The 288,358-nt window shown below is 35.5% G+C and overlaps 1 protein-coding gene across 3 annotated transcripts; it reads left to right on the top strand.

Moving 5' to 3' along the window:
* The first annotated feature begins 138,584 nt into the window (after window positions 1-138,584).
* On the top strand, window positions 138,585-272,458 carry Samsn1 (SAM domain, SH3 domain and nuclear localization signals 1). 3 transcript variants are annotated; one of them, XM_070030490.1, is made up of 14 exons: window positions 138,585-138,694; window positions 145,503-145,631; window positions 162,487-162,527; window positions 163,879-163,916; window positions 172,677-172,756; window positions 184,995-185,121; window positions 186,642-186,991; window positions 241,587-241,658; window positions 245,769-245,918; window positions 250,158-250,287; window positions 252,865-253,016; window positions 256,903-257,109; window positions 259,404-259,554; window positions 271,386-272,458. In XM_070030490.1, the coding sequence occupies exons 1-14, from the start codon at window positions 138,671-138,673 to the stop codon at window positions 271,586-271,588; spliced, it is 1,854 nt and encodes a 617-aa protein (XP_069886591.1). In that variant the 5' UTR covers window positions 138,585-138,670; the 3' UTR covers window positions 271,589-272,458. The 3 variants fall into 3 exon arrangements, with proteins under 3 accessions (XP_069886591.1, XP_069886589.1, XP_069886590.1); XM_070030488.1 differs by lacking the exons at window positions 138,585-138,694; window positions 145,503-145,631; window positions 162,487-162,527; ... (2 more) ...; window positions 184,995-185,121; window positions 186,642-186,991 and adding an exon at window positions 222,682-222,792; XM_070030489.1 differs by lacking the exons at window positions 138,585-138,694; window positions 145,503-145,631; window positions 162,487-162,527; ... (3 more) ...; window positions 186,642-186,991; window positions 241,587-241,658 and adding an exon at window positions 222,682-222,792.
* The last annotated feature ends 15,900 nt before the right edge of the window (window positions 272,459-288,358 follow it).

Here is a 288,358-nt window from a genome sequence, read left to right as displayed (position 1 = left end):
TTATAGTAAATTGACTAAGAGTAAGTGCCAGAGGAGAGCTAGCTTCAACCAATGGTTTTACATTTATGATTGAATTGTGCATTTTATAGAACATGATTCTTGTCCAGTAGGACAAGAAAAATTATTCCAGAGAACAAGCATGAGTGGGATTTCAAGTATCAGGATAAATGACCTGAGAGAATGGTGACCTTCCTGGAAGGTGAGGAGTTGCATGCCAACAGTAACCTGTTTAACGTAACACAACACATACAAAGTATTAATGAGAAAGAAGACAACAGTGGGGCCATTTCATAGACAGGCTCACATCATAAATCCAGAGATTTGATTCTATTCTGAAGTTTATAGAGTTGCTGGATTAGTTCAAATTGGAGAATAACTTAGTCTTCAAGAGAACTATAGAAAATAAGATGTCTTTAAATTGACCATTCATTTGTTGATGCTAATGCCAATGGTAAAATTTAGCAGACAATCATTCCTAAATAACAACCTATGCACTAATTCTTATTCTCTAAGTCTCACCACCCAAGTATTATATGGGAGTATCCACAAACTGTAGTGAACCCATTCTATCCCCAGTGCAATTAACTCAAAATTTCTAGAGCTGAGATCTGAAAATTAAGGGTATTTAAGCAATTAGATTATACAAAGTATAATCAAAGTTGCAAACTGCTGTCATTGTGTGTTACCCTAGACCATTTGAGACCTCCCTGTTACACGCTGTTGAGTTTTGGTTTGCTTTTGCTATTTTTCAAAGTTCCACTGTCTCCCTTTCCTGTCTTTTTGTTTTGTATTCATAAAGAAGAACCTTCCATGGAATTCCATGGGCATTCTTGATACTTGATCATATTTTTTGTCCGAGGCAAAAACATTAAGTAAACATTACAAGATGGAGAGAATTACTCTGATGTTACTGCCTGCACAGTTGCTATAAGAGAGATTTACAGAAAGGAAGGGAAAGAGACAGGGAGACAGAGGTAGTGTGGAGGAAAGTATAGAGGCTGAGAATAAGGTTCCAAGGGTCAGGGATAAGAGGGTTGTTCAGAGGAGTGATCAGAATGCATAAGGCATGGAAGCATCAGAAAACATGGCAAGGACTCATTCGTGGCAAGACTTTATTCATGCCAGTGTGTCTTTAATTATGTACAGATCAAGGCCTGTTTCTCTTCTATGAGGACAACTTGGTCCTTGCCATACAGCCTTTAATTAACCAAAGCAGTTTGCAGGAGAGAAAAAGAATTATTCAATTGGAGAACAGTAGAAATATATGTAGTGACTTAAAAGTTAAAAAGAAATAACACAATATTCATTGGTAAACATTCAGAAGAAGATATGAAACCAGAAGCTACTCTTATGTAATCCCAGGCTAAGTAGCATCCAAATCTCTGTCATCAACTTTAATAACCAATTTTAGTCATAGTTTTCCCTGAACATCTTTCTAAATGCAATGATTTGACTTTAAGGCCAGCATCTTAATCAATAATATCCTATTTCACAAATTTTGTCCCATACTTGGATGTCATACTTTGACTCATAAAGAATTTCCATTCTTCCCTTCCCACAGCTGTTGAGAGGGAAGTTTTAACAAGAGGAAGTATACCCGTTCTCACCACACACTTCCTTCCTGGCTGTGTCATTCCTGGCTCTGGGTCATCCAGCTGCATCCAGAAGTCACACAGGATGTCAAGATTATTAGTGGAAATGCATCTAAGACACAATTTATTTGCAACTATGTGTTCTAGCTTTGATTTTTGCTAATATTAACCAGAAAATTATTTAAACACAGTGTTGAGACTGACATGAATGCACTTACCATCTATCTTCTTCTGTTGTCTATCTTTATTTCATAGCTATTATTTTAAATAAATAACTATATTTGCTAGTCTTTAAAATCCTTATTAAGTTAGGAAGCAAATGGTACAAGCTTCATTCAGATAGTAAGTGGGGACAAGAAAACTTTCTTAAAGGTTATTGAGCTAGTGTTATGGCATACACATCAGTTAGTAATCCTAGTACTTCAGAGGCTGAGGCAGGAACATTCCACATTACAGATCAACCTGAGTTACATAGCCAGACTCTGTTTCCCAAAAGGTATGAGTATGGGGGATAGGTTGATCATTATAGAAGATCTAGTTCACTTTTAAACAAATGAAAGAATTCCCAGCAAGCACATACATCTATATATATATATATATATATATATATATATATATATATATATATATATATATATATATCTAAAGGGTACCTATATTTACTAGAATATGACACTTAAGGGTTGCATAAAATGGTAGCTTCACAGAATGTTATCTTGGGAAGTTTTCCTTGGCAAGCTGACTGTACTGGGATAATAGTCTCTTCATGATTCTCTCATACATCTTAAGTTTTCCAGTCTCGTTCCAAGAAAGCAAGCCTTGCTTCTATTAAATAACTAGTTGTCGCTCTGTAATTGTCTCCTTGGCTATGTGTTTGAAGTGTACTATTTAGAAGATCTCAAATATGATCTAACTCCTATGAGACTCACTGGATTCATGCATCTATTTCTTTTCTCTATATTCACCACCATTTTCAACAAACATTCCTTAATTTCACCCTATTTTATATTTCTCTAACTTAAATCATGTTTTGTAGTTCTTGGACACCTATAAATAAATATCAATGGTCTAGAATTCATTGTTGAAATTGTCTTAAAAAGGTTTCAGGCTTATCTTTTCTAGATAGGCCAAACTCAGGGCCGAGAAGGTAAGGAATGAGTTTATGCGACTTCTCTTTCTCTGAGATTTTAAAATTTAGAAAATAAATTCTGATGTTCAATTCCAAGGAAGGTGATAAAGATCAAAGGCTCACATTTTATTGCAATATTTTCATTTTTATTGAATGGATTCACTTTGGACTTTGGCTTGCATTTGGAATGTTTACCTTTTAATAAGTGATCTGTTTAAATGTGGACCAGAGAACAAGGGTTTCTGTTTTACAGTTCAACTTTTGACCTTAAAGGATGAATGGGTGGAGGCTAAGAGGAAAAGTCCACTGTGTTTCTACTGAACTTTTTACCCTTAAAAAAAAAAAAGAGCAAGTTTAAAGTTCACACAGTGCACAAGAGGTCTCCACTGGGGATTTCTGGTATTATTAACTTCCTGACCTCAGATAATTAAAAAGGAAGAGCAGAGCCACCTCAGACTATGACTCAACTTTGAACTTTTAACCCCTCCAGTGAAGAATTTAAATTGTAAATGGAAGACCCTGGAAGCTTTCTTATTGCTATTAAATTCCTTCATCCCTGGTCACGAAGTTATAATCTAGGCAGAAAGCATAGCTTGATCTTTCCTTTTTATTTACTTAACCTCTTTTAGCAGAGAGGACTGAGAACACTATTTACCTGGAAATGACAGGTATTCTGATGAAAGAAGTTAAGCATCAAGGGTCATTGAATTTCAGAGCTGGGAGCCAGTTGTCCAGCCTCCTCAGTTGGAAAGAAAGTACAGAAAATCAGTAAGGTTGAATGAATCCCTTAAAGTCATATGACTAACTGAATAAAAGAGCACCTCTGATGGCTTGTATGTATTTATTTCGGTGTAGAGGGGTTCTACCAGAAGATCTATAGCTTCAATGATTTTTGTGAAAATCCTTAAAGGAAGTCAGGAGATCTGAGATCTATGTCAATACTCCACCCTTGTTGGTATTTTCCTTAGGAACTCATCTTCCCCAAGTTGTGATTTGCTTGAATGTGAGATCTAATGCAAAAATTGAGGGAATGTAAAAAGCATCTAATACTTCTTTTCTTAATATATTTTTGTCCATAGTACTTCTGCCTTTTGTTTTTTTTTCTTCTTTTAATGCTGGGAATTAAAAACTAAGGCTTCATACCACCAAGCTACATACCCAACCCTCCTTAAGAAGTCTTACTGCAATACTAAGTGATCATTGGGTTTTCTTAACATGGGAGAAAATGGTAGGGAGCTGTGAGTTTAGGAAATTGGTTACATCATGCTGGGCTTGATTGATGCTGAAGTTGTCCTTAATTTAAGAAGAGAAAACTCTTAAAGGAAAAAGAGGAATGTAATGTGAAGAGGCCTGAAGGACAGAGAAAGGAAGAAAGGAAGAAAGAAGGAAACAGGACAACAAAAGCAAGAATGACCAGAAGAAATAGCAAGAGGGTAACCAAGAGATGGTAGCCTTCTTAGTTGGATAGGGACCCAGTCAAAGCTTGTGAAACTACTGACAAAGCCAGCTTTCACATCTTGAATATGCCCCAGCCACATGCTGTTAATACCGAGGCTTAGGGAGGCAGCTCTTACTGGCATTTGTACAACATGCAGCACGTAGGACAGCCAGTATTCCATGAGGCCCACTCTTCTCTCTTGCTATTTGCTAACACCTTTATTGCCTCCAGTTAGTTACTCACACCACTTTCATTCCCATCTGTCAGGAGAGTTCCCTTCCAACAGTCTGTCCTCCTTTTCATATACAAAATAGACCCTCTCAGTGTGGCTGTAATGCTGGGAAAGATAATCAGCTCTGAAATAAGGCAAGTTTGGAGTTGGATTAGTTAAGATTTTCCCAAGTTTCTTGGTCCCAAAGAAAGACAAATGGGTGGGACTATAAGAAACTGCATGGAACACTGCTGCAGAGTCAGCAGTAACTGCCTGGCTGGAGGCCTGTTTGCATTGCCCTGGAAGCAGCCAATTACAGCCCTGACTCAGTATTCCAGTAGTCGGTGAAAGTGGCAAACAGCTGCCTTGGCATCTGTCACATTACAGATGTATACACACCTATTTCCACAGTCATTCTCATTTCTGCTCCTACAACCTCCTCTGACAGTTAGTTCATGGAAGGTGATTTCTATCTGAGCAAGGGACTGCACAAATCTAAGTTTGTCTGATCAGACCATCTAAGTTGCAGACCAGTGGGCTGTAAATAACTGTTAATTGGGGGTTTTGGTGAGCAAAATTACCCAGTTATTTTCTCTGACAGTAAGCTCTGTTCATTCACTAGATTCTTTCCATATTTTCTAATCTCAAATATATACCTTCTGGTGTAGATGGCTAAGGTGCAATCACATTAACTTGTTGATCATCTAAGGAGAGAGGCCAAAGATCACCAAGTAGTGCATGACTGTCCTTATGAAACATCATCTCAGGGTCCTGAGCTTCATCAAAATCTAGAAAGAAAACAGAGCAGAGATTTGTTTGCCAGCTATCCTTTCAATGGGAAACATGACAATGGAAATACATTGCGCTTGTGAAATAAGAAGAAAGGTAGTTTACATTACTGTTCTCAGAAACAGACTAAAACAAATGTCAAGTGGCTCAACGAGGTAATCATAATGGTTCAGTGGTTTATATTTACTTATTTACTTTTTTTAAAGAATTGGTGTCTTAAGGGAATGGAAGAACACTTAATCACAGTCTAGAGAGCAGTGCCAAATAATTCTATATATGAATATCTACATTGAATACTCTCCTAAAGCTAGATCAAATAATCCTAGCTAAAGGTGAGAGATTCTGAAGCCTGGGAGGGCAGCCCAATATTTTACCATATTTCTGAGCTTCTCTAGCCCCTTTAAAGCAGAAAAATAAAGTGCAATAAGTAGGCTTTGCTGACTCCAAGTGAATGTACCTCTCAGATTGGGATAGGACCACAACCCCAACTGAGCTTGTCCTTAGAAGTAGCCAAAGGCTGATAGATTCTCTGCAGTTACCTATTGTCCCTGGCAATATTACCTCTTTTGGCATGAATATCTGCACTGATAGTAAAACAGAATTTGTTGTTGCAAAACCACACCAACTAAAAGTCCCTATTCTCTGCTTCCTTCCTCCATACATTTGGATAAAAAAGATTCCTTTATACTGGGTTGATATAATTTCTTTGGTTTGATATACCCAGCTGGCAAGAAATAAGTCAACTTTGGGGATTAAATTTAGTAGAGTATCTACACGTGTGCCAGGAGCTCCAGAGCACTTAATGGAACTTTGGCAGGAAATACAGCAATAATTGTACAGCAGGTACAATGGGAGTGGGAGTCTGGTACCCTAAGGAGCTGTAATCTTCTCCCTTCTTTTTCCCAGCAGTTTTGGAAGTGAACTAGTATATAAATGAGGTGTTAGTTTAGATTACAACTTGTCACGCCAAATAGAAATGACACCATCAACCAAGCAAATACCAGCTGGAAATGTGTTGGTATCTAAGGATAGCATTTATTCAGTCAATAAAATAACATGTATCATACTCCCCCTACTCCACACACAAAATGTGTCAGTCTCTGTACACAGGAATCTTTTGTTGATGTGTGAGATATAAAGGAAGGCGTTAAGAATGATCATTGCTAAATGCCTGTTTATCCAGTCCTGCTAGACACAGGGCATGACCTAGAGCAGGTCTGACATTTTGTGGAATATTACTCTATAACCTAAAGCTTTCACTTAAAAGCCAGATTTGATTCTCTGTGAAACGCCAAAGGAATGGTTGCACTTTACTCCTAGAAGGGCAACTATAAGGTTTCCTACAAATTTCTGGTGACTGTATGAATGAGTTTTCTTTACTTCTCCTTAACTATGGCTATTTGAAAGAGGTACTGACTTATTTATTGAGTATCTGCCAAACATAAGGCATCATATGAAATGAAATGAAAGTAAATATGCCCTTCCTTGACTGAAAGAGAAAAAATAATTTTCAAATATATTTTCTGATAATTAGTGTAGCAGCAAACAGTTTAGGATAGGGTGCTTAAAAAGAATCTCAGAGATTCCGGGCGCCGGTGGCTCATACCTATAATCCTAGCTAACCAGGAGGTTGAGATCTGAGGATCTCTGTTCAATGCCAGCCCAGGCAGGAAAGTCAGTGAGACTCTTATCTCCAATAAACCACTAGAAAACCAAAAGTGGGGTACTGTGGCTCAAGTGGTAGAGCGCTCGCCTTGAGCTGAAGAGCTCAGGGACAGCGTCCAAGCCCAGAGTTCAAGCCCCACAAATGACCAAAAAACAACAAAAAAAAACAACAAAAAAAAAAACAATCCCAGAGAAAAAGGTTATTTCATGAGTATAAAAAGATAGGTATAAATCTATATTGAAAATCATAAAAATGTAGATTTAAAAACCACAAATATTGCTTTATAAACAGCATAGTTGAGATGGTAATATTAAAGTTGAGGAAGATGAATTAAGTAAAAATAGCAAATAATAATAATTACTTAGACTCTTGAAAAATGGTAACATTTGAAGTATTTTTCTATTATTATTTAACATTCCAGGAAGCCATAGACTTCTGGGTAATACTTAAATCATTGGGAATTGATCTGACATTTAATGGCAAATGTTGACTCTCTAATGCTGAAACAAGGTCAATGGGTCAGGAGACTTCCATTACCTAACTTAGCTGACCTCTTTACATGACATAGCAGAGTATTGATCAGAGTTGTTATGCAGGATTGCACAGGAAATTCTCTATCCCTATTTTAAGGTTCTTTGAAAATTGCATTTATAAAACTTATTAGATTTTGCTATGATCTGCATTTCTGTCTGATCTCAATGAAGGGAACTTATTCTGACTCTTATTCATTGTTTTGGTATTTGGCTCACTGCTCCTACACAAAACATTAAGTCTAACTCTTTGCATTCACTATCCAAGGTTCATTCACTGAGGATGGCTTCCCTACTGCATTTTACAGCCAAATTTCAATGGCCTTCAAACTTTATTGGTACCAGAATGGTGTTATTTGAGCTATGGCTCTGAATGATCAAAAGAAATTTGCTATCTGCTGACTGCTGTATATAGTCCTTTATCTGCCTCTGTTTTTGTGACTCATTATCAACAAAGGGCTACTAGCTTAAACATGGTATCCATTCTCTATTTCATCTATTGAAGGGTTGGTTTCTATCTCAGTTTACCTATTAATCATTATCTTTTATTTGAATATGGAAATGACAGACCTTTCTTCCTAGGTTTCTAATACTGTTAGAAATGTAATGTCTTTCACTACAAAAATATGATTATTTAGTTCTTCAAAATTGTCTTCATAGTCATTATCTCATTTTATTCTGATAATACCTCTGTGAATAGGCATATGGAATATTCATCAGGGATTTCTTATATTTCATCAAGTAAGTGAAATGTATCTCCACTGCAGATGACTCATGTAAACCCACAAGGATAGCTTGTTCTACAAGGAACCCAGGACAGATGATTCTTGAACCTAAATCTTATCCTTGTGTACTTAGGGTTTTATTGTTCAGATCATAAAAGGACTTAGAGGATGTGGTGGATATTGCAAGTTATCCATCAACATCTGTGTCCCTTCTACCAGAAGAGAGAATCATATTAGAGACAAAGCAATCCAGGAGATTATATTTCCTTGCATTCTACAGCTAGCTGTGATGATAAGACATCTTTTCTTTGTGAAGTATGAGCAAAAGTGAAAGATTTTCTCCAAGTCATGCCTGGAAAGCTTGAATATTCACGTCATCTCTCTGACTTCCCATGAACTAATTCATGGTGATAACAAGAGGATCTTTGATGTCCCTTGTTTTTAAAATTACCCTCATTCTGGGTTGGATTTCCCAAGTACTGAGAGAAATAGGAACACAGCTTCCTTTCAGCCCCTTCTTAATAAACACACACACACACACACACACAAACACACACACACATATCCTTGAACTTCCAACTTCTTTGATACTTAAGATAAATGTGGTACTATTTTATGTGAGCAGTTACATTTTGGAAAACTTTTCATTCAATAGTTTTGCTTTGCCTAATTAGTATGGATAACTATGTGACTTTAGTAGAATAAATATCAAGGATATTCATGCTGGAGATAGTGATGATTGAAGATTATTAAGTCCCATGCTACTCTTTCTCTCTGTCAGGTAATGGATAGTAGGAAGGTTAGGACAAGAAGAGGAAAAATAAAGGTAGGGCAGGTTGAGCGTACAGAAGGTTGTGTGGAGCTGTGGGATTTCCTAACAGAGATGTTCACACTTCTCCACAATGAAAAGTAATGAAATGTAATGAATTTTTTTGTTTTAACTTCTTTTAGAAGTCTTTATTGACTATTCTTGTATACTCATTCATCTTACCAAGTAATGGATTCTTACTTACTTTAATTCACTTCAATGCAAAGAACTCTTTATTGAAGTGAATGAAACATTAAAATTAACAAAGAGTTTAGGATAAAAACTGGATAGCAATCATACCATGCACACTGTACAGAATGTAACCTCCTCATTTTGTTCTTAAGACCTTTCCAATGACATTGTGTCTTTTATAGTTAGTACTTGTCACTTAGATCTTTATCATAGTAGGCCATCTTAAAAGTCTTGCATGCTAGAATCCAGAGAATTATAAAGATAAGCATCACCAAGTCTATTGATGAAAGAACTACTAAGTATCCTGTGAGGTGCTCACGCATGCATATTCACATAAAAACAGACCAGAGAAAAACTTTAAGATATCTCATAGGAGAAAAGGTGGGATAGTATGTATAGTAGCTCACAGTCATTCCTGCTCTAATAGTATCTGATTTTAACTTGGCAGAGCTTCAGAAAAACTTATGTATTCAGGCTAAATCAGGAATGAGAAAAAAAAGAACAACTTGCTTTCTTCTATCATAGTAAATAGGGCATGAAGGTTTTATAGCTTGCCAGTAGAACCAGTTGTGCCAGTTCTCTACTAACCCTTTGGGTTAGCCTTAGGGAGAAAAATGTATCTGAAATTCCCTATGGTAGAGTGTTAGACTTTGATGTGTTAAATAAAGAGCTGAGATTAGAGATTTATTAGGATCCATTTTGAAAGTGGAACTATTAAAGTTTGTATTTCTTTTATGAGTGCCTCAGTTTTCACTTCTGTTTCTGGCATGAGGAAGTGATAGAAGAAGCATCTACTTTTGTACTTTCTCTCTGCTCCCTTTTGGGAAGCCTTCTCATATCCATTTACTTCATTCTCCAAGATTATTTGCTTTTAGGATTAAGAAATGATCTTTTTTTTGGGAGGGGGATCCACTAGTGGGGCCTGAACTCTGGGCCTGAGCGCTGTCCCTCAGCTCTTCAGCTCAAGGCTAGAGCTCTACCACTTGAGCCACAGCACCACTTCTGACTTTTTTCTTTTTGCTTATGTGGTGCTGAGGAATAGAACCCAGGGCCTCATGCATGCAAGGCAAGCGCTGTACCACTGAGCCAACTTCCCAGCCCAAGAAATGATCTTTTTTCAGAAGATATCGGGTCCTTTCTCTCCTCACTTGGAGAGGAAATAGCTTTAAAATAAGAAATCTGCCTCAGTTATCAATATTCATACAGGAGAGAAAGGCCTACAGCTAAAAGTAGAAAATATGAACTGAAAAAAAGAAACAAACCCCCCCATGGACTCTTAAGCTACTAAAATGATCTGTAAAGTTATTGAACAATAGTAGGATATGTGCACATTTGAATTTTCCTTTCCTTTTAAGCTTCCCCATCTCTCAACAGAGTTCTGAGTACAACTATTTTTGCTGATACAGAGGAAAAGGATATATATATATATATATGTATATATTTATTTATATGCATTTGTACATTAAGCTATTGAGCTCCTCTGCTTTATTCCTCTCTCCTATTCAGCAGTGGGAATTATTCAGATACTGTTTTTTTCTTTTAGCAACTTGTCTGCTTTGACAAAGACAAATCAACTTCAACTGGTTTTGGGGGCCCTTAGGGAAATATTCTAGTGAGGCTGACATATTCTGGTGGTGAAGCTGATTGATTTTATTAGAGCCATTGTGCAATCTCTTGAAGGAAGAAAACTATTTTTGTTCATTGCAGGCTGAAATGGAAAAAAATAATCTGAATAAACATTGTATGTTATACTCAATTTAAAAGTTATATAAATGGAAAGGATTCAGTGATTGCCTTTAAATTTCAAGTATGGAAATTAATTTGTATATATATTATATGAAATATGTATATTACATATTTATGGGGAATTTAAATAAAGTTCTATAGACTTAATAATTAAGATTTGTATCTATTCACAGGTAAAATTTTCAACACACTCAAAATAACTCTGTAATCCAGGAGAAAATTCATTCCTTCCTTCCTTTTTCCTTTCTTCCTTCCTTTCCTTTCTCTTCTTCCTTTTTTTCTTCCTTTCTTCCCTTTGTCCTTCCCTTCTTCCTCTTCTTCTATTATTGGAGATACTAACATGAGTTTCCATTCCTTACAATTTTAAAAGTTTTGCTGCTTCGCTAACAGCTATCTTAAAATGATACTCTCACATACTCTAGCATCCTATTTCCCAAGAATGTCTCAGATTTAAGTCAATCCTGTGCAGAAGTTTTGAAGAAATCAGTTTTCTTGTCTGTAACGATTCTTCAGGCCTGCTAGAGCTTAGGAATGCTAGAGAGGCATTTGAAGGGACAAGAAGTACAAGTATGACCTTTGATCCATTCAAATTGGAGTAGCTGCTTATTCCACTCTATCAGAAAACTTGCTTTTCTAAATTTCCTTTATCCCCACATTCCACAATTATGGACTACAGTCCTTTCAGCATACAAACCATATATTTGTTAAACAAATGCAGGAATTTATTCTTATTCTTACTATTAGTATTATTATTACTGCAAAGAGGCTGTTGTCAAAATAAGAGATTCTGTGAGCAAGAAGGAGCAATTCAGCCTGAGGTTATAACACTGAAAGCAAAGCTGTACCAGCAAAACCTTAAGGGGAGATTAAAAGAGAATGAAGTCTAGCCACACACTCAGGTATTAAACTCTTCTTTGAACTTCTCCGAGGAAGGTGAGTGTGTCTCTCTTTACAACCAAGGGACAGCAGGGGTTATCTTTTCTTGGACAAACTAAAATCTGTCTCTTCTGACAAGGAGAAAGACCCGGTCAAAAGGGATAGCTTCTGACAAAGAGAGGGCAAGAAGCTAGGTTGTGGTTTCATGAAGAGAATGAAGCATTCTTGTGGAGAAATCAAGATGCCATCTACCTTGCTGCACTACAAATTGCTGCCCTGATTTAGAAGTTATACATATAACTTTTTTGAGCCATGTCAAAAACCTTTCCCTAGTTTAGTGTTAGTAGTAGTTATTTTGTTTCAATGACAAAGTGATATTTTATCTTTTCATAACAATCTATAAATTTAAAAAATAGAAAGAATAATATAATCCTTTGAATAATATATAATATTTTGCTTGAAAAGAAAAAAATATTTTTTACTTATGGCGTGTTATATGTGCTCAGTAGGGATTAAGAAGAGTCAAAAATGTGAAGCAGAATGAATGGGATTGGAAATACTTTGTATGTCTTTCCTTCCCAAGTGTTTACAAAACAGTAGATTTACAGACCTATAGAAAACTGTAAATATAGAACAATAAGGGTACTCTATATCCTTCATGTAGATTTGAGCTGACAGAGTAGCTACTAGCCACATGTATCTATAGGCCACTTGAAAAATAACTACTCCAAATTATGTGCTATGTGCTATGTTTTATGTGTCTTTCTTAAATAGAACCCATTCTTAAAAGTTCCTCAGGCATGTCAAGGCATAGATTCAAGCCTAGTGAGAAATTTATTTATTCTCAAAAGAAATAAATAGTAAATTAGAAATAATACTGTTTGTGAAATGATAATGTATTAGTTATAATATTGTTTTATTTTTTTGCAAAAAGTTAAAACTTAGTTAAAATGAAATCTTGACTGATACAATGATTCAAGCCTATAAACTTAGCTATTTGAAAGGCAAAGGTCAGAGGATTATGTTTCAAGGGCAAGTCAGTTTAAAAAAATGTTCAGAAGACTGCATCTTAACCAATGGCTGCATGTGGTATGGTGAAAAACATTTGTTATCCCAGCTATGGGGGAAGTATAAAGTATACAATGGCTGGACACAGTGGTACTTGCCTGTCATCCTAGTGGTGAAGACACATCTGAGGATCACAGTCCAAACTGGTCTGAGCATAGAGCAAGACTCTCTTTAAAATAAACAATGCGGCCGGAAGCCGGTGGCTCATGCCTGTAATCCTAGCTACTCAGAAGGCTGAGATCTGAGGGTTGCAGTTCAAAGCCAACCCAGGCAGAAAGGTCCAGAAGACTCTTAACCACCAGAAAACCAGAAGTGGCACTGTGGCTCACACAGTAGAGCCCACACCTTGAGCTGAAATGCTCAGGGACAGCATCCAGGCCCAGAGTTCAAGCCCCACCACCACCACAAAAAAAAAAAAATGCAAAAAGGGACTGGTAGTCTGGCTCAAGTAGTTGTGTACCTGTCTTGCAAATGTGAGGAATTAATCAAATATGTATCAAAAGTTTCCAAGGAAAAATAATTGTATCTTTATTAAGTATTCTGTCATTACTTCCTTTTTAAGTAACACAATATAACTATCTGCATAATATCTAAACTTTATCAGGTATTATGAATAACTTAGCGATGACAAAGTATATGAAAGGTTGAGCATAGGCTATATGTAAACACAGAAATATTTTATTTTAGGGACTTGATTATCCACAAATATTCATTCCTATGGGATCTTGTAACTAGTCCCTCATGAATTCTGAGGGTGACTGTTCTCTTTGTGATTTCTTACTTTGGATTAATACTTAGAGTTTCTCACAGTAGTATCACATAAATTGTTCACTATATTTTTTTCCACTTGCTCATTTTCATTGTCAATCATCTATTTGTTTATTTCAACTACAATTTATTTAACTGTCTATTTTACCCATAAATAAATCATTTTAGCTGAATTTACTCAATATCAACAAATCATTTTAATAATAATTTACATGTGCAACTTCGTCACTTTAAAAAATGAATCTATTTCCAAACTTGTTTTTCTTTCCCATTGACTTATCTTGCTATTCTAGTATAAGGTTTTCATTACTCTATTGTTTGATTATAGCCAAGACTATGAATCATAGTATCTCCCTATACTAAAAAATATTTTATCATTTCTCTCTATAATTTTTAAGAATCAGTTTGCTAAACTAAAATGATGCAATGGTTTTGTTTTCACTAGATTTAGTCTGTAAAATAATATTAGATGCTGCCTTATTTGTGTAATATTGTCATTTCCCATAACAAAACATCACACACATCTATTTATTTATAGGTTCTTCTGTAGTTCATAACAGTTTTGTATTTAGTTCCATTTAGATGTTACACATGTCATAAGTTTATTTTTGGCAGTACCTATTTTTCTTATAAATTATAAGTAAAGTATTTCCCCATATGGTTAAAAAGAATAATTTGTAGTGAATAGGAAAGCCATTTTTAATTTATTCATGTTCTAAGGCAACTATTAAACTCTCCTATTCTCTGCATTTCTAAATTGGATTCCTTAGGATTTTGCAAAACACTTGTTATTGTTCCTGTTCTTCCTCCTCCTCCTCCTCCTGCTCCTCCTCCTCTTTCTCTCTTTCTCTTCCTTCTCTTTCTCCTGCTCCTCCCCCCTTCCTCTTCCTCTGTCCTAAGCCAAAAGGGAGTCTCTCAACATGATAGGCTTGACTATCTCACTGGAACATCTTGAGGCTGTTAACAGAATCCGATCTTTTCATCCTGCCCCAAGCAAACATCCTGCAGCTGCTACGGCCAATGAAAAAGCTTCCTTAATGGCCAATGAAAAAGCTTTCTTATTCTAAGCATATAAATACCCCTGTGTGAAAAATAAAAATTTGCAGCTTGATCAGAATCCTTGTCTTGCTGTCCTTCTTCGTGTCTCTTGTCCCTTCATTCCTTCTCGCTTAGGTTCATTGCCCTCGTTGAAGTCCTGGGTGTCGGGACATTCCTCTTCCTTATTATTAGAATTTGTGGGTGCTTGCTAGTAGATGTTCTACTCATTAAGCGCTATCGCAGCCATTTTTTTTTTCAGTTGTATTTTGGATAGGTACTTGATTTTTGCCCAGGGCTAGTCTTGAGCCATGGTCCACCTAATCCTTGCCACCCAAGTAGATAGCTTAAAGATGTGTGCCACGGCTTCTGGCATATCTATTATTGCTTAAACTTATATTTTTAGTATCTTGCATGAGCTTCTATGGTATAAAAATAAATGATGTACACAAACTTATTTATTTTATTCAACTTTAACTTTATTCTCTTACATTTTAACAATAATTGCTAAATATCCTTCTATTTATGGATATGATCACATGTTTTCATTATGTTAAGAACTCCCACTTACTGTTTTTGTATAAATTTTATTAGCTAGAGATGTTGAACATTTTTTTAATATCAACCTTGTATGATTGCGATATTTGCCTTCAACATATTTATTCAGAATTTATCAAATGATCAATGAGGTTCTGTCATATCATTTGATGTTATTAAAATTTTATTATCAATATTATAATTGCTTTAAACATAAAAAGAAGTCCTATTATAATTTGTGAGTTATGAATATATCTTATACTTATGTGAACATAATATATCACAATCTACTATAAAACAAATAATTTTATTTATTTATTTATTTATCTATCTAGTTATTTATTTTTGTGCCTGCTCTGGCCTTGAAGTCAGGGCTTGGATGCTGTCCTGAGCATTTTTGCTCAAGGCTAGTACTCTACTACTTGAACCACAGTTCCACTTCCAGTTGTTTTTTTTTTTTGCCTTTGGTTTTGTGTTGGTTAATTGGAGATAAGAATCTTACAGACTTTGCTACCCTAGCTGGCTTCAAATCTTGGTCCTCAGATCTCACCCTCCTGAGTAGCTAAGATTATAGGCTTGAATCATTAGCATCAGGTTTAAATGTTATTCGAAGATGTAATTGGGCACTGGTGACTCATGCCTATAATCCTAAAGTATTTAGGAGGCTGAGATCTAAGAATGGAAATTCAAAGCCAGCTCGGGCAGGAAAGGCTGGAAAATTCTTATTTCCAATTAATGACCAGAAAATTGGAAGTAGAACTGTGGCTCAAAATAGTAGGGTTCTAGCTTTGAGCTCAAGAACAGAGCCCAGGCCTTGTGCTCAAGCCCTATGACCAGAAAAAAAAATTAACTTTCCTGATTTTTTACTAATTTAAGAAGCAGAACAGATTCAACATTTTGATCTTCAGAGAAACTTTTGATTAATCCTCAGTGACTCACATGAAGGTGCTAAATTATGTGTTTCTTGGTAGGAAAATACGTATTATTTAGTTTAAGGATTGTATCATTAGCAAAGTAAGAGTAGAGTTATAATCTGTGGACTTTCTGGGATTTTGTGTCATATTTATATAGCCACACAAAGTTCTGTAACTTGTACTAAATTATAATAGCATAATTATGCATATAATTTAGTTTAAGTGTGTGTGTGTGTTTGTGTGGTGCTTTTCACATATATAACATGGATATAGACTTGTCTTACTATTTTGAGGTGGCACTATTCTGGTTTTCTAACAGTAATGGCAAAAAGTAAGCTTTAATATTCTGCTCTTTTAGTTGAATTCCTATAGTGCCTTTAAGGTTTTTTAATCTATTATGTATTGTACTCATTACGTCTGCTACTTTTCATGGCTCAGATGAAACCTTTCTGTTTTTACATAAAGCACAATGTTTTTCTACCTACTAAAGTACAAGATTCAATTTTTTTCTTAAAAAAAATGTTAGCTTGCCAAGTGCCAGTAATTCTCCTGCTGAGATCTCAGATTGTGGTTCAAAGCCAGCTCAAGAAGGAAAGTTAGTGAGACTCTTATCCCTAATTACCACTAAAACATTAGAAGTGGAGCTGTGGAGTGTTAGACCACTAGTCTTGACCACCAAAGCTCAACAACAGTGCCCAGGGAAAGGTAGCACGAGGGGAGGGGAGGGAACAAATGCCAATTTAGTGAGTTTGCAAGGGTTTTTCAATTTATTTGTCTCATAGTGAGTCTCTTGTCTTCTTATTTGCAAGAATATTACAAAATGGAGGAAGAGACAAGTGTCTGCAGAACAAATAGGGACATGTTAAATTTAGGGATATGGAAAGAATGGTTATCAATGCTGAAAGAGTAGATACAGCTTCTGAATATGATTAAGTCCCACAGAGCTTTACAGTTTAAATTGTGGCTATGAACCTGAGAGGTCCTAGCATTTATGTGGCAATGAAGGATGCTCTGGAATGTTTCAAGGAGCTTCAGAACATGATGAAATAAAGAATCTCGTGAAGAGTGTAGCAAAATTTTTGTCAAACTACACTGTATTCAAGTCTGTGGACAAGCGCATTTTGAGAGGGTCTGGCAAACAAAGATTCTGTCAGTAATAAGTGCATTCGTTTGCTAGGGCTGCAAACTGCCATAACAAACTGCCATAAACTGGGTAGCTTAACATGACAGAAATTTATTGTCTCACAATTCTGGAGACAAGAAATCTGAAATGAAGGTGTTGGCAGGGACAGGCTCCTCCTGTTAAATCTGTAAGAGAATCTTTGCTTTCTTCTTCTTAGCCTCTGGTGGTTTGCCAGCAATCTTTAGCGTTCCTTGGTTTGTGGACGCATACGCCTAATTTGTGAATCCAGTGTCACATTGTGTTCTGTGTGTGTGTGTGTGTGTGTGGTCTTCAGATGGACATCTAGCAAGGACATCAGTAACATTGGGTTTGGGGCTGAATGCGGTATGACCTCATCTTGTTGCTAATTACATCTGCAATCATTCTTTCCAAATAAGGTTATATTCTGGGGCACTGATGGTTAGGAACTTAATAGAGTGTTTTTTGGGGAGGGCTACAATTCAACTTGTAACAATATCCCATATTACACAAAGTATGCTGAACACAGAGAATTCTTTATATTTGGCACTCAAGGCAGGATCAGTGGCTTTTTCAGAGATGAGATGGAGATTAAACCTATATTCATAGCCATGATTAGTATGGGGTTGGGGAATTGGAGGTTATCTCTGAAAGACAGAGGGAAATATCAAAGGAGGTCCCAAGAGGGAAAGCATTTCTGAGATGAATAGGTGGTCATCAGTACATAGGGGAAGGGTTTTGAGTCATCATGGATAACAATATATTAAAGTATCATCGACAAAATGCTCTGATTTGCATCAATTATATTTATGACTACTTGCCTTTCCCTGGCAAAAATTATATTTATGTAATTATTAATATTTCATTGTATCAGGATGCTTCTTATTAACATAAACTCCTGTTATCCCAGACTAATAAAACACTTATTCATATGTTTGTTAAAGTTTACATATAGGTGTTTTTTGTACATGAGCATATTCCTATACATATAGCCATATCCATATAAATATAGAAGAATTCCGATGCCTTGTACTGTTTCTCAAGTTTTCTAATATTAAATAATTACTAAAAGTAGTCCGTTTGTCATAGCCTTGAGGTCTGAAATGAGAAAGAAATTTACAGTGTATAATCTGAGAAATCTGTTTTCCCTTCAAAACCTTAAAAATTATTCTATTTTATTTATCTTTGATTAAGTAAAAAGCTGTTTAATTAAAATCGGGGGCTTACCTACTTATTGTATACAAGACTCTGGGTTTTTGAACCACACTGGAAAAACACAGTTAAATTCCCCACCTAAACTTGTTAAGACAAATGAAGACCATTGTAAAGTTTTAAGAATTTTATCTTCCAAACATACTTCCTCTATTTAAATGTTTATATATATGTGGTATATATTATATATATATATATATATATTCTAAAACAGAAATAGAATGTAGTTAATGGATATTAGTATTTTGATTAATTATAACATTAAATATTTGTTCTTTCAGGGTTTTTTGTTTGTTTAGAATAATACTTAATTTCTGTGACAACTGGAATGATGACAATACTTACAAATGTATCTTACTATCTTCCAAAAATTATCTTCTGAGAAATGATGTTTTTCTTGTTAAAAGTGTACCTAGAACTTTTCAGAGTTTGTTCGACTCTGTATGTGAGGTCACTTATTTTTCCATTTTTAGTCAGTGAAGTCCTGCCTGTGAAGGCCACAGTGTCTGTTCTTCACACATGGGGGAAGCCACAACAGCTTAGAAAGGGGAAAACAGTCTCTGACCAGGTTCAATGTTGCCCCCCTCTGGAACACCACTGCAATGCAAGGTTTCAATCACGGCCCTGCAGCTAAAAGGACAGGAATGTAGTAGTCAGGTCAGACAATGAATATCTAGTTAAAAACCCAATAAGCAAAAAGCATCCAGAAACTATCATACTCTATCTACATGAGAGGCCTAAACAAATCTTTTCTGATTTGACTTGCAGATGTTTCCTTGACTCAAACATAGGTATCCATATATTTGAAAGTACTTCTGAAACCATGTATATCATATATTGGGGATTTTTAAAATTTTCTGATTCTCAGGCAGCCCTGATTTTTTCAGTCACCTATTACCTGAGTTATCTACAGGGTAATTAGGCTGAAGATTTGAAAGCTGTTTCCAAATGAACTTTGGTTGACAAGCACTAGACGGACTTATAAAAAAAAGCTGTAGTAGACCTTGAGTGGACCTGGACTTTGGAACCTGTTAGATGTCAGTTACTTGCCCTCTTGTTATAAATCAGAAAACTTCATCAAATGACACATCTCTAATTCCCTGAATGTCTTGTAACCAACTAACTGGAAGGTATTAGGCAAAGGATTATCATGAACTTGTTGACTGGACTCTGAATTAGTGTGCCATGACAACTTTTATACTTACACTATATTATTATTATTATTATTATACATTATATTATTCTGAGAGGCTGAATTTGTTATTGTTGTTATTGACTTTCCCCCCTTTTTGTGATAGGGATTAAAAATAGACTCAGTCAGGTTTGGTGAGGGGGGTTCAAAATTATGTTGAATTAATTCATGGAAAGAGCTCTGTGTAGCAGACCCATCCCTGGTCTTACAGCAAGGATGTAAGGTGGTTAAAGCATTTGTTTTCTCCATCAATGATATGGGACCTGAAGAAGACACACACTGGCCATGCAGGGTAGAGCCAGCACAAAAGCTAAGTCAATCATAATAGCTGCTAGTCTCTCCTACCATTTTTCAGATATATACAGGAATGCCACGCAGCAGACACTGCAGTAAATTGAAGACAAGTATTATATATTGTTTGTTTTGATATAATGTCACTATTACAGGAAATAATCTCCCATGAGAACAGATCTGTTTCATTAATTGCACTTTGAAGATGTGACTGAATTTAAGTAATGTGTGTTTTTACTGCTGGTTTTGCTTTCCAAATAAGCTTGGATTATTAACTCATATTTGGTAGATGCTAAGATTTCTGTGTGGTTCATGAAAAAAAGATTATTATAATATATAATGTAGTAAAGAGAGAAAAATTCAACCGTCTTCTTTACATTCCCATACAGCTTGGGTCTGGCTGTCCAAAGAAGTTCTATTTCTAAACATTAAGTCTACAGAATGACTTCACCATAAATTCAAGTTACAATATGAAACAAATTTAGCCTCGGGATTTATAATAGACATGTATTGTTATTTTTCTAGAGTAAGACAAAAGACAACTATTACAAATAACTTGACAGATTTTATTTATTACTTAATTTTAGGATCTCTATCAGTTTGAGATAATCTAAACAAAGTGGGATACTTACTTGCTTAGATGAAGACAAAATAACAAAATATTCTATCTATTTATCTATCTATCTACCTACTTATCTAACTTTCTATTCATATTGGTGTTACTGGAGATTTGAATTCAGAGCCTTGTAGTTGCTAGACTGGTACAGTTCTGCTAAGACACAACTCTATAGCAAATGTACACTTCAAGGGACTGATTCTTTTCTTCTGATCAAAACCAGACAAATTACAGAATTGTATTTAGGAATTTATATTTGTTATACTGGTTTTAATACAAATAAGAGTGAATGCAAAGAAATTATAATCAATGGCAGAAAGATAAATTGTGCCTTAAATATAGATAAGGTGAAGGGATTTTATTTATTTATTTGTTGTTTTGTCAGCTGTAAGGCCTGAACTCAGAGCCTGGGCACTGTCCCTCAGCTCTTCAGCTCAAGGCTAGCGCTCTACCACTTGAGTCATAGCACCACTTCTGGCCTTTTCTGCTTATGTGGTGCTGAGGAATTGAACCCAGCGCCTCATGCATGCAAAGCAAGCACTCTACCACGGAGCCACCTTCCCAGCCCCAGTTATTTATTTTTAAGGAACATATTAGGCACAATGGAGTGGCCAGTAGGAGTGGGGTGGGGCTCCTTTTAGGCTTCTTCTTTTTCCCAGGAAAGTAAGGAAACTGAAAATATATTTTACTCTTTAATTTTATATAATGAGTGAAAAAAGGAAATCAAGGATGCTATGTTTACAGTACTTTTGTGAGTCTAAACAATGCTGCCTTCTCTTTAACTAATTCCTCTCTCCCAGTTTTTTCCCACCACTATTCTTTTTTCAAGATATATGAGGTGTGACTCTTGCTGTTCTGATCTGCAACTCTGCCTTCATCCCTATCCCCTTTCAAAATTCTACCTATGAAAATTTCCTAGAGAGGACTAAAGATAGGATCCCAACCAGGCATAAATCAAAATTTAATTAAGACCTAAAAAGCATATTTCAATTTAATGATTTTTAAATCATTGTTATAGAAATCTGATTTTATCCTGAACTTGAGTTTGAAATAAAGAGAGTGAGCAGTAGCATGAAATTCAGTGAATGTTCATGTAATATATTTTAAGAGTGCTGTACTTTCCCAGGAATTTGGGAGTATCTGAAATAATCAAAACAAGTTTTATAGTTTTTTTTGCTCAGATTAAGTATTTTTGTTGTTGCTTTGTTGTTATTTTGTTTGTTTGTTTTTTAGAACTGCTATTATAATTCTGATTTTGGAATATAGCTCCAAATTATCTTCTCATCCTTTCTTCTTCTTTTTGTTAACCTTCATTTCCAAGCTGTTTTATTTGCTGACTGCAGTCATAGAGACAGAATTAGTGATTCACACAGTGAACATGAAAAGTTGTTAATGGAAAAGAGCTACAGGATGCTCCCGAGTTCTGCTAACAAACAAGGGTAGAAAGAATAGGCTCAGAAATCAAAGAAACGCTCATTGAACTAATTCTTCTCATTCAGCGTCTCATCTCCTTTACTCTGTCTTTCTGCACCCAATTTATGTCTAGTCTCAATAATTGTAATAGGGCAGAACAACTCACCAGAGAGTGAATCAAAGGTGAATTGGTGGCATTTCCATGCAAAATATGATGAGAAATTGAATCTGACCTGTTTTAATTTTTTTTAAAGATTACATCCTTATAGAGAAAGCAACCAATGTTTTTTACAATAATTTTTGAAGATCCAAGCCATTCCAAAGTCAGGGTTTCCAAGTTCAACGTGCAAAACACAATATTGTTTTAGAATTTGGTTTAACTTAAAAAAATGAAACTTTGCTGAAGTAAGAAAGACAGTAGGGAATGTCTGGTGGAGGGTCACAGCAACAAACAGCTGGCCACAAGCTGGGATACATGGTATTGGTCATGGATTACTGAAATCACAGGATGAGCCCATGGCTTCTTTATATTGTGACACTTTAAATAAGGACTGAGAACAAAGAAAGATTAATGATTTCTCTGACAAATAATTGCATATTCACTTCAACAGGGCCATAAAGAAAAATAGAAAAAAAATCTTTTATGAAGAATATAAATTTCAGGTGATATGTGCTATGATCTGAATGTTTATGTTCTTGCCAAAATTAATGTGATATCCACATCTCAAAGGTGGTGATTTTAAAAAGTGAGGCCTTTGGGATATGAATTTAGAACTCATATAAGGTGAGTGCCCTTATATAAGAGGCCAGATTAATATCTCTCTGGTTTTATCCCATGTAAGGGAAAGATAACCAGGAACTAGAATGTAGGATCTCATCAGACAGCAAATTTACCAGTAACTTGATCTTGGACTTCTTAGTTTCCAAAACTGTGAGAAAGAAAATTTTCATAGTTTATCAGCTACTCCATGTGAGATATTTTGTTTTAGAAACCTAAAAGAATTTAAGATGAACTTTTAAGAAATTTCTAAATAGGCAGAGTCTCAGCTTGACTTCCATTGGTATATTAGTTAAATAAATGTTTTGGCTGACAACTCTCAGATTTTTTTTTAAGATCTTGGCAGCATGCTTGATGGGTGTGGCATTTGGCTGGTCAGTTAACATTTCATGCATTAGAAAAATTGGTCTCAGCTCTTAAACTATTTAAAAATTATTAGAAAATTGCCACAACAGAGTTAAATATTACATCCAATAAATTGAATAAGTAAGGGTATAAATATAGGAACATTATTTACTCAAATGCTTGGGACCTACTGAAAAAGAAAGAGAGAGAGAGAGATGGAGAGAGAGGCTGGAAGCAGAGATATTATGACTTACTGTAAAAACATAACTGTGATTTATATGTGCTTGCATAGTTTTGTCCTTTCCCATATCTTAGTTCTCAGGTTATCCTTCAAAATAGGGAATGAATGCATTTTTATTACTGGATGATTTAGCCAGCGGACAAGATTATGACTTATAACCTTGGATTTTAAGATTGTCTATGGGCATAATTTGAGGATGAAATTTAATAGATTCTCTTCTGGTCCTGAAAGAAGAGGTCAATAAGGAAGAAATCCTTTACCTTGCTCTGCTTTATAAGACAATTCCTGTGAATGACATTATAGTGTGCAACGTACTTGACCTAAATTATTGCTGTCTATCTCAAGGGGAAAAATGTGATGCACACACACACAGACACACAGACACAGACACAGACACACACACATATAGGTTCCTGTTAAGCATTAGTGAAAATGCACAAAAACAAGTCTATTAATAGTTTTTATTTTTTGAAAAATAATATACCATTTTACCTTTCCTTTCACTCCCTTTTCTTCTGTTCTTATTTGAATGGGAATGAGTGAAAGTTAATAGATTGCACAGTTATCCTTTGAATTCTCTTTGGCAAAATGAATGAAAGTTGGATCAATCAGTTGCATAACAACACCTTTCACTGAAATATGTCTAGTTATAGACTATTCATATCCAATTGCACAGCACATTAGTGTTGAGGAAGACATAGCTGATTTTCTTCCCTTATATTCTGTTGACCCTCAGTATATTACCAATATTTCAAACAGATAGACGTATAGATAGGGAGACAAAAACAAACCCTAACCTCAAACAATTATATTCTGAAAATTTGATAAGTGAATATAAACAAACACAAACCCTGCCCTCAATACATATTCAGAAAATATTGTGATAAAATGATTGTCTTAATTGCTCTTATTTCCCGTGATTCTCCATGGTCCTTTGGTAATGACTTTCCTTCTTAAAACTAACCTGCCTGTATGACTTGGTTCAAACAATGAGATTGTAGCAGATCTCATACAAGTAGAACTCTAAAATGTGTTTCTGATTCCTTTTGTAGGTGTATGTCACTATTATAATATTATTCCCTAGATAGCTTTCATGGGAAATGTAAGAGGTTCACAGTGTAGTGATTCTATTGTGCGCAGTTGCCCACAGCTAACAAGTCAGCTGGCATTAGGCATCCGTGACATCAGTTGACCTCATAGCTCAAAGCATCAAAACTGCTCAGCCAAGATATCAATGGAAAGAATATAATAAATGATTGTTGTTTTCAGCGTTAAGTTTGGGATAGTTTATTTGTACTATCTGATAAATACAGGTCATTTCCTCTAGATATTCCCATATTAAAAAATAAAAATGTGACTGGGGATTTAAATATTCTCCACATGTATAAAATTGCTCTCCTCTCTCATCAGATTTTTTTTGTTTTTTTTTGTTTTTTTATTTTTGTTTATTTTTTATTGTGAAAATACTGTACAGAGGGGTAACAATTACATGGGCAAGATAATGAGTACATTTCTTATCAAGCACTGTAACCTCCTCCTTTGTTTCCCCTTCCCATCCCTTCCCAGCCTCCCCTCCCCACCCAATCCTTCCCCCCCACACACACCAAAGTTGTAAAGTTCGTTTTCCACATGTCCTCTCATTGTTGCAACGGGTCCACCTGTATCCTTATTTAAACGACTTGTTTTTTCCCTTCCCCTCCACAAATTATACCGACATCAAATACAGTGAAAGCAGGGGTTATACTGTGGGGGAGGGACATACAAAGCAACAAAGAAATAATCTTATAAATGCATTAGAAACAAATGCACAAAAGAAAAAAAACATTTGAATACATATCTTAGGGTTCATTTTCCTAACATCACCTTATCTGTCCTTTTCTGCTTGACTCATACATATACTAGATATTGCAAATAAGGGAAACCATGGGACCTATGTTTCTTTGGGCTTGGCTTACTTCACTTAATTTTTGAATTGCAAACTTCTATTAAAAGCCGGAATTATTGACCAATTTCTCAATGACTACCAGCTAATCACATATTCTGATGAAATAAACAATATTTATTATTACCATTTATGTTACATTAAAAGCTAGATATTTTGTCTAAAGTTGTTACATTGCAGAAATTGTTACTCATAAGAAGTCACCTTCTCATGTAATGAACAAGTTTCATTGTGCACTATATTTGTAGTTGCTTTTGATATTTAAAGGAGTTAATCTATGAAACATTACAAGTGTCCTCTAGAGACTGGGCCAATTTCTTGTTGACTTCAGGGTGCAACACAAAGTGTTGTCTTTAAGATATAACTTCACCCTTGTGTCATCACATGACCTCTGAAAAACTATTGGAAATAAAACCCTAAATTCTGTAAGTAAAAGTCATTCTGGAATATATACAACTATTACATGGGATCCTTTCAATTAAAATTCAAATTCTTGGGTTTAAAATACAGAGCCTATTATTGTATTATTCTTTCTTGTGACATTGCTTTTGAATAGAGAATTGTATAGATTTAGAATGGAGTTTTCATTCAAAAATTTATTGTTTAGTGTAATTTATACTTTTTAAACAAAAATAACACCTTAAAATGCCTTATTAAATTCTTAACAATGTAAGATTTTAAGACTTTTTTGTATTACAGATAGGCAGTAATTAATCTTCTTTAAAGGTGTTTACTTTCTTCAGATATGGGCTTGTCTTTGAGGACTAAGTTTTCATGATATACAACATTGGAATTGATTAATGTCTACCTTTTATTTACTAATTGAATGTGTGCCTTTATACAGCATAGTGTTAACAATTGACTACAATAAATCTATATGTGTTTAGAAGAAATTTAGTTTTCTAGTCCTTCTCTACCAGCTTAGATCTTATCTTGTGTGGGTGACAAAGATGTAAAGGGATAAAGAGTAAAAAAATACTTTAAGCAGAAGAGATTTGCCTAAAACCTTGTTGCTGTCATAGTTAACAAGTACTATCAAGTAAAAGCAACATATCCTAGTAGTAAATCTCATAAAACCCTACAAGCTTTTATATTGTTTCTTTCTCATATTTCTTTGTCTTCAAAATTTGGTATTCACTAGGAGTCAGATAGCAAAGATACATAGCATTCTGTTGTTGTTTGGATGGTACTGGAGGTTAAATTCAGAACTTCTCTGTTGCTTGGTAAGAACTTGATTACCTGGATCATGCCACTAGATAATAAAGAAAAGCTTTGTGGTGGACAAGAAAGAAGAGCTTTTCTGTTTTCACTGTATTTGATGTTGGTATAATTTGGGGAGGGGAAGGGAAAAAACAAAATGTTTAAGTAGGGATACATGTTGACCCATTGCAACAGTATGCTGAAAACGAACTTTACAATTTAGGAAGGGGGAGGGGAGTGTAGTTGTGGAGGTGGGAGGGAAGGGATAGTAGGGGAAAAACAAAGGAGGAGGCAACAATGCTTGATAGGAAATGTATTCATTACCTTGCTCATGTAACTGTAACCCCTCTGTACAGTATTTTTACAATAAAAACTTACTAAGAAAAGAAAGAAGAACTTTAGTTATTTTCAGTTAAATTTCTAGTTTTTTGCAAAGATATTTGGTATTGATATTCAAGGCAAGGATTATTGATTTTAATAATTTTTTTCTCTTATTTTCTTGCATACCACAAAAGTCTCAATTGAACTGTCAAGTCTATCACATTAAAAAAAACTTATTTCCAAAGATTCCTATGTTATGGAACTTCAGGAATGAAAATTGGGTGTCTTTGGATTGTATGCACTAGTCCTTTGACACAGACTCAGATGTATTACATCCTCAAAAATATATAGTTCATGTTTGCCTAATTAAACTTCAGAAGAAAGGTGTCTAAAATTGCATCTATCAGGCTCTGAATATCAGCTTACAAATGGGCCAACTTCAGATTATTTACAGGATTGCTTAGAAGAAGATCTAGCTATTTGTTACCTTTAAGTGGATCCCCACCCCCTTAGCAGCCATCTGGTTTATCGCATGGCTACAGAATGACTGTGGGTGGGAGGGTTTATGTTGGAGAATTTGAATTAAAAAACTAAATTTGATGTCTACTAATTTGCTATCTTTTAGGCCTATCATATACTTTTTCTCTTCTTTCAATTTCTTTCTTATATAAGTACAGAAAGAAAATTGATTAGGGTTGTGCCTATCCAACAATTCTTTTAAATATCAGTTTTCCAAATCAAATGATCTGTCAATTGGCCATTGATGATTTAGAATCTCCAAAATTACATCTGTTCCAAAATGTAATCAAAACCAATAATTTGTTAAGTTAAAAAGGACAAAAGAGACATTTTCCAAAGGTGAGAGATATATAGCTTGCAACACCTTAACTTTCTCCTAAAATGCCTAAAGAAAATCTTAGATGAACCCCTCTTATAGCTGAGAATAGTTGGTAGGATTACAGATTAAAATGGGTGCTCAAGCTAACCAGATTTCTGTCCAGTTGATTACAAATTCTTGGAGCCAGAAACCTGATGGTTGGCTCTTTCTGAGTATAGACTACAAAATCTATACCACCTGGCAGGGTAGAAAAATTAAAACATTCTCACTAAATCCAAGCCAAGCTTTTAGAAGACATAAAAGACTGACAGGATTCTGTTTATCACTGGAAGAAAGAAGATCTCATGATTTGAGTACTCCAAACCAAGAGTGGACATTTCCAAAGATTCTGTTTCCCTTAATTGTTTTCTCCTGTTAATCTAAATCTTGGAAATAACAGACAAGGAGTATCTATTACTTCTTCTGCTCTACTGGACAGACAACAGAGATCTGGGAGTTTCATTGGCAAGAATGCTATTTTGGTCAGACACATTGGGATATCAACTTCAGCCTCCAGAAAGATGGGTAATGGGGGACAAATATATTCTATCTTTATTGTCAAATTGATAGAAAGGGAAAATGTTTTTTTCTCCCAATTATGTTCAAGCTGGGGGTCCAAAGATTAAACTGATAAAAGATTATCCATAAATAAAATAGAAAATAAAGTATTTATATTCCTAGGGAAACACATAAAGAAGCCGTTTACTAAGTGGCTACATTTGGGGGCTTGTATACTAATTTAAAATGGGCAAAGGACAAGGAAGCAGAAGCTTCTGTGAGAACACATGGGAGGGAAGTTTGTGATAATGTTTGTATATGTTGGTATTTGTGGACTTTTTCTATTTTCTTCATGGCCACACAACTCCTCCAGTGAGAAAATTTATCATGGCTCAATTATGTGGGATAGAATGAGGGAAAAGACTTCATGGTTCTGGAACATATCACACAACTCCATTAAGACGGCTATCTACCTTAACTTGTAAGTTAACCCTTCTTTGTAAGATGATACGTAAGTCCTTAAAGTGTCATAATTCAATGTAGTGATGCTTTGTATATTATTAAAATAGAACATTGCATGTTTTATCATCTATAGGGATGTTGAATTACTGAGGTTTTAAATGTCATGGTTTTCTTTTTGTTATTTTATTGTCAAGGTGATGTATATGCTGTAACAATTGCCTGAGAGAAATCAGAACCCGAGCTTACTTTACTACGTCTGTGATTTTTGAGTCTCTTCCATGGCAACTTGTTTTTTTTTTCCTTATGTAAAATTGAGAATACTAATAGACTTCTTATGAGATATTATGAGATAAGGAAAAGAAGATGAAACAGCTTGGAAGACTTCTTGGTGTACAGTAGGATTTTAGTAAATTTCAGTTAAAGCTCAATTTAGTTGAACTCAGAGTCTCCTGATGACAACAAAATATACCACATACTTTTCTCCTTGTTTCCATTTAATCCTTCTGTTACTTTCACATGGATTAATCATAGCAGTGATTACCTTATCTCATATATCTCATACTACATTAGCACTCTGTTATACGCTTAAGGTCACTATGCCATGTTGTCACTAAAAATCAGCCAAGTGTAAGGATAGCATCATTTGGAAGCATGAGGTATTTATTCGGCAAGGTGGAAGCTTATACTTTTAGATCATAAATTAATGGCTAAGTTAATCTTCCTTTTTTAATTAAGAAAAGTCAACCAAGCATAAATGTTGATTAAATAGGTGATGATATTGAAAGCAGCTTATAGATAATATATGTTACACAATTTCGAGGCCTGTATCTTTCCACAAAGAATAAAAAGGAATCAGAGTGATTATCTGAAATAGACAGGCGTAAAATTAAAAAAAATAATTTTAATGTAAAAAATCTATCGCTGTCCTTTTTTGACATAAATTGTCAATAGTCCTCTTAAATTTTGAAATTCTATCTGAATCCTCTTTGTTCCAACCATTAAAAGTAATTAATTATTTCCCCTTCCTTATTTTATACATGTAAAATAGCAAAAGGATGATATTCTGAGTACTCAGCTCAGTAGAAAAATTGCTGAGAATAAAGGCAAAATAGAAAAATAAATTTTCTGTTTACTACGCTTTAGGTGGGAATTTTCCTGTTACTCTGAGTTGTGATGTCTTCAATGTAAGAAAAACTTCAGAGAACCAGAGCCCTCACTGCTTTCTGTAGAGTAGAACTTCATCTGCTGTTCCCACCAATAACAATATTAGAGAGAGAAAAAACTCACTACTGGAGTTAGAACTTTCTCCGGTTTCATTATAGTTAAACTCTCACCATGAAAGTATGATTTCACATTGTACTCTCTCTATTTGAACTTGGGTATGTATGGACCTCTGGAATTGTTTGCTATTTATCTCTCTCACCTTCCTGCTAGTCTAGGGGTATAGTGTTCATTTTTGAAATGTCAAACACAAGTTAACTGATTTAATGAGTTCAGACGCGTTCAAACAGGAAACGGAGGCGTGTTGTTCCTTTCAAAGAACAAAATAGCTGGTATTCTGTTTGCTTGGTATTCCACTCCATTCGGTAAGTACTTTTCTCTTGCTTTCCCTGTTTATGTTCAAACATCTAAATGCATTTATCAGATTGCCTTTGGAGTCTGCCTGTGAGCATAGGGATTTGCATTCACTTTCAAAGATCACAGCATCTTGTTATAGAAAACATTCACACTGCTACTCAAAGCAGTAGTCTATACTAAAAACATGCAAGTGACACTTGAAATCTGTGCGATAAAGTAAGAAGGACATCTGTTCATGCTACTTGTATTCCCTCTTCTAAGCCCTTGCAGGAAATTTTCTGAGCAAAAAAACCCCCACACAACTTAAAATCTCACTCATTTACCCTCCATTCATTAAAAAATTACAAAATAACCTTAAAGTATTGAAGTGTAGTGTAGAGTTAGCAATCATGTAATACCAACTTGGAAGAATTTACAAAGTCGGAATAAAGATGAAGTGAACCAATATTTCCAAATGACTTTTGTAAAAGTTCTAAGGAAATGAAATGCTATATAACATTTTAATGAGTTTATAATTCTGACATATTTTGAGCTGAAATTAGAATGCTCCCTTCCCTGGGCAGTCTGGATTAATTTTATATTTCAATTTTCTGACAAAGTTGTTATCTTCCCCAATACTCATATGGCTTGTTTCATTATTTTCCTTTAAGCTTCTACTCAAGTATCGTCTAGATAGCATAGGATCCCTCCTGTCTCCAGAGCACAGTTTTACCTCTCTTATAGCTTTCATCTGCTTTTTTTCTTTCATTCTTGCCACCCATTTGATGTGCTATATGTTTATCTCTTCCACTAGAATATGGATATTATGAGACTAAGGAATTTGCTCGCTTTGCTCCTTCTTTTAGCCCAGTATCTCCAATAGCTCCTAGCATATAGAAAGCCCACAATAAATTTTGTGAAGTGGGGAAAGAAATGAAATTTGGTTTATTTTGATGCAAAGGAATTCTCTAGAGAAAAGAAATACATTGAAAAAGAGCTGGCTAATTGTGAATAGAATCAGGAAGAGGACCCATACTTTTCATTTGGATGTCTTAAATTTATGTGTTGTTTTGGGGGCTGCATTTGAAATGTAGGCATCCAGCCCAGAGGCTGAATGCTGACTAATGAGATAGAGATACAGATCTAGCACAGCAATATTCATACATTCTATGTGCATTCATTTTTCTCTGGTGACATTTTAATATATTTTGGTGAAGATATTCCCAAGATAATGAAGATATGTCGAGTGAGCATTAAAGTGATAAGTCTCTTTTTCCATTATCAAAGACAAATACAGGTGTGTAATATATGCAGAGCATTGAAAGCAGGAAAGAAAATGAGAAAATCCCAATGAAAAGAAATTAAAGCTCTCTAGTAATTGAAAGAAAGGCTAAACTGAAAACATAAATCTCTAGACTCAGAAAGGATTTATACTGATGTGGAATGAGTGGACCAACGGCTTTCATGATGTGATTCATTTTAAGAAAATCTCATTTTCATTGCCAAGTAGAGTTCATGGTTTAGTGAAAATTTCATCTTCAGTATAATCACTTGAGCCAAGTTCTTGCTCTCTATTCTGAAATGAAGAATGAAATATTCTTAGCTTATATTTGGTATGCTAAAAAATAATATCAAAGAAGAATAGTCACAACTAGTGTTAACACTTGATATATATATATATATATATATCCATATATCTATATCAAATATATATTTGCATTAGGCCTTATACTATAAACAAAAGTTTTCTTATAAAATCACACTGAATAACACGAGTACTATTTAATTCAAATTTGAGTTTAGTCTTGATGGTCAGGTAAAGGGCACGTGATGGTGAGTTATTTTCAACAGTCTCAAACAACAAGGCAGAAAAGAATTTAGATAGGCCACTTAGAAGCAGGATCAAATCTGAAACAATTCAGAGAAACATTAGCAGGGGGGTTATTCAGCTTTAAGGGAAACTTACACTAAAAATTTTAGTCTAGAGAGCTCAGTGCTACCTAGGATTTCAAGTATCTCCAGAAGGTCCTGCTATATGTCCCTCTCTGATAAGAGGGGCATGTTGTATTCATTCAAGGAGAAAAGGAAACATGGAAGCTTAGTAGCAGATATATTGCAATCAGGTGGGGCTTGTCTGAGAGTCATTGGCTCATCAAAATCATAACTGTCAGGATGCTAGCCCCTTGAGAAATCATATATATAAATATATCTCTATCTATCTATCTATCTATGCCTCCCTGCAAGTCTCTCAATTATGTTTGTAGATCAACTCAGACTGTTTGCTTGTAGAGAATGAGCCAGAGAGACTGACTAGAGGAAATGACACTTCTTCAAAGCTCTGGAATTTCCTCTATTCAAAATCCTCCCAAAATGTTCAAGTTTCAAAAACAAAAGTAAGGCAAATAATGATCTAAAATATTATGTAAATTTTATATTTGAAAAGATTACATATTTTTAATAAAGTAGTATAAGTTTTGAATACTGATAAAGTTTTTTTGATTCTCTACCACTCAAGACACAGCTCCATTCGGTTACAGTATTTAATGAAGGAATATCTGTTATCCAAATAAAATTAACTTAATTTTTACTGTTTATTGCATGAAATATACTGAGTACAGAAAAGAAGACACTATATAATTAGATCTCAGTGAACTTCTGACATAATTTTCTCTAACAGTAACATATGAAAGAAAAGAAACAAAGCAAGATAAAGATGTGTTTTTCTGAAGCACCATCTGTTATTTTTGTTTCAATTAAGCTTGGTGTTTTAAAGGTTATAGAGACAGTACAGTGCTTAACATTATTAAGAAAATATGTATCTTCTATGAATTGGACACTTCCAAATTTACAACTGTATTAGACTACGAAAGGAGGATACTCGTGGGAGGAACACAAAGGTACTATGCCTACATAGGTGCTTCTGATCATATAAAATATTTATTGGAATGAACTCCAGGAAATGGAAAAAAACAAGACCATTTTTATTATGATAATGAAGTGCCTGAGATAGGCTACTTTGTGCAGAACAGAGATCTATTTTGGCATGTGATTCTGAAGGCTCATGGTCTCTTTGTTGTCACAGTCCTGAGGCAGCCCAGAATATCAACATAGCAAAAGATAAGGAGTATATATGTGTTTGTGCAACTATATTTTCTATTTCTCTCATATAAACTATCAGGATTTAAGATAAAGTCTTCAAGGAAATGACTATCTAACCTGTGTACTTCCCACAAACCCCACTTCTAAGCAGCATACTTGTTTGAATCTATCCCTTTCTTAATACCTCACAACAAAGTCCAAAATCTCAACACAGGGTTCCTTGAAGGCCACTTAAATGACAGACAGGCCAAAACAATGATTGTTCGATTCCAAAGTAATCTCTTCAATCAAAGGTGTGACATAATGTCTTGCTTGCTCTATAATGTAGGTGATACACTGTTGCATTGGTAATTTGCTTGTTCTGAAATGAAACAAAATTAGAGCTCCTATTGCATATTTTCAGGTAATCATTGCTTTATTTATATCAAATATACAAAGACTTTAAAGAAAGTGACTATCAAATTGGAAAAATACATAAATTTGGTTAATTTCTCTCCCTCCATAATATTTTATTTATCAGAGAATTATATTTCTTTCTCTTAAGAGAGATTAACAAATGTCAAGTAATTTTATATACAATATAAATATCAAATACCTTTTCGATATTATACTTTTCTCTGAAAAATCAGAGAAAACACTCTTTTGAAATAGTCCAGTAATTGTTCATTGCATAGCATGTGGTTACAGATGTTTTATATGGAAACTATATTTTTTCACTTATAATTAAAATGACCAACTCAAGACTGTTTCTCAAGCATTGCTTCTAAAACAAACAAATGAATAAAGAGGAAAGAAAACAAGTGGCTTTTATATATAAAACAAAGTCACCTATATCCAAGTTTTTAGAAACTCACAGTACTGGATGGCACAGTGGTGGGCTAGCCATGAACTTCATCAGAGTGAGTGCTGTCACTGGCATGCTGGTCAATGTCAGAGATTGCCACCTGTTTAATTCATCTAATAGTAATGATTGCAGTAACATAGGTGTACACTCGGCATGTACTGAGTGCTTTATATAAATTAACTCATTTAATTATGCTAACAAACTCTTACAGTATGTGTCATTATTATCTCCACCTCACAGGTGAGGAAATTAAAGATGTGCAGGGGTCCTGGTAAATAAGTGGCAGATCTAAACTCAGGTATTTTGGCCTTAAGGTAAATCTGAACTCTTTTTACCCTATTCAGAGGGTATTTAGCAGCTGGAGTCTGCCCTATGATTATCTTAAAAGAGTGGCTTTCATTAAAAAAAAAACCCCAAAAGACAAAAAAACCTAATGCACACGTCTTGGCTCAGGTATAGATATATAATAACAAGCCCTGGTCTTTATCCTGTGCCTGCTACACACATTACATGTATACATTCACTTAACCTTCACAACATCCATCAGGAGTTACTCCTTTCATTTCAACTTCTAGTTGTGGTCATCTGGAGTTCCCCAAAGATTGTAGGCAAAATGTCCAGCCAGAGCTGTTCAAAGTCACTGTGACTGGGTCAGTTTCTTTGGCATCTGCAGTTGTGTTTTGGTAGCAATCAGCTGTGGTTGCCATGTAGCATCCTGAAGGTGTCCATGGATGGTTCAAAACACAGTGCTGGCATGAAGGAAGTCCAGCTAGATATTTGGCTCATGGTCTGTTTCACAAGGCTACCAGGACTTCTGGAAAGGATGTAACAGCTGTCAATTACAAAGTCACCTTTCTCTCCCTCCCAGTGTCTTAGTTTATTTAAAGGAAAACTAAACATAGAAAGGGATAATTCCAATAAAGGCTTATAGTTAATGTGAATAGTAATTCAGCAGCATTTACTTAATGCTTTTGCAATACTTAACTCCTTCCATGTTGCTCCAGGGATATATCTAAATCTATATCTATATCCATATATCTATATCTAAATATCCTTCTATGCTTCATCTTTAGGGAAAAATATCTGATTTATAAACTTATGGGGTACAAAAGCAGCAGAAATTCACAGGAAATTGCACTTGTTTTGAGGAATCCAACAAAGCTTAGGCTCTGCAGAATGCCACTGTAGTGATCACTGAAGTCTTTGCCTATGGCTGAAGTTAACACTCATGGATATCTCTTTACCATCACCCTGAGAACTGTCATCTTTGAGAACAAATGATCACCTTCTCCATCAGTGAAGTAAGTATGTAATGTTACAGCAGAATTAACACTGGTTCAGGGGCTCATTTAGTCTGGAAATAGGATGGGTGTTATGAGTAATTTTGTGGATCCATTTTGATCACATGGTATCTAGGTATTTGGTCAAGCATCATACTTAGTATATCTGTGAGCATGTATTTGGATGAGATGTTAACATTTCAGTTGGCTGACTGAGTAAAGCAAATTGACCTCTAATATGAACAAGACTGTATCCAATCAATTGAAAGCCTACAGAAAGCAGACCAGTAACTTGGCCTTCATGAGTAAAAAAACACTCTGTATGCTTCACTGCTTTGATCTGAGATTTTGGTCATTTTTGTCCTTTATGTTTGGAGTCTTTTGGCTTTTAGACTGAAATTACACATTGATTCTTCTGAATGTCCTGCTTTTTGACTGAAGACATTGGTACATAGTTTCCAAATCATCCATTCAATTCCCAGTGATAAATCTCTCACTGTGCATATTCATACTGTGTTGAGTCTGTTTCTCTCAAGAGACCACACACACACACACACACACACGCACACACACACACACGCACACACACACACACACCTGTCTTTCTCTGTATATGTCTATAAATAGATGCACATGCATAGACAAAGATAGATTAGATAGATAGATAGATAGATAGATAGATAGATAGATAGATAGATAGATAGATAGATATTCAGTACTCAGGAAAGTACAGTCTAAATCCCTACTTTGAACATATCAAATATTTATCCTTTATCACAGGCCAAATTGGAACTCGAATTTTGAAGGTTCTCAGAAGGACTCATTAGAAGGAAGAACTATGACATAATTAAGTTACATTTGTGACAACCAAGCACTATTTCATAGCAAAAGAGTTTGTGTTATTTTGACCATCCTGTTCTGAAACTGGACTAACTTAAACATTTTCAAGCTAATAAACAGTACCGCATTACTGCATGGTAAATGGAATATTAGGAAATGTGGATGCTAAATTACAGAGTAAGGAATCTGTAGGGAATGTGGGGTGGGTGAGGAGCACTGTACTGAAGGCCACCACCAGAAGCTAAGTCCCTCTGTGCTGTCCACAAGTGCACATGGGTCAGCCCTGAACACACTGTGTAATCATTCATCCCTCCAAATGAACCTACTGACTAACCAGAATTCAGCCAGTAAACTACATGGAAAGGAAACAGATATTATAGTAAGCCCAAAACACCCTGGGAATGTATGTACAAGACCATTCACTGATATTTTTGGGAGGGATTCCTTATGCATTAATCAAAAGCAAGATCCTTTGGATGTTTTCCAAAGACAGGGAGATTGTGAACATTAGTACTGTGCAGGACAGGAAGATAAGGAAGCCTAAGGAATTCTATTTTATATGAAGCCATGGAGACTAGAGGAGTATAATTTTGACTATTGACAGTTGGGCTGTTGATAATGAAAGAACGATCAAGTCAAACAGATGTAGCTACTGCTTGAGATGTCACCAGCGGAGTGCTCTAGGAGGAGGGCTCCTCTAGTTCAGCTGATGATGAAACACTATCATTATAGCAAACAGGAACATCGGGAAAATGTAAAATGAAAGAGAACACTGTTGCAAGAGTTAAAGAAAGACAAAGACAGAGCACCAATTGTCAGTGCTAGCCAGAGAAGAGCTTATGAAAGAGAAGGCTACTAGAGACTCTAATAAGCAATAAATACCACACTGAGGTGAAGTCCTAACCAAGCATCCCATTGTCAAGATAGTTGCTATAGGCAACAGATTTCTGCACAGCACAGATTGGTCCTGAGAGGGAGCTGGGGAAGAATCTAGGTCTTGAGCTCAGCCCTTTCACAGACACAGGAGGAAGAAAAAGGAAAACAATGTTAGGGACCAGAGTTTGAAGCTCAGAGGCATTTTTGCCAATTTGAGTTCATAGCCACACACATTTTCTAATACCAGTGACACAGATAAGATGAGGATGCTCCAGTACCCATTATGTGGAAGAAAATGTGTTGTTTAAATTGTTTTGGGATGAAACTTGTTATAAACTTTATGAATCGTATAAATAAAACATCTGTTTTTTTCTACTGCTCTTCACAATTTTAGCAAACTTGAAACTATGTTGCAGATTTCTACAGCTCCTTCTTGCAAACTCTTAACAATTTTGATGCCTAAGTTTTTAAGAGTGATTCACCATGTTGTTACTCCTTTCATATAGTATCCTACTTGAATATTTCCATTTTCTGCCTAACAAAAGGTACCAAAAAGTTAGAAGCACTGAGATACATGATCTTCAGAGTCTTTTCTATTCTATATTTCTTAGGTCACAATAGGAGAATGTCATTCACCATAAATTGGAACTTAGTACTATTCAGTCTATGTAAGCATTTATAGATTGGATCCTGTTTCTATGTTTCAATGATAGTGGAAATATTTTCTATTATAACTTTAGTTAATAATAAAGTGCAAAGCAGAAGATACCCTATAGATAGTAGTATCAGTGACATACATGATTAATCAGTGAATTAAAAAGAGAGTACTATAATAGCATATTTTTGCTATTCTTCTGTACTTTATACATACACACATATGCATATATATATATATATAATTTTCTTTAAGTGATTTTATTCTCTTACACAAGACATTTTATATGCTCTGGATCTTGGGATATGTAAAATGCTGTACCATAATTGGAATGCAAAGCATTTTGTAGATTCTGAAAGTATTTGATATTGCTTGATGAGCATTTGATTCCCATTTGTAATTTCAGATTCTGCATACAGACAAGCTGCACATATGAACTTATAAAGATTGCTACTCAGTATGAGAACCTTTAAGCTCACCTTTTGGAAATTGCCTGTCCATCTAAAATGAGAAAAAGGAAAAATCCTCAACAAAATTCTAATATCTTGAATGATTTTGCATAGCATAGCTTTGGGCCAATAATTCTTTAAACAGGAAATGTAGTTGGCTCAACATTTTCTAAATAAATTAAGAAACTAAAACCAAACCTCTGCTATTTTTTTGTAGATACTAAAATTACATGTGCAAAAAGCAAAGAGGATATCACTGAAGAACATATACTTCTCAATAGAAATTTCTATTGTATTTCCTATGGATCTTTTCTATTTTGATTTTTGTTTCTTGGAAATAAGGTTTCACTATGTAGTTTAGGCTGGCCTTGACTTTGTGATTTGTCCTTCTGAGCACTGAGTCAAATGAGATGAGAAAAAACACTACAGAGAAGGGTTCTTAGAGGAGCAAAATCTAGTAGTTTAGTGTAAGTGAGAGCACAGGGTATTACGCATAATAATGAGAAATGAGACTATTGAGAAAAGGAAGAGTGCAAGCAAGTTCTTGCAATCTGCATAAACTATCTGTATGATTCTCTTACTTTAAATAAGTCAAGGATTTTTAAAAGAAAATGACAGTCATATGCATTTTTGAAAGAGTATATGATGGGAAGGTGGAGGAACTGAAAGAAGAGAGATAATTGTACTAGTATAAGGGCTTGAAGTAATATAGTAGGAGTGCAGTAGCTTGAAAAAATGTGATATTAACAGACATTTCATTAAGAATTTTAGAGGGAAAGTGGATTCTCACATATCTAACCAGAAAATACAAAAAGATGACCAAAGTATGTATTATTTTAATTTCATTGTGGTTGTTGTTGGGGAAAAGAAGAGTTATAAGGAAAAAGAGGAGGATGAAGAGTGTGAGCAGAGAAGTTGCATTATTTTATTTTGCATTTTGTTGAAGTCAATCGAAATAACAAGTTGACAGTGGTACAGAACAGAAAAATTAGAAATTAATGAGCAGAGTGTGAGCAATTCACAAGAACATGAAAGAGAACAGTAGGTATCACTAGGAGGTGAGCAAATAGAAACAATGGATATTGTTTTTTTTTACTTATTTCATATAACAGCATACACCCTTCCATAGTTGTAATAGCTCTCTGTATGACATAGAGTCTGGCATTCCAATAGAATTTCACAACCATGCAGAGAACCAGAAGGGCATTTTATGTATGTGCATAAGCTTTTTATTGATGCTTTTGAATTTTATACTATCACTGCTGTAGAATGAATTCTTAGCAACTGGATCATTGAGTAGAAGAATGTATTTTTTGGTCATTGTTTCCTGTAAACCATTTTTCAGAATTTACAATATGATTTTAGGAAATGCATTTCATTAAAAATTTGCTGAGTGCAATGCAGTGACATAATTCTGAACTGAAATTTACAATATATGTAGCTATGACTTGGATATTCATTTAGCCCAAGACTGACCCTCTTTCATATCCAGTTAAGATTACTGGAAAACATCATTTCTTGGCCACACAATAATCTCTTTTGGGTGGTACAATGGTTGTTACTGCTATTTAGAAATTCTAATAGGGAGAAATTCTAAGTTTATCAAATTTTGAAAAATTTAAATTTATTGATAATTTTTTTATTGTGAACATACTGTACAGAGGGGTTACAATTACATGGATGTGACGGTGGGATGTCCTATTCTGATCTGGTCTATTTGGAGTTCTAAAAGCTTCTTGTATCTGAATAGGCCTATCTTTTTGCATGTTTGGGAAATTCTCTGCTAGGATCCTGTTAAACAAATTTCCTAGACCATTAACTTCTGTTTCTAGGTGCTCCTCTACACCCATTATCCTCAGATTAGGCATTCTGATGGTGTATTCCAAGTGTTGGATAGATCTATCATATTTCTTGGACTTGTCTTGGATGGTTGTATGTTCTTTCTCTATAATATCTAGGCTATCTTCAGTCCCCGAGATTCAATCTTCTGCATGGTCTAACCTGCTGTCAAGACTTTCTACTTTGTTTTTTATTTCTTTTCCTTCTAATTGGTCAGCTTTGATGGCTTCAAATTCTTTATTGAAGCTTTGTTTTAGATCTTGTATGAACTTCTTTACTTCCTTAATTTGGTGTTCAGTGTTTATTCTCAAATCACTTAGTTGATTGGTTACGGTTTCCTTGGACTCCCATTCCTTCTGTTGGGTTCCATTCAGCATTCCCTTTGTGATCTCCCTGACTTCCTTCAGCTCTTTGTTAATGGATCCCATGAATGCCTGTAGTGATCTTTGTGTATTCTCATCCTGCTCTCTCAATTCCTGTATTACTCTTTGCTTAGCTTACTCCCATTTATGCCATTCCTGTAGTTCTCTTTGAGTGTTCTCAGCCTGTTCACGCCATTCCTGCCTTTTTCTTTGAGTATTCTCAAGCTGTTCATGCAAATCCTGTATCAGTTTTTGAGTAGCTTCCTCACGCTCATGATATTCCTGTATAAACCTTTGGATTGCCTCCTCTCTCTCCCTATCATGCTCATACAGAGTCCTTTGTAAGTTTTCAATGTTTTCCTGCATTGACCTTTTGTTTGCCTCCTCTCTCTCCCTATCACGCTCAGAGTCCGTTGTATGTTTTCAATCTTTTCATTTATCATGTTTGCCAGCAGTGTTTGTAGAGCTATTTGGGAACTCTCCTCTGGATTATTCATTATCTGTTCTGTCCCCTGGTTATCATGAGTGTGAGTTGAGATACCCGGACTTGCCATTTTTCTTGTGTTTTTCCGGCTTACTCTGCCCATTTGGGATGAAAATAACACCAGTTTTGTGCAAGAACATTATCTTAAGGCAAGCATCAACCAAAGTCTGAATTTGCACAGTTAATAGTCTGCAGATACAATATAGTTCAACAGATACCTCTATTCAACATCAAACAACTATATATTAATGGGCTATGAACCTCAAAGAAGAATTTGGAAAACCAGAAATTATTAGGGTTAGGGAGAGATGTGGGTAAAAAATAGGAATAGAGTGATGTGGGAAGGCACAGGGAGAGTTAACTACGTCCTAATCTCAAAGCAGGAAATTGGTTGGATAGGATGAAAGTAGAGAGAGAGAAAAAAAGAAGAAAGAGAAAGGGAAGAAAAAAGAGACCAGAAAAAATAGAAAAGTAAAAATTAGAAATATTATACAGATTCGAAAGCAAACTATTCAGAGAAGAATGCGAATATAATGAAAGAAGGGGAGGGATATAAAGGAGATGTGAAAAACTTAAAAATAAAAATAAAAATACTTAAAATATTATCTAGGTATAAAGAAGTAGTATGCTATTAAGGAATTTAAGTCTCAGAGGTTTTGAATTGAGTAATAAATTTGTGGATTAAGTGTGTACACAATGGGGGATAGGGTCTAATAGTCAACTACTGGTTTATCTGAGGATGTTCAGAACAACAATTAAGTCACATAAAGAAGAACAAAAGAGAAGAAAAGGTGAAAAGGATAAGAAAGAAAGAAAAAAGATCAGAAGTTCAGTAGAGCTAAACAAAAAACAAAAAAAAATTTTTAAAAAAAGAAAGAAAAAAAAGAAAGAAAAATGCACACACACATGTATCCCTAAAATAAAAATTATAAGAGGAAAAAAAAGTTACTAGAAAACAATTTTTTTCACAAAAGGTAAAAATTAAAAATTAAAAAAAGTTTTAGAAAAGAAAAAAAAATTTATAAAAGGTACAAAAGAAGAAGAAGAAGAAGAAAAAAAAAAGTACTTTGATTTTTTTGGGAGGGTTGGGAAAAATCCTGTATCTCCCTTGTGTCCCTAACCAGCCTCTTGTTGGAGTCTCTAGTCTGCTTGTGGTCCTGTGGCTTGGTTGGTTTCTTAAGTCAGTTCATTTGAACAGGCAGAAAAATGCTCTGCTTTACCCAGGATTTTGAGATCCTCCTCCCAGGTTAGTTCAATGGGAGGGAGATCTGCTTTGAGTATCACAAAGAGGGAGATGGCTTTTTCCTCAAGTTTGGAGATGCTGTGATGAGGCTAGGTTCTGGGTAGAGTTGAGGCCTTTCAGCAAACAGTAGCTTTTCCCGGTGGCTGGTTTGTGAGAAACTCACAGAGTCCAGCCTTGAGCCACTCTCAGGGTTTATGTTTACTGAATTTCAATTGATTGTCAAGGCTGCTAAACGGAGGGGCAGCCTCTGGCTCTGATTACCCAGTGAAGAAAGCCACTCCCTGGGCTGGCGCCTGAGCTGGGTGACTTTTTCCTGGGTGGAGCTGAGTCTGGCAGGTCAGGTTAGGCTCTTGTGACCTGCTAAATGACTCTAGTTTTCTTCCAAGGCCTGAGTTGGAGCTAGCAGCTCCGCTGAGCTTTGTCAGTATCCAAGATGGAGATCTCCTGTGTGGGGGTAGGGGTAGCCTTCCCTCCTCTGCTCCCTGAGAAGGAGTGAGGACATCAGGCTTCTACTCACGCTTAGTCTCGGTTCCTGGGTCAGTTCTGGTCTGCGAACTGCGGGATGAAGATGTCCGCTCCTTGTAGGTTCTTGCGGGTGTTGAGTAGAATCCGCTCACCCGCTGTGTCTGGCTCCTTCGTCCCAGACTCTCTGTGATTCAGGTATGGCGGGTTCAGCTGCTGCTGGCAAGTGCTCAGATCTGTCTCCTTGCTTGGATTTTCCCTCTCTGGCCTAACTCTCTGTCCTGTGATGGCACACTTGGTGTGATTCTCTGGCTTAGGACTGTTCACTGGAACTCTAAAACTGCTTTCTATGCGAGAGCTTGTTTAGCCTCCAGCTTCTCCTCTGCCATCTTCCCAGAATTTCCCTGTTCCAATTTATTGATAATTTTGAAGGGGTGAGTTTATTGATTGTATCATCTGAAACTGTGAATTTCTAAGTGGCTTTTTAGCTGATTCAGTGGCTATACTGTCTCTAAGTTCACAAGAAGTGGGATTTAGATAGATAGTTTTGTCCTGGTCTTGGAGACTGAACTAAGGGTCTGGGCACTGTATCTGAGCTTTACTACTTGAGCATTACCACTTGAGCCACAGCTCTACTTCTGGCTTCTTTAGTAGTTAATTGTAGATAAGAGTCTCATGGGCTTTCTTGCCCAGGCTTACTTCAAACTGTGATCCTCAATTCTCAGCCTCCTAAGTAGCTAGGATTAAAAGGCATGAACTAATGGTACCTGGCAAGTGGGTTATATATTTGATACCTTGTATTGACATGGAGGGTTCCTCTTACTGTCTGTAAAGTATGTGACACTGAAGAACCACTGTTTGTTTGTTTATTGTACCTGTCCTGAGGCTTGAACTTAGGGCCTGGATGTTATCCCTCTGCTTTTTAACTTTTACCACTTGAGCCACAGCTCCACTTTTAGCTTTGTGGAGGTTAATTGGAGATAAGAATCTCATGGACTTTCCTTCTCAGGCTGCCTTCAGACCTTGATTGTTAGATCTCAGCCTCCTGAGTAGCTATAGCTAGTAGGCCTAAGCTACTGATGCCTGGCTTAAGATGCTGTTTCTATATTGCAGATAAACCATGAGTTGAATAACAATATTTATTATCCAAAAAGATCATTTTATAAGAATACATAATTTTGAGAGAGGTCATTACACAACATTTTACAATTTGTGCTAAAATAATTAAGCTGACTTAATAAGCTTAATATTGATATGCTATCTCTCTTACTTTCACTCCAGTGTTTTTGCTTTTCAGTTTGTACAAGAAGAAGAAGGTGTGTTATACATTTAGCTCATGTGTCTGAAAATATGGCTCCTCGGGAAAGACTTCATATGGCTGAAGCTATTGCTTTAGAGAGACCTTTTACTTTGATTAGCTGCCTTAATCTATCACTAGATATACCCCTGCAACAGGAAGAGAGAACACAGGACTGGCCAATAGTTTTTCATCTTAAAATTGTGGAGCCAAAACCAGATGGATTTTTCCCAATGTTATGTTTTGTAACACCTGACATTTTTCTTAATCTAATTTTAAAACATCTTTCAATCCCAATATTTTTGGTTTTGGAACAGTCACATAATTTCTTCCTTTGCCACAGACTAGCACATTATGGTTTAAAATTCTGATGGCAACTGGAAGGAACTATTTACAGAAATAGAATTCAGAGCCAAATATTCTGAGAAACAATTCAGTACTTTCTTGCCTCTTGTGTTGCTCCTAGACTCATTAGGTCTCAGTATAATACAATGAAAGGCATGCATTGTGTGTGTTGTCTTTTTAAAATCTAATTGTCTTAAGCAAAACTCTAGGATAGTGTTAAACTACAGCTTTATTTGTGAGATAAAGCAAGATGTGATTTTCTAAGCCTGTAATACCCAAGTCATCTGGGAACATAGGCTGTCAACACCTTTCAAACATTGTTTCCTAGTGCTTTTGCATTTAAAAAATCAGAGGTTCTTTAAAAGTAACAGCAGCATAGCTGAATTTGCACAATGTCAGCAGATATGATTAATATAAATTATATTAATTGCTTGTTTTACTGCTTATGATTGATTAGCTGAATTTACTAGTTGCTTTCACACATTCAAGAAATGATTCAAATTACCTTTTCATTTCAATTAGGAGTCTAGTCACTTTGATCTGTTGATAGGTAGAGGTTCTTTCATAAATGATAGTCTACTTGTCTTTCTAAGCTAAAATATGACTAGAATTGCAATATCAGTTTGAATGTTTTCCCCCATCTGATTCTTTTACTCTTCAACCAAAGGCTGGTATTTGGCTATAAGTACACCAAAGATAAAGGTATTTTGAGCTTAGGAATTTGGTCTGCTCCATGGATAAAGGCTTCTTATTTCTCTGTAGACATACATTTAAAAGAATAGCATGTAATAGACATCATTATGGAAAATAATATAGGAGAAATCTGAAGTGCAACTCTGCAAAGGTATTAAGACCTCCTAATTATCAAATGAAAGGTTAAGCAATATTCAAAGATTGTGGCCTTTCTTTTTATCATTTGGTTATCCCAGAGAGAGAGAAAAAGAGAGAGGGGAAAGAAAGGGGGAAAGGGAGAGAGAGAGAGACAGAGACAGAGAGAGAGACAGAGACAGAGAGACAGAGAGACAGAAAGACAGAGAGAGAATTCTCCTTGATAGAGCTTGCTTTTGGGGTTTACTTGAAGCTACTTTTGCTAAATAGAAAGCTCAGATGACTGGCTAGAGTCTACATGTCATCTTATACTTAAACTCTGAGAAACTTGATATGTCAAAATAAGCATGAACATAGACTGAATTTATAGAAGAAACTGATTGGAGGTACAAGGACTCAAAACAGAATTAGGTTTTAAGTAGTTATTTATCAGAAATGCCATTCTATTTGACTTTTGAAAGTAATAGGTAAAATTGAGATGAAAGTTTTATAATTTCAGACTTCTTCATAGAAATGAGCATGATTTTTGTACCCAGAAATTGTACTGAGTAATGATTAGCAGACCCTGGGATAATTGCTGAAATATTGTGTCACTAACAAAGCCTTCTGTAACAGATGCAAAAGAATTTGTTAGATAAAGATTTCATATTTTTATTTTTATTTATTTCATATTTTATTTTTATTTATTGTAGTTCTCCATCTACAATGGATTGGAAACATTTCTGACAGTTTTCCTCAGGTTACTGGCTGGAACTTTTTTTGTTGTTGTTTTTGTTTTGTTTTTTGGTTGGTGGTTTGGCTTGAACTTGACATCCTGGGTGCTGTCCCTCAGCTCTTTAGCTCCAAGCTAGTGCTCTACCACTTGAGCCACAGCACCACTTCTGGTTTTCTGAGTGGATTATTGGAGATAAGAGTTTCACAGACTTTTCTGCCTGGGCTGGCATTGAACCCGATTCTCAGATCTCAGGCTCCTGAGTAGCTGTGATTACAGGCATGAGCCACTGGTGCCCGGATTGGTTGGAACTTTTTAAACAAGATATTTCAATATTTGTGTTGCCACTGATATAAGAAATAAGTAATCACTGATAACAAGAAAATGTTATTGGCATTTCAAATGTGGAGAATATCGCTCTTTTCTATTTTCTTTGTGTTATAGTGCTTGTATTGCAATGTTCTGAAAATATGAATCACGCTTTTGGGGGATATAATTAATGAATAACTAAGTAATTTCTCACAAGAAATAGATAAAGATACAGCCATCTGGATTATGTTATTAAAAATGTCAGTATAGTTTTAACTGCCTATTAGATTGACTAACAAGAGCTTACCCATTTAATTCACACTGATCTAGTTGTACAACTTCAAGGTAAAGGTAAATTTTTCTTCTTCTTGCTTTTGGTTATGAATGGAAGTCATCAATTCTTTTCTGACTTTCATCTTAATGGTTAGAAATAAAGAGTCAGATGCAGGGCTTTTCAATTTCTTTTACTACTTCATTTTATTACTTGGTTATTTTAAGGTCAGAAGATTTCCATTTCCAAAATACATAATAGAAATAATATAGCAGTAAAATTTGGACTTAGATAATATGGACATTTTTTTAAACTGTCAACATGATTTATAAATTATTAAAAAGGTAGTAAAACTTGAACTTGTAGAGCATAATCTTTACCTTAAGCTGTCAGGCATATGATTTTACAGTTATTTTATTCATCTATCGCTGATAATTTTTTACCAACAAGAAACTAAAATAAAACCTAATTTCCAAAGAAATCCTTAGACACAGAAACACTAGATATCCACATCTTATAGTTGGTTTTCAGTTACCTTATGTCCATATTTCTTCTGTGCTTAGCTAAGGTTGTGTATCTAATTCAGTATGTGAAAAACAAAACAAAACAAACGAGTGCAAGTTTTCAGTTGAATCAGATGCCAATTATTATTTTCTGATATAATTTCTGGAGAACTTGGCATACTTGATTTTATTCAAAGAATGTTTGTAGCAGCCAATGTCATCAATTTTCCATTTGGCTAGAGTGATCCTGACCATAAGGCCTATTGTTGAATTCTTCTTCAAGGTAGGATTCCTGCATCCCTGCAGACTCTGAACCCATGTTCATATAAATAATTTATCATTTTCACAGTGATCATATCACGATTCATTTAGAAAATAACACTTTTTCATGTTTAAAATGAGAAGGCTGTTTCACAAGGAAAATTGATTGGCCTGTCCCTTGAAGAAAATTTGCTATGGCAAACAATGTGTTATGGAAACAGATTATATTTTCCTTATCGTAGTGGGGTTTTCTCAACATAAATTTTGGTCTGAGAAATCTTTCAACACAAATGGCATCAGCGATCATGAAGACACATACTTGAGTACAGTAGAGTGGGAAGGCACCAAAGAAAGTTCTCAGTTGTCATTGTAGGGCTACGTTCCTCCCACAGGTGTTTCTAGAAAGCTATGGAAGGAATGATGTTTCAGAAGAATGTGTGTGTGTGTGTGTGTGTGTGTGTGTGTGTGTGTGTGTGTGTGTGTGTGTGAGAGAGAGAGAGAGAGAGAGAGAGAGAGAGAGAGAGAGAGAGAGAGCAAGAGCTACCTAATGCCAACAGATCCCTCAGAAAAGAATTGAGAATTAATAATGGTGACAATATGTCCTCCATATATATACACATATAATATATAATATTACATATATATTATATAAACAGTAGCCAAAAGTTACCTTATTAACACCTATTGTCGTCCATCATCTTGGAGAGAAAATCGTCCCTAAGCTCTTTCTTTAGGGATCAATAGGGGGGGAAAAAATCCCTAAAACAACATTATTGTTCTCAAATACACTTGATCAGTTCATCCTCCTGGGGCTGTTTACATGGTAGGAAATATTGGGCTCGAAATATTAGGACACAGAATAAAATGATTTGAAACATCTTTTCCTCAAAATACTTTTCTTTCCAGGACATTTCTAGTTGGACATTTATGCCTCCACACTGGGAGGATTCAAAATACTGGGGTACAGGTTTTTGAGTACAAGTTGGATAGTTGTTCAAGTCCCTGTGTTAGTAGTAAATGGTCTGATTAGAAGCATGGATAACTTCTGAGAATATCTTTTTTTTTGCTCTCTAAAGCAAATTCCAGTCCTGCTGACTAGTAGTGAAGACTGATATACTCTTGTTCATTAGACAGGCAGCAGTAAAAGTGAAACATTATAAATATATTTGAAATATGTTTTATTTGTATGATCTTCATACAAATACTGTTATCCTTATTTACCCAAATTAATAAGATACAGTGGAGTAGTCCCAATCTTTTGTAGGATCCTGTGATCTCTACTTGACTCATTTCAGGCAACTCCTGTATTTATTGTCATACCCTATCTCTTACAACTCAGCTTCAAAATTATCACCATGGTACTTTCTAATGTTTTAAATGTCTTTTTGTAATTTTAACTAACAGTTGAAGGTAGTCATATTGGAGGACTTTTAATTGCTTCTCTAAAAACAATGCTTGGTTAAACTAGGTCTGTGGGATGCCAGGAAACAAATAACCACAAGCCCATCTGGTGATACTTTTAGAAAATGCACTGATGAAATAACAGCTTATCATAATAATAACAATAAACACATTATATTGAGCCCAGTGCTTCTGTATCACACACACACACACACACACACACACACACACACACACACATACATACACACAAACACAAATACACACAGAGTAGCTACCATTTTTATCCCTATTTGTCAGTTAAAAGACATAAAAAGAGAGTTAATAAACTTCCCCTAATAATCTAACCAGAAAACAATAGTGCTGGAATAAGTCTCTGGGCTGTCTAGCTTGAAAGTCAATCCTTAGTTTATTTTATCATTGATATCAATCATGTTTTATTACAGACTTCTAAATATGATGTCTTCTCTCCAGTTTTCTGTTTGTTTTGTCTGTTATTTTGAGGGATGGACATTCATGAGAGTTTTTCATATTTTTTATCTTTATTGGCACTTAAAAACATGTTTTAAAATAATTCAAAGTTGCACTTGCTACAAAGTTTCATTGGGCATCCAACTTTAGAGAAGGTTTCATTTGCTTCTGGCTTGACTTTGCCTGAATCATCAGTCACAAAATCTGAATACGGCTGATCTTATTGCCATTTTCAGGTCTTCAAAAATAGCCGTGGTAGGACATGACCTATCCTTCTCATGGATTTTTATTGAATTTAGATGAGCTCAGCTGCTTGTACAAATCATTGTATTTTCCTTCTCCTTCACTACTGTCTATTGCCAAATGAGGGGAGATTATTTTCTTCTCTGTCATTGCTCAAAATAAGAGAACTTTATACTTGCAAAATGGACTTTTGCAGCTTAGTCAGTTGTCTATTAAGAATAAAACCAATAAAAATTGCAAGGTTATCATATTTCCTAAGTTGAAATTATTTTCCAAATCAATATGTACTATGTTATCATTATTATAGCCTTAAAATATTCTTAAAGATTGAGTTAAGGGTTCTGACTGAATTTAGAATTTAGCAAATGGCAAAGAAAAAAAAATGACCTCTTGATTGTTAGATCAAATGCAATTGAGTTTTGACCTCCATGTGTTGGCCTTGTCCACACTCAATGACTAAATTGATCTATTTTTTTGTTGATTTGGGTTTTTCTTTGTCAGCCTCAGAGATCAAATTTTTGTCTTATTGCTCAGGTTGTCATGTAGTTTATCTGATTTTGTCACTTAAGGAAAAAAATTGCTCACTTATCAGTAAAGAAGTATCCCAAGTCAAGATAGAAAATAGGAGTGTTAGATAATACAGGTGAAAGAATCATTGATAGTAAGAATGTTAACTTTGGAATATTTCATTTTACTACATTGAGATATTTTCAAATGTTATAGATTTTGATTTACATGCTACTGATTAACTTTGTCAAGGCCTATGGTGATAGAGTCTAGGCCATGGAAGACTGAGAGTCGGACTTTTGGTTTATAACTTTGGGTTTATAATCTGGGAGAGAACACTAAGCCTAATTTTAAAATGCAAATTTAATGAATGTATTTGCAGGTGTAAAAGGACAGTGATAAATACATTTTGTAGAATAAACTATTGTTTGAAAGTATTTAAAATGGTGGTGAGGAGAAAATCAAGATCATCCTGCCTTCTATTTAGTCAGAAATTATTCATTGGTGGGGTACATTTTTTTTGTGGTTATGAGCTTAAACTGAAGGTCTAGCTGCTATTCCTGAGTTTTTTCCTCAAGCCTAGTGCTCTAGCACATTGAGCCACAGTGCCATTTCCAGTTTTTAGATGGGTAACTGGAGTCTCATGGACTTTCTTGCCGGGGTGCTCTTCAAGCCAAGACCCATAGATTTCAGCGTTCTGAGTAGCTAGGATTAGAGGTGTGAGCCAGCAGCACCTGGCTGAGGAGATATATTTTAGAGTAGTTAGGAAGAGAGGGGAATGCATATGAGTGACCTGTACTGGAGGTAAAACAGGTATGATATAACAGATTTAATGTGGCAAAATATAGATGTAGAATGCTAACACTGGAGCCCAAGTAAAGTGTACATCGAGGAGTAGAAAAGAAAGCCAAATATTAAAGATAAAATTTCAACTCTAGGAAATAAATTGGTCTCTGAGAAAAACCAGAATGTTGTGAAAATATTTTTTGCATCTCTTAAAAGTGCATTTAATAAATAAGATTTGGACTATCCTATTGTAAGTTACTAAGTACATTCTAGAGCACTTTACTTCTCTGTGTTTGAAGTACGTGGAAAACTGTCCTTGCAACTTCATTTATACTTGATGATAGGCAGATCATCCCCTAGAACATTGTTTAAATGCTGCTGAGAGATGTAATTTGACTAGTAAAATTAATGGCTTCTGGTGATCTTAATGTTAACATAACATTTGGAGGCATTGCTCATCAGGGGTTCAATATTGTGTTTCACAAGATGCATGAGACAAAGGCACTTAATGAGTTTTGGCTGTGTTGCACATATTGTGCACAATTCTGTTCAAACTGTTACAGGCTTCCTGCCAAGATATGTGGGAGAAATTGCTTAGAAGATTAGTAGAAGAAATGGTTCATCTCCTGCTGTGTACCCTTGCGATTGGTTTGTCAACAGTTGCAGAAAATTTTGGGTAAAGACGATAAACAGTTAGTGTCAGTGTGAAAGAAGGCTAGACCCTATTTATTTATTCAATAAATAAGATTAATGGGAAGAGGAATACAGTGGCTCCCTGACTTACTACATGGTTACATCCAGATAAACGTGGCATAAACTGAAAATAATGTAACTCAAAAAATGCATTCAAGCTAAATGTGGTGGTTCATACCTATAACCTCAGCTTCTTGGAAAAGAGAGATTGGGGAGAATAGTCCAAGGCCAGCTGTGGAAAAAGTGTCTGAGATCCTCTTCTCAGCAGAAAATGGTGGACGTAGGGGAGGGTTATTCCACCTCCTGTGGGAAGATTGCTGTTGAGACTGGCATAGGAAAAATGTGAGACCCTATCTCAAAAATAACCAAAGCTGAAGTTATGGGTCAGCTGTAGGACACTTGCGTAGGGAAGCCACGGGTCTCTGAGGTAATACTGCAGCACTACAAAAAAAGAAAGAGAGAAACCAAAGGAGGAAGGTAGGAAGGTAGGAAGGAAGGAAGGAAGGAAGGAAGGAAGGAAGGAAGGAAGGAAGGAAGGAAAAAGAAAGACCAAAAGGCAGAAAAAAGGAAGCAAATGAAGAGAAGAAAAAAAAGTATAGAAAATATAAATTCAATAAACTAACCTGCTGAATACCATAGCAAAGCCCAGCCCATCTTTCATGTGTGCAGTATACGTACATTATTCAACAACTGGGTAAAATCACCTAATGCAAAGCCTATTGTATAATATTGTGTTGAGCATCTAATAAAACATGTCAAATACTAGTATCTAGAAACATTGCAACCCAGTATAGTCTTCAGCAATTGGTTGGCTAATGGAAACTTTATCATGGGTGAGTACTATGCTTCTTGTTGCTAGGCTGGGTTGAAGCCATGGTTGAAAATTCAAAGCATGGTTTCTACTGAATGTTATTTCTTTCATACCATGGTGAAGTTGAACAATGTAACTTAAAGATCATTTGTAATGACTATGGTGCAGGATTCCCTTCTTTTTACTACATAGTAGATTTAAAGTTAATGTCTAATCCTCACGTTCATTTCCATTCACATTTACATAAACATTCCCTAGGACAATTTCTATTTGTTATTTACGTAAATATTCCCTTTGACAAATTCTGTTTGATATACTGCTGGAAAATGAGATAGGTAGATACATTTTCAGTTTAATATTCCATCTCTGTGCATATAGCAAAACCTTTAAATGATTCAGATCTTCATTAAATATTAAAAATAAATAAATAACCAGTGAATATCTTGCTTTTTAATCATCTGCAAAAGAAAAATAGTAAAAGCTATTTCCTACAGGTCCTTTTTACATGATACATACACAGTGTTGTCAATCCTATTTGGAAGTATGGCACAATAGAAAAATAAACCATCTCTAAACCTTCAGATATACTCAGCTGAAAGGCTTCTATTGATATTGTTTCTTAATGCTTTGACATATTTACTTACTGGCTATCGACAAATTTTCCTATGATATTTTAACTATTACCATTCCTACTTTATAATTGTTTAGATGTTTTATATACTAAGAAGCTTAGCTATTTTATACCACCACAAAGCACATTAGCTGACACTTATTACAGGTTTGTTACATGCCAACAATTATTCAAAATACCTTATGAACACCAATTCACTACTCACAATAGATCCTAAGTGGTAGCTAACATTATTATCATCATTTTGGAAAAAAGAGCTATTGAGAATTGAGATACTGAGAAGGTGGAAAACTTCCCAGACTTTTATAGTGTGGAACCTTGAAGTTAAGATTAAATCCTGACAGTCAGACTACTTGAACAAGTTTGTCCATCACCACAGATAGCATCTTTTACAATTCTTCCCAAATAAATGTTTGTGTAGTCCAAATGAATTGAGGAATGTTTCAGAATTTGAGAATATTCTTGAAATTTACCTATTTTCTACCTTGGAATACATTAATATATGAAAGAACTTTTTACATTTGGACCTTTTTTTTTGAACCCTTATAATCTTCTTTAAATAGTAACTTTAATTACATTCATCTTTGTGGTGCAAACATCCCAACTATCCACCTCTAGAATTTTTCTATCATCACCCAAAACTAAAGCTGAATGGTTGTGGAGCATGAAGCTCTTTCAAGCTACTATTCTATTTCCAACTTCTAGCCTAAAATTATCCTTCTCTTAAATCCTTATGAATTTGTCAGTACTACTATGAAGTGCTTCAGTTAAAACATTTAAATATATTTACATTGTCAAATATGCTTATATTCTCATATAGAGGACAGGGTTAAATTTCAGCTTAGTCTTTTTCCAGATGATCATAAATCTTACCAGTGTATTTAGACAAATGTCGCTTTACTCCAGATTTAAAACTTACCCTTTATCAATATTTCTGTTCAGAACTTGGATATTGATGATACCTTTCAAGTGTCTGAAAACAAGATGATCTCGTACTGATTGTCTTGACCTTCAGAAACGAACCAGCAAGTCTGGTGAATACTTGCAAACTATTCTGAGATTGTTTTCAATCCTCTTAACTTTTTAGATCGCTGGCAAGATTAAGGATTATCCAACAAGAGGCAGGCAGCAGATGTCAGGGAGTTTAGCTTGGTTTGATAGGGGGCTCTAAGCATCTCTTCATACATTATGGTGTTCAGGAATGATTCCTGCTGAGAGAAGGAGGAGAATGTTGATTTTGAGCCAAATAATGCAATGAGGGTAGAAGTGATTGTTTCAAAAACCTCAGAAGAATATTTTTATTCTTTTTATCGATATATTTAAAAAGCATGCTAAGCATCAGGTAAACTGATTTGTGAATGAGGGGAGCAGCTGATGTCCATTCAATTTTGTTAGCTCCTCTACACATTTACATGAGGTTGGAAAGGAAGCACTCTGACTAGCTCAGCTATTTATCTAATCATGACTGAGAAAATGAGAAAAATGAATGATGGGGGACCCACGGGTGTGAACAAGTGCACTAAGTATTTTCCAGAGACCATTTTCTGTGCTTTGGCTTTCCCAAGTTATTCATTTAGTGGTCCTGGAGAGCTTGCTACATCATACACAAAATCAGCATGCTACTTTGAGCCTACCACATTAGCTATGGTATGTAATCATAGTTATTTGCTGAGTAGGGAATTGTAACAGAACAACAACAACAACAACAGAAATCCTTTAGTGAAGCATAATACTACCATATCATAGGATACTTTGGTTATAAAGCCTCTTGGCTCCTAGAAAATACATGAATCAAAGTACAGACTTAACACAATCCTATTCCTTTTCAGAGCTTTGTTAGATGACACAAAGGGCATTTGAATGGTTGAGTTTTTCTGAAGTGAGCCAATTATCATCTGACTTATCTGTTATTTGACTTTTGCTTTCCTTCCTAAAGAGAAATGGCTTCTAATGTCTGTTCCTATGAGCACAATCATATGAGAGATAAAGGAATGGAATGGAAGGACAAGAAGGGAAAAGAGAGGGAGGAGGAGAGAGGAAGCTTGGAGAATTGGGATTATACTATTACCAGTCATCTATGAGATAATTTCAAACTACTCATTGAGACTTCCTGCCCCAGGTTTTCCAGGAGTAAAAGTAGAATCTTCAGGGAGTGGGATCCTATGTCATTTGAAAAAGTCCTTTTGTTGGTTATAACTCTTGTTTTCTTCCCTTGAAACTTCATTTGAAGTATAATTTACAAGTAACAAGCACACCCTTCTTAAGTGTATAATGTAATTAGTTTTTTTCCCCCAGGCCTGAGGACCAAACCCACCAGGTGGGCGCCCTTCCACTGGGCTAAACCCCCAGCCCCTGTAATTAGTTTTGACAAGTGAATAATCCATATCAAAACCAAGAATACTTTTATCACCTTTAAAACAGGGAGACTAATTCCTCCTATTCCTGGTATGGTGCAGTGAATTTTTTCATAATTCTATAGTTCTGACATTTCTACAACTTGGCTTAATGAAATCAAATTTTGTGCTATCTTTTGTGCTTTCATTTGTGCTCAATATAGTTAATATTTTTGAGATTTCATCTGTGTTGTAGCTATAGCCATAGTTTATTCCTAGAATCTGTTTGAAGATGGCAGATTCTTACTAAATTGGGAAAAGAATTCCCCAGCAGCTGAAGACCATTTTTTTTGCTATCCCTAGGACTGGTGGTCTGGGGTCCTACTTGTTAACTGTTGCTATAATCCAGCTCATCATCACAGTGGGAAAGAAGTTTGTCAAAGTGGTCATTGAGAAATGTATCAGATCCAGAATAGGTATGGTTAAAACCATGACAGAGGTTTAGGATGCCCTTTATGGGTGCTTTGATATCTGTTTTGCCATTTTATCGTGCCATTATACTCAGCATCTTTCTCTGCAAAGCAGGCTGCCACACCCATAGTCAACACAATGGTCATGAATATACAGGAAGTCATGTGAGAGAACTTCTTGTTCAATGCAGGAATAACCTTGTCCATAACCTTGACTGGTATAAAGGATGTAGTTATTTTATTTTGGGCATCTCATACAATCTATCATGCCAATTTCTGAGATGGGCTATTCCCAGTCATTTGAAGTCACTAATGATATGAAATGTCTTTTTTCTCTGTGATGTTAGAATTTCCTGGATGACCTTTGTCAGGAGAGGAAAGCAGATTTGATGCAGAAAGCATTGTTGACAACCTGGAGTTAAGATTCAGATAAGGCTTAGAACCAATGAACCATACAACTGACTTAGCATTTGTGTCATCCCAGGATTGAACGGAAAACAAAGACTATAGACTCATGGCTGTCCAGTTTGTTCTTCTTAGACTTTGCTATGTGAATGAACTATGTGTGAAATGATACTGAAACATGCAGACCACATTGGTTATGCGATGAAGTAGTTATTGATGGGAACCACAGCCACAACTTCTTGTTAGCTGGAGCTCAGTTTTGGTAGCTAGGTACCCAAATCTTCTTTACCTTTACCTTTACAGGATATGATAGGCACCACATAATTACAGGTGACTTTGGGATAGGAAGAAGCAGAGAACAAATTACCTCCTCAAAATTCTAAAACAAGGACAAGCTTTGTTTATGTTTACTTACTTAAATACTTGCTTTTATTTTTTATTCATTGATTTGCTTGCTTGGATTAGGTTTCCATCAAGTTTATTTTTCCTGTACCCCACAAAATTCTTTTAGTGTTTCTTCTAGCGCAGCGGGGCCTGTGAAATATTTTTGTAGCATATGTTTGCCTGACATTTTAAGATATTTCTATTATCTTTAAGTAGTTGTAGAAAGGAGTTGCTATTCAACAAAGCAGTTTATTTGTCAGGGCTTCTTGGACAGCGTCTCTTTTCAACGTTCTCACCACCCCTCCCAATCCACCCCTTCCCTCGCTTTTCTTCATTTTTAGCATATGTATTGAAATTTCCATTTCCCAAAGCAGTTTATGAACACTAATGCATTTTGATCTGTGTCATCCCTTCAACCTCTTCATCCCTCCCCTCGCATTTTTGACTCACCTCTTCCTTTATTTTCTCATTTCTGTGATATAGGCAATGTATTCTGGCCTGCTACCTCCCTCCTTCCTCACCTCACTCTGTAACTCCTCTGCCCAGCCCCCACTCCCTGCTGTTGCCTGTAAGGTCCGCTCCTGGATGGCGAGCAGACTCCACCCTCCTCGCAGCAGTCTCCACCCAGTACCTGCGTTACCTAGGCAACTGGGACACCTGGAAGAGGTCACATCTGAATTTGATGTGGCCACACCTTTCCCCACCCATACCCTACATAAGGGCTAGCCCAGGCCCAGACTCCCTCCCTTTTTTCTCTCTCTGTTCGTTTCTAGCTCTTGCTGCTCTTTTCTTGCTCTCTTGCTCTCTCTCTTTCCCAGCCACGTGGAGTGCCAACCTTGCCTGGTCCCAGCAGGTCTACCCCTTACCTGAATACCACGTGAGTGCTACTGTTCTTACCCCTCTCTCTGCTCTTTTCTCTCTCTTTCCTCTCTTCCCAGCTCTCTCTCATTCCCAGGCCTTTCCCAGCCACATGGAGTGCCACCCTTGCCTGGTCCAAGCAGGTCTACTGAATAAACCTACCCCTTATCTGAATACCACGTGCGTGCTGGTGCTGTTCTTACTCGGCTACCTTCTTTTTAAAAACCTAACATTGCCAAGTATTGATTTCCTGGTACTTTGTTGGGCATTTTTATTAAGTCTTTGAAGAGTGTGCTGTGGCCCCAGGGTTTGTACCAGCAGAGGGTGCTGTGTCCCTCTAGTTTAGAATGCGTTTGTGTGTGTGTGTGTGTGTGTGTGTGTGTGTGTGTGTGTGTATTGGTGGTGGTGTTTGTTGGTTGCTTTTATTATTTTTGGGGAGAGGCTTCCAGCATAAATCCCTGCTCTCTGTGATATCGGAGGCTTGACCTTGGTGTTGCTTTTGCATACAGTGCTGGTGTTTCAACCCAAGGCTTGAGAAGAGGCAAGAACATGTAGCTGCTTTCCAGAAACAGCTCTGATGAGAGAGAGAGAGAGACAGAGACAGAGAGAGACAGAGACAGAGACAGAGAGACAGAGAAAGACAGAGAGACAGAGACAGACAGAGAGACAAAGACAGAAAGAGAGAGGAGGAGGAGGGAGAGGAGAGAGAGGAAATAAAAAGTGGTAATAGTTTATATTAAATAGGTCAACAGGAATTTGTAGTGTTACTCAAATATTGATTATTTTAGCAAGAGGTTTGCTAGTGTATTATGGCTTAATTTCCATTGATGAGAAATAATTTTAGGATAAGAGACAGGTCAGTTTGTCCTCCAAGCCAGAGTTTGTTGCTATTTTTCTTTTGGAAATGCATTTCCCTTTACAATGTCGTCTCAGAAGTGGTCAGTGTCTCCTTGTAGGCATAGTGATTTGTATCTGAATTCCACAGTAGTTTGGTCATTTGCCTGAAGATTATAAGCTAGCATGAATTTCATTTTAATGTATAAATATGATTCCTTGTTTATAAAAGTGTCTATAGTTTTAGAAGAAATACAGGGTATTCCTACCTTTAAAAGCCCATTAAAAATTTCACACATAGAGGCACTCAAACTTTCTAATAATGTATTGATTGCTATCACTTCCATACAATACAAATATCACAGTGAATTATCTCTTGCTCGTGTGTTTTTCATGCATATGGAAAAGAATATACATACTTTGTTGTCATCTGAGATAGAAGTTATCCTAATACATTCTGAAAATATTTACTATTTAACAGGTAGTAGAGATTGACTCTGATAGATCTGGCCACAATATAAATGGGTCGTGTAGTTGGGGCAAGGTATCAAATTCCTATAAATCTTGGTTCTCTTTTCTAAAATATTCAGATAACGGTCATTTGTAGTCCATAGAGTTACCGTTTCTTCAGGTCAAATGTGTAAATTTCACAACATAGTTCCTGTCACATTTTTGGGGGGGAGGGTCAAGTATATTTTAATGAGCTTTTTTTTTTTTAGAAAAGAAATTCCTGAAATGAACATATTATCTCTGTTCTGTGCTTTCCTAATTTCATATAACATACTACTGAATCTGATATAAACAAAATGCGTGTGATTTCCTGTGACAGGCCTTATGGAAATCAGCACTAAATGCACATTGCAATAGAAGGGTTGTTGGGCTTAGAATCAAGAGCCTGCATTTCTGTGATTCTAACATTTTCTATCACTTAATTCCTGCAAACACATCTGCCATCCTTCCTGGATATTTGTGGGAGATAATCTCCCCTAGCAGCTTCTGAAAAGAGACAGAGAGTTTCTGATGTCCTACATTGGAGAACCTCTGGCAGGCATGGATATGTGAAGCTGTACTCCTAAAGGAACGGAACCCCATTTGTTGCTTGATGAATTGTGTGCTCCCATCAGGTTATATGCCATAATCTTAACCCCCAGAAATTCAGCATGTAATTCTATTTGCAGATAGGATTTTGAAGAGAAAATTAGAATTAAAGGAGGTTGTTAGTGCTTGGCCCTAGTTTGATATACCTGGTATCCTTACAAGAGATTAGAACACAGACATGCACCAAGGTAGATCATGTGAAGACACCAGAAGACAGCTATCTTCCTTTCAAGGATAGAAGGCTTGCAGCCCCTTTAATCTTTCTTTGACTTCCAGCCCTTTGGAACAAAATAAAATTTCATTGTTTAAACGCCCCATATTATGATTTTTTTCTACCAGCCCTACAAAACTAATACAGTCCCTGTCATTCTTATTCTAAATGTTCTTCTTAGTTTAACTTCTCCAAGGGATTGAGGATTCTATTATATGGAGAGTACGTATAAATATAAGAAGTTGCCGCTAGCACCCCTTAATATAAAAATATTAAATGTATCTCCTTTTATGCAAAGTGTAAAATTGCTAAACTGAACTCACACTTGAAAGACTCCATTTTTCTGTAAGTGCTGCGGTCTGACAATATGTCACATATTAAAAGTCTGCCAAGATATGGCAGTACAGCTATCTGTGGCTTTTGTCTGAACTGTGTGAACTTTTCCTTTTATACACACAGAAAAGATCCCTCTGAAGTAGGAGAACAAAGAAAACAGACAAGCATCCCTTTCTAGTTTCCAGAGATTGATATGTGAATATTAGATGCTGCTGTCTAACCTAGAAAGAAAAATGAGTGTGCCCTCAAGACAAATGTACTGAAGGAGAGCCAGCTATTAGAAAGCGGAGTAGAGAAGCCAGGCATTCTGAATGCTACAAAAGCTTAGTGGGGAAGACCTCATGTTCAGAATGTTAAACTGCCAATGAGTTCTTTTGCTGTCAAAAGCAGCCAGTTCATTTCCACGGGGTGATGACTGTAGCAACATTTGAAGTTTATACTCAGTATTTTGTTTGTTGTTGCTGCTGTAACAAATGACCCCAAATGTGGTAGCTTAAAGCAATACCCATCCGTAATCTTACTGTCTGTGAGCCAGAATCCAGCCTACAACATGGCTCAGCAAAGGCCTCTCAGCAGAGCACTTCACAAAGGCTGAAACAGCAATGAGTCGGCCAAAGTCAGCTCTTCTCTGCAGGCTCTGGAGAAGAGTCTGTTCCCCAGCTCCCCAGTTCAGTCAAAGGCTGAGGATTGACATTTCCAGCACGTGTGTTCCCTTAATATTGGAGCCAACATGAGAGTTCAAATTCTTGTGCCTTAAACCTCACACTTCCCTTTGTGCTACCAGCTAGATATGATCATTGATATTACACACTCGTTAGATTAGGTCCACCTCCTCATTTTGAAGTCAGTCATTAGTAACCTTAATTACATTTTCAAAGCAGCCATTTCCTGTAATCTAATGCAGTCCCAGAAGTGGGCAGGGATAATGATTTTAGGGGCCTGGATTTTGCCTATCACACACCTTACGTTGATACTTTCTTAGCTTATGTAAATGAATACTTATTTCAATTTAGAATAGTTACAAACATGTAGCATTACAATAATGATACACTGACTTCCATAGATGCACTTTTAAATTTAGAGTTTTCTAATGATAAAAGGTTTATTTTCCTCTTACTTGTAAACCCAGGCTCAATTTCCTATCCACTCCTCCCCATTCCTCCTCTCCCCCACCATCTCCTCCTGTCTCCTCCCTTCCCCTCTCCTCCTCTTTCCTCCCTTACCTTCCCTTTCCCTCCCCTCCCAACTCCTCTCCCCTCCTCCCCTGCCCTCTCCTCTCTTTTTCTTCTTCTTCTTCTCTTTTTTTTTTGTTGGCCTTTTTTTCTTCTTCTTCTCTTTTTTTTTTTGTTGGTCGTGGGGCTTGAACTCTGGGCCTGAGCACTGTCCCTCAGTTCTTCAGCTCAAGGTGAGCGCTCTACTGCGGCACCACTTCCATGCCCTCTCCTCTTCTCCTCACTCCTCCCCTCCCCCCTCTTCCTTTCTCCTTCCCTCCCATTCCCCCTCCTCCCCTTCCCCTCTCTGCCCTTCTCTCCTTTCCTTCTCTCCCTCCTCCTCCCCTTCCATCCCCTTTCCTCTATTCTCCCCTCCCCTCTCCTCTCCTCCCCTCTCTTCTCCTTCCTGCCCTCTCCTCCTCTACCCTCCCACCCCTCTCCTCTCCTCCAGTCTCCTCCCCTTTTCTCCCCTCCCCTCTCCTCTACTCCATTCACTTTCCCTTCCTTCCTCTCCCGTCTCTTCTCCTCTCCCCACCTCTCCCTCCTCCCCTCCTCTTCTCCCCTTTCTTCCCCTCCCCTCTCCTCCTTTCCCCTCTCCTCTCCTCTCCTCCTTTCCCTTCCCCTCCCATTCCCCCTCTTCCCCCTCCCCATCTCCTCCCTTCTTCTCTCCTTTCCTTCCTTCCTTCCTTCCTTCCCTCCTTCATTTCTTTCTTTCTTTCTTTCTTTCTTTCTTTCTTTCTTTCTTTCTTTCTTTCTTTCTTTCTTTCTTTCTTTCTTTCTTTCTTTTGTTCTTTTTGGACAACTCCTATGATTATGTCTGGGCTCCATTTGTAATAGGTCTATCACTTTGACATTTGTCATGAGTTAAATTTTATGATCAGTCATTTTATTAGAAATTACAATTAGAAATTATAATTAGAAAACATCCACTATGGGTGGTGATATGGTTCATTGGTTCTGTGCCTGTCTCACAAGGGTGAGGCCCTGGATTCTAACTCCAGTACTGCCCAAACAGAACAACCTCATTATGTCAATGGTTCTCATAGTTTACATGACTCAGAGAACTGTTTAAAGTTCTGCTTGCTAGGCTGCAGTCTTGAAGTTTAGATCCAATATCTCGGAGATGAACTCTCGATAATTTTCACTATCAATGAATTTTGATCGATGTTGTGACCTACTGAAATGTTACATTCCAGAAACCATCATTTTAAGTTGTTTTATTTCTCCATATTCTACTTAGAAAAAAGTACAAATTTACTGCTGCATGGTTTTAGGTATACCTGCCATATATATGTGTGTGTGTGTGTGTGTGTGTGTGTGTGTGTGTGTGTGTGTGTGTGTGTGTGTGTGTGTGTGTGTGTGTGTGTGTGTGTGTGTGTGTGTGTGTGTGTGTGTGTATGTGTGTGTATGTATGTGTATATATATATATATATATATATTGCTGTATTTTATATTTATGCCATGGAATGTATAGAGAATGGAGAACTGAGAAAAACCTGTTATATGGAAGGAAGAAAGCCGGATTGCTAATGATATATTTCCTTATGAGTTTGCTTTTATCACTTATTTATTTTCTTTTTTAAATCTAAATATAATCCTATCAAAATTTAAGCATAAGATTTTGACAGGAAGGGAAAGAAGGGAGTTTGAAACAAGAAAGGGAATTGTTAATATTAAAATGTTTCCACTGGAAGCAAAAACTCTAAGTCAGTTTTTCTTGAATGTGATTTAAATCTCATTTTTCATTTAATGAGCCAAATATATTAAGAAAATATTGGATACATTTTTCTTCTTCTTTTTTTTTTTTTTTGGTTGGTTGTGGGGCTTGACCCTTGGGTCTGGACACTGTCCCTCAGCTCTTCAGCTCAAGGCGAGTACTCTACCACTTGAGCCACAGCATCTGGTATTAGGGATGAGTCTCACTGTCTTTCTTGCCCTGTCTGGCTTTGAACAGAGATCCTCAGATCCCAGCCTCCTGAGTAGCTAGGATTACATGCATGAGCCACCTGCGCCCTGCTACGTTTTTCTTCTTAAGTAATTTTGCAGTGATGTAACTATCCATATTGGATAGGGCCATTTCCATTTCCAAATATTTGCTATATCTTTGCCAAAATAGAAGACAACAAAAAAATATTTCACAATGAAGCTGGGAAAATTGTTCTTAAAATTAAAATTTCATGAAGATTATGACCATTTCTTTCACAATATGATCTTATTAATGGCAAGGATGATTAATGCTAACACATATACCTTGTTAAAGTAGGTTCTATACTTTACAATTTTAAAGGTGAGAACTAACATCTGAATGGAGACATTAAAAAAATCATTTTGCCAAAATTTCTGGTGGTGAAAAATATGTCAAGAGTAGAAAGAAGAGGCAGTAGGCATGAGTTGGAGAGGATGCTGAACATCCAGACAAATGACAGTATCACAAACGAAGGGAAGAACTTTGATCACAGACAAAGGAAAAGTCTTATAACATCAGGGTGCCAATGACTTTATACTGGATATCAAATTCTCTGATTCTTAATATTGGTTCAACCAGGCTGCTGTTCTCTCAGAGCACAGTGGGGCAAAGCAGGAAAGCTCATGCCACAAAACCCTCAAGTTTCTATATGGACTCTTTATAAAAGGAAAATACCACTCTTCAATTAGCTTCCCCCAGCAGAGCTAGTCTGAAGAAAAATGGTGAGCAAGAGAAAATGATATTAGACACTGAGAATGAGGATTTCTATACATGAATGCTTTGTTAGTACTTACTTCATATCAATATGCGTTGAGATTTTTGATGACCTGAAAAAAAATCTAATATCAATTTGTGACAAGAATAGATTTAGAAATAAAGGGAAACGTCACTGGAGAATAATAAGACTGTATGTGTTTATTGTTTTCATATAGTGATGATAATAAATTAAAGGAGAGAAAACAAAATTTTCAGTTAGTAACCAATAAATTTGTTCTGGCCCTAATGTTTTGTGGATACTGACATAACAAACTACAAATTTACAAAATTTTCCTTAGATCAGTATGTGTGTGTGTGTGTGTGTGTGTGTGCACGCATTTAGTCAAGGGTATTTCTTTGGCATAAAAGTTAGAAACAATAGCAGATGTCAAATAGAGTACTGTTTCATAAAAATGAGAAGCAGGTTTGTGGTAGGAGTTATGATTTACTGCTGTGCATTCTTGAGCCAAACTGCACTCATATTCTGAGGTTCCGTGACTGACCTGCCATTGATAATGAATTTACATGTGTAGCAATGTCTTCCAATCAACAAAGAGCAACACATAGGTCTCTGAGATGAAAAAGAAAGGCCCTGAATAAGTGTGTAGAATCCTAACTCAGACATTTGGGATCCATGTGTTTGTTGGATATATGATGTAACAAATTTCTTTGGTATTCAGAGGACTGTCCTGTGTGAAGGTTGTTATTTGAGGAGAAGGCCAATCTCTTCTTACATTGAGTTGGCTTATCAGGGATATAACAAAGTAAATGGGGGAGAGAATATTAAAGACTTGAAGAATATCCTGCAAGTAAGAATACAGCAATGTTTCTTACCCACTAGCTACATGAAGTATAACAACCAATCCCAGATAAGCAGAAACACTAACTTATTTTTATTACACATTTTTATTGTTATTATAAAAGTGTTATACAAATGGGTTACAATTATGTAAGACAGATACTGAAACACTTACTTTAACTGCAGGTGATATGCTAGACATTAGTTCGGCATCAACATTTTGATTATAACATTAACCAGTTTTGAAAAAGGAGACTCAGAGTGATAAAACTTGGGTGAATGGATTGTTAAGTCTGGGTATATCTCACCCAAGCCAAAATTACCATCAGTGCCTCCAAATCTATCATGCCTAATTAACGTTGATTTTTCAGAAGTCACAGTGTTCTCATATACAAAAGAACAAACTGTCCCCAAGGTTCATTCGAGAAGCTCTGAAACCCTGACTGTCTTTCTAAGAAGTAAAAACAGTTTCCTAAGGGCCCATTGCTTCCGTGACATTCAGTCTAAGAAATAATTTCTCCCAACTTTGGAAAAGCCATCATACCCACTGAACTTCAGTTTGTGCATAATCCATTGGATGGAAATAAATGGGATATTTTAGTTTGGTAACTCCTTTTAGAAAATAGCATGACAATTAATGAAACACTTGGCAACAGGAATAACTAGCTTGGGTTTAGTTATTCTAAACAAGTTACATTCTTTAAGAGGAGAACAGCAGTAAGAAGCATTGAGTATAACTGTAATTAAAGACTTGCCACAAGTGTCATAGTCGTTCAGACCTGCTTGGAAAGCTCACTGCTTGTTGCATAGTTATCAGAGCTCTAGTCCATCTCTGTGTTTAGGAAAGTCCAGTCTTTACTGGCTGGCCCAGGCCTTTCTGTTTTGTTGTCTGGAATGCTTTTGCATAGCCATTTTTATGACTCATTCCCTCACTTTCTCAGATCTACACATGTCACATTACTGTGCAGTTGGATGACTATACTGTGTTCCATCAGCCTTTTTATCCTCCTGTTCTTTCATTCTGTGCCTTCCTTCATGTCACTTCTAGCTTCCCCTGTAGCACACCTTTGTTTATTTTTATATCTTTATTGTAAAGGTGATGAACAGGGGTTACAGTTACATAAGTAAGGTAATGCATTAAATTTTTTTTTATTGGAAAGTTACTGTACAGAATCCAAGCTCTGGTGGCTCACACCTGTAATCCTAGCTACTCAGGAGGCTGAGATCTGAGGATCGCAGTTCAAAGCCAGGCCAGGCAGAAAAGTCTGTGAGACTTTTATCTCCAATTAACCACCAGAAAACAGGAAGTGGTGCGTGGCTCAAGTGGTAGAGTGCTAACCTTGAGCTGAAGAAGAAAAAAGATACTGTTCAGAGGGGTTACGGTTACATGAGTAAGGTAATGAGTACATTTCCTATCAAACACTGTTATCACCATGCAGTGTTTTTAACACTGTCACCTCCTCCTTCATTTTCTTCTGCTTACCCCTTGTTATTCCATTCCCCCGCCAAGTTGTAGAGTTCATTTCCAGCATAATGTCTAGTGAGTATCATTATGTTGGTTCATCCTTTGTCCTGCTGTTTCTGTGATTCCCTTTTTCCTTCCACAGATGGGATAAACTTATATACAAGACAAAGGGTACAGAAAACAGAAGAGGACAGAAAAAATAGAAATAACTGTATACAGGATATAATAAAAGCCTCTTATCTTGGAGTTCATGTTGATATGCTTCATTATATATGGTCTTATGCACTTAGAGATTGGGCTATTGTGATCCCCTGCTAAGAATATCATTAACATATTCTAGTGTTACAAAGGAAGGAAACCATATAGCACATATTTGTTTGTATTTATTTTTTTCTTCCATTGTCCAGACTATAAGCTCCCAGAGGTCAAGAAATATGCATTTTATGTTTTATTTGTCTATTCCAACTGTCAGGTTAACCCTGCCATATATCACTGAGCAGTATTTGCCAAAGGACACAACTGAATGCTTGATTTTAAGTGACTTTCACTTAATAGTATTTGATCTGACTGTACCCTGCCATAGAAATTTATACTCAAGCCACAGGGCTAATCAAAATATTATTATTATTATTATTATTATTATTATTATTATTATTATTATTATTATTATTTTCCTCCTGCATCTTTGCCTTAAGTAATGGACTGAAAATTCCTGGGATAGAAGGAAACACAGAAGCTGGCATCAATTTAATTAAAGAGGAGCCATTTTAAATAACAGAGTCATTCTGACCCAGTGCTAATGAGAGAAAACTGACATCACAGCTGGACTTCTTTCCTGGCTGTGTGCAGCTGCCTATCAAATGTGGGTTAGAGCATGTTCCACTGCACCCGGGGGTGGGGGGGACTGCTGTGACGGCAGGCAGTGCCATTTGTCTGGGCCACTGGGGCCTCTTCTGAGGAGAGGTCAGTCACATAGTACTGTGACAACATGGAGGAGTCCTTACTTCTCCAAGTCTGAAGAGGGGAAACTACGTGGGGACATCGCATTCTAAGGTTCAGATAACACTGCCCCATGGAATCCAGAATGTTAAGTAACTGAATTCACAAATGATCAAGAGACTGAGAGGAGAGAAGCAGGCAGGGAGGTAGGGAGGCATGTGTCTTCCTGTGGCTCTTTCATTTGTCCCTGCAGAATCACTTCCTCCCTGCAAGAATGGTTCAGGGATACTGCAGTGAGCCTTGAATACACTCGCAACACACAGGTTCACCGTTCCCAGGATCAGAGGATGCTGCAAAGAAATACTCCTTCTCATTGGCATTTTGTTTCAAAATAGGCCATTTGTTGCACTCAAGTTATTGAATACCTGTTGTATAAGAGTGTTAGCAATAAGAAGCCAGGTCAGAGTATCATGTAACATGACTCCATTCTGCCAGGGGAAGGCATATAAATGATATTATAAATACCATGTGAAGATGTAAACAAGATTTAACGGGTTCTCCAAGGAATGTATGTCAATAATTGGTATGGGGGGGGGTGTTAGGGAATATTTGAGTTTGAAAAATGAACAGATATATTATTTTCTCAGACACAAATATCAGGGAAAGGGCACACATTATAAGGGGGAGCATGTATCAAAGCAATGACTGGAATTCAGTAAAGGCAAGATTTTGGTTTGTGAGTGTTGATATCTGCACCTGTAAACATGTGTGGTGTGTGTGTGTGTTTGTGTGTGTGTGTGTGTGTGTGTGTGTGTGTGTGTGTGTGTGTGTGTGTGTGTGTGTGTGTGTATACCTACTTGAGAAGCAGTATAGTATACTCACCATTTTATTGCTTAGGAAAAATCTCAGCTGCTCTTTCTCTATGTCAAATGTGCTGTGTATAATGAAGGGAGTTAGAAGCTCAGCCTTCTTGCAGGGCTTTGGAGAGATCTACACTATGTCACTGAGGTTATTCCCAGAATGTGTCCACTTAAAATGTACTTTTGCTTTAAAATCTCATGATTACTCTCTAGCACTTGGCTGCAAAATGTAGGTACATGTTTTGATTTATCTTGGGATCTGTTTTGATTTATTTTTAATTTTCTGTTGAGAATCTTCTGTAAGTATTTCCTTCTGGTTACTATGAGACAGGCACAAAATCTTATAAATATAATCAACTTTTGCTCATGGGTAACTTGAATTGTATGAAAAAAACCTAAAACCTTTACTTTTTTCCTCACTGTAAGTTATTGATGTTCAAGTGATATATTCTTACATCGTGTATCTTTTAACATGTGTATAGTTAGTATTTGTACATTGTTTTTCTTATAACGTCTGTATATGAAGTAAAAATGATTTATGTACTGTTATTACAGTATTAGAGAATTTTCCAATCTGCTTACTTAGGCAGCTTATAAAAATATGTAAAATGAGGGGCTGGGAAGGTGGCTCAGTGGTGGAGTGCTTGCCTTGCATGCATGAGGCCCTGGGTTCGATTCCTCAGCAACACAAAAGCAAAAGGAGAAAAGCCGGAAGTGGTGCTGTGGCTCAAGTGGTAGAGTGCTAGCCTTGAGCTGAAGAGCTGAGGGACAGCGCCCAGGCCCAGAGTTCAGGCCCCACAACCGGACCCAAAAAAAAAAAAAAACAAATGTAAAATGAGTGGCTTCTTGAAGTAAACATTTACTTCTCATGATTCTAGAGAGTGGATAATCCACAATCAAGAACCTAGACAATGTAATATCCAATGAAGATTCATTTTCATGTTTATAGATAGCATTTTCCAGTCATGTTTTCATAGGGTAGAAGAGAAAAGTGAACCTTATTGAGTCTCTTGCTTATTTAAACAGCATTTTACTAATTGAGCCACACCTTCAGGGGTTTTTTTGTTTGCTTTTGCTTAATTATTTCTCAGATAGAGTCCCTTTGCTGGTCTCAGACAGCAAATTTATTGTTTATAATCCCACATAACTGAATGTATACTATTGCTGTCTGGCTAGTTTGTTGAGATGAGGTCCTGTTAAGATTTTTCTTATACTGGTTTGTGATCTTACTGATACTCACTTTATGAGTAGCTGGGATTTTTAGGCATGAATTTCCATGCCAGGCCCAAATTATTTAAGTAACTAATATATTTTCATGTTTGTAGGTTAATTTCTTTTGTTACTTTATTTAGCCATGGTTTTCCCTTCCCTCCCCTTCCTTTTTTATTTTGTTTTGAGTTTGTGTGCCTCAGAAGGAATCTAGTACCTTTCTCATCTTTATGAAAGGCTTTTTACAAGGGAAGAAAGAGTCTCACTAGTCATCCTGGATAGAAATTGTGAGGGTCTCTGAAAACTCTTGGGGACATATAATTTTTCTGGGATAAGTGTTTGATTTCTCAGTTGGAGAAGCTTACTGATTTCTGACTCAAGACACATAATCAATCATTCCCTTTGGTGTCTGCCACTCCAGGTGCCAACTCTGAGGCTCTGCACGCTGCTAGCTTCCACCTTGCTCTTATATTCAGTGGCTGCCAGGCACCTAAGGAATGTCCACTCTGCACTAGCTCTGAGTCACCAAGACACTCGCCCTTCAGAAAAGCTCAGTTAAAAAACAACTGGGATTCCCGATTTATGCTTGATTCCTCTCCTCTTTTGAGGGTGAGGCCTCTAGCTGTGTACTTCCCTCCTTCCTGGTTGCCCTGAGTTAGTCAGGCTCCAGTAAACTTTTGTTTACTTTTATTTCTCATGGCAAAAAAACATGCAAATTACACTACATTCCTCAGTGGTGCAAGGGAAGCAAGCAAGGGAAAGTCCTTGTTTGAACAGCCCTTTGAAGAGACGAATTCCGAGCACATATTCCTGTCCTCTCTCACTGCCAAGTAACAACATTGAAGTCGTGCAAATTCTCTGATTCCTTCACAGGCCACTGCAAACTTCCTAGCTCTTCCTTTGTTTTCAGTGACCCCCACCACCACCACATTATCCGAATTATGCAGCTCTGTTAATGCTCCAATTGAAGCAGGCAAAAAACTATGTCCTTGGGTAATCCTCCAAAATGCTGTAATGTTGGATGTATGTTGAACTTTTTCATTTTCTCCCATAAGGAGAAGACATGGACTAAATAAGGCATTCTCTCCCAGTGCCGAATAATACCACTTAAGGGAGAAGCTTTCACAAATAAAGTGAAACTATTCTTGTTGTTTTAATGTGATGATTCCTGGCTTTGTGTTCTGGGAGGCACTCATAGATCTTAAGTGGAATTTGGAATTCTCCTAAGGATGTTCAGTTTATGTCACTGTTAATGTGAGTTGGTGTTTATAGGGCAGTGATGGCTGGCTCTTACTATTCAGCCATCTTGCTGATGTTGCACTTAGTATAAATTATTTTGAAATGCTTTCAAACGTGAATAATTAACTTCATTCAGAACACTCCCATCACGAAGACACTATCAAAACTGTCACTTAAATACCTGTGGGTAGCAACTGACATTGAACAACCAAGAACCTATTCCTTTCAGGGAAAAAAATCATCCCTATGATTATTAATGAAATAAGTGTATAATCCTAATTGATATATGGAACAAGTCTTGAATAAATTAAAATACGTGGTAGAAATAGGATGTTAAGAGGTAAATGAAAACAAGCCTTACACTAGATCCTCTACTTGAAAACTTGAATTCCACCAAATTAAAGTGCCAATTCGTTTTCCTGAAGTATCTCTCACCTAAAAAGATAAGTAGAGATTAGGGTTATAGTAGAGATATGTTTTGGAAAACAAATTCCTAATTAGGATGGAAGAGGTGAGAACTTCTGCAATATGTGCCCAAACTTTTGGAAAAGATGGGTCATGGGCTTGTGCCTCTCATTGGTGCTAGTCAGGTCTATATCACAGTAACAAACACTGGAGACAACTTATGATAAGTACACAAGTTCTGTTTGGCTCATGGTTTTCTACTTCAGTCTGTGGCTGTCTGGCTTGGTCACTTTGGCCTATAACAAAGCATTGCGTAAGAGCATCAGCACCTGGGGATCTCAGTGACTCTCTCCATGCACAGCAATAGAAAGAGCAAGGAAATGGTGATGGCCACACCATCCACCTCTTTCAAGGGCCAGTCTCCATTTTCCTAGGGGCCTCCTACAGTGCCAGACTTCTCAAGGTTCCATTACCTGCTATTCACATCACTCTCTAGAGACCAAGTCTTTAACATATGGACTTTAGAAACAAATATCTAAACCATAGCATCAGTGCAATGGAAAAAATTATTTCATATCCAGATAATTATGGGAGGGTTTTATTTAAATTCCTTCACTCGTTTTTATTTCCCTTTATCCATCCTTTTCTCTTCTTCTGGGTATTATCTGCATCTCTTTTACTCATACCAATCAGCTTGTTACTATCTCTCCATGTAGATGCCTTAATCCATTTTATATTGCCCTTTGTAGATTCTCACGTATGTACTTCTTGTTAATTAATTTATCTTTCTTTTCTAAGGAATAGAGTGTTTTCTTTTGTTGATTATCTGAAGGTCTCTTATTTGGAATAAGTACTTAGTGTTTACAAAGAGTGCCTTGTTTGTTAATACTGTAATCCAAGAACTGATTTTTAAACAGAATCTAAAGGTTGCATTTGAGGCCAACCTGACTGTGTATCTACCATATGCCACTAGAATAATGTATTGTTTATCACTGCTTTATTGTGTTCTTAAACAGCTTTATTCTTGATTTGGGTGTGATCTGGCATTGTTAGCTCCATCCATTACAAAATTAACCAAGCCAGCTGGAAAAGTGTAATTTAGAAGGGTAGCACATGGGTTTGTGAATGTTGACATCTTGATTTTATTCTGAGGGTGTTGCAGTTTCTTCATATTCTAGTTCTACTCAAAGCATAAAAATTAAAACACTTGAACTCTCTCATATATGCACAAAAAATCTTTGCATTGTTCATATTTCTTTGAAATAGCAAGAAAAGAAGAATGATAACCTACTGAGTTGTTTTAAAATAGCAAGACGTATGTGATATTTAAATATATCAAAAAGTAGTAATTAAAAGAATGCTTTGGATTTTTTCAATATGTGTTCTCATATATTTTTCATATTTTTAAAATATACTTTCCTTGTTTCTTTTATTCTTCTTTGCTTTCTCTTTTCATTTCTTTTTTTCCTACCCAAATACTGAATGCAATTCAGAGTCTGAGATTTCAGTGATGAATAAGATAGGTAAAATGTTTTATAGAAAGAACATCAACATATACACACATGCATAATGAAGAAGGTATGATGTTCTATTCTAGCAGATTTTATAAAGTAAGTCAGTTACACAATAAAGATTGATGAACAAGTAGCTATTTTTCAATACAAAGTCAAGAGAGGAGATGATACTCAAGCTGATTCCTAAATAACAAGGAATAGTCAACTGTAAGATCTGTAGTACAAAATTCCAGGCAAACAAATAAGAATGAGCATCACATGATTTAAGTAAAATAACACAATCCAGCATCAGTAAATGAGAGCAAAAGGAACAGGACATAGTTCAGAGAAGTGGGTGGAAGTTTGGGCATGTGGGATGCTGTAAACATGGAGACAGGCTTGATTTTATTCCGAGTGTGACAGAGGTTTAAGCATGGATGTGAAAAATTTTGTTTATATCTTTACAAAGATTGCAATAGCTGCTGCCTACTGAGTAAGGACGACAAAGCCAGAGCTGAGAAACTCAATCACAGATAAATTGTTTTGTCCTATACTACAAAGTAAGTCACAGAACAAGTCTCTTGACTCCCTGTTCAATTCTCTTTATCATTTTACCTTATGACCTCATCATTTTCTATTTATTTTTCCATCATTTTGTCCTCCAGACATGATCTTTCTTCGTATCTTTTCAGATGATTCTATCAGTTACTCAATTATCTTTTTATTTATTCTTCTCATAGATTGACCTTGGTGGGTGATAGAAGCATGCGGTATTGTCTTTATTAAAGGAATGCCCTCTATGAGTGCATTCTGAGTACATGTGTTGTATGTGTAATTAAATGTAAAAATATAGTTCTGGGAGGAAAATCAAACAGATGAATGACTTTTCGTACTGAAAGAAATTGAGGGAAAATGGCAATAGAGGAGAAAAATGAATTCTCAGTGCTTGCAAGTATTTTCCATGGATAGTTTCTGACAATTCTATTTAATTTTCTGGGAAAAAAATTACTTTTGTAAAATTAATTATTGTCTTGAGAAATTTGGTGTGGGAGGGGTATGAATCACATATAGTTTGAAAAGTGGGAATTTCAGCTGAAAAATGAACAATACATTGGCATCTTAATTTGGATAAAAGTAGAACAGAATGTGACTGTTATGAATCTTCTCGTTTAAAATTTCTTCATTTATTCTATAATTCCACTCATCTTTCCAGCTAAACTTCAAGAAACCAAGTATTATCTTATTGTCTTTTCATATTGCACAATTTCCTTTGCAAAACAATATTAATACAACTTAATACATATATGAGTGTGTTTGATATTCAAGTAGTTTTTAAATAAGAAAGTTAAGATGATGCTCTTATATTCTTGGTATTTTTCTCTATTCTCAGATATTTTTATAAATACTGTGGACATAGTTGTTTTGGGAAGTTTTATATGAAGATGATCATTAAAAATGACCATAAAAAAGTGTGACACAAAGGCAATAAACACATGAAGAAATGTTCAACATTGCTGACCATAAAAGAAATGCAAATCAAAACAACATTGAGATTCCACTTCACCCTAGTTAGAATGACCATTATCAAGAAAACAAATAAAGGTATAACAGATGGCGGCCTAGATGTGGCCAAAAGGGAGCGATACTTGTTCAACCACTCTGGAAAGCAGTTTGGAGGTTCCTCAAAAGACTAAACATAGAGCAGCCCTATGATCCAGTAATCCCACTCCTGTGCATTTATCCAAATGACCACAAGCAAGGTCACACTAAAGCTACCAGCACAACTATATTTATTGCAGTATTATTCACTAAGATATGGAACCAACCCAGATGCCCCTCAGTGGATGAATGGATCAAGAAAATGTGTGTATATATACACACACATATACATATATTTGTGTACACACACACACACACACACACACACACACACACACACACACACACACACACAATGGAATTCTATGCTTCTATCAGAAGAAATTACCTTGCCCCTTTCGTAAAGAAATGGAAAGACTTACAAAAAACAATCATATTAAGTGGAGTAAGCCAGACCAAGAGAAACACAGGCTCCATAGCTTTCCTCATTTGTAATAATTAGTTGATGTCTAGGATAGTCCTAGAAGAGGATCACAATAGCTCAATAGCTATATACATGTGATCATATAAAATGATGCTAATTTAAATGAACCCCAAGACATGGAAACAACAAGTCTTTTTTTGGTTGTTGACATTGTTGTCATTAATGTACTGTATCTAGTCCTTTTATTTATTTTATTTCATTTTGCTTTTTCTATTGGCTTATCCCTGGCAATCACTGTCTTTGCTTCAGATACCCTACATTTGTATATACATTTATCTGATGTGGGGAAGGGAGGGGAAATAACAAAATGCTGAACCCAGGACAAAGGATGAACCAATGCAACAATGATACTCACATGACACTGTGTTGGAAATGAACTTTACAACTTCAGGGTGAAAAACAAAGGAGTGGGTAACGATGTTTGACAAGAAATGTACTCTGCGTTGCTCATGTAACTGTGACCCTCTGTACAGCATCTTTACAATAAAATAAAAGTTAAAAAAATGTCCCACAAGCAGCTCTACCTGAGGTTGTATACGCCTGTGAAGTTTTGTTTTGAAAGATGAGAAGGAACAAATAAGAAAGTCCACAAACTAAAGCTTCTCCCCCCAATATATCCTAATGATAACTTTTTAAATTAAGTGTGGGGGGGAAGACAAAGGCATGAAAAAGAAATCATATAACCATTCAGCCATTTCACATCTTAGTTATATAACTAAAGTTTCTTTGAAAATTAATTGCCTAGGGAAAAGCACAATGAGTCAAATCTGTGCACAGATTTACTGCAGAGTTTCAAAATCTTTGGAAAATTGTCAAAGTAAGTGCATTGCTACATATAACTTTATCATTTCAAAAAGTGTCGCATTAAGAAGTATGTTCATGACAGGCACAGGCGACTCACATCTATATTCCTAGCTATTCAGAAGGCTGAGATATGCGGATTGAAGTTCAATGACAGTCTTGGAAGACAAATCTGAAGGACTCACATCCAATTAACCAGCAAATTCCAAACCTGGATGTATAGCTTGAGTTCCAGCTATGAGGCAAAAAACAAAATGAAAGTACAAGACCCTGAGTACCAGTGAAAAAAATGTAGATGCTTTCCTTTACCTGAAACTATTCAGCTGAATAACCATTAACTAAGCAGAGAGAAAGACAGAGAGAGAGACAGAGACAGAGACAGAGAGACAGCGAGAGAGAGACAGACACAAACACAGACAGACAGATTGATTTGTTAATTGGTTCATTCATAAACAAATATGCCTACTATGTGCAAACATTGAGATATGATCAGAGAAACTTCAGCCCATTTCCTTAGGAACTTAGAGTTCAGCTTATCAAGGGCTTTAGAGGGTTAATATTCTTTTACCTAATAATTCTTCTCCTGAGAAAATAGTGTAAGACAATAATGCCAGGTTTGAAAGGAAAAAATAATTTAAAAAGTTTACATACTAAAAATATAATATCTGTGAAGTAAATTTCAAAATACAACAAATGTAAAGTCCAATAAAAGATATATGTTGAACCTACTTGACATTTTTTCCTTTAAATGTTTTTATTCATCCATCTAATATGTTTGAAGGTTTTTAAAAATTTACCATTCACCTATTCTGTACTTTATTTAGTTATGTTAATTGTTTTAAGTGTATATGAGCTTAACTTGAGGTAGGATAAACTAAATGAAAAATAGATTTAAGTATTATTACTCAAAGCATTTATGTCACCAAATGCAGCTCTCCTGTACATAGGGAAAATATAACACAATGAAAACAAAACTTCCAATCACTCAATATATAACCTAAAAATTAAGGAAAGTGATCACAGTTCTGGGCTGAGAGGGGTGGGTGAAAATGTTAACAGGGATGGCATTGATCAAGAGTACTGTAGACATAAACTGCTCTGTTAAATGGCAACTCCTTTGTACCACTACTTAAAGATAATATAAATAAACATTTTAAAAAACAATTCAAACACCGAAAATGACTTGGATAAGCAAAGCAGAGATCAAATAAAAAGCTCAAATAGTTTTTTTTGGCAGTATAGAAATTCAGAAATCAAATCAAACAAGCATTTATTTTTCCCTATGGAGTTATCTCATAAGATATGAGATGACTTTATCATAGAGACTTTTGATAGTTACCTTAAGTTTTTCTTTTTTCTCTAATAGAAGAAAAAAAAGTAGGAGAAACTTTCCAGGAACTGGGATGCAGTAAGATATCTTTGGTTTATAACATGTGTACTTTACCAAATGGATTGGCATGCGTGGACACAATAACACTGTGAGGTAGGTGTTGAGAAAACTAAGCCAGAGATTTTAATTAGGGAAAGCAGCAGGGGGTAATTTGGTGGTTTTAAAATCATATTTGAGATCAGTGCTTCTCAGGTTTGGTGAATGCCCACCCATTAAGCAGCTTGTCACATGGTAGGCTCTGAGTCAGCAGGCTTGGGATGGGGCTGAGAGTCAGCATTGCTACCAGGCTCTCAGTGCTGCATGTGGCCTCTGTGACAAAGGATTTTGGAAAAGTCCTAGGACTCAGAATTAAACTTCCTCCAGGGATCTTGAAAAGAAGATGGGAGAGGTCCCCAGGAAGGCCTTGGAAGTTTCTCTTACCCACTCAACCACAGTAATGCCATCTTGATTTGTTTATATATTAAGTTTTACCTGAAGGATGTTTTGATTATTCATAGTTTCTCTTTATTGGTTTCTAAGTATTGAGAATATAATTTTGTTGTGTTCTCAATATGTCTCTATCCTTAATCTCACTTGGGAGTACTTGGGAGTGAAATACATGACAAAATCTCAAAGGTGATTGCCAGTAGTACACTTCTGTATCATCTCTAAAGTAAAAATGCTACTAAGTGGGAGTAGAGGTTGGACCCAGATCTCTCAGCTGAGTGTTTGTGTCACTATATTATACACATATTCAAATGAACTCTGTTCAGGAAACAAATACAACATTTGGTTCAAAACGAGTAATGGGCGAATCATTGACAAGGCAAGTGGATTTCATATTTTAAATTATACAGTAAGAGTACTTATAGGAAAAGACACTTTGATAAAGGAGGGGAAGATAACTACCTTTCCTGACAATTGCTTCTTGGGTATCATGGGAGTGCATTGTTGTGGCCACAATAGTTAAATAACTAGTTCAAATTCAATAAGTTAACAGCCAAGTTTGGATATGATCTTGAATACACTGATTCTTATATTAATACTTCTGCATCTGTTTTAGCCCTATCACAAAACCGGTCATTTGAGTGGGTAATTTGAAGCCATTATGGTGAGCTGGAGATTTCAGGCATTTTATGTTTTTCCTTCATCCCCTGACTTCAACTCTCCCAACACCTTATCAATGAATCAAGTTGATTTAAACATAAGAAGAACAGTAGGTGATGGGTACACACTGAGCCTAAAGACTTTACTTTAGGAACTAAATGGCATTCAAATTGCACAAACCTTCCTTCAATGTTCATTGTAGGAACTAGCATCATCATGCATTCTTTGGACTTCTGGTATATTTAGTGCATGCTGATACAAGAACCTTGCACTGAGATAGTGGGTAAAAGGGAAGAATTTCATGATTTGATCTCCTAGAGATATGGTAAAAGAGGAGGTATGTATTAAAAAGTTATGAAATTCAACAACAAATTTTTTGCTATTATTACATTTATTATTAGCAGAAATCAGTGTTTGTTAAGACTTTAGTTCGTAGTCAAGATGATTCTAGATGCTTTGCACAGTGAATATCTCTAGTTCTCAAATACAGCTAACAGATATATTTGTCAGTAATCATGTGGAAAGATGGAAAAGGCTATTAACAACAGCCAGTAAGAGTAGGTTTTCAGGGAACCTACAGTTGTTTAACTAAATACACCAAACCATGTGGCTTCATGTCTTCCTGTGGACTTGCATCTGGGCTATTCTCCATTTATCTAGTTTTGGATAGATAGCCTGAAAATGTCTCTGAGAGCTCTTTTCTCTCCCAAGACATTTAGAATTTTTTTTAAACATTCGTTAAAACATATCAAAGTTTCATGTTTGTGCATTGTTTTCCCATGTAATTTGGAAACAACAAACACACCAAAAAAAAAAAACCACAAAAAAAACCAAAGTAAATCTTACTTTTAAACTTAGTACTGCATGATTCAGTAGTTTTGCCTCTGAGTTGTTGTAGATTTTGATGCTGAAGTTGAAGACTACAGTATATTTTTGTTATTAACCTGTGAGAATATCTATGTGTTCTCCCTGTGTAGAGAATGCCTGTACTATCTCATGAGAGTCATTCTACAGAGACAATGCCTTTCATCTGCCAGGGACTGGGATTCAACACCAAAATGACAGATTGTCTGAACGCAGCAGATCATCCCACTTTCCTGCAGATTAATGCTTTAATGGCAAAGGAATATGTTATGATTTTATGATTTTTATATTTTTCTGAGTCTTCTCCCTACCTCCATCTGCCTCTTTGATAACAAGTTGTTGTGTCTGCTCCAAGAAAAATTTCCCTGAAGTTTCCTGAAATGTTACCATCAAGATCCATATTTGTAACTTTGTATTGCCATCACCTTTTTAATTTTTTTATTTATTTTTAATTTTTATGTATTTATTTATTTTTGTCGGTTGTGGGGCTTGAACTCTGGGCTTGGGTGCTGTCCCTGTGCTCTTCAGCTAAAGGCAACTGCTCTACCTTTTGAACCACAGTGCCACTTCGGGTTTTCTAGTGGTTTATTGGAGATAAGAGTCTCACGGTCTTTCCTGCCCGGGCTGGCTTTGAACAGCGATCTTCAGATCTCAGCCTTCTGAGTAGCTAGGATTACAGGCGTGAGCCACCGGTGCTTGGCTCATCTACCTTTTTATATATGTATTTTCTCTATAGATTTAAAAGATTAGTCATACTAAGGTTTTAAAATATTTATACACAAAGGAAAAGTAAGAAGGCAGTTGCTATGAAGAGCACCAACTTAACAATGAGGACATTCCCTGTGTATTTGACATGCTTTATGTAGCACTCATTTCTGATATCCCACCATTTCATTGCCTGTCGAGTGAGCCACAGGTATGTATCCAATATATTTCCAGTACAGTAACTACATATATACCTGTATGCAGCATATAATATTCTTTAGTTTGTTCTGAAAGTGTATGTGAATAATCTCCTAATGTCCTTGTTCACTTTTTTCTTTCATCATTTATGTTCATGAGATTTCTGAATTCATAAGGGTACATGTACTTTGTTCATTCTCTCTGCTCTTGTTGTTTGAAGGTAGGATATTTAATTTTTCTTTCTCCTGTTTGTGGAGATTTAGGGATTTTTTTCCCCTATGTAGTGTTCTGCCCTTCTCTTTTTTATATTCATAACATCTTACGGGTAAAAGTTGTAAATCCTGAAATGTCAGGATTTGTAATCCAAAGGCATCAGCCTATTGTCTTCTTTAAAAGGGGCCAGATCATCTCATTCGGTTGGCTGTGAGTTTCTCAGGGTCACTATGTGTTCCTAGTGAGATGATGGGATGTCAGATTGAGCTCCTTTCTGTACAGTTCCCAACTCTCAGATTTCAAGCTGAGAATATGAAAAGGAAGGATGAAGACTGACGCAGAGATCAGATTTTCATGGACACGACAGGAACTTAGAGAGCCAGACAATTTGATTAAGAAATTAAAGGTGGCTCAAAGTGTCTAGTAGAATAGAGTTGCTAAAGGCCCTTTGTAAGCAAATAAGCACTGTTATTGTACAGTGCTTCAGATCACCTTCTGGATAGGCATTGACTCCTAGGTTATTTATACACAAATCATAACTTGCATTCCTTTTCTGCCAGGAAACCCTGCAGCATTGTTTTAAACACAACCATCGACTCATAGCTAATATTACTCAGTGCTCTAGAAGACAGGCTCCCTGTGGATACCAAAGGGCACAGGAGGCCTGTGGCTGCTCCCTTGTGGGTAGATGTTTGGCTTTGCTCTCCCAGCTGGATTGAACCTAGTGAGAAAGCCGCTTAATTGGCTTAGCTTGTTAGATTTCTCAATACTGAGTAGAAGTCCTGTAGAAAGTAGAGTACCAAGGAAGGAAAATAAGTTTTGGTAATAGCAAATGTTCCCCTTCTTTATGCTCAAGCTGTGTTGCAAATAAAATAGACAAATACAGAAACTGAGATGTCCATGTGGTCTTTTTCAGTGGTCGGTATTTATCTCAGTAAATGAGGTCATGATAATCGTTTCACAAGCAAGGTGTGGTGCAAAGTGTGAGGATGATCATCCCTTAATGAAGAAGATTAATTTGCCCTTCTAAAATGCAACCATTGTCTGCTGTTTACTCAAAGAACATATAAAAAGTGAACAAATGAAGCTGTCAGGCAAAATGCTGATGACATACAAAATATTGAAATAAATAGCTGATGATGCATAAAGCATTGGAAGATGTGTCAATATCCTTGTGGGCTCCACAATGTCAATGTCCCCCTCTGAATGTGATACTGCTTCTTGCTCTGCTAAGAACTTTCAGGATTCAGTCTTAAAAATGATCAAGGCCATTTCCCATTGACCATAAAGCTATAGAGATATAAATTAAAAAGAAATTGAGAAATATAAGTAAAGTTAATTGTTATGATTTGGAAAGAGTCATTCTTAACTAGAAATTAATTTTATCAACCAGAAACCTGGTGCCTTTATCTGTACACACGGTATGAACATATTTCGGAGTTCTTTGTTGTTTAAGTTAGGGCCAAGTGCCTAGTTCAGACAAAGGCAAGGGCAAATAATAGTGTTGAAAGTCTACTTCAGACTTACTGTCTGAAATCTCTCACTTGCTTGTTCTGTGTGTATGCAAGAAAAGCCTTTAAGATGGAAGAACACTTAGCTGGGTGCTGGTGACTCACGCCTGTAATCCTAGCTATTCAGGAGGCTGAAACCTGAGGATCGTGGTTCAAAGACAGATGGGGGCAGGAAAGTCTGTGAGTCTCTTATCTCCAATAAACCACTCAGAAAATAGGAAGTGGCGCTGTGGCTCAAGTGGTAGAGCACTAGCCTTGAGCTGAAGAACTTAGAGACAGCACTCAGGTCTAGAATTCAAGCCCCACGACTGACACACACACACACACCACACACACACACACACACACACACACTCACACACACACTCAAAATGGCAGAACATCATAATGTGCAAATTCATGGCCCTGAGCCTTATTTGAAGGATAGACATCTAAGAAAGCAACAATAGTAACTGTAGCAAGAAAAAAAAAAAACTGTTTTAACTGATGGGATGAGATGTAGCTCAGTGACAAAGCACTTGCCTAGCAAGTGCATCATTCTTGGTTGGATCCCTAGTACCAAAAGAATAAAAATAAACAAATTAAAAACAAAAAATGCAGTTAAGGTGATGCATAGGTGTTAGAGAAGGTTTAATGTCTACCTTAATATAGTAATTAATAAAATACAAATTAATTCTTATATCTTAGGCTATTTGATCTTCCAGATATTAGATTCCTTTTGTAATATAACTATTTGTTATATTTGTTTTTGTTTCTGTTTATACTGTTAGTAGGGATTGAACGTGGGCTTGCATTTGCTCAGCAGGTACTTTGCCACTTGAGCTCTACCTGCATTGTTGACATAATTTTCACTGAGTGTTCCAACAAATGGGTTATTTTGGCTTTCTGGCACCCATCTTCAATGTAAGGATTGTTCTGATTATGCTGATAATTCAGAATAATGTCCTAATATCAAATTCATCACCAGGGCATTTTAAAATTAGCATATTTTCAGGCCTTCAGCATTATCACATGGACATTTTGGGAATCATTCTTCTGTCTTGAACATGTAGTATGTAGGCAAAGCTAGAGAGACTTTGAAATGTGTTAAAAGTCTGCTGAATATCTTCAGTGGAAATTAATACTGCAGGAACATTGCTTCAGGTCTGATTCATTCTATGATGTTTTTGCAGCTTCCATTGCCTTTACTTACAAGCTATAATTCTGCAAAAAACTGACACTAACCAGAAGCTTCTTGACTAGAGCTATATAAATTAAATTTTCCTGTGGAAATATAACTGCTTTCCTGCAACCACGCCACAGCTACTCTCTAAAGAATAGTTACTCTTATAAATTCATTGCAGCACGACTTACTGCTTATAAAGGGTTAGTTCTTTGAAATCTCCTTTGGATTAGCACATTTTATTGACTTCCTCACTAATGAAAAATAAAAAAATCTTTGATTCATGTATATATAGTAATCCTACAAAAGTCATGGTAGGCCTTCTCTTAAAATATGCCCTGTAACACGGAGATTTTCAATCCTATTTCAAAGTGGATGGCATAAATATGATCAATTTGTATAATTCAATTAGTTCCTCTGTGAAGGCCACCCATGCCTCTTTCTTGCTTCCTTCCTTTCTCTTCTATCTATCACCCTGAAGCAAATACCAAAGTACGTAGCAATTCATCATAGATATTTATTACAGCTCTTCAATGATAAGTACTCATTTTATATTGCTATAAAGTATGCATCACATTTACAGTTAATATTTCTGTAAAATAAATATCCAACATTCCAATTTCCAAAACAGAGTTTCATAGCAAAGTCATAAATGCATTACTTTTTTGTGATATTAAAAATCAATCAAGGAAGTGGCTCTGTAGCTCAAGTGGTAGAGCGCTCGCCTTGAGCTGAAGAGCTGAGGGACAGCGCCCAGGCCCAGAGTTCAAGCCCCATGACCGACAAAAAAAAAAAAAAAAGAAACAAAAATCAATCAAAACACAAGTGCATTTACCTGTTAAAGTACTTGGATACATATTTTACATCTCTTTTAAACAACCTTATTGTGCAAATATATGATTTACTGCACATTCTACGTGTACAACATCACCCATATGACCTCTTTCTATATATTTGTTTTTACCTGCAATTTATTTGTTTAGAATATTCAAGCTGTTTGTCTATTGGTTTTCCCAGATTGTGAGTTTGGCTGACTGCTGAAAGTGAGTTTTTAAATTCCAGGCCCAAACTCCAGGAGAACAATATGTCAAGAACAGCCAGTCAAACCTACATGAAACATGATGAAGGACAGAGCGAGGAGATCTATTACATGGCAGCCATCAGAAGATGGCACTTCAATCCATCTTTAGCCATTTTCAGAAGTACAGACAATGGTCTCATGTTCAACGGGGAGAACTGGCGTTGGGGGCACCATGCAAAGGGTGCATAATGATGAAATATTTCCAGTCACAGGTGTGGCCTGGTTGACTATTATCTCCATCTCTGTCTTTGAAGGAGTTCAGGAGAAATAGTCATCATTTCATCACTTTGAGGGGAATGAAGTCAATCACTGTTGCCTGGAATGTGTTCTGTAATTTCTGGCTGCTCTCCTCTTTCTGAGAGTTTCATCTTTGCCATAGAAAGACATTGCTCATCTGTGAGGCAGTTTGCCCATTATCGCAAGATGTGTACAGGTAAATCCTGTCCTTTGTCGAGGAGATTGCAAGGTGACTGCAGGAGCATACTGCTCAGATCAAAGGGCACAGATTCAAAGTGGGGAAATGGATGCTAAACTTCTATCCTGCTTTTAGATTATTCATGCATCTAGCAAACCAGTTCTTCAGTTGCCCATCACATTACTACTGTGGTGTCATATAACAAGCTTCTTGGTTTTGATCCAGCCTATAAATGGTATTTGGTGGCCAATACCTAGTTTTAGTCACTCATTACAGCCTACAAAATTGTGAACTTATAGGTTTGTTTTTTTTTCTGATCCTGGAAGTTGAACTCAGATTCTGATGCTGTCTTTGAACTTCTTTTGTTCAAAACTAGCTCCCTACCACTTGAGCCACAGCTCCACTTATGGATTTTTCTGTGAGTAATTGGAGGTAAAAGTCTCATGGACTTGTCTGCCTGGGCTGGCTTTGAACTATGATCCTAAGATCTCAGCCTCCTGAGTAACTAGGATTACAGGTGTGAGCCACTAGAGCCCTGCCTTATTTTCTTCTTATGAAATAGATAGAATATACTTATAATGAAGAAATGTAAGGGAACCCAAAAATACTATCCTAATGGAAACTTACATTAAATCTGTAACTTTTAATTTCAGCTATAGAAAAATTGATTTTAACTCTTCTAGTTTAATTTGTAAAATATTTGTGGCTGGGAGCCTGTACCTTAGGCCTGTAATCCTAGCTACTCAAGAGGCTGAGATCTGATGATCGTGGTTCGAAGCTAGTCAGGACAGGAAAGGCCCCATGAGACTTTTGTCTCCAATTAAATACTCAAAAACCAGAGGTGGTACCATGGCTCAAGTGGTAGAATGCTAACCTTGAGCATGGAGAAGCTCAGGGACAGCACCGAGGCCCTGAGTTCAGGGGTTGGAATTGGCAATAAAATAAAATAAAATAAAAATATTTGTGAATGCTATTTCCTTCAAATTGCAAAGATAACTGACTCAGCTTTAGCTCTTGAGGTATTTAGGCACTCTTGTGGCAATTCCTGAAGATGACAAGTCACAAGTGTTTCCACTAATGCCTGAACTTTGAAAGCAAACTGATTTAAGGAGTGTTGTAGTACCCAAGACAGGTTATGTCCATGGTTGTTACAGACCACACTGGGTCATTTTCAACCATGCCTTGGGATTCTTTCCTCTTTAAAAATTCCATTGTTCCTTGGGATTATTCCCACTCATGCCTATGTAGGATTGCTGGACCACAGCAATTTCTTTTTTTTTTAATTTAATTTTTTTTAATTGTGAAAATACTGTACAGAGGGGTTACAATTACATGGGCAAGATAATGAGTACATTTCTTATCAAGCATTGTAGCCTCCTCCTTTTTTTCCCCTTCACATCCCTTCCCATCCTCCCCCCACCCCCCCAATCCTCCCCGCCCCCTCCCAAAGTAGTAAAGTTCGTTTTCGACATAAGGACTTGTACATCTCATTGTTGCAATGGGTCCATCTGTATCCCTATTTAAACGACTTGTTTTTCCCCTTCCCCTCCACAAATTATACCAACATCAAATACAATGAAAGCAGGGGTTATACTGTGGGGGAGGGACATACAAAGCAACAAAGAAATTATAATGTGTTAGAAACAATCGCATGAAAGAAAAAAAATTAAATACATATCTTAGGGTTCATTTTCCTAACATCACCTTATCTGACCTTTTCTGCTTGACTCAGACATATACTAGATACAGCAAATTCAGCTTTCTTCCTAGAAACAGATTTAGTAGTAGCAAGCTCTGAGTAGCAAAGGGATGTCTCTTCTCTTTGTCCTTTAAGATGAGCTTTGTGTTGTTTGATAGTCAGCAGAACCAGTGAATATATTGACTAGGCACACACACATAGCCATATGCGCAGAAATTTGGAAACTATCAGAGATACTTAGGTGGATAACAACCTCTTCTTGGTCATGGCTTCCATGATCTTTGCCTTGCAAAGATCAAAGATATCCAGCTCTACCTGATAAAAGAATATTGCTGGGCACCTCGTGGTTCACATCTGTAATTTGAGCTACATAGGAGGCTGAGATCTGAGGATCACCGGATCAGACAGGGAAATCTGTGAGACTCTAATCTCCAATTAACTACCAGAAACCAGAAGTAGAGCTATGGTGGTAGAGTGCTAGCCTTGAGTGAAAAAGCTCAGGTACAGCACCCATGCCTTACGTTCAAGCCCCATCATCACCACCACTACAACCAACAATAACAACATTAGAAGAATACTATTTTTAAGGGGCTGAGATACAAGTTTATGACTGAGAAAATACATATCATCTGTGCCATAAACAGACTTGCAACTGTAATTTTCATGGACAAGAAACTAGTTTGGAAAGTTACTTTAGCAGAGGTTTTACAATGTAGTTTTATTTTTAATGTAAAATTAAGAATTAGAGTAGCAATTCTTAATAGGAGTTGCTTGGCTGACTCCCAGATATCACTGAAAATTTATAACATAATATGAGCTCTTACAGATTCTGTAAGCTCAGTTTCAGTAAGGCTGCTTGATGAAGGGTAGAAATTGCTATGAGATGATCTCAATTTTTATCCACCCACTTTTGCTGTCTGTAAACACAAATATAACCCAGAGACATCAAGAGAAAAAGGACTAGGAAAGGGAAAGATTAATGCATGGTATTAACTTCAGTGAGAAAGAATATTTTGCTTTTCATTATGCAAACAACCAGCATACATGTTCTTAAGTAATGGCTGGTTCTAGAAAGAATATGTTTCTTTCAGACCAAGAACCATATTTTTCTGTCATGCTGGCTCACCACACATTTAAAATTGACATACATTGGAGTATTTCAAATTTATATCTTCATTTAGGCTATTCATTTTAGTTGGTAAAAAATCATCATTATATTTCATTGGTATGGTAGATTTTAATTCATTTAACATTTTAATCTTTCATCAGTTTTTCATTTCAGGGGATTTCACAGCATATACAGGATTTGTATAAATTTGTGTGCAGTAAATTTATTCTTTTAACAGTTTTATTCTTTCATCAGAAATTCATTTAAATGGGTTCCACTATATATCATTTCCATTTCCCGTGCAGCTTTAGGTCAGTCTGTAATTGATGCAAAAGCAATGAAGTATTAAAAGAGATAAGAAATATCTAAAATTGGAAAGGATTCAAAAAGTGGGCCATTGTAAGGGCATTATACTCCTCAGATAAGGTGAGGAGGAAAGGATAATATAGTATTTTGATCTGAAGTTTTGTATGCTTTCTAATTTCAGTTCTCAACAAAGTACAGAAATAAAGATCTATTTCATCTAGGCTTGTGTCTTTAAAAGAAAATTAACTGCTTTAGTGCCCTAAAACAGCCCCCATATGGCCATATGAATGTACAGGCTTGTCTTCCCCATCCATTTGAATTAATGGCACAGCTTCCTTTGAGTGAACATTCTATCTCCTCCCTCCCGCCGACATTCATTAAATGACATCCAAGTGATAAACATTAATGTAATAAATATAGCAGCTATGGAAATAACCTGGGGAAGAGGCACATTCTATCATGTTTTCATATAGAAGTAGATGAAAATCACCAGTAGCGCATTAGAGTTGGCGACAGAAAACTGCAGTCGGAGGGATGCCTCTTCTGCAGAGCAGAGGGGCTGCGATCCCTTTGTGTGCTTTACAAAAGTGAAAGGTGCCCTTGAGAAAGTCCTCTTTGCTCTCCAGAGCTCTGCAAATGAAGTGGCTGCTGCTTATGATAAATACTGTATCTGGACATTGATGTGTTAGATTACTGAGTGAAAACTATGAGAGAAATGACAGGTGGAAATCAAACGTTGACCTTGTTAATGTTTCTCTGACGAAGAAAATGCCTCAAAACTGAAAGAGAAGAGGGGGAATGAAAAAGAAAAGGCAGGGAAAAGGAAAAATAACAATGAAAGAGAAAGGGATATACCGGTGATACTACCGTTGTTGCATGATTATACTGCTTTATGTGCTAGTTGGCTGCTTACAGTCTTCTCTGGCTTTTGGCAGGGCTGAACAGGACAATGTCTAATAAATTCTTGTTAAATTAAGTTTTACTAAATTGAAAGAAGAAATAATGAATATATGTTCACCTTCCCTCAAATTCTCCTAGTCCACAATAGTATAATCTGATGTTAGAAATATGAAATCAAGTTACTATTCCCTCTCTCCAATGTAGCTGGCTAGGGCATGTGGGGAGAATGTGAATCGGAGGGAAAAGGTATTCAAAATAAAAACCCAATTAATATTTAGAATAAGATTGACAATGGGTGGGGGAAGATTATGAATAGGGTTTTACAAAATTGATATTATGGTGAGCTCTGTAAGGCTATGGCTATTTAAGCATGGGAAGTCTAGTGCTGGTGCCATCTATAGGTCCAGACATACAGTCGTTTTTAATATAAGGACTTGAAAGTTAGGTGGGAACAATCATTGAGTTTCACTATATTCTGAGTATCTAACTTTGGCTCTAGAACTCAGTAGAACATCCTGAAATGGATGGAAATGTACGGAGTCTAGTGGAATCCTTCTACAGTATAAACTCTTCTACAGTGGAAGAAAGTGAAAAGTCAAGAGATAAGAATGCCATTCACTTTTTAACTCCTTAGGGATTAGGTAATACATCTGTGGATTGTGTGCTGTGAACCCTAGCTTTTCAAGTCCATTTGTGTAAACTCCCTGGACTTCCAAAGTGTCCTGTGTGTCCTAGGATTTTTTTTTTTACAGTTATGTGAGAATGTTTTACTTAAGGATAAATTTATTTGGATAAAAATGTGTCAACCTGTCAAACTACAATAAGGAAGGCGAATTTCACTGTGTGTGGGAGGGGCAATTTTATAATGTTTCAATTGATCCTGAATTTTCACATAGACCTTTATAACGGTGGAAGTTGACAACTGTTGAAAAGAGCAGAACCACAAGCCACATCATGGAATTGAGGGAGAAAATCATTATAAGTTGTCTTTCTGCTTCTCCCTCTCTTTTGCTATTTTTGTAATACATGAAAATTTTCTTTCCAATGCAAAAATTGTAGAGCAGACCCTTACTTATTCATTTGATCTCTTCTATCTGCATGCTTATGTAGGGTCTGGCTGCTCTTCAACCAGCAATTTCTCCCTAAAATTTCTAGTTTGTGCATGTGGGAGGTTTTCTAGTTAAAATTCACAGCAGAAAGATCTTCACTTAAGTAATCTGGATTGTAATAAGAAAAGTCTTCAAAACTGCTCTAGCATGTACATCACAAGTCGAAGATGCTTGCCCACCCATGTGCTGCACTATTCACAATAGCCACGTTATGGAGACAGCCCAGAGGCTCTATACTAGATGAGTGAATCAAAAAAATGTGGTATCTCTACTCATCGGAATTTTACCCAGCCATTAGGAAGATAATATATAATTTGCCGGGAAATGGATGGATCTAGAACAAATCTGTTAAGTGAGGTAAGCCAAGCTCAGAAAGTAATGGAACATGTTTTCTCTCATATGTGGAAACTAGATCTAAAGTATACCAGGACATGATACATAATACATGACTCTAGGCATTCACACACAATGAGACCAAAGGAATAGACTTTTAGGGAGAAACACAAAGATGCAATCTGTATGTGTGTCTGATCGTATATCAATATTAGTTAGTGACATGAACTCCAGGAAATAGAAACAAAAGGCCTTTTCCTTTATTGTTATTTCTGTTTTCTTTTGTCTTGTTTGTTCATTAATATGTCATCGGGGGCTAAGAGAGGGACAGGTGAACAAATGCAGCAGTGATACTCAGTAAACACTCTATTGAAAATAAACTTGTGGCTGGAGACTGGAGAAAAACCTGGAGACAGCAAGAAAGTTGGTGGGGAAAGGGAGCATTGTTCAAAAAGAAATGCATTCATTGCTCACTTATGTTACTGTAACTCCTCTCAGTACATTTCAAAATTAAAACCCAAACAAACAAAAGCCCTGTCCCATCAATTTTATGAAGACCGAGAACTCATCACGAATTAAGACCACTTCCACAACCATCTTCATTGCTGCCATTCTTCACCATGGTTAAGGTGAACAACCCAGGTGCCTCTCAATGGATTAATAAACCAAGAAAATGTGATATATATAAACAATAGAATTTTACTCATCCATTAAGAAGACTGATATCATTTGCAAAGAAAAAGACAGACCTGGGAAAAAATTATGTTAAGTGAAGTAAGTCAGTCTCAAAAAGAAAAAGGTTGCATGTTTTTTCTGATACATTGAAGCTAGGTCTAACTTATAAGTACACACATAATTTACAAGCAAACACATACACGGCTGTATGCAAGTGTACACAAACATGTTAACTGAAGTATGGTATTTCTAGTAGAGAATTTCAATGATATAATTTCTTATAAAAATTGACCGTCCAACAAAATGGTTGCCAGGAAAACAGCACTTGAAATGCATGGGAAGGAGGTATGGGACATAGAATAGATGAATGAAGACAGGAAGTAGGGGAGAATGCCATCATAATATTTAATATATAGCCAACAAAACTGTGAAAATTAAGGGGAGTGGATGTACTGTCTGAAATGTGGGAGAAAGAACAAAGGGGTGGTATTGATCAAGGAGCACTGTACTTATAAAATGATTTGTTGAATGCTGACCCCTTTGTACAACTATTAGTGATAATAAAATTATAATTTAATAAAGAGTATTTGACCATCATAGGTATGCTGGTAAATGTGTAAATAGATTTCTCTGCACTGTTAAAAAATCATGTTTGTATAATGCATAGCCATCATTCAACTTTTAGTCTGTGTATGCTGTTTTGAATTAAATTTCTTGTAGTTAGTATATATTTAGGCAATATTTTTTTCACTTAGTCTACTGAGCTTTGTTCCATTTAGTGAATGTGATATATCTAGATCATTTACATTGAAAGTAGCATAGGGCTCACACCTATCATAGTCTTCATTTTTTTATTCTATCTGTTTAAACATCTCTCCTTCTTGCCTTTCTATGAGTAACTGCTCTGTTTCTAGTGATTCCATTCTGATGTATTTATGCTATAGACTATATTTGCTATGGATTGACTTGTATTCCCTTTAATTCACATACAGAGCTTATCTCTAAAAATTTTGTATTTGGTGACAAGGTTTTGGGAGATAGTGGGATTTACAGAAGGACAGGAGGGTGACTTCTCATGATGGAATTAGTGTACTTGTAAGGAGGGACAGAGAAAGAACTCTTTCTCTCTCTACTCTGTTACAAAGAGGAGGACATACAAGAGAAGAAGCCTTAGGTTGAAATTCCCTAGCTATTCCCTTGACTTTGCAAGTCCCATCTTTCAGAATTTCAAGAAGTAAATTCATATTGCTTAAGCCATCTAGTCAATTCTTTTTTTTTTTTTGTCGGTCCCTGTGGGGCTTGAACTCTGGGATTGGGCGCTGTCCCTGCGCTCTTCAGTTCAAGGCTAGTGCTCTACCACTTGAGCCACAGTGCCACTTTCGGTTTTCTAGTGGGTTATTGGAGATAAGAATCTCACGGACTTTCCTGCCTGGCCTGGCTTTGAACCTTGATCCTCAGATCTCAGCCTCCTGATTAGCTAGGATTACAGGCGTGAGCCACCGGTGCCCTACTTCTTTTTTCTTATTATAGTTCTAGATGAGTAATAATTGTATCGTTTTCTTCATCATTGCTCCAGGAAAGTATAATATCTATGTAATTCTTACCACAGTGTTCTGTCAATTTTTAATAAAATGGGGACACCTTACTACTACTTCTGGTTGCTTATTCTCCCAATCTGAAAATAAAACTAAATCAATTATTATTTGCACATTTTTTTTATTGTGAGGATACCGTACAGGGGAGTTACAATTATATGGGCAAGATAACGAGTACATTTCTTATCAAGCATTGTTGCCTCCTCTTTGTTTCCCCTTCACATCCCTTCCCATCCCCCCCCCACCAAAGTTGTAAAGTTCGTTTTTCAACATAACAGCTTGTACATCTCATTGTTGCAATGGGTCCACCTGTATCTAGTTAAATGATTTGTTTTTTCCCTTCCCCTCCACAAATTATACCAACATCAAATACAGTGAAAGCAGGGGTTATACTGTGGGGGAGGGACATACAAAGCAACATAGAAATCATCTTATAAATATCTTAGAAACAATTGCATGAAAGAAAAAAACATTTGAATACTTATCTTGATCTTTGCACATTTTTTTAAATAACATACTTAATACTTGAAATATGATTTCAAAATTTCATATGAAAATAATCTTTTTTATTTTTCCCATTTCAGTTTTCACTATTCCTTTTTGGAGTTTCAAATGTGATTTTCCTATTTCTTTGCTGCTTTAAGAACTTTATTTAAATATCATTAAAAGCTAAGTCTGCTGATAAGATTACCAATGGAGCAGTTCCTTCTAGTCTTCATGGTTTCAGATAAAATTTGTCTTTGTAATTACTGTTTGCCAAAAGGTAATGCATTGTTTATCTCTAGTATCTATCAAGACATTTACTTCGTGTATTTCAGGATTTCAATTTAAATGTATTTTTTCATATAATGCATGAACTTCAAGGGTACTCAAAATTGCTTAATAAAGAATTTTTGTAATGTATTTTTTTTAGATGATGGAATACCTATTTATGTTAGCCTTGGCATGTGTTTTCTCTTCTTATTGAAAGTAGGCAGGTCATGCCCTTTTTATTTAGCAGTTTGTTTATTCTGGTTGACAATCTGTATGTATTTGTTTTGGACAACATGATGTCATTTTGAAATGCTCGCATATTGTAAAATACACTGAGCTAAGTGACATGCGTGCCTACTTTGCATACTTAGTTTTGTACAACTTGAAATCTATTCTTTTAGCAAATTGTAAAAATCCAATGCATGATTATTAATAGTCACAAGTTATGCAATTGATCTCTAGTTATTATTCCTATTTAACTGAAAATTGGTCTCATTTACTCAATGTCTTCTATATCCCTAGCTTCTGACGACCAAATATTTGATTCTCTATTTCTGTGAGTCACTTTATTTTATAACCGATTTTGACTAGATTTTGTAGTCTCTTTGCTTTGGTTTACTTGGTGGGGCTATATTTTTCTTGGGGATGTTGAATTTTCTGATATATATATATATATATATATATATATATATATATATATATATATATATATATATATATTGTGTGTGTGTGTGTGATGTGTTTATTTGTGGTAGGAATCATTTATTCATAGAGTGAAGACATTTGTAATGACAAGACTTTTATTTCTCAATAATGCCTTGACAAGGTGTCAGGATAGGTCTGGAGAAGGGAGGAAGGGAGGAGGGAAAGATTGCTGATTGTTAGCTAGCAAGACAAGTTGTAAAAGAAATCCACTTAACCATTTCATATTGTACCACTGGGCTAGGAGGTGGTAATCAGAAGATACTGGACTTGGTTATCCTTGAATTGATAGACTAGGGGAGTGGGAAGCCAGAGAATAACATGACTGCTGTATTGTCCCTACATTCCTAGGCTCTCTAGCCAATGCATCTTCTTTTCTTACCTTTTTATCATCTCTAATTATCCTTTTTTTATTTCTAGCACATAAAGTCATATTTTATTGAGGAAGAACAAAGACTGATAGACTTGTATTTTATTCATATAGCTGTTTTCCTTCTTCATTTTAAAGTGCTGTTGAATATATGTTTTGAATATATGTTCTGTTTTATTATAAATTCCTGTGCTTTAATATACTATTATGTTGAGTTAAATATTATCAATATATTTGTCAGAAAAGAGTTAAAGATATCATCAAAAATGTGTAATATTTGACACTCATTTTTTGCTTTATTTTACATGCTTCATTCCTTTACAAAAATCAATGAATAATCTTCATTTCCTATTGTTGAAAATGTGATATAGCAAAAGAAAAACAAGCATAAAGAGCATATTTTGAGCATTCATGAACTGTGAAACATTAAGACATAGTAGAAATAGAAAGACCATTTTTTTCCCATGCACTGCACTTTTGGCTTTGTGTGAATCCATGATTACATGATAAATGTCTTTGAACTTCAGTTAGCCAGCTGAAAGTAAAAAAGAAGTAATAACTTCAGGAAACAACAATGGTGGCACTATAGGGCAAGGAGAATAAAATGATCACTTTATAAATGATGCTGTTTCACTTGGATATCCAAAAAGCAAAATATATATATCTCAACTAATATTTCTCAATACATAAAACATTTTGTTATAGATGAAACACAAATTGCATATTGAAAGGTAGGACAACAAGTGTTTTAGAAACAGCATAGAAATATATCCTCAAATCTTAGATTAGGAGATGTTTTATAAAGAAGGCCTTAAATCAATAACTCTAAAAGAAAAAAGATAAATTTTACTGCATTCAGAGTATATGTTCATCAAAGGCACAATTTAATGAGTTAAAATCTCATGAATTGGGAAATATGCTTGAAAAGCAATACTTACAGATTGAAAATTACAAAGACATCAGATGAACAAATGAGGAGCACTCAGGAAAGAGGATGTCAAAATGACCTAAAAAATGAGTCATTAGTGAAATGCAAATTAGATCACAATTTGATACTACTAAATGCCCATCAGAAAGCTTAAATTAAAAGTAGATAACACCATTATCAGTAAGGAAATAGATCAACTAAAGCAGCATAAATAACTTCAAGGAGTGTGTACCAATGAACTACTTTGGAAAATATTTGACAGTATTAACTTCAGCTGATTATTTGTATACCCTATTATCAAAGAGTTGTGATCCTAGTGTTTATTCAATAGGAATATATATATATATATATATATATATATATATAAAATCTCTCTCTATATATATATATATCTATCTATCATCTCTATCTTTTTGTATGTATATAGAATCATTACTCATGATAACTCCAACCTGGAAACTATCCAAATATCTGGACCCATTGCAGCAATGAGATGTACAAGTCATTATGTAGAAAACGAACTTTACAACTTTGGTGGGGGGGGAGGAGGATTGTGGGGGGGGAGGGGGAGGATAGGAAAGGATGGGAAGGGAAAACAAAGGAGTAGGCTACAATGTTTGATAAGAAATGTACTCATTATCTTGCCCATGTAATTGTAACCCCTGTGTACAGTGTTTTCACAATAAAAAAAAACCAAAATAAAATAAAAATCAACATTATTTTAGATGGGATGAATAATCAATTTTAGTTGTTTATGAAAATTGTGTTTTCCTCTACATTTCTTTTACTCTATTTTTAATCCTTTCTTAGTGGTTGCCTTGAACAGTAAAAAAACATTCTGTCTGCTTCATTCTGATGTCATATTAAATTCCAATCATATTTAAAAGCCTTTCCCTTTGTGTAGCTATATATTTGTGGTATTATTGTTAAACAAATTGCATCTCATTATATTTATAGTTCTATTGTCATGCAAATGTATCTTATATACATTAGAAACACATTAGTAAAATTCTATTACTGCTTTTTGCCATTTTCTTTGAAATAAAATAGAAAAAATGTAAAAGAAAGTCTATATTGTCTTTTATATCTATCTACATATTTACCCTAATCAATGCTTTTTGTTTCTTCATGTATATTCAAGTAATTGTTACTTTATATCAACTCAAAGAACTTTGTTAGTTACCTTTTTGGCACTAGATGGATTTAAGTTTTTGTCTAGAAATGCCTTAATTTCTTACATACATTTGATTGATTGCTTTGTTGGATGTAGAATGATTACTTGACATTCTTTTCTCTCATTGAATATGCCCTCTCACTATCACCTGTCTTCCAGGGTTTCCGATAAAGAATTCAACTGTTAATTCTAATATAAAACTCTTGTACATGATGAGACATTTCTGTCTTCTGTCTTTCAACAATCTCTGTTTTCAACCAGTTCATTTTGACATCTTATATTGTCAATCATACTCATGTACACTTAACTGATTCTATTTTGGAACTGAAGTTTGTCACCAACTGAGTTTAGAGCCAACAATATTTTCATTACGGTGTTTTTCATTAAAGTCTCTTGAGTAGCAGTGTACACATATATCTAATATCTGTGCCTTCTCTCAGTGACATCTAAGTAGTACCTTGCCATCTGGCCACATCTGTTGCCTCAGAATGGAGGCCAATCTCTGATTTTCATCTGTGATCTGAGCTGTTTTCTTATGGGATTAGTGCAGCCTTTATCTGTATTCTTGTTTGAGTTTCAATTAGTGGTCCTCCAAAATATTCCCTGGCATTCTTGTAAAAGAATCAATTATTCTCATGGAAATAAATCTAATGATGTCTTACTTAGCTTTTTTGAAGATTGATGACTTGATTTTCTTCCAGTTCTTCCTTACATGGATGAAGACTAAATCAAGAGCTATGGGGACCACTGAAATCATTGAGATAACCATGCCAGTATAGAATCTAATTCACATGCTAAAAAGAATAGAATGTATCACAGGAAGAAGGAATCATGAAGAGAGGAGGGCAAGAATGGGGGTATTTAATAGTGGTCTTCATTGACTGGATTCTTTTCTTGTTATTTTACTGTGAAGTTCAATGTGGTCCTGTTCTGGCAAGCTGCTTTTGAAAATAACTATGATAAGTGACACACCCAAGTTTAAAATTAACCCTAGCATTTATACACAGAGTGATGGAATATGATAGTCACATGGGAGTGTGAGTATAACTGATTCACACAAATGGTAAAAAACAAGCAGGTTTTGATAAAGTTATTGCTATGCTTTGGTCCTAGACATTGACTTATAGAGCAAACAATTCTATGATTGTGTTTTCTTTAAATCACTTTTGTTAGTGAAATGATCTGAATGGCCAACCTTTTCCTTTCTTTCACAAAATTTCTACAACAAAACAAGACAAAACAAAACAAATAACCAGGCAACTGACTGAAAAAGAATGTATGAGAATCTCTCATCGATTTGACTCTTTTCAAGTTTTTTTTTGTATCATTTTAACTATTTGGTGGCTGTTTCTAGTCACCTGATAGGTCACATTTTCAACAATGTTAACAACTAAGCTAAAAAATTACTTAAAAATATGACAATAAGAGAACCAATACTAATACAGAGGAATAAACTGCAGTTATATTGTGCTATTTTAATAAATCCAGGATTGTCCCAGAAATAGATCCACTTGCTAATTATTGAGCATAATTATTGACTTGTTCTGTGAACTAGAATTGTTGTATGAAGGTTTAATAGATTTATGTCCTGGAAAATCATCTACTACTGCTACTTGAGTCTTCCCAACTTCCTGTGGTCAGTAAAATGTTGTTATTCAAACTATGAATATTAAGTAGATTGTGGTTGGTAATCTATATTATAAGATGATTAGAATGATTGCCTGTGACTGATTGCAATCAGTCATTACAAAAACTCCATCTTTACCATTTATCAAGTTGATGTCAGTCTTTTTATGAGATTAATGTTATATTTAAAAACACATCTTGGACCCATTGCAACAATGAGATGTACAAGTCATTATGTTGAAAAATGAACTTTACAACTTTGGGGGGGGATTGGGTGAGGGGATGTGGGGTGGGTGTCTGGAAAGGGATGGGAAGGGGAAACAAAGAGGAGGCAACAATGCTTGATAAGAAATGTACTCGTTATCTTGCCCATGTAATTGTAACTTCTCTGTATGGTATTCTCACAATAAAAAAAGACATAAAAACACATCTATTAAGGAACCCTTATTAATATATATTCCAGTCTTTCATCAGATTAATATTGATCACTGCATTAGTAAAGATGTGGATAAACTGAAGAGGAATTTAAAGAGAGCAATAATAATGATGAACGGGATGAAAACCGATCTTACATGTAAACACTAAAGATATGAGGTTCATTTAGTTTAGAGATGAGAAACCCTGGAGATGTCTTGATCACTACTTTAAAATTTTATGAAGGAATTTTAAGAATAGTACACCTGTTGCTGTTGTTTAGCTCTGTGCAGAACAAGATGAAGAAACAAATTTAACTCTTTATAATAATCTTTTACTTGCAGATGAAATGCTTAGCTATATATTAATGGAATCTATTTCTCATTATCTAAGTCACTCCCTGGCAATATTTGTACCCTTTGGGTTCTACATTAATTTTTTCAGGTCCCACTGGCACCGTTTTGTAACTGAGCAATAATACTATGTGCTAAAGAATATAGGGAAAGCTGATACTGGCTCACTGATCATTCTGATAGATCAAAATATTGTCTTCAGGATATCACTGGACATAGACTCTTGAAATGAATAAATAATAACATCATAGAAAGCATATTTTGTTTACTTTTTCAAACTTTACAGCATTGGACACATTTTTAGCTTTGTGATTAAATTTATTTATTCATTTTTAATTTTATTTTATCGTCAAGGTGATGTACAAAGCAGTTACAGTTACATATGTAAGGTAATGTGTACATTTTTTGTCAAACATTGTTACCTCCCTCATTTTTCTCCTGCTTTCCCTCCTCCCTAATTCTGCCTCCCCAATTTGTAAAGTTCATTTCCACCATAGTATCTACTGGTATCACTGTTGCATTGGTTTACCCATTTTCCTCTGTCTCACCATTTGTTTTTCCCCTTCCATTTCCTAATTCCTAATACCAAAGTCAAATATAGTGACAACAAAGGATAAACCATAGGGAAAAAAGAGAAAAAAACACAAGAAAAAGAAATTATTTTACATAGCACATTAAAAACAACAACAAAGAAAAACTTGTTTCCATATATTGGAGTTCATTTAGTTTAGCATCATCTTATATGGTCATATGTACATCACTATTGAGCTATTGTGATCCTCTTCTAGAACTATCCTAGACATCAACTAATTATTACAAAGGAGGAAAACTATAGCGCTGTGTTTCTTTGGGTCTGGCATTCTTCACTTAATATGATTTTTTCCCAAGTCTTTTCATTTCCTTATGAAGGGGCAATGTCATTCCTTCTGATGGAAGCATAGAATTATGTTGTGTATATACACCATTTATCTACTGAGGGGCATCTGGGTTGGTTCCATATCTTGGCTGTGGTAAATAATGCTGCAATGAACATGGTTGTGTTGGCAGCTTTAGTATGGCCTTTTTTGTGGTCAGTTGATAAATTTCCAGAAGTGGGATTGCTGGATCATAGGGGTTCTCTATGTTTAGTCTCTTGAGCAACCTCCATACTGCTTTCCAGGGTGGTTGAACAAGTTTACATTCCCACCAATAGTGTAGTAGTGTTCCCATTTGGCCACAACCCCTCCAGCATCTGTAGTTATTAGATAATGGCCATTCTAACTGGGGTGAGGTAGAATCTTAATGTAGTTTTTATTTGCATTTCTTTTAGGCTAGAGATGTTAAGCATTTCTTCATATTGGACAACTTCTTATCAATGAGAAAATAACATGGATTAAATCATCACATGTATTTCCTGAACACATGAGAAGCAGTATATTGGATATTATAGTTGATGGTGAGTGGATAGGAAGGAGAGGGAATTGATGAGCAAAAAGAATCCATTTATTCTTTTTTTAAATTGGCACATTAATAAATAAAAGCATGCAAGGGAAATTATTTATGTTGATAAGTCTAGGTTTTAGTCATTTTCAACATGAAATAAATTTGTGTAAATAAATTAAAGAACATTAATTCATAATTAGTTTAAAAGAAAACCAGTGTTTTATACACCATGCCTTCAAGTCTTTTCTAACAAACCCTAGGAACAGATTATAGTTGAACTAGCACAAAAATCAAATGCTATTGTGATTAAGATTATTATGGTTAACAGTAAATCCTCCTTGTGAATAGAGATAACACTACAATATTTAATATTATAAATCAACAATATATTTTCTCAGATAAAATAAATGTGACAGCCACTCACCATGCAAGAGGAAAATAGTCCTGTTGAATTATTTTTATATTTTCAATATAACTCAGTTTTTAAAGTTTTATTAATAAGTTTTTTATTGTGAAAATACCTTACAGAGGGGTTACAATTACATGAGCAAGGTAATGAGTACATTTCTTATCAAGCATTGTTGCCTCCTCCTTTGTTTTTCCCTTACCATCCCTGCCCTCCCATCTCCCTGACTACACTGCACTCCCCAAAGTTGTAAAGTTCGTTTTTTGACATAGCATCTTGTACATTTCATTAAAATATTGTTTAGAATCTTTTGCATTATGTCTTACACATCACTACTCTGGATGATCATTGTTTCCTCCTACATATGAATGAATGTAGGTGGTATTTGTAATTCCAGTGCTCTGCTTTGGGAGTTATACTTCAGGGCTGATATGCCATTTCAGTATGTCAGAGAAGTAGATCTCAGTTTGCTGCACTCAATTTCTTTCTGACAGAACAGAAATTTGATTTTTTATAATGAAGTGTAAATCACAGAGAATGATTGTCTATAAAAAGACTTTGGGAGAGAGTAGGTGTGTAAGTGTTTATATCAGTGGAACTGTAAGTTAAATCAGAACATCAGAATTAAGGACATCTTCTGAGGACTTCAGCCGACCTGTACATTCTCTCACTGTATTAAATATTCAGAGCATGCAAAATTAGCAGTCGTGTATGTCACAGTTGGATCAATTTTCTTATGATGGTAGTCAAGTGGGCGGTCTACCTGACAGAGGCATGGCATATTAAATGTAATAAAATGTACCATCCCTCTGTGACTTTCCACAAGAGACTAGGATGGGAGAATATTTTCACTTCCTACAACACTTGAACTTACTGACAGGGAGACATCATGGTGAGAACTCTGGGTGGGCAACCTGAAAAGGAGAGGATTATATAACAAAGCAGTCTTGTCTATTGAGGTGGAAAAGTCGCTCGTGCCTTAACTGATGAAAAAAATATTTGGTTCTCAGGACCTAGAATTGGTGCTTTGGGGTTCTTATGAACTTTCTATATAAATCTTCATATCTATTGATTTTTATTTAATATCTGAGAGGGTAACTAGACATAAAACGATTAAATGGGATGTATACCTACTTGCTGTTCTCATCCTACATCTTCCCTCAATTCCAGAGTCTCCCCCATTCCAAATATATGTTACCAGATAATCATTGTTCAGCATCTGCATGAGATCAGCACACATCTAACTATTCTTATCTTTGATCTACTACTGATTCAAACCAAAGCATTTATTCATAAAAATAAATGTGATATAATCATAGGTAGATGACAGCTATATAATTGTAAGAAGCCAGGTAAAATAGTATTCAAAGAATATAGTCTAGTATTCTGTACAAAGTCTGATCCACCCACATGAGAATGACGAATGGTAATACATATTTAGAAAGTTTTACTTACATAAAATGAAACATTCAAATATTTCAGAACTAGCCAGGTAACTGGATTCTATACCGAATGAAGGCATTTAGCAATATCCATTTGATGCATTTGGTATGCAACAATTATAAGGTGATATTCAATTCCTAATAAGTTGAACAATGTTTTCTTGCAAGGCAGGTATAGGTAGTAGAAAATCATATGCATTTTTCTCTTGTCATTTCATGTCTCACATTTGCAAATTATTTGTTCACAATTGTTAAGTTGTAAGAGTGCTAGTCTATCAGTAAAGATAGGCTAGGTGCGGTAGGTAATAATGAATCATGAAAATAAAAGAATCTTGTATCATATATTGGGCTTATATTACTACTTGGATGAATTTCAAGTCAATTGGCTTGGATGCTCTAGCTGCAGATTTATTTGACTCTTAAATAACAATTTGAGAAACTCTAATGTTGCTGACGAGGCTCCTAATGGTGATCTATAGGAAAAACCTATTTGTTTCTTTGTATTTGCTTGTTTGCACATCATTCTTTCTGGAAGATTAGTGCAGACGGAATTGTAAACCCACAGGGGAATGGTTTAAATACGATAATGCAGACATTAGAGAAAGATTAACAGTAATTTCACAAAGGTGGAAGGTAAGCTGCTCATTTTTATGAAATGGGACAAATGTGTTTGGAATGATTAACAAAATACAGTGTGAAAAACCTAGGAAAATATGGACACACAGTTCTGTTCAGCCAACAAGCCATAGGAGATATAAATGCAAATTCTCCCCAAATTCAAATACTTAACATTATTTAAATTTTGGCTGGCTTGAAGCCCACAACCAGCACAAGACATAAAAATTACAGTGCTTAAATGTTAGCCCTTCCACTCAGTTAAAAGCTGTTTATTGAGGCTTTTTAGAAAACACTGTACAAACCAGTAAAACACAAATATTTAACAATAGTTTTTCAAGAAAGCATAAACTTTCTTGTATAACTAGGAAGGCAGACAAATTTAAGTCCTAAAAGGTTCCATGAAAGACCATTTATTCAGTCATTTATTCATTCCAGACATATTTAACCTTTACTCCATTTGCAGTAGATATTGTCAGAAATAGGAAGGACTCTAGAATAAAATGTCCCACAGACATTAGAAAAGGATATATTTATTCAATATATTTATTACTTTCCAGAGAACCTTGTTTCTCCATCATTTAGGCCAAGTTGGTACCAGCCTTAATTTCAGTACAGCTGCTACTACAACTTTCTGAAATAACTTCTAGTACCAGCCAACCTGCTGTTACTCTTTGTTTCCTCAACCTATCATAGGTAGATGATCACTAAGTACTTCCTTGAAAGTATTGCTTTCGGAGTCCTTTCACTTAGCAGCCAACATGCTTAACCTTGCTTTATTGTGACCTCTTCTTGACCCCATAAATCAGAAGAACTCAGTGAGAGTACATTGGATCATTGGTAACATGAAGGATACAAGCTCTTGGGTTAGGATTGTTTTGGAACCTTAAATCCTTGCTAGTAAGAACTTCTGAAAAAAAGCAGTAGCTCAATTCTCACATCAGACTTAACCAATCAGATTCTGCATTCAAGAACCCATAGAGTCCAGGAAGCACTATTTTAAGCTATCTAAAGATAAATATAATACCAAAAAGCTGGTACTTGAAAGAGGTGGGGTAGGATTAAGGGGAAAAGGTAGAGAAATAGAGAAGAGGGGCACAATTCAGTCAAGAATCCAATGTATTTCCTACAAAATTAAAAAAGAGTGAAAGAAGGTGTAGGTAGGGGAGAAAGGGGTGAGAACGTTGAAAAGAGTGAGCAATTTCTATCCCTAAAGTTCAGTCTACAAGGTTGAGGTCACAGGTGAATTCAGGAATCTAAGTTATAATATTTTCTCTTAGATACCTTGGGACCTCATCGCCATTTTGGATTCTCTTTGCATTTCTCCCTAACTCATGGCTAGCTGCCACCTCTCAGTAAGCACAGGTAGACATATGAATTAAAAAACTATTGTAATACTACTGTATTTTAAAATGATTGGAACTATATGCCAGAGAATGGAATGGAGGGGAAAACAAAGATTCTGTCTTGACTAAATGCTACTCGGGCTTTCCTGATCTCTTTTTTAAAAGGCCTACGTTTCATATTTCCATCTTTGTCTCTGTATTACTTAATCTAAGCAAAAATTTTTCCATTCTGACCATCTGATCACTTTAATATTGGGCTCCTCATAATCTACCATCCCTCAGGTGATACCTGATGATCCGGTCTGCCTTCACAAGAATCTTGTTAGGTTAGCCAGAATCCTTGCTTGATGTTCTCTCCTAGCATTTTTCATTCATTGACCTCCTTCCAATTCTTTTGCTATACAATGCTACTTATGCTTGTATTTAGAATTAAGCCTGTCTCTCCCATTGCAAAACCTCACTGCAGGAGTTTCCTCCCATGCCATTTCTAGACAAATGTCATGTCATTGAATAATTTTTAAGTTGTTGTTGTAAAGATGATGATGTACAGAGGGGTTACAGTTACACGAGTCAGATAAAGAGTACCTTTCTTTTTGAACAATGTCACCCCTTCTCTTGCTCTCTCCTGATTTTTTCTAATATTTTTTAACAGTAGAAAAAATGTTTTCAAGTAGTGTTCAGATATCATCTTAATGATGAGGAAGACTGCAGAGTTCCCTGTATTCATTCAGTTTGGATAAAAATTAGCTGCATTTGGTAGAAATCCTTTTCTCTGTTCTAATGAGAAAGTAATTTTTATGGTCATAATATAAAAGGATCCAGTTGATTTCTTAGTATTATTTATAGCTGGTCTAAGAATCTATACTCTATGATAAATTTCAGAATCAATGCAACAGAGAAACCCAGAGTACTGAATATGAGTTGCTAAGCAGAGAAGTTAGACTGTAAGGCACTTTTAAGACTGGCCTATCACATAAGAGAATTATGTTCTAATTAATTTGTTATAATTAATTTGTTACTAATTTGTATACAGGGCCATTTATTTCCTGTATAGTATGATTTAAGGAACAGTTAGAAAGTGTCCCCCCCATCTCTCCTTCCCACCACTAGCTGCCATCATTAATGGTGTCCAAGATTCTTATCTTTTGAGGTGAGAAGTTTACTTTGTCAGGGAAATCACTGAAGAGGTTGAGATTTGCTTTCATCTAAAATTAAGAAATGTGAGAGTATAAGGAGCATGTTTCCTAGAACATGCTAATATGAGAACATCTAGTATGACTGTAGCTTAATGAAGGCTAATTCAGAGCTGTTGGAGTTTTAACATCCTCACAAAAATCAGAAGATTTTAAGCTACAGTTGTGATTCAGTAGGTTTGCATTGCAACCAAAAGCTCTGAATTTCTAGCTAGTCCTACCTGATAAAATATTGCAAATACTGCTTTTAAACAAAACGCCAAGACAGGAACAGTAAAACAAGCAGAAACAGTTATACAACACCCACACGCGGATGGGCTGAGATACAGGCTGGCTAATTTGGTGTGGAAGAGTGGAGAATTTTGACTTTATATCTTCATAACATAAGGGCACCCTCAACCCCATTCCTCTATATGGCAAAGAAAAACTAGTCCCTTGCAGAAGTGTTTTATTTCTGTGAGCATTTCTAACAAGTTATGTAAGGTGTACTTGGAATGCAAGTGTAGCAAATCTTTACTTCTTAGAGCATAAGAATCACCTTGTTGTGTTTGTAAATAAAATTGACTGGTATTGGTGGCTCAGGCCTGTAATCCTTACTACTCTGAAGGCTAAGATCTGAGAATATCAATTTGAAATCAGCCCAGGGAAACAAGTCTCTGAGACTTTTATCTCCAATTAACCACCAAAAACTTGGAAATGGAAATGTGGCTCAAGTGGTAGAGCACTAGCCTTTAGCACTAGCTCAGGGACAATTCCCAGGCCCTGAGTATAAGCCCCAAGACCCATATTAAAAAAAAGTGCACTAAAAATGTGCACTTATAATTTTTTAAGATATCTACATCCAACTGAATTTACTTTTTGTGAATAATCTGAATAATTGTTCACACTTTTAATTTTATATAGATATATCTTGATGGTGATTAGAAGAAAAAACCTTGCACATGACTGGATGTAATCCAAAGCATAAAGCTGCAGTGAATAAGGACATTAGACATGGGAGACAGAATACTTCAGGTACAATTATAAGATTGATTCTTGCAATATTTATCACTGTTCCTTCTTGCATAAAAATGGTGGTTTATTTTTAATGAAAGATTAAAATTTTACTAAACATTGGCATTTGCAGCAACAACAAGGAAAAGAAATGGAAATTTCATCCAGCCCTAGTCCAGGATTTTAAAAAAATCTCTTCTATTGCTTAAGTACAATTACTTTACCTGGGTCAGTTTATTTAGCTATTTAATGTTTTAAATAGATTAAAAATATGTGACTCTATACTATTACCTAGCTTTGAAATTAAAGCTAGGCTTCTGTTCCTACCATATAACAAGTTGCTGAACTTCTTTGATGGATACAATATGAAAAGAGGATTAAAACTACTTTTCCTACCCTGAACTTTGTTGGGGATAACAAAAATCTCCGTCTTTCAAGTAGCCTAGAGAGTTCTAAAGCATTAACAATTTATGCAACTTACATTTTATAAAAGCTAGGAAGTATATATATTTAATACTAATCACCAAATCCAACCATACTGCAAAAACTCTATTGCAAGTCTGATTGTCCTGCAAAATGAAAGAAATAGGGCATGCTCCTGGAAAAGCTGGTGTCTAAGAAAATTGACAATAAAAATCTCATCCAAAGGGGTTATAGTAGGTGTTTTGGGGGAAACACTATTTGACAAGAAAGGTACTATCTTTGATGTGTAAATACTTTCTAGTTTTTGAATTTGTCAGGACATAAGGCATTGGCTTTTGCAGTGAAAAAAAAAGTAGTTTAACAGCTGTTTCAGATGTTGATTGCAACGTTCCAGGAATTACTTCATAATTCCTTATCATTTGTCCAGAAGAACTGCTTTTAAGAGATGAGTTCAAACAAGACTCACAGTGCTGGCCTGAGGCGAAGTATCAAGAAGAAGACTTTGTTTTTATGTAACCTGCAATACCTTCCCACCATCTCTCAGTTCTCTGCTCTTTATCTAGTCCACTGTGTATGCCTTGGCAGGGTTTGGGGAGAGGGGAAGGAAAGGGAAATCTATTTATGTTCCTTTCTTGCAAAAATCTAAAAGGGTAGGAAAAGCTATTTTTGAATACATCCATACAGAATATATAACAGAAAAAAGTAACATTAAGCAAGCTGAATCTCTATCTTTCCTCTATGCCTACATTTTTTTGAAATCTTTAAAATATCAAAAGGTATTTAAAAAGCAAAGAACAGCCATGTAAATAATAAAACAGTCCAGAGTAAGCTGACAGTCAGATGAAATAGCCATTTCACTCTCTTCTTTTAGTTGTTTTTGAAAAACAAAGAAAGAATTGACGTTGGAATTCCATATGCATGAGAAGAAATAAATTTGATCGTTTGTAATGGTTATCTCTGGCCTCATTTTCCTTTCTTTGGGAAATTATTTTTCCTTCCTCCATCTGACTTTTGTGGAATATATAACCTGAGACCCAGTTCTTTCTGACCACAGGGCTGCCATATATCCTACATTAGACCAGTACTGGAACCCTAATGAGAAATTGATTTTTAGGTTTTGCTAGATAGGGATGAGAAGTGGTAGGAATTGAGTCCTCAGATGTCAAAGTACTGAAGACACTTATGTGGGATAATACTATTGAATTTTTAAAGATAGTCTGCTTCTTATACTTCTGGAACTGTAATGGTTCCTTTCTGTTTTTGACACTACAAGCTATTCAAGAACAGCTGAAGCCAACATGATTCCTTTGCACTAGACAGTTCTGAAATCCAGTAAATCTAACTTAGCAAATATTGATTATTTGTGATTTTAGAAAATAAAATTGTTGATTAATTGCTTATCTGAGCTCATTTAAAAGTCCTAGGCTTGCTATGATCATTAGTCTAAAACAATTATAATAAAATAATATAAATTACCATAAGTTATACAAAAATTTTGCTCAAATACTTTCCTGTTTTGAGGGCTTATTTTAAAATCACTTTAGCCATGCCACAAAACCTTATATTCATCCACTTTTGAGACTGACACTTGAGTCTTCAGATATCCTACTAACATGCTTTCAAGTTGTTGAGTTCATTTAGGGCAGTAGATCTTAGCAACAGAGATTTGCTTAATCAACAGCTATTTTTTTTCCTAAATTGTATTTCAAAAAGCCAAAACTGAACAGCCAAGAGATTCTTTATTGTGGTTTTTTGTGTGTGTGTGAATCAGGCAAAATTAAAATCTGCTGCTGGCAAGTAAAAATTGTTAATTGTATCACAACTTATCATACATGCTTCAAGCAATGTCAGAAATTAGACCATAAATTTTTGGAAGGCAGAAAATTTGTCACATTGGGAACTAATTTTAAAAAAAACAGAGCATAAAGAAACTAACATACTTAGTATTTTGTGTTATCCCTTCATTTTGTTGTTCACATATTGTGTTAACATATCTCAAGTATGCATGCCAATCACCATGTAATATGTAATTAGATTTTAACATAGTAATTTTGAGAAAATGCATACATTCGGTCTGTCTATAACACCAGTTGATCAAGTATCCCTAAGATCATATACCTCAAGTTTTGCTTTAAGGATAGATCCCACTACAAGATAGACTTTTTAATCATTCAGTGTGTTTACTTATAGATTTATAGGCACATTCTAACTACCACAAATGAGGGAAATCATGCAACTTATGTTTCTTTGGAACTGGCTTACTTCCATTAATATATTTTTTCCAAGTCTTTCCTTTTCCTTATAAGTGGTACAATATCATTCATTCTGATGGATGAGTAGACTTCCATTGTGTATTTATACTACATTTTCTTGATCCATTCATCCAATGAGGGGTATTTGGGTAGATTACATATCTTGGCTATGGTAAACAATGCTGCAATAAACATGGGTGTGTTGATCACTTAAATGGGGAGCTGTTTGTGTTCTGTTGGGTAAATGCCAAGGAATGGCATTTATGGGTCATAGGGAAGCTCTATGTTCAGTCTTTTGGGGAACCTCCACATTGCTTTTCAGAGTGGCTGAACAAGTTTACATTTCCAACAAGAGTGTAATAGTGTTCTGTTTTGACCACATCCTCGCTAGCATCTGTCATTGTGAGCTTGTTTTCTTTCTTTTTCTCTTTTTCTTTCTTTTTTCTTTTCTCTCTTTCTCTCCTCTCTCTTTCTCTCCTTTCTTTCTTTCTTTCTTTCTTTCTTTCTTTCTTTCTTTCTTTCTTTCTTTCTTTCTTTCTTCCTTCTCTCTCTCTCTCTCTCTCTCTCTCTCTCTCTCTCTCTCTCTCTCTCTCTCTCTCTCTCTCTCTCTCCTTTCTTTCTTTCTTGTCAGTTGTGATGCTTGAACGCTGGGCCTGGGCACTGTCCCTCAGCTCTTCAGGTCAAGGTGAGCTCTCTACCACTTGAGCCACAGTGCCACTTCTGGTTTTCTGGTGATTAATTGGAGATACGAATCTCACAGACTTTCCTGCCTGAGCTGGCTTTGAACTGGGATCCTCAGATCTCAGCCTTCTGAGTAGGTAGGATTATAGGCTTGAGTCACCAGTACCCAGTGATTAGTTTTCTTAATAATGTCCATTTTAAATGGGGGAGGTGGAATCGCAATGTTATTATGATTTGCATTTCTTTTATGGTCAGAGTTGCTGAACATTTCTTCATGTATCATTGGTCATTCTTACTTCTTCCTCTGAGAAGTCAAATTATTATAGTTCTCTAGACATTCATACATTGAGACCAAAGGAGGATATGCCTAGGAGCAGATCACAAAGTCTAAATTCTATCTGCACATGATCATATAAAATCATATTGTCTGAAACGAACTGCAATAAAAGGAAACAAGAGACTTTTTTAAAGTTGCTGCTGTTGCTGTTCTTGTTTTCCTTTTATCTTGTTCATTCTTTGAGATGGTAAAAGGAGCACAGAAAAGGTGGAAGAAAAGTTGAACAAATACAACAGTAGTAGTCACGGAATACCGTACGGAAAATGAACTGTGCAACTTGTGTGTAGAAACGGGAAGGAAAAGCTTGGAGAGACTGAGTGAAGGGGGAGTCATGGTTCAAAAAGAATTGTACTCATTACCTGACTCATGTAACATGAACACCTCTGCAATAATGTTAAAATTTTAAGAAAAGATACCCTTCTAAGGAAACTATGTTGTCTTTATTGTGTCATGAAAAAAAGCAGTTCCTAGAATTGTGTGAAATATAACTTTTGGTGAAGGGGCAGTGGATTAAGCACAACTAGCAAAATTAAGCATTTGTTTTTGCTTATCAAGTTGCTAAGGCAGTGCGCATCATATTGTAATCAAATACCTCTACTGAAGGAATCATGGCGGTCTCAATAGTGTGGCTGTATACTTTGATAAATCCAGGGATATGGCAATCACAGGAAATCACAGTTAGCTCATGTTGAGGAATTTACTCACTACATGTCCAGCCAACATGTACATAGACAGTATGTATTGAGATAGCTGGACCACTTATTCATGGCTGCTGTCTCTTCTGATGAGTTGTTATGTCTGTTTTGATTGGTACATATACATATTCTTCATGTAGCTACATATTTGCATTATTGTTCGTACTCATATCCAGAGATGTCAACTACTTTTTTGAGATGTGCTTGAAGCTTGGCTTTGAAATCTGTAATGAATTCTAATATATTCTTCCATGGTTAACATGGTTAATCTCCTCACCAATTCCTTAACATCTCAAAGACAGACTGTTTGGGCCAAAATTATTGCTTATTCTAAAGCACATAAACCTGATCAGTCATCCATAAGGGCATTTGTATTTCTTCTTGGGAATTGTATTTCTTATCATCATTGATTACATTGGCCTAGGGCCAATCTACTCTGTGCCATTAGACAGAATTAAATATTAGTTTTGGTTGAAACCTTGGCACATAACTTATGATATCCTGGACAGTTTTAATTCAGTACTTAAAGCTAATCAATTGGAAAACACTGCTTCAGTATCTAATATATGTAAAGTGCCATATAAAATGGCCAAAGGGAGATACAAGAATTTCAATAATTATCTCTTCCTTCTAAATATATGTAATCTCAGCTCAGGGCTGGTAGACATTATTTATATAGTTCTAGAGAAGTACCTTAACCTACTTTCCACATTTACTTTCTTTAGACTGCCTTCATATAAGATTTTTTAAATACTCCTTCATATGATATACTCAAAAATTTATCTGTAGTGATTATCAGTAGTATTGCGAAGGGAAGATGCTAAAGTACAGCACATATAGTAAATAATACCACCCAATATATATGAAAAAGCATTGTACAATTTTTACATGCCCAGAATATAGTACTAAGAGATCTGGGGAGTTAGCCATTCTGGGATGGATAAATAAAGAGAAGAATTCAGGAACAAGTATAATTAGAATTGGATACTCCATTAGGGTTAAAAGTGAGTAGCATGTTCAATGCCAAAGGCTGAGACTATGGAAGTTAAGCTGGAATACCTAGGGCAGGTGTTGCATGGGGTTAAGATTGGGGATTCAGAAATTTTGGTCAAATCCAGAAAGAGCTTACAACTCCTGCCCTGCCCATGAAAGAAGATAGTAGTGATAAAATCTTGCTTATAACAATAATGTAATGAAAACACAACATATTTTTATGAGCTAAATTGTGAAAGGAGACATGGAGGGAAAAGGCGGAGAATGAAAATTGTGCTGACCAAAGCCAGGGTTTATTCATGATATGACTGTGGTTAGTATCTATTTGTTGAACATCAATATTTTTCTCCTTCCAGTCATTTCTCTTGGGATGAATATATATGACACAGTCAAAATAAGTATTCAAAATAACTTGCCCTTTCAATTGAAAAAGAAATCTTTTTTTTTCTTTTGGGGTTGGATCTCAGTATAATAGGTCTAACTGAACTCATAATCCTCTTACCTCAATCTCCAAAGAACTGGGATTAAAGGCATGCATCACTACTCCTTGCTTAATTTTTTAAAAACAAGGTTAATAAAATATTACACATGTGAAGAATCATTTTTGATCTCTGCTTTCAATTTAATGCTTGATTTTCATTTATTTGTGACTAAACTCTATTTATTAGCAAGAATACGATTCTAAGTAACTCCTTAAAATTTACCATAGTTTAAAGAAAATCATTTACTGAGTCCACTAATTAAAAGAAAAATGTGACAACAATGACAGTAATGTAAAAATAAAACAATGTACTTTGGTTATACTTAAAATGATTATAAGCTATGTAGAAATGAAGGTGTTAAGTTCTGTCTTCAGATCTATTTTTATGTTACTATACACAAAGTAATGCCACCACTGAATTATAGGTGTGAGAGCCATTATCTCCCAGGAACACCTTGAGCAAGAGATATCTAATCTCAATAATGTGACTTCCTGTGTTGAATAAATTCCCCATGTTCAGTACTTATTCTTTTCTTAGTAGAAAATGTCTTATCCTTCCTCTCATTCACCTCTTCTAATCTGAAAAAGAAAAGAATCTCAAAGAAATTTGCATTTTTACTAAGCAGAATTGATTTTGTTTCTTTCTACTTAGTATTCTTCATCAGATTGCTTTTGTGAATATGTTATGTAATGGATGAATACACTCAAAGATTCACTTTAATCTATAAATTATTTTTATTTATTTTGATTTCACTCTCCTTTATTATACTGAGTATATGCTTATTACAAAAGCAATTAGCCTAATAAACCTAGTTTGATCAACACACTTCTGAAACAGTATGTGGAAAATGCCTAAGTAAACAGTTAAGGAGGATTTTGAAGAGCTAAGGAGTTTTGTACTCTTTCTTGCAGAGGACTTACAGTAAAGCAAGAAGCAACTTCCAAAAGCTTTACTTTTCTTTAAAGAAAAGTAAAAAAAGTTCTACATAGTTTCAGCTAGTCCTATTCTAACAATTCTGTTTAGCTTGGCCTTTGCAGGAAGGTTTCTGAATATATGTGCTTATTTTACCATTAGTTATGCATGTTCTTCCTTATAATCACATTAGATATGGTTAATGTATTATATAAAATGATGTTTGAGCAACCAAGAACAAATAGAGAATAATTGTTTTTCTGTAAATTTGATTTAGTATGGCCTTTTATGGTTTCATTCAAGCTCCTGCCCAACAAAACATCTTCAATGGCACAGAAATAAATTTTGATTAAAGAAAGAAGAAAAATAAAATTGTAATTCAGATTGGTGATCCCAATCAGTCAATATTTGGCTTGCTGAGTGATTATAAAGTTTGATTTCTATTTTAAATGTTTATATACTGTTATGGAAATCATCACACGAAGTAGTAATAATGTAAGAAGATAAATGAGCTCCCCTATGACCCAGCAATCCCACTTTTGGGCATTTACCCAAATGATCACAAACAAGACCACACTAAAGCTACCAGCACACCTATATTTATTGCAGCATTATTTACCATAGCTAAGATATGGAACCAACCTAGATGCCCCTCAGTAGATGAATGGATCAAGAAAATGTGGTATATATACACAATGGAATTCTATGCTTCCATCAGAAAGAATGACATTGCCCCATTTGTTAGGAAATGGAAAGACTTGGAAAAAATTATATTGAATGAAGTAAGCCAGGCCCAAAGAAACATAGGTCCCATGGTTTCCCTTATTTGCAATAACTAGTATATGTCTGAGTCAAGCAGAAAAGATCAGATAAGTTGATGTTAGGGAAATGAACCCCAAGATAAGTATTCAAATGTTTTTTTCTCTCATGTGATTGTTTCTAACATATTTATAGGATGATTTCTTTATTGCTTTGTCTGTCCCTCCCCCATGGTATAACCCCTGCTTTCACTGTATTTGATGTTGGTATAATTTTTGGAGGGAAAGGGAGAAAACAAATCATTTAAATAGGGATACAGGTGGACCCATTGCAACAATGAGATGTACAAGTCATTATGTCGAAAAACGAACTTTACAACTTTGGGGGGGGACCAAATGGAGGGGTGGGGAGGGGAAATGGGAAGGAATAGGAAAGGGAAACAAAGGAGGAGGCAGCAATGCTTGATAAGAAATGTACTCATTATCTTGCCCATGTAATTATAACCCCTCTGTACGGTATTTTCACAATAAAAAAAGAAGATAGATATTACTAAGATTTATGATTGTTTTAGGTATAAGTTTTCCCCCTATGAAGCATTTTGTTTTGGTCGGTGGTGGGGCTTGAACTCTGGGCTTGGATGCTGTCCCTGCACTCTTCAGCCCAAAGCGAGCGATCTACCACTTGAGCTACAGCACCACTTCCTAGGTATAAGTTTTATAAGGTTTATATATCCAATAGACTAGATATAAAATTAACCCATTTGAAAAAAATCTATCTTCAAATATCCATAAAGTCATAATTTGGGAGCTAGAAGTGATATCAATATTATTTATTCTAACTCTGTATTGCAAAAAAAAGAACTACAGAAATAATTAGCACTGAACTAGCATTAAAGGCAAGGCTAGACTCACATTGCCAATAAAGTGTATAGTGAATATTATTTCCATGTAATTAGTATCAAAATATTATCCTCCTATGACACAAATTTTCTTAACAAACCCAACATTACAAAATGTTAAACCTGTAATATGGATGAGCACTGACTGACCAGAAAGAACTATTGCTTAGATTCCCTGCTGCTCAATATGGAAATGTCAACATTGCTTGGTTCCTGATATGGTGTTCTTCGATTAATAATATACCTGAGAACTATGCTTCTCTTATTTACAGTGCCATGCTAATATGGCAAGTTTGAAGTGGGTCAGATCTGACCTCAGATGTTTGTCTCCCATAGAAGAGTCAGCCTGTTTCTAGGTATTTTATTTTTTTCCTACCTAATTGATGTGCGCTGCACCTGGCACTATATTATTACTTCATGCAATTTGGACCCACAGGCTATTTCAGCTTATAAAGGTCATGTTTTATTTTAGCTGGTTTCAGCTAATTCACTGTCATCAGAAAATTAATTAGAGAGCAGATTCACCTAAGAGTCTGTCAACACCATGACCAACCTTCCAGTTGATAAATATAAACTAGTGAAAATTGGTTCTGTCGGTTGTTTGTTGTTGTTTTGTTGTTTTTGAACAATTCACTCATTTATCAAATCACCTTTCAATAATTCATTAATTGAGTTGTTAATGAGAAAAAAGATATAATATAAAGGACTAGCATGTAGAATTCCATCAGCATTTGGATTCTTGGATCAGAAATATTCATTAGATAAACACCTTCTTGTGAATGACCCCTAGAAATTTCTATAGTCGCCTGCTGATAATTTGATTTAAATCACGTTTCTTCAATCTGTTGGTGAGTACCATATGCCACTTAGAATAGAATGAAGAAATATATTTTGATGAGACATTATATGTATTTCTTCCAGCCTGCCATACATATTTGAACTTGTTGTGTCAAAGCCTTTCTTACTCGGCCCCTATACTTTTTAATTGAAGCCACATAATTGATATAAAATTGTAAAGACAAACTTGAATCTGATTTTTTAAAATAGAAAACAGCTTAAAAAGCGATAGCTGTTAAAATGTCCCATGTAATATGAAGGGGCATGAGGGGAAGAAAGCCAGATTTAATTGGAGAATTCAGGAAGAAACATTGCTGAGAGAGATTAATCAAATGAGAGTTGTCAGAGAAGTCACAGAATTGGATGATTCACTCGTTGAAATGAATAAAAGCAAGCAAGCAAGGAGGGTGGAGTGTGATGCCGTAGAAGGAAGCACATATGTGGTGCTTGTCAAATGTCAAACCTAATTAGAGAAGTTGTCCAAAACATCGCTAATGAGCTGGAAACAATGTGCAACTCACCTGCTTTGAGGCTTTTCTGCACAAATTCAAACTCAGGCCAGGTTGCTCAATGGGTCTTCTGAGAAATTACAAATACTGGAGTGAATCTTAGCCAAGGGGAGCTGTGTTAACTGACTTTTTCCTGATTGCATCATAATGTTATCCTGAATTGGGTTCATTTATAAGTCACCACAAATAATTTTTACCGAAGACATTAGGATTAGGAAAAAACAAAACAATAAAAACAACAACAATAACAACAACAAACAACCCAATGTTCGTTTTAGAGTCCTCAGTATCAAACAAGGCTGGGGGCCAGACAGCAAAGAGCAGGGAAGGATGTGATGGAAATCTATGTTCCTCTGCCAAAGGAGCTAACTACACCAAGCAACCTAAGCCATCTGTATATGCAGAATGACCTTGGCAGAAGTGGAACACACTATTTGTTTCTATGGAAGAAGAGTATTTATTTTTAAAGTCAGGTGACATAGTCTACTTCAGGGAGGTTGTTACTTCTGCCAAGACCTCCCAGGCATTGATGAACTGCTATAAACTTCACGTTTTTGATCTAAGTTTGTCCTCCATGAATGCTTTAAAATTAGTTGACTAAAGTTAGCAGACATCAACGCCCCCTCCCTTCTTTTTTCCTTTTCTTCGGCCAATTACAAAGCACAAGGAATAATGTTTTACAATCATTCTTTTGATTATGTCACTGTCTTTAAATGACTTTTGAATCCACATCAAAGCACGGTGTTCCCTCTCCCTTTGTCCAGCTTGTTCCTTGCTGTTCTTAGCTTGTGTTGCACACTGCCCTCTCTTACATCTGCAGTGGGGATACATAAACTATTTGTCATCTTGCTCTACTTACTATTTTCCTCCTTTAAAATTTGATACCTTCCTTACTTAAAAAACAAAATCTCCTATACCTTTTTCCATTAAACAGGGTCATTTACTTTATTCAATCTCTGTTTACGTTTTAGAGCTTTCCTATAACTGTGAATACCTATTTCCGATTCATTTGTTAATCCATATGCATTTATAGTGTTCTTTTTTACCCATCAATAGTTTGTAAGTTTCTTAAGAACTTCTCTGTTCTCTGTCTTTGTCTGTGGTTATGATAATATTAAGCTTATCATTGTCAGTTGATTATGGTTCTTTTTACAGAGCAGTGAATATCACGCTTCTTTGATCTTCTTCACTCAAGATGGGGCAGATTGCATATTGCTTTGTTCAAAGATTAATCATTTCCATTTTCTTATTTCTTGAGGTTTCTAGCTCAAGTCTTAACATATTTTCTTTGAAATAGCAGTAGCATATTACAATGAATGGCTTCAAGCAGGCCAGAGTCCACTTTGGAAAACAGAGAGAGTATAAAGAAAATAGTAAATCCTCAGTTCCTTTGATTTCCACATACTCAAGAGTTACATGACTGTAGTTAGGCACAGAATGTTAGATCATTACATACAGTCAGTGGCTGGTATGCCTGTTGTTTTTTTCTGTTTATACTTTAAGTCCTAGAAATACCATTTTCCTGATGATTAGATTATACGGTCCAATACTAAGTGTGATGGCATGAATGCAGTATCTCTTAATGACTTGATAATAATTAAACCTCTAAGTTTATTTTCTTTAATAAATGTTTCTGAAGGGCAAAAATTGTACATGATGCCATTTTCCACGTAGGCCTCAGATTTGAGTTTGAGCCATGTCCTTGTCTCTGTAAGAGCCAATACACTGGCAAAAATGCTCTGCAAGCAGAGCCTTGTAAACCTTGAAGCCACTGAAGGTGAGTAGACTTGAAAAGGTGCTGTGGACATGTTCAATGTCACTTCTTTTTAGAATGCCTCACATTGACCCCAAACAACCTTTCCATGGACGCCTGTTCTCCAAGACTAAGATTACTCACATAATTGCTCTGCAATCACCCTGTCTCCCATGATGTGAGATCATTGTACCAATTCAAAACACTTGGGAACCAACAACAACAAAAAATAGACGAGGATACATTGACTAAGCCTCTAGTCCAAGAGGCCAAAAATCTTCCATTGTGCTGAAAATACTACTTCGTACTCTTCAATATTTCTCTCTACAACTTCCTCCAATCAATTCTCAGTTACAAAAATAACCAATAATTGAGAAGGAAATAGGCTGTTGTTTCGCTTGGTGAGAATACTGCTCATTTTCTTTCATTCTTTGAACCAAAACCAAAACCCCCAAACAAAACAGGGCTTAATGAGGCCACGTAGGTGGGAGAAAGTTTAGGTAAGATAAAAGAAAAAAGAGAGATGACAAATTAATATGAGTTTATTGTTTATTTTTCTAATTTGAACATTATGTAATACAACCTTGCCCAGAATCAGGAAGATCTTGTTAAAAATACCTCATAGGACTGCAGGGTCAGCTAACTCTCATGATTGTAAAAGCTCTCTCCCAAGGGATTCTCATGTTCAGTAGAATTTAAGGGCCACTGACAAATAGTAAATCAAAAACATTCACTAGCTCCAGGTGCTGTTGGTTCATACCTCTAATCCTAGCTACTCAGGTGGCTGAGATCTGATGATCACAGTTCCAAGCCAGTGGTGAAGGGGAGGTGGGAGGGTCCCTGTGAGACTCTTACCTCCAATTAACCACTCAAAAACTAGAAGTGGATCTGTGGCTCAAAGGGACAGAGCGTTAACCTTGAGGAAAAGAACTCAAGGACAGTTTCCAGACTCTGAGTTTAAGTCCCACAACTGCCCCAAACAAACAAACCAAAAACCCAACCAACCAAACCAAAAATAAATTCAGTAAATGCTATATACTGTGCTAGATGCTAAAATACTAGAGCAAGTAAAACAGACCCATTTCAGAATCCCCAGTGGCAAAATTATAACAATACAGTAAATGAACGCAGTTATGTACTATTAAAGATGTTACACAAGTTCTAAAATCTAGTACTCAGCTCTCAAGTAGGTTACTGTTATCTTCTTTACATGGAAATGCAATTTTCTGACCAATTAAATGAAGGTAAATAATTTAACTCAGTCACAATGTTCTTAATTCAATCTCTTTGTTGTTGTAGTTAGAGCTTTAAGAAATTACTTGCATAAGCCAACCTGAGGTATTTTAGCAGAAAAGATAGACAAAGTTTCGTCTTTTAGTCTCACTTCTCTGTTTTTTCTTCCTCAGCTCCTCCGTAGTATTTCTTCAGAGGACTTCTGACCTCACAGAACCCCTCCTAAATTCCTGTCAAAACTCCCTTAGTGATATGGATAAAATGTTAAATAGTCAAACGAATAGAGCCTGAACAAGGACTCATACTGCATTAGTTATTTGGTTTTGAGCAAATGCCTTGAGCTTTCAGTTTCCTTATTTGTAAAAGTAAAGGGTAACATTATAATAGCTCTGCTGTTGTTCTGGGATTCATTGGGTTCTCTGTGCATTGGCTTTTAGACCCCATGAATAGAAGTCTTAGATAAGTTGTTCCTGATTATTTGAGCAGAGGTCTGAGTAGCACGTCATAGATAATTAGGAGTTCAAGTACAGGAGTTGAATCCATCCAGACTTAGTTCTTTTTCCTTATTTTTGAAATATAGATAGTAAAGATAATTGTAATTTTCTCAAAGTGTATTATTGGCATTTCCAAGTGAGTTGGACAGATGTGTGGAAGTCACATGAAATTGCATAAGTGTTCTTTTATTCACTACAAAACGAATATTATATTCAATGCGCCACTTTGCTAACCAAAGTTGGATTTAAAATCTGTGTAGTAGCCCCTTATAGAAAAACAAAAGGATGAGACATCAGCATCTCAAAACAGGAGATGCTGTCATTCCACATCCTCTTTCTTACATGTTCTTATCATACTTCATGGAGAAATTATAAGTCATTTTTTTTTCTGTAGTTTACCTGACTTGGGTTTCTGTTGAGCTGGAGAAAAAAATTCATTGAAATTCATGCCAGGATGCTATTCCTTACTCCCTCACTCTCTTTATTATTTACGTCATCACATATTTATCTTTATTATTTCTTAAAATCCCCTTCCCAGGTCTTAGAGAGTACACAAATAATTTGTGGCAGGGATAACTTTGTCACATAATAATCTCAAAGGTTTGATATTTATCTGGTTATTCTTATCTGCTTATCTGTGGCCTAGAATTCCATCAAGGTTTTTTTTTTTAAACTGGAGATGTTTACAGAATGACTAAATCATGAAAGAGTCACTCTGGATTGGAAACTCTTGTAGTTTCCAATACATTCAATACAATTATTTGCTATAAATTTATTTCTATTAATATTAGGATAATATTAATACTTATTAATTCTATATTATTGTATTAGCGATGTTCTTACATTAGCTTTAATTGGTTAACTATTGTTATTAGTAATTGGTTAGATTTAGCCAGTTAGAACTAAAAAATGTTCTGTGCTGGGTTGGTTTCAATTGTTAAAGCTTTCTACTGCTCAAATTCTGCTGAACTTCCTAGGTAATACAATTCCTTTCTAGGATGTCGCTTTCTCATTTCAAGTTGCTTTTGCTATGGTCAGACAATTCTTCACCTCTGCCCATAGAATTGCTCACAGCATACTTTATACATTGTCCCTGTTTCTATCATCCCTATTTCTAAAAGTGTCCAGTGTCAGAAATATGATCTGCCAAATGTCTGCTATTAATCAATTATTGCCCTGAAGGTGGTTTCTGTTGATTGAAACATGAGTTTGAACCTTCCTGTCTTCACCTGTCTTCTTGCTCAGTTGATTTTACTCATTAAGCATTGGCTGAGCATCTACTAGATATTGCAGGGCTCTGAAGTTACCAACACAAATGAAATACACCCTTTGTGTTTTGGAAGCTTACTTTTTAGAGTTGGACAACTGTATACCCACCTATCAAATTATTTGACAAGGCCACAAAAGAGATACAACCAGGGAGGATAACAGTCTAAAAGAACCTTGTCAACATCATGCTAGTATAGTGATAGCAGAGAAGACTGCACAAACAAAATGAATTTTATATTGGGTTTTGAAAGAGGAGCGGGGTTGGATGATATACAATGGTAGAAAACCACAATACTTTGAAAGGAGAAATCACGTGCATAAAAACCAGAGCAGTTCAAGAATTGTCATATTCAGAAAACCAAAGGGAATTCGTTGCTCTGGGAAGGTTCTGATACTAAGATGCCCGAAGGCTTCTGGGGTCATCATAAGGGTTGTGGACTCCAAGCTAAAATATTTGTCTTTGTCCTGAACATATTCTCTTTAAAAGGATTCCAGGTCTATTTCCTACTCCAAATACATATTTATGCATAAATACCCAAATTCACTTAGATTTAAAAAGCACTTAAGTTCCAAACCAAAGATTAGATTAAAAAAAAGTTAACTGAGATGAGGAGAGACATATCTACACCTGTTAGCAAGGGAAGAAGTTTGGTGGTGCTAAAGTCAATAGGAAGGGGAACAACAAAAAGGTGAGACAAAGGACAGAGGGGAAAATGCAACAAGACAATATGTTGGAAATGAACTTTACAGCTTGGAGAGGGGCACTGGGTGGGGGGAAGGAAAGTGAGAGAAAAACAAGTGAGTGGGTAACAATGTTTGACAAGAAAGGTACTCACTGTAACTCAATGTAACTGTAACCCCTCTCTACATCATCTTGAAGATACAATGAAATTAAAAGAAAACAATTACAGTGAGCAATTGCAGAAGTGAGCACTAAGCTATTAGGGCAATGAAGTTGGAAGCAATGATGGCTTCATGTGTGAATCCGGTTACAGAGCTAAGTAGAAGTGTGAATTAATGGCTGTGGTGCAAAGATGGAATATTCAGAAGTAGATATGTGAAGCTGATTTCAACACTCTATAAAAGGTGAACTCAATTTGCCTATGCTGAAGCTTCAGCCTGGATCAGAAGTCCAGTGTACCATTTGTCAGTATTTTGCCCTTCTGTTTTTCATTTAGATTCCTAAATGTCCTGTGCATTAATTAACTACTTTCTCTTCCTCCTTTCTTCCCTTCCTCCTCTGTTGCCTTCTTTCCTTTTTTCCTTCCCTTAATTGAAAGTGTTACCTGCAAATTGATTAGGCTAGAAACTTTTCATTGTGTAAAATTTGATACAAAAACCTCTAACTGGCTGAGGAAGTTTTAAATATTTACCTAATCAAATTGATGAATTCTAAGCAATTCTAAACATTCACAGACAAATATTTTTTTATTTTTAAAATATGCTATTACTATTATTGTAGCTATTATGCTATTATTGTTATCTATTCTCCTTCCATTTGATTCACATTTTTGGATGACTACCTTCAAGGGAAATTCAGTATGTTTTCAAGGATCTTTGTCAGTTTCTACCAATAATTTCTGTAGAAAGTTCTGATGTAGAATTTCATTCTTAATTTTACAGTCATATCTTAGAGTTTGAGGTTAAGATCTAGTTTGATCATTAGCTTAATATAACTACCCATATTGTTACTTGTAAATTTAGATATATTGAGTATGCTAAGTGAATAAGAATGTAAAAGAGAAGACTTTCTTCAGATTTTAATTTACAATTAAAATCTTTTACAAAATAATAGATACTTGGCCTAACTTTAAAGGCTTGGTAGAAAACAGACATCAAAATTCATGACCCGCCTTTTTATCTAGTAATCTGTCATTTCCTGTGTCACAGCATTCTGGCTCAGGGCTAGCACAGTAATGACAAAGACAATATTAAATACATAAAACTCACTTGTATATTTGACAAAATAATGTTTATTGAAAGGCCTGAGAGTTCATAATATTAGCTCAAAATATGTCATCAAATGTGAAAATGAAGTAATTCAAGAAACAAAATTGTTTATCTATCTATTGTCCAGATTTTCTTGAGTCGATGATTTAATTTTGGGTTTAAGAGGTCACATTGATCTGTTATTTTGATAGTAATAACTTGACATGCTCATTACCTCCAGAGATCTTCTTTAAATGATCTAAGTATCCTTTGCCTTGGTAACACTCAACTTTCACAAACCTGCATTTGCATGTATTTTAAAACGACACCATCTCCCACTTTCCCTCCCCAGGGATGTCCCTCCCTGCCAAGTTGTAAAGTTCATTTTCAACATTGGGTCTTGTGAGTATTGCGGTTGCATTGGTTCACCCTTTGTCCTTTGTCTTGCCAGGATAACAATGACAAGAATCATTTCCTTACTTATGTAACCATAATCCTTCTGTACATAACCTTTACAATAAAAAAATAAAGAAAATACAGACTCTAAACATTGAAAAGAAATAAAAAGACCTCATCAATTAATTTAACATTTGACAAGCACAGATTGCTGCGATCCTACACAGAGTACTGCCTGCCTTCTTAGGTGGGGTTGTCCCAGACCATGAGCTCCTTTTAGGCTTTTCTACCATTTGTGTCCTCATCATGTGTGTAGGGTAGAGATACGTCAGTATTTTTTTATTATTGCATTTTTGTTAGTGCTTCCCAAAGGAAAAATACTTATTTCAATATCTACAATGGACTTTTACTCTTCTTACAATGTTGAAACCTATCATGTGACTTCTATAGCTTAGAATTTTACCCATAAACTTTTGTCCCACAAAATAAATAAGTATAATAGGCAACTGCATTACAAATAACTGAGAACGTAATTACCTAAAATAGAAGGTCTTATTTTTATGTTTGAAATTCATGCCACCTAAATTCACTGCTCTGGCACAAATTGCTGATTTAGTAGCAGAGATAAACATAACTTGCAGAGATGTAATTGAGGCTGTAGGTGGGAGGACTAATATGTATAGAGTTTTCAGCACGGAATTGAGGGATGCAATGGTTGATATCTACGGCAGTGTCAGGACAGGCTCCTTGCTAGAGGTAACCATATGATGGTTATTAAAATATCAGGTGTTGATCAGTAAGCCAGGAGAGAAAAACATTCTAGAGATGCATAGATCAGAATGGGGCAACATAAGATCAGATTTTCTCTATAGTATGAATTGTATTATAAGCAAGAAGATGAGGCAGGTGGCCATAGGAGATAAGAAGATGTGATATGCATAAACTAAAAGAGCATTTGTTTGCTGTGAAAACCTCAACAAATTCACTAGGCTCTAGTGCCCACTTCAAGCTGTGTCTTAAGAATGTAGGATTGCCAACATGTCATTCTGGCCATTCGTGGTACAATAGAAATGACCAGGAGCAAGAACTTTTCCCAGGAAGCAGGATGGCAGGAGTTGATGTTGAATAGACCACCATCAATGTCCTCCTCTCCAGTAGGACAACTCAGAATCATAGTTTTCATGGCATTTCTCCAGAGTATTCCAGTGAGACTAAGCTATCACCTCCTCACCGTTTTTGTCTATATCAGTACTCAAAACTTTTGTAGTGTTCCTGGAACTTAGAGTCTGTTGTAAGAGGATTCGAACCAAGGCAAGATGACAGGAAGTGCTAAGATGGGCTTCAAAGGTTTCAAATGAAAATGAATTTTTGTATTTTTCAAAATTATTTTTAAGCAGTTGTAGAAAGCAGTTGCCATTTAACAAAACAATTTATGAAACCAATGTATCTTGATCTATGTCACTCTCACTCCTTTCAACATTCTCACCCATCCCTCCCACTGCACACCTTCCTTAACTTTTCTTATATTGTAGGCTATACACTGAATTCTTGACTACATTCTCCCCGCTACTCTACCTCTCTCTCCTTGACCCCACCCCACTGGGTTCAGGTATCCATTCCCTGGTGCTTATTTCATTGAACTTTGCCTTTGCCTTTCTAAGGAATCTGAGTTTTTCTTTGAATCCATTATATCATAGTTTATACATTTGTATACATTAGCATATGACCCAACATTTACTTATAAGTTTATAAGTTAATTCTAGCTTCCACATATGAGAGAAAACATGCATCATTTAAAATAAATTTTCCAGGTCTTTGCATTTATTGGCAAATGGTATGATATTGTTCTATGAGTAAAATATCCATTGTGTGAATATACATTTTCTTGATCCATTCATCTATTGAGGAGCATCTGGGCTGATTCTATACCTTGGCTATGGTGAATAGTGCTGCAGTGAACATGGTTGTGCTGGTGGCTTTACTTCAGGTTTGTGTGTGTTCTATTGGATAGATGCCCATGAGTAGAATTGCTGGGTCATAGGGTATTTCTATGTTTACTAACTTGATAACCTCTATAATGCTTTACAGAATGTTTGAACAAGTTTACTTTCTCACCTACAGTGTATTAGAGTTCCCTTTAGGCTGAATCCTTGTCAACATGTTAATGTTTGCCTCTTTTACAATGGCATTTAACTGGGCGAGATGGAATCTCAGTGTTGTTTTGCATTTTCTTTATGGACAGGGATGTTGAACATTTCTTCAGTTGTCTATTGACCGATTTTCACTTCTTCTTAGAAGACTCTTTTTAGCTCATTAGCCCATTTATTAATTGGGTCCTTGGTTCATTGAGAGAAAGGACTTTTTAAAGTTGTCTGTATATTCTGAACATTAGGCCATTGTCTGATGTGTAGTTAGAAAAAGAAATCTCACATTATATAGACTGTTTTATAGCTTATTAGCCATGTCCTTTACCAGACAGAAACTTTTTAGTTTCATGCAATCCAATTTATGAAATCTTTCTTTGATTTGCTGTTTCCAGATCTTAACTCAGAAAGTTCCTACCAGTGCTAAGGATTCCTAAAGTCTCCTACTCCTTCCTGTAATAGTTTCATGGCTTCAGGTCTTATATTCAGGTCTTTGGTCCATTTTCAATGGATGCTGATGGAAGGTGATATATAAGTTTCAGTTTCAGTTTTCTGCATATAGAAATGCAGTTTTCCCAACACCATTTGTTTAAAAGGCTGTCTTTCTTCCAGACTATGTTTTTGGCTCCCTTATCAAATATTAAATGGCTATAGGTCTATGTATTTATTTCTGGTTCTTCTGTTCCATTGATCTTCAGGCCTGCTTTTGTGCCAGTACCAAACCATTTTCATTACTGTAACTCTGCAGTAGAGTTTGAGGTTTGTATTATTATACTTCCAGCACTGCTTTTCCCCCTAAGGATTGCTTTTGCAGTTTGGGGCCTTTTGTGGTTACATATGAATTTTTGTATGGTTCTCTCTATCTCATTGAAGAATGGCATTGTGATTTTGAGGGGTCCGGTCGTGGGGCCTGAACTCTGGGCCTGGGTGCTGTCCCTCAGCTCTTCAGCTCAAGGCCAACGCTCTACCACTTGAGCCACAGTGCTACTTCCGGCTTTTTTCTTTATGTGGTGCTGAGGAATCGAACCCAGGGCCTCAGGCATGCAAGGCAAGCACTCTACCACTGAGCCACCTTCCCAGCCCCGGCATTGTGATTTTGATGGCTAGTATATTGAACTTCTGGATTGCTTTGGGGAACATTGTCATTTTCACAATATTTATTATGCTCATCCAGGAGAATGGAAGTTTTCTATTTCCTTATGTCTTGAATTTTTCCATTCAAATTTTATAGATTTCACTGTAGTGGTCATTCCCATCCTTGGTTAATTCCTAGGTATTTTATTCTGCATTTTTGACATTAGAACAGATCTGAAGTTGAAAAAGAAAAGAGGCAAAAGATAATGGATAAGAGAATTCCTGGGATTTAAGGAAAGATTGCAAATACTGAACTAGGATTCTGGAGACTGGGGAGGAAAGCAAAATTTGGAGGCCCTGGGGAAAATACTAAGGCAGTAGAAAGGAAAAAGTATCATGAAAATTAGGCCTTAGGAAAGACTAAAGAAATAATCAAAGAGACCAGGAGAAGGGTTTACCTGTCCAAGGGAAGACACATGCTGTTATGCCAAGGACTACAGAGAGGTGACATTTACAGTGAGTCTATTGGACCAAGAAACTGAATTGTCAATATCCTTCCACAAATCATTTTAACTAGAATGATATAAACAGAATTCTGATTGTAGCAGATTGAAGAATAAATGTAGCTACCGAGTGAATATAAACCAGTCTTTGGAAGCACTTCTCTGTCATGGGAAGGAAAAAGAGACCGATGGTTAAAGGAGAGATACTTGAGGTCAGAGGCATGCTTTTTCAAGGGGGTGATGGAATGAGTAGATGTGTAGACTTCAACGACAGAACAAGTACAGATAAAGAGGTTGCAAACACATCAGGTAGAGGTATAAGACCTTAGTTCTGGAAGAGAAGGGAAGTAGGGGCTGAAGCCTGGACCACTGCAGTGAGTTTTCTTTACATTGTCAAGGTAAAAGAGATGCATTACAGGATAGGCCTATGAAGGGAGAAAGGATGTTAGGAAGCTTACTTAAAAGGAACATCATATTCATTATTTCTTGATTGTTTCTATAGGCATTCCTGAAAACATATTTGTGAAGAATGTCAGCACTTTTTGCAAATTCAATCCTGAGTCTTCCAAAGGTAATAAATACAACTATGGATTGGAAATTTTTTAAAAAAGGAATGAAGCCAATTTGGAAAATATGACTGTAATTTTCGTAACACTAAGAACTCTCAAATGAAAGAAGAATGCAAAAAAGGATGGATACTTTCAAAAACACACTTTTAACATTTAGTTTGCAATTACTCTTTTTTAATGTTGTATAAATTTCTCAGCATTCCATTTTGAAAATATGACTGCATCATGTGTGTGGATTGCTAATTACTCTAGTATTTAATAATATAGGTTAGTACTGTTTTATATGTACTTACTAATTTGTCTCAATTCTACCCTCTGTGTCTATGTTGAGAATTCTAACATCCTTCCTTTTTCAAAATAATCCTCTGAATTCTCAATATTAATTCTTAGTGTAGCTCTCCCTGCCTGGGTCTGAAATGCTCAGACCTAGCAGATGGCAGTTTTTCAGATCTTAATTTTAGTGTCTAATTTCTTGAAGTCTAAGAGACAGCTGTCTGGTTGCCTGATATCTAATATGATAAACATGCAGATGTCAAGGAAATGGTTTGCTTACAATCACAGCTCCATTTAGACCTGAGCATTTTCCCATTCTTTCTTGACTTCAAAGCATCTTAAGTTTCAATTTATGCTAAATTTGGACATTTGATGGGGCAGTTATGGTTTATACTTCTTATATAGGGAAAGATATAATTTACTAATTTTCAGATTCTATTATTTCATCATTTTGACTGTGTATTCTATAGAAAAACAATGAATACAGATGTTTCAAATGAAAGCAGTGGAAAATACTAGATTTTTATTATTCAAAGTTTTTGTATGGGGAGCACTGTCCCTCAGCTCTTCAGCTCAAGGTTAGCACTCTACCACTTGAGCTACAATGCCACTTCCAGTTTTCTGGTGGTTTTATTGGAAATAAGATTCTCATGGGCTTTCTTGCCTGGACTGGCTTTGAACTGTGATCCTCAGATCTCAGCCTCCTGAATAGCTAGGATTACAGGCGTGAGCCACCAGCACCTAGCTAGAAGATTGATTTTTATTTCTAGATAATGGTACTTTCTGATTTAATGGTTTTCCCATATCAGTGTGAGAAAAAGCATTTATTCAGCTCTTATAGTTGGGGTTTCTAATAAGAATATTGTCATTTTCTGCATATTAAAACAGGAAATATTATTGCCTGGTTCACTGATTTAATTCACTTACTCTCTGCTTAAAGTTTAGGGTTCACAAAATTGGTTGAATCTTTATGGCCAATTGAAAAGGGAGATGAGTCAATTAACCACTTAATTTAAACTATGTTAACTAACATTGGCAACTTTAATACTTTGAATTATTGATGAAGACAAATCTATAAAGTAGTGTATTGGTCAAAATCCAGGGCCAAAATCAGGTCATTTTGGACATGAAGTGGACAGTTCCCTTTTGAGTAAAGTGTTTGTATATGTCTACTTGCCTAGATTAGTTCTGTCAAATGGCTAAACTAGCAATTTTAAGTCATTTTCAATGTTCAATATACTGTTGTTTGATTTTATGTATTTTCTCTCCCTTCCTTCCTTCCTTCCCTCCCTCCTTCCTTCATTCTTTCCTCCCTCCTTCTCTCCCTCCCTCCCTGTATTCCTCTCTCTCCCTTCCTTCCTTCCTTCCCTTCCCTTCCTCCTTCCTTTCTTCCCTCCCTCCTTCTTTTCTTCCTTCTTTCCTCCATCATTCTCTCCCTCCCTTCCTGTATTCCTCTCTCTTCCTTCCTACCTTTCTTCCTTCCTTCCTTCCTTCCTTCCTTCCTTCCTTCCTTCCTTCCTTCCTTCCTTCTTTCCTTCCTTCCTTTCTCTTCTTTGTTCTCTCTCTCTTTTTCTTCTTTTGTGGTATTGGGCTTGAACTCAAAGTTTCTCACTCTCTAAGCAAATGCCTATTTTAGGATTCCAGTCACAGGTAGAATAACAGGCATGCATCAGTATACCCAGTTGTGGCTTGAGATGTTTTCCCACAAAATTTTCTGCCCAAAGAGTTAGATTTATTTTGGGTGTGAATTACTGATGACCATGATCTTTCTATATTAAAGAATATGTTGGCATACATTTGTCACACAAGGGAGTTTCCTTCTAACATTTCTGTAGTTTTCACACATGCATGCAGTGAGCCAACTCCCTGTCCATCACTCCCCTCATCCACATTCCTTCTTCTTAAAACAACCCAATAATTTCATGGTTCTATGTTTATACATGCATATCAATTAGTTTACCATACTCCCCCTCAGTTTGCCCTCTTCCCTCTTGCTGGGAAGAAACCATGTTACTTTCATGTCATTTTTTTTCTTTCCTATTTTAGTGTATCTCGATTCTATGAGGGATCTCACTGTGCTATGTCACATGTTCATACATTAAAATTCAATTGTATTTAATCTCTTCTATTGTTCTTTGCTTTTGTTTTTGAAGAAGCTCCATGATTTATTTAGAGGCTGATGTTAATTTAACCCTTTTGGCAAGAATACTTGGAAATGAATGAAGGGATAACATTTATGTTCACCTTTGTGTGCTTAGCAACAATGAAATATTTCTTTCTAGAAGAGGTGTCTAATTTGCCTTAAAAAACAGTTTGGAGAAGGATTACCTTTTTGTCCTAACTTATTTTAGCAGACAAGAAAATGGAGGCCGAGGGAGGTAACAGCATTCTAAAATCAGACAGCAATTACAAAATGCGCGCAATGGTTTTGGCACACCTGTGTCTACATGATGGTAATATGAATTTGTAGTTTCTTCCACTCAAAGCTGGCACTGACTTCCCAATTCCCTGAAGTGAATTTTGGACTACAATTTCCTTTGGCTGGTAGAATTAGGAAGAATTAAGGTGCCAGTTCAGCAGTGATAAATAACTAATGCATAATTTATTTTGTTTTTTCCTTTTAACTCCCAGAGTGGTCTAGAAAGTCAGCAATATTCATAAGGATGTACTTTTTTCTGAATTTCTGCTTCCAGCTATTTGGCAATTTTTCAAATATTTGCATGCTCCACTTTTACATTGAACACTTCATTCCCTTTACATACTCTATCACGTAAAGATTTGTAAGTGTATTGCTTTTTTCTATTGTTGATTTTAAGGAACATCTTTGGCTGAGATATGACTTTTTTTTTGCCAGTCCTGGGGCTTGAACTCAGGGCCTGGGCACTGTCTCTTAGCTTCTTTTGCTCAAGGCTAGCACTCTACAACTTGGGCCACAGAGCCACTACCAGCTTTATTCTGTATTTGTGGTAATGAGGAATCAAACCCAGGGCTTTATGCATGCTAGGCAAGCACTCTACCACTAAGCCACATTCCCAGCCCTGGGTATGACTTTTGTTATGCCATTGGGCTTTAACTTGTGGCCCAAGATTTGAATCCACTTAACAACATCTAGCACACTTTTTTTTTTGGCAGGCAGTTCAGTCTCACAGTTATATTATGCCATCAAGAAATAGACAGTAGGGCTGGGAAGGTGGCTTAGTGGTAGAGCACTTGCCTTGCATGCATGAGGCCCTGGGTTCGATTCCTCAGCACCACGTAAGCAAAAAGGAAAAAAGCCGGAAGTGGTGCTGTGGCTCAAGTGGTAGAGCACTAGCCTTGAGCTGAAGAGCTGAGGGACAGCGCCCAGGCCCAGAGTTCAGTCCCACGACAGGACCCCCCCCCTCAAAAAAAGAAATAGTAAAAAAATAAAAAAGAAATAGACAGCAACAACTGGAATGAATCAACTAATATCTTTGACCAAGGGGTAGGTCAAATTAGATTTGATAAACGTTAGATCTTTGTCACACACAGCTATGCATATTAATACAAAAATTAACATACTGATGGCTTAAATAGGATCATATTATCCATCATCCTTATTTTGTTTTAGATAATTTCATACAAGAAGCAGTATAATGCCTTAACATCATCACTGAACTTCATGATAGGTACCTTCAATTCAAGTTTTAAGCATCTATCAAGTAGAACATTTTGGGCAAGCCATTTAATTTCTCTGAAACCTGGTTTCTTTATTATTAGACAAGGATAAAAGCCAAGAATTAGATAAGGATAAAACTGTTCTTAAGTTAAAAACTTCAATATTTTGCTCTCTCGAGTGCCATATATTTGCAATTATCTGTTGAATATCCTCTAATTGGAGTCTTTTGGCCTAATTCCTCTCACAATGTACTTCATTTTTTTTCCTAAAATAACTCTTTAAAATGACATCTTTTTGCCAGTTACTCATGTTTCAAATCTCCAAATAAGAATTCAAAACTTTCCCCCCATTTATCTGTTATCAGGCATCCTTTTATTAATTTATTCCTTAAGCAAATGTTTATTTTCAGTTATTGCATATCCCCCTTCTTCCAGTCACATTTTATTATTCTGTATTAAATGATCATTTGAGTCATTATATGCCCTATTTCTTATTTTGCTCTTTGAGAACTCGCATCCACTTTGGATCTTCAGCCTTGGTTCTGGTACTCTTTGTTATCTTCTGAAAGAAGGAATCGTGCAGTAACACATATTAACTGGTGGACAGGAGGTATTTGCAGCCCAAGAAGGGTAAGAAGGTATGATATTAATCTCAACTCTTCAGCAGTCAACTCAATATAGAAGCTTTGAATTACATGATGGCTATGAGAATGAAATGTTTAACAATTTAAAAGTAGTAATAGACTATGAAATGCAACACAGGTGGAACGCACAGTGGAATGAGAAGTATGAAATAGACCTTCTCAAGGAAGACAGGCATATTGTAATTTAGAAAGAAACTATCAGATATGAAATAATGAAAAGAGTATTTTAGGTGAGTAGAATTTCACACATAAATGTTTGAGAACAAAGTGGGATATTGTGATATTAGACTGGTAAAAGAGAAGATGGGTTTTAGGTTAAAGATGATGTATAGAAGGTAATAATTGCAAACCTAAATTCCCATATTAATGACAGAAAAATATATGTGAGATGATGTTTCCAATTTCTTAAAATTTTACTTCTAATTAGTGGTGTTTTTATCATTTTTATGTTTTTTATTATAAAAATGCTGTACAGAGCGATTACAGTTACATGAGCAAGGTGAGTACATTTCCTATTGAGCATTGTTCCCTCCCCCTTTGTTTTCCCAAAGAGGCAATTTAGGAACTTCACAAATTTGTAAATTCTTTCATATTATAAAACAAGCAGCCTAAGCTGATTTCAAAGTGCATTATTTTAAATGTGAAATAATATTTGTATTGACCAGTGTGCTTAGACCATCACCTTTCCAAGAGAACTTCCTGGGCTTTATCCATGAACACTGGTTACCTTTACTGTCAGTATAAGTTGGGCCAGAAAATCATAAATGCAAAAAATTTTCTAATTCAAGTTTGCACATGTTGCAAATGAATAAGAGGGTAAATATCTTTCACAGGATCATGGCTAGTCAGTGACCAAATGAAACTTTCACTTTAGTCTTCATTTGAAATCTAATACTTAAATATATTCAACTATATATATTTAACTATAAATATGTTGATATATATATTTTTTTCTTTCTTGCTATTGTTTCTAACATATTTATAAGCTATTTCTTTGTTGCTTTGTATGTCCCTCCCCCATAGTATAACCCTTGTTTTCACTGTATTTGATATTGGTATAATTTGCAGTGGGGAAGGGAAAAACCAAATTGCATAAATAGGGATACAGGTGGACCCAATGTAACAATGAGATGTACAAGACATTATGTCAAAAAAGTAACTTTACTACTTTGGCACGGTGGCGGGGGGATGGGAAGGGATGGGAAGGGGAAACAAAGAAGGAGGCAACAATGCTTGATAAGAAATGTACTCATTATCTTGCCCATGTAATTGTAACCCCTCTGTATGGTATTTTCACAATTAAAAAAATTGACTATAAAATAAAAAATAACAGCCACAGAATTTAAGAAAAATTGTGGGATTTTGATGCATTTTATACCTTACTTGCTATTACAGAAGGATGTTGTTAATGACTATATTTCTTTTTTGTATATAAGAACATGAAACTGAGTTTGTTATGGAGATTATTAGAGATAGCACTAGCTACAGAATATAGACTTTTGTGGGTTTTGTATTAATTAACTTTGACATGACACTTCCCTTCCTTTGAGTTTTGAGTGAGACAGAATTTAATGGCTGCTCTCTGTATATACACTTTAATGGGATGAGGTGAGCAAACTAATTTATAATAATGGTTTGCTGAATTATTTCTGGGAACTTATTTTAAAAACACTAATAATTCATTAAAAAGAGGCTTAAAGGTAGATTCTATCTTTTTATAGAAGTAAAAGTTAAATTCAGGAAATTAAGTGACTTGCAAAATAATTCACAGTAAATTCTACATACCATTCTGCCTGGATACAAAGCTTGCATTCTTCATACACTATCATGAAATATGTTTGTTCAAATGCTCAGTAATTATGTTACAAGTTATAAGAATTCCACCTATAAATGAAAGACATAGTTAATTTTCAGAGGATGAGAAGATTTCTAGTGGAAATAATAAGGTTTATTGTTTGCCAGGACTTGGTTTCTTCAAATTAACAATGACTTTTGAGAAATGGGTATTCTGGTCATTTATAACAAGTTATTGATGGTTTGCAAAAAAGTGTCTTAGGGTATGTTGCTATTTTTATTGCTGCTATCAGATGCAAGTGCAAGGAAAATTTCAAGATGGTGATTAATGATGAGAATAATCTTTTGCAAATGTTTCAAAAGTTAGACACTTCAGACTTCTATTTTTCTCATGGACCTTGTTTCTAGTGAAAAACTATGCATAAAGAATTACAAAGAGAAATTTCTTATCTTAAATTGAATCAAGATTGTTTTGTTCCTATATTAACTAACAATCATATTTGGTGTGTGAACATACATGGGACTGGAGCTGAGAGAGAGTGAGAAAGAGAGGAAAAGAGAGAAAGAGAGAGAGAGAATGAAAGAGAGAGAGAGAGCCAATAGGCCTAAAACAAGGAAATGAGTATCAGATAGAAAACAGAAGTACAGAAAGATATTGCAGTGCATACATAAAATAAGCCTGGGACATTTTGTTGTGCTAGAACTCAAGAAACAAAGAACAATAAATGGGTTCAAATGAACAGGAATGCACTCATGCAAGGAAATCTCAATCCAAAGAAGGAAAAAAAATGAGCATCAAAAACACTGCTTACATAAAAGCCATTAAACTAATAACAGAAAGAAAATGTGAGAAAGAGAGGAGAAACGGCAAGAGAAGGAGAAGGAGGAGAAAAATATATTTTACTGGATATCATTGAATAATAACTTGGAGTACCAATTCCTTGCTCTAGATACTGTCATTTTTCATTCCCTTATGAACTGTATGTTAGGTTAACAATAGCAGTAGCTGTTGAGAGAACATTCTACTTTACAAAATTTAGTGAGCTAAAACATCAATGATTTACTTTCTTACATTGCAAGATTTAGTCATGCATGGCAGGGAACAGCTCTCTGTTCCATCTGGATTTAGCTAGGGTGGCTCATCTGGGATTCCAGCATGGCTTCCAAGATGGTATCACTTACAAGGCTCGCAATGGTGCTCATTGTCATCTTGGAGACAGCTGGGGCTGTCAGTGGAGCCCTTATTTTTCCTATACTTGGTTGTCTCCATGTACTGCTTGGGTTTCCTCACAATTGGACAGCTGGCTTCCAAGGAGGAAACAGAAGCTGGCAATGTTCTTAAAAGCTGAGTTTCTTGATACTTTGTTGCAAGTTCTAGAGATCTATTGTACATCATAAAGACTACAGGGACTAATAACTATATTGCCTATTTTAAAATCACTACAAAATTAGATCTTAAGTGCTCTCCCACAGGAAAAGAAGATAAGTATGTGAGGTGATGGATATGTTAATTAGCTTGATTTATTCAGGTCACAGAGTATACATATATCAGAACATCATGTTCTATACCATAAATGCATGCAACTTAATTTGCATAACTAAGATATGATTTTTCTAGTATATCTTAATGAAATAGGGAAACAACAAAAGAAATGTGTGGGAGAAAGGCTCAGAATTAATGCAATATTTTTGCCATACTTGCCTTAGCTTTTTTCACAGTCTCAACCCACATGCAATATACTGAAGACGTCAACTACATGGTTCTCTGAGTGGAATGACAAAAGGTATTTGAAGTTATCAGGGATAATTTCTAGGCATAGCAAAAGATCTACGGGTATCTAAGAAAATGTCAAAATTTTTTGACATCCAAATGAAGGATGTAGGAGTAAGAGAACAAATCTGAGGTTTGCATTAAAATACCTTTGTAAGAAAGAAAATCATTAGGTTAGAAAGACAGATAAAGGAAACTGCTGCACCATCTGCTAATTGTTAAATATATTTGATGAAAATATGGAGGGATTTCTACTGTACTTTGAGTATGTGTGAAAATTCTTAGAAAAATTCATTCTTTAAATAGCAGGAATTGAAATAATATATAACTTCTAAATGAAAAGGATTATAGAGAAGATACTCAAAGGTCTAGCTTCATCTGTTTTTGACTTTTAATAAATGTTACTACTCCATCTTAAGTATTACTCAAATGATTTTCATAAAACTTAACAACCTTAGAAAGAAGTAACTAGGATTACAGGAGTGAGCCACTGGTGCCTGGTGAAAAATAGAAACTTTTTATAGGGTTGCTAAGGCTACTGAGAGGCTTAATAGAAAAATAACTGTACATGAGCTCTAGATGCATTTGAGATTTGAGAGCACTCTTTCAGTCGTGGGGCTTGAACTCTGGAATGGGAGCTGTCCCTGCTCTTTTCTGGTCAAGGCAAACACTCTACCGCTTGAGCCTCAGCACCACTTCCAGTTTTCTAGTGGTTTATTGGAGATAAGAATCTCACAGAGTTTCTTCCCCGGGCTGGCTTTGAACAGTGATCCTCAGATCTCAGCCTCCTGAGTAGCTAGGATCACAGGCGTCAGCCACCAGCGCCCAGCTTTGGCAACACTCTTTACACCGCAAAATGATGATAAAATAATTGAGCATGGTGATCATGATTGATTTCACTGACCCTCTACGCTGATGTCAACAGTTGTTCATCTATAAACTTAATCTTATTTAAGAATAATTTCTTTTAAGAGTAAATACTCAAAGTCATGTAGCCTGTTTCTGACCATACAAACCATTCTTATCTGATAATAGCTAAAACAGTATGTACCATTGTAAGTTTCTAGATACTCCCAATGAAAGAAAAATGGGCCAGGCACCAGTGACTCAAATGTATAATTCTTGGGAGGCTAAAATTTGAGGATTGTGGTTCAAAGCTATCCCAGGCAGGAAAATCTGTGAAACTCTTATCTCTAATTAATCACCTGAAAACTGAAGGTGGTGCTATAGTTCAGAGTGCTAGTAGTAGAGTGCTAGCCTTGAGCAAAAAAGCTCAGAGATAGTGACCAGGCCCTGAGTTCATGAGCCATCATGGACAAAAAAGGAAAAAAAAAAAAAAAAAAAAGGAAAGAAGAATGGTTATTGTAGAAGTCCTTTTAAAAGGCATTAGAATTAGAACAAATGTTATTTAGAGGAAGTAAGTTCAGGACTGTCAAAAGAAGAAACTCACTAATAAGGTATAAATTTAATGTTTAATATTCACCTATTTATTCATCTGTTATTTTTGTCTGAGCTAGAGAAGTGAACTCAGTACCTGATGCTTTTGCTTATTGGCTGACACTCTTCCAATTGATCCATGCCCCAACCCCTTCATTCATTTTTTTTTAATGGCCACTTAAGTTGATTCTATATTGTGCTTATTTTGATTACTGCTACAATGAACATGGAAGTTCAGGTTTCTCTCAATATACTAATTTCAGCATATAAGTATATAGATATATAGATATTCCTGATAGTGGCACTTTTGGAAAATATGGAATATATTCTTGACTAAATACTACAGTCTTTCAAAGAAGGAAATCCTGGAACATGCAACAACATAGAGAGAGCATTATGCTAAATAAAATAAACCAGTTACACAGAAACAAGTAGCACATGATCTGTGGAACACAGTAAGTTACATTCATAGAAGCAAGAGTAGAGTGATGTGAGGGTAAGAGGAAGTTGGCGGCTAAAGAGCTGGAGAGAGAGAAGTTGCTGATTGAAGAGATGCTGGCTAGAGAATACAAGATTTCAGTTAGCAGGAAGAATTTCAGAAGATCTGTTTTGCATTAAGGTGAATACAGTTAACTGTTTTGTATGATTGCACATTATTTAAAATTACTTTAGAAAATCCAGAAGTACGAATCAAAACTGTAAGATAGTGTTTCATCCACATTGGGGTGACTATTACTTTAAAAGGTCAGAGAATAGCAAGTGTTGATTAGGATATAGAAAAATCGGAATCCATATGCACAGTTGGTGGAAATGGACTTTTAGTCACTGTGAAAAATACTATGGTGGTTCTGATTAATAGAGAATTACTATATGATCCAATAATTCTACTTCTGGAGATATACCTTAAAAAGCTGAAAGGAGAAACTTTTGAAAAGATATTTTCAAGCTGGTATTTGGGTAGAAATTTTCCTTTTGTTTGTTTGTTTGCTTGCTTGTTTTGTTTTTGTTGGTTATGGGGCTTGAACACTGGGCCTGTGGTCTGTCCCTGAGCTTTTTACCTCAAGGCAAGTCCTCTACCACTTGAGCATTTCAGATTTTCTCATAGTTAACTGGAGATAAGAGTCTCACCGACTTTCCTGCCCTGACTGGCTTTTAACTGTGATCCTCAGATTTCAGCCTCCTGAGTAGCTAGCATTACAGGTGTAAAGCACCAGCACCCGGCTTGGGTATAATTTTTAATTTAATTTTATTGTAAAGATGCTGCACAGAGGGGCTATAGTTACATGAGTAAGGTAATGAGTACACTTCTTGTGGAACATTGTTACCCACTCTTTTTTTTCCTACTATCCCTTCCCTCCCCCAGTCTCCTCCCCGACCAAAGTTGTAAAGTTCATTTCTGACATAGTGTCTTGTGAGTGTCATTGTTGCAATGGGTCATCCTTTGTCCTTGTTTCAGCATTTTGTTACTCCCCTTCCCTTCCCTAGAGCAGATTAATTCATTTTTCTTTTTCCAATAGTTTATCCCTGGCAATCACCATCTTTGATTCTAGAATTATCTTTAATAGTCAAAGGTAGAATCAAATCTGATGTCCATCAGCAGGTGAAAAAAGAAGCAAAATGTGTTATAAAAATATTTTTAGGTGGCTCATTGGTAGAGTGCTTGCCTTGCATGCATGAAGCCCTGGGTTCGATTCCTCAGCACCACAAAAGAAAAAAGAAAAAAGCCAGAAGTGGCGCTGTGGCTCAAGTGGTAGAGCGCTAGCCTTGAGCTGAAGAACTGAGGGACAGCACCTAGGCCCAGAGTTCAGGCCCCACGACCAGACCCCCCAAAAAAAATATATATTCGCACCTGTGGCTAATAACTACAATCCTAGCTACTGAGGATCAGGCTGTCTGAAGATCATGGCTAAAAGCCAGACTGAGAAGGAAATTCTCCAATGAACTACCAAAAAACCAGAAGTAGAGCTATGGTTCAAGTGGTGGAGCACTAGCCTTAAGGAAAAACAAGCTTAGTGCAAGTGCCAGGATCCTGAATTCAAGCCCTTGAACTAGCATGAAAAAATTTTTTTTATATAAACTGGAATGTTAATTATCTTTAAAAATGGAAAAATAAAAAGGCTGACCCATACTTCAATACAGATGCCCTTGAAAACATGCCAAATAAAACAAGCTAGTCGCAAAATGGTGTTGTATAATTTTATTTGTATTTATGTACCTAAAATAATAAAATTTGTAAAGACAGAAACTCGCATGATGGTTACCTAGAGGTGGAGGAGGGTTTAGTGGGCAGAGTTTCCAGAGTAGACAAGCATGGCAAGGGTGGCACAATGGGATGCAGCACTGTACAGTTAACAAATGGGAACTTTGGTGTTGGTTAATTTGCCACCATAAAACTGTACCTATAAAACGGTGAGCTGATGGCTCCCGCCTGTAATCCTAGCTACTCAGGAGGAGGCTGAGATCTGAGGATTGCAGTTCAAAGCCAGCCCAGTCTCCAAGTAACCACCAAAAAACCAGAAGTGGTGCTGTGGCTCAAGTGGTAGAACTGTAACCTGGAGCTGAAGAGCTGAGGGACAGCGCCCAATCCCACAGTTCAAGCCTCATGACCGACCAAAAAAAAAAAAAAAAAAGCATACTTAACCCTGCATAAAACTTACTGTTTTCAGAGTGAAGAGGAATGGGAGATGGAGAAGTATTTGGGAGCCGGCCTTGACTCCCCATCTTCAAGGTAAGATCTTATTCTAACTTGAAGAATGATCATTTCTTCAGAGTCTGTTGCCATTTTTCAATACAGGTAGGCACATAGCTGTTGTGTACTCTATCTTCTTCCAGATTTTAGGAATATCCTTGCCAACTTTAAAGTATGTTTACATTGATCATGAGAGCGCTCATTTTCTATCATTTTATCAGTTGGGGTTCTTCATTAATTTAGGAAATTGTTTGTTCAATAAAGACCGCTCTCATTTGATAATGGTCTCTGAATCCCCTGGATTATGGCAGGGATTTGATTTTGTAATAATCTCCCACGAGAACTGTCTAAACAGCTGCGAAGTAAGACACAGCCGGAAGAGGCGAACTCGTCCTTTAAACCCCGGCCGCAAGGGACTGACGCTACCAACATGAATCTTTTCTGCTTCTCCTTGGTAAGTTCTTTTCTGGGCACCATTTATGTCTTTATTTTTTATGCTATTTTTTTTTCTTGCCAAATAAATTTAGTGTATATCCTAAACTTCCTATGCAACAACAAAATTCGATTTAGTGTTTTGTAAGAGAATACACAAACGTTTAAGTCAATTCTGTACACAGGCAAGCAACTTAAAAAATACATATGCACAAAAATTGCTTAACATTTGATAATGACTTTGGGGTAATACTTTGAAGATTAATTTTGATGAACTATATTATTTCCTGTTTGTTGCAAGTAGGAGAGACATGCTTGCAAATTATGCTGCAGTCGGGTTACTTGCTTTTGCTTTGAAATACCCTGGGAGTCAATTTTTTTCTTATTGTTTGAATAATGAATTCTATTCAATGTTGTCTTGGTTAAACTTCTATAGAGTCAGTTTTCTGAGTTACACTGCATTGTAAATGCAAGTTACAATAGATTCAGCCAGTCCTGGAGATGTGCTCACTCAACGGTATAAGCACCTCTCAAACTCTATTTTACATTATTACTTTTTTTCTTTAGTCTGAAGTGGATCCGTGAAAGTTCTCAGAGAGTCATAGATCTGGAAATACTTTATAATTCTAACCTGCTCCTGTGACCATCTGCTGATGCTTAAAAATGGATTTCAAAAATAATTTTATTCATTTCTATCTGTGTTTACAGAAGGGCATTATGTCTCTTTGTTGATATTTCAAGATGTCAAAGGGAGATTTTTTTTCTCATTTGGGAAAATAAAATGTTCTACTTTTGATGTTTGTTTTCCTTCCAAATTGCAAAGAACATTAACATAAGTGCTAGAGATGGTGCTGACATAGTTGCCATACCTAAATGGGAGGCATTTTAAACCAAGATAAGGAATTTAATCTAAGAGCATCTTGAAAAATAAAATGCAATTGTGAATTGTGGGAGACTGAATCATCGAGTTTGAGTTGCCTATATAGTCCAATTTACAAAATAACTGCCAGCTCTCCACTTTGCTTTGTGCCATACAAATCTGACTGGAGAAATCCCATTTTAGGTGATTTAAGTTGGTATTGTGTATTCTTTTCTAGTTAATCTAAAAGAGCTGTATAAGCTTTATATGCATATACTTCCTGGAAATAGGCAGGGTAGCTCTGAGGATGATTGCTTTGTGAAATCATTTTCAATGGTAATATAATCAGTATGCTAATGTTTTGAGATTATAGCATGCCTCAGCCTGGTGTGGCATACGTTTGAAATGTTAGTGATAAAGACAAATAAACATATAATGAACACAATTATCTCTCTGCAATAAGGAGAAGGAACACATACTCCAAAAGGATTTCTTCAAAGTTCTGTCTCATGGATTCAATGTAACTATCACTCTTTTTCTTTCCTAAGAAGTTACTTTCCTGGAAACATTTTATTAGGATAAGCTATCATGAGGACTAGATTAGTTGGCCCAATTGACCCAGGGGTTGTGTGTTTTGAAATTGTCTGAATAAGATATATGTACAGATATTTGGGGAAAAATCAAAACTATTTTAAAGTGTATTTCATTTTTTCTCATGGTATAAATAAGAAAAAGTTCTTTACTTAATAGATGTGTGCCCAGAGTTTTATGACAGTCTACGAAGTTGCCATGAGAAGCGAATTGGCTGGATTATGGATTATAGTAAGGAATTTATACATAATCCAAACATATTTTATTTTGGCTAAAGGCCAAATGTGAACATATGGGACATTTCATTAATGAGAAGCACTGATTCAGTAAACAGAAATGCACAGGATTAAAAATGGCGATATATATGAATATATGTATATATGTGAATATATGTTTAAATTTAAATCTCTAGGAAGTAAATGATTTGATTTTTCATATTTTATGGTTATTATAGAGGTGATATACAGAGGGGTTACAGTTACATGTATCTTTTTTTTTTTTTTTTTTTTTTTTGTCGGTCGTGGGGCTTGAACTCTGGGCCTGGGCACTGTCCCTCAGCTCTTCAGCTCAAGGCGAGCGCTCTACCACTTGAGCTACAGCGCCACTTCCGGTTTTCTGGTGGTTTATTGGAGATAGGAGTCTCACGGTCTCTCCTGCCTGGGCTGGCTTTGAACCGCGATCCTCAGATCTCAGCCTCCTGAGTAGCTAGTATTACAGGCGTGAGCCACCAGCGCCCGGCTACATGTATCTTTTTGAACCATGTCTCTTCCTTCATTGCTCTCTCCCACTTTTTGCTTCCTGACCCCATCCACAAGATGTAGAGTTCATTTTCTACATAATGTCTAGGGAGTACCATTGTATTTGTTCACTCTTTTTCCTATCCTTACCCTCCCAAAGACAAACAAACTAACAATACAAAAGGAAAACAAAAATAACAACAACAAAAATCTGTCTCCTTTTCTTGGAGTTCATTTCTTAAAATATTATTTTATATGATCATATGCACATAGCTATTGAGCCTTTGTGATCCCCTCCTATGAAGATCCTCCTTTGGGCTCACCATTTGAATGTCAAGAGACCTATATAATTTATCACATCCCAGTGTTTTTTTTTTCCCTCAAACAATTCAGTGTGTTTACTTGTAGATGTATAGACACATTCTAATTACCACAAATAAGGGAAACCATACAACCTATTAGTAGATGACTTTAAATACCACATAAGGATTACTATGAGAAAAAAAGTGAGTTAAATATTCTTTTATTTAAGTGCAGGAGGAAACTGTAAATCTCTTAGTAAATGGGTTTTTTAAGAGAAATATAAAGTCAGTAGCTTAATGAATTACCCATAGGAACCATGAATACCATAAATAATCCATTAAAGATGATTGCTATTATTTTGGATCTATAAACTTGAAATGAGGTCTAGCTTTCAAAAAGGAGGCAATAATACTCACTTACATGTACACTCTGACTCCACAATTTTTCTGAAGAGTTTTGTGTTATGGTGAGGTTTTTAAAAAAATTGCTCATTTTAAGCAAGGTTGATTTTCTTGTTGGGCTCATCATATAGCTACTGAGTTTAGCTTGACTTCATAGCCCCTGATTATATATTCTTTATCCCTGAGCTCTTTCTCAGTGATTTGAAGGGGTGCTTCTGTCTTACTTGGGTTCTCTGGTCTACTCCATTGGCTCAGCTCTTATACCTCTTAATGTAATTCTAATGTCAGATAGCTATCTAACTCAGAATACACCTTATTTGTCCTCTTTCCAAATGTTGACTTATCAACTTAGAATCACCTTGTCAAATACTATGAAAATGTTTGAAAAGACCCTGGTTAAAATAGATTGAAGTTTTATATCATTTTTAAAGGGAAATTGATTTCATGAAGGTATTGTGTCATTTTATCCATAAAATTATATAGCCTTCATTTATTCATTCATTTAATTTTTCATGGCCTCTAATGGTGTTTTAGAATTTCCTCTATAACAATTAGTGCAAAATTCTTCTGTTAATTCTTTTTCTTTTCACTTTTGCTCAGGATCTAAGAATGCTTCTGCTGCCATTATGCTTATTTGTTTTTTGCTTTATATTGAGTAATAGATATACCATTGTTTCTTAAAGAGTGATAATGCAAATAATTTTATTTTTTCTAGAAGTCTATAGTTTGCTCATACTTCCTTGTAAAAATAATCTATTAATTTTTCCCTGTAGCAAAGACATCATTCATTTTCATCATTCAATTTCTTTTTTATGACACTGATATGTATTAATTCTATGATGCAGGATTTACATTTTTACTTTTCACACTCGTTCAATTACTTACAATTCACTTTTTGAAAAGATTTTGATAAATAATCCCTATCAGTTTAAAAAAGTCTAGTCTTATCAATTCATAGATAGATACTAAATGTTCTAATTTCCTTAAAAATGTATCCTATAATTTGAAAACAATTTTAATGTCTTATTATTCCATTTTATACCTGCATATTATTTTCATTATATTCACCCTATCATCCTCCACTTTTGCCTTTACCTTTTTTGCTAAATGCTTTAGAAAAAGTGCTGAGATAAAGTTTCTTTTTGTAGTTGCACAAAAGAATTGCAATATAGCAAAGCAATTTATGAATACAGTGCATCTTTTGTGTGTGTGTGTGTGTGTGAACGCTTCAGTTCAAGGCTAACACACTACCACTTGAGCCACAGCACCACTTCCGGCTTTTTCTGCTTATGTGGTACTGAGGAATTGAACCCAGGGTCTCATATATGCAAGGCAAGCACTCTACCACTGAGCCACATTCCCAGCCCCAATACAGTGCATCTTGATAAATGTCATCACCTTCAACATTTTCACCTACTGGCCTCTACTAATCCCCGCCCTCATTCTTCTAATTTTGCAAGATATACATTGAATTCTTGACTTCATTTTCTCCTCTTCCTTTGTCTAGCATTTTCCCTACACCCCATCCTTCCCCTTTCAAGTACTAGCTTCTTTTTGTTGAACTTCCTTTGATGATGTATTAATAGTTAGTGAATATATAAATGTTGAAATATCCTTACACTCCTATATTTATCCTTACACTCCTATATTAGAGACTGAGCAGAATGTTTTTATATATACCCTTTGTTGACATTTTATTATAAACTTAAAAAACTTTTTAAAGTAAAATTGATGTGCCCTCTTTGCTTTGACCTACAACTTCATTTTCATTTCTTTTTTTAAAAGGTTTGCTACTTACTTAAATTTATTTTATTTTATGTATTATTTATTTATTTTTGTTGGTTGTAGGGCTTGAGCTCTGGGCTTGGGCACTGTCCTTCAGCTATTCAGCTCAAGGCTAGCACTCTACTGCTTGAGCCTCAACGCCACTTCCAGTTTTCTAGTGGTTTATTGGAGATAAGAGTCTCATGGACTTTCCTGCCCTGGCTGGCTTTGAACTGGGATCCTCAGATCTCAGCTTCCTGAGTAGCTCGGATTACAGGTATGAGCCACTGGTTCCTGGCATATTTTTTACTTTTAACGGTTGTAAGGCTTGAACTTTGGGCCTGGGTGCTGTCCCTGGGCTCTTCAGCTCAAGGTGAGCACTCTACCACTTGAGCCATAGCACCAGTTTTCTGGTGTATTTGAAGATAAGAAGCCCGGACTGGCTTTGAACCGAGATCCTCAGATCTCAGCCTCTTGAGTAGTTAAGATTAGAGTTGTGAGGCACTAGTGCCTGGCTATTTCAGTTGTTAATAGGATCCATAGTTGGACTAGGGAGATTGTACTGTGACATTTCCATACATGTATATGTATAGGTGTCAACCTGCTCCCTTTCTTAGTCACTCTCTCCCCATTCTCCTCACCCTTATTAAAACAACTTCAATAGCTTTCATTGTTCTACTTTCACACATGCAAAGACATTCTATCAGCCATACACATCCTCATTCATTCTCTTCTATATTCATCCTCATCTACTTCTCTCTTGCCCCCTCCCCCAAAGCAGGTACCCTCACATCCAAGCTCTGTAGACTTTATTGCCATTCATCCTTTTTTTTATTTTCAGTATGTACTAATCACACCATGATGTTTCTCTGTGCTGTGGTGAGCATGCATGTATAGTGTTTGCTTCAGAATAACTCTATTGATTTAATCTTTCTCTATCACCTTAGTTAATGCTAATCAATAGCTTTCAATTCAATTTTAATGCCATATTCATACATAGATTTATGGTATTTTGGAATTACTTACCCTCCAGTGTACTTTTTCACTTTCCTTTTATCCTTCTACATAGTGCCATATTTAGAATCTGATCAGTCTGTCTTCCACATATAAGTGCAGATTTAAAAGATATTTTGTATTCATGGATATGTACAGATGTATATGTAACTATATACCGAAATATACATATATATATATACATACATGTATGTACAAAAATGACAACAAATGATGATGATGACTCAGGGGAGAAAGGAACCCTTAAATGTCAACTAGTACATCCATTATGGAAATCAATATGAAGGTTCCCCCCAATGAAAAATAGATCTACATTATGACCCTGACTTACCACTTGAAGGAGTGTAAAACAGTGTACAGAAAAAGATACTTGTATATCTCTATGCTTATTGCAGTACTGCTCAATGAAATCAACCAGTGTGGCCAAAAACAAATGAATAGATGTGATATATACGTATATATGTGTGTATATATGTATATATGGTGAATATATATATATATATGTATATATATATATATATATGAATATAATGCAGCCATAAGGGAAAATGTCATTTACAGGAGAATTGATAGAACTGAAAAACATATTGGATGAAGTAAGTAAAGTTCAAAATGCCAGGTCCTATAATAAACACATCATTATCTGCACCATGAAGTAATATATTTAGATTCAAAAGTCTATCACTGTCCTCTAAGACTGATTGTTGATACTAGAGCCAAACTAATTGTGTCTGAAAAGGGGAGGAAAACCCAGACAACTTGGATTTTCTTCTCATGTAAAATGGTTTCAAATCATATCTATCTGTCCTTATTATTCTATAAGGTAAATGAAACTTCTGCTTTATAATTGAGAAAAATGAAGTATAGCAGATGTTGTTTCATGTATAACGAAGAGTACTTATTAAAAATGTATACTTGGTTAAAACCAACAGAAGTCAACCACTGTGGCAAAGAGGCATTGATGTTGTCTTCATGGTTCTTGAAGATTTGTTTCAATTTATGCATGTTTCTCAATACTTAGAAGCTTTGAATATTGGCTCTATAATATTTGAATATTGGCTCTATAATCAAAATAAAGGTAGGTAGATGCATTAGGTGCTTTTTTAAGGAAAATTTCTATTAACTCAATTTCTACTTAACTCAAAAATCTCTGGATTTCAGGAGGGGTCTATGGATAGCTTATATGAGCCAGTGCCAGAGCAACAGGCTCATCAGGAAAGCAAGTGTGGCCAAATTCGTTCTCCTGTGTCACCTGATGGGAGGGAACAAACACACCAAAATCTCTTTATGGTAAGTGGACCTCTGAGCTGAGTAAATATCTTCTGTCTTACATATTTAGATTTGTTTTTCATTTCCTTTTTTTTTTTTTTCAGTCCTGGGGCTTGAATTCTGGGCCTGTGCTCTGCCCCTGAGCTTCTTTGCATTCAAGGTTAGCAACCACTATTTGAGCCACAGTATCACTTCTGGCTTTTTTTTGAGTAGTTTGTTGGAGAGTAGTTTATTTGAGTAGTTTATTGGACTTTACTGCCCAGGCTGGCTTGGAACTGCTATCCTCAGATCTGAGCCTCCTGAGTAGCCTCCTGAGTTTTCCAGTTCTATCAATTCTCTGGTGTGAGCCACAGGTGCCTGGCTTCATTTACTTTGTTTCCTGGTTTTCTCTTTGCTATCATGATTGTAACTTAGTATGAACCTTTCCTTTCTTGAGTATGCATTAGGTGCAGGCTTAATCAGGTGATTCTATAAGCTAACTCACTTACACCAACACACACACACACACACACACACACACACACACACACACACACACACACACACACACATTTTCCAAATGCAGAAATTTCAGGACAAGAAGGAAAGATCATTTACAAAAACCGTCGAGGCTGTCATTTATGCTGTCTTGTATCTGTTGGAACACTGCCTAGTAAACTAGGTCTGAGTGTGTCAAACGAGACCTGGATCTGTAGTTTGTCAATTGTCAATTTCCATGGTATAAGTGCTCTCACTTGGCTGATGACCAGTTATGGAAAGTTAATCACATATTTGCAATATCTAATATGTAATGATGACCTCAAGCATTACCACCAGCATACCACGGACTGTTTTCCAATCCTGTAACCTATCCCCTTATAATAAACTATTTCTAGAATTTATGGATATCCATCATCAGCTTATGAAACATATTACTTTAGAGATGGAAATAATTTTATAAACCACCTTTATGAACAATAGAGATGAAGAGTTCTCTGAAGTTTGTAAAACCAAAGTCTGTAAAACTAAAGTCTGAGTAACCACAGAATAATACTGGATATTCTTTCCTTCAGTTTTGATGTCTTTTAAACCATTTCATGCTATTAAATTATTTGGCTTCTTCTGTGACTTAGGACAATAAAAACTGCTCTTACAGTCACATTGTCTCCCAAATAAAAGCACTAGGTGACATGTATATGTGAAATTATTTACAAGAGAAGTTCAAGTGTTGAGTAAGATTACATAATTGCCAAACCCAGATTGTTTTCACTCTAAAGAAAGGGTTATAAGCCCTAAGATATGTATTCAAATGTTTTTTCCTTTCATGAGATTGTTTTTTAACACATTTATAAGATTATTTCTTTGTTGTTTTGTATGTCCCTCCCCCATGGTATAACCCCTGCTTTCACTGTATTTGATGTTGTTATAATTTGTGGAGGGGAAGGGAAAAAACAAATCATTTAAATAGGGATACAGGTGGACCCATTGCAACAATGAGATGTACAAGTCGTTATCTCGAAAACGAACTTTACAACTTTGGTGGGGGGGGGAGGAAGGTTGGGTGGGGGGAGTAGGGGCGGATGGGATGGGAAGGGGAAACAAAGGAGGAGGCTACAATGCTTGATAAGAAATGTACTCATTATCTTGCCCATGCAATTGTAACCCCTCTGTACAGTATTTTCTCAATAAAAAAAAGAAAGGGTTATAAGGAAGCATTTTAGAGTTTTACATCTACATTCTCATGTACAAAATTGTTCCTTAGTCCCATCAAACCTGGTAATTTTCATAACTTACCTTAAGATTCCATTTCCCAGAAGCTTAGGTTGTAGAAAGCAAAGTTAGTTAATAAGTTGAGTAATTAGTTTCATTGTGGTAGAAATATTTTCAACACAGTGAAAATTCTGCCCTTATTTCTATGCTAGTTTCAATATCCAGAAATGTTGGTGTCGACATATAAGAACAAGAATAGATAATAATATACTTTATATTAATGTGCAAGAGTCATGGAGACCACAAGTGGACTGTTCAAAATATTTGTAAGCATTTTTACTGTATAATTAAAAATAAAAATTGGAGGAGAGCCAAAGATGTTTTCCTAAGTGTGTGAATTTAAATATAGATAGATAGATAGATAGATAGATAGATAGATAGATAGATATGATATTTGTGAATATATAAATGTAAAAAATAAGTTCATGGTCACTTAACTAGAACTTTTCAAAACAACTTATTTTGCAAAAGCAGATAATAATAAAAATAAGATAAAACTTGGATTTAAGTTGCTATAGCTGTCTCATGCTTTCTGTGCATATCTCAATGTTTAACACAGGTATGTAACAAATCTAGAAAAGTAAAATAATCTTAATTTAAAAATTAAAATATTTTAATTGAAAAGATCTTGTCACTTAACCTCTGAAGAATAAGTTATTTTACTTAGTATTCTACTTCCATTTCTTCAGAACTCAAGGAAAACCATTGCAGGAATTTTGACCTTTATCAGAATAAAATTAATCCCTTTGACCTGGGTTTCCAAAAATGCTATGAGAGGCTCTCTTATATGAATTGAGTTACACCTGAAGCACCCAGTCCTCAACCCAAATAAATGTATCTACAAGCTTTGCAGGAGCTCTCAGACTTTAGAACCATCATGACAGCACTATTTATTACTGAGGAAAGTATCGTTCATATTAAAGTATTATCCTTTTGTCTCATGAATTAATAAGAAAAATTAAAGCGAGAGACTAATCCTCATTTTTATTTTTTCTTTAAAAGCTATGTGATTATAAATAATATTAAGTATTTTCCTGTTTGCAAAACCTTTTTAAATATGGCAAAAAGTTCCCTAGATTCACAGGAGATTGTCTTTCTAGAGTATCAAAAGAGGTCACCTCATATAAAACCAATGCATAATGAAGAAAATAGGATGTGTTCTGCAAGGCAGAAGTTGAAGGGGTTTAAATGAGGTCTCTCATGTGGATCTGTTTTGCAGAAATGGGTTGTAATGGAAAATTAGTTGAAATACAATTCAATTTAAATAATCAAAATTAGATTAATTAAAATTTTATAGAAATTGGAAAAATAGAAAGTGCTATACTTGTCATATATTAGCAAATTCATAAACTATTGGATAAATGTTGCTAGAAACAGAGGATTAAGTTTTATATAGTGCACATTCATGAACTTAAATCAACATACTGTAAGAAAATATACTAACATAGTCACCTTAAGAACTGGCTTCCTTTCTATGCTATTATTTTTAAATGTAGACATTAAATGATTAATCCTGTACCTATTTGAGTACCTCCTTATTATGTCTGAAGATAATAAAGATCTTGAATTAGAAAAAAATGAGAATATAAAATATTTGTACCTCTGCCAAGGTGGGGTTACCTGGATCAAACCTGAATTATCTAGTATGCCATCTGTGTTGAGTAAAAGGCAAAATAATTGTCATTTTTATACTTCATTTTGTATATCATAAAATTAAAGGGATAAGAAATTTGATCCTTTTCAAAAATGTAGAGCAAGAGCAATGTCATTATTTATGTGTCATACATATTGATAGTTCAATAAATATTTGTAAGCTAGATGAATAGATTAATGAAGGACTCATTACTCAAACTAAAGAAATTATTAATGGTAATGGAGAGATACCGATAGTGTCTAAAAGTCTGAGCTTTGGTGTGTGGCTGTCCCTAGCTCTTCAGCTCAAGGGGAGTCCTCTACTTCTTGAACCACAGCACCACTTTCGGTTTTCTAGTGGTTTATTGGAGGTAAATGTCTTATGGACTTTTCTGCCCAAGCTGGCTTTCAACTGTGATCCTCAGATCTCAGCCTCCTGAGTAGCTAGGACTACAGGCTTGAGCTACGGGCGCCCGGCTAGCTCTGCTTATTCTAAGTGATTAAGACCTTGGAATGTTACTTGAATTCTCTTAGCCTCAGTCTCCATCTGCAGTGGAATGAAGGGAATATCTTTTGTTTAAATATGACCGATTTTGAATCTTCTTGTTCTCCTGTAAACAGGAAGAACTTAGCATATATCAGAGAATCATCAGAACTGTTGCTCTTTCAACACTTCTATTGCTCTAGTAAGGGACTACACATTATAACCTGAGCAACATGTATTTTGTCTTGCCCATGAATTTAGAATTTTTTTCCTTATAACATTTTATTTAAAAACAAAAGGATGAAAACAGAAGATCCAATAGGATGCGAGAGAATGCATCTGTAATCCTCCACCCCCAAATGTGTGAACTATTTTCATCTGGCTTTTCGCTTGTTGTCTCTCTTGTGGTAAAGTTACACCACACAGACACAGAGGGCAATTGAGTTAGAGGAAAAATGACTATTCTAAATGCAGATTGCCAATAAGAGAACTTGAGTTGTAGGATAGAGGTCCAACTCTACAATTCTATATCAGCTCTGGCAACTCAGCTGTACCCTCATGTACAGACATGAGTTTTAGGTATAAATTGAGGAAGACTGAGTCAAACAGTGAGCAGTGTTCAAAATTATTAAACAGTTCAGGTGTTTACTATGGTTCAGTGCTCAGGGCTGTAGTCTGCCTGATCAATACTCAGGATGTTCAGGTGCCTCACTGTCAAAGAAAAATAAGAAAAACATTGTAGAGGGGTATGTTTTTCCTCTTGTTCTTCCTGACCTCCAAGGTGGGCCATGGCGAGAATGGATGAGAGCAAAGGCACAAAATGGATGCAGAGCCCAGGCCCTAAGTTCAAGCCCCATAGCTGGAAAAATAAAATCTTCTATTGTAGCACTATATGTTAAAAATATAATTCAGCCCATACATTCAGGTATTAATATCATAGTCATTAGAATACAAATTAAAGGAATGAGGTGAGATCGATTTTATAATAATATATGATAATAATTTATACATAGTAATCATGTTAACATATATTAAGATAATTTGTTCCAAACATCATTTCAACAGGCAATTAATTGTATTTTATATATATTATATTAATTATATTGGTATATGATACATATTTTATACTGAAGAACACATCTAATTCATATTCTAAACTAGTTAAAAGTGAGCTCAAGGTTGGGAAGGTGGCTCAGTGGTAGAGCGCTTGCCTTGTATACATGAGGCCCTGGGTTCGATTCCTCAGCACCACAGAAGGAGAAAAAGCCAGAAGTGGTGCTGTGGCTCAAGTGGTAGAGTGCGAGACTTGAACTGAAGAGCTGAGGGAAAGCGCCCAGGATCAGAGTTCAGGCTCCACGACCAACCTCAAAAAAAAAAAAAAGTGAACTCAGGTCATTGTTACTATTTTTAGTAAAAATAGTATATTTTGACAGACACCTTTGGTCTTGAAATCAAAATTAAACTGAACTTTAGCTTCTAAGCTGATTAGCCACATACATAATTTTCAATAGCCACATGAGCACTTGAAGATGCTGGCAAATTTGAGACCTGAGCATTTTAAGAGGGTATCAAGTCTCCAACTCTTTCAAGGTAACATAGAGATTAAAGTGTGAAATTCCCTGACACTGAGCATTTAGCAGTATACTTTTAGAACAAGCTAGATATTAAAACAGATATTTGGTAGTAAGTATTCACATACTTATAGAAAGAAATGAGAGTCTTAGGAACTTGTGCATGTATCAAGTTGGAAGCTGATCTTAGGGAGTTGGGTAAAATGACAAGAGGAGTTAAATCTGGAGTTCGGGCCCCAAATTTTACCCTCTATCACTAGCATGTTTGTGTTTAGTATGAGCACCCACAAGTGGGAGAAATAAGAAGAGGAATTGAAGAGAAGAGTGCGGCTGGGAGACGTGAAAAGTGAAGAGGAGGAGAGAAAGGTAGCAAGAGAAAAAAAATCAACAATATAATATATATGCTAAATATAATCTGCTACCTAGAGGACATAGCAGAAAGAAAGTTAAGATGGGTGAGGATGTTAATAGACTTGAATTTTGTTCATGCTCCCAAGCTGGGAACCATGTCCTTCAGAATGTGATTGAACTACTCTGACCCTAAATTTTCTGAGCAATAGAATATAGCTACAAATATCTATCTCTTGGTTTGTAGCGAAGATCCAGTGTTACGGCACACGTTAAGCACCTGGCAGAGTGCATGCTAATGATCATTACTATTCCTTCAGTAAGCCATCACATTAGGGCAGAGTGATCTTTTAATTTAATATCCTTGATTAAATGATGTTAAGTCAAACTCTCAATTGAGATTGGATGCTGTTTAAAAATAACTGCTCAAAATAATTTGTAATCAGCACTCCTCACCTAAAAGCATTGATTTTTTTTCCCTCTAGGCTGGACAAGAAGAAGCAACAGGATTTATTGTTGATGTGCATTAGAAAACCTGTGATTTTAATCTTCACAAATTGCCTCAAACACCCAGGTGTAGAGCAAGGCTTGTCAATTCAGCCTTAGACTTGCTATCCCATGTAGATAGCTGTAAACAAGAGAATCTATCAAAGAGACATTTGTTCACCTTCTGATCCATAATTCAGGGTTTTCTGTTCTTTTGTAACTTAAATATATTTTAGATGCAAGTTTTTTGTATATACTCACTCATCATTTATATACTTGGCATTCATTAAAAATACCAGAGAAATCAATTAAATGTTTCTGAGCTACCAGATGTTAGAACGCAGTAGAGAAAAGAGAAAAATTAAGCATAGTTTTAAAGACAACACAGTAAGTGTCAAACAGCTGCTCAAAGCTCAGTACTAATGAAGGAAGGTTAAGGGTTTAATCTTATGGCCAGTAAGTTTTGTTCTTTTACATGACTAATAGTTATTCCAGCCAGCATTCTTGGATAGGAACTGCACCAATCATTAAAATGTGTTTTTAGTAGCTACCAGCACAAAAACATTATCGATTCCAGGAAATAAACTTAAGGAAGATCTTCCCAAGTTCTTTTGCTTGGAAGCTGCTGCTCACAATTCAAACAGGACGTGGCTAAATTAAGATGCCACCACTATATTGGCAGGCCCCAGAACCATACTCTAGAAACCCTCTAGGTATTTTGACATTCAAAGTAAGTCATCAGGACTTGCCTTTTTCTCTCTGTCAGTCAGTATCAGGTCAGTATTTTAACTTGGGGCTGGTGATAGATGGAATCTAACTGAAACATCTTATTCCAGTGGATAGAGAATTTAAAGATATTACCTTGCTTCCTTCTTAGTTTTCATCCCTTTACTTCTTCCTTCTTATTTTATACATTGTTCAAGGGTCAATAAATAACAAAAGTCCATTTTAGCAAAAACTATGTACAGAAGACAAGGATCCAGATGGCAACCAAAGAAATTATAAAGTAAAATTTTATATTACAAATAACTAGCTTAATACTTGCAAAAGGTCTCAGAAAGAACCAAAGCCATAAAATAATGTAAGCTAGAGTTGTGGCTTGAGTGGTAGAATTTATTTTACCTGATTAATGCTGTTTATTACAGCACTATTCACAAGAAACACATGATGCAATTAGTCAATACATTAGTATTGTCTAGAAATGGAAAGACCCTGAGTGAAAACCTAATTCTCATCAGTATGCTCATCATCAAATAGAGTATTTGTGGATCTAACAAATACACAATTCTCATTTTTGAAATATATCAGTTATAAACTTGCATACGTTTCTTAAATCTTTAAACCCTTGGTCCTTCTCTTGCAAAATAAAAATGAAAACATTTGCTTGCTCTCAGTTGTATTACGTATATAAAACATAACAACAAAGTGTGCCATTTGGTATTATTTGTATGGTGGCTGACACAAACATAGATGATTGATAAGTGTTCACTCTAAGCACAGCACTGTGGTTTGGGGCTTTATAGCACAAGTTCCATGAAAAATGTGAGATATAAGATGGTTTAAAGAGGAAAAATAGTTAAGACCTTGTTATCTTGCACAGTGGCCTTCCTAGGGTCTTCAAAATCATTGAGAGCCTAATGTCTTATAAATGGATAAATTGACACATTGAAATGTGACATGTCATCTTTGAATAGATGAATAATGGAGAAGTCAGTGTAGGTGACTCCTAGAGTGGTATTCTAACCACTTAACTACATTTCTTACTTGTCTCCAAACTATTAAAATTTGGGAGTTCTTTTCTTCTCTCTCTAAATTAACATCAGCATTGACATAGCTATTAATAACATAGACACTAAAGGAAGAAAATGAGATTAACAATTGTACCCCTCAGCTCAGTCTTCATCAAAGTGTGAACAAGAGAAGTCAGTGTCACAACAGTGCATGTAATCCTTCTTTTGATTTCTAGATTGTATAATGACTTATAACAAGCCAACATACAAAACAGACAACATCCATTGTAAAGACCTTACTTTTATTTCATGTTTAATTTTTTAATGTGATCTATAGTAACATACTTCTATTCTTCTACTGCCAGTTCATATGTGAACACATTTATTTTGGTGGATGTAATTGGTTTCCTCCCATAGATAGAGATTTACATTAAAGTAAAATGAAATCAATAGATTAAGGTTAATTATGCCCTAGTCTCTTCTTTATTTCCTAGGCTTATGTATGATACAATTGCTAATTGAATCTAATGAAAGCCGTAGTTATCTCTTTAATCATGTTGTAAAGAAAAAGCTTTGGAAAAAAAAAGCTATTCCCACCTTGTCACTCTGAAGCTTTTTTCATTCCTTACTATCTTGGAGTTGATCAGGAATGTTGTGGTTTATTGCTGTGATAAGGGATTCTAATATTCCTACTTATCACCCTTCATTCCATCACCCTTCATCCTATAGATTTCATGACTGGTCCAGGCTCTGAGAGGGTGTTTGGCTCTTGTCCACTTTAGTGTCAGACTTGGAGGAGCAAGCCAGATTTTGGAATGATGATCTGATGCTTCTCTATTGTTAGGGATGGAATTTGACATTACTTCTAATAACACTTCTTGTGAGTTTGGTTTACTCTCGTTCCATTTGTTTCTATGAGGATTAAATAAATTTGGCAAAGAATGAAATTAACATTTGTTGTTTTTCCCTTCTGATACATGGTGTAAATATAATTTAACAAACTGCAGCACATTTACAGTTATTTAAGATAGCTCTGTGTTTCCAGAAATCTGAATGGAAATATTTTTGAAAGAGAAGAATCTTTTATAATGCAAGTAATCATCCCCTTAGGTAACCTGTTTTGCCTTTCTGGATATTTATACTGTTATGAGAAGAGTTTGTTACTTCAGGATTGATAGACAGCTCACTTAGCACAGAGGCAGACAAATGGCAAAGATCACAGGCAATTTACAAGCTCTGTCCCTGATGGATTAGATATGGCCCCTGTACATTCTCCAGGCACTACTAGCTAGATGATCTGTGCTGAGATGAGAGGCTGAGTATGGATGCTGTATCTTAGACTCTCAGAGAGATCAGAATTCATTTGCTCTATAGGGTTGAGACCTCAAAACAGAAACTTCACTGGCTGGCAAGAAAGTCTACTTTTCCTCTCAGGATGAGCTATTACTTTTTTATATGCAATTTATTCTTATGGGAGTATGAAATATGTTTTTCCTGAGAATCATATCAATATTTCAGTAATATACAGAGGGTCTTCCAAAGTGCAGACTGTACTTCACATCTACTTTATTGTTTCCTCAAGTCCTCATTTTTAACTAAATATATTGTCATAATTTGCTGGACGTGCTTTGATGATGATGGTGCCATTAACAGAATGATTAGCGTATTTAAGGCACTTCAATATATGTTCTTTACACTTGTCTACACATAGTAATTAGTCATTAGTATTAGTGCTTCAAGAAGGGTGTGCTGAGTTGTTCTGCAGTGACGTGTACTCTGTGCTTTTGCTGATGATACCCTTTCTTGCCACTAGTGTTTATTGTAAAATCTTGGATTTACTAAATAAATAAATACCATGTCTGCAGTCAAACTTAGAAGTAGTATTTTGTTGAAGTGAAGACACTAGACGTAAAAATCTCTAGTTTACTACTTCATAGGCAAGAGTCTTCATGTTATTTAGTCTTGATATTAAATAGTCTTGATATTATTTGTAGTAGTTTCAAACTTAGTGTTTTTGTGAAGATTAAACAAGCTACTATACACAGAGGACTTATAGCTGTGCTCTGTGCCACCATTATTATTGTAGAAATGTGTAAAGCCAGACAATTAAATATAAAAGGATATACAGTGTTTCCTAATTTGTAGAAACTGCTTTAACAGATTTGGTTCAGGATAGACACACCTATCAATCTTTTCCTTTGCCCTGTTACTTATTACATTATTTGGGAGACTTCACTGCATTTTCTCTGCTCATTTATAGTTAGGTGTAGAGGCAAGGTAGGGAAGTTCATAAATCTTTACATCTGTATCTTTATTATAGCTGAATCTTTATATCATGAATCTTTGTATGTGCATTAATTGATTAGTCAATTACATACAATTCCCCCTTACTTTCAGAATGTACGTGATAGCTAGAGATATACCTATACATTATGTACAAATATATATGCATGTATATATGTATATATGTAGCTCTCTGGTGGAATTAGGTATACTACAAAATTAGCATACTTTATTGTTACATATTTTTATATTTTATATTATATATACTTTATATTTTATTTTAGCAATTATCTGCTTTGCTAGATGTGTATTTGGATTTTAAAAAGAGGGCTGAAGGTATAGCTCAGTGGTAGAGCTCTTTCTCAGCAAGCACAAGGCCGTGGATGTGGTCCTCAACAGTACAAAACAAAACAAAATGAAATGAAACAAAAGAGCAATGTCTGTTAACTGTCATGCCATGTCTTTTTTGAACATCAGAAGAAAATTTGTTTAAACAATAAAAATAAAAAATCCAGAAATACACTCACCTCATTTAGATGTAGCATTCTTATTTTTGTTTGTTTTTTTTTTTTTAACTGTATTTTTTTTTTTTTGTCTTTTCTTTTTTGGTACTGGGGATCGAACCCAGGACGTTGCACTTGCTAGGCAAGCGCTTTGCCACTGAGCTACATCCCAGCCCTAGATGTAGCATTCTTAAAGTTAGTGTATTTTAATATTAAGTAAACCATTTAGTTGTGCAAGAAAATCTTAATTCTTGCAAAAGAATGAATTAAGCAAAATAGAAATCTAGTTACTTAATGAGAAGTTCCAAGTACATATCCATATGTTTGTGCTTATATTTATCTTAAACTTTCATGTAATATCAGAGTTCTATGTAACTACTAACAAAATATAGATGGGTTCATCTAATGAGTTATGACTACCTTCAATGTGTCAGTGATCATGATAGTAAAGGTTTTGTACAGGTTAGCTCATTTCATCCTCAAATTTAAGAAAGTGGGAGCTGATTGAGAGGATTCTGAGATCAATAGTAATTGGTGGGTAATGGAAGAAAGACCACTTAAAATTGTTCTTTATGTATAAAGTAGTGGTAAGCACAAGAAACATTATCACAAAATATGGTGTGATGACATACTAAGCATTTCTTGCTGAAGATAACTAAAGAAAATTGCAGATGCAGTAAGGTCTATCTGGACTTCTTCCCTTGAAGTAGGCTATACTAACTGGAATTTTTCCATTTTCCTTCCTAAAGCAGGCCACAGAAATTAAAATTTCCCTTGCCCCTTTTCCCTGGCATAGGCCATCAAACCTGAGAAGGTCAGTCACTCTCTGACCTTCTCTGAAGATTCTCAGGTGACAAGTATCCTGCCTTATACCTGGAGTGAATAAACATCACACAGGAGGCAATTTTTTTAAGTGACTTAAGTCCCTCCAAGTTATTACCATGTAAGCCTGCTTTGTCCTCCAGTAATAGTTTTGCATGGCTGTCTCGTATGTATACAGATTTCCCTGGGTCTTTGGGTCTTTATTTAGAAGGCTCTCATGCCACATATAGTTTTTGCTAATTAAGTATATATGGTTTTCACTTCCTGATGTGTCTTTTGTTATAGGAGTGACAGTTACACACTTCTCAGGGTGTGAGAGAAGAAATATATATTTTTTCCTTAAAACACTACCTGGCACATAGCAGTTATTCAATATGAACTGCCAATATAGCAATGAATGAACTGAATATTTTCAAGAATATATTAGAATTAAATAAGACTAGCATTTAATCAAATAAAATCCCTACTCACATGACCCTAGGCAAGTCAATTTACCAGTTTGAACCTCAGTTCATTCATTTATAAATCAAAGGTCAGATCATATCAACTTTCTAAGGTTTTAAAAATTAGTTATGGGATTTACTAACAAATTGCATTAATTACTGTCAATCATTTTCATCTAGGGAAAAAATACTTTTCATGGTTCCATTAGCTAGGCATCGTCAATTCCCAAATTCACTTCAGTTTTTCTTTAGACTTTGTAATTAGACTCAGCTCCAAACTACAGTCATTTGTAATCACTGCATGAAAATAAATATGGTTTTGATATCTATATCTTATCACTTAAGTGACACTTCCTCATATATATATGTATATATATATACACATATATACATATATACATGTTACATATATATATATATATATATATATATATATATATATATATATATATATGCCTCAGTGTCATAGTTGTGTGAAACGTTGTATTGTTGGAGCTTACTGGCAATCACCTTTGGTTCAATGTACTCCTTAATTTTGAATGACTCATTTATAACAATCTGCCTACACTGCATTTTGTATTTTCCTAGGACCCTCCGGAAGAAAAAAATAGACTAATTTCTCTAATAAACAAAAGGCAAAGCCAATGATTAATGCTTGATTTAGGAGATAAAGAGTAAATTTTAACTGGTATTTACAATAAACATTAGATTAACAGACTAGGCAGAATTATTTCATGAATTTTACTGAAACCTTATCTTCCCTTTGGAGTTGAGTGTTACATGTATTTATTTACACAGAGAGACAGGCAGACAGACAGACAGACAGACACACACACACACACACACACACACACACACACACACAACACACACACACACAGCTCTAAAAATGGAACTGTCTGCACACTCGCTTGCTCCTGTAGGAATAAAGTACCCAGGGTCTGAACTCAAAGTACATGAAAGTCTGCTTATGTTAGCAGAAGTCAGAAGGAAAAGCAGTTTATGTTCTGCACAGCTGCTTTGATTCTGGCACAAGTAGTACTAAATAATTGCATCACCAGTTCTGTAGTAATCTAAAACTAGGCAATACCCAGGGAACAGACCTATTAGTCTAACCAAGTAGATATTGCCCTTTTAAAATAATTTATTTTCCTCTTATAATCACATTTTAGACCCGCAGTTAATGTGTTGGACTCTCTATTCTTGTTGGAAGTAGGTTTCCTAAGGAGAACTGCATTAACTCATTCATCTTAGTAGGGATTGAATGAAGTTTTCATTTTAGTAGGGATTAAATAAAGTTTTCCCAAAATCTCAACCATAAGAGAAGTTTTTAGTTATAAATACCCAAATCTAAGCTGATTTATTTTAAAAGTTTAGATAATTACAAACAACCACTTAAAAAGATAAAATGGGTACACCCTTGTAGTTGTGACAATCAGGTCTTGAAAATCTCTTTTATAGCCGGGTGTTGGTGGCCTACACCTGTAATCCTAGTCACTCAGGAGGCTGAGATCTGAGGATCACAGTTCAAAGCCAGCCAGGGCAGGAAAGTCCATAAGACTCTTATCTCCAATAAACCACCAGAAAACCAGAAGTGGCTCTGTGCCTCAAGTGGTAGAGAGCTCACCTTGAGCAGAAGAGCTCAGGCACAGAGCCCAGGCCCACAGTTCAAGCCCCATGACTGACAAAAAAAAAAAAAATCTTTTATGGTCCTTTGAAATTAGTCTTGTTCTAGATGTCCACAAACATCAAGGCAGATGATTGTACTTCTTTCAGCACAATCAGTAGTCACTAGCACCTGACAAGCTTTTTGTACAAGTAGAACCTGTTTGTATTAATTCAACAAAGGGTTTATCCAAGTGAAGTAAGGATCTATGTTTGAACTGCTTGCCCTCTCCAATTCAAGTGCTCTAGGCCCAGTTACATATAAGCATTTTGAGCTACCTGAATTAATCTGTTGATAGCAAAGGTTATAGAATACTTTGATTCATGAGTGCTGTGATCCATAGACTTAAAAAACACAAAAAGTATATATTGTTTCCTCTTTTCTTCTTGCTAATCCACATTTTTCATTGTTGTTTTTCCTGGCTATCTCTAAAAATCTTTATCTCTTCTCACAAAATGTAGAATTTGACAAGTGCAAGATTTATAATCTCAGAGGTCTACTTAAACGTGGTTGTACAACAAATTAATAAGAGTCAGGGTAATGAATTCTGATTGCTTAGACGTATTTGGCCCACACTATAGACAATGTGAACATGGAATTGGCTACTTCCTGGTAAGTCTTAAATATATGTGGCAGGAGAACATGGTTAAGAAGATAGATGACCATGTTCTCTTTTGACAACCATTACATTACACAGATGACTAAAATTTGTATGATTATGTTTTTTATTTGTCAGTCATGGGGCTTGAACTCTGGGCCCGGGTGCTTTCCCTGTGCTCTTCAGCTCAAGGGGATCACTCTACAGCTTGAACCACAGCACTTCCGGTTTTCTAGTGGTTTATTGGAGATAAGATTCTCATGGAGTCTCCTGCCTGGGCTGGTTTTGAACCATGATCCACAGATCTCAGCCTCCTGAGTAGCTAAGTTTAAAGGCCTGAGCCACAGGTGCCCGGCTTGTAATGATTTTTTGATTGAGACAAAAGACACACAATTGGTTCCTGCAATAAGATTTGGAGACATCTGGGCCATGACCTCAAACAGGATATAAAATACTTGGGATAGAGATTGGTGATTTTTAGAATATATGATGATCAAGTCTGGGGAATTCAGGAGTGAACCAGACAGCATGTTTCAGGCCTGCAGACCTCTACTCAGGAGCCTGAGAACTAAGGGTCATGGTTTGAAGCTAGCCTTCCAATTAATCACCAGAAATCTGGAAATAGAGCTATCGCTTAAGTGATAGAATGCTAGGTTTGAGCACAATATCTCAGAGTGAGCACCCAGGCCCTGATTTCAAGCTGTAAGATCAGCTCAAAAAAACAAAACAACAACAACAAAAAACAACACAAATTAGAAAGAAAAGAAAATTGAAGAGTGGTCAGTGTTTCTAATAACTCCTGAAAGGCCTATTGATATATTATGAGATTATCAACTCTCTTCACTCCCTCACAGCTTTACCTACACTCCACTTGATCTCTTCTTGGGGTTGATCTACAGGCACTTCAGAGTGACCAAAACTTGTTTTTCATAGTGGAGGACTGATACTTTTAGTATACATGCTTTCAATAAAGCTCTCCTCAATTTACAAGGGAAATGGCAAATTCAGGTTGCCCTCTGAAAGCTAAATCTGGATAAAAATACAATAAAGGTTGGAGAAATAACCTTGTAATCACCATTCAGGGGAAGCTTGCCTGATATCTGATTGTTCACAGATTGATACTATCAATCACTTATTAATGGAACCAATATTCCTTCCTCTGAATTTTAGACAAAATTCCTCCTAGGTCTTGCTTTTGTGTTGATCCCTGCATGGAAAATGCTCCTGATTTTTTAAAATACATTTTTAGTGTAAAAATACTGTACAGAGGGTTTACAGTTACATGAGCAAGGTAATGAGTACATTTCCTGTCCAGCATTCCTACCTCCTCATTTGTTTTTCCCTACCCTTCCTTCCCTCCCACCTCCACAACCACTACCCCCCATCAAATTGTAAAGTTTGTTTTTCAACATAGTGTCTTGTACATCTCATTGTTAGAATGGGTCAACCTGTATCCTTATTTAAGCATTTTGTTTTTTCTCTTCCTCTCCTCAAGCTAGAGAAGTGTGCATACAAGATGCAGGGCACCAACATCAAATACAGTGAAAACAGGGATTATACCATGGGGGAGGAACATACAAAGCAACAAAAAGATCCATGGTACATTATAAATATCTTAGGAACAATAGCAAGCAAGAAAAGTCCACTTGTGTCCCTATCTTGGGGTTGATTTCGCTTAACATCATCTTATCTGGTTATATGTAGATAGCTTTTGACCTTTTCTACTTGTCCCAGACATATACTATTTATTGCAAATAAGGGAACCCATGGGACCTATGTGTCTTTGGGCCTGGCTTACTTCACTCTTCACTTAATATAATTTTTTCCGATATTTTTAATGATGTAAATTCATACTCCCATCATTAACCAGTCTTTCCAGAATACATTTTTTGCCTTTCACACAGGTATTTGATATATACATTTTGAATGAAAGAGTGGATGAATGAGAGAGAGAGAGAGGAGAGAGAGAGAGAGAGAGAGAGAGAGAGAGAGAGAGAGAGAGAGAGAGAGAGAGAGAGAGAGAGAGAGAGAGAGAGAGAGAGAGAGAGAGAGAAACTAAAGGTTTCTTAAAGGTGCCTGAAGAAAGATTAAACTCTTTGAAGGAAAAACAAAAACAAAAGCAAACAAAAGAATCTAGTGACATATTCTTCCCTCCAAAGTATAAGAGGTTTTATATACCATTGAGCTGTTTTAAAATAAAAAGTTCAGATGAATCACTGATATATTTCAATACCCTTAAGGCATTATAAAAGGCTACTTTTCTGCTGCCTCAAAAGAAGTAATATGTAATTAATATACTCTGTTATGCCACTCTGTCCTTGTTTTTAAGGGGTTGAAGTTTTGAGGATTTAATTTGATATTTGTTTTGAATTTAATAGAGCTACTTTTGAATTGTTAAGAGCTTAGAATAAGGTAAAATCCTAGTATTCTGTTATTTTCAAAAGGGACAGACTATTATTTTCAAAGTGGACAGACAAAATGAACCACGTTTGTGATAAACCCAGACTATCTTAGAATTTTGTTGGAGTGGTTTTATTTTAGTTTATCATTTTGCTTTATAGGAAGCTTCAAATTTGGAGAATGAAAAGTCAAAAGAGAGAAAGTAAGTCAAATTTACTTTATGGATAATGTTGAATGTGGATGCTAATGTACAAACTTAGCTGTTTATTATTCTACTGCCATTTCTCAGTTTATACTGGTACTGTGGGAATAGGTGTTACAGCAATTCTTTAAGCAGGGATATGAAAATTAAATTTTAGCAAGAAATGTTTAAACTAGGTTCAGGTTAAAGCAGGCATCTGCTTGAAAACTTATTTCTATCTATGACCTAAAGAACTCTTAGTCAAAAGACCTCTCTAATCCAAATTTAAATGCTTGTGGAAAGATGTTTTGGTTATTTAGGTCAAGTCTGACTTTACAACCAGCATCTGGAGTTGGCAATGGATGTGACATATACATGTTATGTAAGGGAATAAGATTTTCACTACTAAGCAAGGAATAAGTGGGCAGGAAGCTCACTTACGGAGAAACTTCCAGACTGGCTGATGGTGATACAGAAGAATGATTTTTTTTGTTTTGTTTTTTCTTTTTCTTTTTGTTCCCTGGATTGGCCAAAGACCAAGTTCATTATTGGGAATTATGCCAAGTTCTATCTGGATGTCTTCTTTCTCCAGAATCAAGCCCTAGGCTGATCCACAGCCTCAGTGCTTACATCGTTCCTGCTCAGAGTGTTCTCCAGTTAAGGATATAAAACAAATCCATAGTAAGTAGGTAATCTGGTGATTGGTGGCTTAGGTTGTCTACTATGCAGCAGTACTTGAACAGTATCCCACTTAAATATGTAAGGACAATACTTGTATTTAAGTATAAATAGGAAATAAGAATGAGCTTTTGCAGGGCCCTGGTTAGTGGTAAAGCTGCCCCTGTGTAGTTGTTGATTCTATCCTTAGAGAAGGAACTCACTAATTCCAGGTCAATACTTAAATGAAATTGCAGATGTTGGCTTATGATTGGTCCTACGGACTAGAGGGCACCAACGTATTGATGGACTGATGAGAGAGTGTGAGTGTGCTATATGCAAATATTCTACCATTTTTCTATAAGGGAATGAATAGATTTTGGTGCTTGTGAGAGTAAGATAGGGTGAAAATAATCTTCTTCAAAGGAGGACTATATTTGGAAAAAATACTCCCACTTCAGTAAATACTTAGTTCATGCAAAATTGGCTCACTCTTTTTTTCAGGTTTTATGAATATTATACTATATATTGCGTGTAAATTTCCAAGTCATGGTGATACTTGTGTTAACTACAAGGTAAGGTTAAAACCCTAGATAGACCTGAAAGTTAGAACATATTTCTGCTCTCATAGCACTGAACACATTCTAGTTTCTGTTTGATTAAAATTCCATTTATTGAATGTAAGGTTAAGTATCTGTTTCTTTTATTTTTCTAGGTCATTCTGGAGATTTCCATTGGATAGTAAAATCTTTGGTTAGTAATTCATAAAATGCTTGTATACATGATATATTCTGTTTCCTTAAGTGTTTTATTCTTTTGTTGCTATAAAGCAACACATGATTGATGAAACTAACATTGAATTGTCTTTTAAATATATAGTAATTTTTAAAAAACAGAAGATATGGTTCCATTCTAAGTTAAAACAATTAAGATAAACAATCATTGATTTATTGGAGAGAATATCCTTTTAGGTTTAAAAAAATAATTTTTGGTGGTTTAGTTTGGCAGGTTCATGGTCAAGGTGAACAGTTAGAAATCTTTTTAGATCTGCATATCAAGGAACAGAAGTAATTTTATTAGAAATAACTTTTTTGCTTACTTTCACATACCAGATCAGTTTTTGTTTGTACCTAAAATTATAAATTTGTAGTAATAAAAAGGGGATTTTTATTGTGATTTTATTCTAAAGCAACAAAATTTAATGCTCTTCCCAGCTTTTATTAAATTAATGAAACATCTCTTTCACAAAAATTATGGAGTAGTAATTATAAAATATTCAAAACATGCAAAAATATTCAAATATGCAAATATTTGAATTATCAAGATAAACATTCTCGTGTGTGTGTGTGTGTGTGTGTGTCTGTGTCTGTGTGTGTCTGTATCTGTGTCTGTGTGTGTGTCTGTGTCTGTGTGTGTTGGTGTGTGTGCAGATGTGTAGAGGTTTAAACTTGTAGGTACATTATCCTTTCCTTCTCCCTAGGAATTTTCCAATCTGGCATTTATTCTATTCACCCTCTCTTTTCAAAACCACTCTCTTTTAGTATTGGAAAGCTAGATCTGATAAAGGGTGCAGAGGCTATAAATGCTTAATGGGTGCATTGTCCTAGGACATCTGAATTTTAATTAGGTTGATGTTCTTACAGACATGGGATTTATAGGGACTATGTCTGGTCTCATTCATCAGCTTCTTATGGACTCTGCATATTTTAAATATTTGGAATATTAGTCTTGATTTTAGTAATGCATAATACTAAATAGAAGCAAGTAAAACAACATTTTATAGTCTGTGTATTCTCAGACTATTGTATAAACATAAATCTTGATGATCTATTGACTTTGCTACCATTTAAATGTGAAAGCAGATGATGCCTTTATAGACAACAGAGCATGCCAATTTGTCTCCATGTCATAACATGTCCTATGTATGGTACAACATGTAGAATGGTTACTTTGGCATATTGATTAGAAAGGCTCCAATTCTTCATTTGGTACAGCTCATTTACTAACCTCCAGGCCTTTCTTAAATACAGGGAAGAAAAGGCTGATCAAATTATATTCAATCCACTGAGGAATTTTAGTTTTGTGAAATTATCATAGGTCAATATTCTTGTATACGCAATAATTTTGTTGAAAATGATGAGGAAAGAGGGTACTATAACATGCACATAAAAAGTTATGAATTCAGGATCTTCTCAAAAGAAAACTGTGATCATAAGTGATCAAGAATCATTTGAATAGTACATTCTGCAATATATGTGTGAGTACTTCTATAATTGGTGCAAATAAATGAGCAGTCCATAAGTCATCTTTGGTTGTCTGTCATAAACTACAACTCCTCAAAATGAGCCACACAGCTCTCTTAACACATTCTTTATCAAGTTATAGCCATGTTTATCAAACCAAACATGGCTTGATTTCAAATTTCTTACACTTAGTAGGCTGATGTTGATGTCATTTCTGCTAACTGCTCCTTCAATTTAACTTTGAAGGAAATACTGTGAATGACACAATCTGGCAGGAACCCAGAAATCCTGAGAGTGATTCCCAAATCAGAATGTCCTGTCGACCAAAAGGTAATGGCTATATTTTAGTTCAGCTGACTTTGCATCTTCCCAAAGTAGTTTAAAGGGCAGGTAAGAAAAATTTACATATTTTGACATTGGAAAAAGCCAGACATTGTAGTCTAATTAAAAAGGAAAATACTAAGTGCCCTTTGAAATACTTCATTTTTTCAACATCAGGCAAAATTTATTGTGAGTAATTCCAATTGGGATTTTAAATATTTATAATTCCCTCTCTAGTAAATACAAAACTGAAGTAAATCAGGTTATTTGAAATATTTTCTTTTAATTATAACTAAAGTACTGTGAATGGTCTAATACTATCATTTCTGTTTGGACCCTGTTTTTATCACAAAGCTCTCTTCAGACACGTCCTGCATTAATCATCTATTCATTTGCTAGTTAAATTTGCTTGTTCATTAACCTATCCATTCATCAGTTCCTCTAATAACAGCACATTATGTTTTAGCTTATCGTATGTTGCTTTATAGCTAAGAAGTCATAGAATCTGCATTATAGATTTCTCTTAAAATTTTTTTTACCACACATCTTGTCAAGTTTTCTACTTTCTAAAACCTTCCTTGTGTTGAAATGTGTTTTTTTACTTTTGCTTTTGAAAGCAAGTAGTAAAAGGCAGGTGATTCTATGATACCTATGTTGGAAAGGCAGCCAAGAATCTTGGCTTGAAGTGAATTGCTTCTTTACCTGTGTCAAAGAAACAACAGATTGGTTTTGCAGAATACTTCCCAGTATTGATATTTTGAGATTACTGAAAACAAATCCAGAGTCACCATATGTTTAGGGAGAGGTGTGTATGTGTGAGGGGTGGATGTATATCTTAGATGTTCGGATGACATTTAAGACAGGCACAGCTGAGTCACAGGACATTACCTAGGGATTAATGCTGTGCTAGGAAGAGTTGATGGCTTGAGACCAAGGCTGTCGATGCTATTATAAATTGAAGGGGGAATTCAGTGGGAGAAGGAGAGTCACAAGTTCTGAGCTTGAATTTCATTTGTGGAGTAACTTCATTTGGAAGGCTCAGAGTATTTCTAAGCAATTAGTGCCCTACATATCAACCCATAATATTTCTTTCACATTTTAAACACTACTTTTTAGCTGTTAATTGCCTAATTACTTTATAGTGCCTTGATATGCCTGAGGATAGGCAGTATGTGTAGTAGTTCAGTGAGATGAAGATGGGAATGTGCACCATTGATATCATTACCCTGTTTTATTGGATACTAAAGATGAAATTTGTAAAGATGAACAAAATGAACACGAAAAATGTGGAAAAACAGAAGGAAAAAACCTGCAAACAGTACAATTTAAGAAAACTCTCATTTCCATTTCTTGGAGTTCATTTTGATAAGTATCATTTATATGATAATGTGCACATAACTGTTGAGCCCTTGTGATCCTCTCCTAAGAATATCCTCCTTTGTTCCCACTATATGAATGCTTAGACTGCTGTTTAATTAATTAAGTCCAGGTATAATTATTTATCTTTTACTATCTATTGGATTTACTTCTAGAATTATAAGAAAATTCTAATTATTACAAAGGATGGAAACCACGTAGTCTATGTGTTATTGGGTCTGGCTTACCTTGCTTAGTATAATTTTTTCTAGGTCTTCTTTTCCTTATGGTTGGGGCATTGCTATTCTTTCTGATGAAAACATAGAATTTTATTGTGTATATATACTACATTTTCTTGATCTATTTGTTCACTGAGGGCCACGTGTATTGATTCCATATCTTGTCTATGGTCAACAATGCTGCAACAAACATAGTTGTGGACCATAATAAGTAATGAGTAGAAATGCCAATAAAAGACCATCCATCCAAGTAAGGCCCTGGATCAGATGGATTCACAACCAAATCCTATAAGGCCTTCATAGGAAAACTTACTCCAATACCCTGTAAACTCTTCAATGAAATTGAAAGGGAAAGATCAGTACCAAACTCAATCTGTTAAGCCAGTATAACCCTCATCCCAAATACAGACAGGGTCTCATCAAGCAAAAATATTTCTAGACACATCTCTTTGATGAATATCGATGCAAAACTTCTCAATAAAATTCTGGCCAACTGAATTCAACAACTAGCCCAAAAAAAGCCATACAAGATGATCAAACAGGATGCATTCCAGGGTTGCAAAGCTGGGTGAGTATATACAAGATAATTAATGTAATTCAACACATCAAAAGGAGCAAGGACAAGAACCACATGATCATCTCAATGGACACAGAAAAAGCATTTGACCATATCTAACAGCCTTTTATGATACAAGATCTCAAGAAGGTAGGAATCCATAGAACATTTCACAATATAACAAAGGCTGTATATGACAAACCTACAGCCACCATTATACTTAATCATGAAAAGTTAGAACCGAGCCAGGTGCTGGTGCTTCATGCCTGTAATCCCAGCTTCTCAGGCTGAGATCTGAGGATCATGATTCAAAGCCAGCCTGGGCAAGAAAGTACATGCCACTCTTATCTCCAATTAACAATGAGAGAACTGGAAGTGGTACTGTGGTTCAAATGGTAGAGCACTAGAGCCTTGAGTTGAAGAGCTCAGGGACAGCATCCAGGCCCAAAGTTCAAGACTATTGATCGACAAAAAACAAAAAAGTTAGAATCATTTCCTCTAATATCATGACCAAGACAAGGATGTTTGCTTTCTCCACTCCTCTTCAATATGGGTACTGGAATTCCTAGCTAGAGCAATAAGGCAAGAGACAAACATCAAGCGGATCCAAATAGGAAAAGATGAAGTAAAATTCTTCCTCTTTGCAGATAACATGATCCCCCATAGATTCCTCTCCCAAGTTACTTGAGCTGTTCTAAAACTTTAGCAACATAGCAGCATATAAAATTAACCCACAAAAATCAGTAGCATTTCTGTATGCCAACAATGACAAGAGCAAGACTGAAATCAAGAAAGCAAATCCTTTTGTAATAACCTCAAAAAATACCTTGGAATTAACTTAACCAAAGATGTAAAGAACTTCTGTGATATAAACTTTTAAAACCTAGAAAAGGAAATTAAAGCAGATTTAAGGAAGTAGGAAAACCTCTCATGCTCCTGTATTGGAAGGATTAAGGTCATGAAAATGACAATACTGCCCAAAGCTATCTACAAATTCAATGCAATACTCCTCAAAATCCCAACAATGTTCTTCAATGATATAGAAGAAACAATCCAATTTTTTTAATTTAGCTTTTTGGGGGCATCGCTGAAGCTTAAACCGAGGTTCTCATGCGTGCTAGGCAAGTGAGTATTATCCCTGAGCTATACTCCTAGCCCATCACATTTCATTAAAAATGAGTTTCCCAAGAGCGGGCAGTTTGACTTAGGCTACACTGGACTGTGTGAGGAATGTCAGACAGGAGTCTTTTTTCACATCATAGTTGCTTTCATGATGTGGGAATAAACTCCTGGGGCAAAGGTCACCTGTTACAGCATTGCCTCTTCACCTTCCAAGGAAGCATTCTGTTCTGAATGACAACTTTCAGAGTTCCTGTATTTTATCCAAATGGATCTTAACAACCTTCAAATTGTTAAGGGAGTTCTTACTAATACTACAGTCACCTGTGTGAATATTAATACGGTCAAATATCATTATTCATACCACCCCATTATTATGTATGTGCATTTGACTGTTCATTTGAATCTCAGATTTTATGCTGAATGGTACAGTCTTAAACATACAGATATTTGTGACCCATTATGTAGTTTATGCCTGTCATGATAATCTACCTCTGTGAGCAAACCACCCTGATTCTTATTACTATAAAACAATGTTTTGGGTTTTTTTTTTCTTTTTAGGTTCATGAAAGTCAGTTAGATGACAGTAATTTAGTCACAGCCAAACTTCGTGATGTGATATCTGAGTTTCACTTAGGAAGATTAGAAGATTGGGGAGGGCGTGAGGGCTGGAATCTGTACAGATTTCCTCACTTATATGTTAAGATACGATCTTGGATAGACTGGGCTCAGCTTGGGTTCTCATACATGCGCCTCTCCCTGTAACTCAGTTTTCCCATCATTAAGAGTTGGGTTTTGGGAAAGAGGAACACACAAAAAACTTCACACATCAAACAAGGAAGTGTCTAGAAATGAGTATCCAAAGATATCAATGCAGAAGCTGTAGCGCATCATATCCACTACAATTTCTTGAGATACACAAGTTTAGCCGAGTCAATGTAAGAAACATTAGACTCCATTTCTTGAAAGAATGTTCAGGTCACACTGAAGAAGCCCATGCGGCATTGGAGATAATGGTTGTGGCCATCTTTAAGAAATACAACCTGAATATTTCCACTTGTTGACTTAAAATGAAATTACTTATGTTCTCTTTGTAGAGGAATATTTGAGAGATCACAGATAAATAAAAGTGTATGAGACACACATAGAATGGTTAATATTCATAAAAGGAGATCATCGAAGGGTAAACAAAGGAGGAGGCTGCAATGCTTGATAAGAAATGTACTCATTATCTTGCCCATGTAATTGTAACCCCTCTGTACAGTATGTTCACGAAAAAGAAAAAGAAAAAAAGAAAAAAAAGAAAAAAGCCGGAAGTGGCACTGTGGCTCAAGTGGTAGAGCGCTATCCTTGAGCTGAAGAGCTGAAGGACAGCATGCAGGCCCAGAGTTTAGGCCCCATGACCGGACCCAAAGAAGTAAAAAGTAAAATTATAAATGAGAAAAAAAAAAGGAGATCATCATTTTATTTCATCATTAATCCAACATTCTTGTATTTTTCCCATTTAACACAGCATAGACTATACCTGGCACTTTTTTTTTTTTTTTGTCTGTGTGGGTCTTAAACTCTGGGCCTACGCACTGTTTCTGAGCACTTCAGCTCCAGGCTACCGCAAACCACTTGAACTATAGTGCCACTTCTGTTTTTTTGGTGGTTTTTTGGAGATAAGAGTCTTACAGATTTTTCTGCCTGAGCTGGCTTTGAACTGTGATCCTCAGATCTCAGCCTCCTCTTAGTGCTCGGCAAAGTACCTGGTTTTAACTGAATATGTTCTCAAAAAAAGATTTTCTGGAGGCCATATGGTATTTTAAAACTAAGAAAAAATTTATAATAAAACCCATATGTTGATATTTTCTTGAAACACATAATCCTGGACTGAGTGCCTCAGGAGGCTTTAGTTTGAGAGTAATGAGAATTATGATTACCCTTTGGCTGACGCCCTGGCCTTCTGGCTCACTTCAGAAATCCCACTGACTCCTTGACTAAATTGACTTCATTTATTAAAATTAGTTGTTGACTCCTGTGGATATTTATACATATAAAATTGAGCTAATTGGTCATGTCCAAATTGTTCTAGCTGGTAATCAAAGTTCATTAAAAATTGGCCACACTTACCTAATCCAGCCCTGTTTTCCTGGACTATACCCAGAATGGCCCTGTGGGATAGGGTCAGAGTTCAACCTGTTCTACTCAATCTGCTCTATCAGCCAATGTTCATAGCATTTTTGCTGTATCTATGCTTTTTGTTTGGTACCTTTTCATTTCCGTGTTCATTCTTGAAGCTTCCCTAACAACCCTGCCTTTTCCTCAGTTGTCTGACCTAGAACGGTCTTTTCCCATAACACTTTGTCTGAATCACTCATTTTACTACCTTGCATCATTACACAAGTGCATTGCACATCCTCGCTTCGTATTTCCTCACCTAGTTCCCAGATTCTAGTGTAGAAGGGGATGCTGTACACTTTCCCACACCTAGAGGAATGTCTCTAAGAGGAGTGCTTCAAAGATCACTGAGATCAAAGAAAGATGAAGAGAAATGAAAGGAGGGAGAAATTGTTTTCTAAGTTCAGAGGCTTAGAAAGAGAACAAATTATTTAAACAACTTCTAATGTCTTGATCCTGGAATTGAACACCCTCTTTCAAAGAACCAGATTGCTAAAAATCAGTTCATTTTGAGACTTAGCTATTTGTCAGAATCTTACAGTAAGGTTATTATTGCTTAAATATTAAGTTATTGTTACAAATTGTCTTGATATTGAGTCATGCATATTTTTGATGATTGCTATGAAGAAGAATTGAAGGAATTTCTGCATGTTTATGCAACTGTAAGATTTAATAGTCTTTGCTTGTCCCTCCTGTCATAAGCTATGAGAAGAACAATTAAAAACTGAAGCTCTGAAAACAAGCAAAAAGAAGTGAAGGCAAAGGAGAAGCCACTAGCTTGATGGTCAGTGATTTCTAGGGGTGTTGCATCCTCATTTATAAAACAAAAGACTTATATTGGGTGACCCAAGAAGTCTTTTCCTCTTTTAACACACTGTGAACTTCAGAATTAAGTAAATGAAGTCCTTTTCTCAAGGGCTGAGAGGGAATTGCTGTTACTTTTGAAAAGGTTCCATGTAGCTGCAAGCAAATGGATACCAAATTCCAAAGCTTTCACTAAACCATGCCTAGAACAGTTTCGGCTTAAATAATTCATGTTGAGAGGATCAAAACTAATGAAACTCAAAATGCCAGGAGTGTAAAGCTTAGTTTAACAGAAATAGGGAAGGTGGGTAACTGTAGCTTTTGTTGATGGTATCACTTCCTTTTATTATCAAGAGAGAAACTGAGTCCCAGTAAATTACCATGGCTTGCTTAAGAACACACATAGTGCTTGACATTTTTGTTTTTGGTGTTATGTTGCTATCTTTTATGTGTTTCATTTAAAAAGAATATATCTTAGAGAAAGGGATATTCAATGTAATGCTTTAAAGGACAAAATGGAAATATAAAACCTATTATATCGCATCTGATCTTCCAAAATCCTATAATTATTTTGTTTCTGTCCTAGGATGCTGTGAATTATGTCTAGGACTGTACTCATTATAGGCAGATAACTCTAAAAATGAATTATACTCATAGTCCCAAATCTTATAATTTCTGATAATCCGTATTTAACTTTTATCTCTTTTTATAGATCCAGATGAAGATGATTTCAGTTTGACTAATAATATACATAGTTTCCATGAAAAAAATTTACAAGGAACTTCCTATCAGGTGAGTAATGTAAATAGTCAAAGCTTATATGGTGTTTTATGAAAATCATCCTGTTATTGAACTTTATAATATGCTAGCTATAGTGTACAATATTTAGACCGCCTTGTAGATGTTTTAAATTTAGTTAGAGTTGGTTGTTTTGTAGTTGCCATGCTTGTATTCCTGTGAATTGGATCATAAATTTTAAAAAAATATACTGATGACGAGATAATAAACCACTTTGAGATAATAAACCATATATGTAAATCATCGTGCTCTAGAGCATTTTGGTAAATAATCATGGGCCTGTTAAATTAGTACAGTGGAAAGTTCTCTGAGGAGAACCCATGCTAAGTGCTTCCAAATGTTGGGCAACCTTGAGTGTAGAGCTTGCACCTTGAGACTTCACATTGATATAAAACCCATATTGTGATTCCTGACATATTCCTTTGATGTTGCTTTAATTAACATTTCCAGCAATTAAGTTAGCCTAAACGTTGGATCTCCCTAATAATAATATTAATGAATAAATAGTTTCTATCCATCTGGAAGTGAGGAAGATTATACAGGTCAATAGAGCTATTAGAGTGACTTTTGTTATTCTTCTCACAGTTATAGGGTCCTCTTGAATCACATGTTAGTTTTATTAAAGTAGTTGGAACTGACCATCCAAATTTAGAGTTGACCTTCCATAGTGCAGGAGACTGGTCAATAGGCAGAAGATATAATATGTGAATTCTGTATTGTAGGTAGATTTCTTGAAGAGAAACAGCTCCCATGCCTAAATCCAGGCTAATTTCCAAGGTTTGGGGGGCACTCTAATGAATTAGGCAGTGAAGCTTAACGTTGATCAACTACAGTTTCTGCAGGTTGTTCTGATACTGATGGAATTATACATTTATTCTTTTGAGTCCTGCTAACACGTTGCCTGAGCATACAAAATTCAATCAGTTCACCCAAAAGTACTTGCATCAGAGCTCTGAATTCAGACAGTATGCTTGCTTTGTATCTTGGCTTAGCTTTTTGTGACTTTTGGTAAAGCACTGGTCCTTTATGCTTCCATTTGCATATCTCTGTCAAACATGTCTATAAAAGATCATGTATCTCAGGACTGTCAGAAAGGTGGAGTAAGATATTTCTCTAAAGTACTTAGGTTTGTGGTTGGCATTTAGTTAATATTTAAAAAATATAGTTATTGTTGCTCCTCTTATTTTCTCCTGTGTACCTCCTCCTCCTTCTCTTCTTTTTCCTCTTTGCGAAGACTCCATGATACTTTCATGCATGCGCCTGGTAGATTATTGCTGAAATATACAGGCAAAATTTCCTAAATTCAGATGAGGTCTCAGATAAATATCTAAGTGAAACATAATTTGATAGCCAGGAAAAATAATGGCTGGTTTACAGGAAGAGCTCTCCAGACATGCCGTGTGCCAAGAGAATTTTTTTCTTTAGGTTCTCAGCAGAAAAAAAAAATAGAATTACCTGTTTTAAAAAAAAAAGAAAATAATGTAGAAAGTTCTTCAAAAGAAAATGATGAGCGATAATTTTTCACCCTAATGCCAATGTTTTTGGAGGTTTTAGTGGGATAGGGAGTGTTGATTCTTGAGTACTAACTATCCAGTGGTAATATGTAATTTAGTATTAAATAATATTCAAAAGGAATTCATACTGAATGGCACACATTTAGAAACCAACTCATCCTGAAGTCCTCACTTGAGAGTAAGAACTGATCTTATCTATCTTCACTTGCTCTTCTTATTCTTAACAGATATTCATTTGAACTTTACCAAGAAATGTTTATCTGTAAGACTAAACATTTTGGCTTACCATAAAGTGTCTTGTAAAGATGGCATTCATTTCTTGTGGTGGAGGAAAAGTGGGTGCAGTGTGCCTTTTGAAAGATGAGGAAGGAAGCAAATGATTCTCTGATGGAGAAGAACATGTGCTATGAAGGGAGAGACTACCCTCTGCCATGGGCAGAATATATATTGTGAGCAGAGTGTAGATCATGGGCAGAAGGTAGAATGTAGCAGTTTTCTGCTGTCTCGTTAGAAAGAAAAGGAGCATTGCAGTAGTGTTTCTGCAAGAAGCCTGAGCACTGTGTGTTTCAGACTCATTTGAAAATGCAGATTTCTGAGCTACACTCCTATCCAACTGCATTGTTGTTATGAAGGCCTAAAATCAAGTACCTGAATTAGAAAATTGCCTGGGACTGGGACAATCTATGGACATCATCCAGAGATAGGATGCCCCATGCATTTTTCACTCAGTGAAGCTAAACTTGGCTTGGGTATGGTCTTGGCAATCAAAAGACTCCTAGAGAAAGTGAAGTTGCTTTTTGCTTCTTATTATTGCAATTCTATGTATTCATTATACAATTCAAATACTTAACCTAGGAAAGATTAAAATAATATATACTTATTTTATTTTACAGTGCTAGAACACTAAACATTTTCATATGGCCATTTCACTATGTTACAAACTGAATGTGAAATAAGGAAGGCATAAAGCTCTCAAAACATGAATTGAAACATAAAGTTACAATTGTGATGTGATCATATCTACCACATACATTTTGGATACTGGGAAGTTCAGAGTAAAATTCAAACCTATAGTAAATTCTCAAACAGAAGTATTCAGGAAGATGCAGCCTTCATGTTTCCCAAAGGAAAGGAAAGCTCTCCAGCCTGGAAGAAGGTAGAAGGAACCAAGGGACAGATGAAGATAATCCTGGAAGGCTTTCTTCAGCATGGACTGCTTTCATGAATTTTTCTTTGTTCTTGGCCTGGGGTAAACTTGCTAGACAACTAGGCTAGTAGGAGCAATGCTGTTGGATAGAATTTGAAAAAAACCATCTGCTTAGGATTGTGATCATCACACTGATCATAAAGAACATCTTGGATTCCCCAGTATTTGCTTTTGTATCCTTGTTCTTGTTTGTTCTTCTCTGGCAACATTCTGTGGATGGCTCAAATCTTGTGGAGCATATTGAAAAGGGTATAAAATATGCAGTAATGCAGACTTTGGGCTAATATATTTTCAAAAATGTTGCATGCCTCATTTCTCACGTAAATTTTTAGGTTGCATTCAGCCTTCGGAGCGCCATTCATATTCATGATCAAAAAGCAGGCTAACATTTATTACCTTCACTGCTGGAGATATTAAGCACTGTCAGGCAGCCCTGCTCAAGATTAAACCAAAACATTTACCACGGCTTCTCCCCATACCCTCCCCAAGCTCCTTCTAGAGTGAAAGATAGTTTTGAGCAAATTAATTAAAATACATATGTGGATCTGTAGAGTGATACATTCCTCCTTATATGGTAGTGATGAAAGTATTAAGGGTTACTTAAATATGTATTTTAATGTTTTCGTTTCTTTCATGCATGTGTTTCTAACGCATTTATAAGATTATTTCTTTGTTGCTTTGTATGTCCCTCCCCCACAGTGTAACCCCCGCTTTCACTATATTTGATGTCAGTATAACATGTGGAGGAGATGGGGACAAACAAGTCGTTTAAGGATTCAGGTGGACCTGTTGCAACAATGAGAAGTACAAAATGTCATGTCAAAACCAACTTTACAATGTCGGTGTGGGGGGGGGGAGGGGGGTATAATTGGTTGGGGGGAGGGGGGAGGCTGGGAAGGGAGGTGAAGGGTAAACAAAGGAGGAGGCTGCAATGCTTGGTAAGAAATGTATGCATTATCCTGCCCATGTAATTGTAGCCCCTCTGTACAGTATGTTTTCAAATAAATAAAATTAAATTAATTTAAAAAAAAAGAAAGTATTAAGGGTTAGAGCACTCTACACCCATTTCAACTATTGTTTACTTAATTCTTTTAAGGCTTTGAATTCCCAAAGTGCTATGGGAACCAGTTCTGACAATGAGAATGCTCACAGAAATGAACCAATTGCACATTCTTGTAACTTAGCCCGCCCCAAGTTCCAGATAATAGTTGGCAGCCTGACAATGTAGCCCAAACCTAAACATGTGACAAACCAAAGGTGCAAAGAATAGCAAAATAAAATTCAGTTACTTCAGACAGACTGTCACTTTTCTGCTTCTGGCCTCTTAATCCTTGGTTATAACTTGTCTACATAAGCCAAATGTCTGCCTAGAGTTAAATGTTACTGTACCCCAGTTTGCCTTATCTTTATATGAGCCAGAAAAGTTGACTTTATATTTTTATTTAAACTTTGAGCTTCAGTTTCCTTACTAGTAAATTGGTATTCTATTATTTTTTATAAGTACACAAGTTAAAAAAGCATATGAATACTGTTTCCTGAAGTGATCCCATCAACATTGACAGACTCCTTTTGTTAAATATCTTTTTGTTCCATTGAAGGACTTCATCTCATAGTAAAACATTAAAATTCATATGCTGTAGTCATTTAAGATGCTACAAAAATTACCTCAAACTATATAATTTTTTAAGAACAGAAATTTATCCGTCACAGTGGTTGAAACTCCAATCCAAGGTTTCAGTGTCTCTTCTTCAAAGATGATCGCTTCTTCCTGCATCTTCATATCATGGAAAGGAAAATCAACTTCAACTTTCCTGGCTCCTTTCAATAGCCCTCATGACTTGGTCATTTTCCTCCAAGTTCTAGTGGTATTACCTTGTGTACTAGTTTCTAACATATGAATATTTTGTGGGAAATGGCAACTTTGAGACAAGAAAACTCTGTGTCTTATAACCACAATCAATGTCCATTGCTTAAATCTTGAAGTGCCCTGGGTAGAAACTGTGCATCATACCAGGTTCATGGAATTTTCAAAAGAAGTAGAAAATGATGGTAGGAAACTTAAACTGATAAGCCCTATATGTAAGATACATATATATTCATATATATATATATATATATATATATATATATATATATGCACACACATGCCATGTTATGACCTGAGATGTTTTCCAATTCCAAAAATACATTTGGTTTGGGATTAAATGGTACCAGAGATCCAAAGATAGCTATTGATTATGTGCCAGCTAGAATAGGGCACTAAGAGATTACAGAAAACCCTGCTTCATAATCATGCCTTTGATCAATCCTTCTCTCTTCCTATCAGTCTTTCATAATTTTTTAAATCATGGCTTGGGAATGCAGTAAATGAGATGACAGGAGCACATCTAACATATACATAAAATATATCACATTCAGTACACATGTATTCCAGAAAATGTACATATAGTCCATATTCACATACACATATTCCTATATTCATTTTTTGTGTATATGCATGTAATCAAAGTCATTCACAAAGTCATGACACATCAATCAGCATATTTGATAACAAGACAATAATTGTAATTGAGACAATGGATCCTTTTCCAATTATTTTGATAGCTGTGTAACTTTTTTTTTTTCAATTTCACTTTTTTTTTTTTAGATTGCTGTCTCCTTTTCCTTTTCTAAGTGTGATTTCTGAACTTTGGTATCTGTCTCTTTCTCAAAACACCTGTTGCTCATGAAATGATGAGGACTTTCTCCCAAGATCCTTCTACTTAGTGAGGATTGCATCTCTCTCTTCATTTTAATTAACACAGCTTCCTGTTTACAGCTACCACTTAGAAAGCCTAAAACACATCCTTCAAAGAAGGATGCTACTTGAAAATTTCCCTCTAAAATTTAGTAATTTTTCAGAGTTAGGGAAATTTTAATAATGTTGGAAAGAATTTGTTGTAAGACAGTTATCTCTTACAATATTAAAATCCTCAGATAGCATCGAACTATCTTTCTTTCTCTGTAGAGCCATTGCTAGACAGAGGTTCATGGAAAGGACATGTTTTGAATGCCTGGCAAATTTCCTGAGCGATCATTCACATTGGCAAGAACCAGAAATGATGGACTTGAATAAACTGTACATTCTATTTATAGTACTTGTCCCAGACAGCTTTACAAGAACACTGCAGACTAAATTATATAATGTATTTGATTATTGTTTCCCAAAATGACAATGTAATACAGACTTGCAGATTTTGTGCCAATAAATACCCTGAACAATCATGTTTCTTTATGTAGGGATGAATATGATAAAAGTATCTTTATTCATACTCTTCTTATCAAAGATAACCGATATATTATTAACCTCTGAATTTGGTAACAATTTTCTTCTTGATGATTACTTTTTTGTCCAAGGGCTGATAGCTGTACTAGATAGGGAGAGGTGATGAAAAGGTACTATGTAAATGTTACTCATGCTCTGTGAAAAGTAATTGAATTCTGCCCTTGCTATTTCCCATGCCTCTTGAGTTTTTAATAGCTAGTTAAGTATCAAAAACTGTGAAAAAATAGATGAATCTCAATGAGTATCAAAAGGACTTCCAAATTAATCTAAAGGTATGCACTTGGGAAGACTAGGAAATATATTAATAATAAATAGACACAAGAAAAGTGAATTAATGGACCATACCACTGGTTGTATTCTTTAACCACTAAATTCACATTTCTGTGTCTCAGTTTCCTCATTTTAAGTAACATGCTGCACTAGTAAAAATATCTTCAAACTGTAATAATCTGTGATGGCTCATAGTTCATTCCCACATTTCCCCTGTGACTTTTCTAAGGTCCAAGAATTTGTAGTAACACGAAATATTTCTTTAGTCTTACACTCACCTTCATTGAAGAACAATGGATTTTTCTGATTGATCTTCTTACTTTTCAGCTGAGGGAGCTGAAGTCTGGAGGAAGTATATGGCTTGCTAAAGTTCACACAGCTAGCCACAAGACAGAGCATGAACACAGAATGGCCAGATATTTAGAGCAGGCTGATTATTACAGGGGGTGTTTTTCTCATATGTGTCTCATGCTTATTTCCTGTGTATGTCTCTTTCTGCCTGTTAGAAATCCCATAGGTGATAACAATTATTTCACTTATGAACTAGCTCTTAAATTTTCTACTATCTGACTTTTTTTCACATATAGGGAGTGTACTTACAAAGAGAAATGCTCTTATGAAGAGTTCTAAAAAGTTGTTCAAAATTTCAGAACAGGGGATAATACACAAGAAGGAAGAAGGTACTTCTTTGGCTTTTTACCTTAAACTAGCATGACTCTCATTTGCATCTCTAACTTGGTTAATCCCAGAAGCTTTCATTTGGCTTGACCTGGCTATCATTTTAAAAGACTGACCCCTTATCAGCCAATGAGCAAAGAACAGCATTGGCACTGTGCATACAATGTTCATATAGAAGTATATGAAGGTATATTCAGGAAGTTGCGAATTTATTATGCCATAGAAGATAAGACCTGTGGGGCTTCGAAAAATCCACTTTCTTATTGCATTCTCAGAAAGGTCCTTATTATAAGAACAAGATTATGCTTTAAAAATCTCTTCAGAGGAAAGAGAAGGACTAAAAACCTGAATTAGGACTTGAGTGTGTGATCTGTGTTTGCACACTGGGTTTACAGATGCTAGAGATGGCAAATTATACTATTTACTGTTCAGATGCCTGATAATCCTCTAGCCAAACACATTGCTCCCTCCTCCATGTAATAGTCTTTCCTATTCTTTCCATTAATATTTGTACATCTGTCACACACATCATCTTTCTTCATGTGCAGTTTTGCCCCGTTTTTCAGCTTAAATATCTATACTGAAGTGGAGTTGTAGTGTAGAGTTGTACTGCAACTCCAAGCTCATCTTCCAATGGAAGGATTGGCTCAGTAACGATGACTATTTCTTCTAGCATTGGTACTGAGCAATGAGCATCACATGTTGGTAAAATGTCCCCTTGTTTTTTTCATCTTCCACAGATATAGTGCTCAGTAAGTAAATGTGTGTTGAATGCATTAAAAATAGCCTCTATGTCTTATTGGAAAACAGTCTTTTATTTCATTATTTGTTTTATTCAATTACTTTATATCTTTAATTGTTTTATTGTACCTAGCCCTATTTTAACCACTGATTCAGTTTTATTTTAATTTGTTTCTGTCACCTATATATATATATATATATATATATGAAATATATATAAGCAAAGACACTAGACGATATCAACAGCTGTGTCATACCAAGTATAATTATTTCTTCCATCAATATTTTATTTTCCCAAATAAATTACTTTGCAGCTGCGATTTAGGTGAGATGTAGTTTCAAGGAAGCAGTAGAATGTGAAATGCGCTTGCTTATTTTCATTTGTTTGCTTTGATTGTTCCTAGGTTTTAATCCTCTCCATTTCGTTACTGTCCATTGAGCTACTAAATGTTCATTGATCATTCTGAAGAAACAAATTATCTTTTTTAGGGTATGTTTTTGGTTATGAAAGAACCTAGCCACCTTGTATGGAAATGAGTGAGGATAACAATTTTGGGGTTAATAATATGCAATTTAAAGCTTCATTTTTATTTCATGAAAATAACTTTCTCTTTGTATCCAGTCTTTAGGAATCATTTTTCAACCATGAATAATTCATGCTCAAAATCTGCATTCTTCCTTTCCTGGTAGGCAGAGACAGATTTGAGTATTGAAAAACCTACAGTAGAATTATAAAATTATAAAATGTCTCCCAATTTTAAAAGTAATATATCTTAGTGCTAGAAAAGAATCTACAAACTAGGAAAAGCCATTTATTTCACTTATTATTATTATTATCATCATCATCATCATCATCATCATCATTATCATCATTATTGCTGTTGTTATTATTATTATTTGGTCAACTGTGAGGCTTGAATTCAGGGCCTGGGCTCTGTCCCTGAGCTCTTTTACTCAAGGCCTAGACTCTAACACTTTGAGCCATAGTGCCACTTTTGGTGGCATTTCAGGATTTTAATTATAGCTTTCTTCAAAAGTAAGCTAAAATATGAATTTTTAAAACCCACTCTTCACCTTGTTGAAGAAATTATGTAAAATAGATATGAGTTGAATAGGATTCTTTAATACTTGTTAAAGATGGCATTAAAAAGGATTTTTTTCTAAATCAGATATTAAGAACAAAGGGATTTTTTAACCTCAAACTCTCATATTGCTTTCTAGCTTCATTTTCATTATAAGTAAAAAATAAAAAGCTTGCATCAAACAGGTGACTAGGTCTAGTTTCCACAAGTGTAAGTTGCTAGAATATAATGGAAGGGATAAAATTAAAAGATAAATGTTCTGCCAACACACATACACATATATATATGTGTGTATGAATATATACACACATGTATATGTATGCATAAATGTAGAACCACAATAATGTAGTTGTATGTTATATACATGTAACTGTATGTATAGTTTTACACATGTGCATAAGTTGATAGAAAAATTTAAACACATATATTCCATATATATTCCATATGTATTTTACACCTTGATCATCTGTTGAATCCAAGGCCATCTTCAAATCTTCATATCAATTTCTTTATTATGCAATTCTCAGATTTAGTATTTTTCAGTAAGTCTTACCTAAGCATCCAGTCTAAATTAATGAGCACCCCTTCCCTGTCTTTGTCCAATCATCCTTGTAATTTTCAGTATGACATTTCTATCTCAAACTTTCTTAGTTCTGTCTTGTTTATAGCTTTACCATGCATCAACTTCTTTGAGAATATGGATTCCCTGAAAGCAGTGAATTCATCCACTTGTTTGACAGAATGTTGGGCTAATGCTTAATTTATAGTAGGTTCTCAATAAAAGTTTATTTGGATACTCAGTTTAGTTGAGGAGAAATTTGTTAGAAAGTATCTAGAAATAAAAGGCACATTGTCATAAATTTTAATCACGCTCAGTACAAATATAAAGGCAATAGATTAGTAGACTGAGTTTAAACAGTAGTTTGAAAGTATTCTAGAGGAGTGGTCATGATTTTATATCTCTTATAATATGAACTTAATTATAACTATCAACATTGTTAAAACACTAATAATATATACTATATGAAATATTGTCATAACGTTGTTATGGAATATGGATTCAGGAAGGTGCTACTTGGTAGCAAGAGAAGGTGGTTATACTGAAAGTTGCCAGTCTAAAATGAAAATTGTACTTATGGGTTCCATTTGTAGATAAGAATCCTAGGGGGCTGGGAAGGTGGCTCAGTGGTAGAATGCTTGCCTCACATGCACGAGGCCCTGGGTTTGATTCCTCAGCACCACATAAGCAGAAAAAAGCCAGAACTGGCACTGTGGCTTAAGGGCACTAGCCTTGAGCTGAAGAGCTACAGAACAGCGCCCAGGCCCAGAGTTCAGTCCCCGGGGACAGACACCCCCCCCCCAGTAAAAAGAATCTTATGTATAAAATCAAGATTTCATTTCCATTCAAAAAAACATTCATTAAGCCATGCACTAGACTAAGCATAGGAAATTAATTCTTAATTAAATTCAGAAGACGTGTCAAAAATCCCCAAGATGAATTAGTGAATAAAGATACAAAAATTAACCATAAAAGAGCCTTTAAAAGGGTATCATAGTATATGAAGGAATTAACAAGAGACTATTTTTATTCAAACTTCTGTACCATGAGACCCCACACATCTAAATGTAGAAACCTTCCAGTATGAAAGAAAATAACACAAAAAATAGTCAACAATAGAAATTGTTTTAAACTAAAGGGAAAAAGATACAGGATATTTTTGCATACCTTGGCATTTGTGACATCACAGTCACAACCTTGGTTTGAAAGATTAATGTTAGTAAAACATTTTTCCATTTATGTATAGCTTGTTCTGATAAAATGTTAGTTACATTTCTTACTGAGAGCTATTATGCAGAACCTGAATACCAACTTTATATTGACTATTCATTCTTAAAGCCCCCAAATAAAAATCTCATTCTAAAGATTACAAATATTTGGACTGGGGAGGTGGCTCAGTGGTAGAATGCTTGCCTTGCATGCATGAGGTCCTTGGTTCTGTTTCTTAGCACCATATAAGCAGAAAAAGAGATGGGGCTCAAAGTGGTAGAGTGCTAACCATGAGCTGAAGAGCTGAGGGACAGCACCCAGGCCCAGAGTTCAGGCCCCATGACTAACCAAAAGTAAAGAATACAAATGTTTGCCTGTCAGACTGCCTCTACCTCCAAATATTTCCTTGGGTTCACAGTTGCTCTCATTATAAGTATGTCTCATTCAAATATTAATTGAATTAATTGAGGAGTTGAGGAATTGAATCATTCACTTGTATATATACTGATACAGATATATGTACATACATATCCCCCACACATACATGTGTATATGTTTGTATATGTAATATTTAGATTTAGAATATTTTCAATATAATACTTTATATGATAAATTTAATACTTTCTGGGAAGACAATGTAAATGTAACTATATATAAGGTTATATATGTCAATATATTATATTCATATTCATTTAGTCATATATATGAACAAAATGATAAAAAGTAGTAAAATACAAATTCGTCAACATTCAAATAGTGGGAAATATTTTCTACCCTTTTCAAATAAGTCATAAATGTCATTAATCAGTTTTGTGTTGTTTTTTTTTGTTGGTCGTGGGTCTTGAGTTCTGGGCCTGGACACTGTCTCGGAGCTCTTCAGCTCAAGGCAAGTGCTCTACCCTTGAGCCACAGTGCCAATTCCGGTTTTCTGGTGGTTAATTGGAGTCTCATGGACATTCCTTCCCAGGCTGGCTTTGAACTTCAATCCTCACATCTCAGTCTCCTGAAGATGTGAACCACCAGCACCCAGCTTCAATTTTTTAATTCAGTTTTCACAGAAAACAAATAAGGCTGCTAGAGTAAAGACTAGTGTGTTGTGCTGTGGCTATATTTTGTTTCACTCTGTATATCTTTGCAAAATGAAAATTCTATTACTTGAATATAGGTGATACCTGAAACCACAGATTTCTAAAAGAAAAACGGAGAGAAATCAAATTCTATGTTTTCTGATACCTGCAGGTGGATGTGTTCTTTGCATCCTGTCAGTTTTGTTCCAACACTTGTAAATAGCAACTTTTCTCCTGGCCGTCCATCTGTGTTATACTGCAGACTTGTTCCTTTGACATATGGCAGGAGCCAGTGTATTAGACGGCTCTGATCGCTCCCTTTGGCTGCATTTTGAAGTTTAAAACAAGTGGAAAAATCTACACCGATTTAGCATGATTAACTAGTTATAACCTATTTTATGATTCTGAATACCTCACATGTAATGTGCTTTCAAGTGATTCCTTAAAGTTATTGCTTAAACAGAGTTTCAGATTTTAAGTTTCCCTTATTTTTATCCTTATATTTACAATTTCAACATATTTAATTTTTAATCTCTTATGGAGAATAATCTATCTTGATCTTGATTGGTGTTTGTGCTAGACTGTAAGATCAGACAGTGACCCAGAAGGATCAACGGGGACCTTAAAGCGACTACAGAAACTGATGTGGACCAAGAAGGCTAGAATGCAGAGTCTGGAGGAGACCAAACCAACTTTAATAAATCACAGTGAGTAAGAGATCTGTAAACGACTAAAGCTATGTAAGGGAGAACTGGTAAAATCTGTGTTAATGAAGACCATCCTGATAAGGACTTAAAGGAATTATTCAACCTTAAGCATTGCTGATTACTGTTATTTGAAAACACATCCCCCATCCCTATTAAGGAGGGAACCCTACATCTGTCTTCCATCTTATTTCTTCTTCTCTTTAGGACCAGTTTCCCAGACAGAGTAAGAGAACTGTTAGTGAGGTTCAGAGAGAAAATGTACACTGTCTTCTAAAGCATGAGTACTATGGCCATAAAAACAGTATTTTTTAAAAATTCTATGTCAATGTAGAAAATTGGCATGGCAACTTTTATTTGAATTTACTTATTTACAAAGAAAGGCTTGTAAACTATAGTCTTTTTGCATCAGTTAAATATTTGAAACAAAAGAGATTCATGTACATGATTGACTTACTTTAGGTGGATTATATATATTTTGTGGGGGGGGGGGTCCGGTATACTGTTGAAATCTGATATCATCTTGCTTTTTCTAGCTAGGAACATAATCAACCATATCAATCAATCATATTGATCTATGAGGAGAGAGAGAATGAGAGGGAAGAAAGAAGGAGAAAAAGAGAAGAGAGAAAGAGAACAGCACAAGAAGAGCACAGTCATAACATTTACAATAAAATTATTAGAATTGCTCTATTTTATTATTGTTAATAGCTTCTTAATTTATTATTCAATTTCATTTTAGATACATTTTCATAGGAAAAAACAATATATATAATTTTGGTATGATCAATAGTTTTAGACACCTATGATGGTCTTGGCTTGATTTAATGGATAAGAGAAGACCATTGTACTAGGAATTTCATCAGGTCCATAGCCACATTGTATAAACAAAGCACTGACTTTATAATATACTCTTTTAGTTTCTAAGTCTCTTTCTAGATTTTTCAAAATATTTCACCATAAAATACACTGCATGTGCAAATGTATTTGCAAATTGATATTAAATAGCTATTTCTGAATGTCAGTAGGATTTCATCCCCTATCCACTGAGATTTCACTCCTTAAAGTTCCTTTAAATAAAGCAAAGAACAGGATTTGCTTCTTATGATGTTCTCTTTTACATATGGCCTTGGAATTTAAGAAAAAATTTTGAAATAGAAGCGTATCATGGTATGCATGTAAATTGTGGGGAATTTAAAATATATGTGTTTTTAATTAATGTCTTGAGTATGGTGTCTGCATAGAGCTGTTATTCATTCTAGTTCAGTTGATGTTATTCAAATATAATGTTTCAAAAATTCATGTAAATCTTACTTTCCTAAAAACATTTCATGTAACAAATGAATTTACTTTAAATATATATTTTAAATGATTTAGTGAAATTGAAAGACTGCCAGGTTTACCTTGTGGTATTCATTTGTAGTGTACAATTGGAATTTAATTAATGTCTCCATATGCAGAATTATACAGGTTTAATTTTTAAAGTCTTAAAGTTTAACTTATGCTTCTTTCTAATTCCAAAGGTGACAATGACACATCAATTCCCTGTATGAAATTTACCAAATTCCAAGAAAGGAAAGCTAATCATGTGAGCACTAGGAAGAAGGAAGAAATGGATATTAGATTAGAATTACCTTCCATGTCCTTGCGAAGATCCAGAACTTTGAGTGAATGCCACTTGGAAGATGGAGTACCTCCTTATGAAGGTGAAGGTCTGCTGTGGAACAGCTGGAAGCCTTGTCCAGAAAACCTACCCTGGACATTTGTTGATTTCCAAATCAGCAGAGTTGGACCCTGGGATGAGTGCTTCTCTTGTATCCACCACCCCCATCTCAAGTCTTCTCATACAGATATGGATCTCTTACATTCATGGGTAAGTTTTTAAACTACATAATGCATTATCTTAGCTTGTGTGGTTATACCAGCAGGAAAAGAAGCAGATAACCAATGTGCTAATCACTCACATTTATCAGATTCAGGAAAATTACTAGGGCTAGATTTGTGCTTCCAAAACTCAGGATAGCTTTTATGGATTTTGTCCATGTTAATATTACATTTGTTCCTTCATATACAGATAGACTACAGAACAATATTTTCCCCTAGAGATTTCTATTGAGTCAATTGAAGAAAAATGTTGGACATTGTTTCAGGTCAAGAAAATGTGTACTGGAGAGTGTGAATGTTGCTAACATGAAAATGAAAATACATGAACAAATATTAGCTAACTTAGTAAGTACTTTTATTCTGGGTATGCCATTCTCTGAAGCACTTTACACTCATCACTCAACTAAATCTCACAAAAACCTATAAGTTAAAGATTTTACTTACCTCTCTGTTTCACAATTAGGAAAGCCACAAATATATTAATAAACAGTTGCAATGTCAGATAAAGAGAGGTGGAGCCAAATTCTGGAACTCGCATGGTCTTAGGTTATCGATCGAGCTTTTAGCTAATGTATTAGAGTGTTTTTTCACCTGCTTAAACTATCATAATGGGAAAGAGTATAGACTCTGAAGCTAGACAAATTAGGTTTGTATTCTGTCTTTGGTACTTATTTTAGATTAGGAAAAGTAGTCAAACAACTTAATCTTAATTTTCATTTTTCCCATTTTAATGTTATTATCTTTAAGTAGTTGTGGAAAGGAGTTTCCATTTAACAAAGAAGTTTATGATTGCAATATATCTCGAGCAATGTCAGCCTGTTCTTGATTTTGTTAAATGTAAAATAAAAGTAATAATATTAAACTCATGAGGTGTCTGAGAAGACAAAATTGAATACCATTAAATCCTCTGGGTCTTAAGAGTGCTGAAGTCTTTCCAATTTGATTCTAAGTTCCTTAGGGCATGTGTTGTACCCAATTTCCTCAAGATAATGTCTGTTCCTATTTGTGGTAAATGGAAGGAACAATTTTGTGTATCCAGGACATCTACTCAGTGCCATTTTCCTCTAAGGACCAGTCACTTCTTAGATAGAGGCTAGATTTGTGGTAAGAAGAAAATCCTCTCATAGAGCTTACAAAGAGAATTTGCATTAAGGCATTGAAGATGACAGTAAAGTCATCTATGATTACAATATGTTAAATATTACAGCTGTGTAGTAACAGCTGTGGTAACTAGTGATATTGCTCAACTTAATGATACTGGCCTGTACAAATCATGTGTGTGATTCTCTATTCCTCTTCCTTAGTTCTCTTCAAGGCAGGTGAAATAGTGGGATTCAGTGGCTTCTTAAGGGTATCTGCTTATTTCTCAGGATGGTGGCTGGTCCAGAATGTTGAAGTTTTGGCAAAAGGAATGAAAACTTAAATAGAAATATTCAGAGAATCCTTCCAGAATAAAATCTGGACGTTTTACCACGACATTACTAGATTTCTGTAGTCTGAATTCAATGTGAGTTTTCAGCATTATTGACTTGTTACTCATCCCCTACCGTTCTCATGCGGGACTACCAAATAGAACGTTTTGATATTCCTAAAGCTGAACCTTTTCACCTCTGTATCTCTGTGTTTGTGCAACACTTCTTCCTGCCATGGTATTCTCTTCTTTGTTGCAAGCCATTCCTTCATTTCTGAGGTTCAGATCTAACGTTGTGTTCTCTAGCCTTCCTGAACTATGGCCTGAAAATTTCTAGATTGTTTTTTTGCATCATTCTTTCATTATGTTTCTCACATTGTGGCATTTATTGTGTGTCCAGTCAGGATATTAAGTATTGGGGATAGAAAGCTTAAAATATATATAGATATTGCCACTGTCTTCATGGAACTTAACATACTTTGGTATACTGGAGTTAGGCATTTATTCACTTCATTAAAGTCATTTTTGTTTGCAACTTCCATAGTTACTACGTTGTAAGGTAATAAACATTTGAGTAGCATGCCTAAGTGAGTGGAAATTTAGGCAAGTTAATGGTGGAACATATGTGGGATCTCAGCTATGCAGGAAGCATTGTGTGAAGATTATGGTCTCAAGCCAACATGGAGAAAAGTGAGACTGTAAATGGAAAATAAACTAAAGCAAAATGAGCTGGAGGAATGGCTCAAGTGAGAGATCACCTGCCTAGTAAGGAAAGAGTCCTGAGTTCAAACCCAAGTATTGCCAAAATACATCATTAATATAATTAAGTAAAGGTGCGTTTTAAGAAGCAATGACCTTTGTCTCCATAGAACTTGATATGGCATTTCTTATCATTGCCTACCCTTATATCCAAAGCCTTAATCATGCCAATTAATCTAGCTTCATGTATAATCTTTTAACAGGTGTAAACATACTTGTGAATCTGTTCATATAGATTTATGCAATAGAGTATAAAATACCATTGTCTTTTGTATTGAGGTAGTCTTGCCTATTTTAGTACATTACTAAATGATTAAGCGAGTTTTATCTGAAAGAAGGTCAAACACATCTGCAGAATGCTCAGAATTTCAAATGGTTATGTTCAGCATTTGTGACAGAAAGGCCTCAATGGATTTGGAGAGAGAGTTCAAGAGCATGTTAGACTTAAATTGGTTTGGTAAACTTAATGAGACCACCTGCACCCGGGGATTTGAGACATTGAAGTGAAAGAAGTTAGATGACTGCAAATTATTATTTTTATATTCTACACCTCTATTCTATAATAATAACACATGAAAACTATCCAGTTCCATTTGAGCATAGCTGGTATTTTTTTCTGTCATAATTGCAGGGTTATTATTTGGCTTATTTAACTTTCATTGTATTGAAAGTACAGAAGGCAGATATCACGGAGGGAAAAGATGTGCTTCTGAAATGAATACTACTATTAATGACAGATAGAGGTGACATTTGAGTAATTTTAAAGTGTAAAAGTATGACTATTTTTTAGAAGAGTGTTTTATCATACTTAGAGCTGGGCCTTAGCCCCATACATTATGGAGAAAGAATCTACTCTGCAAAGACAAAGGACATTTCTGGATACTTAAAAGTTTAGGAAGAGTAGTTTTCAGTGATTCCACCACCAAAGAGTTTAGAGATTGCCTGAAACTTGTCTTGCACTTGTAGAAAGTCTGACTCTACCAAGCCACCAGCAGGCTTGTACTCTGTAGTTTAGAGAAATAAATCTGGTCTGAAATGGCCTGCACAATGCACCTAAGTGAACTAGTACTTACCTTCCTTACTAGACTAGCTCCATTTATGTAGAATAGTTCAGGCCTTATGCACTCCTTTTTCTCGGAGTGACTGCAAACCTTTGGCAAAACACTATGTGAAAGGCAAGATTCTCAATATTTATTAGGGCAATTAAGAAGATTAAAATATTTAAGATTAGTCAATAGTAGATAGCGTTAATGAGCAAAATAAAGAATCCAGAATCAAGTGGATTGGAAAGAAAATATCCTTTTTCTCAGTTGAGATAAAAGCTGTACAGACAGAAAAAAAAAACATATTGTTTGTGAAGTGCTCTTCATAAAAGTCAACAGGAGAAGAGAAACACACAGAAGTATTTGTAAGATCTTTCAGATCAGAGGAATAGTGATAAATGTGATTATGGATATCATGTAAAAACATGTGACTCAGTATATACTTAGAGAGGTACATGATCTGACTTTTGAAAGTGTGTACTAAATAAGAGAAAACTAGGGACACAGCTGTCATCCAATATCTGAGATGAGTGGTTCGAGAGGGGTTTCAGATGCATCTTAAAACAGTTAACAGTGGAGTAATCCAAAATAATACTTGAAGCTATGTATTTAGAATGGTTTACCGGAAGAGTGAAGGATACTTATATAGCTCTTCATGGTAAGAGTTTGAAATGGCTTAACAAAAGGAGGAAAGTGAGCTAAAGTTAGGAAATAATAAGAAAAGTCTATTTTGCAAAGTAAACAAGATCTTCCTTTAATAGTCTGCAAGCATGGTTTTGAAAATCTGAAAGTTTTTACATTCATAGGAGTTGTAGAGAAATTATTTTTCTATTATTAAGAAGTGGAATTGATCTAGATGTGAAAAGAGAGAGCATATATCCAGTACTCCCCTTAAATGTCTAAAATATTTTAGAATCAGTTCTATTATACTACTGTGATGTGTTTAAAAGCTGATGATCACAAAAGCTTTCCTCTTTCAAGAAGAAGAAAAGTCAAATTCCTGATATTAAAAAATAGAGAAAACTCAAATAGGGCACAGGTAAAATATTACATAACAGAAATTAAAAGAAAATTAGCAAAGTTTAAATACTTCATTGCAAGGTGGGACAGTAAACAAGATTGTTCCTTAGGATATCTAAGACTAGGAAGAATCTTGTAGGAATAGTGCCAAAAGAGAAAGTGAGGATAATGGAAAAATTGTGCGACTATTTCAATGGGAGAAGCAGAATAAGTGCTAATGCAGCCAAGAAATGAAGGAGCAAAAGATTTTACAATTAATCTTTTAATACAAAGTGGGAACAGTAGGTGCTAATTATTAATGTATGTATTATAATTATATATATACATGGTCTCTTTAATAAGTGGTATAAAAGTTTAAATACTGCCCAATCAGTGCTCTGTGAAAAAGAGGTGATAAGTCTTTCCATTCTTTCCTTTTGGGCAGCTTCTACTGGTATCAATGATCCTTATCTGACCCTTTAATCAACATGACCTGTTATTTCTGATGGATTTACCTGACTTAGGGGGATGCTTAATCTTGAATGCAAACTTGATTGGATTGAGAAAAACCTAGAAGATTATTAAAACATACCTCTTGGGCACTTGTGAAGGATTATGATGGCTCTGAACTAGTCATGGTTTAATCTACTGATGAGTTTAAAATAAATGAACAGACTGAGACTTGGAAGAACTGTGAAAAATGAATCCTACAAATCCTACTTGGAGGAAGTAGCTCACTGCAGGCCAGGCCTTGAGGACTACATCCTGTTCTAGTCGTTTCTCCTACATATCCTGAAACCATGAACAAATGAATCCTTTCTCTTCTAATTTGTTTCTGTCAGGAATTTTGTCACAGCAATGAGAAAGATAAATAACAACCAATTGAAATGAATACTGTTGTCTGACTACTGTTCCCAGAGTTCATATCTAGTAATAATATGATTGTTTTTCTTAACCTTTGTCTCCCCAACAGCTATAGTTGCTGTAAGTACAAATATAAAGGAACATACTTGTTCCCCTGAACTGTCTTCTAATAGGTCTCCAAATCTCTTTCATACAGTCTTGGTGTAGCAAAGAGAGTATATGCTTTCATAAAACACAATGATTTTTCCCATCTTGGAACCTTTTTGCTATTTCCTCACTTTAGCCTTTTGTTTCTATTATTTGGCAAATGCTACCAAAGTTTAGAAGACATAACCTATATCCATTCATTGCGCATCTTGGATAATTCCACAGCTTGACTATAGAAAACAGTTCTGAAATAAACATGTAAGTACAGGTATCTTTCTTGTGTACTTATTTACAGTCCATCAGATATATACTACATAGTGATCTGGCAAGGCTTACGTTTTAGTTTTCATTTTAGATTCTAGTTCTAGAATCACTGAATTCCGCAGTGGTTTCCAGAAATCAGATTGCCACCAGCAGTTTGTAAGCATCTTTTCATTTTCTACAAAATTTGCTGTTGTTTATTATTATTAATTTTGGTAGTAGTTATTCTAATTGGGGTGAGATGGCGTCTAGTAGCTTCCTTTATGGTTAAGGGTATTGGATCCTCATATATTTGGTAGCTTATTTGTCCTTCTTAGACCTTTGTGTAATTCACTTACCCATCTATTAACCAGATTATCTAACCTTTCACTATTTACATTTTTTCATGTTTAAATATGATTAAAAATTAGATCAATAGGATTAATAAGATCAATAGGATAGGAAAAAAATCCTTTTGAATATTATGGGTATTAATGATATTAATCCTTCATCCATTAAATAGCTGACAAATTTTTCTTCCATTTTGTGGGTTGTCTAATTTAGTAATTCTTTCCTTTGATGTGCAGATATTTTGATTATAGTAAATGTGATGTGGGTTACAGTTAAATAAGTCAGGAAAAGAATACATTTATTTTTGAACACTGTCACCCCTCCCTTGCTCTTTTCCAGTTTTTTTCCATCCTTTCCCCATCCACCAGTTGTATAGTACATTTTTAGCAGTGTCTAATGAGTATCATGGCTGCAGAAACTTTTTAACTTGAAACAGTCCCATTTGTCAATTTTTAATCTCCTGAGTAATTACAATAATATTTAGAAAATAATTATCTATAACTACATCTTCCAGTGTTTTCCTTACATTTTACCATAATTGTTTTAGAGCTTCTATCTTACATTAAGATCTGTTAACCATTTAGACTTGATTTTTGTTCAAGCTTCAAAACAGTGGTTCAGTTTCAGTCTCCTGCATGTAAGTAACCATTTTTCTAAGCACTATTATAGGTTGGTATATCATAGAATATTATTCAGTCATAAAGAAAAATAAAATTATGTTGTTTTCAGGAAAACGTGTAGAAGTAGAGATCATGTGGATGAAGATAAGCCAAGCTCAAAAATCACAACATCATATATTTTTACTCATTGTGGAATCTAGACTAAAATAGTGATGATAAGAATGGGATATAAACATAAGAGGGAGACTATTGGGGTAAAAACAGAGCAAGATGCTAGGTAAAAGAAAGGATGCTAGAGGCTGGGAAGGGATAGGAAGGGGAAACAAAGGAGGAGGCTACAATGCGTGATAAGAAATGTACTCATTATCTTGCCCATCTAATTGTAACCCCTCTGTACAGTATTTTCACAATAAAAAATAAATAAAAATTTAAAAAAACAAAAAAAGAAAGGATGCTGGCAGAGAAGAGGGACTGAGAATGTTTTACACACACACACACAAACACACACACACACACACACACACACACACACACGTAAGGAATTAAATAAGCCAAACACTGTTTGAAAAAAGAGATGGGGGTTGGAATATGAGAACAGAATAGAGGGAAAGAATTCATGCAAAATATACTATTCACATATATAGAATTATCACCATGCAACCCCTTATAATATTAATGTGTATTAAATTAAAATAAAAGATTAGATGGATAGATAAGAATCTATGGTGCACACTTTGAATAAAAAAGCAACCTGAAAACCAATCAGGATAAAAGAAAGTAAACAGATACAGAATAAAGGGGGGGCAAATCCAATGTCACAGATTAAGTTGCATGTTTTTGAAATTTAGTGATGCTAGGCTCCCCAGATGTTTATACATCTACCCTGAAGAAAGTAAACTAGAAATGCATAATTCTTCCTACTTCAACACCCAGTATTCAATGATAAGACATTTGTTTGAAGAACTCTAAAAGTTTCCTTGATAACATAGGAATTATGGAAGGATAAAAAGGAAAGATCTGAAAGACATTTGAAAAGGGATGTACAGTAAATGGTAATATAGACTGAGTAAATGGTACTCTAGACTATGAATGTTGAAAGAACAAAAATAAAGCAACACAGAAGCTGGACACCAGTGACTCATACCTGTGACTCATACCTGTAATCCTAGCTATTCAGGAGGCTGAGATCTGAGGGTTGTGGCTTGAAGCCAGCCAGGGCAGGAATGTCTGTGAGACTTAATTAAAGACCAGAAAACTGGGGTAATAATACTCGACAAGAAATGTACTCATTGCCTTCTTTATGTAACTATAGCACTCTGTACAATATCTTTACAATAAAATACAATTTGAAAAATGTTAAAAAGAAAAAAAAAAAGAAAAAACCAGAAGTGGTGCTATGGCTTAAAGTGGTAGAGTGGTAGCCTTGAGCAAAAGAGCTCAGGGCCAGTGCCTAGGCCGTGAGTTCAAGCCCCACAACCAAAAAACAAAAAACAAAACAAAAACAAACAAAAAACACAAATATATGATATAGAACTCCCTATTTGTTAGGAATGAAAAGACTTGGAAAAAATTAAGTGAAGTAAGCCAGGCCCAAAGAAACATAGGTCCTATGGTTTCCATTATTTGCAATAACTAGTCTATGTCTGGTACAAGCAGAAAAAGTCAAAAGTTATGTACATATGACCAGGTAAGATGATGTTAAGCAAAATTAACCCCAAGATAGGGACACAAGTGGTTTTTTTCTTGCTTGCTATTGTTCCTAACATATTTATAATGCACCATGTGATTTTTTTGTTGCTTTGTATGTTCCTCCCCCACAATATAACCCCTGTTTTCACTGTATTTGACGTCGGTGCCCTGCATCTTGTATATATACTTCTCTAACTTGGGGAGGGGAAGGGAAAAAAACAAAATGCTTAAATAGGGATATAGGTTGACCCATTGTAACAATGAGATGTACAAGACACTATGTTGAAAAACAAACTTTACAATTTAGTTGGGGGTGATGGTAGGGAAAAAACAAAGGAGGAGGTAACAATGCTTGATAAGAAATGTACTCATTACCTTGCTCATGTAACTGTAACCTTCTGTGCAGTATTTTTACAATAAAATAAAGTATTAAAAAAAAAAACTACTCAAGGGGCTGGGAAGGTGGCTCAGTGGTAAAGCGCTTGCTTTGCACGCATGAGGCCCTGGGTTCGATTCCTCAGCACCACATAAGCAAAAAGAAAAAAGCCGGAAGTGGCGCTGTGGCTCGAGTGTTAGAGCGCTAGCCTTGAGCTGAAGAGCTGAGGGAGAGCGCTCAGGCCCAGAGTTCATGCCCCAAGACCGGACCCACAAAAAAACAAAAAACAAAAACAAAAACAAGCTACTAAAAAATAGTTATACTAACGCTAAGACTGAAATTAATGAACTTCAGAACCAAGATTCTAAAAATAAAGTTATGATCTTTAAATGAATAAGAACAAATAATTATGAATAATACTCATGACAAATCTTTATTATAGTTACATAATATATGATGGAAGATGAATCAACATTTACCCAACAGAAAAATTTGAATAATAAGAGATGCGATATAGCTTATTAATTAATATCAGAAAATCCATATCAAGTATATCCTGGGCCACTCTGTCTATGACGATTGGAGCTAATGTGTGTGTGTGTGTGTGTGTGTGTGTGTGTGTGTGTGTGTGTGTATTTATACCATAGCCGGTAAAGGTAGGTAATTGATTTCCCATTTGTAGTGACACTTGATGGGTTCTTAGAAAAAGAAAATGGTGAACTGGGTACTGGTGGCTCATGCCTGTCATCCTAGTTACTCAGGAAGCTGAAATCTGAGGATCATGGATAAAAGCCAGCCTGGGCAGGAAAGTCTGTGAAACTCTTATCTCCAATAAACACCAGAAAACCGGAAGTGGTGCTGTGGGTCAAGTGGTAGAGTGCTAGCGCCCAGGCCCAGAGTTCAAGCCCCACGACTGACCAAAAAAAAAAGGTAAAAAGAACATCAAATCATGCATTATTTGATATAAAAATTCACTGGGCTCACAAGCACAGGGTGGAAAAGAAGCCTGGAAAAGAGCTGCAAACACATTTCACATTTATAAAGGAGCTTAGAAGACACACTTAAAATATGGGCTATTGTATTAATATAAATTATCAGCCTGATGGAAATTCTTCAGGTTGAGTTTGAGAAGAGTAATCTGTAAATGTGCATGAAATATTTAAGTGTCTTTGCTAATAAAATATTTTACAATGAAAGTACATGAGAAATTATGAGTGCCCTGTATGTGGGGAGTATTACTTTCATAGTCCAGGATAAATAGAAATTGTATTTAATTACATTTTTGAGCTACAGCAATGTAGCACCCAAACCTATTTTGGTTGATGTTTGGCACTTCCTGACTATGTAAAGTTTGTGTATGTTAGTGAAATTAAGAGACCTGAGATAAAGGTCTCAAACCTTATAGTAACCAAAAAGTTCTGTTAGGTTTTTGCCAGTTCACCCCCTCTCTCTTTCTCTCTCTCTCTCTTTTTCTGTCTGTCTCTCTGTCTGTCTGTCGGTCTGTCTGTCTCTCTCTCTCTGTATGTGTCTGTCTGTCTGTCTGTCTGTGTCCTTCTCTGATGTTTGTGTACGCTCAGCATCAAATTAAAGAAAAAGTTGAATTGGAACTCATTACAAATCTTTCTTAAGTCATCAAAAATGCTCATCATTTAGAATACTTCTCATGAAAATTTATTAATGATAATTAGACTTCCTTCTAACTTCTCTAAGAAAGGTGAAATTTGCTTCATTGTTTCCACAAAACAAAGAAGACAGTGTGAGTCAGCCGAAAGAAGGATGAAGCCTGTTCACTGGCTCTGGATATAAGACTATTCTTCTTTAGGGATGAACATTCTTGCATGGTTCAATAGAATAAAGAAAATCACCAAAGCTGGACCATCACCCCTCAGGCAGAGAAAAGGCCGAATGGTTGAACATTTGGTAACATGAATCTTAGTGAACAAGAATTGTCAAAAATTTAAAGCAAAAAATTTTCATTAATCAAATGTTTCTAATCAAGATAAAGACCAAGATATCTTTTGCATGTAGCATGATAGCATAGTGTGTTGGGCATTGTTATAACTCAAGGAAACAGTAGTCAGAGTCAAACATTTCAGTGGTGACTTCAACTTTGTTACCTATTAGGGTCTCGTTGAGTCTACTTACTTAATGTCCACAGACTTCTGTCTCATCTTCAGAATGGGAAAGAGCTATCAATGTTTGTAAGGTATTTGGGGATCAAGGGCTAGGGACAGGCAATTCCACATCTGAAAAGATTTAGTATAAACAGATATATCTCTGCTTTTCCAAAGCAGTTATGTTCTCATTCTTCAGCTAATCTTTTCTTGACCTCATTTTTACCATTTTGTCTTCATTTTTTCATGAGATATTTTAGGTATAGATGTAGACCTCTTTTTGTTTCCTTGAATGACTTCTTCTATCTTGGCTGCTTCATCTTCCCCTGTTCTCAAGATGGACCATCAGTAATAATTCAAGCAAGGGATGGCAGAATTAGCACTTCTCAATACAATACCAGCCAAGACCTCTTGGCCATGAAAACTTCTTCATGAACCAAAATATGCATGTTTTTATTCTTAGTAGCTAAGGAGACCACTGACACTGAAAAAAGAATTACTTTTAAAAATCTTTAAAAGTGACATTTCAGAGGATAAAATTTTGGTTTTAAAATAAATGGGTTAAGTTTAAGGAAGATTGTAAAATAAAAAAGACGTGAAGAGGCTTTGCAGTGTAAAGGATGCACCATCATTTCTTTCTCTCTGTTTCTCTCTCTCTCTCTCTCTCTCTCTCTCTCTCTCTCTCTCTCTCTCTCTCTCTCTCTCTCTCTCTCTCTCTCTCTGTTACATACACACATAGACACACACACAGACACACACACACAGACACACACACACACACACACAGCATTATCTGAGATTTGGTTCTTGTCATGTGACACTTCGACAATGATAATCACGGCCTCCATTACCTTAGCATTTGACTATGTTCTAGTAGCTTTTATATATGCAATCCTTAATTATGTTCTGATGTAGTTAGGCAGTATCATCCTCCTTTCACTGATATATCATAGAAACTCCAGGAAGTTCAGAAATGTATACAATATAATACTTGGTGGTGGAGGTGGAATTTAAACCAAACTCCACGTTCAAAAGATTTCTATAAAGACTGTGGCAGTGTAAGTTACTTTTAGGCTCTGTAAAACTAGAGATAATGGTTCCTAATTTGCATACTAAAATGAAATGATACATGTGAAAGTACAGACTTGAGGGAGGAATTTATTATCTTACTAAAAAGAGCCCCTGCCTTCAAGGTAGAATATAACTTTGTGAGGTTGCTAGGATGACTAAGATATGTATGTGCCATGAGGGTATCCCCATGAACAATTCTGAGCTAATCCGTGTCACATGGGATTATGTATGGAATGTATATTACTGGTTTCCATGAGTCTTTTAAAACTATTTCGTGTAGCCTGTCCAATTTTCTCCCTGAAATAAGAAAGCCAGAAATACCCAATTCAAATGTATCGCGTGAACTCAGGTAAGACTGTGTTTGCCTATCCAGGGATTCTCACAGCACTCTGTGCCTGAAAGTCTCTGGAGCATATAGACAAAAAAACAGGGATGGGGTGTGCACACTGGCTTCTCTACTGTGCTTTTCTGAATCCTCACTGTATTAACAAACAATGTCATTCATAACACAAAACGACGTCAGCTTTTACCACTCCTCTCATATATTTTTATCAGAACCACAGAATTTCATACACATTTCATGATATTTTATTTCACAGTCAGAATATAACTGTCAGGCCTGGCAACCTTTTTTTTCCAGAGGAAAAATGAAAAATGAATAGAAGAAAAAATCATGTCCCTTCTTCTTCCTTGGTAGTTGTAAAGCAAGTCATTGGAGTTGCTCTAAAATCCCTTATGAATATGCAGTGTACAATCTTTATGCATTTCATGGCTCCCAGCTATTAAATACATCCCTGCTGAGGAATTATTAAGTTAGAAATATGTCCTTGTTTTAGTTTACCTGAAGCCCAACCCAAACTGAAGCCTAGATGTCACCCATAGAAAGAAGCCATAAAATGGAAAACTTATTTACTGATTCAGTGTTAGGGTACTTAATATTTGCCACACAAAAATAAAATTTGGGGTAGAAATATACATGATGACCTCATAACTCAATGTAAACAACAGAAATACCCATATTAAAAAACTTAAAATTCCATGAAAAATTATATGTGATCATAGCTGTGAGTGCTACACAGTTCTTTGAAGGTCTATAATGGATGGATATAACCTAGTCATAGAGTCTAGAAACATTTAGATGGGCACCAATGGCAGTTTGAATCTAATAAAAGAGTCAAATTGAACTGGACCAAGATAGAAAGAATGAGAGAACACAGTCAAAATGGCTGGAAAAGAAAGTAACGAGTCAGACTGCACAGGAACTTGCAGGTTTTGCTAAGTTTCCTTATCTATCCAGTGAAAGCAATGGGGAATTATGTAAAAGCATTTCCAGTTTATGACTATTTTTATTTATTTCTTATTTGTTTGTTGAGAACGTACTAAGAAAGGTCATTCTTTGTGTACTGAAATGATCTCTGCATACAGTGGAAAGAATAGTTTGCTGGAGAAAAGAAATGGAAGGTGCTGGTGAGTTGAACTTTAGTGATGGCAGAGATTAATGAAAATTCTCATTCTCATAGATTATGGCTCCAACAAATGTATTTCTCCAAATGAAAGAACTGTCAGTTTTTAAAGTCCTCCATGATGCATACAAAAAAAGTCCCATTCTCTTTAGAAGACCTGGTTATGGGTGACAGCAGAGAACTAACACAGTGACACACACATTTCAAATCTGTCCTTTGATTTATAAAACTCAGATGCTCGTAGCCACCACAATGGCTTAATGGAACCATTCCCAATGGATAAAGAAATGTCATCCATTTGCCTTCCCTGATTCTACTTGGACTTCGGCCATTGTTTCTACAAAAAGTGGCTGGGAGCCATGCAAGGTTTCAAGGGAAATTGGCCTTTCAGAGGGGCATATGAATAGATAATGCATATTGCCACCGTAAAAAATCTCTAATGAATATTAAGGGTGGCTTTCATTTGTGGTGATTGAAATGAACTCATAAATTCTCTCTCTAGGATGCGGGAATTTTTCTCTCCCCGTGGAGAGATTTAATGGATTTGCGGCATTCTGAATGATTTGGCAAGAAATCAGAGGTACCTGCGCAGTCACCCACAAAGGGCACTTAGTTTCTTGCATGAGATAGTCAACCACCACAAAATATTTTCTGTAAGAACCTGGAATGATTGATGCAACCCACCATACATCATGACAAAATGTCAACTGAAAAACTAGAAAAAAGAAGTGGGTAAAGATGCTGCAATTCTAAAACAAATTTGGCTTTTAGAGAAGGGTTACTTCCTTTTAGAAAAACAAAATAAGAGAGACCTGCCACCTGCAACAATTGTGATCCGACACTGAGAGTTCCTACTGCTCTCTATGTGCAGTAGATTAAACTCTTCTCACACAGTGATAAATATATCACAAAAAGCTGTAACAGGAATACAATAGAATAGCAGTTAATGGCACAACTTCCAGTTAAAACAATATCTTTGGTTTCTTTGGCCAGTTCCTATTTTATGTGTGCTATGTGTTGATAAGTTCATTTTTTACATTTGCAAAATCAATAACTCTCAAAGCTCCATGTGACTAAAAAGAAAAACTGAAGGCAAGAATTCTAGGGAGTTTTCCAGTCTTTGTGGGATTTCGTTAACAAGACAACTTTTCAAAAATGCAAGAATTATCTAGGTAAACAGCAGTTAAGGATTGACTAAAACTTTGTCTCTTCTTCTTTTTTTTTTTTTTGTTCATGTGGAAGGAAAATAAGGGAATATTCCAAAGCAGAAATAACCTCAAATTCATCCATGAAACAATTACCCAAATGTCCTCATTTTAATATGGAATAAGTGACAGGCTCTTTTCAAAGAATGTGTGTGTGTGTGTGTGTGTGTGTGTGTGTGTGTGTGTGTGTGTGTGTGTGTGTGTGTTTGTTCAATAGTGTCAGACATTCAGAATTGAAAGAAGAATCTGGGTAAGTATATTTTTTCATGTGAAATCAGTCTGTGATTCTGCTTTTTTATAGCATGAGTAAGATCCTCTGACGGATGTTAAGTATTGAGCATTTATTTATATGAATGAATTACTACTGTGACACCAGATTAATTTCCTTCTTTATTTTGTTTTTCTGTTCTGCCCATTTATTACTATTTTACATTTTTATTAGTGCATATTAATTTTATAAAGTAGAAGATTAAAGCTTGGTTCTGTGGGAAAATCAGAATCTCTGAGCATAGACTCAGCTTTCAGGTTTTTTTCCCTTATGTTGGAGATTTCATTTGTAAAGATTCTGAGTGGGAGGAAGAGCCACATGATAATTAGCAATGGTTTCTTTAGTTGTAAAATAAATAGATAGTATTGGACTATCACCAAGGCCTCTTCCATAGAGAAATACTCATGACTAGGGATTGTGAAAGATGAAGAGTTGTGCATTACATTAAGCCATTCTTGGGAGAAAGGATATTTTTCCCACAGAAAAACAATCCCAAACTCAGCCCATCATATGGCAAAATGATGCACACTTTTCAGTACTCAAAACAGGCAAAGAGAAATGTGGTGGATACTTTCATTAGCCAATGAATGATTATTAAAACTCAATGCTGCTCAGATATAAAAAGGCTGATATAGTTTTTTTTGGGGGGGGGGGTTGTTTTTTTGTTTTTGTTTTTGTTTTGGATCTGGTCATGGGGCCTGAACTCTGGGCCTAGGCGCTGTCCCTCAGCTATTCAGTTCAAAGCTAGCGCTCTACCACTTGAGCCACAGCACCACTTCTGGCTTTTTTCTTTTTGCTTATATGGTGCTGCGGAATCGAACCCAGGGCCTCATGCATGCAAGGCAAGTGCTCTACCACTGAGCCACCTTCCCAGCCCTAGTTTTATTTTTAGAGTGGGAATAGCTGAGACTTCGTGGCTTTTGTGAAGGTTTGAGGAAGAAAAAAGCACTGAGAGAAATGATCACTGCACAGATCTTGATTCCAAATCAAACACTGTTTAACAATTTTGCTAAGTTATGTTCCTCAAAGTGTGGTTCCATGAATCATTTTCATTAGAAACACCTAAAGCATTAATGCTTACCTGCATAACCAGAATTTCTAGAATAGATATTATCTCACAAGCCCTTCACTAATCTGTTGATGTTCATCAAGTTTGAAAATAATTTCTCAATAGAGGAAAAGAACCCATTATTATCTAACTATTCAGTTTCATCTTTACTTATATAAGATATCTTTGTTCAGAATATATTGTTTTCCTAAGTTATTAAATCTAAAAGACAATTGAAAAGTAAGTTATTAAACTGCTCAAAGGAGGTAATAGCATTCTGAGGATTAAGGAAGTTGGCTAAGGTCAATTCAGTTTCAAAACCGGGCTTTCAGTCAGTGGCCTCTGAATCCTATTCTTGTTAGACAAAGCACCTTAGGGACTGACACAGACCACAGAAAAGGGATACTAGAAATGTAATGGTAATTCTCAGTAATCAAGGGCCTTATGATCAGCTGAGAGTGAATACAGAGTTTCTAATGGATGCCACTGATATTTCCCCAGAATTAAAGTTGTGTTTTCCCACTGACTTGGCTAAAAATCCCATGAGCGTATTTGGGATTTTTTTAAAAAATATGTCATGAAATAGAAAAACCACCAAATGGTATTAAGTAGGCCACTGTTTGCTTTTTCTTTAAGTTCACCATCTATACTGACTAAAAATCATGCACCTATCTCCTTGGTACATCTCCTTCCAGGTTAGGAAGGGTCCTTTTATTTTCTCTGCTTCCATTTTAAATCTCACTTCTGATAACTTCCCCTGGTATTGATTTTTCTAGTGAATTTTCTTCTGCGGTTGTAGGAGCCATGAAACCCTTTGTCACCACTTCCTACTCAACCACTGAGAGCACACACGAACATCTAGGTCACAGACAATTGGTTAAAGAAAATAACAAGTTTGCTAACTACAAAGTCCATTGAATATAATAAGAATGTCCAATATCATGATATCCAAATCTAAAATGTTTGAACCATTAGGTCGGAAAGGGATCTTGTGGTGTCTGTGCATGTGTGTGCAAGTGATTCTTTGCACAAGAAAAACACTAACATAAAGAAATGTGCAATGAGTTTGATTTTATTAAGCAAAGTCAGCCCTTTGCTGTGTATATATATTAAATATAATATATATTATGTAACAAAAATGCATATATTGTATATAATGTATATATACATATGTTTTATAGAATATATACATATCTATTATGTTACATATTATATATACATATATATTTTTTAAAACCCAGTCATTTCTAAGTGGTAGGCATAGGTGATGGAATATTTTAAAACATGTTCCTTTAAATGTCAAAATATATTGTTGGAAATGAAAATCACTGAGATTAAATGGGTATAAAATGAATGATTCTGAAATATTTATGTTTTTTAATTATTTAGCTATGTGCTTTTTGTGACAATCTTGCAACTCTTGAATATCCTTATTCAACACAATTAGTAAATTTAATGGATTTATTCATGGTGCATTAATTCAATTCAGATAAAAGTGGAGAGGAGGTTACCTTCATTAAAACACAACTGTATTGAAATGAAAAAGAACTATAGTGGCTCTTCTGGGGTAACTATCTTTGAAATTCTAACCAAAGCAGCAGCTCTGTTTGTGGGGCTTATTTTTAGAAGGGTAGGATTATGTCTTTACAAATAACCAAAATAGAATTCATTAGACTGTCACAAGTAAATATAATGAGATGAGGAAACTATGACATTACCCTGTCATGTCCATTGTGACAGGAATTACCCCCACGCCCATCTTATTGGTAGAGAGACAATTCATTGGTTGCCTCTGGAAATTAAACATAGTAAGCAACCATGAAATATGAATTAACCTGTGAGTTTCTGCGCATGGATTTTTTCACTCTTGCTGTGTCTAGTGCTATATTTACCAAAATATTTAGAAGTTTATACAGTGAAGTGTAAAGACCATGTGTCTTTAAAAGCATGATTACAGAGTTTAAATTAAGAACCCATGTTGTACATCGTCTTGTAAATCTTTGCTCTCCAGTCACTTGTGTGTAATAGGAAAAATGCAGCATTTGTCCAAGACTTTCTAGTAGGATGTTATGATGTCTCATCTTCAGTTCATTTTGTTCTGCTATAACAAAATACCTGAAATTGGGTAATTCTCATCCCCATCTTCCAAAAAGAACCTTATTTTGGACCATGGATTAGGAGACTAGAAAATCCAAGAGCAAGGCTCTAATATTCTCTTAGCTACTTAGCTTCCAGTAAGGGCTGCATGTAACTTCACTAAATGGCAGAAACAGGGGACAGAGACAGACAGAAGAAGATGCAAAAAGTTGCCGCATAACAACTGACTCTTGTGGTAATTGGTCCAGTTTTGTGAGACTGAGAATTCCCTCATAAAACAGAGAGCACTGAGCTCTAATCTCTGACCTAAATATCTCTGATTGCCCTAATCTCCCAACACTGACTGGCTGAGGAATGAAGCCTCAGTATAAATTTTGGTGGGACTAGAACACATTTAACCATAGCATAAAAGGTATTTTATACAGTGTCCTTTACCTTTATATTTTGTGTAGCTGGTGGATGTATTGGTCAGGGTTCTCTTGAGAAATAAAGGGGATTTATTACATTGCACTCCATAATCAGAAGTGCATAATCACATAATCACTGCAGGCTGGGGAGTAAGGAAACGAATGGTTGTTCTATCCATGGGCTGAAAGCTTCATAACAAGTGGAACCAAAGATGGAGTCCTGGACTGAGACTTAAAGTCTAGAAGTTCCCTGGGAGTCTTTGAGTATGAGTCCCAATTCAAAGGACGAAGAATTGGGAGTTGGATGTTCATGAATGATGGCAGCACAAAGCTCATCGACACATGAATTGAGCAGTGTGTCCCTACTGGCTTCTTCCTACTGACTTTTGTTGCATGTAGGCCTCCAGTCCATTAGACTGTGCCACACACATTCAACGGGAGGTCTCAACCTCAATTTCCTGACTCACAAGTTAGTCTCATTGGAACAACCAGTAATGTGCTTTGCCAATTTCAAGGCACTTCTAAGCCTAGTTATGTTATGTCTGAAATTAACCACATTTGCTGAGAAGCATCACTGTCATGAAACAGATACATATTTTAGAAAACCACATCTCAAACCAGGAAGGTGATTGTAGATTCATGCGTAAAGGAAGTTTTTGGTTAGTTCACTGACTTTCTTTGGAACTTTAATGATGTTCCTCACTACACAGTATGGCTCTAGTATAAATGCTAACTTTATCCTTCGAGGTCGGACAGGTGAAGTTATTTTTCATGCATTTCCAAGAACTTCCCTATGATATATATATATATATATATATATATATATATATATATATATATATGTGTGTGTGTGTGTGTGTGTGTGTGTGTGTGTGTGTGTATATATATATATGTATATATATATATATATAAATAAACCAAAGTAGTTTCTTTTCCTCTTTGTTTTACATGTTCCCATTTTTTCCCTTCACCTCTGTTGAGTTGCCATTATTTCTCCAGTGTTTTCCCCATCCATTCCAAACTTGCACTCTCTCTCATAAGCTTGGTGGGTTTTGAATGATCCTCTTCAGCCTTCACTTCCTTCTCTTTCTACACCTGAAAAATACTTCCTGGGTCTTGGGAGGAATTAACACTATATTGAGCCCTGAGGAAGGAATTATAAATGACTGTGGAAAAGAGGGTGGGACTGAAGATTAGGGGGGTTGAAAGCTGAAGTAGGAAAAAATGTTGTATTATTTTTTTCCATAACATAATTGAGTTCTGTATTGTTTAGCCAACTACTTATGAAGAAGTATGGCTGATTTAGGCTTATTATTTCCTTTAATTTGATTGTAATTTTTTTTCTTTGGCTGAGGGCATGGAGGAGTCAGATTCTTTATCATGCATTATTTTATTATCCTTAGGTGATTTCACTGCTTTTTTACCTAAGACTCCTCTTTGCAAGATGTAACGCTGATATAGTTTAAGAGGATTCAGTGATATGTAGTAATATTTGTGGTTATTGCCATCTCCAAAGAAATCTCCAGCAATAATGAAGTAAACTGAGTGGATAAGTATAGAGAATGGTGGGGTTTAATTTATCCATGATAGTCTCAATCTGTGAAGCTCTTCAAGTCAATCAGCAGGCATTTAAACTCTGATCAGATCACTTTATTTGAAATAAACTGAATAGACTCAGAACCCATATTACTTTTTCAAATATAGGTAGTGTACTTCAATCAGACTTTGAGAAAATGCAGGTATTTCCCAAGATTAACAAACTCAAAGATAGAATTGGAAGAATAAAAAAAAAGTGGATAAATGCCAATAAATAAATATAACCAACTCAGCCAGCTTCTATAGGATATTTAGAATTAACTTCTGGTGCTCTTTTTCTGGTTCAGCCTTTTACTATGTAGGTATTTTTGTCATCAGTGATACTGACACAATGTCAAGTATAAAGAGAGTGTCAGTACCATGTCTAAAATTCCTCTCAAATGCTTTATAGCTCTTCTTTCCTTGGGAAAAAATGTGATTTGTTAGGGAAAGAAATTATCAAATAACACTGACTAGAGCCATTGACCTCTTTAAAATGTCATTTTGCAGATAATTTGCACAGAAACCCTTGTTTTTCTACATAAGGTTTAATCTAATCATTGAAGAGGAAACATCTGTGATAATAACAATACAAATGAAGACACTCGGGCTCCAGAACCATTGCTGTCTCCCTTCTACCATCTTTCCTATTTCAAGCTTCTTTGCCTCCTCTCTGAGCCCTCATTCTTCCAAAGGAATTTTACGATTTTCTGTATCAGTATAAAAATAGATCTGAGGACTAAATTGTGTTCACAACTCTTTTTTATGCTTAGAAAGAATCTGAATTGAATAATTGCAGTGATTTTTAAATTTATTTTACTGTACATTTTGGGTTTAGAACAAATGCATTTTAACAAAATTCAATAGTTTATAAGGTAGATTATGTAATCTAATTAATATTTTTGTAAAATTGTCAGCTATGACATTCTTGTAAATGAAAGACACCTTGAAAGCATGTCTTACATTGATTCAATTATTTGCCCAGATGTGAAAGTACAGCTTGCTGTTTCTCAGGCAGGGGTTATGAAGAAACTGTACCACGTGAATCAGAATTCTGTGGCAGTGTCTCCTTGCTCTTTAGTGAATTCTGTCAGTTTAGTCCAGTTACAACCTTGTAAAGTTTGTGTGTATATATATTTTTTCACATTGCTTGAAATACTGAGAATATATTCTTCTGTATTTACAATAGAATGTATTTGATCTATTCAAGATTAGAAACCATTAATGAATATATAGCCTTGGAAGTGTCATAGGTTTCAATGCTGCCAACACAAATTTGAAAGAAATCATTAGCTTGCAATGAAGTTATCCATTATCATTACAATTTATGACATTTGGAAGAAATAAGCCTAACTGAAATAACATCTCTGCTTTCTGATTCTTAGTATTGATCTCAGTTGTAGCATGTTTATTTAGTTTTTTGCTTGCATAGGAATAGACAGTTCATGCTATGGACATAAATCAGTTTCTCCAATTAGAATAAAGATCAAAGAAAACAATTCTGGGAATTCAAATGGCTTCCTACTGGAAAATTAATTTCATTTATTTCATGGTTATGAGATCTCAACTGAATTATTTTTATCAACATCAAACTAATTCAAATATCTATAGTACAGTACTAGTACTATCATTTTTCATTGTGACATTCCCATCACTAAATAGGATGATCTGGCAGGACTTAACTTCAAAGCATCCCTCTTTCTTTGTCCAGGTACTATGCAAACTTGAGACCTCTAATAAAACATTTTTTTAAACTAAATTGAGTAGGAGAATGCTGTCTTCTTCATCTTTTATGGTTGTTAAAAAGACAAAGAGACATTGAGGAAATAATGACTAATAGGCTTTGAAAACTTTGAAAAACACCTGTGCTCTCCACTTTTCATGTCCACTTTATGCACCAAATTTATCCAGTGTTCTTAATCTCACACACAAGTCTGGTTGTGTCTCTTTTTTGCTTTGGTAACAGTGTTTTAGTAGCTCCTCATCCTCTATGAATAGGATGTATACTCTCATTACATTCAAATTCATTCTTCATAGCCCAATGTATTAATTAGTGTTCCAGGGCTGCATAAGTAAGTGGTATCTATTGATTATAAGTCATACTATTTCAAAGTTCTGGAGTCTAGAAGTCCAAACATGAGGTGTGATATGACTAGGCCCTCTTTCATGCTTTCAGGAAGATTATGTCCTTATTTGCCTCTCTCATTCTCTGGTAGCCCTGGGCATTCTGGTAATTTTGGTGGCAGAATTTCAATTTTTGCCCCTTTCTTTACAACCTCTTCCTGTGTTTTCCTACTTCATCCTCCCTTGTATCTCTAAGTTCCCCTATTCTTTTAGGGGTATTGAGCCTATTGGATTAAAAAGCCCACCCTATTACTTTATGACCTCACCTTAACTGAACTACTTACATCTACAGCCACTCTATGTCCAAATTAGATAACATTCTGCAGTACTGGAAGAGAGGACTTTTGCAGTAGTTTTATTCTTTCCTTGTTATTATCTTTAAGTATTGTGCAAAGGAGTTTCATTTCAACATAGTTAGTTTAAGCATTCAATATATGCCAATCAATGTCACCTCATCTCTGTTCTCCTCTTTCTCTCCCAACTTCATCCTCACATTCAAGTCATCTGGCTCAATATCTGGGTTCAATAGGTAAGGTGTGTCATCCAGCTTTTCCTAATGGGACCTAAGCCAGCATCCTCACTCTCTTCCTACTTGTTTAAAATGCAGTCATGTTACAAAATCACTTCTTATTCCCGGATCATACCAAGCATTCTTATGCCTCTAATTCTATCATATGTCCTATCCACCAAAATATCGTGTATCACTTCTTTCCTCACCTTTGTGGCAAACTCCTTAATATTTCCTCAAGCATAGCTGCTTCTTTAGTGGAAGGTTTTCTTACTTCTCTAGGAAATTAATCAATTTCCCTTCTATGCATTTACTGTATATTATATTTATCTTGTATTGGTATTTCAGTGTTTCAATATGGGTATTGTATCATGCATTGGTATTTCACTGTCTTTGGGCCTGCCTGTCCTCCATGAAGCTTTCAAAAGGTGGTGTATGGGTCCACATTTATATCAAATGTATTCAGATATCTAGATCATAGATATCTTGTAAAGTAGACAATCAAAATTTCATAATGAAATTTTAAAGTTTTATCATGCTACAGTCTTACCATACTCAAATTTTAGAATATGACAGGAATGACAGGAAGAGATCAGAAGTAAGACACTATGCCTGTAGGAAATTCACAACTTGTTTGATCTCTTTGTTTGCCTAAAAGAGGAGTTCCACCAAGGGCTCTCACCAGCACAAGGCATAGGAAAGGCCCTGGGTATATAAGGGTTTTTCAAGTAGATGACTACAGTGGTGAAGGGCCAAAGAGCAACTTCTGCAGTTGCCAAGTTGGTATCATAGCAAAGTATCATCACTAAGGGGATTTTGTTCATCTACCGATTGTCAGCAAAGATAGTGACTTTTGCTTGTCAAAATGAAGAAGTTGGCTTTGAAGGAGCCACATGATATACTTACTGATTGTACCATGAACTCTTAAAGCAAAAGTTGATGTTTTTCCCCTAGGTATTTATCAGGTTGCAAAGAAAGTTTCTTTTCTGTTTTGAATGGAAATGCTTAGCTTTTGAAACTTTCTAACCACAATCTTCAAAAAGGTGAGTTGGCAAATTCAAGTCAAGATCTAATATTCAGAGAATTATAGGACCAGAATGTGGGAATAGGAACCAATATAATTTCTTTCAATAGGCAAGGAGATATTTCACTTCAGTGAATGTTTGACAGGAATGCTTATGGGCTCAAAATCAGAAGTCCTGGAATCAGGAGCTGAGTCTGTAGAAAGAGAAATTCAAATAGTCAGTTTCCCATATGCATAAAATAAGGGTAAGTACTTTGCAGGAAAGCTGTTAGAATAAAAATAATTTATGTTAAAAGGTGTTGAATCCTGGTGAAAGCATGTAATATAAATCAATAATAGGCCATTTTAATCATTGGGAAGATATTTTGACCTATCTTACCAATTCCTACAGGAAGAAGAAAGTATTTTTAAAGTGGCTTGTAAACTTTGTATTTGAAAATTTTGCAAAATCTTTTATAACATCAAGTTCATCATTTATTCAACCTACTCTATTCTTTGTAGTTTTGATAAATATGGGAGGCAAGATTTTAATCTTGATGTTTTTCAGTCCAAGGAAACAGTAGAGAGATTCGGAGGAAGATGGTGGAGGAATCAACTCGAAATGTATCAAAGACCTTGGAGTAAAAGCACACACCCTGAAAACATTACAGGACAGAATAGGAGATACCCTAGGTCTCCTTGGTACAGGCCAAAATTTTCTTAATAGAGACCCAGAAACATAACAAATCAAAGAAAGGTTGGACAAATGCATGAAATTGCAGAGCTTCTGCATGGCAAAGGACATAGCTAGCAAGATCAATAGAAAGCCCACAGATTAGGAGAAGATCTTCACTAGCCATACAATGGACAAGGCTCTCATATCTAAAATATAAATGGAACTCAAAAAATTAAATCCCTCACCAACAAATCCTCAAAGCCCAATAAATAAGTGGGCTAAAGATTTAAAGAGAAACTTCTCTGAAGAGGAAATAAGGATGGCCAATAGACACATGAAGAAATGCTCAACCTCTATAGCCATAAAAGAAATGTCAATCAAAACAACATTGAAGAAAAGTCACTATGGCTCAAGTGGTAGAGTGCTCACCCTGAGCTGAAGAGCTCAGGGACAGTGCCCCACAACTGACATAAACAAAAACAAACAAACAAAACAACATTGAGATACCACCTCACCCCAGTTAGAATGGCTATAATCAAGAACTCAAATAACAACAGAAGCTGGAGGGGATGCGGACAGAAGGGAACCCTATTGCATTGTTGGTGGGAGTGTAAACTTGTTCAACCACTTTGGAAAGTAGTATGGCGGTTCCTCGAAAGACCACCTAGAGTTCCATTATGACCCCAGCAAGTCCACTTTTGACATTTACCCAAATGATCACAAACAAGACCATACTAAAGCTACCAGCACAACTATGTTTATTGCAGCATTATTTACCATAGCTAAGATATGGAACCAACTCAGATGCCCCTCAGTAGATGAATGGATCAAGAAAATGTGGTATATATACACAATGGAATTCTATACCTCCATCAGAAAGAGTGACATTGCCCCATTTGTTAGGAAAAAGTTATATTAGGTGAAGTAAGTCAGGTCCAAAGAAACAGGTCCCCTTGTTTCCCTTATTTGCAATAACTAGTATATGTCTGACACAAGCAGAAATGGTCAGATAAGTTGATGTTAGGTGAAATGAATCCAAAGATAAGACTCAAATGGTTTTCCTTTCTTGCTATTGTTTCTAACATATTTATAAGATGATTTCTTTGTTGCTTTGTATGTCCCTCCTCCATGGTATAACCCCTGTTTTCACTGTATTTGATGTTGATCTAACTTGTGGAGGGGAAGGGAAAAAAACAAATTGTTTAAATAGGGATACAGGTGGACCCATTGCAACAATGAGATGCACAAGACGTTATGTCAAAAACTGAACTTTACAACTCTGGCACAGGGCGGTGAGGGAGATGGGAAGGGATTGTAGGAGAAACAAAGGAGGAGGCAACAATGCTTGATAAGAAATGTACTCATTACCTTGCTCATGTAATTTTAACCCCTCTCGATGGTATTTTCACAATAAAAAAAATAGTATAGATTTTGCACATTTAATGTAGGTGAGATTTCTCATTCATTCAACTAATACTTCCTTCTCTGCAGCACACTGTATGGTAATCAAACAGTAAGTCTGGCTTCTTCCTTCTAGGTAATTCAAATTTAAAACAAAACAAAACAGCCAGGTGTCAGTAGCTTAGGCCTGTAATCCTAGCTAATCAAAGCTGAGATCTGAGGACCATTGTTCAAAGCCAGTGGGGGGAAGAAAATACAGGAGACTATCATCTCCAATTAAAATAACTAAAAAGCCAGAAGTGGCTCTGTGGCTCAAAGTGATACAGCACTAGTCTTAAGCCTTAAAGCTCAAGGACAATGCCCGGACCTTGAGTTCAAGCCACAGGACCAGAACAGAAACAAGAAAACAAACCTTCAAAACAGTGAAATCTATCAAACAACTCTATGCATTTACTTGGTTCTCTGTGGAGGTGACCTGGAGGCTGATAGCTTAAAAAAAGAGCCAGCCAAGTCAGAAAAGGAGCGAAAAACACCTCAAGCAGCAGGTCAAACTTGAGCAAAAGCCAAAGGTCAGGAAGGACTGAATAGTTTGTCTGAACACTGAGAGAGAAGACCAACGTGGTCAGATCAAGGAAAGAAAAGAGAGTAGCACAGTGAGGTCAAGGACAGAAAGCATTAGGGCTGCTCAGCCATGAGCAAAGACTGAAATTTAAGTTCCAGTGCAAACTCACAGTTAAATGCTATCATCAAATCTCTGTGAAAGCAGAACTGAGTTCCCCCACAGAAATTTCCCCTTGTGGTAGCTGAAGATAAACAGCGTATTCAAATATCATTACAACACATCACACACCGAGAGTACCAGCTAAATTATTAAGGGCACAAGCACAGGTTTTGCAAATAAGGTTAAAAGAGGTTACCAGGAAGTTTGTTCGCAGTGTGACCACATCCAGGATTGGCAGTGAGGCTTGAATACTAGGAATCACAAGACTTAGCTGCTTTGTAGATGACGGAATTTGCATTTAATAAGTCTTTCTCGGGGTCAGGAATTTCATACATATTGTCTGACTTAATTCTAACATGTATCTCATGAGAAAATACCAGTTTCCCTTTTTACCAGTGAAAAACGTAGGAGTCCAAGAGGACAAACACTGGGCTTAAGTTCATATAGCTTATCTGAATGCCAGGCTGTATCAAATCACCCACACTCTCCTCGCCTCTGTTTCCACTGATGGCTGACACATGAAGAGTAGATTTCCAGCCAAGCTCTTCAGAGGGTTAATTGTCAAAGCCCATTACTACTTGAAACATCTGCTTCAGAGGGACAGAGTTCACTGCCCTGGGAAATAAGATGGGGAAATCTGATTTCTCTCTCACCTGATATTTATTAGAGTTCATCAGCTCATTTTCTTGACTGCTGGGCACAGGTGTTAGCTTGTGTTATTTTGTTTATCATACTAATTGGTGGATAAAGGAAGCTAAACTTTTGTCATTACTCGCAAGCATACCTTCAAAAGCTATGGGAAAGTTTTCTGAGGAGAAATCATATTGAGTTGCAGGTAATATATTTGTGAAATTTTGTAAGTGATCAATTAAATTTTCCCTTCTCTAAGTGACACATCTAATACTTCAAAATTAGAACTTAACTGGGTTTTGCAAGTCTAAGCTTTAGTGTGGCTTTGGGTGGAAACATTCTTGTGTTGCATTGGGGAAGGGGACTGGGTACCTATTTACAATAAACTCTTCTTCTTCTTCTTTCTTCTTCTTCTTCTTCCTTTTTTTTTTTTTTTTGTCAGCCATGGGGCTTGAACTCTGAGCCTGAGGGCTGTCCCTAAGCACTTCAGCTCAAGGCAAGCACTCTATCACTCGAGCCACAGCTCCACTTCTGGGTTTTCTGGTGGTTAATTGGAGATAAGAGTCTCACATACTTTCCTGCTTGGGCTGGCTTTGAACCACAATCCTCAGATCTCAGCCTCCTGTGTAGCTAGGATTACAGGCTTGAGCCACCGGTGCCTGGCCCAACTTCTTAAGAATATCGTTTTCTAAGCCGGGCGCTGATGGCTCACGCCTGTAATCCTAGCTACTCAGGAGGCTGAGATCTGAGGATCGCGGTTCAAAGCCAGCCCGGGCAGGAGAGACCAGACCGTGAGACTCTTATCTCCAATAAACCACCAGAAAACCAGAAGTGGCGCTGTAGCTCAAGTGGTTGAGCGCTCGCCTTGAACTGAAGAGCTGAGGGACAGTGCTCAGGCCCAGAGTTCAAGCCCCATGACCGACCAAAAAAAAATAAAGAAAGAGTATCTTTTTCTTAGTCCTGTTAAAAGAAAATGGTGGAATTTCACTTCAATAAAGCTTATCCACTTAGTACATATACATAGAAAATACATATGACATCAAGGGCTCTGATTTTTCTATGGTGAATATTGTCACCATAGAAAAACATATTAAAAACAGCCACTCTGGTTCTATTTTATTCCTTTTCATTAAACTCATGAAATTACATTATTTCACTGAAAGGTGTGAGCATGAAGGTCTGATAGGGGTGGGTTTCATTGGTTTCAATCAACGTATAGAAGTACCATCTCTAACTTTACAGCTTTAGTGTAATATCAAAAGATAAGGAAAATCTGATCCTTCTTGAATCTGCTATGCATTTTTCTGATGAGTGAACTAGAAAGGAAATAGAAATGATCTTGCTCTTCCTGTTTGAGAATAGCTTTTCTATGGAAAGGAAGTTCGTGTATTATTTCATCAGCAATATTTTATTAGTTACATTTTTCTTCAGTAGGTAGAGGCAGGAAATCACGGTCTATTGATCAGTGTAACTCATCTCCCTCATGGGCTGCTGAGAACTCAATATGAATGAAAAAGGGGGATTTTTAATAGCACATGTGAAGTGCACTGTGTTCAGATAAAAGTTAATTTAAGTTTTGTAGTCTATACATTGCATTCTCCACGCCATTTTCCTTTTCACTAGTCTACTCTTCTTCCTTTACCCCACTTTGCCCTTTTGACAAGTACATGTTTCAAAGGAGTATGCTGGGAAGGATGGGTGTGAATGTTGGAAGGGGTGGCATGGATCCAGATATATCGTGTTCATAAATGGCCTTGTTAAATGGCAACCCATTCGCACAACTAAAGACAATAACATTTTTTAAAAATTGAACATATTTAGGAAGGAAAATTACTTAAAATGTAAATATGTAAAAATAAATGAAAAAACCCACAAAATTTGTTCAGTTATTATTTCAATATGAATGGATGCTGCTTTTCAGACAAATGAAGAGGTATGAGTTGGGTTAAAAGTTATTTTTAAAATTTCAGTCAAATGTAAGTCCTGCCTATAGTTTTATACTGCCTGCAAAAGGATGTGTGGAGAGAGAATGATTAGCCAACAAGATAAGAATAGGAAGATGTTTTTAATGGCAGAATAAAAGGTGACAATCATATACAATAACATGAAGACATATACTTGGCATCATTATACTCTGCTTAGATATAGCGGCTATAGATTTGTTGTTTTTTTTTCTTTTATGATACTGAGGATTGATGGAAGAGCTGTGCTAGTAGGTGATCTATCACTCCAGCTAACATTTTTGCTTTCATTGTTTTTTTGAATCCTGGGTGTAGTGTTAATGCCTAGGGCAGCCTTGGGCCATAATATTACTTAATCTCCTGTGTAGCTGTGGTTACAGGCACAAGCTACAATGCTCACATTATATGTTGAGATGAAGATCTCACTAACTTTTGTCCCCAGCTGTCCTCAAACTTCCATCCTCCTGGTATCTCACTTCTGGAGTAATTAGAATGACAGATGTAATGGGTATAAGCCACAGTGTCTGGCTCTTCAGAGAGCTCTGGTGATGAAGCCTTGTTTCTCAGCCCGGAGGTTAGGGAACAAGGGGATGGGGCCAAGTGAATGGAACTTACATTACTGAAAGACTGAATGCTATTCATGAACAAATTCAAGGGTATTAAATTCATTCTTGAAGGCTCTGTTCACAAGATCCAAAGAAAGAAAGGTCCCATTTCCTAACAGCGTCACTTTTGGGTTAGAAACATCATTATAGTATACATTAAGGGGCTTCTGTGTGGTATGTACTATGCATCAATTCTGTCTACCTTCCTTTCTACCCTCAATTGTCTTCATCTTTCTACCCCCGGCCTCCTCTCCAGTATCTAAAAGTCTGCTTTCAGTTATTTTTTTTCTTATACAGGAGAGAAAGCATGTGACACTTATGTTTCTGGTTTGACTTAGTTTGTATAACATGATGTCCTACTTTCTTGCAAATCATAAGATTTCATCCTTCTTTGTGGATGAGTAATACTCCATTGTGACTACATACCATTTTTCTTTACTCGTTTATGTATTAAGTGCCACCTTTGCTAGCAATTGTGAATAGCACTCAATAAACTTGAATGTTCTACTACCTGTTTTCTATACTGGTAGACTCAGGAGTACTGCAGTAGGATCCTCTGATAGTTCCCTTTTTAGTTATCTGGGGATCCTTGAAATTGTTTACCATAGAGATCTACTGATCTACATACATTCCCACCAACAGCGTATTATGATCCCTTTCTCTCTGGCTCCAGGTTTCAAATTTAAACATAGGAATACTGGAAGCACACAAAAATTCAGAACATAGTACCAAGGTACTTCAGAGCTTCAGGAATTTCATAAAGTGTAAATGAAAGCAGTTTGTTCTCGTACCCAGATCACACCAATTTTTATAAATATTGATACAGAGACAATGATTATTACTAAGGTTGCACTCAAGGTTAATAAGAGTGACAACATTCTAAAGTAGGCTGAAAGATCACAGCTCCCTCCTGCCCCATGATGCTACACCTTAACTATAGACAAGAATTTGGGACTGGCTGCAGACTTAGTGATTTCAAAGTATTTTTATACATGTTTGCATCAATTTTCTCTACAACAAGCTGCCAGAAGCTCAACTTTACACTGCTTCTAGCCCTTACCATTCCTGACCCTGGCTGCCCAATAAATCACTCTGATTTTATGCCAAGTCCTGTAAGTGTGCCAAGACATAAGCATGACATAGAGTGATGGCTGTGAGCTGAGGTTTTTGGATTGAATCCTGAGTCTAGCATTTCAAGGATGATAACATTGGGCTCAGCTCATGAAAATGTCTGCAGATTATAAAGAATATATGTGTGTGTGTGTGTGTGTGTGTGTGTATGTACATACATAAGAATACAAGACAATTCCTAGCATATAAGAAACATTCAATATCATAGTCATTACTAATATTACTAATATTTTTAACTTTGAGTAGATTACTTCATGAATATTATAATTCTATTCAGTCTTCCTTTGAACTATATTTCTAGACATCTTTTCATGAATAGATGTGACCTAGGAAACATGGTTTCTTTCATGGATATCTTGTCTGCATGATTCTTTTATTTACCATTCTTCTAAGATCATTGGTCTCACTTTTTTCTATTCTTAATTTCTTCTATAATAAAAATAAGAAGATGATGTATTGCATTTTCTTTTCAGCAATTTAAATAAGAAATAATATTAGCCTGGTGCTGGTGGCTCACTCCTGTAATCCTTGCTACTCAGGAGGCTGAGATCTGAAGATCACAGTTCAAAGCCAGCTCAGGAAGGAAAGTCCATGACACTCTTACCTCCAACAAACTACTCTGAAAATGCTGGAAGTGGCTCTGTGGCTCAAGTGGTAGAGCTCTGCCTTGAGCACAAAGAAACTCAGTGTCAGCACCAAAGTCCTGCGTTCAAGATCCAGAACTGGCAAAAAATAAAGAAAAGAAATAATATTGCCAGATTCCCTCCAAGAGATTTTCCCAAGCAAGTTATCCAAAACCTTACCCATCCTTCTTAACAACTAGAAACATGCTTTAAGCACAAGAGTAGATGGCTTTTAGGGCAGCACATTTTAGCTAACCACCATGATAAATTCTAACTTTATAAGAAAGACAAACAGTTACAATGGTCTAGGTACTTAAAGTTCCAGTAAATGTTGCATTTTACCCTGTACACACCCAGGGAGCCAAACCACCATTTTCTAATTGGGTTTAAATTAAAAACAAAAGAAAAAAGTTAAACCATGCTTTGTTTAGCTAACTAGATAACTAACATACTAAATAACTAACATTTCTTAATGCAATTAAGATACTAACCTACTAGCTTGAATGATGTTTTAATTATTTACCTATTACTCTCCTTTACCCATGGAAGGTAAAGCTAAGATTCTGCCCGCCCCCTTCCCATTATTTATAAGTGATGTGAGCATATTGAAAGTCCATAGTGAAAATCAAGCAATGTTGTATAGGCAAGATATTAATGTAGATCTGGAAGAACTTCAGCAACTATAAAGGAAAGTCATATAAATGAAAAGATTAATAAAAAGGGACTCTTGTTTTACTATGGCTTTATTATAGAGTGTTAACTTTGGTATTGATATTTCTCCAGTACTGTTCTTCCTGTTATGTTTTGTTTTTGCTGTTCAGGGTCTTTTATTATTCCATATGAATTTTTGGATTGCTTTCTCTATATCATTGAAGAATGCTGTTGGGATTTTGATGAGTATTGCATTGAATTTGTAGATAGCTATGGGCAGTATTGACATTTTCAAGATTGTTAGTCCTTCCTATCCAAGAGCAGACAGGTTTTTCTATTTTCTTAAATCTTTAATTTCTCTCTTCAGATTTTTAAAGTTTTCATAATAGAGAGGTGGACTCTTTTATCAATCCTAGGTGAGTAACTAAATTCTGAAAGTTTGACTAGGATAACTCTATTCTTTTTCCATCAAATAATTGTTCTTGTATATATTAACTATTAGTTTCAGAGCTGGAGCTCAATGATTCCAATCTTTTTTTTTTGGGGGGGGGGGTCCGGTTGTGGGGCCTGAACTCTGGGCCTGGGAGCTGTCCCTCAGCTCTTCAGCTCAAGGCTAGCGTTCTACCACTTGAGCCACAGTGCCACTTTGGCTTTTTTCTTTTTGCTTATGTGGTGCTGAGGAATCGAACCCAGGGCCTCATGCATGCAAGGCAAGAGCTCTACCACTGAGCCACCTTCCCAACCCCATCAATGATTTCAATCTTATTTCCTTTATTTTTAAGTTATTGAAAATATCTCCCTATTCTTCAAGTATCATTTGTCTAACCATTAGTTTTGCTGGTTGGTCTTTTCAGACTAAATCCTAAAATAGTTCTTGGTCATGTTTGTTCTAGTGAGACACGGAGGCATAAGATTGGGTTTGATGAGTCTATATGTTAGAGAAGCTATAATCATTTAGGCAGTTCAGAAAATGTAGTACCATTCTAAAATACTTTGGATCTGAAACCCTTTATTCATTAAACAGACATAAATATCCTAAAATTAAAATGTAGAATGGAATTACCCTAAATGTTTCTATCTAATTTTATTCCTCAACTTTCTGGCAGAAGACAGAGGGATGTAGACAGAGATCCTCAGGAAATTATAATCACGGAGGAGAAGTTTCCTGTGATCTCTAATTTTCCATCACCTATGATTGGAATATGACGATGACTTAATGAATATTTGCTATACTGCTAAAAAGAAATCTACATCTCACTTGACTTTCACATAAAATATACCAGGCTCTGTCAAATAATTGCATTTTCGCTAAAACATTGAATCACCATTCATGACGCAAATAGTAACGATATACATGCCACAATATCTTGACCTTGTTTCATCCTTTTGGGTTGTAAAAGTGTGAAGGGCATGTGTGTAAACAAAAGATTGAGACTATGCTGTTGCAATTTCCCTGTTCTAGCATGTCTTGAGCAACAGGTGGCCTCCTGATTATGAGTTAGGTGTGCTCAGTACTGACTCTCCACTCCAATCCTGTTCTTATTTACATGTGACTTTTGATCTGCTAGATCACAATGGGTCACTCATTGGATGATCTGCTTCTCAGAATTACACAAAATAGAAACAAATTGATTTTTAAAAAATTGCTGTCTTATCATCTGAAGTTTCTTTGACTATCAAGAAATTTAATACATTTCTATTGTAATAAGATGGCAATGTCATATCTGTTAATTCCAGGAAAGATTTATTTTTCTTGATTAGAGGATTGGAATTTGTTTCTTACACATTGGTTTTATTTACATTTTAAATAGTTGTTATGTTATTAACAGTGATGACATGTTGGGAGATCCTCTCATGGGATTTTATGAGTTATATCATTATAACAATTTGCAACCCTTTATTTGGTCCATTTGAAATAGGAATGTGAATGTTCTCAATTTGCTACCATTGTAGAAATACAAACTATAAACACAACCCTAAATGCAACTGGTTGATATTTTACATTTCTTTAGCATTCACAAATAATTTTTGATGTAAGATTTTACTGAAATGATATGTCACATAAAAATATGGTCTATATTGGTATTAGCATTTATTCTCAAGAAAACTTCTGTTATGAAGTGAGTGAATGCATCATCTTTCTGATTGTGTTGATTGAACTCAAAACTGAAGTTGTATTTATAGACAGAGAAATGAGGAAACAAAATAAAAATGTTTCATTCAAGAGATAGACTTTTTCATGCCTTTGTACTTCTCAAAAGATGGAATAAAGTATTTGCTGACACTAAATGAAGATGATACTAAAAATAATTTTTTTTTGAAAGCATACTTTTAGGGAATGACCCAACTTCAGTATTCTCAAATCTTCTGCTGTTATTCCCCTGTCAGTATTTTGAAAAAAAAAACTGGCCTATTAATTATTAAAAAAAATAGAAGCCTACTTTAGTATCTGATAGAGGAAGTAATTTATAATCTTGACAACTATATTTATTTTAAACAAATTCAGGTTGTTTTATATTGTTAGTCAAGAGGCTTGACAGATTATCTAGTGGTAGGTGGTCAGCCTTTAATTGGATAATCCTGAAATGAACAAGTGCCTGGAGCACTAGAAATGGCCTCAGGAAGGATGTAGAGGTGAGAGGGAAGCTTGAGAAAGGGAGCCAGCTTCTTTGGAACCTAGAGAAGGCTGCTGATTAAACATGTGCTATTATTTGTTTTCAACCTAGGGAACTTATTAAGAGAAATCTGGATTGATTTCTCAAACCAGCCTGTTTTAATAGAAACAAAGTTTCAGACTGTCTGTCTAGATTAATCCTCAATTAACAAGAAAGTCTGAACTTTTTCTTTTGGGTACCTTGCTTTTCACCAAAAAAAAAAAAAAAATCTTTAAAATGGATTAACTCGATTCTAGGTTCAATATGGACCCATAATTCTTCCGTTGAAGGGACCATTGATCTGTTGATCATTACTGAAACAGCAATTATGCAATTATCAGAATATAGCATGATAGTTCTTAGCAGTTAGGCATCTGATTAATCAGGAGCTTGTTCAATTGCTGTCAGGGTTTAATAATACAACAATGCATTTGCTTTTTGGAAAGTATTATATGCATAATCTGGACTTGCATTGCCATAAACATGTGTGTGTGTGTGTGTGTGTGTGTGTGTGTGTGTGTGTGTGTGTGTGTGTTTGTGTGTGTGTGAACTCAGGGCCCGGCACCCTCCCTGAGCTATTTTTCTCAAGGCTAGCTTTGTACCACAGTGGTTAATCAGAGATAAGATTCTCATGGACTTTTCTGCCTGAGCTGGCTTTGAACCTCAACCTCAGATCTCAGCCTCCTGAGTACTAGGATGGCAGGCATGAGTCACCACTACCTGCCTGCTTACACTAATATAAGCTTCATCCACATTCAAAAGCAAATGAATACATGCTTTCAGCAAAATTAGAATTGCTTAAATTCTAAGTTCTACTAGTTCTATTTTATTTTCTAATGTTTATTTGCCCAATCTCGTCTTTTTAAAATAATAAATTGCCAGCATCTGAAGTTGTGTTTTACTTATTGGCTCAATATTTTTCCTGCATTGTATGTTTTTACTTTTGTATTAATTGAGAAAATAAATTTTGTTTTGAAGTTATTGTTGCCCTTATAATCACTGTAGGCATGCCAAAATGTGAGATTGGGAACAGTCTCGTAGGTTGTAAGAAAGACAAGACAGTAAAGAGTTACAAAAGGATTATGTTAAGAAAAGAGGGGAGAAAAAAACAGAAAAGAAAAAAGGAAAAAAAATACCCTTTAGCTATGTAGAGACTGAAGTCATATCCTGACCAAAGGAGGAAGTGGTGCTTCACTGGGCTCAAAGTTATCTGATCACAAACAGCAACTGCTGACTGTTTCCAGTTGTTTCAGTAGCAGCTGAGAGAAGGCAGTCCTTAGAAGTAGTCTGAATTCAAAATGCTGAAGAGAAAACCATCCAATGCCGCAGAGAAAGAGAAGCAACAGAAACCAAAGGTAAGGTAATTTCATATATTCTTAAATAAAATCAAACCATATAATAGAAATCACATACATGCACACATGCACCCGGGCATCAACATTCTTACTGGTTAGTTGTTAAATGAACTCATGTCAAATGAGACCTTTTGGGTCAGGATTTGGAAACATCAATAGAGAACTCCTAACACTCGGCCATCTTTAAGACTGCCTTGAATTTGGTCTTTTAGACAGGGAACTGAAGTTAGTTCAGGATACCAATCTCATAGCAGGTAATTAGGAGGTCTCTGTTCCAGAGGTTAACATGATGAAATCTTAAACCTTTTTACATCATCAGATTATGAATATCTACAAAAGAGTCTACTAAGTGAATTTATCTTTTCTTAATGCACTTAGCAATAAAAAAGTTCTAATCTGCAGATTTTCAATGAAGTATATACTATTTCCTTTCATGTTAAAATAGATTAGTTTATTGTAAAGATCTGAGGATTTGGTTATGTTTATGATAGCCTCAAACTCAACTAATAAATTGGATGAGATGATCTGTAGAATGTCATTTAATTTGTTTGACAATAGTTGTCACTGTAAGAGAAGTAGAATATATTATATAAAAGAGAATTTTAATTCAGTTTCATGAAATAAAACAATGTGTGAGATACAAATGTCAGAAGATTTCTTCAATTCTTGTCCATTAGAGAATTTTTAAGTAAATAAAAGAAGTTTTAAATGAACAGAATCTTAAGTAAATGAAAGTTTTAATCTGTGAGACAATACTTAAGCCTTTTTAAAAAAACTGATTTATTGTCTGTTAGTACTCATTTATTATTTGTTAGGCATACACTTTCAGAGAAATAAGTTTGGAATTAAATATAATCTTTTCATTTTAAGTGGCACTGTTGAACAAGGACCAATATTTCTCTAATCTTTCTGAATTACTAAAATCTTAGTTTTCAGTCTTGGAAACTAAGAATAAATTATTTATGATATTAATTCTTTCTGACCAAAAAATCTGATAAAAGATACAAGGAATATTTGGTTAACTATAACTAAGTAGCATAATGTTTCCATCTCTTTCCACTGGAATGAAATTCAATGCACGATTTTGTCAAATAGCATGGAACATTTTTTTAAAGGGTAACATACTTTTATATAGGATTAACATTACATAATTTTTTCCTTAATAAATATAACACATATTCAACTTAGAATTTTGAGGTTATGAAAATTAATATAAATCAACAGTTTTTCTCACAGTATTTAAAATTCAATGTTGGACTAACTCATAAGGGTTCATTAAACACTGAGCTACTCTAGAATTTGTCATTGAACTGTTTTCATAATGACCAGTTATTGTATTAGGCTTAGTAGCAGAAACTATCATAATACATGCAAAATATTGTTCATCTTATTGACTTTCTCCTTCATAAAATAAAAATGAATTTGAAGATATATACACCAGAGAAGAAAATATGTCACAGTAAACAGTCACTTCAAATCATTTTAACTTTTTTGTGAGTTGTCATTTTCTTTAGACAGATGGTTTCATTTTGTAAAAATTTTTAAAAAGTAAGTTTATATGCATGCTGTTATTTACTATATTTTCAGGTCAACTGAATTTTTTTAGCATAGAAATATTTTTCCAATTATTATAATCGTCTTAAAAACAACTACTCAATTCACATTCTATTATATTTGCAATTTTGGGGGGCATTTTATGGAGAACAGAATTAGTAAATGATGACAAAGATGGATGCTCTAATGTGTCCAAATCCTGAACAAAACCATACTCTCTTTGTGGATGCCTTTTTAGAATTCAAAAAGGGATTTCCTTGGGGATTGCAACTGTTTGTTTTTGTAAATGCTGAAGAAGGTTTTAAAGATAAAGACTTTGTTAAATCATCTGGCCCTGGGTTCAACCCTTAACGCAAATACACACACACATACACAGACACACACAAAGTATGGCAAATTCCTATAGGTTGCAAATAAGGCAACATAGTACCTATCCAAATACCAACATATTACACTTAATGTTGTCTCAGATAAAATTTATGAAACTTTACAATTGATCAATGAGTTCAAAGTTATAATTAGACAAGAGTAAGTTCTAATGTGCCATAACAGAGAAGAATGATCACAGATAATGGTAATAGCATGTGACATTTCAAAAAGCTGGAAGAATCAAGGAATGGAAATGCTTTTACCATGTAGGTATGATACATATTTGAAAAGATATAGATATACTTAACTTATGTTTTTTTATACATGTGCATGTCTATCAAAGCATCATGTCTAAGTAGGGGGTATGGTTCAACTGGTAGATTGGCCTGGGATGTGGATAGCCCTGAGTTCAACTTGCAGTACTGAGGAAATAATCACATGTTACTGCATAAATATGTAGAATTATTATGCTTTTATATACAATTTAAAAATATGTTTAAAAAGGAATCTGTTATCAGCATTTTCAAGTAAGTCCTACAATTGAAGGTTAGAAATACTCATGAATGTTAAGCATGATAATAAATAAGAATCCCACATTGAAATCAATAAACTGTTTTATTATATTCACAACTTTTTTTCAATAAACTTATATATATATACATATATATATTGATTTTCAGGGTGTTTAGAAGATCAGGGAGACTATCTTTAAGGGTTTTATAGTTTAGAAAAGGAGTTAGGGATCGTCCACTTTTCTCCACCTAAATACGGAACATTCATCTATAAGATTTCTCCAGGTATCTACTGAAATCTGAAATCTATTATACATATTCATACTGTTTATTTATATATATATAGAGAGAGAGCAGTGAAAACTGTGTGTGTGTGTGTGTGTGTGTGTGTGTGTGTGTGTGTACTAGAACTTGAGGCACTATTATCTTTGTTTTTCACTCAAGGCTAGTGCTCTACCACTTGAGCCACAGTTATACTTTTGGATTTGGGGAGCTAATTGGAGATAAGATCCCCACAGTCCTTTCTGCCCAGGCTGGCTTTGAACTATGATCCTCAGACTCCTGAGTAACTAGGATTACAGGCTTGAGCAACAGGTGCCCAGAACAAATTACATCTTAAAATAGAATTGTACCATCTGTAGTTTTATTGTGAGTGTTAACATCTTTTTCTTCTTTTTCCATTTCTCTATTTTTCTTGTGATTTCCTTCCTTTGAATAATTATAAACAGTATTGTTCAAACTAGTTATAAGATATTGAGCCTAGGCTGAGAGGCAGCAAGCATAACTCTTCTGTAAGGGAAACTGAAAATTCTCTGGAGAATTGTCATAAACTCATTTCATGTACTAAACATAAATACTAAAAAGTTTAATATGTTCTCAGAACACTCTATAGTCTACAGGCACATAGCAATCTAAAAAATTATGTTTTTTGATTAGTCAAAAACAAACTTGCTTAACATATAATATTTTCGTTCTTGATTTTTTTTACCTTCTTACCACACATGCTCAGTACTGATAATGACCTTAGAATTTTTCTTGTTGCTGGTCCTGGGGCTTGAACACAGTCCTGGCCTATCCCTGAGCTGTTTTGCTCAAAGCTAGTACTCTACCATGTTAACCACAGCTCTACTTCTGGCTCTGCTTTTTCCTTCCTTCCTTCCTTTCTTCCTTCCTTCCTTCCTTCCTTCCTTCCTTCCTTCCTTCCTTCCTTCCTTCCTTCCTTCCTTCCTTCCTTCCTTCCTTCCTTCTTTCATTCTTCTGATTAATTGTAGATGAGTATCATGGACTTCGCTTCAAGGGATGGCTTTGAATTAGGATCCTCAGATCTCATCCTCCAGAGTAGCTAGGATTACTAGCACGAGCCATTGACACCTGGCTTAAAAATTCCTTAGCAAGACAAAGACAAAGTTTAGCAAAATAAAACACCACAAAGGGAGTACTTCAAAGAGTTGAAGTGAGGTCAAGGGGAAAATAGTAGACAAAAGAGAAGGGGGGGGGAAATGCAATCAATTTTGTACATCCTACAAAATTAAGAAGAGTGAGGAAACGAATGGGTAGGTGAGGGCTCGGTGAGAATGTTTTAAGAGGTGACATTGATCAAGATATATTTTATTCATAAACTGCTTGTTAAATGGCAACTCCTTTGGACAACTACTTAAATATGATAATAAAAATAGGAATATGTCTTTTTAACATATACAGGATTCAGATTTGATGAACTATCTATATAGATCTACATATCTAGATCTACAAATCTATAGATATGTAGCTCTATACATCTATCTATAGATCTACCTGTCTATAGATAGATCTATCTATATCTATATCTAAGAGATAGATAGATCTATCTCTGTAGATATACAGATATCTACCTATATATTATTATACTTATCTATAAATTCTTAAATTATGGGATATAGTTTTATTTTAGTTTGTTTTTTTTTGCGGGGGAGGGGGGTGTCCTATCATGGGCCTGAACTCTGGGCCTGGGCACTGTCCCTCAGTTCTTCAGCTCAAAGCTAGCGCTCTACCACTTGAGCCACAGCGCCACTTCCGGCTTTTTTCATTTTGCTTTATGTGGTGCTGAGGAATCCATCCCAGGGCCTCAGGCATGCAAGGCAAGCACTCTACCACTGAGCCATCTTCCCAGCCCCTATTTTAGTTTTTTGACTAACATGTTTTGTGGTTGTTGTCTAGACTTATTATGAGTTTATGACATATAAGTTACCATGCTTACTGTGTTTTGCATATTATTTTAATATTTGTAACAACTCTGTGATAGAATCACTTTTACCCTCAAATATGAAGAGACTTAGGCATACAAAGAATTGTGTGCCTTAAACAAAGATAATTACTTTAAAAAAATACATAGTCAAATAAAGAAACTCTCATGTGAAATACATTGATGTCAGTTTCCAGTAGTATAATACTTAATGATCATACTGCTATTATAAGCAATAGGACTTTTAGCATTATTTCTGGAATTCTTTTCTAAACTTTTAAAAAGAATACCAATCAGTATACCAAATATTCTTCAAGCAACCCTAGGAAGGCTCATTATCACACTAGACCTTTCCTCCAGGTTGGAGAATATGGTGGATTTGAGCAGAGAAAAAGAATAGGCCCTACAAAAGAAAACTTGGTAACTGTAATTAGAAGAACTTGGCCTTTATTTGGCTGGGATTAATGATTTGTGTTAATGAAATTTTAACTGGGGTTTTCTTTGAGTTTGAAAGATTCCAGCACCCTGTTATTATAAAGCGAAACATTGGTATAATGGCACTTCTTGAAATAGCTGTTTAAAAAAAATGCTTCTTTTTAATCTAAAGTGCATACTAAATGCGACACCATTAGTGTCACAGATGCTAATTTTCACTAGCAATGACTGAAGTGGCATTCTTTCCCATTTGCATTTGATCCTAGCAATGATGAGAGGTGATGAGTTGATTATGAGCTGTTTTCACTGCACTGCCCGCTGTGCAAAATTTATGCTCCTAGACAAGGATGACACATAGTTGTGGCATTAAAGAGCTTTCCCTATTGCTTTTTGTATTAAGACAGTTTAGATACATTTTAACTCTTTCTTAACCAGGCACATGAAAGAGAAGTATCTCCATGCACTGGCACTTATTTTAGAACAGACTCTGGGGTAAGGTCCATTTTTTTAAAAATTTCCCTTAAACCCCAAGGAGATGAGAAATATTTTCCCCCAACTCAATTTACAGGTAAGAAAAGAGCTCTGTATATGTGAAATATTTTCTTTAAGGTATTATTTCTGGTCTAAAATTTTATACAAATATACAGATTGCCACTAAACTGAACAATTATTCTTTCTAGCTGGGACCCCGTTTTACTGTTCCTAGCCAGCAGAAACTTACCCCAAAGTTGTTGTACCCCTACCTACCCAAAGAAAGTCCTTTTCCATTTTTTCAACAAAAATTTATTCATCTGGGTTTGACATCTTTAGACATGAATTTGTAACTTGTTCATTAAACTATGTTTAATTGATTTAAACTGTTGTGCAATTTTAGCTGTGAACATTTTTCTCCAAAAAAGCACTGATTCATTTTAGCTTACCCAACTCATAGGCTATGAATTTGTAATCAGATTTCACCCCAAGCAAGTAGAAAAGGATGGGAGTCAAAAAGGTTGACTATGCTTAACATATGTCCAGATAGCATACAGAAAGGTCAGGAGATAAATAGTCAAGATTAATGACAGAGTGTAGCCTCACATTAGTTTTGAGATTTGGATATTACATCTGATAGGAAGAATACAAAATCCCTACATTGACTACAAATGATTTATTAAAAATCCATTTGTTAAAAATCCATTTGTTACAAATCTATTTAATCAGGCACCTACCTATCTGTCTAATCATTCTTCACCTTGTTTTTTGGAGATAAACCATTTAATTACCATGAAGAATTTTTCTTTATTAAATAGGATCAAGTATTTTGTCTACATCTAAATTTCCAAATTTAGCATTTCTAAACTGATATACTTCTCCTCCTTGCTAGGATTAAGGGTTTACATGGATTTTTACAAATAAGATACTTACCAAAGTAAAAAAAACACATAGTATATTATGAATACATTAAAAACAATAGCAAGAAAGAAAAACCATCCCTCATGGTATAACCCCTGTTTTCACTGTATTTGATTCTGGTGCCCTGCCTCTTGTATATAGATTTTTCTAAATTGGAGAGGGGAAGGGAAATAACAAAATGCTGAAATAAGGATATAGGTAGACCCATTGTAACAATGAGATGTACAAGACACCATGTTGAAAAGGAACTTTACAAATTGGAGGGTACAGGGAGGGAAAAGTTGGGGAGGTGGGGAGGGAAGGGATGATAAGAGAAAAACAAAGGAGGAGGTAACAATGCTCGATAGGAAATATACTCAATTACTAACTCATGTAACTGTAACCCCTCTACAGTATTTTTACAATAAAAAATAAGATACTTAGCTTCTTAGCAGAAATTAATCAATTTCATTAAGAATTGATGAGTAAGAATAGAAAAGGCAAACATTTTTTATCTGTCTGTATTGGTAGATGGGGTGATTTTTATATAGATGGCAAGAACCATTTTTTCCCCACAGTTGGCTAAATCCCCCTCCACAGGTTACTACAGAAGTCTATCAAAGAGGAATCTGTCCAAGGCTCTGTTTTAGCCTAAGGTGGATGGTATCTATTCTTTCCCTGTGTTTTGACATCATCTTAGAAGGGTACAAGACGGATTAGATTAGAGAACACCCTAATAGCCACATTTTTAGCTTAATTATCTCCCTGAAGGCCTTATGTCCAAACACAGTCTCCTTCTGAAACACTGAGGTTAGGACATCAATACATTTTGGGGAGCACAATTCATCCCATAACAGTCTAGAAGCTCCTGCTAATTAGAGATGAAAAGTGATATCTAGCCGCTTCCTTTTTTCCATTTGCCCTAGATGCCTGACCATTTCCAGTTGGCCAGACCTCTATGCATAGTGTCATATTTAATACAGACTTGACCCCACTGTATTTCTTCTCCATTTTCTCTAATATTTTTTCATACTCTTTTTTACTCTCTTATAATTCCATCTCTGCTATATCCCATTAGGCCTGTACTAGACTAATTTGAAAACTAACAAACCATCTGCTCTATGCCCTTGGCCAGCTATTTCTGATTATATATTAGAGTCATTTCAGGTGCTTTACCAAATACCTGTGTATGGAACTCACTACTAGGAAATCTGGTTAACTGATCTAGTAAAGCATACATAATCCAGACATTCTGACCACCTTAATACTTTTCTTCTCTCATCTTAAAATGCCACTGTGTGTTCATGAACTCATACCTCTTTGAATACCTAGATGGTCTGTTCTCTCTCAAGAAAGACTCAGTTATGTCAACACAGAGTTCAGGGGTACCCTGGCAGACTAGTAGGCAACATGGACCCTGTCTCAAAAAATAAACAAACATAAAAACTTAGATTCCATGTGTTCTCTATTTTAGGCTGGCTTTTACCAGAGACATTTGTAGAATGAAGCACAGAGTGATTTCTTAGTATGTGCACAAAAAATTGCAAAATGACTAATGGGCAATATTAGTCATCAACAGAAGTAACCTTCTCTAGGACAATTTGTAAATGGGTCAGTGATAAAGATCTGGGCAACACCCATACCAAAATAAAAATAACCAACTGTTCCTATAATCAGAATGTCATAAAATGAAACCAGGGTGAAGTTTCATATTATAATATGTCTGAAGAACGCAAAAAGTGTTAGCAAGACTGCTGTTTTGCAAGGAACCTAGAATTGTGTGGGAGAAATTTGTCACCATATCTACAGAAAAAAAAAATTCAGAACAGTCGAAGGGACTATTCTATTCAGAGTTACAGATATGTTCACTTAGAAAGTGAACATTATTGTTATAACTTCTTATTTCTAAACTGATGCCATCAAATTCACTTCGGTGTGAATCTTCCACACTAACCCTATCACTTCCTGGAAGTGGTCTGATGTCCTATGATCTAGTTAACTTTAAACAGCTAACCATAATATTTATTTTTTCCTAATGAAAAAAATGTCTTATATTTGGTAATATTTGGTAATATTATCTTTTTATATCTGGTCAGTTTTGCTTATAGGTTTGTTATCCTAAAGTTTATCTTGGTATACTTTAAAAATAAAGGTTCTGAATGTGAGGTTTGGGCCTGCCCTTATAACTAGAAATCTGATGAAATTATTGGCTTTCTAAAAGGGTTGATAAGAGTTGTCACCTAGTGTCACTTGTAGCACCTTCCACAAGTAGGCAATGACATTGCTTTTCTGTATGTTTCCTAATTTTACTAGCTTAAATTTTTGGAATAAGTTTCAATTACACAGCTTTCATCTTTGCTTTTGTTTATTGCTAGCTTTTGTTCAATTTGCTGAAATTAGAACATGTGCAAATCACAAAAAAAATCCTTTCAAATTCTGAATATCCATGATAATTATCTATCAATTTTAAACCAACTATCAGCAATGGGACAAATGTTTATAATTTATTAAATGAACTGTCCTCATAGGTAAATGTATGACAAATGATCAAATATGATATTGTAGGTCAAGAAATCTTCATAAAAGGAGTTCATCTACTACAACTTTCTGCCTCTTAATAGAATGAAATATTCATTCATTGAAATTCAAATCTGTTGGAAGGAAACTAAATGTATTTGTCAAGGAATAAGTTATAGAACACAAAGATCTCTTCCAAATATTGTAATGTAAACGTGCTATTTTTTGTACCTATTCTTTCCCTGTTTGGGATTACATACCATATATTTGCCCCACATAAACATGTCTGTTCTTACTAAGAAAAAAAAGTTTAAATTCCTGAGCCTAGCGGCAGCAAGTACAACCTAAGATGGGAATGTTTATAAGCTTTATGATATTAACTGCAGCACTCAACCTCAGGTGGCATAAAGCATGCAAAAAAGAACTTTCTGTCAGTTTTATTATTTCTAAAAAGGTTCCCCTTGAAGCAGAAGAGTGACCTTGCTCTGCTGAGCTGACATATGCCACTGGATTAATGGTCGAGCTCTGCTGGAGGGAAGCTCAGAGAAACATTACAACTCCAGAAGCTGGGCTGGCGGTGACCATTAATCAGGGGGACCAAACTCATGCTTCAAAGACACTCATTTAAAAGTAGTAAAGATGACTTAAAAAACTTTCTCAGAATTAGCTTATTGTTTGTCATCACTTGTGTTCAAGGAGATCACCGCATGACTAAAATATCCCCAGGGTACACCTTTAGAAAGGTTAGAACACACCAAGTGAACACCAGATTTAAAATACTGGAAGTTATCAGGAGTTTTTATTCCAGAGAGTCTGATAGGAAAGTTTACTCAATGGATTCAGTTTCTCGACTTAATTTTCACACCTGTTTTACCAGTTATTTCCAAGGAATGGGTACTGTGAATGAATATTTTCCTCTCTGTGTTCAATTTTTTTTTTTAAAGAAGAGTACCTAGATTTAGTGGTAAATCATGTGACTCACAAATTTGCTAGGAAAATTTTCAGATGAACGTTGAATTACCATATTCAGCTCTTAAATACGGACTTGAAAATACCATACATTTTTTTCTTTAAAAAGTAACATAAATTAATTGTACAATGTAATTTTAAAACAAGATTTTACAATCCAGTCCTGGCCACTTGTTCGTATAGGCCAAACAAAGAACAAAGTGAAGGGCATAAAAAGGAGATCTATTACCTGGCACAAGTAAGCCCTTTGAAGACATCATTTCAGCCCAGTGTCTACCACCCTCAAGAGTATAGACCCGGGTTAGTTACCATGTATTAGGGTGGCAAAAGATCTGTATACTTAAAAGAGACCCAGTCATGGGTTGGGCCTGGTTAGCCACTATCTCAGTCCTTGTTTCGGTAGAGGTCATAGAGAGACTGTTATCTCTGCTTCTCCTCGGTCAGAAAAAACAGGTCCTCCTTGCGTGGTGGGTCCTCCACCCAGAAAGGCTAGATAGTTCTTGAGGGTAGTTTTGGATCTTTATCATAAAGATGCTATCAATCAGTACTGTCCTTTCTAGAATGTAAGGAGATTACCCAGTGACTAAAGAATGGCTTAGGGAACAGACACATAAAATGGAGGCGGAGATGTCAAGATAGCTTTTAAGCACTTATATCCCCGTAGCAAAAGTGCCTTGATGAAGTTCGCTCCCTTCCTTACTCTTTTGGGGTGTGTGGGTGTGTGCTCGTGCCTGTTCTAAGGATTAAACTGGGAGATTGGAGCTGTCCCAGAGAATTATTGCTCAATGCTACCCAAGTCACAGCTCCACTTCCGTCTTTTTAGTAGTTAATTGGAGATAGCAGTTTCTTGTGCTGCTTCTGCTCCAGGCTAGCTTCAAACTGTTTATGAGTCTCCAATCTCTGACTCTTAAGTATCTACGACCACAGATGTGAGCCACCAGCCTGACCAGTATTACTGTTTCTCAATCACCTTTCTTCTCATGAATTCTTTATCCTGTTAGCTAATGAAAATTTTCAGGATATTTTTTTCATCTGAACTAAAAAATTTGCCAGAGGCTCACATCAAAGATTGTAAAAGATTTTGTTCAGTATAACTAAGCTGATAAAGTAAACGCCTTTGATGCTAAGAATGAGTCGACATAATTTCTCATGTATTTTCTTAGTTTGTCTCTTAGATCAATATAATATGAAGTATATTTTAGGAGTGACAAATAGAAAACAGGTATTTTTTTACAGAAATCAAAATAAGTTTGAAATTAAGATTGTGACTGAAGGCAGAAAGTTGTTCAAGATGCTTTGCATTCATAATTTCCTATTTTAAATTAAAACTCTTTGTACAATTACTTAAAGATAAATTTTAAAAGTTTAGAAATGCTTTTGCAATCAGTGTTTCCAAGTTAATTTTTCTAACTAAGAGTTGCTTTCTTTTACAGTATCTTCAACTGATCCTACACAGAATATTATTTATAGAATGATCTCTTTGCATTTGAAGTTTAGTTGTATGATTAAAATAGTTGATACTGATGTGACTGGTTAAGATACTATTTGCTTTTCAATAGACAAAAGTCAAATATGCACAAAAGGTAACTTCTAAATTTGTAGAAGAGAGTGTATATTTTTTCAAATCATCCATCCTTTCCTAGATCAAAGTATTCTAGAAAGTAAAATCAGTACTACAAAATTTGCTCATAATAACCACTTATTTTAGGATAGGAATGGAAAATGCTTAAAATATGTTATCTAGTTATTTATATCCTCCCATCCCTTTGTCAAAGAGCTAGTATATTTTATAACTATCCTTTTGTCAAAAAGCTAGTATATTTTATAACTATATGGACAGGAAATGGTAAACCACAACTTATTTAACGCTAAGCCTGAACATGGCTTCTGAACCTTTCTCAATGTAGCTTTCCATGAAATTTTTAGTGACATTTGTTAGGTACTTGATACTGAATCAAGGGCCTAAGCAGTGCTTAATCATTTTGAATACTGCCATATATCAGCTTTTAAAAAATTAATTTTTGATTAGGTTCTCTGTAATTTGCCCTAGCCTGGCCTCAGACTTATGAGCTTCCTGACTCTATTTTGCCAGTAGGTAGGATTAAAGGTATGGCTCACCACATCTCATATTCCATAAAGCTTTTTAAACATACTATCCATACTGGTACAAGAAGTTACAACTTCTTACCAATTTTGAGTTCAAAAGATAGTCAAAACTGATCATAGAAAATCCCAGTGAAATATTCATGTAGCAACTACAAAAACACTTTTCTAGTAATTAAAATATCTTCATTAAAAATAATACTTCTTTTCTCCCTTGAAAATTTGAGAAGGAATTCTCTTAGACTAGACACATTTTATCATTCAATGGTCCTTTATATAGTGTGTACTCTACAGCTTTTTGTTATCTTTATCATTATTTAAGCAGTCACGACCTTTGTATTTGAGAACTTTTACTCTCAGTTCACAACTACGGAACCTTTTAGCAGAAAAAAAAGTAAAGATAATTGAGCCAATTAATATCATATTGATTTCAGCTAATCCTACTCCCCACATTTGTGATCATTTTAATGTATTATTTTTAGGCTAATTATACATTTTTGTGTACTTCCTAGCCAATATACTGCAAATAGGTATTTGTAAGTGAATAATAACAGATTCCTGGGCTGACATCTACTATATTTTAATCTCACTTATTTTGCACATAAAACAATATTATTATAGGAATGAATACCATATGTATATACCTTTTATTGAACATGCTTTTATTTATCTCTAATACACTGAAATGATTTGGTCAAACACAGCAATAATAAAGTATAGATTTCTCCAGTCTAGCATCTGGCCTTACTACTACAGCAAGGCAGTACCTATGTAAAATTTTTAGTTTGTTTATGTTGAATTGTATAATGCAAACACTTTTGGTCTTCCATTAAACATTAGCACATTATTTTTCATTTGTTGAAATGAAATATTCATGTGCCTTTGGGTGGCTGTGTGGGAAAGGGGTTTTGACAGTTAACATGAAGAACAAAGTGAATTTTGTTTTGGTATGCTATGTCTTTAACAAGCCTCACAATTATGAAATTTTCCTCTAATGTGCTATAGTCCTTAACAATGGCCATAACCAGTGTTCACTAAAACAGCACATACATATAGTAACTAAAATATAGTAAATGCAGGGAAGGATTCCAATGGTGCAACTCCTTTGAACACGTACTTACAGTTAAAAAAAAAAAAGGAAGTTAAAAAAAAAGGAAGCTGGGACATGTGGTATCATGGGAGGGACAAAGTCAAGAGGAAGAGATAAATGGAGAGAGGAAAGGTGAATGAGTGTAGTTATAATATTGAATGTGTATATATGTGAAAAAGTAATTGAATTGAGAGAATGGGTGGGTTTGGGAGAGATGAGGATAATAATGAAAGGAGTAACATTGTAGTCACACACTGACATGTTCAATTGAGATCCCTTTGTATAACTAATTAAGACTAATACAAATATTACTATAATAAAGTGGCATCAGTACATAAAAAAGTGGAACTTGATTCTTCCAGCAAATAATGTCAGAGGTATAACTTAATGAGACCAAACACCATTACCTGATACTAAAGGAAATGACGAACATATGCAAACTCAGTTTCAGATGATTTTGATAAGGAACAGCTGCATATACATTACTAACCTCAGTTTAGTCATCTGTAAACTGGAGATATCCTTATCTACTGCAGAGGGACATTGTGCTCATTTAAGAACACAATTATGCCTGATTATATATCAGCTAGGTGTAGAGTTTGTGTGTAGGAGGCTCTCTGTAACTGCCATAGCAGTATGGAGAAACCTTGACATATTGAGAGGAAGAATGCATTATGAGAATCAGTACTTTAGGAAAATTAACTTTGTGATAGAGTTGTTAAATCATAGGAGGGGTAAAAATTTGGAGGCAAAATTGCTGAAAGCTGTTGCAATAGTTCAGGACTTAGCATGCGCTTAAGTAAAAAATAGTGAAAACAGCCAACAGTAAAATTTGGAGAAAGAATTGAACAGATGTAAAGCTGAAAGAATTTGGGTGTGTGCATATGTGTGTGTGTTACATTAAATTTCATACTATGAGTTTGTTTAAGCTCACATAAAGAGAAAAGAGCAAGCTTAAGTTTTAACAGTACAAGTGGGAGCTCAGAGTAGGGCTAGAACAGATCCCAGCAGCATCTGGATATAAGCAGAGAGAGCCTCTTGTTGTCACATCTGCCTTCCTATCCCAAGCCTGTGCTATATACAGAATGACTGAAAAGTAGGTTTCCTAGAAAAATTCCTCAAGATTTCAGAAAGTGCTGGTACAATTATGTAATTTCAGAAGGATCAAGACAGGTCATTTTATATGCTGGTTTATGAGCTCAGTATTTAAAGAAAGAGTAGAAAGTGCAGAATAAAACAAAAATATAGAAGTGAACTGAACAAGGAGAAGTTTTAAAGCAGGACAAACAAAAATCTGAGCAGTTCAGGGTAACAAGATCATGATCACACTCTTAAAAGCTTTCCATTCCTTTTATATTTTGACTTTTGCAACTTTATGAGATATGTCTGTCTATATAAATATATGTATATATGCTCATATGTATGCTTATATGTAGGTATGAATGTATGTATGCATTGATGCTACCAGGGTTGAACTCTTAGCTTTGCCTCTTACTTGGTTTTCTTGCTCTAACACTTGAGCCACACCTCCAGACTGTCATTTTGCTAGTTAAATCTCACAGACTTTCCTGTCTAGGCTGCTCCCAAACTTGGTCTCTATGTCTCAGCATGTGAGCAGATATTCTACAGTAAGAATTTTGTACTTCCTTTAGGTGATTTGCAGTTGATATGAAAGTACTGAACAAGAGAGATGGACTAACTATTGTTCCTAGAAGTCAGATGCACTGTTTATCTAGAGCACTGATAAACCTATGAGCTTTGAGTTAACTTTGTCAAGGTTGAAATGTAAGTGTTGAAAGCAAAATTTTACAGTTCTGCTTGTTTTACAGTCTTTATTTCGCTGACACCCACACATCCCATCTTCCACTAGCACCACATGATGGTGTAGCTTTTTGACACTGAGATAATCCTAACATTATTTTAAGCAATTTAAATTTGATTCACACTCTTCAAAAGATCTTAGCACCTGAGTTAGTTAGAACAATTAAATCCTAGAATGCTTTTGTGTAATAGCTGATGAGAGTTTACACATTTTAAAATAGAATATTCGTACAAGGGCATGCTGAAACAGAATTCAGATCTTCAACAGCATTATACCAACCCATGCTTTATAAGCAATGTTGAGATGTGAGAACTTGTTGGCAGTGTGTGTGTAATTTTTAATTTGCCAGTATATTTCAAAACACTGCAGATGTCTGACTTACGTATGTAAATTTTTCTTTGAAAAAGTCTGTGAAACTTTTCTACCAGTACCTCACCCAAGTATTAAGTCATGCTGTAAATGAGAATTTATTTCAGGGTTCTAAAAGTTGTTTAAGAAAATTGAGGTCAATTCTTTGCTTGTGTTGAAAAGCTTGCTTCCTATTTCCACAGAAAATCTCCCTAATATTTTATCATGTCGGTAAATACAGTCTAGTGTTCCAGGAAAACAATTTAGTTCTAATTTTCCCATCTTGTTGAGAGTAAGTTTTTTGAAAACAAAAACAACAAAAGGACAGGATCAGTACTCTGTAATGCTATGGGATCCATTAGTGTGGAGAATATATACATATTATTTATTTATTTATGTGTTTTAATTTATTTAGCCAGTTCTGGGCCTGAGCACTGTTGCTAAGCTTTTATGCTCAAGGCTAGCACTCTACCACTTGATCTACTGCTCTACTTCTAGTTTTCTTGTGGTTAACTGGAGATGAGTCTCACAGACTTTCCTGCACTGGCTAGCTTCAGATTGTGATCCTCAGCTCTCAGACTCCTGAGTCACTAGCATGACAGGTGTAAGCCACTAGTGTCCAGCCTGGTGTGGAGAATGTTTAGAAGAATTTAAAATGCAAACAGTGATTCCTACAACAATGTTCTCATTGAGAAGAATGAGGTGATTTCTAACAATATCTCCAGCTTGATATCATGAAAGGTCAGTCTATAATAATTACAATTTTTTTGAAAAACTAAAGATGCTGTAGATAAAGAATTTTATGTTCCTCTTCATCCTTCCTTGCATTGTGTTAAAACACATGTTCTAGCATGTTTTCAATCATTCCAATTGACTGGTTCTGCAGTACTTTTGTGAAAATCAAATAGACTGTATGGAAGGAGGCAATCTGTATCATCTGATCACAGACTAATTTCAAAAGATACAATAAAAATACATTTACATAAAAATTGTTCACTAAAATAAATTTACATTTATAACTTATAAATAAGTACAAGCAAACTTCCAAATGCAAAAGGAATATGTGTGTGTGCATATATATGTATATATATATACATACATACATACTTTTTTGTTTTTGGTGGAGCTAGTGTAAAGAATTGAATTTAAGACCTTTTAAATGCTATGTGTTCTACTATTGAGCTACATCATCACCCCTGTATATAGTTATATTATTAACCTCATTTCATCATAAGCCACCAACTAAAATGTGCACTGTAAAACTAACTTTGAAAGACACTACCATTCTACAATATATCACCTTGACCATAAAACAAGAGAAAAAATAAAATAAAATGTCATGCAAAAAAAGGAGAGAAAACAATGAATATTAAACATGTCTTGTTATAATCTGAGAGGTTTTTTTCCTTGTTTCTTTCTTCCCACTTGGTACACAAGTCCACTATCATTTAAGCCATGCTCAAAATCTTTTTGGAATTTATTTTGCTTATGAGAAATGGTCTCATTCATACTTCTGGAGCTGGATTTAAACCTACCTCCATTTCTTGAGTAGCTGGGATTAGAGGAATAAGTCATCATAGCTGGTTTCTGAGATTTGCATTTTAAAAATATTTAGACTGAAGTAATATGTTCCTCTGTTTTAAAGTGGTTGAGTGATTAGCAATGGGATGACTGGCAAAACCCAAAGTAATAGTCTTGTATCTTTCCAAACCACTACTCCCGAATCTGCTTTGCTTATTGATATAATGGGGGGAGAATTAATTTTAAAAGGTGGTGGCTATTGATTACTTAATGGAAGAAGATGGTGTAGAGAAATGCTGAAGTGAGTCTATTCTGTGCCCTTCGGTACAACAAGACCCATTATCCAGTAGTGGGAATCATTTCTTAAGTGTCATTAATATTTAATAGGCAGGAGGCAAACTGGATGCCAGTTACAAAAGTACCCTAAGCTCCGGCTCCAATAGGACATATGTATGTTTTAAGTATGTGGAAGAGTAATAAAATTTCCTGTATACAGGTTGCTTATTAGCAAGAAAACAATACACTCAGTTCTTTTTCTTAATCTCTAAGCAATTGTTGCCTGAAGGAAATACCTAGTAGACAAGTTGAAGTGATTAATGCCTTGGTAATTCTGTCTAGGTTAGTTAGTACTGCTTGAGAGAACATGGCATTTTGAATATGAGTCTCAAATTCAGCCCTTCTCTTCCTCTGCACTAGCCAACATCAAGAGGGCCTGAAGGGCTTGATCAGCAGGGATGGCAACTCTGCAAAGAGTGTTAATTTTGTCTAATACATCCTGCTTCCTTGAAGCAATAGTCTAAGAATAGTGTCAATCTGAATAATCCCTTGTCATATGCCAGTAGTTTTAGATAGCTGGTGGGCAGATATAAGTATAAGAGTCCTTCTAAGGACTGGGTTTTTTTTTTTTATGAACTATAATATGTTGTGATTTCCAAAAAGACTATACAGATTCTGTAATTATTGTCTCCCATTTTTAATTTTTTCAAATTAATAGTATTTTCCCCAGTAAAATCAGCTTATGATAAGTTACATATTAGTTCAAGTCTTTAAAGTAGGATGAATTCTTTGGATTTAGAGGTACAAAATCCATAAGATCAGATAAGCATCAGCCCAAATAATGCATTGAGGATTTTGCCTTAGTCATTTTGATGCAGGGATTCTAAAGAATTTGAAAATGTATTAAAAAATTACTAGATTATTTATAATTGCCTGCCTAGAGTGAATTGCATGAGAAAAACAATTTAACCTTGTAAATTAAAACTACTCAAGGAAATGGTCTTTTATTAACATATTGAGCCTTCCCTCAATTTAAGAGAATGAAACAGATCCAGAGGTCTCATGGTAAATTAATGAAAATTTAATTTGACTACCAATATTAGGCTATGCAGAGCTAATAGTTCCTTTCAGTCTATGGATAGGACTAGGTATGTACATTATCCTTATGATATCTAGAGATAAACTCAAATTATCAATACTTAGTAATCAGAAATATCACTTGGAAAGATCAATTGTTTTTTTTAAACTTGATCTTTATGAGGTTTAATAGTAGGCATATTCAGATATTTACTTTTCTTCTGTTTTTTGTTACTTATATATTGGTTGACTGGTTAGTACTACCTGCATTGCCTACTGGAAATAAATTAGTGTGTTCATCTAAAGAAAAATCTGTCATGTTTACAGATTCTTACTCTCAAGGGCAAATATAGCTATAATAAAAATATTTTAACCATGATTTTTCTCCATGGCGCTAAATACTATAACTTAGGAAAATGCTTAATCAATTGTTATTACAAACTATTAATAATATTTATAACTTCAATGTCTTTTAATGTTCCAAATAAAAGCTTTTCGTAGTTGGTTTATGTAAGAGACAATTCTGATTAAACTACTATCTATTAGTTTTAGTACTGAAAGTCACAACAAGCCCTAACTTTTCTGTCCCTTTCATTTGTAATTTTATAGCGCAGCAGCAGTTTTGGGAATTTTGATCGTTTTCGGAATAATTCTATATCAAAACCAGATGATTCAATTGAGGTCAGTATTTTATTCAGTTATTATGAGTGCAATAATTTTATAAAAGCAATGAATTCTAGATCACTTGTGAAAAATCAATAGAAAAATAAACATTTTCAAATCACAGACTTGGATATAATTGAAGGATAAGTGAACAGCAACCTAGTGCCTAAAACTGTGCTGAATATTAAGAGAATACACTACATATGATGACTCCTAGGTATTTGAGAAGGTACAAAATTAATTTTAAAAATAGTTAAATTCTGGATTGGGGTATTGACATGTCTGTAACCTCAGCTATTAAGGAGGTTGAGGCAGACACTATAATTTCACAGTTCCAGGCCAGTCACACAAAAATTAGCAAGACCTATCTCTCAAAATCACATGTGAAGGCAAACCCTTTAATGTCAATCTCAATCTTATCTAAAGCTGTCCAAGGAAAAGCATAAGACCTTATCTAAAAATGACAAACTAAAGCTGGGCGCCAGTGGCTCACACCAGTAATCCTAGCTACTCTGGAGGCTGAGATCTGAGGATCACAGTTCAAAGCCAACTTGGGCAGGAAAGTCTGTGAGACTCTTATCTCCAATTAACCACCAGAAAACCGGAAGTGCCTCTGTGGCTTAAGTGGTAGAGCGCTTGCCTTGAGCACCATGACCACAAAAAATAAATAAATAAATAAAGTAAAAGCCAAAGTAGTATGGGCTTGGTTCAAGGTCTTGCCACCCAAGCAATGAAGCTGAAATCAAACCTCAGAAGTGGTACATACACAAAAATTTTCAAAATTCCTTCATCATTCCCATCATTCCCATCATAACACAAAATACATGTGTAAATTGAAGCTGCTTTCAATTAGGAAATGATTAAGTGGCTGGATTTTACATTTGGCAAGTAGAGAAGAGGACTAGTTAATTACACCATTAAATTTTGACACGATTCTTGAAAATATGTCATTGGTGACCATTAACCACATTTATGAGTCATGCACACTTCAAATGTAGCTTAAAAAAGTTTCCCATAAAATTAAGTTTCTATAATACTGTGATAATAATACCAATAATTTCTATATTTAACTGAACCCTTAGAGCAAAGTTAGCACTTAACTTCTATAATATGGGAACCGTTAGGTATTTTTTCCTGTTTTACTTCTGAATAAATAAGCCTCCTTCATTGAGTAAAATTACTTTTGTGTGACCAACACACAACTCAACCTCTTCTCTGGCTCCACATTGTCATTCTATTATGTTGTCTCCTAAGTTAGAGGTTATCTGTGATGTGTGATTAATTAAATGTGCAAGTACTAAAATAGGAGAAAGATGAGATGTATGCTAAAATTCTGAAAACAATATAATCCTGATTCATTAAATTCACAGGGAATGCTAATTTTGAGGTAAACATATTGTACACATTATGCTTGTCTATGGATATATTATTTTGTTCATGATTGTAGTGCTACCCTGTAAAAGTTCTTCAGGCTTATTCATTTTCTATTGATAAAAATAACAATGGCCTAGTAATATTCTGTGAAAGAACTAATGAACCTGATATAATAGCTAGTGCCTTTCTGAGAAACTCAGCATTTAGTTTTCAACTTTTCAAAAATTGCCGATGCTGTGACAGAATTAGCATTAAGCTCTTAATAAGTACTATTGACACAGCAGATGGGAACTTCTTACTTCATAAAGCCTGATGTTTATGGACACAATTTTAAAAGGCAATAATTCAAAGACCATAAATAAGTAGGTAAATAAAATATGGTTTAAGGTCATAAAGGAGAGCATAGTTAAAAACATTAAGATTTAAAATATATGGGGATGGTTTCTTTAAAGCTTCTATATGTAATGATAAAAAATTTCAAAACATTGTGATACATTATTTGAAGCTTCGATATGGTAAATTAACATCACTTGTAGTAATATGCTTTTGTATTTATTTTAGATAGGAAAAATATTTTACAAAAATAGCTTAAGTAGAAATAAGAGAGAAGACAAAAGTTAACACTAAAATTTTAAAGTGCTTCCAAATTGTGTTTTATTCAGGGCTTTTGAATTAAGCAAAGAATCTTTGCCTTTATAACCTTGGATGTAGAAATTAATAAAGTGCAATGAGGGCTTAAATTGACTGTCCACTCATATTTATCATAGGCAATTTGGGGTAAGATATGAAGCAAAACATAATATTGATTAATAATGATGTTAACTATGTGGTTAAACTTTCATATTAAAATATTCAAGCTCACTAAAGAGAAGTTACTCATCATTTTTTTTAATATTCAGGGAATGATTGGCTATGCACTTGTCAGGAATGGTGGGTAGTACTAAACTAGATGACTTTCAAATGTCATCTAGTCATCCAGTACAACCCAAATATATCTTCTAAGAAAAAAATAATATTGGAAAATTCTGCATGAAGAGTTTCATTCTTTAAAAAAAAAAAAAAACTTCAGTTCTGTGTCTGGACCCATTCTAGATACTCAGAATAAAGATGGATAATAATAATTGATAATAATCATAATCATCATCACCATGAAATAATGCCACTAATCTCATGGGCTACACACCATGTGGGAGATACAAATAACAAACAAGTATGCTTCTTCATAATTTTTAGTGCTTGGGAGAATAGCACATCAGATGAAGCAAACAGGAAGCAGGGATGAGTGTAAAGAGTGATTCAGAGGATTTCTCACCTGTTACATGACATAGCAGTAAACATGCATGGTTTAAGGAAGAACTCTGTGGTGATTTAGAATAAGCCAAAGCCAGAGCAACTACAGACTTTGGTGAGGAGATGATAAAGAAATAGGGAAGGGGCTATTGTAGCACTAGTTTTGTTTTGTTGGGTTTTTTTCTTCAAACTTAACAAGCATCGGTGTGTGAGAGCCATCATTTGCAAAGCTTTCTTAGAACAAACTTTCCCAAAATATGTTAATGCTACTGGCCAAAGACTATGTTTATAGAACAGTGTTATGTTGAGCAAATTTGAGAAGTAGCTAGCAGTGCAATGTTAAGGATATTTTGCTTGATGTAGATTTTGTATAATGCAACATACATTGTTTTACAATATAAAACATAAGTATTATAGTTTTTGCAGTATTTTTTATATTTTTATAGTATTATATGTATTATCCTATATAATATATATAATATAGTACATATTATATATAGTATATTTTTATAGTATTCTATTTTACAATATAAAACATAGCATTATATCACATTGTCTTATATTGTGGAGCTTTGTGGGCTGGGAATACGGTTTTTTATTCTGAAGTAGATAGGGAGTCAATGCTTTAACAACATTCTTAGTGAGCACCTAACTGAAGTCTTGATTAAGAAGCAAGTGAATTACCTGAAGATTTCTGTACTAGTAGGTAGAACCAGAAAATACTTACTATGTCTTGAGGATGTGGAAAATGTACACATTCTGAAATGATTTAATTAACTTCAAAACTTCTTAAAAATTAACCCTGACCATCTCAAGTTCTATGAGAGGCAAGCAGATACTTTCATGCCACTTCAACACAGACAAATGCTGCCAACTTGCTATATAAACTCTTCAATGAAATATTTGCCACCTATGCAGACATAATCACTAATTATGCCTTGTATTTACTTCTATTTTGTTCATCTCAACCATAGGACTACAAAAAATGATACTTCAATAAAGCTATTAAACTCTAGGCAACATTCTCAAAAGAATTTTTAGATGTGAAACCAAAATCCTTCCACTTTACTTCCTGACTTTATTTCCTTTACTGATTTGTAGTCATGAAGTCTGGGCAACATTAACAATACATTTTCTGTTTATGTGGTACTGAGGAATGGAACCCAGGACCTCATTGTATGCCAGGCAAGCACTGAGCCACCTTCCCAACCCTCTAACAATACATTTTATACTAAGGTTTGGTTGAACTTTTGGCAGCTACTGAACAGAATATGGAGGAAATCGATGAACTTAGAATCTTCTTTCTAACAAGGGTTTCCAATCAATGTTTTCAGGGCTGGAGCAGATGGAGTTTAGCAGTTATCTAGCAAATAGGGCAAAAAAATAAGAACAAAAGCAAACCATTGCAAATCAGTGTTCTTAATGTCCTTGCAATTTTGTCCCTTGAAAATAATTCTATACTAGGTACATGAAGAGGAACCCATAAATGAAAGTGAAGAACAAACTAAATCTTCTAATAATGGAGGAAGTCTGGGTAAAAAAATGAGAGCCATTTCATGGACAATGAAGAAGAAAGTGAGTAAAAAGTACATCAAAGCCCTTTCTGAGGAAAAGGTTAGTAGACTTTGTTAGTCATTTGTAGTTTTCTATTATTTTTTCTTATCTTTCTAGACATAGAAGTGTTGGGTGCATTCTACAATACTTATTTTCTCCCAAATTTTTTTTTTTTTTTTTTTGGTCCAGTCATGGGGCCTGAACTCTGGGCCTGGGCGCTGTCCCTCAGCTCTTCAGCTCAAGGCTAGCGCTCTACCACTTGAGCCACAGCGCCACTTCTGGCTTTTTTCTTTTTGCTTATGTGGTGCTGAGGAATCGAACCCAGGGCCTCAGGCATGCAAGGCAAGCGCTCTACCACTGAGCCAACTTCCCAGCCCCTTTCTCCCAAATTTTATGGGAAAGTTTTAGTCCTAAAGGAATCAGAGATCAAAAGGATCACATATCTAAGACCTGAAGAATAAAATATAATTTGTGTTGGAAAAATTATCAATACTCCATTTATTTATATTACCAAATAATATTTCATGTTATAGATAAACCGCGGGTTATATATCTATTGATGGACATTGGACTGTTTTAACTTTGAGGATATTATGAGCAAGAGAGATGCAAACGTTCATAATACATTTTACAGAAATCCTTGTCATACATTTGGAAATAGTTTTCATTTCTCTTGAATATATAGTAATTCTATGCTTAATATTTTGATATATTAAAACTAACAAATTGTTTTCCAAAACAGTTAAATCATTTCATATTCCACTAACAATATATAAGTGCTTCCAACTTCTCAGTTTTTGTCATTGTTTATTTTATACTAGATATTAGCTGAAGTGAAGTGAAATGTCATTGTGATTTGGGGTTACTTTTATTATTGATGACAGAATATTTTCATGTGCTTGTTAGCCATTTCTATATTTATTTGGAGAACATTTGCATATCTTTTGCCCAGTTTAAAATTGGGTTCTCTTGGGGGCTGAGAAGGTGGCTCAGTGGTAGAGTGCTTGCCTCGCATGCATGAGGCCCTGGGTTCAATTCCTCAGCACAACATAAGCAGAAAAAGCTGGAAATGCTGCTGTAGCTCCAGTGGTAGAGCGCTAGCCTTGAGCTGAAAAGCTGAGGGACAGCACCCAGGCCCAGAGTTTAGGCCCCATAACCAGCAAAAAAATAAATAAATAAAATAAAATTGGGTTCTCTTTTAGTGTTGTCTTAAAATATTTTTAAATATATTTTTTACATATTCTAGACATTTGTGTTGCTGACCTTGTATTGATATGTTTTCTTTGATTCTTGAACGGTACTTTTTGATAGAATTGTTTGTATCACGGGTAACGTCCCCACATGTAAAACATGTTCTTTTCAGTCCCTTTGACTGGGCACTCTTTTGGTTGCCTTCTTCATAGTTTTCTTTCTTGGCTTTGCTTTTTTTCTTTACTGTCCATTTTGGTATTCATCCCTCTTGAGGCTTGATCCTAGAAGCTGTACTCCATGCATGTGATCTCTTACATGATCCAAACTCAGCACTGTTTTTCATGACTACATATCTAGCTATGACCATTATAACAATTGTTTGTTTGATATCATCACTTAGATGCCCAGTAGGTATCTGAAACCTAATATATCCAAAACTGATATGCTGATTCCCTACACTTCTGTAAGAAATCAAATGTTTTCATCCATCAGTATGAGGGACAATGGACAAATTTTACAACTCTGGATGACAGAAAAATAAAAACCAAACAGCCATTCTAAATGTGTTTTTGCTTTCCACATCAAGTCACCATATTCAGTCTAGTCCTCTGTATAGTAGACCTCAAAAGTCTGAAAAGTCTGTTCATGCCTGTTATTCAAGCTTAAGAGGCAGAGAACAGGAGAATAAGGTTCAAGGCTGGCCCTGATAATAAACCAGACATGGTGGTGCGCAACTCTGTGCCACTGTATTTCCAGCAATGGAAGGAGTGTAAGAAAATCTAGTTCTGAGCCTGGCCTCTGATAAGTATGTCAGATTCTACCTGTAAAATAACAAAAAGCAAACAAACACAAAGAGGTAGAGGTATTGTTGAAGTATCAGAGAACCTGCCTAGCAAACACAAGACCCTGAGTTCAAGCCACAGTACTCACCTGTCCCTAAAAAGGAGCAATAGAAAAAACAAACATTTATTGGGGATACTTTGTCTGTCTATCTATGGGATATAAATAAGCAGAATAAATATAAATCTGACAATTTAAATCTGATTTATCCGTAAGAAGAAGAAAAAAGGATCAGTTAAGGAGTATTTAGATTTCAACCTAGTTCTGAGAAAACTTGGTCAGGCTGATGAGGAATGCTTGAACCAAGTTTTCCTATTAGGAGAGCCTCATGTTCCATTAGCCTGGAGTCATTTAATCCCCCTGCTTTCCAGTCGCTGGAAGGAACTGGGCTTCAGTGTAAATAGAGTTGTGGATGCAAAGAAGAAATGCCTGCAGCTAGCTGCTAGTATATTCATCTATTTACTGTTACAAGTAACAAATACTATGGACTGGGTGAATTATACAAAGGAATTTGGCTCAGGCTTATCATCTCTGACCACAAGAGCCTATCTAGTGATGGCTTTGGTGGCAATATCCCAAGGTAGTGCCAGTGACCATATGCAAGTAAATACAGATATGCATGCATATGTTCCTCTCTCTCTCTTTTTCTCCCCCCCCCCACACCTTTCTAATAATCTCCATGACTGATAATCACTCTGACTGATTTTAGATGGTTTTATGGATTCCTAATCACCACCCAAAGCCCTCACTTCTAAACATGGATGACATTTCCTCCACTTAATACTATACTACATGGTGAGGATTCACATTGAGGAGGAAAAGGAAATATACACAAACTGTAATGTTCAGCACCTGGCAATCAGTAAAGCAGGATCCACAGCAAGGGATCTGACTGGCACATTTCCATGACCAGAATACATGGCTCACAAAGCTCTTCATAAACTTGTTCTAGTCCATTCTATATGTATATGTTAGTACTCTTTTTCCTCTCATTACCTGTGCAAGCAAGCTAATTACAAATTTAGTTATTTTTGTCCTTGTAGCTCTTTTGCATTAGAGAAGATTTCTAGACCCTCACATACATTCTCTCTTCTTACAATTCAGGTCAATAATTAAGATCATATGTAAAGTAGAGATCTTTGGGGGATACCTCATCTAAATCATCCAATTCACCTCTTACCCATCCTGCTTAATCTTCCTGCCTAATTCTCTCATGTCATACAGTTTATTTCCTTTACCACACTTTTCATTCTCTAAAGTTGCCTTATTTTATTTATGCATGCCTTCTCAAATACTCAAAAAGAAAATCCATAATCCACAGTCTACATATGATGCATCAACTACACACACACTAGAATGCACAGCGCGAGCGCATATTTTATCCTGTTGTTTATTTACCATTGTTTCCTAGTTCTCATAGCCATGCTATACATCTAAGTGTTCTCTAAGCCGATACTGAACAACTGAGTACAAAAATGAACAAATAAGATCTGAGAATCAAACTAACTCTACATTATATATAGATTCTGAAGTTTTATTAATGCTCAGAAATGCTCAACATGGGAATATTGAATTACCTTCTGATGAATATTAAGAAATTCATAGGCTTTGTCCAAACCATCTAAATATGGAAAACATTTGAAATGTTCTCAAGGAAATGTAATTTGTTTTGAAATTGTCTGTCTTTTCTAATTTTATGCAAGATTTGCTTTTCACTTGACTAGGTGGCAAGCACTATATGAGATTTGTAAAGCTTCTTAGATAAGCTTTGCTGTAGAATTGCAAAGTGTGAATGTTTTATTCATATCTAGTGATCTGGTAGGGTGCAAATAACTGACAGGAAACAACTGTGCAGAGTTTAAAGCTGTACTATCAGATCTCAAAGGATTAGTAATGACGATAAATAGATGAGAAAGAAAACACGAAGTGAAAGTGCTTTAACAGATAATGCATAGATGTCAATAAACCTAACAATTCTGATTATATGGTGTTGATATGATATTCATTCTTAGCTGCAAAAAAATTTTACAATTTCAGCTGCATGCCACAATAAAGAATGTCTTATCAAAGGAATTTTTCTCCAAGTATACTCTAAAACAGTTTGCTAAAAATTGAACGAAAGATTGATGACTCTCATATTTTATGCTGATGTATTCCTTGGTATTTTCTTGCTACAATATGACTTGTTTGTTAAGTCAATGCGCACAGTGTAGATCTCCATGGAAATCTGCCTTCTGCACTTAACCTCTGACATGCTTCTTTCTGAAGGATGAGGAACACGGAGAGAATGCCGTCCCCTATCGGAACAGTGACCCCCTGATTGGGACCCATACCGAGAAGGGCTTCCTCAAAGCCAGTGACTCCATGGACAGTCTCTACAGTGGCCTGAGCTCATCAAGTAAGGCTAATGAACAAGGGACAAGATCCTTATTCAATTAATTTAAAACAATAATTGTGCCCCTTTGGGCTTCTTTATCGAGTTAGCAACAAGGTTGCAGCCATTTTATAATGGAAGTGGTTAAGATGTTAGGATGTATTGAATCTATATGTACTTACTATTTCATTAAATCTGAATCCCTGAAACAACAACAACAACAACAACAACAAAGAAACAAATAAATGTGTGCTGGGAAGAAGTAGCATTATCTTGAGTCAAAAGTTGAAGTGATTTTAAATAGTCTGAGAAGGAAAATCTTCTGAGAAATAAGATCCTTTATTTCGTCTCTCTTCCACTCTCCTTTTTTCCTTTACTTTTTCCTTCCTTCCATCTACTCTGTCCCTCAACCTTGTTCTCATTCCTCACTTTCCTGATTTTGTTTCCCTCCAGTACTCTAAAAAAAATGTGAGGTTTTTGCATCAATTATTTTATTTACTTTTTACCAGTAATGAATAAAGTACTGCATATATATATATATATATATATATATATATATATATATATATATATACATGATATATATCACTAATTAAATACTTTAAAAATCCACAAATGACTAACAAGACATTTCTAATTAACACTAATGTATTTCTAAGGAGGAAATTACCAAGTTCTGGGACATTTCCTGAAAGTACTAATACTGTATGGTGCTTTGTAACTTTTATATATAATCTGTTATACATACTCTACTCCTTTCAGGCTTTTTACTGTGTTTGAACATTTTTTTTATTTACTTTGTGTGCGTGCGTGCATGTGTGTGTGTGTGTGTGTGTGTGTGTGTGTGTGTGTGCGCGCACGCGCGCATGTGAACAAGTTCTTGAGCTTGAACTAAGGGCCTGGGAGCTTTCCTTAGCATTTTTTGCTCAAGGCTATCACTTTGTACTACAGCTTTACTTTCTGGCTTTTTCCTGGTTAATTGAAAATTAAAGTCTCATGGATTTTCCTACCTGAGATGGCCTCAAATCATGATCCTCAGATCTCAGCCTCTTGAGTAGCTAGAATTACAGGTGTGAGCCACCAGGACCTGGCTGATTTTCGTTTGTAATTTGTTTGTTTCCATTTCCTGGTTTGATGATGGATCACAAAGAAGAGATGTTTCAAATACCTTGCATTTTATTCTTATTTTTAATACCTTTAAGTAGTTGTACATATTAATTCAACATGTCCATTTATGAGTACAATGAATGTTGATGAGTGTCTTTCCTTTCATTGACATTCTCCCTCACCTCTCCCAACTCCACTCATTACCTCGTTTCCTAGTTCTCTTCCACAGGTATCCATTGTATACTATAACTGCATTCCCTCATCCTTCCTCTCCATCTTACATTGTTATTGACTGTGGGAGATTTATTTTGTGAAAAATTAAAACAGATTAATAGAATTCTGTGTGTGAAAGCTATATTTCACTTGTACTCATTTCCACTGGAAGTTTTAAAATTCTAAATTGTGATGCTGAATGTGTGAAAATTTTTATTGATAGAAAAGCCTAGCCTTGGGTTCATCCCGGAAGGAGGACATGGAGTTGGTGACCTGCTTCATTGTTGTCCTATGCAACTACATTTCTATGATTACAGGAAATTCACATTTCTTTTCACAAGTTCACACACAAAATGCAACCACTCAGGATCTTTACCATAATTTCCCAACAGATGGTACTAAAACCTGGGCTGCTATGTCCTTGAATGGAGCCACAAAAGGTCAGCCTAAGGGGGAAGTGAAGTAATCCTGAGAATGTGAGACCAGACCAGGGCTCTTCTAAGGAAAACCATTCTTGCCCTTAGGCAGGGAGCAAAAGGAAATCTCTTTCCTGCTTTTGTTTCTGTTTTCCTTGTTATTTGGTTTTGTTGTTGTTGTTTTTGTTTTCCTGAAGTTCAAGAGCAAAAGGTGAGACAACCCATGAGTGAGTGAGTGGGACCAGCTTTTAGAAGCGGTTTCAAATGCCTGCAAACCCCTTGGTGGTCCAGACACTAGGACACACTTCCTCTTTCTCCTAAACTCACACACCAAGCAAATGATCACCTTTATCACACAGCTGTTGCCTCACACACAGTAAGAACTGTGGTATGCACTAAGAACTAGGTGAGGGGACTTCATTCATAACTGTCTGAAGTTGCAGGGGATCTTGTAATATCGTGCTTTGATCATTCATGATCAGTAACACATAAAGATCAAACTATTGTTACCAATCTGTCTTTGTGTATGAAATCACCAGGCTTAGGCAAGAGTTAAACCTATAGCTTGCTTGTCTGTCTTTACCAAGTGTTCGTTACTCAACACACTAATATACAGTGGATTGAATCAGAGGAAACAATCGAAGAAGGTGCTTGAGGTTTGAGTTACTGACTGGAGAGAGTTTTGTCTTATGGAAGGAAAATAAAAGGGTCAGGAATAGCTTAGAAGACAGAGGTTACTGTTAGAGCAGAATTAAAACAAGACCACGATGCACTGTCCCATTGTGCAAAAGAAGGTTGAGATACTAAAAGCCTTTGATGAGAACTGTTAAAAAACAACAACAACAAAACTCTTGTTTTCCCCCAGGTGGAATAACTAGCTGTTCAGATGGCACAAGTAACCGGAACAGCTTCCGACTGGATGATGACGTTCCTTACTCAGGACCATTCTGTGGCCGTGCCAGAGTGCACACAGATTTCACCCCAAGTCCCTATGACAATGACTCTCTCAAAATCAAGGTAGGTTCACATCATACCTGCTCTCTGAATGGTTTGTCAAATGCCGGTTTGATCTCTTTCTGGAAGTATAAGAAGAGGAAATAGGTATGTTAGCAGAACTGCCTTACAGTGGCAGGAAGTTGAACAAAATCTGTGATGTGGGGTACAAGGGATTAGTTAGCTCAGTTCATGAGCATGCATTAGCATTAGTGAGCAATACAAGTTCAGAGTTGATGGGAGGCAAATCGTTTTGGCCAATTTCTTTTTGTGTGTGTGTGAAAATACTGTACAGAGGGGTTACAATTACATGGGCAAGATAATGAGTACATCTCTTATCAAGCATTGTTGCCTCTTCCTTTGTTTCCCCTTCCCATGACTCCCATCCTCCCCCCCCCCCCATCAAAGTTGTAAGTTCGTTTTTGACATAACAACTTGTACATCTTATTGTTGCAATGGGTCCACCTGTATCCCTATCTAAATGATTTGTTTTTTCCCTTCCCCTCCACAAATTATACTGACATCAAATACAGTGAAAGCAGGGGTTATACTGTGGGGGAGGGACATACAAAGCAACAAAGAAATAATCTTATAAATGTGTTAGAAACAATAGCATGAAAGAAAAAAAAAACATTTGAATACTTATCTTAGGGTTCATTTCCCTAACATCAATTTATCTAACCTTTTCTGCTTGTCTCAGACATATACTAGTTATTGCAAATAAGGGTAACCTATGTTTCTTTGGGCCTGTCTTACTTCACTTAATATAATTTTTTCCAAGTCTTTCTCGTTTTGGCCATTTTCTGAAATCTGAAACCTCACCAGTGCTGGAGGTGCCTCGTTCTGAGTGCCAAAAAAAAAAAAACCCAGAAAAAGAGACACAAGGAAGATGGAAATATCAGAGGAACAAAAGTTTTGGGAATCAGATTTAACTAAGCAGTCCCAGTACCTTTGAAATTGGTTGTCATAAATAATAGGAGATCTTTCCCCAGTGGCTTCCTGCCTATAATTCCTTCTACTTATCCCAAACTCAGAAGCTTTGAACCACACAAAAATCAGAAATGTGTAACTTTAAAAGTTTAAAGGACACGTAATATAAGTTTACAAGTTTAAAGGACATAGGAAGGATTCAGTAAAGAATTTCCATACTTGAAAATGTCTTAGAACCTCTAGAGTTCCTTTGTCTGCTTAATAGCGTGGATCTGGCATATAATTTGATTTAAAAAGATCTAACTCCCACACTAAAGAGCAAGAGGCCCAAGCAAGCACATGATCACAAATCAAAATGATCATAACTTTTAATCTTACTAAATTCTACTATTACAAACAAAAATTCCTATTTTACACAAACCATACATTAACAAGACAGCATGGAAAATATATATGAGTGGTAGATTTAATATCCTATTTGATTAAGGGGATAGATCCTCAAAATGGCAAAATACTGAATCTGTGGGAAGTTATACATCTCAAAGAAATAATTATGACTTAAATTTAGACATTTATTTGCATAGAAATCAATTGCCTTTACAATTTTCAATTGTTGCCAATCATTGGCTGCTTATAGCCAAATATAATCTGAAATAAGAATTTAAAAAATGCCACTTTGTTTGAGCATTCATTTTCATTCATTCTTCAATGGAAACTTTGTTATGGAACACAATCTAAATGTTTTCTCCTCTGAAGAAAATGAGCAATGTTAGTTAGAATGACACAGTCCCATTTATTAGGAAATGGAAAGACTTGGAAAAAAAATTATATAAAGTGAAGTAAGCCAGACCCAAAGAACCATAGGCCCCACGATTTCCCTTATCTGCAATAACTAGTATATGTCTAGGACAAACAGAAAAAATCAAAAGCTATGTACATATGACCAGATAAGATGATATTAAGATAAATGAACCCCAAGATAGGAGCAAAAGAGGTTTTATCTTTGTTGCTGTTGTTTTTAATGTACTTATAGTGTACTATGTGATTTTTTTGTGTCTTTTGTATATTCTTTCCCCATGGTATAACCCCTGTTTTCACTGTATTTGATGCGAGTGCCCTGCATCTTGTATATTCATTTTTCTAATTTGGGGAGGGGAAGAGAAATAACAAAAAGCTGAAATAAGGATACAGGTTAACCCATTGTAACAATGGGATGTATGAGACACTAGGTTGAAAATGAACTTTAAAACTTTAGAGTGGAAAGGGAGGAGCTGGGGAGGTGGAGAGGGAAGGGATGGTAGGGGAAAAACAAAGGAAGGTGAAACAATGCTCCAGAAGAAATGTACTCATTACTTTACTCGTGTAACTGTAACCCTTCTCTACAGTAGCTTCAGAATCAAAAATATATATTGTAAAAAAAAAAAAAAAAAGAATTAACTCAGTGGTGCTCTGTTGCTCAAGTGTTAGAGCACTTAGGCAAAAACTCAGGGACAGTGCCCAAGCCCTGAGTTCAAGCCCAACTTAAAAACAGGATTAACTAACCCATTTAGTATAAACATATTTTATACAGTTGATAATAATGCATAAAATCATTACTTTACATAGATAAAATAATCCTGAGATTTTAAAAAATTTTATACTATAGAGTTTTTGTCAGGGCTGGGAAGATGGCTCAGTGGTAGAGCGCTTGCCTTGCATGCATGAGGCCCTGGGTTCCATTCCTCAGCACCACATAAGCAAAAAGAAAAAAGCCGGAAGTGGCACTGTGGCTCAAGTGGTAGAGCACTAGACTTGAGCTGAAGAGCTGAGGGCAGTCAGTGCCCAGGCCCAGAGTTCAGGCCCATGACTGGACCCCCCCCCAAAAAAAAAGATTTTTTTTTCAGAAGGGCTAAAATTATGGATAGATTCACAGACTTCTTTCCAGTTGGAAAGCCCCTTCAGGAATGATGTCTTGATGTTTTACTATGTATCAACTTAATGATACGAATGGAAAAAGCATCCTTTTTACATCCAGAAAACTTAGGCTTGAGTGCCAATTCTATCATAAAACTTCTTGTAAGCTCCTGGGAACTCATTTGATGTTCAATTTCTTTCTCAGTGATATTTAAAACAATAGTGTGATGCCTTCACATGATCCAGTCACTGGGGGCAGGATCAGAGGTTCTTGGTCTTGTTAGAGAAAGAATTGAAGGCAAGACAGAAGTGTGAGTGAGAATAGGTTTATTCAAGCAAAGCAAAGTGACTATATCCTCTGACGTAAGGAGATTGTGCAGGCTTGAATTCAAACAATTGCCCCAAGAGTCCTAAGACCCTAAGCTTTTCTTATGGTCTATCAGTACTGGGAATAACCATTCTTGAAAACTGTGTCATTTATGTGTCATTGATTCCTGAAACCTGTGTTATGTGTCTCTACTGCTACACATGAGGGGGTTGGTCCTGGGTGGTGAGAGTGGTACTGTCATTTTCTACTAGTTATTTAGCTATAGGTCAGCAGGACCATGCTGCAGGTCACAAGTTATTCCACTCAGATCATCAAGACAGGGTAGGATTTTTTCTTTTTTAAATCAATACTGAATCCACAGTTCTCAGCTATCAGGTGTCCTAATCTCAGGCCAAACCCCTATTTTAATATTTCAGATTATTTATGTAAGATGTATGTTATAAGTAGAAAATAACTATGCATGGAAAATAGTTATAAATTACATGGTGCTCTAAAACTGTCATTTGATAATTTGATATAGAAAAACAAATGTATTATTAGCTATATTTAGAAACTTTCCTTTAAACAGATGGAGGTTTGTTTACTATTACTAGTAAAGGATTTCTTTAAACAAGTGAACTCAAATCTGTTCTGTTACCACTGAAGACTTAAAATAATGTCTTCATTTTTCTACTTATCCATAATTCCATTCTTCCTTCGTTTTCATACGACTCTAGAAAATTGATTAGAAAATTGATTTGTATATGTCTTTGCCCTTAGAAAGGAGACATCATAGATATTATCTGCAAAACACCAATGGGGATGTGGACAGGAATGTTGAACAATAAGGTGGGAAATTTCAAATTTATCTATGTGGATGTCATATCAGAAGAGGAAGCAGCCCCCAAGAAAATAAAGACACATCGAAGGAGTACAAGTGAAATACCCAAGACTCTGAAGGAGTTCCTAGAGAAAATCCACCTTCAGGTGAGTTAATCTGCTTGGTTTTGGTGGCATATGGATGGATCAATTAAGGAAATTAATGAATATTTATGTAGTAAAGTTAAAAAATGTAAGACAACAAAAGAAAACTGTTTTGCCAGATCAGCTCTTATTTCTCCTTGATTAGTTTTATTATTCAAGGACAGGTTTTAATATAACATCCCTTGAACTAAATCATAGTGGTCCTTAGTGACAAGATTAATGTTAAGAAAGTGCAATAAAAAATGCAGTACAAGACCCACGAAAGGTGGGGGGGGAGGATTGGGTAGGGGCCAGGGGGAAGATGGGAAGGGATGGGAAAGGGAAACAAAGGAGGAGGCTACAATGCTTGATAAGAAATGTACTCATTATCTTGCCCATGTAATTGTAACCCCTCTGTACAGTATTTTCACAATTAAAAAAAAAGACCCACAGGATCATGTCTAAATGAGAATGATTAACAGAATACAAAGAGTAAAGTGAAAAGTCACAGAAAGGAAAGAAAAAAATGAAAAGAAAATGGTAGTTTTTACAAAGGGAAGATAATAAAATGCAATCATTCCAAAAGTTATTTGTTATCAAACAGTGATCATTAATTCTCATAATAATTGTGGTGAGGAAATAGGTTGTCTGTTTTTATAATCTTCTTGTTATATTAACATTACTTTTTGAATCATCTGCATTGTTAAATGATGTATAAATATGTAACCTCACTTGATACTTTCCTAGAACTATCTCAGCAGTACCATCTATTTCTAAAACTTACTCAGCAGTGCTTTGAAATTTTCATAATTCATCAATTAAGACTTTCTTTATATAAATTATCTCGTTATTTACCTGTTTATACACACATGGTTTGTATTTTTTTTCTTTTTTTGGGGGGGGCGGGGGAGGGTCTGGTAGTGGGGCCTAAACTCTGGGCCTGGGCACTGTCCCTCAGCTCTTCAGCTCAAGGTTAGCGCTCTACCACTTGAGCCACAGCTCCACTTCCGACTTTTTTCTTTTTGCTTATGTGGTGCTAAGGAATGGAACCCAGGGCCTCATGCATGCAAGGCAAGCGCTCTATCACTGAGCCACCTTCCCAGCCCACATGGTTTGTATTCTTATACATTCCTCTGTTATTATTGGCTCAGCATGGAAGGGACAGTACTTGGGAATAGTATAGTTTCAGTTTTTGCCTTAGCAACTTATTTGTTTTATGCTTTAGAAAAAACAAAAATCTAGGGCTGTAAAATCTTACCCCAAAGGCCACAGTTAGATGGTTGTGTCAGAAAGGAATTTTTTTTATTCAGTTGTCTAATTCTATGCTCTTCTTGGGCAAACTATTTTTGTAATTGTTACTCTTTTTCCTTTTTACATTTTTAAGTAATAAGTTCTTCCTGATTACTTAAAAACTTTTCAACTTCCTCTTATCCAATTTTAGTAACTAAAATAAGAATATTGAAATTATGATATAAATGGGAGAGTTTTTTGAGGAAGTTGTAAAAGTATTCTACTCAATTTGCATTTTTTATTCAGTCAGAAATAACAGGGGTTGTATAAATAATGTAGATTTTAAAATCAGAAGTCTATGAATTTTAAATTTTAAATTGATAAATGATACAAATGTCAGCTTCTCTCTCACACATACACACAGAGATAGAGAGAGAAAAACAGAGAGAGAGAGAAGGAAATAATACTTTTCCCATGGAGTCCATTTATATTTAATACAGAAATTTAAGTTTTATTTTTAAAATACATTTCAACCAAAATGCAAAATCATATATATATAGTTTTTTTAAATTCATTTTTACCCAAAGAAGGTAATGAAACTAGCTGTTTTTATAATCATGCAAACAAGATAATATATAGATTAAGAAATATTACTATAATATACTCTTTTACAGGAAGTTTATCAGTAGAGTTAAGGAAATGTTACCAGTGTCCATGTAACTAGTCAGAAGTGTAAAGAACCAGTGGGATGAAGGATTCCGTTACTAAGCTGATCCTTAGCACTGTTATAGCTGGAGGTAACTCTTTCCGTTACTAAGCTGATCCTTAGCACTGTTATAGCTGGAGGTAACTCTTTCTCTACGTTTATCCTTCTAGAGGTGACAATACACAACATTCTCTTTAAAGTGCTGGAGTTTGAATTTGAATAACTGGTGCAATAAAATTGATTCAAGCCAGAATTCTACAGACTGGCATCCTTCATTTTCTATCTGAAGCTCTATACTCCCTTTAAACCCAAAATAACTAAACAGAAAGTATTTAAACATAGCTCTTGGATATAATATGATGCTTATTTTTCTCCCCCACAGGACTATACCTCAACACTTTTGCTCAATGGTTATGAGACGCTGGAAGATTTAAAAGATATAACAGACAGTCATCTCATTGAATTAAACATTGCAGACCCAGAAGATAGGATGAGGCTACTATCAGCTGCTGAAAATCTCCTCGATGAAGAAAGTAAGTACATTGACCTGCTGTGGTTTTTTTTTTCCCTCCCTAGCATTCTTGCTTTGGTGTAAATAGCAAAATCATTCAAAGTAAAGATCCAGGTGTATTTACTGAGAGCCATGTATAATGTTCTCTTTTATAAAGTAAGAATTTTCGTTTAACCTTAGGAACAACAACTCTGATCAAATCTATAATTGAGGAAAGGATTTCTTTCTGTTCCTTGAATTCTCAGGAAGTAAAATGACTTCTCTCTCGGTCCCTCATTTTGATGCTGCAGAGCTATTAATTTGCAGGCAAGTGGATGCCTGCATTTCCAAAGACTGAGGGAGGTTAGAGACAAATATTTAGTGACAGCATGAGCCATTAGTGAGAAATGTAACACATGGCTTCTGTAGAACAACACAGAACATGGCTCTAAGCTAATGAGGCTTTGTGCCATACAGGAAAATTCGTTTCATTACCATATAGTCACATCTTGTATGTGTTTATAGCACTCTGTGAAAATGCTCTAATGGCTTGCAAAAATATGCAGCTCTTTTTATTATCTAAGATGGTTTTCTGTATTTGTAAGTATAAAGTGAAGATGGAATAATGCATGCAGATTCACTTAGAGAAGAATATTAGCTATGTCAACTGGCTTGGAGCTTTTACAATTACCCAGCCAGAACGCCCTTCCTATTAAATCTCCTCAAGCAGGGCCTCCTAGCTTGAGTTGAAGGCATGCCAAACTGTAAAGATTTTTTGTGATGATAAAAAGAGGGTAAAAAGTCTAATATTTGAGATGAAAAATAATTTGTATCAACCAAACATCAAACTGATAGCAACTCTCATTGTAGTTGAACACATGTTCCACGAAAATCTTTGGGACGAAGTGTTGATTATCTTACCTGGTACCCTTCACACAGCACTCCAAGTTAAATAGCCAAGACTATTTAACTCCAAGTTGAGGATGAGACATTGAGATAATAAGCAATTTGTCTAAGTGCAAATCCTTGGAAGTTTTAGAACTTGGATTCCTACTATGATTTGTGAGGCTAATCTATACTTTCTAACACTGTAACAGCCAGATGAAGAGCAACAGAGGAAAGCTGAATTTAGCCCTCAGACCTCCTGACTTCCTTTGTGGGCTATCCTGTGTCTCCTCTGGCAAATCCTGCAAAACTGAAGCTTAGTCACTTGCTATGCATTTGCTTTTTATGTGGTAGGAATTCATTTACATTTTTCGAAACTGTTCCTTACTTTATTCTGACTTGCTATCTTGAGTTCTCCTAGATCTTCATCCTATTCCAACAGATTTCAAATTCATGACTAATTCAACACCAGCAGAACTTACTTCATCTTCAGATCTTTAGGTTTTCATATGCTTTCTCTGAAGTTTTGAGGCCAGGAGATTAATACAAGAGCACAATGAGTCACAGAGGCAAACAAAGACTAGCCTTAAGAAAGTAGTTAATTTAGTTAATAATTCAAGCCCAGACATTATCTCCCAAGGCAGTTTTTTTTATATCTCATCCATTTCAAGCTAGGATAACTCACTAAACAATGTTTGCTTAAAAACTACCTTATATTCATTATATTTACTGTCATGCTAATATCCTCGAAAATAATTTGAGTATAGGATGGAGAACAATATGGTGGGGTTTTTTGGGGGGGAGGGTGTTTGTCAGTCATGGGGTTTGAACTCTGGACCTGCGTGCTGTCCCTTAGCTCTTCAGATCAAGGCTAATGCTCTACTACTTGAGCCACAGCACCACTTCAGGTTTTCTGAGTGGTTTATTGGAGCTAAGAGTCTCATGGCCTTTCCTGCCGGGACTGGCTTTGAACCGTGGTCCTCAGATTTCAGCCTCCTTACAGGCATGAGCCATCAGTGCCCAGCGAAAAATAAGTTTTGAACAAGTAAAAATAATTGTTTTTCTTCTCTAACCATACACATGGATATGTTTGTTTTCTAATTTTCAAATGAGTAATTAAGAAGTAAGTTTCAAACAGCTGGATAAATAGAAGACATTAGGAAATTGAGATTGTCTGGTACTTTTTCAGGTTTCTTCTCCAGGACTTTATGTCATGGTTCCAGTTCAGAAAGTAGAAGTGAATCTCAGTACTCTGGAGGTTGAGGCACAATGATTTAGAGTTCTTGCAGTCTGGGCCTCCACAGTGAGACCTTTAAAATATTATACGTGTGTGTGTGTGTGTGTGTGTGTGTGTGTGTGTGTGTGTGTGTGTGCATGTAATGTATGTGTGCATGGAAGTTTTGTTTGAAAACAAAACCTTTGTTTTTCAGAGTCACAAAATGACTCTGAAAGGTGAGAGGTCATCTAGGCTCTCCCACAGGAGGGTTGTGAAGGAGAAAGTGCTTTCAGGTAAAGCTACTAAGCAGGAACACAAAGAAAGATGAGTTCCAAATCAAAGTCATATATGTTCTTCACTTCTTTCTTTTACCTCTTTCCTTGCCTGTCTACTGTCCATGTTAACCAAAGAATAATGATGTATATTGATAACAACAATATGAGAGCTGAGTATCATTTTTAAAATCTGGCTCAATTTTTCCATTGCATGATGGGGAAACTAAAATGTGAATAGCTGAGTAACTTTCTCAAGCTCATTTATGTAGAAGTTAGATGCTTAAGTCCATTAGAATCATATCCTAGCCTGTGAAGGGAAAATATAATATCTCTCAGAATGGAGTGGTTTTCATTATATGATATATAAAAGAGGATAAACCCCAGATCGTATTTCCTGAAACAAAACTTTTAGCAAGTAGCATTTGAAGGTCAAGAGAAGTTAATCACTTACGAAAACCCCATAATGTGCAAAATATACACAAAAAGGCAAATTCAGGGAGATGAAAATTGCAGATACAACCAGTGTTACTTGTCAACATAGAAGCCTGAGATTTTTTTCTTATTTTAATCTTATGGTCTAAAGTAGTATTAGAATATACATGTCAAAAAGATGCATACTTCACGTTATGCTATTGTGACTGAAAGCTATTTATCTTATATGAAACTGCTTTGCTCAAGAAATAAAGAAGAATGACTTCCATTTGTAGATAAGATGGTGAATTCTGATGATTTGGCACCATGCTGCAGGCTTATTTTTATCTATTCTTTACTCTGTGAATCATATCTTCTGTAACCATGCTAAAGATTAAAAACACAACCTTCATGTATCTTGAATGATAAAGACCTTGAATATATGGTTATATAAAACGGAGACATTATTAAAAACAAATGCATGTCACACTCACAGGTTAAAAATAGTTTTTTTAAAGAAGGAAATACGTACATGGATCTGGATTTTATGTGTGTATTTTTATTTCAATCATTGAATAATATCAGTTTGAGGATGTCAAAAAATGCCAATTTAGGGTTGTATTGTTTGTTAGGCCGTGAACTTAGAAAGTTTTTGCTTTCCTAAGCATTGAATATAAAAACTGAACAAACTCGGCACATGTTTTGTGGGTAAGAGTTTAAACTAATATGAAAATAAAGAAAAGGACCCAGATGTGTCTTTAATATTTCTAGAGAAATTAGGAAGATAGGAAATAAGTCAAAGAAAAACCAGAAATCTAATATTTTAAACAAAAAATTTCCTTTCCTCTTAGCCTAGAGATTATTAGTATTGTTTGCACTTTGACCTTGAAAATGTAAACTGGGCTAAACTTTTTAGGTCACTGCTTGGCAGGAATAAAGATGCTTTTCAAACTAGCTGATAGAAAGGCTATTGAGTAGTCTAAAATGATCACAAGATTACCACTAGAAAAAGGTAATGATTTGGCGGGAGGGGGTTCCACAACCCAAGAAAGACAAGCAGAGATATTCAGACTTTATTCTGAGGTTGCATTAGAACTGAGTAGAATTTGCTCTCTCACCTGGGAATCTAGATAAGGCTAGAGAGAAAAAAAATTGGTATTGAGGCCTAATTCCTGGAGAAGAAAATTGAAGTGTTATCTATTAATTTTGTGGACATTAGGGTCTCTTTATTTATTGAGGGAGTTTAAAAAAATAATTTCTCTCTTTTGGGAGTAAATACTATTAGTGAAAAGGAGGAGAGGCAAAGAAAAAGTGGGGAGATCTGCAAAAGCACAACCTTAAAAACCCCTTTGCCAGCCAGTGCTGCCAGTAGTTTATGCTTGAACTCCTAGCTACACAGGAAGCTGAGATCTGAGGATCCAGGTTAAATCTAGCCTGAGCAGGGAAGTCTGAGAGACTCTCTAATATCCTACCAAAGAAGTTGAAAATGGAGCTGTGGCTCAAGTGATAGAGAGCCAGCCTTGAGCTAAAGAAGCTCAGAGACAGCATTCAGAATCTGAGTTCAAGCCCCAGCAGCAGGGAGAAATAATAACTCTTTACCTTATTCAAAAATGCTTTTTCAGAATAAGATACATACACTGCTATTAATAGTATATATTTTCTATCAGTTCTGTACTTGTCACCTTTCCCCATTTAGAAGCACATTGGTGTGTTCTATAATCACATCTATTGAATGTTTACTATTGTCCTTGAGGAAAACGGGTGATGGAAGTATTTTGCCTTACCTTAGAGGGATCACTTAAATTTTCAATTAAAATAAAAATTTGCTAACAAGATACGCAAATGGTATAGAATCTATATACAATTTACTTTAGGTGCCTTACAAAGTCTCGTTGCAGTGCCAAATGAGGAGGAAGGGGACGGGGGGAAGGGAAAAGGACCTGGTGTGCAAGGTATTGGCACCAGCTGTGGTCCCAGTAGCCCCTTATTGCTAAACCATCCCAGGTTGTGCCTTCTTGCCTGTCTGCCTGCTCAAATTGATGCAGGCAAAATGGAGCAGGGAGTAGTCAGGAGCTGGAACAGGAGTTTGCACCAGGGGAGATTTGCAGCGATGCCAAGCTCCAGTCCAGCAGTTGGCCTAAACATGTGCCAGCCTAGCCCGGTGCCCCAGCCCCTGACATGTGTACCTGGGGTGGCCAAACTATTTGCCATATGATTTCAGTCTAGATTCCAGAAATGCACAGCTTTTAGGGAAAGACATGGTATCTACCCACATATATAAGGTGCAGGAGACATGCAGGCATTTTACTTGTGTGCATTTATAAATATGTATTTGATATCTATTCCTAGTCATAGATGATTGGCTTTATGCAATTTCATTCCTCCAGATTTTGGGCTTCAGTAAGATTTCATTTAGGATACATATCACATGTTTATTCCTTTGCCATACAGCAATTTCTATTGAAAGAATTTACAGATTTTTTTCACCTAAGTCATCTAAACACCTTTGTAAAGTTTATAAACAGAGCACTACTACAGTTGCTTGCATAACGCACTGTTATTGTACCTGGTTTCATAATGAACACATAGTCTAAAAAGACCTAATCCTCTATTTCCCAAAGCCATCCTGTACATGTTTAACAAATGCTTCTAGAATGAACATATGCTGTGGGAGGGGGTAAAGGGATTTGTAAATAGTAAGTAAGATTTTTGTCCTTTTGATAAAAAAATTAAAATATCCTCCAATCTTAGCACACACATACACACACACACACACACACACACACACACACACACACAAGTTCTTGGAATAGTCAGGTATTGATTGGCATGTGTCATTGGTTTTATCTTATGTATATGCCTATTGTGTGTGTGTGTGTGTGTGTGTGTGTGTGTGTGTGTGTGTGTAAAAGATTATAAAAATGTTGTAGATTTTTGGAGAAGAAAAATGTAAAGAACTAAAAGTTTAAAAATGTACATTTTTGTAACCAGAAATTATAGTTTCAAGATTTTATCCTACTAAATTCAAAATAAAAATATGAGTTAAAACATTAGTAGTGTAGTAATAAACTATAGTAATATATCAAAAGTATTAAGGAAGTGATATAGAACTTTCTGTATATTGATGTGGAAATATATCCTAAGAATATTAAACAAAAAAATAGAAAGTTATATAGGATAATCTTATTATAGTGGAAAAGTATAATAATAACAGCATGAGATTAATTTTTCATCATATCAATATAAATAAGCATAATCTTATTTGTATCCTCATGTTTTCTTCTTTCCTTTTCCATTTGGCTAGACCTGAGAATTAAACTTGCATAAGACAGATCAACAAAAGCCTAAATTTTTTATTTACCATGTTACATGGCAAGTCATGCTTCATGAGGAAAGTAAGAATTGAAGAATCAGTTACTGACTCGTACCTAGAGTAGCAAGCTATAAAAATAATACAAGGCACAGGGGCATAGTCTGGAGTGTATAATTAGGTCAAGATGTAGCAAGGATGATAAAGCTTAATCTGCAGATTTCCTGTGGCTTTGATGTTAAGGATGATAATTTCTTTCCTTATAAGGAGGCCATATTTCATGTGGAATTTCATCCTGCCTTTAAGATACAGAGGAAGGTAGAGTTATCAAATACCAAGTGGTTTTTTTTTCAAGTACTTTTAACTAAAATAGTGAATATATCAAAGTAGCTTGTTTGAACATGGCGTGTTTTCAACTTGTTCAAGTAGACAGGGTTAATTAATCTATCAGAATATGAAATTGATTTCCCTAGGCTTCTAATTCAATAGTATACAATGGCAGTTTTAAATCTCATTTGTTCATCATCAAAATAGTTAAAAATGACAATTAAGGGCAGAAATTTTCTGAGTCCAAAGCCCTCCACTGGAGTTTGTGGCCAGACAGGGCACTCACCCAACCTGTTTTCCACATATGGCTCAGTGATTGTAATCTCCAAGGAGACTGATCTCCAGGGAGAATGTCTCTGCCCCCATCGACCTGTCAGTACAGTGTAAGTAAAGGTCACCAGGTGTGTGAGTGAGATTTCCTCCACAGTACACAACTCACCACAGGATCAGTTATGATACTGGGCCACAAAGAGAGCAAATAGAGGAAGAGTGATTTCAACTCCATATTCCCTCTTGGCCTCCATAGTAGATTCCTGTTTCTTATTTTGTGTTATTTTCAAGAAAAGAGGTTAGTAATAAAGTAAAATAAGCATCACACATGCAGTTTAGTTAGAAAACTACAGTCCTAAGAGATTTAAGGACATGTTTAAGATGAAATTAAATGTAGCTGAGAGCCCTGTTGTATGTTTTTACTAAATTTCCCTCCATGAAAGAAAATAAAAAACTGTTTCTGCACAAAAATCTAGCCATAGAAGCGTGTACTACATCATTTCTTTCTTTCTTTTTTTTTGGGGGGGGGTGGGGGGGTCCGGTTGTGGGGCCTGAACTCTGGGCCTGGGCGCTGTCCTTCAGCTCTTCAGCTCAAGGCTAGTGCTCTACCAATTGAGCCACAGGGCCACTTCCGGCTTTTTTCTTTTTGCTTATGTGGTGCTGAGGAATGGAGCCCAGGGCCTCATGCATTCAAGGCAAGCGCTCTACCACTGAGCCACCTTCCCAGTCCCTCATTTCTTTTTTTGAGTGACTTAAATGGACACAAAACATGAGAGTGAGTATTAAAACATACTAAGGTGTCTATCTTTGATTTTTTTCTTTTGAGCATAGTGCCAGAATAGGAAAAGAAGAGGACTGCTTATAAAACAGCTTTATCTGAATTTTAAACAATTTCTTTCTGATCTTTAGTTCTTATTTCCTCAGTCTAAACATCACTTTTATTAAAATATATTATTTATCACTTCCTTTGGCTAAGCTTATTTTACTATACCTTCGAAGTTGTGTTATTTTATAATATCTGTAAGAGAGGATTAGCAAAGACATATTCTGAAGATTTGAGTAAAGAAACCTGGGACAATTTTCTAATAGGTGAATATAGGGAATATTTCTCTCCTTAGAGTATTGAGAACATTTTCCCAGAATGAAGAGCTCGTTCTATTTCCTTAAATATTTCTTCACTTTTAGTATAATTGAGATTGCCCACAATTAATTAAATGTCACAACTCCAATATAATTATTTTGTGAATAATTATATTAGCTGTCTTCTGTTTTAATCACCATGCCACTTTATTTTCCCCAACATTGATGACTATCTTAAAATCCTTGATTTTGGTCCATAAGCTTTAATTTACTGTTTTTGTAGGAAATAAAATATTTTAACATTCAAATTCATTATTGGTAATAAAATATTTGCTAAACAATTCTTTCTTAACCTATTAATTTTATTTTCATTACATACAGTACAGAAAAATGCTGGTTTCTGGAGTTCATATTGTGCTTGTAATTAAGCTGTATTAACAGAAGACATGTCAATGATTATAATTCTTTAGCATATTCAGAATGAAACTATGTAGTCTTTAGGATATTCACAAACTATTGATGGCTGCATTTTTTAAAGCCATTTTATTTTTTATTATTTGGAAATTAAAATATAAAGCATTGTACAGCTTTAAATGAAAATACAGAAAAGTTTATATACATATGTATATACTTGTCTGCATACTTTAATGATAAAATGTGTGCAAACTTAAGATATTATCAGAAATACTTTAGTATTAAAAGATGCATTCAGATATCCAATAGAAGTCTGCAATTTTGGAGGCAAACTCTTTTCTCATTCCTATGTGTTACTTGCGTGGTTAGCTCAGATGCTTGAACCATAGAACAAAACTGATGAAGGTTGTGTTTTCAATTTCTGGGTAGGCCAGTTAGCTTTACTGTGCTTCATGGCCACATGGAGGGACTAAATGACTTAGAAAGAAAATGTGAATGCATTAGTATGAATTCATCTTCTCTGAGGAAAAGGTTAAAAAAAAAATCTTCTCTAACAGAAGACCTACCTTTGTGCTAATCCCTATCATTACTGTCAGGATGAAAAGAAACAAGAAGAGGAAAATCTTAAGTCTCTGAATACAAAGACTGGATACCATATAGCTTTCATCTCCATAATAAAACATAATGACCTGCCTTTTCTTTTTATAGTTACAGTTGAGGGGCTCCAGCTGATCACCTGCCTGAAATTATTGCAAGCCTGGTGGGAAGCATTCGAGGAGGCATAGTCATGTTTTCATTGCACTAGGAAATCATTTAGCAAATTACTGCTGTTCTGTAAATTACTGTGCTACATAACTTTCATAATGAGAAACTGTTTCCTTTTTTCTATAAAAAATTGTAGATGAAAGAGTTCTTTGGTAAATAATCTGTATTTAAAACACATCAAATCCTACAACTTAAAGAATGTGATATGGCATTTCTTGGGTGGAAATAAACACAAATATTTTCATTACTACTATTAAACTATGACTTGGGTAAAATGTTTTTCACTTATGTTTTTTGTTACAATTTGAGTTGAAGTTGTAGAGGCTTCTTAAGATGAAATGATAATCTAAATATTTCTTTTTGGAAAGAAAAACAATTTTATAAATCAGAGTTTTTTTTTGTTTTGTTTTGTTTTGTTTTTTTAAAGCCAAGACCTCTATCTTCAAGAGAGCCTACAATTGGTAATAAACTTAAAGCAAACAGATCTTATTATAGCAATAAGTACTAAGTTGTAGGGAAGTAGCTTGACTCTTTACAGTTGAAGGAGGTGTGGTCTTATCTCCATCACTGTGGTATTCCAAAAGGGCCACATTTCAGAATGATCAGAGTTAATGTGCTAGGATGCATAACAAAGGACTAATTCCTCTAGCCTTTTCCAGAGACAGTTGGATAATATAGCAGAAACTGCTCATTTCACTTCAGAAGCAATAAGATAGAAAGGCAGAAACTATAAGCACTAGATCCTTAGATGGGCATATTAAACTGTAATCCTCTTGTGAAACCTTTTGAAGTTCAGAAAATTAATTTTTTTGGGGGGGGGGTCCAGTCATGGGGCCTGAACTCTGGGCCTGGGTGCTGTCCCTCAGCTCTTCAGCTCAAGGCTAGCACTCTACCACTTGAGCCACAGCGCCACTTCTGGCTTTTTTCTTTTTGCTTATGTGGTGCTGAGGAATCGAACCCAGGGCCTCATGCATGCAAGGCAAGTGCTCTACCACTGAGCCACCTTCCCAGCCCTCAGAAAATTATATTAAATTAAAAGAAAAAAAAAAAAGAAAAGCAGAACCCAAAAAAGCAATTTTTTATAAAACAAAGTCTCATTTCATTAAACAAGTGTTGAAAACCAAATAAAACCAAGTTGAAAACCAAATAAATACTTAATATGTAATCCTATAGCTGAAGAAAGTTGTGCCAAATGTTCAGATTCAAGAGAGGGTCACAGATGTAGTTTTTCACATGTGCCTTAAAAAAAGTTTCAAAGAACTTTTTGATTTGTTTTGAAAAAGACGAAGGAGTAGTTTTTTAAATCATTTTCATTTAACCTTTCTCAATCAGTCATCTTAATGTAACAACAGAATCAGTAAAGGAGTTTAAGCAATGTCTTTTCTCATTTCTTCCATGGATGGCGTATAACTACTCACCATTTTGGTATATTAAATACAAGTTAATTCACTATGCAAGAGTAGCTGAGGTCAGCATGGCTCAGGTTTCATGGGTGACAGAGGTTAGTAACAATTAGATTCATAGTCGGCCATAAACAAATAATTGGCCAAGTATCTGGAACCTAGGGGAAATGCATTTTAAAGGTTGTATGCAAGAGATGTGTAAATTAGGTAGAAGGTGGGCTTCCTGAAAATAAATTAATTTGCTGTATGTTAGTCTATTGAAAATGATTGATTATACAGCCTCCTTGTTTCAGTTCTTGAAAATTTGGGTTTATTCTCTTCTTACTGGAGTTGAGTAAATACAGCAGAATGTAATCAAGTTCTAGTTCACGCCTTACATATATGTGTAATTCTCCCGATGTGAGGCTATTCAAAGGATAAAAGTGAAGAAATCCCCAGCTGATAAAGTGAAAGAGGAGGATGTGCTAAATGTAGCTAAGAAGTGGTAGTTAGATATCCATTTCTTCTCTGAAGAACTCAGTTCATGATACAGGGAACTACCCATCTGGAAGGGCAAAGAACCTTTATGATGATATTAACAGAATCCTGTGATGACTAATATAATGTTGCATAGAGTCTTTTAAAATATCTTTTAGAGGGGCTGGGAAGATGGCTCAGTGGTAGAGCGCTTGCCTTGCATGCCTGAGGCTCTGGGTTCAATTCCTCAGCACCACATAAGCAAAAAGAAAAAAGCTGGAGTGGCACTGTGGCTCAAGTGGTAGAGCTCTAGCTTTGAGCTGAAGAGCTGAGGGACAGCACCCAGGCCCAGAGTTCAGGCCCCACACCGGACCCAAAAAAAAAACAAAAACAAAAAATCTTTTAGAGTTCCAACATTAATCTAAAAGATAATGCCTATTGAATATAGAAGACTATTGAAATGAATTAATGTAAACATAAACAATTGTCTTTTTCTGATGAAAGTTGGCATAGAAAAATTCTGGACACTTTTAAGTTTTGTTATAGTCTATGCACTTGAAATTGTATTTTATCTAGTGATAGAATAACAGAATATCTATCTATTCTAGTGATCATTTGCTTATGGATTCACATTATCATGATTAGGGACTTGTTCACAAAGATTGCTATAAATTTGGCTTGTATTTTAAAAGACATATGACTTATTTTAGGTGATGCTTTAAAGAATATTTAAATGTAGAAGGCACCAGTTTTACTGTGGATACAACTTATTACCAATGAAAAACAAGAGTCCACATTGACCTTTGCTTTTGTAGGTTGTGCACATGAATTTCAGGAAACTGTAATTAAACAATAAAGGCACAATTTGTGTTCTAAGAAAACAGTGATTTGAAAATTCATATGTGTGTGTGTAACAAATAAATGTATCTTTTATTCACTGAAACTTCGACTGTAGTGAACTGAAGGTTGGAACATTTAAAATAGGATAATACATGAAAGTGAATAACAGATGAATAAAACTCCTTGGCTTTCATTAACACTTCCTCTTTCTTCCATTCACAGTCATTGAAGAACAAGTAAATGAATCTGTGTCCTTATGCATAAGCCCAGACATATCCTCAAGTAAGTCACAGTTAGATGACTGTCCAAGAGACTCTGGTTGTTATATGTCATCAGGAAATTCAGATAATGGCAAAGAAGACCTGGAATCTGAAAGTTTGCCTGTCATGATAGAGAAGATTACTCTCACAGAATCAAGTGACTGAATATCTTCCTCAACTATATGTTCTATTGATACATTCCTTTATAGCTCTCCTTGATCTTCAAGGCAGAATAGAAGAGAATATTTTGTAAATACAAACCAAATTAGAAATTTTAATCTGAATGCTGTACATACAAGTGCATACCTCTAACATTCACAGGTGTTGTAAGTAAAATGTACATTTATTAAATGCTATGTAATTTGCATAGATTAGAAAATGTTACAATGTAAGGCTCTGATATGTATTACACACGCTTTCTATTACAAACATGAAAATATGAAAATTTTCTTTTACACAAGCCAGTTTTGAACATGTGTGTATTAGTAAGTTAATATTAATGGAAGGTCTTTTGGTTGAACTGATTTGTACAAGTAATATGTGTACTCATTTTTGTTTTGTTGGGAAATTGTATTGATATCGGGAACTTTGTATCCTTGACTTGGAGTATTAGTAAATTTTGTGTTGATCTCTTTACTAATTCCATTATTTGTTATAAAAGTGCTGATAGCCAGGCACTGGTGGCTCATACCTATAATTCTAGTTACTCAGGAGGCTGAGATCTGAGGATCATGGTTCAAAGCCAGCCTGGGCAGAAAAAGTTCCTGTGAGACTCATATCTCCAATTAAACACTCATAAACCAGAAGTGGCACTGTGGCTCAAATTGTAGAATGATAGCCTTGAGTACAAAGAGGCTCAGGGACAGTGCTCAGGCCCAGAGTTCAAGCCCTACAGCCAACCCTCCCCCACAAAAAAGAACCAATAACAATATTTGATCACTCTTAATCTAGTAAAACTAATTTCAATAACTGCAGAGATATTCTTTTTTTAAGTGTAAATAAATTTTTGACCCAAATGTTAATAATAAAAAGAAATATGTATATTGTACATTCTAAGCTAGTTTTTTCAGTCTTAGACCTTTAAAGAAAACCTATTGGACAATGGTTGTATGATCAATACTCAATAATGATTCTCAAATTACTAATGGTTCTTTTAGATTCTGCTGCTCTCCTAAATCAATCTGTGTTTTCCAATTTCCTGAAGAGATAGCAACTTTGACAAACACAAGCCCTTCATTTTCTCTGTAGTTTTATCTATGGTTTTTCATTCCTAACTTCTTTTTACAAAAACCAACTACTATTCATTTGTAGCAGATCATTCTTCTATTCCACATGTGCTATCCATGTGCAAATACAATATGTAATCAAGTCCTATAGATCCTGTCTATCTAGAAATGCTTTCATACATGTGATTTGCCATCCATTTCCATGGAATCTCATAGTCTCTTAAATGTATGTGTGGAAGTTTGCTATATCTTTTCAGCTGGTTCTCTCTTTCTTGAAAGTACTGGGAAAATAGACCACCACTGTTTCCAGCTTGTCCTTCTAGCTTTTAATGTATCCTCCAAGTAGTCTTCAGAAAAAAATGTTTGATTCACAAATATAATCAACTACTTCCTTGTTTCAAAGTTTTCCCTGACCTTACATTTTGCTTACTATTGTATGTAAATGTGTTTCCAGAATATATAAATTATATTCCTCATAAAAGAGACTGAAAAAGAGGAAGAGAGACCATAGAAGGAAGGGATGTAGAGATCCCAGGAACTTCAAGTGGCCAAGAGAAGGCCCATGAGGGAGCCCTGTGCCAAAAATGATGCATGCACAGTGACAGTGCATGCCACCTTACCTGCTTTTTACCCTGAACAGATAGATGCTCAGAGTTCTTTACTCAAGAGAGTACAGGGCAAGGAATCTCAACAGAAGAGAAACAGCTTCTTGAGTAGGGGAAGCTGAGAAAAGAGAAAAGGAAAGGCAAGCCATTCCAAGATATGATGTGACTGCAAGACCAAGCTTTTGTTGCTCTTATCTGGAAGACTGACATTAATCTGAGCCTTTAGGAATAGACTTGGAATGGAGACAAAGCTACTGTATTAATATGTACAGGATAATCTTGCTATCTTGGTGACTAGATTGAAACCTGGTAAAATTCCCAATATCAAATATTTATTTACCTATATATTATACATACTGCTCGACTGTATCATATATGGGCTTTCCCATCAGATCATCTCAATTAGCAGGACACCTGCCCTGCCTGTTGGAGGTAACTATCAGGGTATACACAGTTGTAAAGCCTTTCTGAGATGCATTGATGATCTAATCCCACAGATTTTCCATATTTAAAATTTTATGACTATACTTGGTTAGAGAAAGTTTACTCCAGCTAAATGGATAACATCGTCATAGTATTTCTGATACATACTTACAAAACGTATAGATTCTACATTTTGTATATAATGCTGATAGTAAAAAAAAAAGCTTATAAATGATTAAAAAACCTTTTCAAATCATATAATTCCTAAATTTTCCTCTCTTCTATCACTGATATACACATGGACATGCTTTCATCGTAAAGTACCCTATTATGAGCTTGTCTTTGATATTTTTGTTCTCAACTTAAAAAAAAAAAACTAGCATCAATTAGTGGCATAAAGGAGTTTCATCTGACATGTCAATGTAGGCAGACAATGTACCTTGATTAGAACCACCTTCTCCGTCACTCTCAATCACCTTCCATTTCCCTTCCTGTGCTAATGTCAGCAAGCATCTTTATTCCATTTTCACAAGCATACGTAAAAGTATTTTGTATTCACAGAGGTGGATACCCTCTGTATTCATCTTCCCCTTTCCTGTAGTACTCACGCCCTACAGAGGACCTGCGTTACATACCTGTCATTCTTCCTCTCTTTTTTTTCCCAGTGTGTAATTGCACAAAGTAGTTCTGTCCTGGTATTTCTTACATCCATAAACAATGCTTTAATCAGACTGACCCCTCACCTCCTCTCCCTTTCCCCATCTCCATTACCTCTATATCACTGAAAAGTTTTCATTGAATTTCATGTAGACCTCTTCATTAAGGAATACCAATGTATTTTGGTATTGTTCACTCTCTAACATTCTATTTTCAATCTATTGTCAAAGAAGTTAGTTAGAATGAAATTCGTTAGAAAATGTCCCAACACGCTAGGTAGGCAAATATACTGAGGTTCTGCTACATCTTCCTGAGCACAGCCACATTGATTGAGAAACTTCCGTGACAAGGGTAAGTTCTGTGAAGAAATTTTAGATATTCCCTCAACCCACACCCGCACGTACTTCCCCCTCCTGCACAAGAATTGCATAACTAATTAGCATGTAGACTTCAAGTACTCTTTCATAAAGTAAGAAGTCACGCTAGATTTATGTAAAGCTTGAGGATAAAATGTATAGAGACTAACCATCATTAATGAACATTAATGAAAAAGACAAATAACAAATAACATTAATGGAAAAGACAAAACAAAAGACAACAAACAAAACAAAATCATACCAACTTCTACCTTTAACCATCCTTTTTGCTATGGAAGTATGAGAGAAGTAGTTCTTATTTTATATAAGCATACACTCAGCATAGGGTATGGAGTTAAACCATCTGCTTTGAGAACTATGTGAATTTGGACATATCATTTCTCTTCTCCTAAATCTGACCTTCTTTTTGGAATGCACAAAATGGTGTATATTACATGAACTGATTTATGCAGCACACTCAACACAATGCATGTAAGGTCCTCATAAACATCATTACCATTGTTATTTTTATGATTTTATTTCTATCTCCTGATGTGTGAATATAAGAAGAAAGCCACATCATGGTCAGCATTGCATAGGAATAGACAAGCTATAATTTGAAAATGCTTGACCCAAATTGTTTGATGTCTAGGACACAGTGTTGGTCAGAAGCAATGAGAGAGGATCAATTGGTTTATAAGAACTTCTCAGACAGTTGTATGACAGTTGTATATTATGACAAAATCTTTCTTTACCCCTGTTAGAAAGACACATATTTGATTCCTTGATCTTGGCAAATGATAGAAAAAATAATTTTGCACCATGAATGAGGCACATTGTAAACAAATGCCTACAGTAATGAATGAAAAAAGAGAAATAGATCTTTGGCAATTATCAATACTGTAGGATCAGATCCCTAGCTTCCTATCAATAATGGAGAAGCTCTTAGAAAGGTACACTAAATGAAGATATATGTATATATGTAAAGCTTATCCACACATAAGCAAAAGATTTGCCTTGGTAAGTCAAATTTGAGAATGAGTCAGAGATTAACAGGAACATATACTCCAAGCTTTTCAGTATGCTCATTCCTCTATATTCATCATGGAAACTTCTCACATTTGAATTAGCCACAGTTAGAATCTCAGGAGATTTGTGTGCAGTATATTATTAATTAAGAAACAATAAAGAAAGAATATTTTCAAACATGACTTTAATGTTATCAGTGATCTCTTTTGACCCTCTGAGGACCCTAGTAGGCCTGAGCATGGGGTGTTATTTTCTCACAGAGCAGAAGTGCAATCTTGATGCTTACAGCTAACAAGATTGTTTCCTCTCTGAGTTCTTGGGCTCCAGGCCAAGCAAATGGGCAGGAATCATTTGATGTGCAGACTAAAATGGGGTGAAAAGCACTTCTGGCACACTTTGTCCATATAAATTATACTTGTTTGCAATTCATCAGCTCCTTCTCTCCTTTATATCCATATGTAATGTAAATGATCATCTTTCTCTGAAGCTCCATAATGATGCACAACTCAAAAATGTGATAGAATCAGCTAAAAGAGAGCAGATGGAAGTTTTTCCACTCTGATATGCATATTCATAAAAAATAGAGAACTCAACAAAAGGAGACACATAAGTACTTTTACCCGAGGGCTGTGTGGACTTATGTAGAGCATTAACTTGGTTTTCTGCAACTACTTATTCTTGAAACCTTTACTCATTGATTCCTTCAGCAATCCATGTGGGGGGAGGAGTGGGGGGAATCTGCCTTTCCATATAAAAACACATATATTTTCTCTTGAAATTTTATTGCACCCTAGAATCAATGATTCAGGAAGTAATGGTAAAACAGTTTACTAGAGAAGTATAATTAGAAAGCAAACCATGTAGAAAAGTAAAGTCTTAAGTGTTCCTTTAGTAGTACAAACTACAGACACACTGCAAAGCACACTGTGATATGAAGAAGAGAACAATGACTTCTCTATATTACACCCAATCTATATTAAAAAAATAATGAATTAATTGGAGGCTCAGGTAGTTCATATAAATGTACTAAGGAAGCAACACGGTTAGAAATTTTAAGATAAAGAAACCAATTACAAAAGAAAACACAGGATATGGCTTTTACAAAGCCACGGAGTCTTTCATAGTGGCTATGAGATAGGGTGTTCAAAATTAGCCTGTCTCTATCTCTCTCCTATCTATTCTCTACATTGCAATCCCTGGTGTTCACTGGAGGGGTTAATGGGTTAATCTGCATAGTTTCCAATCTGGATCTGTGCTCTTGGCATTCCAGTTGGGTTCAGTGAATGGGCAGTACCACCAGGAGACATGAGAGCCAAGAGTCCAAACGGGGTAGTTACCTTACACTGTCTGTTGTCTGTCTTCCTTAGTCAAAACTCACCAGTCCTCTCAAGGTGATAGTTTCTTCCTTTCAGATTCTGGAGATGACTTTTCTCCCATCACTTATAGCTTAGAATTAGGAATATCTCTGAATCTGTGATGCTCTACTTCTTGCTAGCCTTTTTAAGGCTTCAGAAAAATAAAAAGTCCTCCTTGAATTATCCTAAATTGTGTCATCTGTTCCTGTAGGAAGTTAGACACTGATCCCTCATAACTGTCCCTCATGACTTCCAGTTAATCAGGTCATGTTCTTGAGTCCAATGAGCACTGTTGTGTGACTTTACTATAACTACATTTATGCCGTCCCAGGTCATTACCTTCTGTGTCATTGCTAGACTTCATCTCTGAAGACAATAAGTAGAGACAGGAACAAAAAAGAAAAAAGGATAAAGCATTTCTAATAGCATTACTAAAAGCTCAAGTCTTATACCTCTTCAGTTTATTATCAATGTCATTCATGAGACACGCACATATAGTTCTTTATTTTTCTAGCAAGTAAGAATTGCTGAAATCAGGGTAACTGGCAGAATATAAGTGGACATTTTCATAATGCAGTTCAAGCTAATCAAATCACAAGTAACACTCTTCTCCCTTACTAACAACCACACCTGCAGTCACTTTGCTATGAAATATAGGGTCATTTCTATTAGGACAACAGACATCCACTGAACTGACATTAATATTCATCTACCAACTATGTAATAAAATAGAATGAAGCAAGTGCATATTTTAGCTGCTTGCTCCTGAATCAAAACTATCTTACATTAATAGCATTTAGGGACTTGTATAAATTGATAGAACAAAGATATTGGGATTATACTAGTACCTTTTCCCTTCTTAAATTCTTTAAGTTATATTTCATCTACAATATCACTTATTAACATGGATGTATCATAGGGAAAGACTTAGCCCTTGTAATCTCAAAAGAGGTTATTATAAAATATGGATGCCCAGCTAATTTGCATGATTAATGAAAATATGTTTTAGAATATTAAACATTTAAGATGTTAGAGTTTAGTAGGCTTTCTGACAGAAGTTAAAAGACTATTAGAATGACTGATGAATTGCTACAGTACATTAGCCCTCTATACAGGGAGTGAGCTAGAGGACATTTATGTAACATCTAAGCATTCTTGTTTATCCAACTACCCACCAGCACACGGACACAGACACAGACACAGACACAGACACAGACACAGACACAGACACACACACACACACACACACACATACACACACACACACAACTATCCTTTTATGTGACCTCAGTTCAGTTTTAAATGATCAAGCACAGAACTTTACATAGACTTGAAAAATTTTCAAAGTGCATAGAATTCTAGTGACTTAAGAACATTGTACTCATACATAGAATTCTAGTGACTTAAGAACATTGTACTCAACATCTATCACATAATTAAAACAAGATATAAGTGAATTGAAGGAATTAGACACTGTGAGTGTGTGTGTGTGTGTGTGTGTGTGTGTGTGTGTGTGTGTGTGTGTGTGTTCTGGTATATGCTATGTGTGTCCTGGGGCTTGAATTCTGGCCTAGGTGCTATCCCTACAGTTTCATGCTCAAGTCTAGGCTCTTCCACTTGAATCATACCTCTACTTCCAACTTTGGGGCGGTTAATTAGAGATAAGAGACTCATGAACTTTCCTGCCCAGGACAACTTCAACTATAATCCTCAGATCCCAGCCTCCTGAGTAGCTAGGATTACAAGTGTCCACCTAAGCCCAGCTAGATACTTTCCTTTATGTTAGGATGGTCTTACCCCAGCAATGAAAAGATAAAATAAAATAGAAAATTCATTCCTGGTCAGTAACAAGGTTCCTGACAGTTTAGCTTTTTATAGCTAGAGAATGTAGAAACATTTATACTTTCCATTTATTAAGAATTTTACTTCAAAATGAAGCTCTGTGAACTAAAGACTTTCTTCAGGTCTTTTGTTTCTGATAGCTATAAAGTTTATCACTACCAACTTGGTCAATTGTTTCCTCTTATTATACTTAGAGATAGAATATAGGAAATGGTTTTCAGAGAGTTGTTTATATATATCCCCTAGGGTACAAAGTAAAACACATAGGAAAGGCAGGACCATAGAAAGACCCAAATAAATTCTTGAGGTAGGGGCCATAAGCTGCTTAATGGCCTTGCTTTGGGGGACACAATTAACATTGCCTTAATTTATATGAAATATTATTATGAAGTTATCAGCTCTCTCTCTCTCTTGAGTCTTACTTGCCAAAGCTTGGTTCTTTAGCAGCATTATTTAATCTCATATAGTTTATAATTCTCCAATAACCTTATTATACAGTATCCTTGTCCTGTGTGGGTAAGCATGGAGAAAATTATACTATTGTAAATCACCTAAAATTCCACTGCTTAGTTATTAATGTAAATAATGAGTAGAGAATATGTAAGAAGCTAAATAACTGCCCATAAAGCGAGCAGATATTAAACATGGAAGCTTGTCCATACTGCCATTTTAATTGGGAAAGGGTCATCGAAGATATAGGTAAGAATCTTGAGATCAGAAGGTTATCACTGACTATGTGTGTGGTGAGTCTAACTATAATTACAAGTGCTTGAATGAGAAAGTAGATGGAGATTTGACACAGAGAAGAGAAGGCAATGTGAAGACAGAGAAAGTGAAATTTGTAGATGGGAGCCTTGATGACAGAAGTAATGCTGCCATAGAAAATCAAGGAATTCCGGCAGCCACCAGGGGCTTGAAGAGAGATTCTTCCTCAGAGCCTCCAACTACAGCTCATTTTGTGATGGTACTGGAGATTGGGCCCAGACTCTCACAGAAGCTAGCCAAGAACTGATACCCAAAGAGAAGAAAAAATTGAAAATAAAATTACATGGTTCATTGAGTTTGTACTAATTTGTTACATGAGTCACAAGAAATTAATATAACTCTAATAGATGATGAACCCTTTTAATGTCATTTGCTGTGGGAACAATGATACCATTACTGGTAAGCTTAATTTTTTTTTTTAAAAAGTACATCTTTAAAATCTATGCACATTGTTATATATTATCTTCATATATATACATATAAGCATACATATTTTGATGGTATAGAAATATCTTTCAGGGAAATAATTTATGAATATGATAGTAAATATGTACTGTTTTAGTTGTAAATTTCCACTTCATAAAAATATATGTTCTTAATTGTTTTAAGTAGGGATTTTTTAATAAGGATATATTAGTGGTACAAGTTCATTTACAGAGAAAATTTCTATTTATTTCTATAATGTATCCAACATACACCACCTATCCCTTATGATAAAACATTTCTAATAGGTTTCATTTTTCTATGTTCACACTTGCAAACAAACTACTTGGCCCATATTCATTCTCTTTATTTCCTTGTCAAGGAAGTAAGATTTTTTTATGTGCTTCCTTGGCATATTGTGTACATAAGTAAATCCCTCTGGAATGTAACAAGGTAATAACAGGAAAACGAGTGGTAGAAAATCAGTATTGACAAGCAAATCATGTCAAAAATAAATGCTCTGGAAAGTAAAAATCTGTTGGCTAGTGTGTCAACTGGTCTCAGCAATTAGGTTCTATATATATGACTTTGAGAAGAGTTCAGTTGTGGTTTGTTATTTGCGATGGTAGCAGAGTCAAACACATATTGGAAGAATTCCTTAGGCGTTATTTCTAACGCCAAATATTTGGAACAATCATAGAGAAAATATTAGTCTGTGTAATGGTAACTAATATTGAATAAGTTCAGAATTTTTAAAAATATTAGTTCTTCCTATAGTTTCAAAAGCATCTACTTGTACAATAAGTGTTGCTTAATTAAAATTTACCCAACTGAAACGCCCATTTATCTGAAACAAATGTTTGTGCTACTGACATCAACCAAATCCTCACATGAATAGCTAACAATAAACAAAGGAATGAAGCCCAATGAATAACAATTAAAACAAATTGCTCTTCATAAACTTTAACCTAAAAAGATACATTTCTGTTTAGACAGTCACACATGAGTATGTGTGAGTGTATACACAAATATTCACACACAAATCTCTACTATTAAATGATACTTTAAGCAATCAATTAACATTGAGTATGTATTAAAATGTTGTCTTTATCCTTGAAGTCCTGGTTTTAGTTAGTGATCAGGCATGAGTTTCAAGTGGGACAAGTTACAAAATGGGAGATGATCAGAATGCTTGGGTTAATGGCCTCATGCAGAAGAAACTAGAGGTCCTCATATTTTTATTAAGACAGTGATAGAATAGTATTAAGCCAAACAGTTTGTGAGAGCATAGCTCTGTGCATTAAAACAGGTTACATGAAAATAAAGCTGGCTCTGGTTTCAAGTATTCTTTATTAAGATTCCTTATTTAGGATTTTTCCTAAGACCACACTGTAGCTGTAGAAAATAAAAAGCCCTACCTAAAAGACTCTGGTCGTAAATTCTTTGAAAAGATCTATATTAACCATACAGGCATTCTTTGGTATCCCAAAGTTTCTGTTATGATCAACATTTTTCATGCTTGCTTGATTCTGCTTTTCCTGTTGTAGATGGCCTCACTCATGTAACTTATGAGGCAGAGACAATGATGTGTGCTCACCAAGCTGTGTTAATTAACAACCTGAGGGTATTCCAGCCTCCTGTATTCAATTATTTCTATCCATCTGACCAGCTCTGGATAAAGGTGCTGCCTGGCCCATCAAACCTCTTTTGGGACCTGTGTCTTCCTTTTCCAAGGTCTTCTTTACTATTTCTTAACTACCCTGTTCCTTCACCTATATGGGTAGAAGTGAAGGACTCTGGAATTTAGAGCCCACTAAGGAAACAGCCAGATCATCTGCACCGGTTTTGGAGAAGACTCATTCAGGAATGCTACTTGACCCATGTTAACATGCCACATGAAATTTAACTTTATTATGTCCAGCTACTTAGGATACTCCAGTACTTTATGCTTGAGGGTAGGATAGCTTTTGGCAGAAAAGGTTTGGCAAGAATATCAAGTTTGTTGAATAACTTTAATCCACATGAACCTTGTGCTACCTTTTGAAAAACTGCTGTAGTCACTTTTTATTTTTGTGCCAGTCCTGGAGATTGAACATTGGGCCTGAGTGTTTGTCCCTCCACTTTTTTTGGTCAAGGCTAGTACTTAAGCCACAGCTCCACTTCTGGATTTTTGGTGGTTAATTAGTAAAGACTTTTCTGCCCAGACCAGCTTCAAACCACGATCCTTAGATCCCAACCTCCTAAATAGCTAGAATTATAGGTAGGAGCTACCACCAGTGCCTGGCTGAAATCACTTTTTCAGTGTATTCTTAAACAAAATGCTAACCAATAGCCATTCTATTATCTCGTGACAATGTTTATATTCTATTGAAAGTATACATTCACAGTTTTCAAATACATGTATTTCTTCACCACATACTTCTAGAGATTCTGGAGCAATATAAAGGCTTCAAAATCCATAGCAATAAATTATCAGGCAAAACAGATACTTTGCCAAGCATCCTTTTGAATCTCAGCCATCATCACCCATCTTCCTGTAGGGTTTGCAGACCTCAGAATATTCAAATTACACCAGGAAGAGTTAGCTAGAAACCCTGCAATCCTGGTTGACTCTAATACCTGAGCACATTTATCATAGGAAAGTCAGGCTTATTTCATTTAATATGAATTTTTTCCAAATCTTTCTTTTTCCTTATGAATAGAGCAATGCCATTCTTTCTGATGGAAGCATAGAATTTCAGTGTGTTACATACCACATCCTCTTTATCCTTTTATCTACAGAGGGGCATCTGGGCTGATTCCATATCTTAGCTATGCTAAATAATGCTGCAATTAACATAGTTTTGCTCCTAGCCTTGGTGTGGCCTTGTTTGAGTGGGATTGCTGAGTCATTTGGGAGCTCTATGTTTAATCTTTTGCTGAAGTTCCATATTGCTTTCCAAAGTGGTTGAACAGTATAGTATCATTCCTTTTTGGCCACTTCCCTGCTAAGACAGACCTGAAGGAACATAGGCCCCATGGATTCACTCATTTGTAATAAGCAGAATATGTCTAAGATAGTTCTAGCAAAGGATCACAAGCAATAGCTCAATAGCTATGTACATATGACCATATTAAATGATGCTAATTAATATGAACTCCAAGATTTGGAAAAAAGAGTTGTGTGTGTGTGTGTGTGTGTGTGTGTGTGTGTGTGTGTGTGTGTGTGTGTGTGTGTGTGTGTGGTGTCTGCAGTTACTTCTTTTCTTTCCTTTTCTTTTTTCTTTTTCTTTTTTTTCTTTTTTTTTTTTTTTGTCAGTCATGGGGGCCTGAACTCTGGGCCTGGGTGCTGTCCCTCAGCAATTGAGTTCAAGACTAATGCTCTACCACTTTGAGCCACAGCGCCACTTCCAGCTTTTTCTGCTTATGTGGTACTGAGGAATCCAACCAGGGCCTCATGCATGCAAGGCAAGTACTCTACCACTAAGCCACCTTTCCAGCCCTTTTTCTTTCATTTTTTTAATGGTTTGTCCCCTGTTGTCATTCTTTATTTTGGTCCCATTAGTCTTGTATATATGCTTATCTGATTTGGGGAAGGAAAGGAAAATCACAGAAATGATGAGGCAAAGCGCAAAGGGTGAACCAATGCAACAGCTATGTTGGAAATTAACTTTACAACTTAGGGGGAGAGGGGAATAATGGGAGGGAAAATGAGAGAAAGCAAGTGCGGGTGTAATGCTATTCGACAAGAAGTCAAGAAATGTACTCATTTCCTTACTTATGTAACTTTAACCCCACTGCACATCACCTTTACAACAAAACAGGAAAGAAAGAAAGAAAGAAAGAAAAAAAGAAAGAAAGAAAGAAAGAAAGAAAGAAAGAAAGAAAGAAAGAAAGAAAGAAAGAAAGAAAGAAAGGAAGGAAGGAAGGAAGAAAGAAAAGAAAGAAAGAAAGAAAGAAAGAGAAAGGAAGGAAGGAAGAAAGAAAGAAAGAAAGAAAGAAAGAAAGAAAGAAAGAAAGAAAGAAAGAAAGAAAGAAAGAAAGAAAGAAAGAAAGAAAAGAAGAAAGAAAAGAACAGAACTCAGGGCATGGTATTATTGGGAAGAACAGGAGAAATGGCCAGAGTGCTTAGAATAATGTCAAGTGTTCTTTTCCCTTTGGCTGCAGGATGTCAGCATTTATGGGAAAAAGTCGATCAAGTACTTACTGGATCTGCTTAATCATGCATAATTGTCACCATGTGACTGGCAGTTATTGGAAGCTCCCATGTGAGATAGTGCCAGACCTAGTATGGGAAGAACTACCTGCAATGTAGGTAGTAAAGAAAAAAATACTAATTTAGCACAGGAAGTCAATATGAAAAGGCACGAATTTTGGAATGTGAGTGATTTGGGAACAAAATCATTTGCTTCAGGTTCTTAAACATCTAAGGACTAGTATATCTGAATGAAAAAGAGATATGAGTGCCTACATTGCAAGGTTATTATGAAGCTATAAAAGGAAGGCATCAACCATGGTTTCTGCAATAATTCATGTTGTCAAAGTCATTATATTAGTAATAGCATTATTATTAATAATATCTTTGAAAAAGGTCTTCTAGCCAGGTGCTGGTGGCTCACGCCTGTAATCCTAGCTACTCAGGAGGCTGAGGTCTGAGGATCATGGTTCAAAGCCAGCCCAGGTAGGAACATCCATGAGACTTATCTCCAATTAACCACTAGAAAACCGGAAGTGGCGCTGTGGCTCAAGCGGTAGAGCTCTCGCCTTGAGCTGAATTGCTGAGGGACAGTGCCCAGACCCAGAGTTCAAGTTCCACGACCTACAACAAAACAAACAAAAGCAAAGCACTTCTACCAGGCACTATCAAATTTATACCAAGAAAGAAGCCTTTCTGTTCTCAAAAATGAGAAAATTCTCTGTAATTTCACTACACACCGAGTTAGGCATTTGTCATCATCCCTTTTACCAGCAAGTCAGACATTCATAGTCCAAAGAAAGCTTTAGTTGCCCAAACACTGTAAAGTCGTAGGAAATAACAATTCATTAAATATTTATGAAATATTGAATTATTATTTTCACATCTGGAGAGTTTGAGAGAAATTACTTCCTCCTTGTGAATCTTAAAATATACTCTAGGGATCTTGGTTTATATAGATTTTTCTGGAGTATCCACTTTATGCTCCTTATCTTTTCTTTATTTACTGTATTTTCTGAAAACCTAGTGTAGCTTCCTCTGAACAAAGTCTCAAATTCTTCAAACTTGGGTGAAGGATATAAATTCAAGAATCATTTATAAGTCCATGTCTGAGATATGAATCCAGCTATCATGTACATTACTATGAGTAAATATATACTATGTTTTACAGTAATTTCAAAGCTGCTTCATGTTTAAATGTTTACAAGAAAAAAGCCATCTACTCAATAAATTTGTTAGTTTAGATCAATTAAGGCATTTTAAATCCTAACATAATGTATGCCTATGTAATATCTCAGATTAAACCCTATGTTAATATTTGAAAGAAAGTAAAGGGAACAGATGTACATTTTAATGTTACTCTAACTTTCAAAGCTCAATATGCTTATTGTCCTAACTGTATAATTCCAATAAATATTAATTTAAGACTTTCTAGATACATTAAACTCTATTAGACTCTCAAAATAACATAAGACATGTGGTCTCTGCTCCTAACAATTTTGCAATCTAGCTGGAGATGCAATACAAATATCAAAGACTGTAATAGAAGCACAATCTTTTAACAAAAGATGCATCATGGTGCCAATACAATATAAAGAGACAAGACATATTCAGAAGAGAAAGACTGAACAGATGTAAGAATGGGAAATTCTGTTTCCTAAGCTGAAGCATTTTAGTTTTTAATGGCAGCTTGCCATTGTTTCTGTTCTCTTTATCTTTGTGTTTTAAAAAGAATAGAAACATGCGAGAGTATAAAATTATATACTAGGTAAGCTATTTTCTGAAGTCACAACTACTTAGCTGTATATAAGATAATTTATGAGAGATATTGTCAATTAAACACAAGTTCACACTAATTACTCTGGTGGGTTTCAGTTTAGTACAGTAGACTGGATGATTTATATATACATTACTTTTCATTGATTGGGAAAATGGTTTACATTTCAGTGATTAAATGTAATCTAGAGTCTGTATAATTTTTCCCTAAGCTTTTGTTAAATATAGATGTTATAGTGTATAACTTATTAAGTGATTGATTGTGATGCCAGCTGTTACATACTTGGTTCTGGTACTATTCACAGTCCAAAATTTAGATGTACAGTCTCATTGTTTAGCATCTAAATCGGGATTCTATATGTAATACAGTGAAACAGTAGGCCTCCTGTTAGACACAATTATCCGTGTAATGATAGTAATCCCCAAACCAAGAAGAGCCTTTCCCAATACAATGATGAGTCTATAAGTCTGAGAATGATGTGAATGTAGTTTGGGACTTCAAAATTCTAAAATTATTCATTATTTGTAAAGTATGAGGAGAAATCTTTGACATAGATGTTTAAATTATTAGTCATTGGCATTCCATAAATAACTATTTTTACAATATTATGTACTAAAGGATGATGATAGTTAATTCCTCAAGAGGAAGGAGTCCTGTCTTTGTGCAATCATAGATGTCAAAGACAGCCAGGCGCTGGTGGCTCACACCTGTAATCCTAGCTACTCAGGAGGTTGAAATCTAAGGATCAAGGTTCAAAGGCAGCTGGGGCAGGAAAGTCCGTGAGACTCTTATCTCCAATTAACCACCAGAAAACTTGAAGTGGTGCTGTGGCTCAAGTGGTAGAGAGCTCATCTTGAGCTGAAGAGCTCAAGGACAGCACCCCGACCTAAAGTTCAAGCTCTACAACCCATGAGAGAGAGAGAGACAGAGACAGAGACAGAGACAGAGACACAGAGAGACACAGAGAGAAGGATAGATGTCAAAGACAGAAGGAACAGAGGCAGGTTCTTTTCCCAGGTCATCACATTGTAGGATAGATTTAAGGTGTGAGGAACAGGAAAGTCTATGCTAGTCACATATCAAGATCAAATTTGTACAAAATTTGATCTGGAATTAAACCCAGTTTGCTTCATACCACTGTTTAGCCATCAGTTTGACACAGGGCATTGCGCAGAATTAGATATTTACCAAAATGTTGCTAATTGAAGTTAAGTTTCATCAAGATAAGGCAACTTCTCTCTTCATTCTTCTGAATCCTTTGACCTTTGTATTTTTTCAAAAGTATATGTCACAAAGTAGGAAAAAATTAAAATCACAATAGTTTTCATATCAGTGATGTTAAGTAACTGCAAATAAAAATATATCAATAATATAACATTTATTTTTTAGATTCAGTTGGGTATACTACCCTGTCCCAGATTGAGCTAGCATATTAATTAAAATAAGCTCTACAAACCTTTCTCATGACTTCATGAAAAATATGAAATTTACGCCAGGAGATTTTAAGAAAAATCATCCTTTCTGTATGGTATCTTACAGTTTTGTGTAACAGTATTTTGATTAACAAAGCAAAAATGAATCACAATTACTGGCAAAGGTTGTGCTTCAATTTTTTTTTTCTCAAATCAAGACCAACTCTTTGAGACTAAGATACCAAGGAAAAAAATTCACTTTTCACATTTTACAGTTTAATTATACTTCCAATTGAAGATCAGTAGTGACCGCAGGACTCCTCATTGCCTGATGATAATTACAAAGGCATGGTAATTGAGGACTTTAATCAAATATTCACAGTAGATCTGCTACCACTGCTAGAACCATCTCATTACAAGCTGGCAACGAAGGACTTACTTGCCTTTCAACTGGCAGAGTAGTCTTATTGGCTGGCATAGCAACTGGTTCTGACTTAAATCTTCCTGAGCTACATCCTGTTAGAGTAATTTGGTTAATTGAAAATGTCTTCAGGGAAACCTTTCATAGTGTTGGTGTCATTCACAGGTTGCTAAGGAAGCTCTCCAGGTCAGCAGTGCTGCCTGGCTGCCTACAAAGACCCCACTTAACAACAGCAGCGTCCAAAAGTCCACCTATATTCTAATGATCTTGTAGTGACACACCAGGAATGTCTCTTGCCACATATTACCTATGAGCAAGGTGTCTTTGACAGCATGGGAAGCCTCCAGGAGAGCATAGAGGAGATGGAGGACTTCCAACCCACCACAGGTTAGCTCAAGTGATCTTTAATTGGAGTAGTCTCAAAGGGGAAAAAAAATCTGTCCTTTTTTAATTATAAAAATAAATCTAGC

The sequence above is a fragment of the Dipodomys merriami genome, unplaced genomic scaffold (assembly GCF_024711535.1).
Source record: "Dipodomys merriami isolate MVZ:Mamm:240054 unplaced genomic scaffold, mDipMer1.0.p SCAF_2, whole genome shotgun sequence".
Taxonomy (NCBI): Eukaryota; Metazoa; Chordata; class Mammalia; order Rodentia; family Heteromyidae; genus Dipodomys; species Dipodomys merriami.
The sequence above is the reverse complement of the archived record's forward strand: the minus strand, read 5'-3'. Positions and strand labels throughout refer to the sequence as shown.

Bases quoted from the DNA above. Each gene is read 5' to 3' on its own strand.
- Samsn1 (XM_070030490.1), top strand. From the start codon at position 138,671: ATGAATCTTTTCTGCTTCTCCTTG. The intron at 145,632-162,486 runs GTAAGTGGACCT...TTTGCTTTATAG, and splicing joins CACACCAAAATCTCTTTATG to GAAGCTTCAAATTTGGAGAA. The intron at 186,992-241,586 runs GTAAGTTTTTAA...GTAATTTTATAG, and splicing joins TGGATCTCTTACATTCATGG to CGCAGCAGCAGTTTTGGGAA.